Source organism: Pseudochaenichthys georgianus, chromosome 7 (genome assembly GCF_902827115.2).
Source record: "Pseudochaenichthys georgianus chromosome 7, fPseGeo1.2, whole genome shotgun sequence".
Lineage (NCBI taxonomy): Eukaryota > Metazoa > Chordata > Actinopteri > Perciformes > Channichthyidae > Pseudochaenichthys > Pseudochaenichthys georgianus.
This window is the reverse complement of record NC_047509.1, coordinates 9,639,080-9,927,437: the sequence shown is the minus strand read 5'-3', so window position 1 is coordinate 9,927,437 and position 288,358 is coordinate 9,639,080. Positions and strand designations below refer to the sequence as shown.

General features: G+C 41.3%; 13 protein-coding genes and 2 long non-coding RNA genes across 31 annotated transcripts in view; 6 read left to right on the top strand and 9 right to left on the bottom strand.

The window, feature by feature from the left end:
• LOC117449861 (chemokine-like protein TAFA-1) overlaps nt 1–15,141 on the top strand; it is a 26,007-nt gene extending 10,866 nt beyond the window's left edge. For 2 of the 3 annotated variants that reach the window (XM_034087758.1, XM_034087759.1), the window contains exons 3-6: nt 12,631–12,771; nt 13,786–13,910; nt 14,098–14,185; nt 14,329–15,141. In XM_034087758.1, the coding sequence (XP_033943649.1) occupies nt 12,631–12,771; nt 13,786–13,910; nt 14,098–14,130 (299 nt within the window). In that variant the 3' untranslated portion in view covers nt 14,131–14,185; nt 14,329–15,141. The remainder of the gene's footprint in view (nt 1–12,630; nt 12,772–13,785; nt 13,911–14,097; nt 14,186–14,328) is intronic. The other variant, XM_034087760.1, reaches the window with a different exon arrangement.
• LOC117449862 (uncharacterized) overlaps nt 1–43,769 on the bottom strand; it is a 56,957-nt gene extending 13,188 nt beyond the window's left edge. Inside the window, exon 1 of the long non-coding RNA XR_004552513.2 lies at nt 43,594–43,769. This is a non-coding gene — a long non-coding RNA (uncharacterized lncRNA). The remainder of the gene's footprint in view (nt 1–43,593) is intronic.
• Nucleotides 43,770–51,167: 7,398 nt separating this feature from the next.
• On the bottom strand, nt 51,168–53,602 carry LOC117450025 (chemokine-like protein TAFA-4). Its single transcript, XM_034087993.1, has 4 exons — nt 53,488–53,602; nt 52,538–52,693; nt 52,178–52,302; nt 51,168–51,214 (listed from the first exon to the last, which is right to left on the bottom strand). Exons 1-4 carry the CDS (start codon nt 53,600–53,602, stop codon nt 51,203–51,205), a joined length of 408 nt encoding a protein of 135 aa, XP_033943884.1. The 3' UTR covers nt 51,168–51,202.
• Nucleotides 53,603–55,555: 1,953 nt separating this feature from the next.
• On the bottom strand, nt 55,556–62,300 carry LOC117450116 (NEDD8-activating enzyme E1 catalytic subunit-like). 2 transcript variants are annotated; one of them, XM_034088154.2, is made up of 18 exons: nt 62,212–62,300; nt 62,071–62,109; nt 60,832–60,955; nt 60,573–60,653; nt 60,393–60,475; nt 60,057–60,137; nt 59,907–59,950; nt 59,756–59,820; nt 59,402–59,557; nt 57,939–58,041; nt 57,704–57,814; nt 57,488–57,541; nt 56,688–56,724; nt 56,528–56,609; nt 56,327–56,427; nt 56,191–56,254; nt 56,036–56,090; nt 55,556–55,936 (listed from the first exon to the last, which is right to left on the bottom strand). In XM_034088154.2, exons 1-18 carry the CDS (start codon nt 62,229–62,231, stop codon nt 55,848–55,850), a joined length of 1,389 nt encoding a protein of 462 aa, XP_033944045.1. In that variant the 5' UTR covers nt 62,232–62,300; the 3' UTR covers nt 55,556–55,847. The 2 variants fall into 2 exon arrangements, with proteins under 2 accessions (XP_033944045.1, XP_033944046.1); XM_034088155.2 differs by having other exon boundaries at nt 62,047–62,109; nt 62,212–62,229.
• A 714-nt stretch (nt 62,301–63,014) lies between these two features.
• On the top strand, nt 63,015–67,731 carry LOC117449615 (PRA1 family protein 3-like). Its single transcript, XM_034087392.1, has 3 exons — nt 63,015–63,285; nt 63,901–64,118; nt 66,208–67,731. The coding sequence occupies exons 1-3, from the start codon at nt 63,104–63,106 to the stop codon at nt 66,381–66,383; spliced, it is 576 nt and encodes a 191-aa protein (XP_033943283.1). The 5' UTR covers nt 63,015–63,103; the 3' UTR covers nt 66,384–67,731.
• Nucleotides 67,732–68,498: 767 nt separating this feature from the next.
• Nucleotides 68,499–71,263, bottom strand: lmod3 (leiomodin 3 (fetal)). The gene is made up of 3 exons (XM_034087073.2): nt 70,875–71,263; nt 69,137–70,738; nt 68,499–68,913 (listed from the first exon to the last, which is right to left on the bottom strand). The coding sequence occupies exons 1-3, from the start codon at nt 71,160–71,162 to the stop codon at nt 68,866–68,868; spliced, it is 1,938 nt and encodes a 645-aa protein (XP_033942964.1). The 5' UTR covers nt 71,163–71,263; the 3' UTR covers nt 68,499–68,865.
• A 421-nt stretch (nt 71,264–71,684) lies between these two features.
• On the bottom strand, nt 71,685–93,726 carry LOC117449407 (FERM domain-containing protein 4B-like). 3 transcript variants are annotated; one of them, XM_034087069.1, is made up of 24 exons: nt 93,540–93,726; nt 85,692–85,757; nt 84,771–84,865; nt 84,574–84,666; nt 83,896–83,980; nt 83,525–83,581; nt 83,416–83,438; nt 82,286–82,369; nt 81,582–81,647; nt 81,224–81,281; nt 81,051–81,137; nt 79,535–79,611; nt 79,205–79,343; nt 78,814–78,955; nt 78,473–78,606; nt 78,169–78,285; nt 77,375–77,603; nt 77,240–77,293; nt 76,969–77,116; nt 76,591–76,758; nt 75,673–76,433; nt 74,565–74,703; nt 73,958–74,077; nt 71,685–72,904 (listed from the first exon to the last, which is right to left on the bottom strand). In XM_034087069.1, exons 2-23 carry the CDS (start codon nt 85,755–85,757, stop codon nt 73,960–73,962), a joined length of 2,940 nt encoding a protein of 979 aa, XP_033942960.1. In that variant the 5' UTR covers nt 93,540–93,726; the 3' UTR covers nt 71,685–72,904; nt 73,958–73,959. The 3 variants fall into 3 exon arrangements, with proteins under 3 accessions (XP_033942960.1, XP_033942961.1, XP_033942963.1); XM_034087070.1 differs by lacking the exon at nt 73,958–74,077; XM_034087072.1 differs by lacking the exon at nt 76,591–76,758.
• Nucleotides 93,727–105,583: 11,857 nt separating this feature from the next.
• LOC117450154 (uncharacterized) lies at nt 105,584–107,817 on the bottom strand. Its single transcript, XR_004552550.1, has 5 exons — nt 107,750–107,817; nt 106,830–106,924; nt 106,633–106,725; nt 105,955–106,039; nt 105,584–105,641 (listed from the first exon to the last, which is right to left on the bottom strand). It is a non-coding gene; the product is annotated as an uncharacterized lncRNA (long non-coding RNA).
• Nucleotides 107,818–120,412: 12,595 nt separating this feature from the next.
• On the top strand, nt 120,413–165,282 carry LOC117449867 (microphthalmia-associated transcription factor-like). 3 transcript variants are annotated; one of them, XM_034087767.2, is made up of 10 exons: nt 120,413–120,476; nt 146,345–146,582; nt 155,995–156,210; nt 156,328–156,420; nt 157,434–157,551; nt 158,518–158,610; nt 158,722–158,772; nt 158,940–159,015; nt 160,434–160,581; nt 161,036–165,282. In XM_034087767.2, the coding sequence occupies exons 1-10, from the start codon at nt 120,454–120,456 to the stop codon at nt 161,429–161,431; spliced, it is 1,452 nt and encodes a 483-aa protein (XP_033943658.1). In that variant the 5' UTR covers nt 120,413–120,453; the 3' UTR covers nt 161,432–165,282. The 3 variants fall into 3 exon arrangements, with proteins under 3 accessions (XP_033943658.1, XP_033943657.1, XP_033943659.1); XM_034087766.2 differs by lacking the exon at nt 120,413–120,476 and adding an exon at nt 121,246–121,445; XM_034087768.2 differs by lacking the exons at nt 120,413–120,476; nt 146,345–146,582 and adding an exon at nt 121,377–121,445.
• Nucleotides 165,283–170,266: 4,984 nt separating this feature from the next.
• Nucleotides 170,267–172,463, bottom strand: mdfic2 (MyoD family inhibitor domain containing 2). The gene is made up of 2 exons (XM_034087904.1): nt 172,170–172,463; nt 170,267–171,245 (listed from the first exon to the last, which is right to left on the bottom strand). Exons 1-2 carry the CDS (start codon nt 172,387–172,389, stop codon nt 170,983–170,985), a joined length of 483 nt encoding a protein of 160 aa, XP_033943795.1. The 5' UTR covers nt 172,390–172,463; the 3' UTR covers nt 170,267–170,982.
• A 1,229-nt stretch (nt 172,464–173,692) lies between these two features.
• Nucleotides 173,693–189,489, bottom strand: LOC117449698 (forkhead box protein P1-B-like). Of its 5 annotated transcripts, none has more exons than XM_034087520.1 (16): nt 189,394–189,489; nt 186,658–186,798; nt 181,778–181,894; nt 181,595–181,684; nt 180,254–180,374; nt 179,739–179,841; nt 179,512–179,622; nt 177,863–177,950; nt 177,421–177,498; nt 177,121–177,322; nt 176,839–176,915; nt 176,645–176,746; nt 176,375–176,502; nt 175,496–175,550; nt 174,584–174,744; nt 173,693–174,500 (listed from the first exon to the last, which is right to left on the bottom strand). In XM_034087520.1, exons 2-16 carry the CDS (start codon nt 186,781–186,783, stop codon nt 174,347–174,349), a joined length of 1,713 nt encoding a protein of 570 aa, XP_033943411.1. In that variant the 5' UTR covers nt 186,784–186,798; nt 189,394–189,489; the 3' UTR covers nt 173,693–174,346. The 5 variants fall into 5 exon arrangements, with proteins under 5 accessions (XP_033943411.1, XP_033943414.1, XP_033943409.1 ...); XM_034087523.1 differs by having other exon boundaries at nt 177,127–177,322; XM_034087518.1 differs by having other exon boundaries at nt 181,595–181,894.
• A 6,534-nt stretch (nt 189,490–196,023) lies between these two features.
• On the bottom strand, nt 196,024–200,543 carry LOC117449668 (eukaryotic translation initiation factor 4E type 3-like). Its single transcript, XM_034087461.2, has 7 exons — nt 200,077–200,543; nt 199,121–199,193; nt 198,504–198,598; nt 198,352–198,412; nt 198,201–198,267; nt 197,924–198,079; nt 196,024–197,834 (listed from the first exon to the last, which is right to left on the bottom strand). Exons 1-7 carry the CDS (start codon nt 200,229–200,231, stop codon nt 197,791–197,793), a joined length of 651 nt encoding a protein of 216 aa, XP_033943352.1. The 5' UTR covers nt 200,232–200,543; the 3' UTR covers nt 196,024–197,790.
• Nucleotides 200,544–201,338: 795 nt separating this feature from the next.
• Nucleotides 201,339–207,260, top strand: LOC117449446 (serine/threonine-protein phosphatase 4 regulatory subunit 2-A-like). Of its 3 annotated transcripts, none has more exons than XM_034087135.1 (9): nt 201,339–201,449; nt 202,127–202,208; nt 202,366–202,536; nt 203,920–204,013; nt 204,128–204,165; nt 204,339–204,413; nt 204,637–204,786; nt 205,167–205,447; nt 206,089–207,260. In XM_034087135.1, exons 1-9 carry the CDS (start codon nt 201,416–201,418, stop codon nt 206,385–206,387), a joined length of 1,224 nt encoding a protein of 407 aa, XP_033943026.1. In that variant the 5' UTR covers nt 201,339–201,415; the 3' UTR covers nt 206,388–207,260. The 3 variants fall into 3 exon arrangements, with proteins under 3 accessions (XP_033943026.1, XP_033943029.1, XP_033943027.1); XM_034087136.1 differs by having other exon boundaries at nt 201,362–201,449; nt 202,341–202,536; XM_034087138.1 differs by lacking the exon at nt 204,339–204,413.
• Nucleotides 207,261–217,586: 10,326 nt separating this feature from the next.
• On the top strand, nt 217,587–219,351 carry oard1 (O-acyl-ADP-ribose deacylase 1). The gene is made up of 5 exons (XM_034087588.1): nt 217,587–217,897; nt 218,052–218,217; nt 218,699–218,757; nt 218,849–218,961; nt 219,080–219,351. The coding sequence occupies exons 1-5, from the start codon at nt 217,757–217,759 to the stop codon at nt 219,225–219,227; spliced, it is 627 nt and encodes a 208-aa protein (XP_033943479.1). The 5' UTR covers nt 217,587–217,756; the 3' UTR covers nt 219,228–219,351.
• Nucleotides 219,352–220,669: 1,318 nt separating this feature from the next.
• On the top strand, nt 220,670–288,005 carry LOC117449460 (synaptotagmin-2-like). 4 transcript variants are annotated; one of them, XM_034087158.2, is made up of 11 exons: nt 220,670–220,772; nt 221,005–221,071; nt 256,648–256,714; nt 273,361–273,576; nt 273,925–274,085; nt 278,037–278,174; nt 278,320–278,487; nt 278,957–279,124; nt 280,393–280,510; nt 281,081–281,214; nt 282,238–288,005. In XM_034087158.2, exons 4-11 carry the CDS (start codon nt 273,381–273,383, stop codon nt 282,451–282,453), a joined length of 1,299 nt encoding a protein of 432 aa, XP_033943049.1. In that variant the 5' UTR covers nt 220,670–220,772; nt 221,005–221,071; nt 256,648–256,714; nt 273,361–273,380; the 3' UTR covers nt 282,454–288,005. The 4 variants fall into 4 exon arrangements, with proteins under 4 accessions (XP_033943049.1, XP_033943051.1, XP_033943048.1 ...); XM_034087160.1 differs by lacking the exon at nt 220,670–220,772 and adding an exon at nt 220,779–220,903 and having other exon boundaries at nt 278,046–278,174; XM_034087157.1 differs by lacking the exon at nt 220,670–220,772 and adding an exon at nt 220,779–220,903.
• Nucleotides 288,006–288,358: the final 353 nt, after the last annotated feature.

Here is a 288,358-nt window from a genome sequence, read left to right as displayed (position 1 = left end):
ATCTGGCTCTCCGTTTTCCCGTCAGCGACACAACTGCTGTAGCCTGCTGGCTTGGATGTCTGCAGACAGCATGCACAGAAAAAGTGGAGCCTATTATGGGTCACCTTGGATGCATTTTCCATTAAAAAAGGTGACAGGCATGCTGCTTTAAAACACGTACTGCTGTGGTTTGAAAATTAGAGCCTGCTGTTGCTTTTAAATGACTTTTTAGATACAAAATAATTTACCGCAGGTTATAAAGACCACCAGTATTCAAATGTCACACAGTTCATCTGTTGTATCGTCACGTGGGACTTCATTGTTTGTGTGCAGGATGTGCAAATAGTGCCAGTGGCTGCCAATCATTGAGATCCAAAGCTCCAGAGAGGCAGGTTACCTTCTAAATTGAGTCCCTTAAGCTTTCCATCGGGTTTGTCTATCGAGCGCAACAGTGACTGACTACTCTCGCTGCTATCCTTTTTGTCATTTGCTACATTTAATAAAGCACATATTTCACTTGAATTTTTAGTTGCTACCCAAATGATGGACGCTCAGAATCCCTCTATAAATTGCACCAATAGTATGTTTCATTCACACACCGTGTTGCACGCCTGGGACAGATGGCAGAAGAGAGTTGCCTTTTCAGACGGTAAACTTGCTATCAGAGTCTCCGGAGACAACCACACAATCTGGGCTCATTATAGCAGACAGCGAGTCATTGCATACTTATTGCATGCTGACATTTCTATTGAGATGGACTGACCATTTTCCTCTGTGCAATGGCTGTTACATCACGTTTGGAGAGTCATTTACTGGTCCCACGTGAACCCTGCTCACATTCATTAGGCAGGCAGAACCGCAGATTCACTGCCATTCTGAATTGGCGCTACGCGTTCATGTCATGCATGGTTTGACAGCATTTCCCTTCATTCGGGCTTGCTGTCCATAACTCATCCGATTTTGATTCAGCGTTGTTGGCTTCCAGCGTGAGTCATTGTGCCAGAGACGGTCGACTCAACGGCTTTTGGGGTCTCCACCCAGCAGCTGAGGGAATACTGATGCCAGGTGTTGTCATTTGTATAGATAATAGCATTACAGTTAAGTGCTCCGACACATTTCCATGGGAGAGACTTGAACAAAGCCGATCCCTCTGTGAAAACTTGTGTCGTGTGCCACAGGGTTTGTAAAGGTTTTACAAAAGCTAGTTTATTCGCACCGTTAGAACAGCAACTGTCATCACAGTGTTACATCTTTATTTGCAGACAGACAGGTCATTTAATGATGATGGGCATCAAAAGAATGAAATAGAAGGCCCAGACAGACAGGAAAATGGGTACAAGATGAGGAGAAATGCAACTTTTCCATATTTGTTGGAAAGCAATGTACATATTTTGAAAATAGGTGCACCCGTGTTCCTATAGGATATTGAGTGTCCACAGTCTTTAAGTATGTTTTCTAAGCTCCAGAGTTGTTACAGTAAGACATGAGAGTCAGACAGCCTGATATAGCATCAGATGATGAGAACATCATTAGACAGGCCTGCTATTGAGGTAATTTATTCATTCTTGACCTTGGGGAGAGCATTTTAGAAAAACAAACTCAACCCAAGGTTTATTTGTGGAGTTTCTTTAACTTAAAGCTGACTGCTTCCTCTAAGACTACATTTACAATTCAAATTATTTCCTAAAAGTTAAAAACAGACGGGATGTAGTCATGAAATCAATCTCACCACTGGGTCTGTTTAGTAGCTGGAGTTCGGAAGTTTCTATCATAGCACATGATATTTGTGAGCTGAGGGGGTCTGGACTTGGATGTTAAAATAAATAAATGAGGGGTAAAAGCGAGAAGTCCTTAAAGTCCTTTCAGGTCGGGTACACAATTGCAAGTGCTATTACACCTTTGTAAATAGTATTCTTACAATTAACAAGGACTGCATTGGAATGTAATTAATTAAGTAAAACTGTAATTACATTATTATTTATGTTGCCTTACAGGGAACTTGTAATGCTTTCTGGGGTTTGATAAGTTTTTGTGCATGTAAATGGTCTGCTAAGGCTAAAATCCAAACGTTTCTCTCCCACACACCCCGCCCTGCCTGAAACGCCTCCAAGTGACTCCTTTGTTTACTTCCATAACAGTGACATCATGTAACACTCACAATTCTTTTGGCTAGTGCTCCAACACATTGTATGTGATAGAGATGTCCCGACCACGAGCCTAAGTGGTTGACCAATAGCGACAGAGTGTGCCAGCTAACCAATCAGAGCAGTCCTAAAATAGACAACTAGGCGCTTTTACAAGTACACATTAGTATCATACATCTACTGTGGACGATACCCACAGGAGCAAATCCGGGTGAAGTGTCTTGCCCAAGGACACAACGGCCTGACGCAGTGGCGGCAGGAGCGGGTTTCGAACTGGAGTTCCCCAGCACCCCCCCTTGATCTAATGTTCAGATGCACAGACCACTGCGCCACCCATCCCTTATAAGAACTATGGCTGTGAATAAATGTGTTTTTTACAGTACAAAATGTATCTTAAAATAAAAGCGTTCAAAGCACATCATTTAATTAGAGTTTTAGAAAATGAAAAAAGTAATTGAAATGAATTGATTTGCACTTCAAGTAAAATGAAAGGGGTACAGCACAACTTGATAAGAAGAAAATGTATGCCTGAGAAAAAAAGAAATACAACATGTAAAATAAATCTAGCCAAATAAAACGTTTATTTCCTACTGAAATGTAGTGGAGCAGAAGCATAAGGTGTCATGATATGGAAAAATTCAATTAAAAAGTGTATGTACTGTGCATCAACTGACAACATGTAGCTTTTGGTGGGATTGTTCTTCAACTACTTAACATTATAACTGCATTATTGTATGTATTATACGCCTATAGAATAACTGTTATTCATGATGATATGAATTGAGATGACAAAGTTCTTTTGAGTTAAACTAGAAATATCACAAAGAAACCCTGAGGTCATAGTCTCCATGGTCAAGAATGAATGACTTGCATTGAAGTCAATAATTTTCTCATCACCTGACGCAATGGCAAGCTGTCAGACTCTCAGTCAGTCTGGGTCCGCTTTTCTATTCTCTTCAATGCTTTGCCTCTTATAAAGTGTATGTCTGTGGAGACAGTGGAAGAACCGGGCATTTAGGGGGAAGTGGTGAATCTTATGAAAGTCTTGAATTCATTTCATAATGGGAAATGTAAGATCCAGTGTTTCTTTTTAGATTGAACCAAATTAGAAAAGTCACAATCATGTATTCCTTTCCACTACCATGGGAATTTAAATATCGCAGAAAACAAATGAACAAAACCGTGTAATTTGTTCATGTCTTCCAGTATTTCTTGAAGGAACATGCAATTGGAGCCAAGCACTTTACAATTCAAATGCAATTCAATTTATCAAAAATATTAAGATGACACTATTCATATGAATTCATAAAAATGGGACATGACATCTCTAGGCAATTCATTCAATCTTACAATTCATGAAAAAACCCACATGGTCAAAGAACAAGTCAAGTCTAATCTGAGTCAAAATGAGTGGAGAAGAGGCCAAGAACAGAAACATGTATGACCCAGAGCTGCAAAACTAACATTTGTGGAGGAGGATTTTTCTTACAGCCAGAACAAATAAAACAAAAAGATGTCAGCACAGAAACTAAATCATCATATGAAATAAACACCTGGAAAAAATCCACAGATATCACGACAGCTTCTGCCTCATGCAGCACACAGTTATGACTTTTTTTGCCTTTAAAAATTAGATGTGCCCTGTTGGTCGCAGGTGGTCTTCTTTTTTTCCACCTCAGAGTAATAAAGAGGCAAGAGCATAGAGCATGGCAACAAAAACAGAGAAGTTCCAGTGGAAACCCTCTGCTCCTGTGTGACCTCTGGCCCCTCTGGATGACAATTTCTGTGGGACCCTTGTTCCCTGTCAATCAAAATGTTGCTAGAGAGAGAACACAAGCACACACACACTCACACACAAGCGGAATCTGTCGTTTGGGAGACTGACTTTGTCACTGATAATGGAAATACAGAAAACAATTATACCCCTGCATGGCTTCAGCCTTTACCTGATGAGCACGTTCATCTCCACCCATGTTATTCTCCATCGCCCTCTGAAATATTTATAATGCAAAGATGGGGTCTCGGAGCATGAAGCGTGTTGTACTCGCGGGCTGAAACCATGGGTGAACTCGAAGACTGCTCATCCGTGTTGCATTGCTTTTGTTTAAAAAAAGGTACCCAGTACACCTGCCAGCTGGCAACACCACACTGATTTGCATTTTTATTTGATTTTAATGTATTCTCCGGAGGTGATGATTTCTAAATATAGAGTATCTCGAGTATTTGCCCTGTTTGCTAGTAACAAGCAATGCAAGTTAATTCAGTTGCGTAGTTTGTTTTTAATAGATCAAAGAGAAATCTAGGGCTGTCTTACGTAATTAAGGAGATGCATTAAGAAGAACAAACCCCTGTGGGCTGTTGTTTTCAAATGATGCCCCACTGCTTCCACTGGTACATCACGATTAACATTGCGCAGACATGCCCTTTTGTTGAGAGCATTAGACAGCAGGCAACAGTCTCAAGGACCAGGAACAAGATCTGGATATTTTTCATTTTTAAACCACAGGCTGTTGATGTTTTCTGAAATAAAGAGCCAGAAGTCATGATAAAGGCATACCTGGCAAGGAACCGCAAAAAGACATGCTTTCTTAATTATTTCCTTCTGCTGTGTGGAAATTCGGCTAATAATTACGCTTCTTAAAACTGCCTTATCTTATGAACACCTTGAAACTAGTTCCGTTTCTTATTCTTGTCAATTACCTCATTACAAGCTGATGTACAACAAGCTATCAACTCTGAAGTAACACTGAATTCTACATGAACTACAATAAAGTTTATTATAATCTGATTTCTGTCAACGTTTTACAGACGTAAAAGATTTTCCTAAAATGAGATGTGGCAGGAATGAGAGAAGTGCGAGACAAGCCCCTGATTTACTTCTATCAAGCAGGTCAAGTGGGGCCCTGTTGGTTAATCCCCACAGGAGCTCAGATGATGGTTCAATTATAACCAGAAACTGACACTCGACTCTCGCTCCCTGTACCCTCTGTCTACTTTATGGCTTAGTTTGGCTGGTTCAAAACTGTGGGCTGAACAAATACTGTGTTTTCATGAAACAAAACAGTCTCCACAATGGCAAGCTGTTATTTTGGCAAATAAATAAAAACAGGATGCGTGACATGAACATGCTTAATTTATAGATCCCATTCAGCATTTGTAGGCAGTAAATAAACATTGAATATATATATTTAATCAATTTATTGGTCAGTTGATTGACATGAAAATAGTTCTGAATAGTTTTGGTCAGAGTTGGGTGTAACACGTTACTTTGTCATAATATTACTTTTGCCGGTAACGGAGTAGTGTAACGCGCTGCTTTTATAATTCAGTAATCACACTACAGTTACTAACATTGCCCCGACACGCGTTACTTCGTTACTAAAATCAGTCATAATCACACTGACAGACAAGAGGGGTTTCCGCTGCAGGTTTATATGTACGTAATCTGCACGATTTGCGCGTCCACATCTCCACTTGCAGTGCTGCATAAACATGGCTGAGTCAGCGATAACTTTCGAGGAGTGGATGTCTGCCCATTACTTTGAGTTCATCCGAAGAATAGACAGGAATGTGACGGTGAGGTGCAAACTGTGTGCAGGCCAGAAGCTGTTATCCACTGCTGTAAACACCATGTCAAACCTCAAAACAAACACCTGCAAAGAACACATGCTAAGGTGAAGCTACCGCACACGCTATTTGTTGTTTGTGTATATCACAGTCTGTTCTTCTTCTCTGTCTTCCGGTTGTTGCCAGTTTTGAATGACGAATACACACTACCGCCACCTGCTGGTAAGGAGAGTTATTGCCACTCACGCATGCGCAGTTCGTACGTGCTCGGCTGAAGTATTTGCGGTGTGTTCCAGTGCGACACATGGCCAAGACGCAGGAGAACATGCCGACGCAACATCGTCAGCAGAGATATAGGCCTACTGCGCAAAATACAGACAGCCATGATCAGATAGGAAAACATTCAGGAGCTATCTGGATCAGTCTTATGCGACAATGGAAACTGAACTAAAGAGAACATTTGAAACTTTAGCAGTCTGCGTGATCTGCCCTAGGGAGGGGAGGGCCGGCCCTGCGAGTAAAGTACCGAGTAAAGTAACGAGTAAAGTAACGAGTTTCTTTGTCATTATATATGATAGTACTCCTTGGGTTTTGGACTAAAAAGCTGCATTTAAATTATATGCGTTAGCTCTTTGGTCACTGCGAGGTTGGGCACAGGGCCTCGGCCCTCGTGGTAAAAACAGCTACTATGTTTTGTTCTAAGGTTACAATCCCTGCTAGTCAAGGTCAGCTGGGTTGTCAACATCCATGTTGACAACCCCCAGGACAGAGGGGCTAAATAACTGTTTTGTGTTCTTGATAGCTATGGACTGACTCAGCATGTGACGGAGCCCACGCACAATAAGGGGCACACTCTGGACTTAATTATCTCAAAGGGTCTGAATATCTCTAAGGTTGTGGTGACTGATGTTGCACTCTGACCATTCCTGTGTTTTCTTTGAGAGCTCTATTTCTGTTCACAAGAATGTTCAAAAAGAGGTAACCACAAAGCGATATTTAACTGAAAATACTAGGGAAATGTTTACTCAGAATTTTTCTACCACACTTGCCCCTGCTAACACCTCAGTAAATGAGCTAGTAGATCATTTTAATTCAAAAATTAAAAATGTTATAGATGCCATTGCTCCAATTAAGGTAAAGGAAGTGTCTGGCAAGAAAATATCTCCATGCAGAAAGGCCATGACCGTGAAAACAGAAAAAAGAGAAAGTCGAAAAGCTGAATGCAGGTGGAGAAAAACAAATCTCCAGGTTCACTTTGACATTTATAAAGAGAGACTTGGCCTTTATAATTTGGAATTGAAAAACGCACGACAATCGTTCTTCTCTGACATGATTACCAAAAACAAAAACAACGCACGTGCCTTGTTTGCTACCGTCGACAGACTAACTAACCCCCCAGTGTCAGTAGCCTCTGAATTTCTATCCACCAGGGTGTGCAATGATTTTGCCTCCTTCTTCACTGACAAAATTCAGAAAATCAGACAAGCAGTCAGTGCCTCTGCATCAGGAACAGCAAATGTGTTGTCTCTGTGTCCACTTAACATCAATTCAGACATCATGACACAATTCCATCACATTATACAACTTCTGAAATCCTCCTCCTGCTGCCTTGATATTATTCCAACAGGATTTTTCAAAGATGTTTTGCCCTGCATGGCCTCAGAACTACTTCATATAGTAAACAAATCTCTTCACTCACACGCCCTGAAAACTGCAGTCATTAAACCGCTCTTAAAAAAAGAATAATCTAGATGCTTCAGTAATGAACAATTACAGGCCCATATCAAACCTGCCATTTCTCGGTAAAATCATTGAAAAAGTTGTTTTTCAACAGTTGAGTAATTTCTTGCATTTAAATAGTTGTTTCGATGTGTTCCAGTCAGGCTTTCGTCCAAACCACAGCACTGAGACTGCTCTTGTAAAGGTCTTTAATGACATCCACTTAAACACAGACAGTGGCAGAACTTCAATGTTAGTATTATTAGATCTCAGTGCTGCGTTTGACACTGTTGACCACAGCATATTACTAGACCGACTGGAAAACTGTGTGGGACTTTCGGAAACAGTTCTAAATTGGTTTGAATCCTACTTAAAGGACAGAAACAACTTTGTTTCTATAGGTAAATACTAGGGCCGGGACTTTAACGCGTTAATTAAGATTAATTAATTACACAAACATTAACGCGTTAAAAAAATTAACGCATTTTAATCGCACTTTAATCGCACTTATTTTTGCACAGCGGAACGTTTCTCACTGGATGAGTTTCAGGCGTACCGATTATACTGGAGCACCAACTAACGTTCATGACTTCAGCATGGGACTTCAAACAACAACAAACCACGGTGAACAATAGTCAAACATGAACGAACAAGCTGATGAGACCGCTTTGGTCGGCCCCGTGGATGGGAAATTTTGTTTGAAAAAACGGACGGATGGAAGCGTCGACAAGAGCACGGTTGTGTGCAAATTATGCAAAAAATAATTTGCATATCACCGCAGCACATCAAGCCTAAAGTATCACCTAAATGCAAAGCATGTAGCATGTAGCAGCTAGCGTGGACGTTAGCCCGACTCCGAGTGCAAGGAACCACACCCTGACCCAACCCACACTCAACCAGATGACTGGTTTCAGGGCCAGGATAAGTAAGTTCACGTCTGAGAAAATAACCAGCTCACTGGCTCACTGGATTGCACTCGACATTAAGGACTGCCCGATGGCCCGGGGCCATCTAGTATTTAGCTCGGGCAATGAAGCCTCACCTGCTGGTTGCCCGATCGGGCAATCTATTATGCCAGTATCATGCAGCTCGCGAATCCAGTAATGAGTGACCCGACAGTAAAACTAAACATATCTATAACTAGTTTAGGTAGTTTGAGAGGTAATTAAAATAGCTACGTGTGATATTCTAACCTGAAGTGTGTGTTTTGTTCCGCTCACCGCTGCATGTGGTTATGCAGAACTGCGTGTCGAGTCTCGACTCGTCAGCAGCAGCTGATCTCTCTCTCCCGTCAGATTAGACTTCACTCGCGTTTATGTCCATATCGATCAGATCCAGCTAGTTCTAGCTAATGATATGACTACCTGCTTATTAAAAGACAACTACACAATAAGTGTCGCTATGCAACTGGATGAGGCCACAAAGTATAGCGCAGCATTATGCATTTGTTTACATGCCCACCGGAACCCCGAGGCATTACCAACAGATCAACGCACAATCAACCCACACAGGACATCTCTTTCTCCACATTACGTGTTAGACATTAGAGTTGACTATTCTTGTCTGTCACATACTCTTCTTGTCTGTCACATAAGTGGCGCAACTGAAGCGGTATTGCTCTAAAGGGAAATTATTTTGACCGAAGATATTTAGATTTGCCGGCTAACGGGAACTCTGACGTGTGCTTCGCGGATGCGCTCGGCTCCTCTCGACTGCTGCTCGGGTCAGCTTCCGGATGAGGAGGCATTCGTTCGACCAACTTACAGTAGTTAACATTACAAACATTTTTAACAGGGGCCATAATAGTGTAAATAATGTTTGTTTTGGCAGTTATAACTGAATGTAATGTTTTCTACTTTTTTCCATCTGGGAAGGCATTTGCCTTCATCAGATGGAAAGTGTTTTGACCAACAACTTAAGTATTTCTTATAGCTATGCAGGGCATGCAAGCGAGCAAACACAAACAAGAACAAACAAACAAGTGAAATGAAGAATAAAATTGAAATTGTACAATATAATATTGTGGTGGTTAATCTTATAATTCAGTCTAGAGAATGCACCAGACAGCATCTAAGACCTGCAAAAATCAAAATGTTCTAGGGGGACGGAGGCCCCCCAAACCCTTCGTGCCATTTCGTCCGCATGCATTTTTCAGGGCAATCTCTATTGGGCTCAGGGCCATCTGTAAATTAGCTTAGATGGCCCACAGGGAAGAAAGTGGATCACATCACTCCAGTTCTGAAGTCTTTACACTGGCTTCCTGTGTGTCAAAGAATAGATTTCAAAATATTGCTGCTGGTTTATAAAGCACTGAATGGTTTAGGCCCAAAATACATTACTGACCTCCTGCTAAATTATGAACCATCCAGATCTCTCAGGTCTTCAGGGACTGGTCAGCTTTCTGTCCCCAGAGTCAGAACTAAACATGGTAAAGCAGCGTTCAGTTATTATGCTCCAAATATCTGGAACAAACTCCCAGAAACCTGCAGGTCCGCTGCAACTCTGACTACTTTTAAATCCAGGCTGAAGACTTTTCTTTTTGTCGCTGCTTTTAATTTAACTATTCATATCTTAAACTGCACTGTAACCTTTATCCATGTATTTTTTCTTTTAATGTTTATTTTATTAGCTTTTCTTTTTTAATGCTGAATGTCTTTCATTTTTTGTAAAGCACTTTGAATTGCCTTGTGTTGAAAAGTGCTATATAAATAAATTTGCCTTGCCTAAACGAGATCAAAGATGAAATAATAAGAATCATGAGCGCAGCACTCAACGATTATTTTGAGCGTTACATGACATCAAGGTCAGCGCTTCCACTTAGTCAATCTGCACCCATCTCTCCATAGAAACAAGTACCATCAATTACTTATTACAATTTCATAGGATTACAATGGAGTGCAGTTCTCCATAATATCAGCTATGAATGCTTCATAGAATAAGTTATAAAGTGTAATACTAAGAAATACTATGTAATTGTGCGTTATTCATTGTATATGCCAATTTGAAATCCTTATTAGGGGAATGGTAAACTAAAGACTAAATAATCACCACTTGGCTTTTGTATTGATTAAATTACGCAGTGATTCAATGTTTGTTGTTCTGACTAACTGCATTTCTACTTCAAAGAAACTGCACAACAACAGGAGGGTCCCACAAACCAAAAATATTCAAATGAAGTAAAGCGATATATGCAAATCCGGCCATGAAACATTCCACAAACCCACAGCTCATTGTCAAACATGACTTGAAAATCTCTTGACTGCCAAAATACTGGCTACTTCTCGTCCCTCTCTGCTCTTTCTCTCTACAACCTCCTTGATCTTGTGACGGGTGTATGTAATTGTCGGATGGCCCTTTGCTGCAAAACTCTCATATGTGGAGAGTCTGATCGCAGCAGGGGGGGGGGGGGGACAGCGGTGGAGGTGGGTTGAGTCCGTTCAGTCCAGTCCTCTTAGCCTTCAGGGCAGAGCCAGTAGCTCGGTGATAATTGCGTGATGGAGCCAGTGTTCATTTTCATGATAACCCTGAAGCAGGCGTCTCTTCCTGATAATAGATGTGGGTTTTTTTTCTGCCTGCTCTCACACATCTCTTCATCAACATTCAACAAGCTGCAGGGGTCTAACTCGATCACAGAGTGTAAAGAACTATTATTATTGTTTACAGCAAACTTGTGTACAGCTATACAGTTTTTTTTTTGCTGCTCGAGTTGCAAATAAAGCATTTCTGAATAATACCCACTGTAGATAAAGAAGGACAAACATGCTATTATGGTGCCTTAAAATAAGAAGTTAAAAAAAGATTTAAAAGTGATCACAACTATCAGCAGATATTTGATCAGTAGAAACAGGAAGAAGTATTCTGACCTTGTGCTTTTATAAAAGTAATTGTACTGCAATGTAAATATAAATTGATACACTAAACGTGTTTAAAGGTCCCATATCATGCTTTTCCGGTTATTACCCGTCCCCTTGTGTGTTATGTAGCTTTTTATGCATGTAAACGTTCTGCAGAGTCACAAACCCTCAAAGTACACCCTGTAGCGAGTACAACTCTAACACAGAAAATACCTGTCTATGCTGCCCCAGAACGCCTCGTTGGGGATTTATCTTTTTCCATTGTTTACTTTTTGGGTATAGTTATGTAACGTAACGTAACGGCTCCTCAAATGTAACATTTGTGATATTGGGCTATATAAATAAACATTGATTGATTGACACACACACTCGGCGGGACGTTGCGAGGCTCGCTGCTGCGAGGAGCGGGACACTGAGCTGGCTCACTGGTGTGGGGTCGACGAGACAGCGAGACACTGCGGAACTCAGCCTGGGCACAGACACAAACTCCCAGCCAGGCTGCGGGTGGGTGTGTGTGTGTGTGTGTGTGTGTGTGTGTGTGTGTGTGTGTGTGTGTGTGTGTGTGTGTGTGTGTGTGTGTGTGTGTGTGTGTGTGTGTGTGTGTGTGTGTGTGTGTGTGTCAGTTTCGGGCTAGGTTTCGCTGTGTCTCGCTGACGGCCACTGGGCTCACAGGGAGGGGGGTGGGGGGGCTGGAGCTCCAACAAGCCGTTTAGGACAGAGAGTGAATACACATACTATACAGAGATGCTGTTTGAGAAACCAATGTGAGTTTGGAAAATTGCACAATATAAATCTATTCTAGTAGACCTCAACAATGGAATTATGATCAGTAGAAATGGCCATGACATGGGACCTTTAAATAAAAATCCTACAAAAGTAACTGAAAGACAAAAGACATTTCATTTTTGGATTTTCTTGGAGGGAAAATGTCTCTGTGAGTAACCATAGTTTACCAATGTACCAATTATGTGTAGGCCCAAATAATATACCAGTTTTTTATAATTAATGAGTTTACAAAAACTGAAAAATGCCCATCTAATGAATTAAATAGTTGATATTGTGTCGTGTTGACCAACTATCTGTCTCAAACTTCATAAATATTCAGCATTCAATTACATAAATCGGACATTAAGTGAATAAAAACTAAAATATTTCCATATAAATTCAATCTTTTGCAATAAACGTGACAATGCACAAGTATATTTAAGTGGTAGGCTACTGAAGTACTTACAGGACTTGAGTAAATGTAGTTTAGCCACAATTGTCTACACATTGAGGGGTCTAGATGTTTTCAGAGAGCCCTGTTTGATCATCCCAAGACATCTGACTGATATCATTTTTTCTTCGTTTTGTTTTCTTCTCATCAGAGGGAGGCACGTGTGAAGTAGTGGCTGCTCACCGATGCTGTAATAAGAATCGTATTGAGGAGCGGTCACAGACGGTCAAGTGTTCCTGTCTGCCGGGGAAGGTGGCGGGAACCACGAGGAACCAACCTTCATGTGTCGACGGTGAGTATTTTAGCAGACAGAAAACAATATTAGTTTTACTATAATGCTGTCCAAAGTTTGCATGGGAAGCCACATAGAAGAAAAACACGATTCAATTGTTATCATTGATTCAACTAAACACGGAATGCTTTATACAGTCGAATCTGCTATGTTTTCTACAGACACAGAGAGTTGTTGGAATAAAAAAACATAAGTCAGCCTCGTCCCAGATAAGATTAACATTACCTGGGATAATGTCACAATCAAACTCTGCTGCTGATAGACAGCAGAAGGTATCTGCAGGGGTAAGATTTACTCCAGCAGTCAAACACCTCAGGGAGGAGAACAGAAATAAAGAATAACATACAGCAAAGAGGTGCAAAGAAAAGCGGCTGTTGATTACATATGTTCCTTGTAGATATTTCATGTTTTTTCCTGCTTTGACAAATGTCTGCAGCGCAGACTCAATCCCTTAAGAAATGGATTTGGTGTTCGGGTCTGACACAACTAAAGCACATATTGGCTTTAGGAAAACCTCACCTGCAGCTTTTATCTTAAATCCTTTTGCAAATACTACTGAAATCTCTGAGCGGACCGGGGGAATAGGAGGCTGCTCGATGTCGGCTCCGACAGTTTCCTTTCCTCTGTCACACATTACAAACCATTAACTGTCTACTTACCCTGTATTTAAGGCAATTTTCTCTCCTGACGGCAGAAATGTGGCGTGCATTAAAGTCACAAGTCACAGTCACACCTACCTTTCCACTCACTCAATGAAAAAAAAAACCTAGTTCCACCCACCGCATTCATTTATAACTGCAATGAATAGAGAAAACACATTGTAATACTCACCAATTTTGCTTTTGTTACAAGTTGTCTAAAGCACATATATGTGACATATACAGAAAATCTACTTACTGACGCATTTAACATGACATCTCATCTGAGAAGCGCCAGTTTGTGCTATCTGGTTTTGCACTCTGTTTGGGTGAAAGGCACCTGCATCACCATTTCTCTTGTCTTTGTTGCCTGTAGCATCCATAGTAATTGGGAAGTGGTGGTGTGAGATGGAGCCTTGCCTGGAGGGGGAGGAATGCAAGACGCTGCCTGACAACTCAGGCTGGATGTGTTATGCCGGCAACAAGATCAAAACCACAAGGGTAAGATAACCTCTCTTGACCGCGGGAAATAAGACGTTATGGCAAAGGAGTGGGCGAGAAAAATGCACAGCGCTCGACACTCGCTGTGGCCTAAACAAAGCAGTATCTGGAACGAATTTCACTGCCGATTGACTTGTTAACAACACATTCTAACCCCTTAATTTCCTCCTGCTTTTTCTCTTGTCAGAACACTCAGCCATACACAACATCAACATATTAACAGATTGCAGAAAGGACTTGAGGGAAACTCCTTTGGTGGAAAAGTTAATCAGCAGGTCAGCCTCTTATTTATACCGGGACCTCGTAAGCTAATTAATTTCTCTCAAATATCTATATTGCTAAGCTTTGTAGGGGACACAATTTTAATCATTTCTGTTATATATTCATAACTTAAATATGCCTTTCTTTCTCTTTTCAGCACTGTCACAGGACCAATTATCACAAAGACAATGAACTTATTGTTGCATTATGAAATGTGAACACTTCTCAGATTAAAGTGTAAAAAGCTGTAGAATACATAAAGCACATCCTGCTCAAGGCTTCTGAAAATACTGACGCTCCAAGATGCCCACGGGGAACTTCATCATAACCTTGTAATGAATATAATTTCATCATTTCTTTCAAACTTTGAGATGGAACGTGAATGTTTGTGCATTTGGATTAATATCAGAAGAGCCTCTCCTCAGATATCAGTAAGACAGATAATCACTATGAAGCGCCAACACGGAGAGGAATACATCAAAGGACATGGGACGAGCAAGAACAGTAGTCAACAGCCCTCAGGTTTTTCTTTTTTATTGTAAAGGGGGAAAATATTGTACATAACATTTTTGTCCTTTTCTTGTCTACATGAACTTTATGATGGAAAAAGATCACTGAAATACCTGAAGGCATTCTTGATATTCCCTCTTGTTACCCACAAAACCAAACACCGCCAAAGTGTGATGAGTTTAAGGACGTGATATTAAGATAAAACAGAGGCATTGTTAGTAAGACGTTTTACAAATACAGCTTGTGTGTCTTGATTCTGTACAGTTTATCATTTTGTTTGTATGGTTCTTGTATGCCTTTAATCACCTCTTAAAATGGCTGTACCAGTCGAACTTGGTAACATGTCAGCTACTGTACACTCAAAATGATTGATTCACCAAAAATGTGATACCAGTAGGTTGTTTTCGATACTTGAAATGCCTTATTTGTGTCAAATCATTCAAATGATGATATTGTAAATATGAAGCCATTAACTGAGATGTGCTGAAGTTTCATTAAAGTCAATGTTCCTGTTACTTTTCTAAGTGCATCACTGCCACTGGTGCTAAATTATACAATACTATGATTACATATTGATGCTAAAATAGCCAAAACACTCATTAAAAATGTAATTTTAACATTTAAGGAACGATTTTAGGTTTGTCCTATAGTGTGTTAAATAGGTTTTTCTGCATGTAAATGGTCTGCAAAGGCTACAATCCCAACGTTCCCTTCAGAGGGAGTTTCTCTCCCAAACACCCCCGTCTTGCCTGAAACGCCTCCATTGGACTCCTTTGCGCTCCAAACTATGGCTCCAACACATCATGCTAATAGGCAGGAGGACATCTCTTGACCAATCACAACAGAGCCGGCCAGCTAACCAATCAGAGCAGACTGGGCTCTGGTTTCAGACAGAGGGTGAAAAGAGGTGCTGCAGCACAGGCAGTATGAGAAAAATAAATAGCTTTTTGAACATTAAAGCATGTAAACATGTCACAGTAAAGAAACAAAATGCAAATATGAAACTGAAAAAGAGCATACAGTAGAAGGGCTCCTTTAACAAGAACTTTAATATTAAAGTTGAAGATTAAAACCACTCTCATGTCTATGTAGTTCCAACCGCTCATTTTGGCTCGCTCGCATCAACAGCACTTCATTATGCCGAGGAAAATAACTATGGATTGACCCATTAGTGAATTTAACAACTTTAAAAAGAACTGATGATTTAAATTGAACCATTGCACCGTTCATAATGGAAGGCTGATTTACCCAGAAAAAAACTCCCACATATTTCCAATGTATAGGTCTAGGCGAAAAAGTATTTTTGGGGCCAGGCATCACATGAAGGATCCTTAAGTTGTAACTTCACGGTTTGGACTTGCTTCAAAGCCCAGCAATGTCCGTGGGGTCATGTATGAGACAGGCATAAAAAGCTAGCCAACTAGCACCTAAAAAACTCACACGTACAGTATCATGTGTTCAATTGAACTAAAACAGTTCTCATTCATAACACTCCGTTCGATGTCTCACTATGGGATGCGCCTCATCGCGGAGCAAACAGAAGCATGAATCTCATTACGCCAATCCTGATTGGCTGGTGATCTTGACTTCAGCGTCAGGGAATCCACCCCCTATAAGTAGCTTGCGCTACGTCGCATGGGTCATTCAAACACCTCTTCTCGCTTCAGAGAGCACATCTCTACAGTAGCCGGGCTAGCTTCACTGTCCACAGACTGAACCCAAAGCTAACTTTCGGTCGACGGGCGCTCGCCAGCTACTCTTCTGCTTCGCAAGAAGACTGTTAATGCTAACACACCAGTTAGTATTACAATCGACCTCGCCGTTTCTTTCCTCGGAAATTAAGGTAAGGTTTTGATTTTTTCAAGCTAACAACACACCTGTTGCTAGCTTGCTTTCCCTCACTACCGACACCACGGTAGCAAGGACGTTTTTTTCTTTTTCTCTCACAGAGGAGGAAAAGATTAAAGAATATTAACACACCAGTTAATATTCTTTGAGAAAAAAATCTACACCGTCCTTTTTTTCTCCGGATTAAGGACAGGTTGGAAGAATTTTTTTCTCGACAACGTACCTGTTACGAGCGGGTCCTCTCCACGCCACGCGGCGAACAAGATGGACGCCTCTCTCCCTCACACCAGAGGAGTCAGGGACTCGGAGGCTCGGCTCTGCGGCTGCGGGTTGAAAATATCAGGCACAGACTCACACCAGGTCTGCTCGTCCTGCCTCGGGCTGGAACACTCCCAGGAGGCTATTGACAACCCCGGCTCGTGCGGGCATTGTGCCTGCTTCACCATAAAGAGCCTCCGCCGACGGTTAGCACGCCAAGCTAGCTTGTCGGGACAGGAACCCCTCATGACCGCTGATTTGCCGGCTGGCAATCAAGACGCGGGGGCGTCCGCCGCAGAGATTGAGCTCCGCACTGTGTCGGTCTGGGGCTCATCAACAGCGGCAGCTGCGGAACCGGAGTCCCGCGCCGTGTCAGACTGGGACCCGGTGGCGGCAAGAGACGCGGGAACGGAGCCCCACGCTTTACCAAGCTGGGGCTCCCGGCTGGACCTCACCATGGTTTCGCCCGCGGACGATGTCCTGGAATTGGATTATATGGAGGACGAAGAGGGTGCCTCTGAGTTCCTCCTGTCTGATTCGGATGAGCAAGAAGACGATATTTTCGTGTCATCGGCTCAGGCTGCAAAGCCGGGAGCGATGGCTGCTCTCCCGGGCGATAGCAGACCAGCTTCGCCCTGTCTGAGCATGGACCTGCAGGCCGTGTGTCAGCGTGCCGCGTCCAGACTAGACATCCCGTGGCCTGAAATGGCCAAAGAGACCTCCAGCTCCTGTTACGAGGGGAAACATTTTCCCCAAGCAACGAGGACAAAGAGGCAACTCCTTCCGGTCTTCCCGGAGATGTTGGATGAGGTGTCGGTCTCGTGGAGAGACCGGCCCTTTAGCAACAAGGCCCCAATCCAGGGTGCCTCCTCCCTAGACTGTGACGGTATGGAGAGGCTCGGCCTGCTCCACATACCGCCTATGGAACCGCTGGTGGCAGCCCACCTCCTACCGAGGCTGGTCCCGTCACCAAGCAGGAACCCCACGCTGCCAGCGAAGGCGGACCGATTCCAGTCGACCATGACTGAACGGTCCTACAGAGCCGCAGCGTTGTCCGCCAGTGCTTTGAACGTTTCCTCGCTGCTAACCGCATACCAAGAGGAGCTCTGCGAGGATCTGTCAAGCAATCCTGGACCGGCCGTTCTGGACGAGATGGCCGCGATCACAGACATTTGTCTCCGTGTTCAACGCTGCGCCGTCCAGGCCACGGCAAGGCAATGGGGATCATGGTGGTGCAGGAAAGAGCTAGATGGCTCAACCTGACCAACCTCCCAGACCGGGAAAAGGAGGATGTGCTAGACATGCCCATCGTTCCCGAGGGGATTTTCGGCTCCGCTCTCGCCTCCATGCAGAGGAGATGCGAGTCGAAAAAGAAGGAGGACGAGGCCCTCCACCTCTGTCTCCCTCGAAGGATCCAGCCGCTGCCTTCACAGCGGCAGTATTTCGCCCAAGCTGCCTCGAACCCTGGTCGGTTCAAAGTACCGAAACAGCAGAGGTCGCAGCCCGCCCCGAGTCCCCAGCCCAGGCAGGAGACGAGGGTGAGTTGGCCTAGAAAGTCTCCGGTTCCGGCTGCAGCCCAGGCGCAGCCAACCTAGAATTTCGGCCAGCAGTCGAGGAAGAAGAAGCGGGCGGCCTGACAGCCCCTCCTTTTCCCCTCTGTGACAGAGCTGGAAGTCCACGGTTCCCCAGCTCTAGATGTGTTCCCGCTGCCTCGAGAGATGCCTCAACGCCATCCTCAAGTCCGCAAAAACACATGTCACAATATTGTTGTTTCTCACATAAACCATTTTCTGCTGACACATCCAGGCTTCAGGCCGAGGGCGCAGCTCAAAAAAATGAAAAGAAAAACAATAAACAGTCCGTCAACTGTTCCCCTTTGAGAGCAGCTACGGCCTCTCTCAAAAGGCGGATAATAGACGGGTCTGTGAAGGCACCACCGTCACGCGCAGTGTCGGTGGGGATTGTCGAAATGGGGTACTACTGTGTTCAGACACTAGAGGGCCCCATAACACAACAAATAGAGACTCAGAGGGTAAGTAAGAGACGTGACATCTCCGCTGGCTCTAAGGAGCATACAGTGAAAGATGCTCACAACATCTGCTTGGGTTTTCAAGACAGTAACACGGGGCTACAGACTCCAATTCGCTGTCACCCCCCCTCGCTTCTCGGGCATTCTGTATTCACAAGCCCGAGGAGAGTCAGCCCATATTCTAGAAAGAGAGATCCTCTCACTTCTAGAAAAGAGGGCTATATCTATTGTACCCGCCGAGCAGAGTCAGAGCGGCTTTTATTCCAAGTATTTCCTCGTTCCCAAACGAGGAGGGAACGGGATTCGGCCAATACTAGATTTGAGGGTTCTGAACAAATATCTAAAAAGATACAAATTCAGAATGCTCACTCACACATCTCTGCTGCGTCTCGAGCCACAAAACGACTGGTTTACATCAGTCGACCTGAAAGATGCGTATTTCCATATCCCAGTATATTACCCACACAGGAAATATCTGAGGTTCGCATTTCAGGGGATCTGTTACGAATACAGAGTACTCCCCTTCGGTCTGTCTCTCAGGCTGCGGCCCCACGAGGACGAAAACGGCTAAACGCATAGGATTAACGCAAACGCAATCGCAAACGGCTTCCGTCCACATGCAATAATTATCCGGATAGTGTCTGCCCACACGAGACCGCTCCGTTTAGCTCCAACCGCTGGAGAAGCTGCAGTACATATGCAGGAGCCTCTACGTGGCGCTGTAACTTCCTCCACAAAAGCAGCGAAGAAGCATGGTTGTCATGGTTGCCCTTCTGTTTATTCTCCGCGGTGGGGGCCGAGGGAACCGGGCAGAGTTTTTCGCCAGTCAACGTGTATTAAAGTTGAAATCTTCCGGACAAAATTATAAAAGTGCCGGTCAAAGGTCTTCTTTGTTATTTATTGAGCTTTAAAACAAATGAATAACGACTCTATATAATATAATAATAAAATACACGGAGCCTCTCTTTTTCCTCCCTCTCTTCGGACAGCGCCAGTGTCTGTCTCATGCAGCAGCTCATCCAGTAATCAGTGACCCGGCCGACTGTAAAAATAAACATATTTATAACTAGTTTAGGGAGTTTGAGAGGTAATTAAAATAGCTAAGGGTGATGATCTGACTTGAAGTGTGTGTTTTGCTGCAGAGGGAGGAGCTGCAGGTGAGCAGAGCTGCGTGTCTCCGTCCTGTCAGATTAGACTTCACTCGCGAGAGAAAGATAAATAATCTGAATTCAGGGTGCAGTTTACTTTGACGTGGGGGTGAGCAGCAGAGGTGGGGAGAGGCGGGGCTATTGCCTCATCATTATTGCTGTAGATGTTGCACAAACAACTGTAGCATGGTCAATAGCGTCCGGAGCACGATAGCAACTCTGCGATCCGCCATTGTTGTTGTTGTTGGTGGCGAAACACTTCAGCACTGGCGCGGGGTAAGCGGAGGTGAGCAGAAGAGGTGGGGAGAGGCGGGGCTATTGCGCAATCACTATCAGTGATCTGAAAATGTCCGTATAGGGCGCACACACGGAGCTGTTTGACCCCCCAGAGAGTGGCGTATGCATTTCTATCCACCTTGGGACCCGTTGTCGTTTCCTCAGTCGTTTAGTGCCATATTCGGTCGTCCTCGTGTGGCCGAACGGTCTATATGACACTAAACAGTAACGCAAACGACCGAATTCGTCCTCGTGGGGCCGCAGCCTCAGTCCAAGAGTGTTTGTACGATGTACAGAAGCCGCGATAGCCCCGTTAAGACAACAGGGTATTCGCCTGGCGACCTACCTAGACGACTGGCTGCTTCTCGCACAGTCGGAGCAGGAGGCTATTACGCAGACAAATGCCCTCGTAAAGCACCTGCTCAACCTGGGTTTCATAATAAACACAGAGAAGAGCATGTTGTGCCGCGCGCAGACTATACTCTTCCTGGGTTTACGCCTGAACTCGGTGCCCTTTACAGCCCGACTGTCAGCGGAAAGAGTGAAAGCTTTCAGAGCTTGTCTCGCTCATTTCCAGCTGCGCAAACATGTTCTCTTCAGATCATGCCTGCGGTTACTGGGGCTCATGGCGTCAGCCATCCTGGTCGTACGACTAGGACGCTTACACATGAGGGAGTTTCAGCGCTGGGTAGCCGCTCTAAAACTAAACCCTCCGGCGGGCGCACATAAATTACCTGGAGCTTTTAGCGGTGTTCCTCACCCTAAAACGCTTTCTGCCTTTTCTCAGAGGACATCATGTCCTCGTGAGGACGGACAACACGACCACAATATCGTATATAAACCGCCAAGGGGGTTTGCGTTCTCTCCAGTTACACATGCTGGCACGCAAACTGATCTTATGGAGCGGCAGACGTCTGTCTCCTCTCTCTGAGAGCGACGCACGTACCAGGAGTGATGAACCTCGGGGCGGATCTACTGTCCAGAGGTGCACCACTATACGCAGACTGGACTCTACATCCAAGGATTGTGAGTCAGCTGTGGGTGCGTTACGGCAGAGCCGCGGTAGATCTGTTCGCATCAAAAGAAAATGCTCAATGTCAGCTGTTCTTTTCGATGCGCGATTTAAACGCACCGTTAGGCGTGGACGCACTCGCGCACGTTTGGCCTCCGGGCCTTCTGTACGCGTTCCCACCCCTGGCTCTGATACCCCCAACTCTGGCCAGAGTGAGGGAACAACGCCACACACTTATCCTGATAGCTCCGCACTGGCCCGCAATGTACTGGCTGGCGGAGATATATCAGCTGCTGTGCGGGCAGCCATGGCAGCTCCCACTACGCAGGGACATACTGTCTCAGGCGGGGGGGGGGCGATCTTTCACCCACACCCAGAGCGCTTGGCTCTATGGGCCTGGCCCGTGAGTGGTACAATCTGAATACAGTGGGACTCCCTCAGAAGGTGATAAACACTATTCAGAGTGCAAGAGCTTCCTACACCAGGTCCCTCTATGACTGTAAGTGGAGGGTGTTTGAGGAGTGGTGCCTTCAAAAAGGACATCTCTTTTCAATGTCCTGTCGGGGTGATTTTATCATTCCTACAGGACTTGATTGATAAACACAGAGCTTTCTCTACGATCAAAGTGTACCTGGCTGCTATTGCTGCATGCCATGTGGGCTTTGAGGGAAAGACGGCTAGCCAACATCCTTTGGTCTGCCGTTTTATGAAAGGGGCTTGCAGGCTCCTCCCTGTTTCCAGGTCGCTGGTGCCCTTATGGGACTTGGCAGTGGTTTTAGATGGGCTCACTCTAACCCCATTTGAACCCCTTGAGGGAGCTGACATGAAGCACTTGTCCCTCAAGACAGTGCTGTTACTGGCCCTGGCATCCGCCAAGCGAGTCAGTGACATTCATGCGCCATCTGTACATCCTTCATGCACTCAGTTCGCCTCAGGGCAAACGAGAGTGTTGTTGAAGCCCAACCCTGCCTTTATACCTAAGGTGGTTGGTTCATGTACCCCAATTCACATTGAGGCATTTCCTCCGCCGCTGTGTTCCTCCGGGGAACAGCAGCCGGATTTGCTGTGTCCAGTCCGTGCTTTACGCACCTATATGGACAGATCAAAAGAGTTTCGTCAACTCTTTGTGTCCTGGGCTAACCCTCAGAAGGGCAAGCCCATTACTAAGCAATTGCCAATTGCTTTGGCCTATACGAGTCAGGGTTTGCAGGCACCTTCGGGTCTGCGTGCTCATTCGACTCGTGGTATGACTACATCCTGGGCTTTGTTCAAGGGTGTTTCCATCCAAGACATTTGTGCAGCAGCGAGCTGGTCCTCGCCGCTCACTTTTTTCCGCTTTTACAGGCTAGACGTCTCTGCTCCTAGTGGCAATACGGGAGCTACAATATCCCATAGTGAGACATCGAACGGAGTGTGAACTATAGGCAGGGTTGGGAGGGTTACTTTGTAAATGTAATCAGTTACTGATTACTGAATACATGGCTCTGAAAGTAATCCGAATACAGTTACAGTTACGTGTCTTAAAAAAGGTAATCAGATTACTTTTAGATTACTTTTGGATTACTTTCTTTTTCCATCACAGATGGGTATGTTTATGTTTTGGTGAACAGGAGACACAAAAAAGCAAAAGGAAACTGAACGTCTTTTTACTGTTTTAATGGCTTATCAAGAGCACAACTGAAACATAACATCTGAAACGATGTAACAACATAATACACTTGTTGGGGATGCAGCTTGGGATGTGAGGAGAGGGACGCGGCTTAGAACGGGCGTGTCGCCTTCTGTCCTGCCAGTGTTGGCAGGACATGAATTAAAATGTCGAACTCGGACTTCATTTTAAGGACATTTCGGCCAGGGGTGTAGAGCTATAGTTTAAGCAACGGATTGGCAAAACAGGAGAGTGTGTGCATCAGTCTGCCTTGATCTATGAATTCATGTCCGTGACACTCACAGTATCTGCTGCCCACAGCTGCTTTATAGAAGGAAAACCGCCTTCACTTCATGAAATCTCTGCAGCGCCAGGAGGCAGCGGGAGGGTTAACTCAGCCTCTGAGAAGACCAGCACGCCGCGCACCGCCTTTCACGCACCGCCTTTCACGCACCGCCTTTCACGCACCGCCTTTCACGCACCGCCTTCACTGTGTATACCTTCAGAAATAATCATTAGTAAGGCTAAAGACTAAAAAGCGACCGCAGGCTGATGTGTTTTAACCACACACACCTATATATACACACACGCGATTTAAACGCAGACTTTTGTTCCTCCATGTTTCGTTGTTATTGTTTCACTGAGCGAGCGGACCCGCGATTTTTTTTCAAACGCTATTTTGGTCCATCTGCGGCGGTAATAGTTTTTGTGGGCTGTGATGATTCGGCTGTTACTACTTGAATATTAAATGTTGAGAGGAAATCTTTCCACCAATAATTCCAATAAGTAATCCAAAATGTATTCACTTCAGGTTTACGAAAGTAACTGTAATCAGATTACTCGTTTTTCAAATGTAACGCGAGCTGAATACAGTTACTTGATTTTTGTATTCTGATTACGTAACACCGTTACATGTATTCCGTTACAACCCAACCCTGACTATAGGTTACTTACGTAACCCCAGTTCTCAGAGTAACATGTAGTGAGATGTCTCACCAGACGGCACTCCTTGCTATGGTGAAGCGAGAAGAGGTGCTTATTTTGAATGACGCATGCGACGTAGCGCAAGCTACTTATAGGGGGTGGATTCCCTGACGCTGACGTCAGGATTGGCGTAATGAGATTGATGCTTCTGTTTGCTCCGCGATGAGGCGCATCCCATAATGAGACATCTCACTACATGTTACTCTGAGGCCTGGGGTTACGTAAGTAACCTATAGACATCTGAAAAGGATTTTTTTTAAATAAACCTCTTTTTAAAAATCCTATTGACTAGCAGGGAATAAATACATATCCAGTCTTGTTGCAGAGCCGTACTAAACAGTCATTTATGTGGTAGAGGTAAGATATAAAACATATATTCTGTTTGCCTTTAAGGAACACGTTTCCTAGAAAACATGCAGGTAAATGTCCACAAGAGCTCACGTTTTTGTATGAGACTGGCACTATTTTTTATTGTGTTTAATTATAGCATACTCAAGTGTATTATAGGACTGTAGCTTTATTTAAAAAAAGACACATATGAGAGTGGTCTCAATATTGTAATCTACATCTGGGTTAAACCTTAAACTATTCATTAAATCATAATGACCAAAACCATCCCCCATTTCAGAGCTGCACGTTAGAGCCAGACACCAAGTGTATTACTGGAGTTGCTGTACACTCAGGTATATAAAGCGAATAATTATTATACACAGATGAATGGACTCACTCCTTTATTTACAACTCTTTGATGTAGTATCGCAGTGGGATGCCGGCCCAAGCTTTCACAGCCTCTGCCCCTCTGGAATTATTCCAGGAGGAATTCTGGGTAACTGCTGGTGCTGTGTGACATCCATCTTCTGGAGAAATGAAAGTTTTTCCTGGACCTTTAACTTATTTCATTATTTCCCACTGTCCACTTATTTTCAGCTTTGTTTCCAAGCACTGTTTGTCAGTTAATTTGCAATGCAGAACTTGTACTATTCATTAGATAAATATAGGGATGAAATATGCCTAATTTGTGCCAACGTCAAGAAAGCCTGTATAAAGGGCCTCAGTTTAAAATGGCACAGTTTATTTAAGCATTGAAGAGGTTTCTTTTATCACTTTTTCTTGCATCTACCATTGTTCTTGTGAGTGACATTTTAACTTGCGTCAGTTTAACTTATATAAAAAAGTGATTTCAACAATGACAGCTCCCATGAGTTCTCAAATTCCTGGTTCCATGTCGGGGAACTCGGTCACACCGTCCTATGCAAACCTTAGGGAGAAAGCCCAAAGCATTATGTTTTCATCCATTATCCAGACAACGCTGCATCTTCAAATGTATTGTTGCTAAACGCCTGGAGAGAGAAATTGGTTACCCTTAGCAAAACCAATGTCTGGGTTCAGTATTTATACCCATGATGTTCTAGTCTTTGCAAGAACATACATTAAGTCTTTTCCACAGGCTATAGTAATATAGGATTAGACGTTAGTTTTTGCCCGTGGGAAATCGTTTGGACATTTTGGGCTAACAGGAGAATCTGTAGGGGTCACGGAAATAACTACAACATGCTGCTGTAAATCTTTTCCTTTTTTTTTTTTAAACGTTTAAAAACCTTTCACAATTAGTTTGCACAGGCAGCGCTGTTGTGTCTGACAGAATCAAAGTGACGCATGGAGTGCTGAGATTAAATTATATAAAAACCACAAACCCAGTATGTCTTTTTTTTTTTTTTAAAGAAAGACTTATCAAAGAAACCCACTGTGAAAAATACAATACAAAAGCAAGTTGATCAGTGCCTAACCTGGACGTGCGAGGGGAGTTTTTCTCTCAATTTAACACATGTTAAGGTTTATTGCATGGCAACTACAGTGAAATTGCATAGTTACTACTTGTCATTATGGCATTTTCACCCCATAAATTACCATACAGTTTCTGAATTTGAATCAGCTAGAAACCAACATGAGGAGAGACAACAACTCGATTTTAACAGGATAACAACTGGTGACTTCTAGAATTGTGTGAGTAACATTCTGTTTTTAGACTTCTCTGTTTCAGTGTGTGTACTCTGTATAAATGCTCTGTAGTTGATCTGACTGAAATTGTGATTTTAAATCTCAAAACCGCGACAGTATCTGTTAGGCAGAAACTTGGGACAAGTAATTTGACTGAAACCTTAAAACTGAACTAACTGACTGCTAGGGTTAACTTTGATTTAAACATTTGTAGAATACTAAGAGCTTTATTGAGTAGGTGTAACTGTATTAAGGGTTAAACTTATAACTTTATAACTTAGTGTTTAATGTAATTGTAAAACCATTGGGCCACTGAAAAGATACTATAGCAACTCAAGAGGGAGCCAGTCTAGATTTCCTTTTGAGGGCCACTAGCTGCAGAGAGTGAACAAATTAAAGGGATGTGGCCCCTCAGCTGTGATAACTCCGCAATCAGGTGTCCATTTAGGTAGCACTTTCCTGGAGCGTCAGCTTCAGCATTAGACAGGCTAAGACTGACAAAGATAAAGGAGTCCTGCGGGAATAAGACTGACAAAGACAAAGGAGTCCTGCGGAAGTATTAGTTGGCATACAGGGAACTGCTTTAGGCTGGTTTAGGTCCTATCTATCTGAACGCTCTCAGTTTGTACGTGTTAACGATGAATCTTCCACGCAAACCAAAGTTAGCCATGGAGTGCCACAGGGCTCAGTGCTCGGACCTATTTTGTTCACATTATATATGCTTCCGTTAGGCAATATTATAAGGAATCATTCTGTAAACTTTCATTGTTATGCGGATGATACTCAACTATATTTATCAATCAAGCCTGATGAAATTAATCATCTAAATAAAATTCAAGACTGCCTTAAGGACTTAAAAACGTGGATGACCTTAAACTTTTTGATGTTAAACACGACCAAAACTGAAGTTATTGTACTTGGCCCGAAGAATCTACGAAACAAATTATCTAAAGACATACTAACTATGGATGGCATTAATTTGGCCTCCAGTGAGACTGTAAGGAATCTTGGTGTTATATTTGATCAGGATTTATCCTTTAACGCCCACATAAAATCAATTTCAAGGACCGCCTACTTCCATCTACGTAACATTGCAAAAATCAGGCATATCTTGCCTCAAAACGATGCAGAGAAACTAGTCCATGCATTTGTTACTTCTAGGCTGGATTATTGTAACTCTTTATTATCAGGGAGTACCAAGAAGTCAATCAAGTCGCTTCAGCTGATTCAAAATGCTGCGGCTCGTGTACTAACCAGAGTTAGGAAAAGGGACCACATTACTCCTGTTCTGGCTGCCTTACACTGGCTCCCTATAGAACACAGGATAGAATTTAAAATTCTTCTTCTCGCCTACAAAGCCCTTAATGGGCAGGCGCCATCTTACCTTAAAGAACTCATTATACCCTACTGTCCTACTAGGGCATTGCGTTCCAAGAATGCAGGGTTGTTGGTTGTTCCTAGAATCTTTAAAAGTACAATGGGAGCCAGAGCCTTTTCTTATCAAGCTCCACATTTGTGGAATCAGCTTCCAGTTTGTGTTCGGGCGGCAGACACCCTATCCGTTTTTAAGAGTGCGCTTAAGACCTTCCTTTTTGATAAAGCTTATAGTTAGGGCTGATTAGATTCAGCCCCTAGTTTTGCTGATATAGGCTTAGTTTGTCGGGGGACATCTTACTTCTTCCTTCTCTCTGTCTATACCCGTGTACACTCATGTTCCGATTAACCCAGCTTCCCCAAATGTCTTTCTTTTTGGTGTCTATATACGCTGGGATCCGGAGTCATGGATGATCCTGCGGTCCTGTGTCCTGGATCGCGAGCGCTGGATCTTGAGTCGTGGCTGTGGTCCTGGATCATAGGTCCTGGATGGATATCCTCGTGGATTCATCTTCCTATTATACACACATGCATTTCCAAACATTTGGACTACCTATGTTGCAAATGTATTATCTTTTCAATTTACACACGGCATCTATTGCACGTCTGTCCGTCCTGGGAGAGGGATCCCTCCTCTGTTGCTCTCCCTGAGGTTTCTCCCATTTTTCCCTTTAAAACTGGGTTTTCTTTGGAAGTTTTTCCTTGTACGATGTGAGGGTCTAAGGACAGAGGGTGTCGTATTGTCATACTGATATTCTGTACACACTGTGAAGACCACTGAGACAAATGTAACATTTGTGATATTGGGCTATATAAATAAACATTGATTGATTGATTGATTGATTGAAGTCACGAGGGAGGCAAAGAGGAGGAAAATCCTACTTTGATTGAGCTAAGTATCGCTGGTGTTTTATTTAATTGTTTAGCCTCTCATGCTATAATCATGTGTATTTTCTCCATTCCTGTTTATGTGTCTTCTCGCAATTATCACTGGCCCCGTGTATCTCGTAATCGATATAACCGGCCTGCTCTAGTCTATCCCACATGCTCCACTGAGATCCAACATCTAGTTTCAGGCGGCCTGTGGAACTGCCAGTCAGCTGTTCCTAAGGCTGACTTCATCTCTGGCTAAGCCTCCCTGCAGTCCCTGGATTGCCTTGCTCTCACTGAGACCTGGATTACTCAATCCAACACATCCACCCCAGCAGCTCTCTCCACAGCATATTCCTTCTCCCATACACCCAGACCCACTGGCAGAGGAGGTGGCACTGGTCTCCTGCTCTCTCCCAAATGGAGCTTTTCCCTCTTCAAGCTACCTAACTTCACTCCTTCCACCTTTGAATTCCATGCCGTCACAGTAACCCATACCCTATACAATTAACCATTGTTGTTCTCTACCGTCCACCAGGCGCCTTGGGAGACTTCTTGGAGGAATTAGATCATCTCCTCTCACACATCCCTGAAACTGGCCCTCCCGCTGTACTTCTCGGAGACTTCAACCTCCAGACAGGGAATATAGACGAACTAACATCTCTGTTAACCGCCTTTGCTTTCTCACTGTCTCCATCCCCACCAACTCATAAAGCTGGCAATGTCCTTGATCTCATATTCTCAAGGAATTGCACTACTTCTAACCTCTCTGTAAACCCGCTCCACACATCCGATCACTTCTTCATTTCATTCTCTCTACCCCTTTCCAAACATAACAAACTAATCTCTTCTCATCCTGCACCTGTCCGCCGTAACCTTCGTTCCCTCTCCCCCTCTACCTTTGCCTCATCGGTGCTCTCAGCCCTCCCTTCCTCTGACTCGTTCCAACTCCTACCTCCAAACTCTACTGCAGAAACTCTCCTCTCTACTCTCTCATCCTCTCTGGACTCTCTCTGTCCTCTCACATCTCGGCAGGCTCGTCAGTCCCCTCCTGCTCCCTGGCTAAATGACGCACTAAGTGCTAATAGAACCGACCTTCGGGCAGCAGAGCGGAAATGGTGGAAATCCAAACACCGTGACGACCTCCTAACCTATCAGGCTCTCCTCTCCTCTTTCTCGGCTTCGATCTCTCAGGCAAAAAGCACTTTCTTTCAAGATAAGATCCAATCTTCCTATTCTAATCCCAAAAAACTATTTTACATCTTCTCCTCCCTCCTGGACCCCCCCAAAGCCCCTTCCCCTCCTCCCTTCTGTCAAGCGACTTTGTTAACCACTTTGAAAAAAAGGTTGATGATATTCGCTCTTCTTTTTCTGACTCACCTTTACTCACCAGACCCTACTTTCACCCACACACTAACCTCCTTTTCCCCTCTCTCTCCAAGTGAGGTTCTTACCCTCATTACCTCTGCCCGTCCTACCACCTGTCCTCTGGACCCTATCCCTTCAAACCTCCTTCAGACTATCGCTCCTGATATTCTACCGTTTCTCACCCATTTCATCAACACTTCTCTAACTTCTGGTCACTTTCCAAACAGTCTCAAGGAGGCAAGAGTAAACCCTCTCCTAAAGAAACCCACTCTCAACCCGTCTGATGTTATAAACTACAGGCCTGTCTCTCTCCTCCCGTTCCTGTCTAAAACACTTGAACGCACTGTCTTTAAACAACTCTCCTGTTATCACCATCAGAACAACCTTCTGGATCCGCACCAGTCTGGTTTCAAGGCAGGTCACTCCACAGAAACTGCCCTCCTTGCTGTCACTGAGGAACTGCACACTGCTAAAGCAGCCTCCCTCTCCTCTGTCATCATCCTTTTGGACCTGTCTGCTGCACTCGACACGGTGAACCATCAGATCCTCCTTCGCACTCTCCAAGAACTTGGAGTTTCAGGCTCTGCACTTTCCCTCCTCACCTCATACCTCAAAGACTGCACCTACAGGGTAACTTGGAGAGGGTCCGAGTCCGACCCTTGTCAATTAACTACAGGGGTCCCTCAGGGCTCTTTTCTCGGCCCCCTCCTCTTCTCCTTGTACACAAACTCGCTCGGATCTGTCATTAGCCCGCATGGTTTTTCATACCACTGCTACGCTGATGACACCCAACTAATTCTGTCCTTTCCCCGCTCCGAGACCCAGGTCGTCGCACGCATCTCTGCTTGTCTAGCTGACATCTCTCAGTGGATGTCGGCTCATCACCTCAAGCTCAACCTTGACAAGACTGAACTGCTTTTCCTTCCGGGAAAAGATTGTCCCACTCTTGACCTGACAATCAACATCGGCACCTCTGTTGTTTCCCCGACCCAGACTGCAAGGAATCTGGGTGTGATCCTAGATAACAACCTGTCCTTCACTGCAAACATCGCTGCTACAACCCGCTGCTACAGATACACGCTTTACAACATCAGGAGGATACGTCCCCAGCTGACCCAGAAAGCCACGCAGGTTCTGGTCCAGGCTCTCGTCAGCTCACGCCTAGACTACTGCAACTCCCTCCTGGCTGGTCTACCTGCATGTGCCATCCAACCTCTGCAGCTCCTCCAGAATGCAGCGGCTCGTCTGGTCTTCAACCTTCCTAAATTCTCCCACACCACGCCGCTCCTCCGCTCCCTCCACTGGCTTCCAGTAACTGCTAGAATCCACTTCAAGACAATGGTACTTGCGTACCATGCTGCGAATGGATCTGGCCCTTCCTACATCCAGGACATGGTTAAACCGTACACCCCAGCGCGTGCCCTTCGCTCTGCATCAGCCAAACGGCTCGCTGCACCCTCGCTGCGAAGGGGACCCAAGTTCCCATCAGCAAAAACACGTGGGTTTGCTATCCTGGCTCCAAAATGGTGGAATGAGCTCCCCATTGACATCAGGACAGCAGATAGCTTACACACCTTCCGGCGCAGACTGAAAACTCATCTCTTTCGACTCTACTTCGAGCGATAGAACTATTAACAAAGCACTTATATACTAATAAAGGACTGGCTTATCTAAAGCCAGTTGAGTAGCACTTGAAATGTTTTTGCTCTATGAAACCTGATGTACTTATATGATTCTGTTTTCTTCAAGTTTGTATTTTGTTGGTCGAACGCACTTATTGTACGTCGCTTTGGATAAAAGCGTCAGCTAAATGCAATATAATGTAACAACCATGTTCTGCTGCAATGAAAATGTGTGGTTGTATTAATGATTAATACTGAATTAATAGGCATCTGAATGCCAAGTATTCAATGTTTGCTGTTTTTCAGCTGTTGCACATGCTGTCTGTTGGCCTCGACTGGACTGTGAATGTGCAGCATAAACACAGATGCCAAATTACAGAACATTCAATGTACTGAAATTACAACATTTGTCCAAAGGCGCAGCGGCTGCATGAATACATGAAAATGCTGTTTAGGTCGTGCTTTCTTTTGCTTCAGGCTATTGCAATGCAAACTAGCCTTTGACATAATGTTTCCTGTCCAACATGGGATTGCTAAATGGGCATAATATGTGCAAGATGGCAGCGAGCAGCATCTCATTTTCTGTCAGTCTTCCGAGTGGCTCTCTAGGCTGCCGCTGTAGGCTCTGATGTCTCACATCAAGCTGCTGAACAGTGAGAAATAAGACACAAGTGATGGTGATGTGCCCTGACTTCTTTTTATGATGCACCAGGGACGTCCTGGGAATTGAGGCTCCTGTGGGTTTGTTCGGAAGACACATTTCATTCAAAACACTCACACAGTCTAGTCATGCTCCTTTCTCTGCACTTGGAAGTCTCTTCTCCGTTCCCATGAACATCATGGTGCAACTTAAAGCAACAGAACTTGATGATAAAGGTGGGGTAGGTAATTCAGTTCAGAAACACTTTTTGTTATATTCCATGGAATGCTCTTAACATCCCGATAGCAATGAATAAATTAAATGCTTTGACAATAAATAGATAACAAAATTCATCTGTGGAAGCCGTAGTACTGTAAAAAGCACGACCAGTTATTTTAGCCGGCCGGCTAAAATAACTGGATGGCCTACCTGCCTGTCAGCCTTCCATCTGTGCACAAACTTATCTCGTGCCCTCATTGGTCATGTGCACGTTCGTGTGTGTTGGAGGAGGGGCTCTGTAAGGAAGTCTGAAGAAAGAGGCAGATTTTTTCCGGTTTAGTACTTTCAAATTCTAGCGCACTCAAACTGGTTTCTCCATTCTTACCTTTAAGTGTTGAAATAAATTGTAACTGGAATTGGAAAAAAAATCCCCACACATCGATAATTATGTGCTTGAGAGAAGATCCATGCTCAATATGCCTTGGTGCTCAGATCCATTAGTAGTGTATAAAAGGAAATGCAGGCAAACAGTGGATCTGCGCCGGATTTATGTAGACCAATGTTTGTATATACGGTGCATAAAAAGCATTCAACGTGATAAAAGTCAGTGACTCCTCTTTGCAGTTGTTTTCAGAGGCACTAATTAATTGCAATGATTAAGCAGTCTAATCACACCCTGTAACCGAGAACTGTCTGCACTGGCCCCTGCAGGATTCTGAGATGTTAAAGTCAAGGTAACGCAGACCAAACTAGATTCTAATTAAAGTTGACATCAGGTGCCTCATGGTCCTTTCCCCCCCCCTCTTCCTCAGACTTTCATCTAAATGATTCATGCAGAGAACGCCAGGCCTTTCATGCCGTTAGGTCCTCACAAAGGAATAACAACTTGATCACACAACATAGACAGATTTACAATGACACCGGCACAGTGTCTGTTGCACCGACTTATATCAAGTCATGTCAAACCAATGCGGAGGCGCTCAGAAGACATTTTGTGTTTTTGCGGGGACGTTTCTGACAGATATTCGTCCTGACGAATGTGAGTGTAAATTAAATCAGAGAGCTAAAATTGGTTTTATAATGCAATCACTCTACAGCATGAAGACAAAATACAACAAAATGTTATGTTTCCTGTTGTGCTAATTTGAATGTGACCTGCTGTGAACATGAAGTGATATTTTGGAAATCATTGTGACAAGAGTGTGTCCTCCATATGTTGAGGGATTGAACGCTGCTACTTTGAAAGAGGACTAGTTTAAGAAACTCATTGTTAGGTAAGAGCATTAGCTAAATGTCTAAGGGAAACACACAATGGAATCCTTCTCTGAAATTGCAGATGATACAGGTAGGCTAAATGATTGCCAAGCAGAAAAATGAATACTTGGAGGCTTTTTTACTTCTTCTTCTTCTTAAAATTGGAGAGGATTTATCTCTGTGTGAGAAAGACTGCCTTGAATTAAAGATGAGCTCCCCCTGCCTTTTGTCAAGCCATTGTGAACAACACAGCATAAAATACACAATAACTACAGGTATGCAAAAATAGGTTGGGTATTATACTTCAGCTTTTTGGCGAAGCTGAACACACACTCACCATGACATGACAATGCCTCCAGGCTGAGTTAGTGGGCTGTGCACTGTTATTATTGATATATTTGAATTGCAGGCTTACAATCCTGTCTCTTAAAAAATGGAGTTGAACTTAGTGCTGCTAAAAAAAAGAACTTCAAGTTTGGTTTCTAATGTCTCAGCCTTGAATATAAACATGTGTGTACCTTTAGAAGAGACATAAAGAACTCCCTGACTATCCGTAAAACATTTTAAGACAGGGATATTATTGTGTTCATTACCAAGAAACTGTCTGCATAAGATTTTAATTTGTTTGTTTCATGGCTGACAAGGACACAATGTGAGCGGCATCCTTTGAGGCGAAGGACATTAAATGAGCAGCGAGCGACTCATGTCCCATCCTTCTCCCAGACTGTGGTGACTTGCTGTGGGTTATTTTATTTCTTACTGCTAAGGCTTCATTCTTTACACTTGACTCTAATGGAAACTGACAGTACATCACAATTACCCATAAAAGACACTTTAAAAATAGTTTAGGAAATTAAGCTGGCCTGATCTTAAGGGTGAACACATGGCCCGTGCTGAACTGCACCCTTTGAGGGCATGTACAAGTGTAGAGGTCTTCACACCTTTATTCTGTTTTCCTCTTAAAAAATGAAAGCATGCTGGTAAGCATTTGAGTTTGCAATGCCTTTAAGAGAGAGAAAAAAAATAGCAGGCTGCTCATCGACATGTAGACCAATTAAATATTCTAGTGTAACAATTACTTTCTAGGCTATGCACACAGACTTGCAAGGAAATTACAGCTTATCTTTCTCATGTCAACACACTCTCACTCCCTAAGCGTCCAATAGCGACGTTTGGTCAGTGTCCGTGGCGTCCAATTGTGACGCTCCTAGGCTCCTTCAGCGTCATAAAGAGACGCAAATAGCTTTCAACTGATTGCAATGTATTCCCATCTGCGTCGGGATTTGACGCTCATGGAAGCACAATTAGTTTATGTCGGCTGCCCTTAAAGGTAATGTGAGCGTCCATTCCCAGGAGTAAAGGATGGCAGAAGACACTACACTACCCAGAATCCCCAGCTATCGTTTGGACTACACCATGTGCTCTTGACAAACCCCATGATAGTCCTCAAGCTCTGTGATTGGAGAGTGTGCTCCGAGGGTTAAGCCGATTCTCGAACAGCACTTGAAATTGGATGGAACCACGGCAGACTGTCCAAAACTGGATTTGAACGGGTCCACCGCGTCCCCCCTCCCCCACCCCGTCCCCAGAACTACACATGCTGGCTATTCTGTTTCGCAACATGTTCTCTATGGCACGTCTCTACTGGGAGTTGTAGTTTTAAAAGACGTTTTCGTATTTCCCATAATAAGAAGTTGCCAGTATTAAACTGTGTACATCCCTGGAGGTTTAGGGGACAGGAAACACTCACATTTAAAACATATAATTAATAAATGGGTGAAAATTGCTTGTGCCCATTATGGGCAGTATTAATATATATACCCACATGCCAGCTAAGGTCAGAAGAGCTTTATTTAACAGCTGGTCTTATGTGTGTGACCCCTGTGATAACATTACATTACATTAATTGATAAGCCTGAAACATGCACTTGTCAAGGTTCAGAGGCACATTGTGCAAATATGGCAGTAGCCATCGATCAGCTTAAGATAAGATATACTTTATTGATCCCAAGTTGGAACATTTGCGTTACATCAGCATGTGTATAGTTGTAAATATGCAGTTGTGTTTATTTGAAAATCATTTAGTATAATCACATAAATTCTGTGTTTTATATTCAACAATTCTGTGTTCTTTATGTATTGATTGTTCAATACCTGACAAGGCCGGAGATGAAATATCTACATACATCTATAAGAGTATAATACATTATGTATAATATCAGTTAAAATAAGTGCTTCAACATAGTTAACATTGCTGGAGGTATGCACAAATATTGATAGATGTCTTGTAATGCACTATTGAGGAACCTGCAACCCAAGTTTTTCATTCAGTGCAGAACTACACCACAGTTGTGTAGGCCTATGTGATATGTCAATAAACCTTAGAAAATCTTGAAATCTTGAAAGGGATGTGCAAAATAGTCATTACATGCAGTCTTTAATTAACAATTAGTAGAGAATAACGAGTAATGAATATACTTTATAGGGATCGTATTAATATCTAATAATAAAAATATTGAAATTCAATAACATGCTTTAACCACCAGGTGTCCCTTTATATCAACTGTGCACCTTTATGGTGTAAATACAGCCTATCTACCAATTGGATCAAATATAAAAGTGAGCCGAATTAGTGTTGATACTGCAAGGAGACGCATTGTGTGAAAAGAAATGTAAGATGTTGTTTAATGGCTGATATATTTATGATCCACGTCACGTTTTCAGTTCCTCATGTTTGTCTTCTCATCAGGGCTCTATAAATACAGAACTACGGCAGATATGTAATGCAGCCGAACCGTGTATTACAATGCCGTTATGTGATGACTTTCAAAGAGAAAAGCAAGCACACTCGGAATAAGGTATTATTATTATTTCGGTCTGTTTCCGGTATTTGTTAATGACGATGTGCTCTGAGATGTGAGACTGGAATTGCACAGGGGGGAAATAACGTAGGCTATCTTTAGATGCGGATTTTGTTAAACTAATATGTTTAGGCTGTGGACCAACACTATACATTGACGGGGAAGGGGGTAGCAATAAAGATAACACCATTAAACAGTTACACAACACAACAGAAATAATATCGATAGCAGCGTCCCTAGCAACCACCTTGGTAACAATGAAAACGTCGCGATTTCCTGAAGTAATCTTCGTAATAACTAGCAAACTAAAGATCATGTACATCCACTGCACACATAATCTGAAATAACAACTCATATTTCTCGCATCAAATGACATCAAAACGCATTTTAATGGCCAAACTAACTTTAAAATAGGCATTTTACACCTAGAATAAAACGAAGTTCGGCCATGTTTTCTTTTTCTGCAGGGAGACATTTGAAGATCACGTGACATAGACGCCAGCCATCGGAATGAATGGTGAAAAAAACGGGGTTTGTCAAACAGAGCACATGGTGTAGGCCAAACGATAGCTGGGGATTCTGGGTAGTGTAGTGTCTTCTGCCATCCTTTACTCAGAAAACATATTTGTTTCTCCGAATCGAAGGGGAAAAATACAAAAGCATTGTACACAATTTAAACCAATCAATGTTGTGTAATTAACAAGGATACTCTGGTGTTTTTTAGTCGATGAGTAGTGCAGATATCACTGTAAAATCAATCGACAGTAAGAGGAGTACTTACTTCCGGGTGTAAAATTCTCCGTTATCCAATGGGAATGGATGCTCACATTGCCTTTAAGGGCAGCCGGCATAAACGAATGCCGTGCTTCCATGAGCGTCAAATCCCGACGCAGATGGGAATACATTGCAATCAGTTGAAAGCTATTTGCGTCCCTTTATGACGCTGAAGGAGCCTAGGAGCGTCACAATTGGACGCCACGGACACTAACCAAACGTCGCTATTGGACGCTTAGGGAGTGAGAGTGTGTTGCTCATGTACAACCAAGGCAAAGTAAACATCGGCCAAATACTGTTGAAGCAGCAGATGTACTTCTAGCAGGTTAGAAATACGTGTCTATTTTGACACTGTTAACCTGGATCGCATGCATGCTTTAACCTACTTTCTCCACATTTAGATAGAGACACTGACATCACAATGATATAAGAAAGTAGCGATCAAGACTGTAAAGTCATTCAAATGGTTTCAATAAAATGTTAATAGAGTGGAGGAGAAATGTTTACTATCAGTGACAGCATTGCAAGTAGTGATAGGTTTCTTATTGGGAAGTTTAGGGATGCTGCTTTACAAAATAGTTTGTTCACTTTTGGAAAAAGCACCAGATACTCTGCTCTCATACTGTATGAGAACCAAAGGGAGAACTACAGCACTTTTGTACTATGTAAAGTAAACATGAGCTCATAGTAAATACTTTTTCGTGATTATACGATACAAATGTTAAATCCAATAACACACAAATGTTGAAAAAGAATAGCACTAAATGTCAATTTACACATGTGGGACAACATCAGCAACAAGAGTCTTCATGTCCAAACCAACAATAACATGTCATTATTAGGGATGCACGATATTGGGTTTTTGAAACCGAGACAGATACTGATAACTTCCTGCTTCTCAAGACCGATACCGATAACCGATAATAAAAATAAAAATTACGCCACTAATTATTTTAACGCATGTGTATTTTTTTTCCTTGGCCGCCCCGTAGTTTCAGAGCGCATCGAGTTTAAAATACCATCTACAACACACTTCCACGCTCACCGACAGGCACCGACTGGCCATCTGGAGGACCGGGAGGGTGTGTGTACGTGTGGTCCGAGCGAGCGAGAGAGAGACCTTATGTGCATTGTTGTTGTTAGCATCTGGTGCTAGCTAGCTGCGCTAACGGATATAAGGAGCTGTTTAAATGAAAACAGAGGAGCGACATTTCGCCACAACTGCGCCGAGCACTTGACTTTATGCAGGAAGCCAGACAGTGGGACATTGTCCGAAAAGTCAGCACACTCAGCAACATGATTGCAGCGTCCAGACAGCTCCGGTTTCGAGCATATGCCTTGAGTTGCACATAGCTCCAACGCGCGCACGCAGACACACACACACACACACACACACACTGTATTGTATTATTGTCTTCGTACGCTTTTAACACACCATCGTAGCGATGGCGATGTTTCAGGTGACTAATCAGGTTCGAAGCGCTGGATTTGTGAAGAACTCCCCTCTTCCTAAACCACTAATACCACAGTACTGGCAAAACGGGAGGAGCCGAGTGAAAAACAAGCGCCCCTCATCCCAATCCACCCACACCGCAGTATTTTTTTCTTTTTTTTTACCCAAAAAATATATTGTATATCATCGGGTCTATTAATACTGTTATCGGTTTATCGGGATGACGTCATAATTCCTAATATCGGACCGATAATTATCGGGCCGATAATTATCGTGCATCCCTAGTAATTATGTATAATAGCCTACTGCACTCAGCACACAGCCTATGGAAAAAAGACTTTTAACCATAGTCACAAAGTATGACCAAATAAAAATTACCAACAAATAAGAGAAGTGCAATGGATGGGCCCACCAAGCAGTACAAGGCCACATAAACAGCAGCATACATAAACATGGCCAATAATGCCCCTTTCACACCAACGCGTTTTCAGCTCTGGCTCGGAGCTGGAGCCTGAAAAGTACCGTTTTTCTTGTTCACACCGCAGAGGCACCGCCTCTTAGCTCCGGAATCCGGTTCACTTCCAGCTCCAAAAAATTGTCGGTCTAGAGCAGTGGCGGCGCCAGAGATTTTCTCTAGGGGGTGCTGTGGGGTAGCTTGACGTTTCATAGAGGGTGCTCAAACATTAAGGGTTTCCCATTAATGCACCAGCGCTACAGTTAAATGTTCTACTGCAACACACACACACACACACACACACACACACACACACACACACACACACACACACACACACACACACACACACACACACACACACACACACACACACACACACACACACACACACACACACACACACACACACACACACACACACACACACACACACACACACACACACACACACACACACACACACACACACACACACACACACACACACACACACACACACACACACACACACACACACACACACACACACACACACACACACACACACACACACACACACACACACACACACACACACACACACACAGTGTACCCGTGACTGTTACAATGAAGGCTCGGTAATCAGCTCACGGCATACAGGTGTAAGCAGGGGTAAAGTGCTATTTTTACAAGTGGGGAGTGGACCTCACCTCCTCTAGTGGGATTTTTTTTTAAATATTGAAGTTGAAAGCATCAATCTGGTGCACTTTGAGAGCCAAAATGAAGAGATCTATGGATATACAGTATCTCTCAACATACATATGAAACAGAACTGTAAACAGATTTTCTATTTCTTTATAGATATTTTACAAATCACTCCCCTTTTAAAACAAACCGTTTGAGACCCACTGAGATAACTAGACTAAAGTTAACTATCTAAACACTGAGAGTCCTTTACTTCACCTGAGCTGAGGTTATCTGAGACTCTCAGTCTGACAGGAGAGAGTTCTCCCTCCACCTTGTTGTTGAAAAAGCTCCTTATATCCGTTAGCTTGGCTAGCTAGCACCAGATGCTAACCACAACGATCTCCGGTAGATAGATACCCACTGGTACCGGCGGTGCGCGAGCTCTCTCTCTCGCTCGCTTGCGCACGCACCCAACATGGCTCGTGCCACACACACACACAGAGCAGAGCTTGAATGAAACAGACCCAGAAGTAAGCTACTTGTACTCACGAGGCCTATTATGTGCATAATCCCTCTCGCTTTCAGGTGGTTTTGATTGAGTGTCCACACGTGGACGTTTAAGAACTACAAAATGATCAATTTTTCACTTTGCTGTTAGCAAATCATTTGTGGCTCCAGCTAACAGGAAGTCACTCAAGTGTCACAAAGTAATTTAGCCTATGGGTAGGTCAAAAATCGAATGGGTGCTGGCCATTGGCCTAATCATATCACCTGTGTTGGCTTTATGTTTTTGGTCAAACATTTATTTGTTTCACATTTGCATTGATGTAATCAATAATTTTTCTGATTGAATTTAATAAAAATAATAATAAGTTTCGGGGGGGAAAAAAAAAACACATATTTCTTGAGGGTGCTTAGGGGGTGCTTTGGCAATCCTGGGGGGTGCTTCAGCACCCCCTAGCTCCCCCCTGGCGCCGCCCCTGGTCTAGAGGCAAGAGGCTAAGAGGCGGCCAAAGCCTAATAACCAAAGCGAACAGCGCTTCAATACAATCGGCCATTGTTGTTGTCGATGTGAGGGATATTCAGGGATATCCGCGCGGTTTGGATTTTATGAAGCAGGCACGTAAACGGTGACGTCATGACGCAGCAGCGGCAGCTCTGGGCGGTGTGAACAGAGCGGGAGCAGAAAAGGGAAACCGGAGCTGAACCAGAAAAGCTCCCGCTCGGAGCTAGAAAGGGAAAAGCGCTAGTGTGAAAGCCGCAAAAAATGTAAACATTACAAACTTCACAGCGCGTGCAACAGGCCCGGTTCTACGGGGGTGCATAAGGGTGCATTGCACCCTCAGTTGAGTCGTTATGCACCCTCATTTGAAAAATGAACAGTGAAAAAAAAATGAAAAGTGAAAGATATTACATATATAATAATAATAGTAAGAATAATAATAATTATAAGAAATTAGTTGAAATAAAATAAATTGTAATTGTGGTTAAATAACATTGTCTGCTGCATTTATTTGGTCAATTTAAACGGTAAGTAACGTTATTATGTCAGGTGTGCGTGACCTGTGCCACTGCGCGTTCGTCATCGGCAAGGTGCTTACACAGCAGTCAGTGATGGACATCAGAAAATGGTTAAAACAACCAGCCCTTATCGCCAGCAGTAACACTGCATCTACTGCAGGTAATAACAGTTCAGATCATGGGGATATTACGTTACCCGCGGCCACTGTCGTGGACACTAACGGCCCCTACACACGGCGGCGTGCGTTGCCGCTTGGCGGTGGGCGTGTCTTGAGCTTGGGGAATCAACGCGAGCAGCCCGACCAACAACCAACCACATGAATGTCCCGCCCCGGACATACAAAGCAAAGCATTCATGCTACATCCATGCTGGCTAAATATACTGTCTCTGCTTGCTAGCTGTCCATTCAAACGAAGTACACTGGATATAAACTCCCCAAACAAGCGAAAACCTACCAGTTTCCCCCACTGTCTTTGCCACCTCCCCCCATGCCTGGCTCCTCCGGTTTGTGTCCCTGTATGTTCCCTACCGCCACGATCATTTTCTCCTCCTTTTGTTGACATATGGGAAATAACTGCGGTCTGGCTCTCCCAACATACACCCGGTTTGATTGGCTACTGCTTGTACTGTCAGATTTACATACGAGGGATTTGATTGGCTGACGCCTCCGTCGAGGCGGCAAAAGTAGAACATTGCTCTACTTTTGCAGCGAGCACCTCGAGAGAAGCTACGCTTTGCTCCCACAATGGAGTTCGGCGAATCGTGACGTCACCCCATTCAAAGTGAATGGGCAGAAGCGTTGAAGCGGCAACGCACGCCGCCGTGTGTAGGGGCCGTAACGCCCGACTCGCCGGCTTTGCCCGCCTCGCCGGCTTTGCCCGCCTCGCCCACGGAGGCGGAGCAGTTGCAGCCATCTTCGTTGCCCCAAACACCGCCACCCCTCATGCGGCTTTCACACCAGCGCTTTTCAGTTTCTAGCTCCGAGCGGGAGCTTTTCTGGTTCAGCTCCGGTTTCCCTTTTCAGCTCCCGCTCTGTGCACACCGCCCACTGGCGCCCCAGAGCTGCCCTTGCTGCGTCATGACGTCACCGTTTACATCGCTGATTTGCCCCCCAACGGCAGCTCACTCACAACAACAACAACTGCGTCGGGTCGATGATCGTGTTGCTTTTAATCACACGAAGCCAGAATAAATTGAATAACGACTTCTCCAACCTTATACTTTGCTCCACAGTGCCGTGGTTCATTGTTTATTAATGTGTTTCTGCAGCATTTACCGACCGCTGCAGTGCTGCTCTTCCACGGAGTGTATTCTCCCGTTAGCTCCCGGTTAGCTCACACTGCAGCGGCCGCTCTAAAGTATTCACTGTCCGACTCACACAAGCAGCTGATGCATATCCCCAGTTCCCTTAGCCTAAGTGAATGTGTGTCAGTCTGAATTGACACTGTTTGGTATCACAACGCTGTTATGAAAGTTTCTCTGGTATAAAACGGGTGATGTTAGCATAGCAACCGAAGCTAAACTGACTACTTGCATCCGATAGCTGCAATAATACAAAACAACACGTCTGCCTCTCTCCACAATGATCGATAACAGTGAACGGATGGTCAAAGTAAGGCACAAATAAACAGAATCACACGAAGCCTGGTTAGTGTTGCCTGACTTTATAAAGTGTGTTTATAGGCACTACTGCTTATAGGCAGGCATAACAGTCGAGCCATGGGAGGTGGGTTTAGTTTCCTGCACGCCTCGACGTAAGAGAGACGTAAGCGACGTCACCTCTTAGCTCCAAAGCTCTTGCCTCTGGACCGACAATTTTTTGGAGCTGGAAATGAAGCGGATTCCGGAGCTAAGAGACGGCGCAGCTCCGGTGTGAACTGGAAAACCCGGCGCTTTTCAGGCTCTAGCTCCGAGCCGGAGCTGAAAAGGCGCTGGTGTGAAAGGGGCATCAGTGGCCCGCAAGTGCCAGGGGACCTCGGCAAAACAGAGCCTGCCCAGGTATATCTAAAAAAGTACCCAACTCGCCTGTACAGTGGGGTAAGACGCTCATTTTGCAGCTCATGGTTTCAAAACAGAGATTGGCTGGAATATTCATGTGAAAAATATGCCATCTTCTGCTATGCATGTAGACATTTCGGTTCAAGTAAGTCAGATGCCTTCACCACAACTGGCTACCACAACTGGCTACAACAACTGGCGCTATGCTCTTATAGGCTACATGATAAGGGACTGGGAAGGCATAAATCAAGCAAAGAGCACATAGATCCATAGATCTCTTAATTTTGCTCTCAAAGTGCACCAGATTGATGCTTTTAACTTCAATATTTAAAAAATCTTCCCGGGGGAACATACCCCGGACCCCCTTAGAGGAGGTGAGGACCCCCCCAGAGGGTGTTAGGTCCACTCCCCACTTATAAAATTAGCACTGCACCCTCTCTAATCTCAGATGCACCCTGAGTCATTTTGTTCTGGAACCGGGCCTGAACAACAGCCACACAGCAAGAAACACACCTGGCGCAGGTTTATAGGCCTACAACTGTAGATGCACACGAGAACACACACACATTAACACGCATGCTCTCATCTGAACAGTGACTAACAACTTTAGATGAGTTTTGTTATTGTACTCACCTGTCTGCAGCATCATGTGAGGCTTGTGCACCGCGGGGTCCTCCACAGGGCTCCAGATTTAACTTCTCCGCTCATTCATCCTCAAATTAATATAAATTCAGCCCGCTGATTTCCTGAAAGTTTTCAATAATTTAAACCCAAAAAAGGCTCTTCAGGAGACAGGAGCATCAGAGATTATTTTCACACACCTGATTAAAGGAAGAAAAACCTGGCTGATCCAACACTAGCGTTTAAACATCATGCACGCTGGGTGTGGCTTAATTAGTCGGTGAAGCAAATTCGTGGGTGCGTTTGTTTTGGGTCACTTAGCACGCTGGCCGGGTGGTGCACTCAATGACATGCTTATAGAGATCATCCTTTTGTTAAACAAGACGAGGCAAACATAACCCTAGCCCAATGTAGAGGTACTTGTGATTAAAAGTACTTAAAACAACAAGTAGGGCTTTGCAATCATAATTGTGCATGGCTAATGGGATTAAATGACATTCAAACTACTTCAACCCTGATAGTGGATTGATTTGATAGACTCAAAACCCTTTGAGTGAAGTGGTATGAAGGCCAATCCTTAGAAGAGTAAATAATGCAACCATACAACGTGTTAATGCTATTGATGCGAATGTCCACAGGTTGTTTAATTTGTTTAATCAGTACAAAAACCTCAGTTTTAAAGAAGATTTAGTAAAAGATGGTGAACTCAGTGACTTCTTGGAGTCTCCGTTCGTTGTCTGGCAACCTTATTATTGGTACAAGTAAATAGTCCTGCACATGAACCCTCATAAAACCATACGTTGACAGACAAAGATTAATATTTAAAGTGCAAACATTAGAATGGAAAGCAAACAAATGTATTCAACAAAATGTCAGACAATATATTTAGGAATTCTTTATCTTTCTTTTGTATTTATTTTTGAAGGGTCAGGGTCGACCCTGGCCAACTTGAGGCCCCACGCAAAGTTAGATAATGAGGCCCTCTCTATCGTGAGCGTCGACGTTTTTTAAAAATCCATTAACATGCATCCGACACAAAATCACATACCTAAGGAATGATAAAAGCGAATATGCACGGACAGTATGAAAAACAATGATATGAACCTTACTCCACTGTTTTACAGATTTGGATGTTCCTTAGTTCTGTCGGCTGGTAGTTTTAAATATAATTCAAATTATGTATATGGGGTGTTAATAAGTGAAACTTAAACAATATTTTACTTAGTTAATGTTAATCTCCTCATGTCAAACAAAGTTTTGTTCGTGGACAGTCCCCATTGATGAACTGTCACACAAACAGTAAATGGAGCAGCTTTAGCCGACATGGCTAATTTCCAGCTCTTGTCCCCGGCCAGACGGCAATAGACACCCTTAAAATCACAATATATCAACAGCATTAGTTATAAAAAAATATTAAAAAAAATAAAAAGGATGAAAGACAAGTAGATACAGGCAAAAGGATAAGAGAGGATAAAAGAGAACAATAAACAACACACGTTACTACATACAGTACATGTCACACATCACAATCACATAACAGAAACAAGGGGCAACATCCACGATCACAACATGTAACACAACATGTAACACAACATGTAACACTCACGCCATACTCAACACAGACTAGTGTGTGCAGGTGTAGTACTCAGTGAACCATGTTTTTAAGTGAGCTGTGAAGGTGGTATGTGTATGTATGTCTTTGATTTGAGTGGGTAAGGCGAGGCAAGGCAAGTTTATTTATATAGCACCTTTCAACACAAGGCAATTCAAAGTGCTTTACAAAAAACCAAAGACATTAAGAAAATGGCATTTAAAATCAGTCATTAAAAAGAAAAGATAATAAAATAAACATTAAAAAAAAAATACATGGAGTAGAGAGTTCCAGTTTTGTATTGCTGTGCCCGAGAATGATGACTGACCAAAAGTACTCTTCCTGAATGGGACTGATAGGTCGCCACGTGTGGATCTTCTAGTGGTCAGTCTGGTGTTGTTACGTTGAGTAACCAATGAGTTAAGAGGTGGAGGGGCTGTATTGTGCAGGATTTTGTAAACCAGAACGATGTTCCTGTACTTTATTAAATGTTCCCAACTCAGGATGTTATGCTTGTTGAGGATGGTACAGTGATGGGAGCGGTTAGGTTTCTGGTCCAGTACTTTGAGGGTTTGTTTGTACAGGGTTGCTAGTGGCTTCAGTGTGGAGCTGTTAGTTTGCCCCCAGCTTGTGAGACAGTATGTTAGATGTGACATGGCATTCATGTATAATTGTGCAGAATTCAAGTGACTTTAGTTTGGCTGTTCTGATAAACATTGCAATAAAACCTTGATCTTTACAGGCCATTCAGTTTTATATCCTACCTTTACTTTTATTAAGGGAAATCAGAATAACTATTTAAATGTAAATTTATAATTGGTTACGGGAGGTAGATTTTCCCATTTTTCACCCAGTATCAGAAATAAAAGAAAAACCTTTAAATAATAAATCAAATCATATGAAAAACCTTAAAAAACATTTTAAATGATTCTCAGTGCCGTTTTGCCAATGTCTCTCGCCTCCCTGTACAGAAAACAGTGTCTCTTTCATTAGTGTCACATGCAGCCATAAGGCATGGATGCATATGAATACATAACACGCAGCTGACAACATTAATATAATCCAATTAATGTTAGTTTGTTAGTGTTATTGGTTAGCTTCCTGTTTTAATGAAGCAACACTTTTTTAATTTCTTTACACGATAATTTATATATATAATGCCAAAGCAACTAGATGAAACCCCTCAGCCATGACCAAACTACTCTCAGTCTATTGCTCTGAGTCGCCTATAGTTGCCTGCAGTAAAAAAAAGGCTAATTTGGTTCACACACACACACACACACACACACACACACACACACACACACACACACACACACACACACACACACACACACACACACACACACACACACACACACACACACACACACACACACACACACACACACACACACACACACACTCACACACACACTCACACACAGATAGAGAAAGCAAGAGATAAGGAGAATTGTGTTTACATTTTATTACGTGTCAACTCCATATGAGGAAAACGTTGTTAAAGTGGAATTGAACAGTGTTTCCATTATGTTTTTCATGTGCCCCAGGACAGTTTATTTTCTATTAGGGAAAATGAACTACTGTCCCCAATAGACAGTCACCAGAGAGGCAAGGGTCTCTGCAACATATCACCTGCAAACTGATATCAAATAAGCTGCCACAAAATGTGTTATTTGTCACTGGTTTGGAGTTAGAGACTCATATCTAATCAAATCGTTCAAACTTTTCTCTAAATGTGTGTTGTTTCGGTCTTATTTTGTGGATAAAATGAGGAAAAATGTGAACGTATGTGCCCTATTATGCTTATTTTCAGGTTCAGTGTAACATAGTGATGTCATAGTGTTATGGAAGTTTACAAAGCAGTCCACTCCGGGGGTTCAGACACGGGGGGATTGTGTGGGAGAGAAACCCCTGTGGAGGGAACGACAGGATTTTAGCATTTGGAGACCATTTACATCCACACAAACCTATATACAGTAGAACACTGCAGGAAGGAAACACCCCAAAAAGCACAATAGGGCCCCTTTAATCATCTGCCTCATCAGTAATACATTGTTCTTATTCCATTGCAAAGATTTTAACTCAAACCTTAATTATCTCGCTGCTTTCAGTTCAAATTTAGGAGTACATTTCTGTATTTTAAGTCATGTATTATGACAGGTGCTCAGGGTTTCTTCTCAATACGTCCAGATTAACAGAGATAACGCTCTTTTGACTGGATTTAAGGTTATTTTAAAGTTAAAAGCTAATCAAGCAGCGTGGAAAGATTTCTTAAACTGTTGTGAGAACCTCCTTAAATGTGTATAAATCAGAGTTTATCTCAGACACATATAAAAGTCATCTTAAAAAAGGTCACATCAAGTCCTTTGAAAATGAAAGTTGTGAGTGTTGCGGGTATTTTAGGAATATTGGCACTCATTTGGGGGTGCGTGCTGTCATCGTTGACATAAACCCCAGTGGGGCATAACATAGTTTTTACCTTATAAGAAAAGTTCCCAAAAGTTTGTTCTTGTTGAGAATTTTAAAAACAAAATCTCTTATTTGAACAAGTAAAGGTTACAGACAATATACAAATATGACAGTATGTAAAGTACACACACAGGAATACAAAATTAGTTCAATGTTTGTGAAAAAGTCATCACTGTGTAAGGATGGCACTTATATGGAAGTCACACATCAAGGTTTCCCTTTCAATTTCATATTTTCTGCAGCTTCTGTAAAGTCAGTAAGCAGATTTAGTTATTTTCTTTCCAAAGCTGTTTTTGTCCAGATCTACTTAGATTTTATTACCAGTCTTGGGACCTTCAACTTTAATGAGCTTTGCATTTCTGTACAATACAGATACAAATAAAAACCAGATGGAGAATGGTTCAATGAGCGGGGAAATAGACTTTAGACTTTACCTTAGAGTAAAATATCTCTCTGTAAACTTCAATGTCAAGCCTGAGAAGTTAAATCAGTAACCAAAATCATCTTTAATAAAGTACAATTCTCTTTCCATTTGCATGAAGAGGTTAAAATAGCTTGTACATAGTTTGTGTGTACATCCTTCCTGCATTTAAGAGAAGCGTCATTGCCAAAACTGAACAGAATCGTAAGTGACAAATCATGAAAAACCACATTGATTATTCTCGTTATGAGTCTTAATGAATGGTCTAAATATTGCCACATATTCAGCCTTCTTATTCTGTCACACTGACGCTCAAACACCTACAGCTGTTGAACTAGCAACCACACAAGACAAAGAAAAGCAGCAGTTCACAAATGCAATGATGATGTCTGGCCTTGAATGATTTACGCAGTGAAAGGGAGAGTGATATGTTGAGCAATTCATCTGGTCCAGATGTTTTGAAACAATACTGTAATTACGGTTTAAGCACAGGTCATTGCCGCACTCCTTAGGGTGCCATACAACACAACAGCTGCAACTTTGTCAAGCCCCTGAGAGTTGTTCATTCAAATGTAAGGTCATTGTATTTGCCATGCAGTCATTTGTGATGATTAAAATGGATTGCCTTATATACTAAGGATTGTTATCATTGAGTGAGCCCTATGAATAGTATTATATTCAGTCAGCGTTCAGATACAATATACCCAAGGTATTCTGTCAACAGCACGTTCAACCATCATCTTCTGACTTTACCTGATCTTATCGTCTCCTGTTTTAATACTGTTGTCAGATCAAAGCTTCTCGATACAATACCATAACAACTCATATTGATACGCTGAAGCTTACATAGCCCATGAACATAATCAGTTTTGTATATGAATAGTTTTCCATTATACTTTATATAACGCAAATGTTTAAAATGCTTTATAAACATTTCTCTATAATCTTCTTTTATTTTTACATAATGCCATTTAACAATAACCATTTCATATAATAAAGCATTTTATAATCCTTCATAATTGTTGCTCACTGACATTGAATTGTGCAAGGCTCACAGAATAGTATAATTACATAGTTGTAATACAATGCATTATTTTCATTATGCATTATAATCAGTTATTATGCAATACAATGTCTTTATTCCTACTTTGTCATTATGTGCTTTAAGTGAACTAATACAGGCATATAGAATTCATATATACATAAATACATAACAAGCTTGTTGTCAGTTATTGTAAGGGGTTATTATATGCTTTAGGTTAGTGATACAAAATAGAATTAACTTAAAAACGTCAACGATTAACCAGCAAATATGACAAAGATGATACTTGAAGTCATTATAAAATGCTTTATCGTGCATTTTGTCTACTGGTATAAATCATTGTAAATATGAGTGCTTATTTTAAGTATACAGTGCTATAAGCAGATTGAATACATTGTAATCATGTTTAAAATGCATTATAGAACGTTTTATTTATTACCAAAGGCATGTTACTCTATTTGTGAATGACATCATTGATATAGTAGTTTTTCAAAATGTCCCAGTAATCACATTACTATCATGACATGAATCTTAAAATGACATGATTTTGATGACATGCATATTGAATATGAATCTGAAGTTGTCCATAAAGCAAAGCCAAGCATTAAGTGACTTGCACTGCATGACAGCTCAGGGAAGAATCTTGTCACCACCAGGACATAATGTATAATTGTATTTAGTAAATGTTGAGAAGTCTGCTTAGCATTCAGCTGCATTCAACTCTCACAGCATGTGGCATTCATACAAGTCTGATGCCACAGATGGGATGATTTGCAGCCACGTTAGCGTTATTTGAAAATGTCTCTTCCATGCAAAGGTAAAATGCAAAGTGTCTGACTAAATGCAAGAGATAAAAGAGAGGCAATCAGGGCGGGCCCAGAAGGAATATTACTCAGACAACTGATGAAATGGTAATAACAGTACATATTCTGTTCTGTTATTGTCTACAATTTGCTTCAAGGCAGAGAATCTCTAATGTTTCCCATCATTACTATACGCAAAGTTCCCTCCACAGGAGTACTCCGTTTAGAGATTTAGAGAGACAAACAAAAAAGCATGATGTAAATACTCTCAGCAGTGAAGAAGCCCCTCTTCTCTCTCCCCTTTCTCCCCATGATTAGCATTTCAAACAGTCCTTGTTTTTGCATCAGAGCTTCATGCCATCACAGCCTTGCAGGTGGCCTGTCCAACCAGTCGAGTCGAAAAGCAGCCTTTCCGTGTGTGTGTGTGTGTGTGTGTGTGTGTGTGTGTGTGTGTGTGTGTGTGTGTGTGTGTGTGTGTATGTGTGTGTATGTGTGTGTGTGTGTGTGTGTGTGTGTGTGTGTGTGTGTGTGTGTGTGTGTGTGTGTGTGTGTGTGTGTGTGTGTGTGTGTGTGTGTGTGTGTGTGTGTGTGTGTGTGTGTGTGTGTGTGTGTGTGTGTGTGTGTGTGTGTGTGTGTGTGTGTGTGTGTGTGTGTGTGTGTGTGTGTGTGTGTGTGTGTGTGTGTGGTTGTGGTTGTGGTTGTGTGAGGGCGTGCTTGGGAGAGTGCCTCTTCTTGGTAAGAAGTAGTCCAAAGGGACCTGCCCTCTTTGCAGAGCTCGGAGTAAAAGCATTGTTTACAAATGCTAATCATAAATATCTCAGTATTTGTGGTCTCCTGCTTTGATCGACAGAGACAGTCACAAGCATCAAACTGGATTCACATTCTGCCTCCTGAAAATCCACAACACCTCTCTTTAAGTGTCTGCCAGCAGGTCCATCCAAACTTTGATCGAGTGCATCACAATGTGCCCAGCATATCAAGCACTGAAACAATGATACAGACGATTGCAGTTGCTGTCTGTTTGGACTGGGAAAAGGCGCTGCGACATTTTATCTCAAGTCAGATGCTAATAGATTGTCCGCTCCGTGGGATTAACCCGACCAAAATTGTGTTTAAAGCAAAAGGGAAATTAAAAATAATGAGCTCCTGCGGTTTAAAGCTCATCTAATTAAATCTATATTGTTCTTTGCTCTATCTGACGGGGCGTTCACTGTCCTCAGAGTCCAGTGTTAGTTAGGGTGATGCAGCAGGTCGGGACAGGCTTCGAATGATTAGATTGGGCTCCTGTCTTGCTACCGCGCCACCTAAAAACAAAAACATATGAAAGTACAACATTTCAACAACTCGTTCATTTCAACCTCTATATACTTTAAACTAAATTAAGCTGAGGGATATGATAAAATGTCAATTTCATTTAACATATAAAGTAATTAGCTCCACCGTTACCAGCTGCAACACGAACGTGATTAACATATGAATGCGTCAATATCTATAATTACTTTATATATTGTAAATTATTCAGAAATTCAGCAATATCGGGTGTTTTTCCTCAAGTATATAATGATGTTCATACTTTTGCACTCGTACGTAATTCAATATGTGGATGCAAGACCTTTACGTGTATCTACACTGAGCCCTTCTTCCCTGTTCTAGTTCTAACCCTTTCTGTTCATTAGCATAATCTGATGCACCGCATGACTACTGGGCATCCTTTGATCCCTGGCCGCATGCTGCCAGAGCTAACTTTCCACTGTTTCACTGTAAAATGCTCCCCCCAGGATTCATACACATAAAACAGTTCAACAAAAAGGCCATTTATAAGAAAATGCATTTCCAAACACAGTGGAGTTTCCTTTGGCCGTCAGATTTAATTACATGGGTTTTACTGTTTAGTATTAGTTTACAGCTTATTTCCTGTTTGTCCTCTTGGCCCCATCATTCACACGATTATAGAATTAGGGTTTCTGAGCCAACTGTGCCTGGCAGAGAGCAAGACGGTTGATATGGCCAATGGGAGCAGTTATTATGCCTGATTGTGGAATCTTTCGGGCATTAAAGGAGAGCTTACTAAATACAGCTTTATGATGAGCATTCACAAGTCTGTCGGCCCTGTTTTGCACAAGAGTGTTGCAATAAGAAAGGAGAAGATTTGCCATAAAACTGAGTTTTAGCGTCTATAAATACCACGCCTTAAACTAAATCCATGTTGTGTTATTTCTTCCGTACAGTGTTGTGGCCACTGTGACTCAGAGCGAGGCTGGCCTTACCTTTGTGGTCTTTACTTTGTTCCCAGAGATGCATGACCATCCAGTGAGGTCTGGGAGAGCCCGGCACTCTTCCCCATCTAGACAAGGCTCCATTTTACACCACCACTTCTGACGAACGATGGAGGCTGGAGAGAATCACACCACAGCCGAAGGTCACTTTAAAGAAAGGACTTCAAAATACACTTGTTTGGTAAAAACATAGACTTCAGGGGGAAATACATCTCAATCAGATGTCAACTTCTCAAAAGCCCCTTAATCAGTGGACTGCTGAAACTGACTGTACTCTTAACAATAATATATTCATGTCATGCCAGAGTATTTCAGGTTGAGAGAGGAAGAAGAGGGTCCCAGTAATATTACCTTCAACACAAGAGGGCAGAGCTCTTGTTGTCCCTGCCACCTGTCCTGGGAAGCACGAGCACTTGACTGTTTGAGAGCGTTCCTCAATTTTGTTCTTGTTGCAGCAATGATGAGCAGCAACCACTTCACAAGTCCCTGTCCTCTCCTGCGATGACCCTGAAGAAGAGAATTTAGAGGAAAAGGTGACCATTTGTCATACTTTACTTTACATGTAAGTAGAGGCAACTTGAGTGACTTCAGCCGGAACAAAGGACATTATTATACTCACGTTTTCTTGGCTTAGATAGTTGTTACATTTAAATAAATATGGTTACACTCGTTCAGATTGTCAGATAAGCAAAGCAGTACTTCAACCCTAGTGTTGATGTTTCTAAAGCCACAGCGCCACCAAGTGGATGAACAAGCATCAGCACTCATGTCACACTAAAACCCATATAAAATGTAAAAACATTTTAGCAGCCATCGGCATGTTTGGATACCTAATTGAATTTGATTAGTTTTGGATTGCCTAACTAAAGAGAAACTACAAAAATAAACCACATGAACAGAAATATCTGTCCAAAATCTGCTGCTGCATTACTCTACCAAAAAAAGAAAGGTCCCCTAAAAGGTCTTAACTTTAACTTGTTATGGAGTACTTCCACATTATTTTATGGGTATTTTTTACTAAGCTAAAGGATATAAATACTTCCACCACCACCATTGCTTTGATTGCAACAACTTAGGTATGTGGCCAATCAAATCCCTTTACATTCATTTTCTTATCTGTCTTACTGGGATCTGTCTAAACATCAACAACGGCACCCTCCATATTGACTTCTGTGTATAATGACAAGGTTTCAGGTTACGTTGCTTGAACTAAGTTCTCTACTAGGCGACCACGGTGGTGACCAGGAGCCATAATGAGACCCTCAGGGGGTGAGACAGGTCTGGTTTGGTCTGACACTCACTTGTCTGTCCTCGGGAGCTTTGGTTGCCAGTGGACACAAGCTGGCTGCAGAGGCTTACCACACAAAGGAGCAGGAGGCTCCAGTGTAACGGTCGTGGCAATATGCTCAGCTTCATCTCGCCTGCACAGAGAAAGAGGGTCATGCACACTCAATCAGAATTAGACCAATATGTGGGACCATTAAGTCAATTAATATGGCTTTTTAAAGGCTTCTCATATCTCCCGACTCCTGATATGTGATTCATTCAATCATTGCATATTTGCTCAATCATGACTCTCACATCACTGGCCAAGCCAAGGCAAATTAAAGAAATGCCAATAAAAGGCCGATCCGAGGCAGATGAGAGTAGCTTGCACTCATGTCTGACTCATATTATCCCTTCAGCTGAAAACAGCTCTGTATTCAAAGCTAAACTCTCCCTCCAGAACAAGTTGTATTCCACATGAGTCACAGAAAAACTGGGACATTGACTTTGAAGCAGCAATAATGAATAAAACATCACTGCTCACTCAGTTTGCTTGAGGAATTTCTTTCACCACTTAAAACCAGTTATATATTGGCTATAGCTTAGAGTTGCAGGTAAAGATTATTTGTGTCCATATCAATAACTCAACAAAAAGGCCATTTGAAACTAACAAAACAAATATTTGATTTACAATCATGTGACACGATTGCGCTTAAGGAGCTGGAACCAGCAAAATGTCAAGAATTTTGCTTGAAATAATAACGATTATTCGAGCTTGATAATAGTATGCCATTCATCTTTTTGTCAATAATATGTGTTTCATGTTATACATTATATTGTTATGATATACATTTATTATCGTATCCTCATAAATAAAACCTTTATTCATAGTTCTGTCAGTAGCCTACATTCACGTCTTACGTCAAACAAAGTTACTCTGCCAGCCTTTTAACATTTTAGAACATCAGATATATCAAAAATAAACACAGGGCCTGTTGACATTTAGCAGACTATTGGCAGTGATTGCTATTCATTTTAAAAATATGAAACTACTTACCTCTGTTCAGGTTATTGATACGCATGATAAACCACTGCTGGAGCCTCCATCGGTTTCTGGGTTTGCCTCATGCATGGGCTACTCTATAAAACTATCGTTTCGGGAAGGATGCAAAAGTTTAGTGTAAATATGATCCTCCATTTTCAGAAGTTTTCTTTCCCAATTCAGAGTACGACGGAGGCTAAATAACGCCCCAGCTGATACAGCCAACACGTCGGTTCATAGAAACCCTGCAGCTTCACACCTCAGCTGCTCTACCTGCAGAAACTACTCTCACAAACAGGATGTGAAGTGACAGATATGTTGTTCTGTGAACACAGCGGCATCCCTCCGAGCCTGGCAGCTTTAACCGTCGGGAAAATGAAAACTTAATCAAGACAGAGAAACCATCTGTCCCACGGACAATGTGCGGCCACTTTCATTAGCGCCGTAAGAAGCTTAAAGTGCAGATGGACATCCTGTCACAAAGCGGACAGAGGGAGAAACGGAGAGGCCGAGTAATCTTCTCACGAGATGTCATGCCTTCGCCTTAAGATAACATTTGAAAAACATCTTTTTTATTATTAGTATTTGGCTGTCATTTTGCCAAACAGCAAACATGAGATTACACACCCTGTTTGTTTGGTTCAGGCTCCCGGAATGACATTTTAATTGTGCAAACCCACTAATGAAGCAAATCACACCACAAGTAACACTGAGGTATCATTGTTTTTTTAATTAAGTCTCACTAGAAAAGTAGATTAATTGTTCATAAAATAGTTTGAATTGCTAAGTGATTCATATTAGAAGATTGAAACTAATGTCATTTAAGATTTATAAATTCAATATAACAAGGATATTAGTATTTGTTTTTTTGTTCTTTACTTAAGACTTCCTATGTTTAGTTGCTTTTTTGATACATTAAAGATAACCAGTGAAGCATCCTTTCAATTCTGTTGCTGCCATAACAAGTGAATTTCCCTGGATAAATAAAGGTCCATCTTATCTTATCCTCATTGCTTCTAAGTAAACAGATGTTACCAAACAATCTGGCGAAAGAGGCAACCTTTATAACCGCAATAATACAACTTTATTAGACATTAGTGCACATTATTGTTCTCATTAGATTGACAAAGAAATAGCTACAACAGAAGTCAAAACAGCACATATACATCAACAAGGAAACAACGTTACAAATAGAAAAATAAATCTGTTAGGATCGGTAAGGATTTCATATTCAATCCTGGAGGTCAGACCTCAGTCAATGTTTACATCGTGGTATCAAATGTGCTGCTGCAACATCACAGAAACCCAGTGTTTGCATTCGGATGCAGTCACTTTGACATCAGTGCTGAGTGTTCAGGTGGTGAAATTGAGCTTGAAGAGAACCGTTTGGGGCGTGGTGACATCTGCCACCGCCAGCTCCTGTCCATCAGACAGGCCCAGCTCTGCACCAGGAGAGACAAATCATTGTATATGATATGTTTCAAAGATAGTCAGAAGCTACAACTCACTTAGGAAGACTGACAGGGAATAATTCAGGTTACCTTTCAAAGTCTTGCAGAGGTTCGGCCTGGTACGTTCCTCGATGGATTTAACAGACTGGAATACAAATGTTTTCGTAGTTTAATTGTGGTTTATAATGAAATGTAGCTGACAAAACATCAAGCAGCATTCTCAGGTACTCAATTATGTATATTACCTGCAAATACAGCGTCTTATTCTTCCCTTCAAGAGTTGTGGTGATAGCCGGAGATTTCATTTGTCTGTAAAGAATGAACGTTTAATCAGTCAGTGTAGTATATAGTGTAGTATAGTGTTTTATTCCAAATACTTACAGAGAGGCATTTTCTGTTAGGTACTCTAAAACCTCCTGTAATTTGGCCGAAGGAGGGAACTGGAGATCCTGAGGCACCTGGCTGCAGGCTGAACAGTTTTCCTGCCGATCAAATATGATTATTATTCTCCGTACATAGTGAATACAACGATTGCTGACAACATGGTCACTGGTGGTATCGGTTATTGAGACAACAACACACCTTTCGTTCAGCTTCAAAAGTGTAGGTGTACAGTCCGTCCACATCATTGAAGACCAGGTAATTATTTAAATGAATATATGCGCTAAAAAATAAAATCTGAGGTTAAGGGGTGTTCATTTGACCAATCAACTGGGCTGAAAGATTAAATTCTGCTTCTTACCTTGTAGCAATTTTAAAAACTTCAGTGGCACAGGCAGCTATGGAGAAAAACAAACAAAATTAAAGAGGCCTTATTATGCTTTTTGTAAAATAGTGACGTAACTATGTAACACTAGCGCTTCTATTGGCTTGCGAGATCTCTAAGTGGTTGGCCAATCTCAACAGAGCCGGCCAGCTAACCAATCAGAGCAGACTGGACTCTGGTTTCAGACAGAGGGTAAAAAGAGGTTCTACAGCACAGGCAGCATGAGAAAAAAAGCACTTTTTCAACATTAAAGCATGTAAATATGTCAGGCACAGAATACTAATATAAACCTGAACATGAGCATCAAAGGGCCACTTCAGTTGTGTGAACTGTGCAATTGTTTGGTCACAATATATATTGAATGTCTTCTCCAAAAAGAAATGCCCACAACTGTAACTAGATACAGCAGGCCTGTCAAATAATGACTTCTTCACATGTCAATTTGTTTTTGCAAAACAGTAAGGACTAAATTGAACCGTGCAACTTTCTTTAATGCACTATTTAATTAACTTAAATGTAACTTAAATAGTATCTTATATAACTACAAGGAATAGTTTGATTGATGCATAGATATAAGAAGCGTGTTTTATGTCTGCATCAATTTACAACAACGTTTCAGCTAGCTTGACAGTAATAGTATCCGTAACTACAGGGGGCTTAGCCAACGGCCTACTTATTTTGAAATTGCAGCAAAGATACGTCAACAATGTTTTTATATATTTCCTTTCTGTCAACATGTCTGAACAGCAAGCCTCAAAAACATCAGAGTGTCATACCAGCGATGACAGCATTAGTCGATGCCACAGCAGGAATGATCCTCTTCACAACTCCTGTGGCACAAAAACAGTCACACGTTTAATTCCAGCACACAGTTATACATACTTGTGAACTCGAGAGTAGTCAATTTTAATGAAACACATTATCAGGGAAAAACTGGCTAATGTATTACATTAGCATTGAATAAATTATTGTCTTTTAATTTACAAGTTCACCTTGAGTGAGTCGGTATGTCACTCCTGTAATGTTGAACTCTGCAGCTCTTTCTTGGGCTCTTTCAAACACCCACGCGATGTGCTCTGGATTGTCTCCATCTAAGCTGGTATCTGGTTGAGGGAAAGACCCTTGTAGTTAGCGTAAGTTGTGATGTAATTGTAATCATTTGCACAGATCGAAGGTTAAGTAACTTGATTAGATTTGTTAAAAACAGGAAAGAACATGTGAGCTTACCTCCAAAGGGCTTTTCTTTCGGCCACTGTAAGATTCTGGCATATTCAATGCAATGTTCTGGTAGCCGAGGCATTGACGCGATAGTGCACATGGGGAAGTTAATCTGTGGAGAGAAAGACATTTAAGTCGAGCACAAATGCATTTATAGGAGCAGTAGAAGCCCATTTTCTGCTCTACACAGTGAAATCAAACAGCTACAATATTAAAACTATAAAGTTACATGAGGAAGTACAATTCTTACTGTTTTTATAATTTGTTTTCTGTGTTTTGATAAGATCAGAAGTGCTAAATAGTAGTGATGGCGAGATGAAGCCTTATGAAGCTTTGAAGCTTTCCAGCCAATTGGTTCGCAAAAGGGTTCATCTCATGAGGCTTCATCATGGGCTTCATCTGAACACAAGCCCCCCCTGTTGGTCAAAGTGTGTAAAACAGGCAGGTTGGACATCTCAACAGTGTGCTCGATCTCATACAGAGTTCTCATTGAGTAAAGCCTTAGAATAACTCTAAACAACGAACAGAAAATCATATTTTCATGTTAACAATATTGTATTTATTCCAGTTTAATGATTGTGATTGAAAAGCCTAAGGAGGCTGGTAAACATTGCAAAGAGGGATTTGTATTCCTTAATAATATTCATAAACGTAACCATGTTGGAGCCTGAGAAAGGCTAAACCATATCAAAGAATACATTTATTAAGTACATTATCTCATTTAGCTGTAGCTTTTATAAACAACAAAAAATAAGTATTGTTCAGCCGTTGAACCAGGGACCCTGCGGTCATGAGTCAACTGCTTTCCAGCTGAGCCACAGCACACACGCTGAATCTCCTTGAAAACACTGCAACATATGTATTCCTGTATTATTGATGTTTTTATTCCTACATTTATTTATGCTTGTATCTATTTATTATGACATGTTCCGACCTCTATAAGTAAGGGTCTGAGCGCTCTTGATTCCATCGTGTCCCCAGGCCCGCCGGGTACAGGAGGGCTAATATGGTTCTTCTTATTATACATCCATGGGTATTATGAGCGTTGTGGTTCAACGGTTCAACCGATCTGAATTGCTTCCTGAAGCAGTCACGTGGTATCGACAGGCAGCGAGGCTTCGTTTGTCATCGATGACATCACTGGCCCAAAACGATACAAGCCTCGATACATGCTTCACAAAAAGCTTCGGGGATTACTCGACACACGCTCCGAAGCCTCTGCGCAATACGTAACATCACTACTAAATAGTCACTGCTGTGCTGGTGGTAGCTATGAACACTCCCCCCCCCCCAAACTAACAGCTGTTGCTGCAGATGGAAATGTTAAATATCTCCTCCTGTGCACCACAGATGCTGTCTCCCCCCCAAAAGACAAGTTCAACAACAGATCTTATGATTCAAATAACAGAAGAATTGTTTTTTTCTCTAATCATACAAATATTTTGATGTGAAACTCGAAGACGAATAGTGACCTGTGGCGGGTACAGCCCCAGTGTGCAGTCGATGCATGCGGTCATGCCGGGCAGAATGACCCGGGCGTTTCCTTTAAAGCCCTCCGTTCCTCCGTCTATCAGGGGGATGATGGAGCTGGGGTCCAGGACTCCGTCTTCATAGCTCAGGAGGGATATCTGGAGAAGGTAACGTCAATCATTGCCAGTGCTGGGGAGTGCTGAACTACATGTAATTCAAATTTTAAATATAGTTTGATAGCATGCATAATTGCTACATTTTCAAAGTAACATAAGCTCACTGATCTAACTCACCACTACTTACACTAATACCCTCCTAATATGCAGAGGTATATTAAGGTCAAATATTTTGCCTACCAGCATCCCGTTCATCCAGCGTCTGGCTATGATGGAGTCCAGTCCACAGACGATGATGTGAAACTCTGGGAAAAGATGAGCATTTTAAACCTCTGACAAACTTCCTCTGTAAACTAAACTGAAGTATAGATTGTGTAAGAAAAGCACTCACGCCTGTAGAAAGACTCGTCAAAGTCTTGGATCTTCTTAAAGTGACTGCATGTTATTTATAAGGAAAAAATACCACAGTCGAGATATTTTTACACTGCAAACTATATCTGATATGTTTTTCAGCTGTGAAAACCGTGGATGGAAAGGATACGGGACAACTCTACATCCAGGGATACGACTGTTGATGAAGTCGGCAGCCACTTCTGCCTTTGGTCGACCAACATCTTTGGGCCTAATTGGATGCAAAAAACTATTATTAATTACAGGACATTTGAGACGCTTAAAGTCATTTGATTTAAATTGATTAAATCTCTCTGCTGCAGATGCAGAGGACATGGTATTTTTCATTTATTTTCAATCGAGGGCTAAGCTAATCATATCATGTACTCTTCATTATTAAAACTATTAAATTATTTTATTATTTTTTTACTACACAATGCATTTCTGTGAAAACTGTAATATTGAGGAAAATAGAACTGAAGCCTACCTGAAAAGAAACTGCCTGTTGAGGTTGGACAAATCAATCGTGTCCATGTCAACCACATGAATCAGACGAAACCCAGAGAGGCCCTAAAGCACAACAAGATTTAGAAAGCAAATACATTTTATTTCTCAGCTTACACTTCAGAAGTAAGTCCATTTAACATAAATTAAAGGTATTTCCTACCAGATTTTTGAGGAGTTCACACCCAAGTCCTCCTGCACCAATGACAAGAATCTTGCATGTCTCCAACAAGAACTGTAGAGACTGAGATAAAAGAAACACCGCAATAATAAAGAAATGAAAATATACTGCGATTTGAAATATCTCAGTCACTAGACAATGTAAATATATAAGCTTTCTCACTCTAAACTGTTTCATTTTAAGATGTGAAAATACTGATCTTTATTATTATGATCTTTTGCTATGAAAGTATTTCGGTTACCTCAGTGCTTGGCTCAAAGTCAGGATGGGTGAACGGTCCAGGTCGCTCCAAAAACTTCCTCACATGATTCCACCGGCCATCCCAGTCGCAACCAGCGTCCCCATGTCCTCCAACTACAGCCATTCTGGACACACAACACACTGAGATATACTGACCTTGCACCATAACTTAGATCAGTACATTTCTGCCTACTTATTCCTCTAGAAATGCCATTACACAAATGTGTAAGGATGTGTGAAGAAGGCTGTGAAAGAAAGCAGTTGGCAGCATTTAAAACTGCTATTTTGTGAATAGTATGGTTATTTAAATGAAGACAACTTTAATCTTTTGAGATTATACAACCTAGATGTTTTGAGTGTCTGGTTGGATAGTGGTTCCCAAAATGTTAGTCAGCACCACCACAAGGCATTGAGAGGCCACAAGATTGTATCCTACGTAGGAAATAGTAATACATACTTCTGCAAACAAACAACACCATTTGTTTGGCACCTATTTAATCTTGTATTCAATATTCTTGGGGTCCCTAAATCATATTCTAGAAAATGTGTGTGGGGAAAGTCGCCCTTCATTAAGATATGACTAACTGAAGATAATGCAGTGAGTTTATTAAGAAATCCCATTTTCCTGAGAATCCTCATTAACAGGTGCCTTGTCCCATTTCCACAATACATACCAATTGAATGCAATATGAACTATACTTGCATTTAAAAATAAGAAATCAATATAGTTAATGGATTATACCAACAGGAACATTGTAAATACCTGACTTGTCACACATGGATATGCATATTTGGACTGTCATTATCATTATGAACTTGATGTTTCATACACACTTTCAGTAGCTGCTCCATTTGTACTTTGTACATTGCATTGTGGGCCATGTTTGTATCACATGTTGTAATGTTATGTTTACTTTTTTGAGTTTGCTTTGCACTCTACATACTCAAAACCTTTTTAGGATTAGTATTTAGTATGAAGTTCGTACAAAGTTTTAGTTGGATTGTTATTCCGGATGTGCCTTGTAAGGAGGATGCAGGATTGGTGCAGTGCAGGGTGTCTGTGTTATGTTTGGTATTGTGAATGGATACGCTGTGTAAACGGAGACATTTTACAAACAACCAGCTGGGTTTCTAAGGCTGTCCCTTGCAGAAATGTTTTATTTTACATGTCTCCTGGCCCAGCAGTCGCGGCTCAAACCTGCTGCCAGTCAGAGACCTTTATTTAGCAATCGTCACTAACTTCTCAGTCACGTCCTCTATTCGCCTTCTTTTCTTCTCCCTGCAAGAACAGAGTAAAACAGGGTTCAAGCATGCCGGGTTAACGACAAACGGCGCGGGTTAAACTACGATTCAATTATGTTTTTAGTCCATTGAGACTTACGGCTCCTCGGCATCCGCCATACTTTCACGGTCCCATGTCCTCGATTGTGTCTGCCATGTTTCCGAGGGTCAAACATGCACGCTATGCGCAAAGGACCCAAAGGCCATATGGAGAAATGTATTCTTCTACTCGAACCCAACTAACTGATCTTTAAATGTGTCCATGTTTAAGGTAAATGTCTCGTGTCAGATAAGATTATATATTGAGGTGGATCAAATATGTTATTTATTTTTTTAATATAAAAAGTGTGCTAGATTTTGCCATAAAAATACTGATACAACTAAGTGATTTAATAAGAAAAAAAAGAGAACAAAAAAACTTAAATATTGTATGTATTAACAAAAGGCGCGGCTACATTTAAGAATTTAAATACATTTAAATATCAACAATTTTCCTAAAAATAACTCTAATAATCTTGTTTTTACTAATTAACCTGTATGTATCTGTATATTTTAGTATTCCGTTTGTTTTAATTTAATGTGTCTGAATAAACAAGCTTGCTATTGTTCATCCCCTACGTTGATGTTAAAATAACTGAAAATAAGTTAAATGTTTTTTTAACAAATAAACCTGTATTAGTGTTCTTTTAAATGTATTAATTGTATTTGTCTAAATAAACAACTCCGGCTATGGTTTCTTAAATCCCTATATCATAATTCTTATTTTTAAATGTTATTTGTACACTGTAATCATCAAGGAAATCTGTGCATTGATTGGTGCAGCTGCGCATTCTAGAACGCAAGTGTAAAACGCTTGAGACTTTAGCTCTCGTGAGATTTCGAGCGAGAGTACGGCTTGTTGTTAAGACGGTGATCAGCTGTCCTGTCAAAAATATTACGCAGCTAGCTCCTGTGGGTATGTTTTTGTAGTCGCTTCACTACACGTTGAAGACATGGCAGCCAAAATGGAGCTTGCACCCCTTAGACAGTGGGATGATTTCTACCCCGGGACGGACCGGTTCGCCAAACCCGAGTTTGGAGATGTAACGAAGTGGAACAACAGAGTGATCAGTAATCTGATGTACTACCAGACCAATTATTTCGCGGCGGCTGTAGTGGTTTTCCTCATTGTAGGGTAAGTCATGGTAGCATGCTAACGAGGCTAGCTAGCATCTATGGTTGGGTGTTTAATTAGCCTGCATACCTTCTACCCACCACACCCATGACCACTCATGCTATTTCTGTAACAATTGTATTGTTGAGGCGATCTTTGTGGCACATCCATTTAAAGCCTATTTTATATTTCTTCTTCTAGGCCTATAGCAAATTTTCTTTTTACATATTATTCAGTAGCATCAACTATCAGTTAAATAATAACTTTTGAGCTAACATTAGATGTTTGCAAGTGATCACCCTTAGTCTCTGTAGTCTGTATATTAAAATAAATGTTACTTATCGGGGTTTTAAGTTTGTTTGAGAAACTGTGATGTTATCTTGGATCTCCTACCGTCAGTTATCAATTCAAGAATTTCTTTATTTTCTGTGCATCTTTCAAGCTGGTTTGGTAATTGTCTTTGAATAGATCATGATGTATTGATTAGTATAGGCCTTAATGCAGGCATATGCCCTCTTTTGGTTCATACCAGCTGTCAGGATGTTAGAAATTGTTATTGTTACCACTAGGTTGTGCTATTAAAACAATGCCAACACCTTCATGTACAATATGCCACTTTCCTGTTACAATATTCAGGTTCCTGAACCCATTTGGCATGTTTCTGGGAGGAGTTGTGGTGGCTCTGGTCTTCATGGGCTCAGTGTGGGCCGGAGAGAACCAGGCCATGGTGAAGAACTTCAAGAAGAAGAACCCCTCGGTGTTTGTCGTCTGTGTAATGGTCACCAGCTACTTCCTGCTGTCGCTGTGTGGAGGCGTCCTGGTCTTCATGTTTGGCATCACCTTCCCCTTGCTGTGTAAGTCACGTTGCTTACTTTAAAAAAAATAAGTTTTCAAAGAAGACATCTTATTCATGCTCTCAGAGAGCCCTCCTTATCATGCAGTGCACTACATTCACTTTCCCACATTTTATATAATATGAAATATATGCTCTATTTAGTGTCCTTATAAATTCCCATGGTGCAAGTTTGCGGAGTTGTCTAGGTCCAGAGATGGTTTTTAATTGTTACCATATGCATTTTGGTCATGTGACAACACAACAATTCTGTTTCCAAGATCAATATTGAGCAAGTTTGACGTTGTTCTTTAAGAAAAAAAGTTGTTGCCATTGTTGCCACAACCTCTACTGTAGCTGCTTGACCTGGGAAATAAAAGACACGTACACAACAAAATATAACATGGAAACTTTGAGCTGTGTAGTTCTTCATTGTTTTCTTTAGGTTCCTACACACTCCCGTGTGGGAACCTAAAGAAAACATGTGGTTTTAGGGCATGGCTCTTGTACAATTAGGAATGTGTGTGTGAATACATCTTTCTCTCCTTCTGTATGCGCTCCGATTTTGATACAAAATATCTGCTAACTTTAAGGCATCAAATAAATTCCCTGCTTGACACCTGTTATTTTACAAGCAATTCACGTCACAACACTTTCATTTAACAGATGTGACACAGATATGAATTCACTCTAGTGCGCATCATTATAGATTTAGTGCTTGGCCTAACCTGATTAAAATGATAACCTTCGTTCCCTACGGCATATCCAAAACAGTCATTGGCTAATGTTATATGTTAAAGGTCCCATGTCATGCTTTTCCGGTTCTTACCCGTCCCCTTGTGTGTTATGAAGGTGTTTCTGCATGTAAACGGTCTGCAGAGTCACAAACCCTCAAAGTACACCCTGTAGCGAGTACAACTCTAACACAGAAAAGACCTGTCTATGCTGCCCCAGAACGCCTCGTTGGAGATTTCTCTTTTTCTTCCTGGTACTAAGTGACGTAACAACGGGTGGGTCCATTTGGGTCGTCTGTGGTCAATCTGTGGAGCTCCACACACACTCTTTTTTTGGGGGGGTGATAGTGGAGCCTCGCAGCGCGGAGAAACTGTGGCGTGCTTACACTAGGTGCGCTGCGTTTGGGGGTGCGATGCAGGTGCTAGTGGAGCCTCGCAGATTGGGCTGCCCCCCACTTCCCGCATCCATTCGCGATGTCTCGCAGCAAGCAGGAAACCACACCAGTAAGCCAGCTCGCACTGTCAGCTCCTCGTAGCAGCGAGCTGACCAATCAGAGCACACTGGGCTCACAGGGAGGGGGGGGCAGGAGCTCCAACAAGCCGTTTAGGACAGAGAGTGAATACACATACTATACAGAGATGCTGTACGAGAAACCAATGTGAGTTTGGAAAATTGCACAATATAAATCTATTCTAGTAGACCTCAGCAATGGAATTATGATCAGTAGAAATGGCCATGACATGGGACCTTTAAACTGTTAGGGAAGATGGTGACTCACACAGGGATGAGTAACAGAGGTTTTCCTGTGGGTGAACAAGTTTTTCCAAGCACTCTCTCATTCTGACTCACTAGGGATTGAACAGCATGTACAGTGTTACTGACAGGCATTCACTCATGACACAGATTGCAAAATAAAGTCAGCATTACACATCGAGCTGTACTGTCGTTCAGATGAATGATTGTGGGTTTGCTTCAGCCTGCTAAACACATTTTGAGTCAGGCAGTCAGCAGGGTGGTTTAGTAAATGGATTGGTTGGATCATTAAAGCAAATGTAGCTGCTCCAACATCATGGCCGATAGGTGAAACGGTTTGATCGCTTCCCAGGAGGCCTGCCTGCTGCGGCTTGTGTTGAGGGGTTGCTATGGGTTGTTGATTTGGACACAACTACATTTACTTGCTGATGTCATGCGTTCAGTATCTGCCTGCCATGGGAATACAATACACTTTGATCCCTTCTCCTGCTTTAGTTGCAAGAGTATCACATTTTAGTTTCCCTATTTTCCTTAGCTGTATTCCAGTTAAAAATCCAATATTAAGGTTGAGACACTGAAATGTATATCTAAAACCTCACATGTTGTTGTTTTTTTAAATGTAGTAATTCTGATCCATGCGTCTCTGAGACTGCGCAACATGAAGAACAAAATGGAGAACAGGATTGAGGGTATTGGGCTGAAGAAGACCCCCATGGGCATCATCATGGATCTCCTGGATCAGCAGGAGGAGAAAATGAACAAGATTCAGGATTTCCTTGAAAGCAAAATTAAAGATTAAGGCTATAATCAAACGTGTGCCAAGGGGAGTCGGTATCATACAGCATGGATTAAAACTTCCTTCGCATAGTCCCATGTGTGGAGAGTTTTTTACCATGTAAACATGTCATGTTACTGATGTTGGCATTCCCATATTTTATATCCATTTTGGTTTTCTTAATTCTCTTATACTTTACTCACAGATAGATGGTAACATTATAACATGATTTGCACAATCACAGCGTGGATTGGATGTTGAAAGACAATGGGCACCAACAAAAAGTTACCAAAGTTCATTCATTTGTCAATTTTCCTAAAACACATCATTACCCTTGTCCACAACGCACTTTGTTCCACATGACGACTGACTTTGTATTTCAGAAAATGAAGCAGAATGTCTGAACACAATGTCTATAGTGTCAATTGTGTTTGTTAAAATAATCAGATGCTTGCAGTTTGCTACCTCAAAACAAGCATGTTTGATTCACCCAGTGAACTGTCAAATTACATTACATGTCATTTGTTAGACGCTTTTATCCAAAGCGACTTACATACATTCAGTACTGTGGACAATCCCCACAGGAGCAATGTGGGGACACAATGACATGCTGACTGCAGTGAGGTTTGAACCTGTTTGAACCTTGACCCCCTGATCCAAACACCAAGGCTCTACCCACTGAGCCAGCATCCCCCCTAAATGCTTATTAAACAGCAATAACTCCCATTGTGTCACTCCAGGAGCTGAATACTGACATGAGACCTGTTTGTAGACAGAATTATGTGGTCATGGAAATTTAAATATTCCTAATCTCAAAAGATGTGTGTACACACTTCTTGACCTTGCAGGCTGGCCTGAGTGTTCTGATCAAAGCTATGCAATATTAAAAAATGAATGGCAAGTGCAGCTTTATTGTTTGAATATTATGTCATGATGTGTACATGTTTGTTGTTTCTGATGCGTCTTTATTTCCATGATATGGCATGCGGAAATATATAAAATGGCTACAGGATACAATCATATTAAATTAATAAAATTGCCCTATTTTCCCCATTTCCTGTTAGGATGAAATCCATTTTCGATTTGAAAAAATAGGAATTCCAAATTCAGTGTGTCATCTGTAATGTTAAGTGTTTGTTTTATACTGAAAGTATGAGCAGTTTCCTGTTGCTTTTATACATATGCAGATTAACTGTTTGTGTGTGGTACTTTCACAGATGGCAGTTCAGGAAGATTGTTTATGTTACACGGATGCTACATTATATATGTTCTGTTTTTATGCAACTGTTTCATTCTTGACAGTGATGATTAATTCACAGAACTTGACTTAAAACATGGCAGTCCTATATAGAAATAAAGATGACCTGATTTATGTTGCATTCTTGTCCCTATTCATTCTAAAATATAGAAATATATTTAACATCAAACGCAGTTCAAACCGGAGAGACGTGATGTAAGGAATACATATTTATTATTTACACGTCATATGAATGAAATGATTGCCATGATAATACAAAAGGAGACTGTAATGGTGTTTGGCGATTAGGCCCCGGTCAAGATAATCATTCAGGAGGGAAAGAACCGCTCCGATGAAATCCCCGGGGTCTAGACACTGGTGGTGGTGATAAGTAGGTGGGACCGTTCTGAAGAAGGAAGTTTAGCTTCGTCCTGGAGGAGACGGGAGGCGAGAGGGGTGGAGGCGGGTTGCGTGTAGTCACCTGAAATGACAACTGACAGGGAGGAAGAGCAGGTATTTAAGGAATTTAGCCTGTGCAGCAATTGGCTGCTGAGGGGTGACGCCCTCATATTTAATGAGGGGGGAAGGGAGCAATAGAGTGACGTGTAAGTGACTCATGTTAGGTCTTCCTTATTGAACTTGCGCTAAAGCTTTCATTTGTTTTGGCCTTATTTGGGTTACATCTCTGTGAGAAACAAAGTGATTGTAGAATATTACTGAAATTAAAATCTTATTTATGACCCTAATGAATATCCCCTTGTGGATTATACAAATTTATTTCAGTTTGACTAATTACCTCTAAAATCTGAACGGCAATGATACTCAGGGGATCCATTTACTTTGGACACAGATATATTCCTTATAATACAAATGAAAAAGAAGGGAAGAAAGAAAAACCGAGGCAAAGAGAAGATTTTTTTTTAATAACAAAAAGTAAATAATTTGAACAGGATTGCTCGAGAGTACATCTAACATCAATCAAACAAACCTATAAACCTACATTTATTTTAAAAAGCAATGTCAAGAAATATGTGAGCAACGGCAAAAGCTTAATATGGGACATTCTTACTCATTGATAGCTTTTTTTATGAGTAACTAAAGCAACAGTTAGTGTGCTAACGAGAGTGGAACAACAACCATCCAATATTTATTTTTGTGTAATAAAAGTATGGTTTCACTCTTATTTTGCAGTTAATTATATAATATATGTAAAATAAACATACAGTATGGTGAAGATTAGAAAACCAACAGCTGTAGCAAGTTTCAGCCTCAGAAGAGACTTGTTTCAGCCGATTCCAATTCTTTGGGGAGCGGCACCTGCAAGCAGCGACAACGAAAAGATTACTAAGATTTCCAGAAGGTGTACACAACAACACACAGGCAACAATTTATACGCTTTAAAACAAGTGAGAGAATATATTCATATGGCAAACACTCTTCTGATCTGAAAAAATGTAACACCGTCAACAGTACATTTTCAAACGGTTAAATTACTGATCAACACAAATTTAGCTTGCATTACAACTTCTTGTAGACTCACATTTTTCAGATGGGCCACGTTGCTCTTTTTTATTTCACTCAGCAGATCATCACGGGGTGTGAAGTCAATCTTAGCTGGCTCTCGTCTGCGAGGGACGGGCTTCAAAGTCTTAATCACTTCAGTCAGGTTTGGTCTTTCATCTATCACCTCTCCATCGCCTACATCCATCGCCCGGTGAGTCTTCTTCAGTTGGAAATGAGCTGGCTGGGGTCTCTTGTTATCCCTCGGGTCCAGGTCCAGAAAAGGGTCACGTTTCTTGGGAGTCCTCTTCAGCTGGACGTCCCTCAAAAAGCCTGCTGGTTCGGCACTGGGTTGTTTGGGAGTGCTGTTTTGTTTCACCTTCTTCTGGGGCTCTCGTTGTTTTGCCTCGCGCTGCGTTTGAGGTTCGCTGCTCGGTTCAGACGAGGGTGGGATAAACCCGTGCTCCTGCAGGAGTTCCATAGACGGTACATACCCGAGCATCTCAAGCAAACCAGGAGGCAGGTTTAGACTGTTCTCATACATCTGCATCATCTTCTTCTGCTCCATGGCCTGCTGCTGCTTCTGATCCTCCTTCCTCAGCTGCCTCTGGCGGTCCAGATTCCGGGTCAAAAGGTTGGTCACCACCATCCTGGGCCCCGCCTGCTCAAAGTGGTAGCCCATCTTCAGGAGGGTGTTGTTGGCCTTGAGCAGGCGTGAGATCTCCATCTCTGCGTGGTGACCCAGCATGTGCCTCTGGTTGTGAAAACGCAGCTCTGTGAGGGTCTCGTTGAATTGGAGGCAGCGGATGATGGCCACGATGCCCTTTCCGGTTACAAAGTTAGACTCGATGTTCAAAGTGGTAATGCTTCGATTCTCTCGTAACATGTTAGCCAGGTGGAAAGAGATATTTTCATCCACACCGGTGTTGGCTATGCTGAATGTTTTCACTTGTCTGTTCTTCTTCAAAGCGTTGACGTAGTCTAAGAGCATCTCTTTGGGAATGTTTTCTATGTTGTTTAAATTAATCTCAGTGATAGAGGGGTTGTTGTTGCGGACTTTGTCAAGAGTCGTCTCCAAGTTTGTCTCATTTCCTGAGGGTCTTGATGTCATTTTTATATTATTGAATGCTAGCTTCGGTATATTTAATTTGTTAATTTGTCTCTCTTCTTTCTGCGGGAGCAAATTATTGATTTCTTTTATCTCCGGCTCCTCTGCTGCCTCTTTGGGAAGCGAAGAGTCTGTCGTTTTAATTTCCTCTTTCTCTTCAACTTGTGATGTGCCGGGCCTTTGGGCTACGCTCTCAGTCTTCTCCTTTGTGTCTGATAAAGGCTGATTGTCATCTGTATTGTTTTCCGATACATTTTCCGTGTTAGTGTCTAGATGATCTACATGCTTGTTTATATTTTCATGGTTTTCTGTTTTTATCTCTTCTTCATCTTTTGTATCCACTCGTTTTTCCTTTTCATCCGCTTCATCTACTTCATCCGTCTCTTCAACAATTTCCTCAATGATCTCCTCTATAATTTCCTCTCCATCTGTACCATCTACTTCTTCCTCAATGACTTCCTCTATCACTTCATACTCCACCACGTCTTCTTCTTCTTCTTCTTCTTTCTTTTCCTTTTCCTCCCTCAAAGTTCTCTGATTAAAAACAACATCAGGCACAAGTTAGAAATCCTGCCTTTAACATCTAACACGTAGGGACTGTATGGTTCTTAAGTCAGTATAATATCTTAAATTGATCTGTACCCAACCATTTGAGATGTTGACCTCTTACCTCGCTGGGCAGCAGAGTAGTAGGCAATCTTTCTTCCTCTAGCATACGGTTGGACTCTTTCTCCCAGTAGAGGTAACCAACCAGCGATCGGTGGTCAAACGTCCCTGTTGGAAGTTTTTCCGTCTGGTCCTTTTGTCTCTGGCCCACCGGTACCCTCTCATCTGGGGCGATAATAACATCCATTTCACTCTGGAGCTCCTTAAGCTCCTCCGGCGAAAGCATAGCAAGAAGTTCATCCTCATCAATATCCTCTTCATTGAGATCCTCAAGGTCTTTACTGTTTGACATATTTGCTTCTTTCTTCTGCTGAAATCAAAAATGAAGTATAACCTATATGTCCAATCTATGACTCAGGACAGAGCGAACTGAGAAGCCTCTGACTTTGACTTCAGCTAGGAACTGTTGGCTCCTGCCGCATGTGGAATCTAAAATTAAACGCTGTGAAAGGCATGGAAGATATTTAAAATACCAGCAGTGAGCATACTACATTCTTCTTTCAGCCCCTGCTCCCAGCTGGCCTGGCTGTCAGGATCTTTTGGGATGACAGCTGCTTCAGGAAAAGTGTGGGATTGACAGCAGCAGGTGGACCATTTAAACGGGCCGGCGGTGAGCACAGCTCCTCCCCATCTCCCAGAGCTCATAACCTCTGAAGTGCTGCACAACAAACAAATGAGATCCAGCCAGAAGCGGTAATTAAGAAGGCATTTCTCAATAGGGAAATGGATACTAACATTGTAGAGAAAGCATTTTCTTCTCTCAGAGTTTTTTTTAGATCATTACTCAAAGCAGTTTTAAATGTTGCTAGTTTACCTGGTGCCATGCCATTACAGATTATTTATACAATAATTACAAATCTAGGAGTACAATTATAATAGGAGTTTGACCTATTGAAAAATATTCTTATCTCTTGACCAGGTTAAATGCTACTTTGGTTCCAGTCATTATGCTAAGCTAAGCTAACAGGCTACTAGCTTTGGCTTCATATTTTGATTGACAGATAGGTTAGTGGTGTCGATTTTCTCATCTAAATCTCAGCAACTAAGTGAATACCAAAAGGTTTAGCTATAGCTTTAAGGTTTTACTCATGTACTCAATAACATAACCTGACCCGGTTGTTTACCCCCCAAACAAACCTCTCAATGAAGGTGACAACAGCCTTCAGTCGGTCACATGTATTTATTCACATCCTTGTTCCCAGTGGAAAATATTTTATGACAACATCTAACATGTAACTACACACTGACTGTACAAATATGTGAGAAAACGAGACATGAATATGGGTTTCTTTTACGGCAGTGGTCTTCTGTTAATATAAAAAGAAGTTCTTGTAAATGAAATTAAAAAAATCTTACCATGCATTTTAAAACACATCACGCCACCAACAAAGACAAAATGGTTTATAAACAATATTGACATAATACATCTGAATAAAAGTTAAATGAAAGGAAGAAATGTTAAGTCATCAAATACACAGCCTAATAATAATGGGTTATTGTAATGTCACATTGGGAACATGTTCGTTTTCTATTTGGATGTTATAATTAAGACTATGTTACTTTACTGAGATGAAAGTGGTGGAAAACATTTTATTCTATAACCTACTGTTTTGTATAATGCGGTAGCTAGCTCCACATGGAGTTGGATTCCAGTAAAAACCCATGTCGCCTGTTTTTTCCTCTTTAAAACACAAAAGGGTTTGAATCCAGTGTGGTTGTGCAACATCTTAAAGTTCCTTGACACATTCTCATCTGCCTGTACAATCCATCCAATCCAAGGCACATGGGAAAAGTCATTCAAGAGTGTCATCACTGTGTTCAGAGGTTTAACATGAGGACAGCGTACACATAGACTCTGCCGAAAACACACGACACATCTTCCAAGACGGGGTTTAGGCAGAAACAAAAAGTGTGTGTACAGCCTGTGTTGCAGCCTCTTCTCCTTCATGTGCTGCTGGCCATGGCTTTGTTTGTGCCAACGTTTGGTTTGGTCCTCTTCAGTGGATGCCCATGTAGCTTCCATCCATGTGAAATCTGTGCAGGCAGTGAGAAAAGAACATGTCAAACTGACTGTAGCTCAACTGTTGGAGTAGTAGTTAAACAAGAAGTGAGTGACTGCTGTTTGTGGAAAAAAAGAAAACTCAGGAATGGAAATGCAATACATCAAAAAGTCCACAGTACTTTGTGATGGCATGCAACAGGATTTAGGGTTCATGAACTTGTGTGTCTAGCCTTGCTAAGCTGCAAGAGTCAGTACACCACTTGTGTCCAGCTTGAAATATGTCAACACATGGATTGCCATGAAAATGTGCCTTATACTTGTATTGTCCTTGGAGAATAAGGCCTTATGACTTAATGACCCCCTGAACTTTCCTAGAGTTGAACTTTCCAGATATTTAATGATAGTTGTTTGTCATTCCTGCTTTATTCCAAGGACTGGATTCAAACTTGGGCCGCTGCAGCTCGGACTCAGCCTTAATGATACTCCCCTATACTACCAGGGCTCCTCCTTCAGTGACATTTCTTGACATTCATTTCCCCTTCTAGTTGAATTGCTATTGCTTCAGTGATACATCAGGGAAAAAGTGTATATGCCCAACATCTTGGTTTCATGAGCACATATCTGCAAAATGAACGACAGTCCCTGAGCCTTATTTTGTGTTTAGTGCTAATTAGCTAAAGTTAGCATGCTAAGATGCATAAGATGGTGACTGCAATACATAGTAGCCCTACATGTTCTGAATAGCATGTTGTATTTGTCCTAATGAGCTAGTTAGTATTACACTCAAAACACTGCTCTGCTGAAGCACAGCCACACAGAGCTGCTCACTCTTATTGTTTGATCATGTGACATACAGAACAAAGAGGACATTCCTGAGGGTTGTTTGTCAGGTGAAAGATCATCAACATAATGAGTGGTACATTTTTGTGCAAATGCGATGCTGTGCTGTGATCTCGAAACCACAATGTGACAATGTGAAAATGTGGATGACTTGAATAAACAAGCTACAGGTGACACACGAATGAAGATGGGATGTCAAATGGAGATGACTGGCACCACGACACAAAGCAGTCCGCTGGTCTCACCCTTAAGTGCTAGAAAGGTTGTCTGATGGTTCATCTGTACTAGCGGCCTCAGAGCCAACCACCTCAACTGACTCTGATTTTTTAGGCATTGTTTCAGACACTTTGTTGTCTGGAGGAAATCTGCACACATGAGCATTAATCATAAGTCAAGAGAGAGAGAGAGAGAGAGAGAGAGAGAGAGAGAGAGAGAGAGAGAGAGAGAGAGAGAGAGAGAGAGAGAGAGAGAGAGAGAGAGAAAGAAAGAAAGAAAGAAGGTCCTCATGATTACATTCTCTACATTTTTTTTGTTAAATAGTTTCAGGTTACATAAGATACAACCTCATCCCACAGTAATACAATGTGTTGTTTATCCAAGGGCAGAGCAGCACACTAAACAAAGGCCTCAAACTGCAGCATGCGTTACAGGAAACGGGAGAGGAACTGACATCTGTACCTGCTGCTAAACATCAACAGGGACAAAAGCAGGCTAATTATTGCATCCTTTAGACAGCAACCAGTACTTCTACTTTCATTGCACTAATAATTAAACTAAACATCCCCTTCATTCCTGGTGACTAACTAACTCCCTGTTGCATCCACAGCTCAGTGTGGAAAGTGCATCACTCACCTGCTGTGTGAGGGACTGCGGTTGTACGGAGAAGCCGGCGCTGCAGGGTGTGTGTACTGAGGTGTGTCAGGTGTCTCGTAATCTGTGAGGCCGACTGCCAGCTGGTTGCGCCAGTTGCCTGCGCTTTCCACTGAGGACACTGCAAACAAGACACAGGCAAAAACACTCAGCTAATGTTGGAGTTGGGAGTAATTGTTGTTATTGGAAACACTCTTAAATCTATCTTTACGTCACTACTGAAAAACAAACTGTTTACCCTTCACAAGATCCTGCTGCAATAGGTCATTACAGTCCTGTGCCTGCCACTTTACATGGAGACTTTACATTTTATGATATGGACATGAAACTTGCTTAACTTGTCTTTGTTTGTTGGTCCAATATCTTCAAATGTAATTTTTAATAAATGAAAACTTCAGTTTGTGCATCTAATATCTGTTTTACTAAACGTAATCCGTTTTAATGTGCAGTACACTCAATTATTTTAAATCAAGAAGGTAAGGCAAGCTTTTATTCCAAATTCTGAAAATATCCTTCTGATAGATACAGTAGATTGTATTAAGCAAATAAGCACTATCTCAGCTATGACAGTACGTTTTTATGTTGAATAAAAAGTCGACTAATAGCCCTACCGCATATTTATATTGTGGGCTGGTGGATCAGCAGTATAAACCACCAAGCACTTATAATTCCTACTGTGACTATGACTGTTCTTGCCTCTAGTGTTTTTCAATTACATTTACACAGTCAAAGACTTAACATCTTGGCATCCTGGAAAGAGGTAAGATAAGATAGAACTTTATTGATCCCAATTTGGGAACATTTTTAACGATAAAAAAGTGAAACTCTCCACTGAAACACACACAATTACAATTGTATTGAGTATGTTAGCTGCTTTTTAAAGCAGGAATTTAGATAAGGGAGTATATAGAACAAAAACAAGCATCACGTGCAGGATGCTTACATAGACCCTACTGGCTTGTGTTCAAAAGAAAAAGTAGATATAAATAACATTTTTATGCACTTGAGAAGAGAACAGAAACAGGTTTTATTTCGATAAATATTTTCAATACATGTAAATGTTTTAAACTGCTCAAAGTGATAATCTCACCTGAAGAAAAGGAGGTGGTTCTGCTGGAGTGGCTGAAAGCTGCTGGCATGGTCTGATATCCCAGGCTGAGCTGAGAGCCGCTGTCAAAATCATAAAGCATCCCCCTCCCTCCAACCCCAGGACCCTTGCTTCGGTGGTACCAGCCCTTCAGATGCTCCGCCACCAGGGCCTTCTGCATGTTCTTAGCCAACAGCTCATTTCTGGGACCCTCTCTGTTTCGCGGCGGCCTCACTGTAGCGTAGGGATTCTGGGAAATACTATCTGCCCGGTCGCTGCTGTAAGTCCTGTATCTGTCATGTCCGTTATACCCATTTATTTGGTAGGAAGGGTTGACGTTGTAGTGGCCCTCGACGTCATTCTCATACACGTAGGCACCGTTAGCGTAAGGCTCCATGTCCACATAGTAGGCACTGGGTGCATAGTGTGATGAGGTGTCACATGAGTAACTAGAACCAGGGGGGTGCTGGACCAAGTTGGGCATACTCCCGGTATTTCCATACACCTCCACCTTCCTGTGGAGACGATGCATGGTTGAGGTTCGGGAGTCTAGCGTACTGTAGTGGGAGTTGGGCGCCCCGCAGTAGTCCAGGCTGGACTGGCTGGTGTAGGACGAACAATCCTCCAACACCTCTGTGCTGTTGCTGCGGTGGGAAGGTGACAAGATAAAAATTGGCTTCTCTGAGTCAGACTCTTTTTTTAGCCGAGGCTGCGACTCCAGACTCCCGCTGCGATGCCTGAAGCAATGAGGAGACCCCTCGGACCTGAAGAAACAACATCTACAGTTAATGGATACAATTTCTGGATGTATGCATTAAAATAAAGGTTAGGGGTTTGCATGACAGCTGTGGGTAAAGGTTAGAGGGAAATGGGGATAAGGGTAAGGAAAAAAAGGAAATAAATTGGCGCAGCGGATCACACCTGAGCTGGCTGCTGCTGTAGGCATTGCGGGTCATAACCGGGGTGGGAGGCATGCTGCGTGGATCTCTAAGAGGTCTGGGAAGGGTTTTATAGGGACTACTGTGGGTGGAGGAGACCTCTCTTGGATTCTGGTAGTAGTGGGAAGCATCCTGGCCTTCAAAAGCTAGTCTAAAAGGGTGTGGAGAGGATAACAAAAAAGAAAAGAAAAAAAGGTATGGCATGTGAGGAAAGGAATGAGGCTGCAAACATGACATGGCAAATATTACAGAACCTGCCAAATGATGATATCATTGCTTTCTTTTAAGAACAGCCTTTGAATTAAATCAAAGGCTGTTAAACAAGTTACACACAAGAGGGAAAGTAAATGCGTTTCCAAACCTGCTGTGGTTCTTGTTTAGATGATTTTCCCTCGGAGATCCACGTCTATCTACATCATATTCTATTCCCAGCGATCGCATCGGACTGAGCTGAGGGGAACCCTGGACGGACCGCGAGCGTGGCCTCTGACTGACACCATCCGAGTCATCTGAACACAAAGGAAACCCACTGTTAACAAAACTGACACCCCCTCTTTTAAAAGTAGTGATATGTATTATACTAGTCTAGCAGGTTGATTTGAATGCACCATCATGTGTGTTGTCTGACCCACCATCATCCAGCGGGAGACTAGCCAGCGAGCTGCAGTCTGAACGGACGAGTTCATCTGGAAAAAGAGAAGATAACTCTCTCCATTTACTGTGAATATAACTTAATCATCCGTGAAACAGATCAAGCTGCAGCATACCTGCAATGATCACCGAGGCCCGCTGCGTGGGCTTTTTCCCCTTCTTGATGCGGTACTGGTTCATCTCATCCTCTATCTGCTGGAGTTTGTGCATGGCATCCAAACAGTTTCTCCTCCTCTTCTTCTTCACAGTTTTGCACAGTTCTCCTTCATTTGCGAGCTTCTTGGCCGCCTCCACAATCTTCTGCTGCAGCGCAAATCTGCTCTCCAGGTTCCTCAGGATGGGATCCTGCAGCAAATCCCGAAAGATAACAATGAGTAAATCAGAGTTTAATCACACTACTACTGTCAACTTTTTTCTATCCTATTCATTTAAAATGGGTTAAAAAGTTAATCAGAGTGAAGACCTTAATTAGTCATTTCTTAAAGTTGACATTATTTATGAACATTTTTCTTATTACTATAGATGCAATAATGTCATGTCTTAAATTAACATTGCTCCAAGTACTTATCTTTTAAAAAATGGATACAAAAAGAAAATATAATTACAATTTTACGAGAATATAACATAATGTCCTTAAACAGTTACTTGTTACTTAAAAAACATGTTCTGCTGTAAATGTTGGTGTGCAAGCAAGTATGTGCAGCACCAGAACAGTGCAGCATTGCTCATTGATGCAGTTGTAATAGTTAATAGAAAACAGAGGAATAAGCCATATCAAGTAGGATTGTTAATTGTTAATAAATTAATTGTTAGCTGTGATCATGTTTGCTGGATTGTAGAGAACTACAAGTAAAATATCACCAAGATAATCCTTTAAAGTCACATATACACAAAACTGTTAAACACTGACCTCATTGTAGGGGAACAAGTCATCCAATTTGAAAGCAGTGCCAACTCGCCGTCTGACCTGTGGCGGTCTTTCTCCTGAAGAGAGGGGATACTCCTTCGGCAGCTTGCCAGTGATCTCCTGAAAAACACAAACAACAAGTTCCCTTCAATACTTACAACACTTTGAACTGAGTGCAACAGCAGAAAGCATGGATCTTAATAAGGGGAGTTCAGTTAAAGGGATATGGTTGTTTAGAAAAGCGTGTATGTGACTTGTTAAATGTAGCACCAGTGCAGAAGAAGTGTTATACAAAATGATTTCTCACCGCCTCTCTCAAGCAAATCTTCTTCAGTTCTTTTGTTTTCTTGGACAGAATATCTTGGATCTCCTGCTCTTTTTTCCTCAGATCAGAGAGTTTCTCTTTCTTCTGTTCTTCACTCATTTCAGAGTCTGCAGAACCTGTGAAAACAACATCCTTACTATTCCTGCAAACATGAAGCTTACATCTGAAAATAACCTTCATGTCATGACACTGTGAGCTGACTTTCTAATATAACACCTCTACTTTTTAGAATCAGAGATACCTGGGAGATGATAATAATGATTTTGGTTAAACAAACATGAACTTAATAGACCCTTGCGTCATGAAGTGATATAATTACCAACCTGTCGACACCAGGCTGCCATTGCTGGCTGTGATTAAGGTTTTGTTCAGGCCTGCGTCTCCCAGTCTGTTGATTTTCGCCCCTCCGTGCTCCGTGAGATCCATGGCAATTTCTTCCACACTTCTGGCTGTTACTAATTTACCCTGAAAGAATAAAAAAGATAAGATAGTACTTTATTGATCCCAATTTGGGAAATGTTTGTGTTGCAGCAGCATAAAAAGACATGGCATTGTACAATAAAAATTAAAAGACAAGAAATAAACAAGAAAGTAGAAAATATACATATGCACCATAATGTATATTTGCACACAGAGTTTGCACCAAAGATTAGAGCCACACATTGAAAGTCATTTTCAAATGCAATGAAGCAGTGACTGATGAATGACACTAACCTTGCTTTGCTTTCTGTCCAGGTAGAACTGGTGCTGGCTAATAGCCATGACCCATATGGTTTTGATCAAAGAATGGCTGGCATACCACGTGTGGATGAGTAGGCCCGTCTGCCCAAAGGTGCGCTTGGTTACTGCTCTCCTGTTGCAAGAAACACACCGGAAGAGGATTGAAGGTTGAGATTTTTTAACCAAATGTAACATGGATATGACTGATCTCTTTAGATGCAGCTGAAGAGAAACACCTAATAAGAGACTAAACAAATGTAGGCAAAACAAGTGAATATTTGACAAAAAGCAGGTCAACAAAGAACTATCTCTCCTAATGCTTACCTGTGTGGATCATTAACTTCTACGGCAAATTTCTTCTCCCGGAAGTACAAGTTTTCCAGCTGCTTCCACTGATAAAGCTGGGGGTGAAAATAAAAAATATCTCATTAGGAAAATGGAAGATATGCTCGCCTCGGTAGTTCTCAAACTGAAATGTAGAGGAGTGGGTAAGGTACAATGACTTTAAAATGTATATTTGTGTGCCTAAAGTCCTGGTGAATATTCATATTTTATTTCTAAACAATCAGTAGCATTACTGCAATAAAACTGTTAGAAAGACTAGTGAATGCAGGTGTTTTCGCTCAGCCACAATCATTTAAAAAGCCAGACTGTAATATAAACTGTCATTGCGGTCTGTGCCTCCTGGCATGCACAGTCTGCAACAATGCAGGTGTTAGACGGCAAAGAATGCCGCAAGGGGACATCAGGCAAAGACTCATCGCAGTATACAGCACTTTCCATGGCTCATCGCGTCTATCCCTGTATCACCCAGGTGTTCCCTGAACACAGCCAGATATGAACAGCCTGTTTGGTCAGTGACTCACTGTGTGTCTGGGAAATTAAACACTACCAGCACGCAGAAAACAATACAGCATGTGGCTGCTTTGAGAAGTATATTGTATCACAATGCTGCTACATGCTAAACACGCAGTAACAATTAACACAAATCCAGTGTTACTATTAGAATTTGAAAGATTGACTGTTGATTCAATATTTAAATGACCATACAAATGTTATTTTAAGAAAAGCTCAGTCTATTTGCAGTACTACTTCAAACCCGGCAAAGAAGTATGCAGACTTACCAGTAAAACAGTCCTGTTTCAGTTATGAAATCCCTTGCTGTCAACACAAACACACACTTTGTTCCCTACTCCCTGTCAGCTCCTGACTTGTCTCCTCAGGTATTCTCAGAGCATGCATTAGAACGCCTCATATCCTGCCCCTTTCCCTTTGACATCACCAACTCACTCCCTCCTCTTCTCTCCAAAGCACACACCGCTGCCTTGCACAATTCTTTGGAAGAAGACAAAAATGGATTGCACCATGTCGAGCGATTACCAGAACAGGAAGACAGTGCTAGTCGATTCATGTGAATTGTTTGGAACTTTCCTCCACTTTGCTGCACCCTGCAGATACCGGAGTAACAACATGGACATAGCAGATAGATCACTCACATGGGTGTTTCTGCTATAAGCTAACATGCTACAACGACACCAATGTATCAAGAAAAGCAGGTTCTTTGTATGAATCTCACACTTTATGCAAAAAGACTCATTAAAGCAAACGGCCAGAGATCTCTAGATGTTGCCACAATTATTCAAGTCTGGCCTCGTCTGCCGCAGCAGCTGAAGCCAATCGTTTGTTGGGGTAAAATAGATGATGCATGAATTTCAAGCCAGTGAATCACCGGGCTCAGCAGCAGAGCTTGCCCCTGTGCTATCATGTCCACAGTCAGATCAGTGAAGCAGAGGAAAAGGAAAGCAGCCATTTTAGAGATGGAGCGGCACGGAATGTTTACCTTTCGAGGTTTCAATTTATCCTGCAGGTCATACTGGCCGATGCCCTTATAGCTGATTCCAAGCCACCACGGGATCCCTTGTTTATCCTGTGAGGCAAGAGCACAGCTTGATGGTTGACTCAGTTTCAAGTGCAACAGCTGTCATTTCCCATTCATCACGGCGGAAGACCTACCTTCACTTCATAATAATGCACGCCATACGTGGGCAACGATTCCACTAACGTCAGATACCTAGAACAAAAACAATTGATGTTAAAACTACAGGCTAGAACAGCGGCATGGGGTTTACTTAGGACATGTAAAACGAAACTGGGTGTTTGACCTCAGTCCAGTGAATCAGTGTGATTCACTGAAGAGGAGCTATTGATTTCTATCAGATGATGAGAAAAGGAGTGCCGGAGAGACACGGAGAGAAGGGGGCGCTAATAGAGGTGAGGGGAAGATTAATGAACTTAAAGCCGAATACATCCATCATCTAATCACTGGTGTTGAACCATTTGCAGCCAATACACATTTTTCTTCAGTACTTACTGAACAATGGCCTGTCCTCGGGAGACTCCTTTCAGCTGTTTATAATGTTCGATTACTCGGTCCTCACTGTCACATAAAGAAAACACAATTTCACACTTTAAACAGATGTAGCCCCGTAACTGACAACATGCAACACGGTCGTCAGAAATATAACTGAATGCATCCATAAATAATATAGTTAGTTAAATAGATTAAAACAAGATTTATACATTTTACCAAACTCAAATCAGTTTTTTACAAAAATAATTAACGTTTTTTTTTATTTAAATGTTCCCCTTCACCACCAATCCATCAATACATTGAAATCATACTTATTTGGTCAAAAATAAAGTAAAATACTACATTTATCCCAGGGGGAAATTAGGTTTTAATGAAACAGTGCAATAAAAGTTATTGTAGCAGTCCTACATTTATCTTGCTTATATATTGTATCTCCTCTGAATGATGTGTTGTCTTGCCTCACACTGTGTGGAGGACTGTTTGGCTAGCTGGCTTACGTTAAACCCTACTAATTAAACATACGGAGCACTTTCAGCTAGTTAGCTCAATGGAGTTTACTTCCTCCATAAAACTGAACCTGCCACTGCATGCAATGTTAATCATCCATACACGTATTGCTTTAGTGGTGAAGTGTAATCTACAGGCCTGCAATAAAATACATTGTTATAGGCAAGATATCAAATAAGCTTTTCAAAAAAGCGTACCAGTATGCAAACGATGGATGTTCCTTGAGGACTTTGGTGGGAAGAGTTGGTAGCTTCTTCAGTTCAGCTCTTGTGCTTTCATCACTAAAACAGAGAAGACAAATAGTTGTGAAAACTATTTGGGAAGTTGAGTGGACAATCCCTGTTTGTCCACATGTCTTTGTCAGGAAAGTAGGCCATTACCTGTGATGTATGTAACCTACTGTAGCACATGTTAAGCGATTATATTAATATTCTGCAACTTCACTATATTTCAGAAGACATGTGTGAGCTTTTGCCTTCAGTGCATTTATCTGACAGCTGGAGTTACTTTAAATAACATGAAAGGGCTAAGAATAACCTCCCAATATAGTAGATCAAATAATCTCTACTTGGAAACAGCTGCACTAGGATCACTAGGATCAAATCCAACACTAGGATCCAATCTGCACAAGGAGCACTTTTAGTATTTGATACTGTATTCTCACACTGTGGTATTGCCACCTTTTTTAAGTAAATGATCAGAATACTTTCCCCACCACAATCAATTACATGTGAGGTCAATTGCACTCTCTACATTGCCAGGAATATCCTTCTAGTATGACACCAGTTAGTCCTTTACTTTCTTTGGCTAAGCAGCACTGGAATGCACATATAAGTCAAAAAGCTTTGGTTTAAATAAGAAGGCTTTAAAATCTATTTAAAATCTGAAAAGTAACACAGAGGACACAACCTCAGTTTCCCTAATGGCACTGGGCTCAGGCCTGGCAGCAACCATATCAAAGAATCTACTCATATGAACAAAGATGTCTGTTTTCCAAAAGTATCTAACTGCATCAGCTGGCCAGAGCCAGGTGGCGACCTGCACAAAGACCTGCAGTATTCCCTCTGAGCACTCCACGTGTAATATCAGCACAGGTGATAGCTGCTTTCTGCAATTTAAAGCCGTCCCTGCTCTGCAATACATGGCCTCTATCAGCACTATGATATTCATTAGCTGCGGTGCAATCTTCTTAGCAGTCTGTGGTAAACCTCACATAACACTGCTATTGATTTCTGCTGTGACGATTGAATGCCTTCGCTAAGAGCTCTCTATTAACATGTCCTGCTGCTGTTAAATAACTCTTACCCAGCTGACAGTATGCACTTACCTTGTGTAGTCCCCCTTCGCCTCCTAGAGATAAATAAATACATCTTATCAGATAAAGGGATAAAAGATGTGGCAATTAATGTATGTATGAGACTATTAAAAGCACTAACCTGCAAAGCATTTGCGGCTAATTTGAAGACGTTCTCACTCTCCACCTCTATAATCCCCTGAGAGACAAAACAGATCGATATGGAAAAATATTAACAGGATGGAGACAATGAAGTCCATGTGGAGAAATCTTTCTCAATCCAAACATAGAACATTTTCTCTATTGCACAACATGAAACTCAGCTTATTCTCAAATTGAAACAGTGTGTCTTTTTTTTTTCTGTCTAGTTTACATTCCAGCCAGCGGAGTTAACAAACCGTGCCCTGCAGCTATTGTCTGATCAGTTGCGAGGGTCCACAGACAGTGAATCATCGGAGAGCTAAAACGCAACTAGCAGCGTCTATTTCATGGCTTCAGTAACAAGTAACTTACATTGTAGACAGCAGATTTTGCATTCAGGAAGAATAACTCCACCGTGGTGATGTCCTTAAGCTGTGTGATGCTTTCTAGATAGAACCTGTGGGGGATACAAGCAGATGCAAGCAGAACAATTGAAAAGGTTAAACGGAGATAATGGGTGTTATTGCGGCTTAATATAGAACATCACAATTTGAACTTTACTGTGCCTAGTGAATGCTTTTGTGTGATGTTTATACTTTACACACTTTTGTAATGTATATATTTTCCTATGTCTATTTTTTATGTTTTAGTAGGAGGTTTATTATAGAGTCATTTAAGTTTATTCTGTATTTTTCATATTGTGTATTCATGTTTAGATACTCCATTGATGCATAACTCTTCTGCTGTTGATATGTACTATATATTACTGTCTACTAGTGAACTTTCTGCTGAAGTGATACAACTATTTGAATAAAGAATGTTTAATCTAATCTGATGTGTGTTAGGTGTGGGTGAGAGTGAGGATTTGCAAACGATTGACAACTACCAAAAATATGTTTTCTTGTCAACGTTTTTAAAACCACAAGTTTGACATCATGACCGTAACCACCCTGGACATTGTGTTGAGAGCTCACAGCTTTACTCCACGTTGACAACATAGTGCTCCCTGCTGGAGATCATGTGATTTGCATGAGAAAAGTCAATTATTACCTGACCAGGAAGTTGAGGGCAATGGGCCCAGACTTCTTGGAAAAGTCATGTTCAAGAACTCTGCGGTCCATCTGCAACCATTTACGCTGCCCACTACAAAAGTCAGAGGATTCAGAAAGCATTAAACACACACGCACATATGGACATCTGTAAATATTCAGACCATTGAAAATAAATATAGGCAATAATTCACATACTTGTCATCACAAAATGCGATTCCAAAGAACTCCTTCTCTTTGAGGTTGAAGTGTGAGGACACCAGGTCGAGGAGCTCGTACGACAGCAGCCTTTGCTGTGGAGGAAGATTTAGATTTAGTAGGATACCTAATGTAATTCAAAATATTAGGTAAGCATCCTGAGTACAAATTATTTGATACAGGTGACGTGAATAATTGAGGAAATAATTGTCTCTGTTGCTTGCTTCCGTCTAAAGAGAAGTGAGACTGGAAGATGAACTAGGGTGCAGACAATAGCAAAGAAATTGAGGATGTAGTGTTATATGTTCAAGGACACTTCAACAGCGCACATACCTACGATTTGCTGTATCATTTTATACACCAACTGATCATGTTGCCCACATATATTTTTTGTGAGGTTTGGCAACACTACACTATAGAAACAAATAACGTTTTTAATTATCGATTAAAAAAATAATAACGATGATATAATCGTTGAAGTTGCAGAACGCAGCAAAGCAGTTGCTAATTTTCAAATTCCTTTTGGTGATCTCGGGATACCTGATGAATTAAGTTTAATATTATGTCCTCTTATCTGTGGTTTGGTTTCCACCAACTCTTGAGGGAAGTATCTGGTGTTTTAGTTACAAAACACTCACTATGTTAACATACTGTCTGGGTCTGAGCAGGTAGTGTAACGTTGTTTTTACAGCTTGTTGCTCATATATATTTCTTTTAAACAACGCTATGAGAACAGAGAGAGTGAATCAAAACAGCAGAGTTGCAAATAGAAGTTTTTTTTTTTTTTAATGAGATAAAACATGCTGATTAGAGTTTAGGGGAACTGGGTTCATAAAAACCAGAAACCATTTTCACATTACGCATAATCATCATTATCAGTTGTTAAACCTTTGATTATAACCTCTTTAAGGAGCGTCATACCTGAACCAGCAGCTCCAGCTTCCTGTCCTCCAGCAGCTGCACTTGGCACAGTCTGCCCTCGGTCATCTGCAGGGGAGAGGAAGAGGAAGCTCAAATCTTGTGACACAGATTGCAGACGATTCTTCTGAGTGTTGGTTATGTTTTTTTTCAAAAGCTGTCCGATACATATCAGGCCTTATCCGGTTTCTTACACTTAAATATCTGTCCAAGAGTTAATTTTCACTATCAGTAGCCAACTGAGCAAAGTCCTTGGTGGTAAATACAGAAAAGAAAGAAAACCACTTATGTTGTTGGTGACAATAAAACCTTTGTCTTAAGGATTTGGTGCCGTAGCAACCAGAGAAAGGATTTATACAGTTTTGAACCTTTCACATTTAACTTTGAGTCTTTCCGTCTGTCAAGCTTTTCAGCAATTCAAAGAAATATCCAGTATATGAAAGTACATTTCTTGCACTGTACTAAACACAGCACTTTATACTTTCACTGCACTACATTTCAGTGGGAAACATTGCACATTTTGATCAACTTTATTTGATAGCTTTACTTTGAATATGAATTCCTACACATTAAACTACCCAAAAACATATAATGTTCTCCTCCAACAGCTCAGAAATTAAAATACTGTTCAGACATGAATGCAATCATCACAGTCATATAATTATATAATATATAGTCATATAACATTCACATGGATCAATTTTCTAAATGATTAGGACATTTACTTTTGATAGTACATTTGTTAGAAATACACATGGACCTTCACATAATACGATTTTTAAAAAACGGGACTCTTGTAATGGAGTACTTCTGTGACCATGGCTAATATCCTCATAATTGCAAAGTTTACACTCTTTTCTTTTAACATTTATACAACAAGATCCAACCAGCATTACTGCGTGAGGGCCCAAACCACACAACCTCATATCAGATTCTGACTAAACTCTGCATCGATGAGACCCAGTTCTCTGTAACTCGTACCCACAAGATAAAGAAGCAAGAAGCTTTCCTGTTTGCTTGTGCAAGATATTTCTGACCACAGTGCCCTTCATCCAACGATTTGCATCACAGATTTAGCCTGACTTCTAAGACACTCAGTCTGCACTATAAATCAAATAGCCAGGGAAAATAAATGACAGATTGAGGCTGAAGCAGTTTTTCAAAACAAAGAACCTGCTCACAAACTAAAAGAAACAATTCAGACACATTTAAAAAGCCTTTTCATGTGACAGAATGAGGCTCATCACAACTTCTTGGAGAGCACGGGGCGGCTGCTGTACCTGGTAAACCTCTCCAGGGGGAGAGAGAGTGCAGGTGTGGACGCATCCCTGACCAGAACTCATCCTTTAACAAGAGTCACCTCTGCGGTCCAGACTATTAGTGGCACCAGACGATCAGGATTAAACAGCAACGTGTTCAATGCAGTTCATTAACTGAGCAGCCAGGCCCTAGCTTTGAGCAGCAGTGGATTATGTAGTGTTATGAGAAATCAACAGCTGACTGAATAAGTGCAGGCAGGATCTGGATTAATACTGCGCAGAACCCAGAGGTATCACGCTCAGTGGGGGATGGATGATCCCCGCTAAATGTTTCTTAGAATTTGCCGGAAGCACTCCACGGTTTCTTCTGGTAGCAAGTTCCACTCTCTGATTGCTCTCGAAAAGAAGGAGTATTTAAGAGTGTCACTAGTTGCGAACATTTGCTCGAAGTTCAAAGAGTTGGCTTTGCGGGTTGCACTTCTTCTAACTGGCTCTAGTTACATTGATGCATTAATGGCTGAGATGTTCTGGACAATCTTGAAGAAGAGAACCAAACGAGCCAATCGCCGCCTTTCACTTAGTTCCACCCAGTTCAACCGCTTGAGCATTTCTGTGACACTGCTGTCCCATTCATAATCTCCAGAAATGAATCTTGCACCTCTTCTTTGTACTGATTCCAGGGCATCACTGTCTGACCACACTGTGGGATTTACTGCTTCTTAATATGAACAATGGAGGTCAGACAGGAAACATAAGCGGTCAATATAAGGTGGTTAAGTATGCTACTGAGTTTACTGAGACATTTAAGATGCTTCGATCACTCGTGTGCTGATCTGGGTATCAGGTGTCTCTGACTTCCTCCTGCTGAGGCACTAAAGTGATTGAAACAACTCAAAGAGGCTTTACTCTACATACATACACTCTACTTCCCATTTATCTATTTCTCACCTCGCACTAATAATCGATTAAACAAATTGCCCTGCTTCCTGACTGGAATGTGACACACCCCGTCACTTCTTTAAATTAAACCATCTGTAATCTTTTAGCGAGCACTTTGTCAATTACAGCCTCTGAATGATGCGTCTTTCTTTTCACAACAGTCGTAAATTCTCTGACATGATGTAAATTAAAGGTGAACATTCAATGACTTCAATTAATTTGGAGTGTTGCTGCTGCTCACAATCAGCAGGAGTATTGTTACATTGATTTGAGCTTGATTTAGTCATGACTGCATCATGGTGGGGTCACACAATACGCCTCGGTCTCTGTCATAAACATGACATGGCTCTGGCCTGGCATGTACAGTAAATATATTGGCCACTAGATGGTGCCGGGATTATTGTTTCTTTCTATATGGAGAAGTTGTTCATATGGAGAAAATGGCCTCTTAAAGGTTTGGTAGGTAATTCATTTCAGAAACACTTTTTGTTATATTCCATGGAATGCTCTTAACATCCCGATAGCAATGAATAAATTAAATGCTTTGACAATAAATAAATAAAACGTCATCTGTGGAAGCCGTAGTACTGTAAAAAGCACGATAAATTATTTTAGCCGGCCCGGCTAAAATAACTGGATGGCCTGTCAGCCTTCCATCTGTGCACAAACTTATCTCGTGCCCTCATTGGTCATGTGCACGTTCGTGTGTGTTGGAGGAGGGGCTCTGTAAGGAAGTCGAAGGGGCAGATTTTTTTCGGCTGCGTATTTTCAAATTCTCCATTCTTACCTACCCTATCTTTAAGTTAGCTTGCCCCATTGAGGAATTTCCAAAAGCAGTTATTAGCTCAGATTCAGCTGGGATGAGTTGAACATGCAATATAGATGAAGTGAGTGGAAGGAGGGGCCGAGCTTTTTAGAAATATACCCTATTAATCATCTGAGGGCTATAATCATTACAAGAACTGCTATTTATATCTGACACAGCAACCCTCCCTAACCCTGCTGCTCCTCTGTCACAACACAGCCACCAGTACAGGCTGTGATTTAAAACTGGCACTATAATAAAGACACAATAATTACAAATGCACACAACTAGAAAACACAAGATGAAACCTATGATTATGTGAAATGGACTGGAAACACCTCTAGAAATAGCTTGCCGAAACAAGACTGTGACTTTATATTTATAGCAACATATCACATAGCAAACATTTTTCTCAGGGGGCTTTACAGTGTGCACAGCATACACCACCCTCTGTCCTTAGACCATGGCAGCATACAAGGAAGAACTCCCAAGAAACCCGAACAAAATTAATGGGGAACATGGAAGAAGCTGCAGGGAGAGCAACTGAGGAGGGATACCTCTCCCAGAACATACAGCAATAGGTGTTGTGTATAGATTAAAAATACAATAAAACTACAACACAGAGAATCCAAAAGTAAAAAATGTGAATGTGAATGTAGAGAAGGAAAAAAAGACAGGTGGATGTCAATGATCTTTTAGCGGCCGCTAAATAAAACAAAATGGGCGTCAAGCAGAACCACAGCCAATCATCACTGGACCAAGCTAATATTTGGTATGTTTTCTTGTAAGGTGTCAAAATAGTTGCTTTCTATTGATCGATTGATCTACTATTCGTTGCAGCTCTTCTAATTATTGCTTAAAATCTACATTTGTCATCTCCTGATGAACTTGTATACAGCAGACAGCACTGGTTACTCAACCAAACACAACCTATTCAACCTGAATCAAAAGGGCAGCCTTGGACCCTGTGGGGTTAAGACGAGCATTGAACCTTCATGAAAAAGAGACATGGCGGGTGGAGATGAAAGAGCTGTCAGTCTCTGTGATTGTTTCTCCAGAGACGCTGCAGGGTGCTGGTCCTTCTCTGGTCTGCAGCCTGAGGTTGGCGTATAGACAGCTTGTTATGCTGTATAGTCAAATATCCCAATGGAGATTTGGGAAAAGTGCAGATGTGGCCCCCTTAAAAAAAGAAACAAGGAGTATTCATGTTCATTAAAACATAGCCTGGTACTATGTGGAGATGTAAATCCTACAAAAAGCACAATGTTAATTTCCATTTCGTGAAAAATAGCACCCAATCAAGCTTGGAGTTGAACATGAGCTAACAGGAGGATTGCTCTGTCTGCTGAGTAAACTGGCTGTCAGTGTTTAATACGTCACGCTGGTTAAATGTCATGTCCAGACTGCAGTCCGTCTTATCTCGGTTTCCCGTCTTCATGCATTATTGATGAAGCTGGTATCACACACACAAGTCAGTGTCTGCTCTCATGCATGCTTACATGTTCTTTGCACGACATTCTCAGCAATCGCAAAAAGATGCAAAGTATTCCAGTTTGTAAATTCCCAAGGAATTCTTCTTAACAATTTTGACAAGATAAATTGATAAACTCAACGATTAATATATTGCGGCTGAATCAGACCATTGTCCAAAGAGAAGAAGCCCATAGAAAGACAAATAAAAACCTGTTAACTCCATAACAGGATATGATACTCAATACAATGTTGATCAAGGGAAACATAATAAGTTCTGTGTTTTGGTTACGTGAGATTTTACAGTTCTTCTTCAATGTTGTAATGATAGCCGACCTCTGCCCCTGACAGGGTGATTAATGACAACAATAATGATTCAAAGAGGTTGTTTTTTTATCTTGATTCAACTGAAATCCTCATTTTGTTTTGGGTCTCACATTGAAGCAAGAACATGTTAGCTCTCTTAAAAGAAGCCCAAGGACAGGATGCTTGATTAGTAGGCGTATTGGCAGTCCAGAAATAATAAATAAAACCCCAAAGGCAGGAGTGCTCAGAACAGCGAGTACACAGCCAGAAGCCGTGGTTACAGAGGCTGTGGGCTGAAGGAAACAGCACAGGTTTATCTGAAACCGCATCTGATATCTCATCATGACTCATGTTGTCAGCGGTCAAAAGGTATCAGTCTAGAATCATCTCCTTAAAAAAAGAACCAGACTGTCCGTTTGTGATATCCGGTAAATACGTGCTAGCAATGAGGCTCAGGATATTATGGAGAAATTAAAACCTGAAATAAATATTTATTTCGTTTTTATAACAAGATATCTCGGTGAATCGAGGGCGGGCATCACAGAGGAGTGATTCATGTGAATGATGTCATCTTGCAGTTCTTATTCACACCCCAGAAAAAGGACGTCCACAAAAACCAGAGGACATTGTGATATATTTTGTTATGGCTGTCCTACAACTGCAAGACCATAATATTTTATCAGCAGGCATTGTGACAGTAGTGGTCAAATCTGCTTATTTCAGTCCCTGGAGGGTTGAATGCTAGTGGTATACAAAGCAAAATAAGAACAAATGTTCAAGGCAGCCTAAATGATAGTTTAATGAAAGTTAAAGCATCCCTATGTGTTTTCTTCTGAGCTGCACAGTGTTTGAAGTCACTGAATTTGGGCTGCTGTCGTAAGAAATGGCCTTTGCGATTGTGACTTTGTTGAAACAAGCTAATAAATAGTCAAGGAAAGGGGAAGATGTGTGCATTTTAATTCAAGCTGCTAAGACTTAAACACATCTAAGTGTCAGTACAATCTTGATAAATCTGTAAAGGTGTTCAAAATGTAGGATCTTGACCCAGATCAACATTTCTAATTAACACATTAAAGCCATATGTGAGGCTGTACTTCGAGACAGCAACGCACAATGCTAAGATGCTAACAGGGAAAACTTTAACATACTCTTAGCTATCAGGTATAAGTCGAATCAGAGTTGGGTGTCATCAAAAGAGATCATGGCAGCAAAGGAGCTTTTTTTCTTAATCAATCAATTTACAAAAAAAAGTCTCCATCTTGATTGATGAAAGTTCTTTAAGATTAAGAGGCTTGGGTTACAGATTTAAGAGTTCAAAACAGTCTAACTGCAGCATCACAGCGCATAATTTAAATTCCTTGAAAGCAGCAGAGAATGATTCAAAACACACACACTAGTCTAAAAGCAATCACAAGAGCTTTACCACCAGTTGCCCTCATTCTCTGGTTTGCACAGCTGTCCCCACTCACACTCCTGATATTACAGAACTGCAGCGTTTCATTACAGAGAACTGCAGTGACTTTCTGCAGAGCTGAGGCACTGAGGCACTGAGGCACAGACGTGAATGGGTGGAGAAAATGGAACAGGACCAAATTTCAAGATCTGGACGAAGTGTGTTTGCAGCCATATTAAGGAATGTAATGATTGTACATGTATTGCCTTTACCTTAATCATATCTTAAGGATCAGTGGTATGTTGAAACTGGATTCCCCAGATTCTCAGGTAGGCAGCACAAGACTAAAAGTTATAACCACAAACCCTCACCTGCCAACCTGTTTCACTCCATTGCTCGGCTTTCATCTTATCATATATATCCGATGTATTCCCTCTGTGTAAAGTGTATGACTACACGATTACTTGCCTGTCCAAAAATAGATCTCTCTCTCTCACCGTCTTTAGCACATTTCTCAGAGAGACTCAGGAGGCTTTGATTCCTATATGGACGTTTGCCAACTGAAGATATTTCTCAGCAGCATCAGACACCTGTCTCTTTAGGCTCTCAAACTGACAAGAGGAGTGTGTCCATAAGAAGTATATTGAGTTGGGTGCTGAGATGTGGCTGTCTACTGAAGGAATTAGCCAGAAACCTAACATTGATGACCCTAAAAGAGTCAGAAAATTCCAATAAAAAAGTTGACGTGTGTGATAAATGCTACAGGACATCCCCTTGGACACACAGTGACAAAGTTTCACGCTGTCTGTCATACAGGCACACAACAATAGTTCCTGTTTACAATGCTTTAAATACACACAGACAAACGTCTCTTCCTTCAACTGAGAGATAACATCAGGAGGTCAGTGTCAACCTCTGCAGGGCTCATCCTTGTTTTTACCAGAGGAATACAAATGGACATGAGGAATCTGCCAGAACAATGCAGTTAACATTCAAATCATGGAGGTAAAAAGGGATGATACCTTTGCCAACTATTGCAACTAATGCTCTTGTATGACATGGCTAAAAATGCTTGGCCTTGATCACCAGTAGTCACAAATCACATACAAAATAGGAAAATGGAAATTATAAAACATCAGAAACATAAATATTAGGTAATGCTTTGGCCAGGCTTTTTTTCTCCACATATTCACCATGTCACTCTACCTAAACCAACGTCTTATTCAACCTGCATCCCCATATCAGACCAGTCAAATAGCTTATAAAACTACTTTTTCTTTCACTTAATCACATTTAATAATCCCATCTAACATCACTACCCACATTATCACTGCTAAATACAAGCAGTATTGTCCACAGCATCCAACTTAATGAGACTAGCCCACCTCAGGGCCAGCTTCCACTGTGCAGGGAGAACAATGAATGTGCTATGGGCTACTGTATAAGGGTGGTTTCCACCTGAGCCCCATGACTATAACAGATATGTCAAATAAAGCCTCACTTCTCTACGTTTTACTGAGGAAAAACGCCGGTCGCTGCAGAGAGCCAAACCCAATTTAATTTTCATTCATGCTAACTCCCCGGTTCACATGCGTCCATGACTCGGTCTACTTTGTCTCCCCTCAGCTCAGTGGGGCGGGTTGAATCAGCTCCATCACATCATATATATATCGCCTTACCTTTTCACTCCTTGTATCCGGTTTATGTACTGATAAGATATCTCTGCATATTGATCTCTCCACGTTCAGCTTTCTCCCCAGCTGCTTTTGCCGGGGAGGGGAGCCGCCGTGCAGCCGCTGTCCATGTTCATCCTCCGGTACTACTAGCGCACACACTCGTATTGAGCCACACTCACCACGCCTTCACCCGCCGGCTATTATGTGAATAAGCCCCGCATCCCCTCCCTCCCTCCCTAGCTCCCTCCTTCCCTCCCTCTGCCTCCCATCCAGCAGCTGCCGGCCGGCCTGAATCTCACTGAATCCTCATAATAATGAACCATGAGGGGCTAAAGGCGGCGCCGCATCCCCATATCATATAATACACTACATGTATTGTATTGAACAGTTTTATTTGTCTTATGACAGGCCTAAATATTGGCTCCTTGTTTCCTCTGATCAATAGTGACCTTTAAGTGGATTTTGTGGTCTCTGAATTTTCAACAAAGGTTATTTGGGGGCATTGGCCTATGTCTGTTGCACTCAATATTTAATTTCTGTAATCCTTGTTGAATCATATAACATCAGTTTATTGGTTATGTGGATGCTTATTGGTTGTTCCCATGACAACTTATTAAAAAATATAAGCTTCTGTATAATTAAAAAATGATTACAATGTCACCATTACACACAACCCAATAAAATAATGTCAAAGCCAACCATATGACAGGCAAACAAATAGGAAACACAAGATTGGATCAACAAACAACGATAAAGAAGGAATTGCTTTAGATTGCATCCCCCAAATGATTGCGTAATTAGTGTAGACAGAGTTTTCATTAAAATACTTATTGGCCACCATAATCTATTGTATGTCCAAGAAAAAAAGAGGAAAGTTTGAGGAAAAAGAAGGCTAGAAGAGTCCTAACCTTACTTTAAAAATTGAACAATTACAGGCTATTATTATTGGGTATAGCAAGGCAGGGGAAATGAGGGAAGCGGTGTTGTTATCTTACTTTTTCAAAATGATGTGTTCACAAAATGACTTTGGGAATGTCTTGCAACATTTACATTTTATTTTATTTGGTTTATAGGACCTACATTTGTACAATTACTGCAATACAGAACATCAACTTCAGCGCTCTAGTATATTACATTATTTTACCTATCTCTTGAAAATGTATTATGAAGTGTGTATATGAAGTTGTGTTTACTTTAGGTAAATATGGCTAAAGAGGATTTCCAAGAATTTAGCTAACAGGTTATTTGATGAATGTTTGAGCTTTCCTGGATGCACAGTATTTGCATAAAGGATTTTCCTTACTATTGACCCGTGTCAACAAACAGGATATAAGTGATAAAAATGTGAGCTGCTAAGGATTTGGCGTGTGAGACAACGGACACAACACAGGAAATGGCAACCATTGATGCTTCAAACATGATTGTATCACAATGTATATGACGATTAACACCATGGAAGAAAATTACTATTCATAAATGAACATTGAAAATGAGTGACAAATGAAAATATTTGATGCATTTCCCGACTCAAAGGCTGATTCTCCACATGTTTATGTGCCAAAAAACACAGCCATTTTTAATAAGGCTTTACAGCTTTAACCTCAGTTGCCCTGAATTGAAATATGGGTCAAAGTCAACATTTAGTTTACAGGAGGATGTTAACATGTTGTTCGTTAGCATATTTAATAACAAATCTGTTTTAAAAATGACTGTTAACCCCATTCTGTGCAGAGGATATATTCAGAACAAACTAAAATACAAGTTTGGTGGCTGTTATCTCGCTTCCAGGTAAATTATTAAGGAAATATCTCGTTCCACATCATTAAACATCTTTGACTCATGCAATCTAAAAGACACAATATATAGAAGCAACCCATTGGTGTGTGTTTCACATGTGATATTCATTTCAGCTGAGGAGTGACGGTGCCTCTAAAATATTCATCACTGTCTTTTACTCCTTACTCCGCTGGTAATTGCCTAAAGAAGCAAGCACACCCGCTCGTTAAAGTCCCTGAAACAACATTTAATTATGTTTTGCAAATACATGTTAAGATAGTAAGCCATTGCTTTACTGACAAACATACTTAACAATTAAACTAACTAATACATTAAATAATGTTTTTGTTATGTCCCCACATTTAACATGCAGTGCAGTCTGTAAGCAAAGAAAGCCCCCCCCCCCCCCTCCTTTGCTCTGACATCAGACATGAATAAGCATCTCATTAAGATCCCCCAAAACCATCTGTCCTCTGAGTCGCCTCCTTACAAAAAAAATCTTCTCTTAAACAAAAGAGTAGGATTCCCTCGTTACCCTCATTAGGAATTTCATTATACAATCAATGGCAAGCTGCACTTTTAATACATTGAGGGGATAAGTATAAGACACTGGGTTATTTTTGTAATAACTGGCATGTAAAACTCTCATCAGATCCAGCTATATCAACATTTACTGTACATTTCACAATAAAAGCTTCAAGCCATCAAGAATGTACGTCGATGGAGGTTGCTTTTCATTTTTATTGCATGTTAGTTATTTAAATCTCCAGGGTATTGTTTACAAAAGTTGATGAAAGTTTGCAAGTTTGTATGGAACTTAATATTTTGCACAATAGCAAACATGCAATATCCACTTCATGACTACTCCATTAGAGATAACTATCCCATTGTGTCTGTTTTTTTATGCATGGTTGAATGTGTGTGCAATTACTTTTCCGTCTCCACTTAATCACAGTTATATGTTGATTGGCAGATGCTTTATGCAAATGCTCCCACAGCATCCATAACAACAGAAACGGAGGGAGTTTTACAACAACAATGAATAACTTTGTGGTCTCATAACTGGAATGCTTTGAATAAGAGTGCTGCAAATCTTGTTTACATGGAATCTAAAACTGCAGCTATTAATGGAAAAATGATTTCATGTGATAGAAAAGTTTGAAAACAAGGAAAAGCCTCTAAAAGCAAACATTGTGGGACAAGGTTTTGAAATAGAAACAAAGAAACAGGCTTTCTTTGAGCAATATGCCCACCACATGTGCTCTGGTCTTGAAAATGTTGCATGTTACCAGTTGAGATTTTAAAGAAGAATATACAGTTGGTATTTCAGGTTTAACTTTCTTCTAACAACACAGAGTTTTACATTTTTCCAAAGAGGAACAAACTTGAGGTTAAACAATGCAGTATTCTATTCATGGTGTTGAATTAATTTTCACTTCTGACCAAAACCACTCCTCCATTTCTTTCAAGGCAATCTGATTATTAGACAACTGTCAACATGAAACTTGACTAATGTCTTGCATCAACAGGATACCTTTTGCTCACAATCCAGGATCTTGTTTTGAGTCCAACATACAGGAAGTGCTCTGTAGGAAACGGCTGCATGTCACTCATGACAGCCGTCTCAAAAAAGATAACAGGACTGTTGGTGCACTCCCTGCTTTTGTTGACCTATTTAATGCTCTGCCTTATTAGCCAGCATTGTTTGCATCGGCTGTCACTACTCATTAAAATCTGCACAACATTGTCTATGTTTGTGTCCAGTTATCTCATTGAACACGGCCACCATGATGCTAGACATTCACTGTCAGTCTGTCTAACACTGCATTTGTTGGCACATGTTCTCGTGGAACTTAGTGGGAAATGATTGCACGTGAGGGGACTAATCACTTATCACATGTAAGCTGTTGAATGATTATAGGTTTTGTCTCGCACAGATACATGTTTAATGAGAAGCGTCCTGTTGTTTCCATTATGTCTAAAGGTCATGTGTGTTCCTGCTGTAATCTAATTCAGGTCAATATAGTATAAACATGATACTAGGTTAATTTAAGATTAGTACACATGAGAAAAACCAGCCAGTAACCCATCAAAATAAAGAGACGGTGTGTAAACACTGTATTTTTACTGCAACAACATGAATGGTAATTTTTGACCCAATGTTAGAAAAATCAAGCTAAAGTTTTACCCTTAAAACTGATTTGTTGTCAGTTTCAAAAAACTGTGTGGACATGACATTTAACAACTGCAAAGGATACACCAACAACATATAATAATATGAAACAAAGGGATAAAGTAAAATTGAAATTGAGGACAGGCTTTAGTTTCGTCGTATAGAAAATAACACAAACACTGGGTCAAAACAACCATTGTCTCTGTGTTGAAAGGTGACCAAGGATCTTTTATGTTGCAAGAGTTTCAACAAAATCATTCTTCAAAGACAGATCAATTTGAACTGGAGTATCAAATACTTATACTTGAGTAATTACAAAGGGCATTGTAGTCTATAAACTCTGGGGGCCTCCCTCAGCTGGAGGCCCGTTGTAATCAGTGCCGCTATTCACCCAACTACAACACCCAGAATAATATGTTGTCTAGTCTATTGTGTGTCTTTTTTTGACTGAACGTGAAGCCCCGCATGCATGCATCATGTCTCCCGCTCTCACTGTAACTCTGTTTGCATTTCACAGGCTTTGAGCTTTAAACTGTTTCCTATTCCAGTTATGTTGTTCAATTATGAGCGTGCCATTTGAGGCTCCGTTTTATATTATTTAGAAGTCTGAGCTTTCCAACAGGAGAACATTTGGATGATATTTGCATTAGTAGACTTAAACCAGTTCAGCAGGATGAAGCTAATACAAATATTGAACTAGAATTTCCATTTTGTAATAGAAAGTGCCCCATGAGCCCACAACACTGGCTTCTCTATCAAATACTGCCCCCAAGTGGTGGATGGGATCATGGGATCCAGTGAGGAAACCAAAGTTGGAGAGCAGAGAGGAGAGTGAGGGTCTGAAGACGAGACGAGCAGCAGAGGCAGGTCAGTCTGTCTGCACAGGAAACACAGCGAGGGAACCGAGGCATGAGGGTCGACAGAGTCACCAGGTTCGTGGGGATTTGGGGGCATACCTGCATGATTAAACTGCTGTGACGATGAGAGCAATGCAATATTAAGGTTAATAATGAGCAATCATTTAAAGAATGTAGTATTTTGTGCTTTTCTGGTGCAGAAGTGTTTCATTTATTAAGAAAGTAAACGTGAAGTGGTGAAGCCATGCAATGTCATCTTATTTATGATGATCATGATATCTTAGCATGAAGCGGTTTTTCAAGGTCACTATATGGCCTACATATAGCCTCATGTTTGGTGCATTGAGCATAATTATGATATTGATCACATATTGATGTTGTATTGTCATGCTAAAATTAAACCGGCATATATTGGATGATAATACACTTTAATGAGGTAGATACGTGTTTAGGCTGCAATCATATTATACATATATATTTGTATTGTTTTGGTGCAGTTAGTCGTTATAGGTCTATAAACGATAACAAATCATTAAAAAAGGGAACTGCAGGAATCATTTGCATTGTTGTAACCCAAAATAAGCCTAAATGTCCATCATTAACCAGCTGTTACAATTTATTATTAAAGGTTTTAAACTTTTCGACACTATCGTTTTGAGCAAATAAGGCTGTGTAAAATCCCCCTCGCATGTTGTAGCCAATAAAAACCAGGCTGACATTGACAGCCAAGGGGCATCTTGGGAGTCGTAGTTCGTTGGTCTCGTGCAGCCCGTTGGCAGTGCGGTTCTCGCTGCGGCGGAGGACTACACAGCTCCGGGTCCCGCACAGAGGCGGCTGACAACGGTCGGTACGGAGCGAAGGACGGCGCCACAAATATCCACCCTCTGGTTTTTTTCCAGGGGTTTTGACGTTTCCATTAAAAAAAAAAGTTAACATCTGCAAGAATGCAGTCCGAATCGGGAATAGTTCCCGACTTCGAGGTTGGAGAGGAGTTTCAAGAGGAGCCTAAAACGTATTACGAATTGAAGAGTCAACCCTTAAACAGGTCAGTTGTTGAGACAGTTATTTCCCACGCCGGAGCGGTTTTGGTGTTTAGGTGATAATTGGGCTGCAGATTCTGTTCTGAGTTGTTGTTCCACAGTGCGTGCATGTAGCAGGCTTCTCCACAGATGTTACTGGAGCTAATCTCCATACCGGGATTCAACTCCCATTCCTTATGGTTATCCTGCTGGCATGAAGTTATGCAACACTTGGGTGTTGTCTTATCAACATCTACTTCAAATATTAGCTTGTAGAGGAGAGAAAGGTCAGTTTTCAGAGGAGATGCTGCTCAGCTTCACTCATTGCTGATGTGTTGATAAAGCTGATGGGTGGGATGATGTTTGTATGGATACTACTTTAAAGAAACTGTACAAATAGCCTACCTCTTGATGGAAATGTTCATAGCCAAATGCCATCTGTAGGTTACCAATAACTGGTTAGTCAAATAATATTGTGTCACTGTGTTTAGTAAATTGTAGTAGGATACATAACAACCATCTACAGTGGAAATTGTGCAGATGTTTTTGTAGAGAAGCTACAGTACACTGAGAGATGTTTACATTTCATATCAACTATTAAGAGGCGGATAGAGCTATAAAAGTGTAACGTAACACAACCTGCTCTTGAATACACTGTCTGCTTTCTCTGTATTTATTTGAAGAGCTGGAAATTCAATGCTGAAAGTAAACATTGGAGAGTCGCCTCTTAATCCTGACTAAAACAAACATTGTTGTAGAATAAACGTGATGAACATTAGAGGTTCATATGGTGCCTCAGGACATGAACACACAGACTTATCAGAAAGCTGCTGTCGAGGCCTCTCCAAACAATCAGCAAAGGCTGAGTCAGATCTCAGTGGTCTCATTTGACCTTTCACCTTTTTTCTGGAAGTATTGCACATTGCTGTCTAATGTATGTTCAGATGCTAATGGTGTAAGCAATAATACTAATATATATCAAGGGGTCTCAGGAAGTCATTAAAGACACAGTTTTGGGAAACTCTTCTTTGAGTTAGATAAGATTTATACCACTTTCATGTCCTACAATTGAATATAATGCTGGAGCCGGGTGACAGTTAGCTTAGCATAAAGAAAAGAAAAACAGCTAGTGTGGCTCTGTACAAAGTTAACAAAATCAATATTCCAGCACCTTAGTGGTGATGAGACTGCCATAAAAACAGAACTTTTTTTAATTAGATATCACTCTTGTTAATTACAGTTCCTTAGAGTTTCTCTCTTCAAGTAACAAGAAAGAAAATGAAAGTTATTGCCAAAATGGAGTATACAACTTATTTTATGCACTTTTTAGTAGCTGACAATTGTAATAACGTCATGTTTTGATGAATAACTTTTGACCTAAGTTAATTCTAAATATAGATAAATACCAGAATAATTTCTAGGCACTGACTAACTAAAAAAACAAGTCTATTTTGACTGATGACGATAAAGCATGACACTGTTTTCTGGGTGATTTGAATAGATTACACAACACTTTTCAGCTGTGATCTAACGCAGATGTTGTGAAACTCACCACGTTGCTGTGTTGCTGATGGGAGCGATGCGGACGATAATACCTCTATTAACAGAATGGTGTTTCATTAGCAGTTGTTTTTTTGGATCTACGTGTCTCTGTGAGGCTGTTCAGCAGTAGAAAAACATGGCTTCATTGTGAGAGGACAGTACACCATTGTTTTCAGACAGAGCTCTTATTACAGACATTTGGTAGACTCTGGTTGATTCTTGAGACTTTCTTTTTGCAGATTTCGGAGTTCATCTACGTTCCTCTAAATTCAGCCACAACTCCAACTCACGGAGAAGAATAAACTGTCTTCTCGCACAGCCCTACCCTTTAACCCAGTTCTGCATTTTTTAAACTAATTACTTGATTAGTGAAATGTCATTATACTGTTACACGTACAATCTGAGCTGTGTTGTGTTGTGGGGTCACAGGCCGAGCAGCAAAGGCATCCAGTCTCAGTGCGAGCGAGGAATCACAGATTATTTCATGCCAGTTACTTGGAAAATGTGAAGTTGTCTGAAAAGTTGTTAGATTGAAGGCGTCCCACTTCCTCTTCCCATCACATGAGGATGATCCAGCACAGTCACGATGACAGTGTTGCGAGACATTGTTGCACAAAATGGATATATTAGTTCCATTGATTATTGGTGTCATATCCCGTCATTATTACCCCTGTGGTTTCTAATTTGAATCTGAGGTGTGACAAAATCATTTCAAAGACATATGTGTTCTTAAATCAGTTTGACAGAGCGCTCAGCCTGCTGCAGACGATGTGCCAGACTTTTTGTGCCGAACATAGACACGAAGCCAGTGAAGCTAGTCTACTGTGCAGTGTGAATAAGATATATATTTAGCAGTGGATGTGTTAACTCTGAAACTGAGAGTTGAAGCCTCATTATTTTCTGGCTGACTTGGCATGCAAAGTGAAGTCTTAATCGATTTTAAATCGAAATTGCGATTGAAATGACGCGATTTAAAAAAAACTGTTCTTTCTTTTTAAATTATTTTTTTCTTCTTGTGTGTCAGTCATCCACACCAATCAGAAGTGCTGTGCTCATACTTGGCAACCTTGAGACCTCAAAAATCGGGTTACCATGGAAACTAGAGATGTCCCGATCCGATGACGTGATTTTCAAAAGATCGGAAGAAAAAAATCGGGGATCGGGAATTATTATTTTTTATTAAATATTTTTATAATTTATTTAATGTTACAAAACAAAAATGACCATGTTCACGTCTTAAAGTCATCCTGAGGACTTAGTTTTGGTTTAAAATTACACAACATCATGTATGTGTTGCTTCTCTTGGGCTTGTTTTCATAGACCTGGTTGCTTATGTCTCTGAAATCTGGCAACAGAGTGGGCGCAGTGTCTAATAGTAGCAGTAAAGCTAACGAGAGGCTACGTTCAGCTGGTGACTCGGGAGTCGGGACAGAGAAAATGTCAGGAGTTTGGAAGTATTATAAAATTGAAAGCGAAGGCAGTGTAACCGCCAGATGCAATGTTTGCAAGGTGGAGGTTCCGTGTGGTGGAAAAGAACAGAGCTACGTTCAACACGACCAATCTAATACGCTACCTGAGAAACAAACACAACACGACGAGTACACAGCGGCCACTCCGGTAACGGCACTGAAACAACCGACACTTTCAGAGACTTTTAAAAGGAAAGAGAAACTGCCCCAGAACAGTGAAAAGGCCAAAAAAATAACAGCCAAGATAGCTGAATTCATCGCGTTGGAATGACCAGCCGTTATCTGTTACCTTTGTGTTCTCTTAATGCATTGCATAAAGATCGGATCGGGAAAAATCGGTATCGGCAGATTGTCAAATCAAATGATCGGAATCGGATCGGGAGCAAAAAAAGGTGATCGGGACATCCCTAATGGAAACCAATGGTGTAGCTGTATTAAAGTCCGAGTGGAAACAGTCGTGAGTAAATCTGATTTTGTCAGAAATCGGGAGAAATGCGGGAGAAATATGACCCCGGGAGGAAACCGGGAGAGGGCAATGAAATCGGGAGTCTCCTGCGAAAGTCGGGAGGGTTGGCAAGTATGGCTGTGCTCCACATGTACCAGCCATTGTTAACCAATCAGAAGTCGCCCATGATAGAAGGTGATAGACAGATTGATCCAATCACCTGCCAAGTCTTTTTGAAATACTTTTCCAAATGGCTTCCAATGGAGCTTTCCTAGATGCTTTGGTGAAACAAACCATCTGAGTCAGGTTAGTAACGCTCCATCACATGTTTCTATTACAGGGTGAATCTTAAACTGAAGCTTGACTTTAAAGCAACCCAAACGGAAGTTTCATGTAAGTTTAGTTATTTCACTCGTAGCTCGGGCTGCGGGGGTGCTAGAGACGGGAGCACGTTGATACGACCTTCCTAGCCGGAGGTATGGCCGCATTTTTACAATAAACCTCCGTTGTGTCGCTTAAAAACAAATATCGCAAATTGAATCGCAATTCGCAATATCTGTCAGAAAATCGCAATTAGATTATTTCCCCAAATCGTGCAGCCCTAGTCTGGTGCTTTCTAATGCATGAGAAAAGTGCATTAGAAGCATAAAATGTATTTTAAAAAAAGCAGATATGATCTCACATTTTGAGATTTTGAGAATTTGAGAATAAAATGAGGTGATATCTACCTGTGAGAGACAGCTGAATCGTGGGTTGAGGGTTATGAAAGTGCAGTGTTGGGAACAGCTTGTTCCCGAGGGGATATCGTAGACAGAGATGTCTGAAGGTGACGGGTTTCAGGCATGAGCTAATAGGGACAGGAGCTTAATACACAGACAGGTGGCTGCATTAAAAGTCCGTCCTCACAACTTGTCCTGCAGTTAGGATCACTTTGCTGCGTCCTAACCTTTACTTGTGGCTTCTTGAAGCACTTTACAGTTTCCACATCGGCTAATTTTCACAAACTTTGAATTGTTTGCTTTGCTCCAAGAGTATTAATAATAATTGAAATGTGTGATTTTTGTCAGCCTCTGTTGGTGACCAGTAGGGACTGCAACAACACTGAAACAGCACTTCCTACACAGCATCCTGCTTCCTGCTAAATATTGAAGGGCTGTATAACTCAGCTCATTATTGATTAAGTCTGCTGAATTCTTGCTCAATTAATCGATTGAAATGTCAAAAGATAGTAAAAACAATGACAAGCGAAGTATATCTTAGAAACCAATAATGTAAAGTCTACAAATTGCATGTTTTGACCACCACAACACAGAAGACACTTTGTTTCAGCGATTGGTCAACTTTTTTGTAATTTTTCCTTAAGAAACCGACTTAAATCGGCTTATTTATTCTTTCAGAAATGTTGTGATACGGATTAAAGACTGGTGCTTTATTTGTGAAGAGAGGTAGCACATCCTCCACTGTTGAGCATTTAATAAAATATACAAAAAACCCAACAACTGTTTAATTAACAGATTGGGTTTTAAGCATGGTTAAATATAATTCGAAAGAAGAAACTCCAAGACCAAAAAGCCTTATTTAAAAAGGAAATTAAAAAGGATGTTGGGCCTTTAAAGCCCTGCTGACAGTAACAAAAGCTAGGAATCAATGTACTAAATGTCAAATAACAAAACATTTTAAGAAAACAAACCCCTGCCCGACCATTAGGTTCGGGTCCAACCAAAATGTAAAATAAAACAAAAAATGGCCTTATGTTTTCCTTTTAAATGAGACGTATAGATAAAGAGCTGTAGAAATGCATAAAAAACCCAAAAGACTGAAATTTACCGCACATAGATCTTGATTAGGAGTCCGGCCTAGTTGATCCCAAGTCCTCTGGTTGCTATATTCCCAATATTCTTAAAAAAAAGGCTCCCATTTTTTCTTCACATGAGGATCTACCATCAAAAAAAGATCCAAATGCCTTTTCCATCTGCCAAGTGTGCAGCCTGGATCATCCATAGCTCCTCTGTCTATCTCCAAAAGCCTTTCTGCTTCAACACAGGACCAAACAATTCACTTCCCTATTGTTCTTCAGGCCACGCCCCCTTGCACCTGTGATCCAGGGGCACCAGACCACCTGACCACTGTTAGCGGCAGGACGCTGCATTTGGCAAACATGTGAAATCACGAGTTACACAAGTATATAGTCCCCCGGGGGCTGCATTCATGGCGCTTCATAGAGAACATTTGAATACAATTCTGAGTATTAGGATTCTTTTGGAAGAATTTCCTCCCACAGTTAGGAATAGATAAAGCCATTGATAGAGCTGAGCCCTTAGGAGAGTTTTCTGACAGGAACAACTGTGAGGAGCAGGGAGGATGACTTACGAGGCGCATTGCATGAAGAAACATATTGTACAGCGCGGTGTGCTATTAGTTACAGAACTGAACACGTCAAACGCTGAACTAGCACGCACACAGTAACAATTTGCAACTGCACTACTTTTTTTAATAGTTTTATTAATTTATTAACTGATCGACATTTGAGATGCCAAGTATTATCCCTGTGTTTTTTATATTGTAAACTGTATTTAAATTATGTGGGGGCATGTATGCATGTTGGTATGGATGTGTGAGCATGTTTATGTGTGTATATGTTTATATAGATATATATTTTTCCGTTTTATGTGGAAATGCACTGCGAGGATTGCTTTTTTTAAACTTATCAGATAAAGGGATAAAGATGTGGCAATTAATGTATGTAGAGACTATTAAAAGCACTAACCTGCAAAGCATTTGCGGCTAATTTGAAGACGTTCTCACTCTCCACCTCTATAATCCCCTGAGAGACAAAACAGATCGATATGGAAAAATATTAACAGGATGGAGACAATGAAGTCCATGTGGAGAAATCTTTCTCAATCCAAACATAGAACATTTTCTCTATTGCACAACATGAAACTCAGCTTATTCTCAAATTGAAACAGTGTGTCTTTTTTTTTCTGTCTAGTTTACATTCCAGCCAGCGGAGTTAACAAACCGTGCCCTGCAGCTATTGTCTGATCAGTTGCGAGGGTCCACAGACAGTGAATCATCGGAGAGCTAAAACGCAACTAGCAGCGTCTATTTCATGGCTTCAGTAACAAGTAACTTACATTGTAGACAGCAGATTTTGCATTCAGGAAGAATAACTCCACCGTGGTGATGTCCTTAAGCTGTGTGATGCTTTCTAGATAGAACCTGTGGGGGATACAAGCAGATGCAAGCAGAACAATTGAAAAGGTTAAACGGAGATAATGGGTGTTATTGCGGCTTAATATAGAACATCACAATTTGAACTTTACTGTGCCTAGTGAATGCTTTTGTGTGATGTTTATACTTTACACACTTTTGTAATGTATATATTTTCCTATGTCTATTTTTTATGTTTTAGTAGGAGGTTTATTATAGAGTCATTTAAGTTTATTCTGTATTTTTCATATTGTGTATTCATGTTTAGATACTCCATTGATGCATAACTCTTCTGCTGTTGATATGTACTATATATTACTGTCTACTAGTGAACTTTCTGCTGAAGTGATACAACTATTTGAATAAAGAATGTTTAATCTAATCTGATGTGTGTTAGGTGTGGGTGAGAGTGAGGATTTGCAAACGATTGACAACTACCAAAAATATGTTTTCTTGTCAACGTTTTTAAAACCACAAGTTTGACATCATGACCGTAACCACCCTGGACATTGTGTTGAGAGCTCACAGCTTTACTCCACGTTGACAACATAGTGCTCCCTGCTGGAGATCATGTGATTTGCATGAGAAAAGTCAATTATTACCTGACCAGGAAGTTGAGGGCAATGGGCCCAGACTTCTTGGAAAAGTCATGTTCAAGAACTCTGCGGTCCATCTGCAACCATTTACGCTGCCCACTACAAAAGTCAGAGGATTCAGAAAGCATTAAACACACACGCACATATGGACATCTGTAAATATTCAGACCATTGAAAATAAATATAGGCAATAATTCACATACTTGTCATCACAAAATGCGATTCCAAAGAACTCCTTCTCTTTGAGGTTGAAGTGTGAGGACACCAGGTCGAGGAGCTCGTACGACAGCAGCCTTTGCTGTGGAGGAAGATTTAGATTTAGTAGGATACCTAATGTAATTCAAATATTAGGTAAGCATCCTGAGTACAAATTATTTGATACAGGTGACGTGAATAATTGAGGAAATAATTGTCTCTGTTGCTTGCTTCCGTCTAAAGAGAAGTGAGACTGGAAGATGAACTAGGGTGCAGACAATAGCAAAGAAATTGAGGATGTAGTGTTATATGTTCAAGGACACTTCAACAGCGCACATACCTACGATTTGCTGTATCATTTTATACACCAACTGATCATGTTGCCCACATATATTTTTTGTGAGGTTTGGCAACACTACACTATAGAAACAAATAACGTTTTTAATTATCGATTAAAAAAATAATAACGATGATATAATCGTTGAAGTTGCAGAACGCAGCAAAGCAGTTGCTAATTTTCAAATTCCTTTTGGTGATCTCGGGATACCTGATGAATTAAGTTTAATATTATGTCCTCTTATCTGTGGTTTGGTTTCCACCAACTCTTGAGGGAAGTATCTGGTGTTTTAGTTACAAAACACTCACTATGTTAACATACTGTCTGGGTCTGAGCAGGTAGTGTAACGTTGTTTTTACAGCTTGTTGCTCATATATATTTCTTTTAAACAACGCTATGAGAACAGAGAGAGTGAATCAAAACAGCAGAGTTGCAAATAGAAGTTTTTTTTTTTTTTAATGAGATAAAACATGCTGATTAGAGTTTAGGGGAACTGGGTTCATAAAAACCAGAAACCATTTTCACATTACGCATAATCATCATTATCAGTTGTTAAACCTTTGATTATAACCTCTTTAAGGAGCGTCATACCTGAACCAGCAGCTCCAGCTTCCTGTCCTCCAGCAGCTGCACTTGGCACAGTCTGCCCTCGGTCATCTGCAGGGGAGAGGAAGAGGAAGCTCAAATCTTGTGACACAGATTGCAGACGATTCTTCTGAGTGTTGGTTATGTTTTTTTTCAAAAGCTGTCCGATACATATCAGGCCTTATCCGGTTTCTTACACTTAAATATCTGTCCAAGAGTTAATTTTCACTATCAGTAGCCAACTGAGCAAAGTCCTTGGTGGTAAATACAGAAAAGAAAGAAAACCACTTATGTTGTTGGTGACAATAAAACCTTTGTCTTAAGGATTTGGTGCCGTAGCAACCAGAGAAAGGATTTATACAGTTTTGAACCTTTCACATTTAACTTTGAGTCTTTCCGTCTGTCAAGCTTTTCAGCAATTCAAAGAAATCCAGTATATGAAAGTACATTTCTTGCACTGTACTAAACACAGCACTTTATACTTTCACTGCACTACATTTCAGTGGGAAACATTGCACATTTTGATCAACTTTATTTGATAGCTTTACTTTGAATATGAATTCCTACACATTAAACTACCCAAAAACATATAATGTTCTCCTCCAACAGCTCAGAAATTAAAATACTGTTCAGACATGAATGCAATCATCACAGTCATATAATTATATAATATATAGTCATATAACATTCACATGGATCAATTTTCTAAATGATTAGGACATTTACTTTTGATAGTACATTTGTTAGAAATACACATGGACCTTCACATAATACGATTTTTAAAAAACGGGACTCTTGTAATGGAGTACTTCTGTGACCATGGCTAATATCCTCATAATTGCAAAGTTTACACTCTTTTCTTTTAACATTTATACAACAAGATCCAACCAGCATTACTGCGTGAGGGCCCAAACCACACAACCTCATATCAGATTCTGACTAAACTCTGCATCGATGAGACCCAGTTCTCTGTAACTCGTACCCACAAGATAAAGAAGCAAGAAGCTTTCCTGTTTGCTTGTGCAAGATATTTCTGACCACAGTGCCCTTCATCCAACGATTTGCATCACAGATTTAGCCTGACTTCTAAGACACTCAGTCTGCACTATAAATCAAATAGCCAGGGAAAATAAATGACAGATTGAGGCTGAAGCAGTTTTTCAAAACAAAGAACCTGCTCACAAACTAAAAGAAACAATTCAGACACATTTAAAAAGCCTTTTCATGTGACAGAATGAGGCTCATCACAACTTCTTGGAGAGCACGGGGCGGCTGCTGTACCTGGTAAACCTCTCCAGGGGGAGAGAGAGTGCAGGTTGGACGCATCCCTGACCAGAACTCATCCTTTAACAAGAGTCACCTCTGCGGTCCAGACTATTAGTGGCACCAGACGATCAGGATTAAACAGCAACGTGTTCAATGCAGTTCATTAACTGAGCAGCCAGGCCCTAGCTTTGAGCAGCAGTGGATTATGTAGTGTTATGAGAAATCAACAGCTGACTGAATAAGTGCAGGCAGGATCTGGATTAATACTGCGCAGAACCCAGAGGTATCACGCTCAGTGGGGGATGGATGATCCCCGCTAAATGTTTCTTAGAATTTGCCGGAAGCACTCCACGGTTTCTTCTGGTAGCAAGTTCCACTCTCTGATTGCTCTCGAAAAGAAGGAGTATTTAAGAGTGTCACTAGTTGCGAACATTTGCTCGAAGTTCAAAGAGTTGGCTTTGCGGGTTGCACTTCTTCTAACTGGCTCTAGTTACATTGATGCATTAATGGCTGAGATGTTCTGGACAATCTTGAAGAAGAGAACCAAACGAGCCAATCGCCGCCTTTCACTTAGTTCCACCCAGTTCAACCGCTTGAGCATTTCTGTGACACTGCTGTCCCATTCATAATCTCCAGAAATGAATCTTGCACCTCTTCTTTGTACTGATTCCAGGGCATCACTGTCTGACCACACTGTGGGATTTACTGCTTCTTAATATGAACAATGGAGGTCAGACAGGAAACATAAGCGGTCAATATAAGGTGGTTAAGTATGCTACTGAGTTTACTGAGACATTTAAGATGCTTCGATCACTCGTGTGCTGATCTGGGTATCAGGTGTCTCTGACTTCCTCCTGCTGAGGCACTAAAGTGATTGAAACAACTCAAAGAGGCTTTACTCTACATACATACACTCTACTTCCCATTTATCTATTTCTCACCTCGCACTAATAATCGATTAAACAAATTGCCCTGCTTCCTGACTGGAATGTGACACACACCCGTCACTTCTTTAAATTAAACCATCTGTAATCTTTTAGCGAGCACTTTGTCAATTACAGCCTCTGAATGATGCGTCTTTCTTTTCACAACAGTCGTAAATTCTCTGACATGATGTAAATTAAAGGTGAACATTCAATGACTTCAATTAATTTGGAGTGTTGCTGCTGCTGCTCACAATCAGCAGGAGTATTGTTACATTGATTTGAGCTTGATTTAGTCATGACTGCATCATGGTGGGGTCACACAATACGCCTCGGTCTCTGTCATAAACATGACATGGCTCTGGCCTGGCATGTACAGTAAATATATTGGCCACTAGATGGTGCCGGGATTATTGTTTTCTTTCTATATGGAGAAGTTGTTCATATGGAGAAAAATGGCCTCTTAAAGGTTTGGTAGGTAATTCATTTCAGAAACACTTTTTGTTATATTCCATGGAATGCTCTTAACATCCCGATAGCAATGACTAAATTAAATGCTTTGACAATAAATAAATAAAACGTCATCTGTGGAAGCCGTAGTACTGTAAAAAGCACGATAAATTATTTTAGCCGGCCCGGCTAAAATAACTGGATGGCCTGTCAGCCTTCCAATCTGTGCACAAACTTATCCTCGTGCCCTCATTGGTCATGTGCACGTTCGTGTGTGTTGGAGGAGGGGCTCTGTAAGGAAGTCGAAGGGGCAGATTTTTTTCGGCTGCGTATTTCAAATTCTCCATTCCTACCTACCCTATCTTTAAGTTAGCTTGCCCCCATTGAGGAATTCCAAAAGCAGTTATTAGCTCAGATTCAGCTGGGATGAGTTGAACATGCAATATAGATGAAGTGAGTGGAAGGAGGGGCCGAGCTTTATGAAATATACCTACTTAATCATCTGAGGGCTATAATCATTACAAGAACTGCTATTTATATCTGACACAGCAACCCTCCCTAACCCTGCTGCTCCTCTGTCCACCAACACAGCCACAGTACAGGCTGTGATTTAAAAACTGGCACTATAATAAAGACACAATAATTACAAAATGCACACAACTAGAAAACACAAGATGAAACCTATGATATGTGAAATGGACTGGAAACACCTCTAGAAATAGCTTGCCGAAACAAGACTGTGACTTTATATTTATAGCAACATATCACATAGCAAACATTTTTCTCAGGGGGCTTTACAGTGTGCACAGCATACACCACCCTCTGTCCTTAGACCATGGCAGCATACAAGGAAGAACTCCCAAGAAACCCGAACAAAATTAATGGGGAACATGGAAGAAGCTGCAGGGAGAGCAACTGAGGAGGGATACCTCTCCCAGAACATACAGCAATAGGTGTTGTGTATAGATTAAAAATACAATAAAACTACAACACAGAGAATCCAAAAGTAAAAAATGTGAATGTGAATGTAGAGAAGGAAAAAAGACAGGTGGATGTCAATGATCTTTTAGCGGCCGCTAAATAAAACAAAATGGGCGTCAAGCAGAACCACAGCCAATCATCACTGGACCAAGCTAATATTTGGTATGTTTTCTTGTAAGGTGTCAAAATAGTTGCTTTCTATTGATCGATTGATCTACTATTCGTTGCAGCTCTTCTAATTATTGCTTAAAATCTACATTTGTCATCTCCTGATGAACTTGTATACAGCAGACAGCACTGGTTACTCACCAAACACAACCTATTCAACCTGAATCAAAAGGGCAGCCTTGGACCCTGTGGGGTTAAGACGAGCATTGAACCTTCATGAAAAAGAGACATGGCGGGTGGAGATGAAAGAGCTGTCAGTCTCTGTGATTGTTTCTCCAGAGACGCTGCAGGGTGCTGGTCCTTCTCTGGTCTGCAGCCTGAGGTTTGGCGTATAGACAGCTTGTTATGCTGTATAGTCAAATATCCCAATGGAGATTTGGGAAAGTGCAGATGTGGCCCCCTTAAAAAAAGAAACAAGGAGTATTCATGTTCATTAAAACATAGCCTGGTACTATGTGGAGATGTAAATCCTACAAAAAGCACAATGTTAATTTCCATTTCGTGAAAAATAGCACCCAATCAAGCTTGGAGTTGAACATGAGCTAACAGGAGGATTGCTCTGTCTGCTGAGTAAACTGGCTGTCAGTGTTTAATACGTCACGCTGGTTAATGTCATGTCCAGACTGCAGTCCGTCTTATCTCGGTTTCCCGTCTTCATGCATTATTGATGAAGCTGGTATCACACCACACAAGTCAGTGTCTGCTCTCATGCATGCTTACATGTTCTTTGCACGACATTCTCAGCAATCGCAAAAAGATGCAAAGTATTCCAGTTTGTAAATTCCCAAGGAATTCTTCTTAACAATTTTGACAAGATAAATTGATAAACTCAACGATTAATATATTGCGGCTGAATCAGACCATTGTCCAAAGAGAAGAAGCCCATAGAAAGACAATAAAAACCTGTTAACTCCATAACAGGATATGATACTCAATACAATGTTGATCAAGGGAAACATAATAAGTTCTGTGTTTTGGTTACGTGAGATTTTACAGTTCTTCTTCAATGTTGTAATGATAGCCGACCTCTGCCCCTGACAGGGTGATTAATGACAACAATAATGATTCAAAGAGGTTGTTTTTTTATCTTGATTCAACTGAAATCCTCATTTTGTTTTGGGTCTCACATTGAAGCAAGAACATGTTAGCTCTCTTAAAAGAAGCCCAAGGACAGGATGCTTGATTAGTAGGCGTATTGGCAGTCCAGAAATAATAAATAAAAACCCCAAAGGCAGGAGTGCTCAGAACAGCGAGTACACAGCCAGAAGCCGTGGTTACAGAGGCCTGTGGGCTGAAGGAAACAGCACAGGTTTATCTGAAACCGCATCTGATATCTCATCATGACTCATGTTGTCAGCGGTCAAAAGGTATCAGTCTAGAATCATCTCCTTAAAAAAAGAACCAGACTGTCCGTTTGTGATATCCGGTAAATACGTGCTAGCAATGAGGCTCAGGATATTATGGAGAAATTAAAACCTGAAATAAATATTTATTTCGTTTTTATAACAAGATATCTCGGTGAATCGAGGGCGGGCATCACAGAGGAGTGATTCATGTGAATGATGTCATCTTGCAGTTCTTATTCACACCCCAGAAAAAGGACGTCCACAAAAACCAGAGGACATTGTGATATATTTTGTTATGGCTGTCCTACAACTGCAAGACCATAATATTTTATCAGCAGGCATTGTGACAGTAGTGGTCAAATCTGCTTATTTCAGTCCCTGGAGGGTTGAATGCTAGTGGTATACAAAGCAAAATAAGAACAAATGTTCAAGGCAGCCTAAATGATAGTTTAATGAAAGTTAAAGCATCCCTATGTGTTTTCTTCTGAGCTGCACAGTGTTTGAAGTCACTGAATTTGGGCTGCTGTCGTAAGAAATGGCCTTTGCGATTGTGACTTTGTTGAAACAAGCTAATAAATAGTCAAGGAAAGGGGAAGATGTGTGCCATTTTAATTCAAGCTGCTAAGACTTAAACACATCTAAGTGTCAGTACAATCTTGATAAATCTGTAAAGGTGTTCAAAATGTAGGATCTTGACCCAGATCAACATTTCTAATTAACACATTAAAGCCATATGTGAGGCTGTACTTCGAGACAGCAACGCACAATGCTAAGATGCTAACAGGGAAAACTTTAACATACTCTTAGCTATCAGGTATAAGTCGAATCAGAGTTGGGTGTCATCAAAAGAGATCATGGCAGCAAAGGAGCTTTTTTTCTTAATCAATCAATTTACAAAAAAAAGTCTCCATCTTGATTGATGAAAGTTCTTTAAGATTAAGAGGCTGGGTTACAGATTTAAGAGTTCAAAACAGTCTAACTGCAGCATCACAGCGCATAATTTAAATTCCTTGAAAGCAGCAGAGGAATGATTCAAAACACACACACTAGTCTAAAGCAATCACAAGAGCTTTACCCACCAGTTGCCCTCATTCTCTGGTTTGCACAGCTGTCCCCCACTCACACTCCTGATATTACAGAACTGCAGCGTTTCATTACAGAGAACTGCAGTGACTTTCTGCAGAGCTGAGGCACTGAGGCACTGAGGCACAGACGTGAATGGGTGGAGGAAAATGGAACAGGACCAAATTTCAAGATCTGGACGAAGTGTGTTTGCAGCCATATTAAGGAATGTAATGATTGTACATGTATTGCCTTTACCTTAATCATATCTTAAGGATCAGTGGTATGTTGAAACTGGATTCCCCAGATTCTCAGGTAGGCAGCACAAGACTAAAAGTTATAACCACAAACCCTCACCTGCCAACCTGTTTTCACTCCATTGCTCGGCTTTCATCTTATCATATATATCCGATGTATTCCCTCTGTGTAAAGTGTATGACTACACGATTACTTGCCTGTCCAAAAATAGATCTCTCTCTCTCACCGTCTTTAGCACATTTCTCAGAGAGACTCAGGAGGCTTTGATTCCTATATGGACGTTTGCCAACTGAAGATATTTCTCAGCAGCATCAGACACCTGTCTCTTTAGGCTCTCAAACTGACAAGAGGAGTGTGTCCATAAGAAGTATATTGAGTTGGGTGCTGAGATGTGGCTGTCTACTGAAGGAATTAGCCAGAAACCTAACATTGATGACCCTAAAAGAGTCAGAAAATTCCAATAAAAAAGTTGACGTGTGTGATAAATGCTACAGGACATCCCCTTGGACACACAGTGACAAAGTTTCACGCTGTCTGTCATACAGGCACACAACAATAGTTCCTGTTTACAATGCTTTAAATACACACAGACAAACGTCTCTTCCTTCAACTGAGAGATAACATCAGGAGGTCAGTGTCAACCTCTGCAGGGCTCATCCTTGTTTTTACCAGAGGAATACAAATGGACATGAGGAATCTGCCAGAACAATGCAGTTAACATTCAAATCATGGAGGTAAAAAGGGATGATACCTTTGCCAACTATTGCAACTAATGCTCTTGTATGACATGGCTAAAAATGCTTGGCCTTGATCACCAGTAGTCACAAATCACATACAAAATAGGAAAATGGAAATTATAAAACATCAGAAACATAAATATTAGGTAATGCTTTGGCCAGGCTTTTTTTCTCCACATATTCACCATGTCACTCTACCTAAACCAACGTCTTATTCAACCTGCATCCCCATATCAGACCAGTCAAATAGCTTATAAAACTACTTTTTCTTTCACTTAATCACATTTAATAATCCCATCTAACATCACTACCCACATTATCACTGCTAAATACAAGCAGTATTGTCCACAGCATCCAACTTAATGAGACTAGCCCACCTCAGGGCCAGCTTCCACTGTGCAGGGAGAACAATGAATGTGCTATGGGCTACTGTATAAGGGTGGTTTCCACCTGAGCCCCATGACTATAACAGATATGTCAAATAAAGCCTCACTTCTCTACGTTTTACTGAGGAAAAACGCCGGTCGCTGCAGAGAGCCAAACCCAATTTAATTTTCATTCATGCTAACTCCCCGGTTCACATGCGTCCATGACTCGGTCTACTTTGTCTCCCCTCAGCTCAGTGGGGCGGGTTGAATCAGCTCCATCACATCATATATATATCGCCTTACCTTTTCCCTCCTTGTATCCGGTTTATGTACTGATAAGATATCTCTGCATATTGAATCTCTCCACGTTCAGCTTTCTCCCCAGCTGCTTTTGCCGGGGAGGGGAGCCGCCGTGCAGCCGCTGTCCATGTTCATCCTCCGGTACTACTAGCGCACACACTCGTATTGAGCCACACTCACCACGCCTTCACCCGCGGCTATTATGTGAATAAGCCCCGCATCCCCTCCCTCCCTCCCTAGCTCCCTCCTTCCCTCCCTCTGCCTCTCATCCAGCAGCTGCCGGCCGGCCTGAATCTCACTGAATCCTCATAATAATGAACCATGAGGGGCTAAAGGCGGCGCCGCATCCCCATATCATATAATACACTACATGTATTGTATTGAACAGTTTTATTTGTCTTATGACAGGCCTAAATATTGGCTCCTTGTTTCCTCTGATCAATAGTGACCTTTAAGTGGATTTTGTGGTCTCTGAATTTTCAACAAAGGTTATTTGGGGGCATTGGCCTATGTCTGTTGCACTCAATATTTAATTTCTGTAATCCTTGTTGAATCATATAACATCAGTTTATTGGTTATGTGGATGCTTATTGGTTGTTCCCATGACAACTTATTAAAAAATATAAGCTTCTGTATAATTAAAAAAATGATTACAATGTCACCATTACACACAACCCAATAAAATAATGTCAAAGCCAACCATATGACAGGCAAACAAATAGGAAACACAAGATTGGATCAACAAACAACGATAAAGAAGGAATTGCTTTAGATTGCATCCCCCAAATGATTGCGTAATTAGTGTAGACAGAGTTTTCATTAAAATACTTATTGGCCACCATAATCTATTGTATGTCCAAGAAAAAAAGAGGAAAGTTTGAGAAAAAGAAGGCTAGAAGAGTCCTAACCTTACTTTAAAATTGAACAATTACAGGCTATTATTATTGGGTATAGCAAGGCAGGGGAAATGAGGGAAGCGGTGTTGTTATCTTACTTTTTCAAAATGATGTGTTCACAAAATGACTTTGGGAATGTCTTGCAAACATTTACATTTTATTTTATTTGGTTTATAGGACCTACATTTGTACAATTACTGCAATACAGAACATCAACTTCAGCGCTCTAGTATATTACATTATGTTACCTATCTCTTGAAAATGTATTATGAAGTGTGTATATGAAGTTGTGTTTACTTTAGGTAAATATGGCTAAAGAGGATTTCCAAGAATTTAGCTAACAGGTTATTTGATGAATGTTTGAGCTTTCCTGGATGCACAGTATTTGCATAAAGGATTTTCCTTACTATTGACCCCGTGTCACAAACAGGATATAAGTGATAAAAATGTGAGCTGCTAAGGATTTGGCGTGTGAGACAACGGACACAACACAGGAAATGGCAACCATTGATGCTTCAAACATGATTGTATCACAATGTATATGACGATTAACACCATGGAAGAAAATTACTATTCATAAATGAACATTGAAAATGAGTGACAATGAAAATATTTGATGCATTTCCCGACTCAAAGGCTGATTCTCCACATGTTTATGTGCCAAAAAACACAGCCATTTTTAATAAGGCTTTACAGCTTTAACCTCAGTTGCCCTGAATTGAAATATGGGTCAAAGTCAACATTTAGTTTACAGGAGGATGTTAACATGTTGTTCGTAGCATATTAATAACAAATCTGTTTTAAAAATGACTGTTAACCCCATTCTGTGCAGAGGATATATTCAGAACAAACTAAAATACAAGTTTGGTGGCTGTTATCTCGCTTCCAGGTAAATTATTAAGGAAATATCTCGTTCCACATCATTAAACATCTTTGACTCATGCAATCTAAAAGACACAATATATAGAAGCAACCCATTGGTGTGTGTTTCACATGTGATATTCATTTCAGCTGAGGAGTGACGGTGCCTCTAAAATATCATCACTGTCTTTAACTCCTTACTTCCGCTGGTAATTGCCTAAAGAAGCAAGCACACCCGCTCGTTAAAGTCCCTGAAACAACATTTAATTATGTTTTGCAATACATGTTAAGATAGTAAGCCATTGCTTTACTGACAAACATACTTAACAATTAAACTAACTAATACATTAAATAATGTTTTTGTTATGTCCCCACATTTAACATGCAGTGCAGTCTGTAAGCAAAGAAAGCCCCCCCCCCCCCCTCCTTTGCTCTGACATCAGACATGAATAAGCATCTCATTAAGATCCCCCCAAAACCATCTGTCCTCTGAGTCGCCTCCTTACAAAAAAAATCTTCTCTTAACAAAAGAGTAGGATTCCCTCGTTACCCTCATTAGGATTTCATTATACAATCAATGGCAAGCTGCACTTTTAATACATTGAGGGGATAAGTATAAGACACTGGGTTATTTTTGTAATAACTGGCATGTAAAACTCTCATCAGATCCAGCTATATCAACATTTACTGTACATTTCACAATAAAAGCTTCAAGCCATCAAGAATGTACGTCGATGGAGGTTGCTTTTCATTTTTATTGCATGTTAGTTATTTAAATCTCCAGGGTATTGTTTACAAAAGTTGATGAAGTTTGCAAGTTTGTATGGAACTTAATATTTTGCACAATAGCAAACATGCAATATCCACTTCATGACTACTCCATTAGAGATAACTATCCCATTGTGTCTGTTTTTTTATGCATGGTTGAATGTGTGTGCAATTACTTTTCCGTCTCCACTTAATCACAGTTATATGTTGATTGGCAGATGCTTTATGCAAATGCTCCCACAGCATCCATAACAACAGAAACGGAGGGAGTTTTACAACAACAATGAATAACTTTGTGGTCCTCATAACTGGAATGCTTTGAGTAAGAGTGCTGCAAATCTTGTTTACATGGAATCTAAAACTGCAGCTATTAATGGAAAAATGATTTCATGTGATAGAAAAGTTTGAAAACAAGGAAAAAGCCTCTAAAAGCAAACATTGTGGGACAAGGTTTTGAAATAGAAACAAAGAAACAGGCTTTCTTTGAGCAATATGCCCACCACATGTGCTCTGGTCTTGAAATGTTGCATGTTACCAGTTGAGATTTTAAAGAAGAATATACAGTTGGTATTTCAGGTTTAACTTTCTTCTAACAACACAGAGTTTTACATTTTCCCAAAGAGGAACAAACTTGAGGTTAAACAATGCAGTATTCTATTCATGGTGTTGAATTAATTTTCACTTCTGACCAAAACCACTCCTCCATTTCTTTCAAGGCAATCTGATTATTAGACAACTGTCAACATGAAACTTGACTAATGTCTTGCATCAACAGGATACCTTTTGCTCACAATCCAGGATCTTGTTTTGAGTCCAACATACAGGAAGTGCTCTGTAGGAAACGGCTGCATGTCACTCATGACAGCCGTCTCAAAAAAAGATAACAGGACTGTTGGTGCACTCCCTGCTTTTGTTGACCTATTTAATGCTCTGCCTTATTAGCCAGCATTGTTTGCATCGGCTGTCACTACTCATTAAAATCTGCACAACATTGTCTATGTTTGTGTCCAGTTATCTCATTGAACACGGCCACCATGATGCTAGACATTCACTGTCAGTCTGTCTAACACTGCATTTGTTGGCACATGTTCTCGTGGAACTTAGTGGGAAATGATTGCACGTGAGGGGACTAATCACTTATCACATGTAAGCTGTTGAATGATTATAGGTTTTGTCTCGCACAGATACATGTTTAATGAGAAGCGTCCTGTTGTTTCCATTATGTCTAAAGGTCATGTGTGTTCCTGCTGTAATCTAATTCAGGTCAATATAGTATAAACATGATACTAGGTTAATTTAAGATTAGTACACATGAGAAAAACCAGCCAGTAACCCATCAAAATAAAGAGACGGTGTGTAAACACTGTATTTTACTGCAACAACATGAATGGTAATTTTTGACCCAATGTTAGAAAAATCAGCTAAAGTTTTACCCTTAAAACTGATTTGTTGTCAGTTTCAAAAACTGTGTGGACATGACATTTAACAACTGCAAAGGATACACCAACAACATATAATAATATGAAACAAAGGGATAAAGTAAAATTGAAATTGAGGACAGGCTTTAGTTTCGTCGTATAGAAAATAACACAAACACTGGGTCAAAACAACCATTGTCTCTGTGTTGAAAGGTGACCAAGGATCTTTTATGTTGCAAGAGTTTCAACAAAATCATTCTTCAAAGACAGATCAATTTGAACTGGAGTATCAAATACTTATACTTGAGTAATTACAAAGGGCATTGTAGTCTATAAACTCTGGGGGCCTCCCTCAGCTGGAGGCCCGTTGTAATCAGTGCCGCTATTCACCCAACTACAACACCCAGAATAATATGTTGTCTAGTCTATTGTGTGTCTTTTTTTGACTGAACGTGAAGCCCCGCATGCATGCATCATGTCTCCCGCTCTCACTGTAACTCTGTTTGCATTTCACAGGCTTTGAGCTTTAAACTGTTTCCTATTCCAGTTATGTTGTTCAATTATGAGCGTGCCATTTGAGGCTCCGTTTTATATTATTTAGAAGTCTGAGCTTTCCAACAGGAGAACATTTGGATGATATTTGCATTAGTAGACTTAAACCAGTTCAGCAGGATGAAGCTAATACAAATATTGAACTAGAATTTCCATTTTGTAATAGAAAGTGCCCCATGAGCCCACAACACTGGCTTCTCTATCAAATACTGCCCCCAAGTGGTGGATGGGATCATGGGATCCAGTGAGGAAACCAAAGTTGGAGAGCAGAGAGGAGAGTGAGGGTCTGAAGACGAGACGAGCAGCAGAGGCAGGTCAGTCTGTCTGCACAGGAAACACAGCGAGGGAACCGAGGCATGAGGGTCGACAGAGTCACCAGGTTCGTGGGGATTTGGGGGCATACCTGCATGATTAAACTGCTGTGACGATGAGAGCAATGCAATATTAAGGTTAATAATGAGCAATCATTTAAAGAATGTAGTATTTTGTGCTTTTCTGGTGCAGAAGTGTTTCATTTATTAAGAAAGTAAACGTGAAGTGGTGAAGCCATGCAATGTCATCTTATTTATGATGATCATGATATCTTAGCATGAAGCGGTTTTTCAAGGTCACTATATGGCCTACATATAGCCTCATGTTTGGTGCATTGAGCATAATTATGATATTGATCACATATTGATGTTGTATTGTCATGCTAAAATTAAACCGGCATATATTGGATGATAATACACTTTAATGAGGTAGATACGTGTTTAGGCTGCAATCATATTATACATATATATTTGTATTGTTTTGGTGCAGTTAGTCGTTATAGGTCTATAAACGATAACAAATCATTAAAAAAGGGAACTGCAGGAATCATTTGCATTGTTGTAACCCAAAATAAGCCTAAATGTCCATCATTAACCAGCTGTTACAATTTATTATTAAAGGTTTTAAACTTTTCGACACTATCGTTTTGAGCAAATAAGGCTGTGTAAAATCCCCCTCGCATGTTGTAGCCAATAAAAACCAGGCTGACATTGACAGCCAAGGGGCATCTTGGGAGTCGTAGTTCGTTGGTCTCGTGCAGCCCGTTGGCAGTGCGGTTCTCGCTGCGGCGGAGGACTACACAGCTCCGGGTCCCGCACAGAGGCGGCTGACAACGGTCGGTACGGAGCGAAGGACGGCGCCACAAATATCCACCCTCTGGTTTTTTTCCAGGGGTTTGACGTTTCCATTAAAAAAAAAAGTTAACATCTGCAAGAATGCAGTCCGAATCGGGAATAGTTCCCGACTTCGAGGTTGGAGAGGAGTTTCAAGAGGAGCCTAAAACGTATTACGAATTGAAGAGTCAACCCTTAAACAGGTCAGTTGTTGAGACAGTTATTTCCCACGCCGGAGCGGTTTTGGTGTTTAGGTGATAATTGGGCTGCAGATTCTGTTCTGAGTTGTTGTTCCACAGTGCGTGCATGTAGCAGGCTTCTCCACAGATGTTACTGGAGCTAATCTCCATACCGGGATTCAACTCCCATTCCTTATGGTTATCCTGCTGGCATGAAGTTATGCAACACTTGGGTGTTGTCTTATCAACATCTACTTCAAATATTAGCTTGTAGAGGAGAGAAAGGTCAGTTTTCAGAGGAGATGCTGCTCAGCTTCACTCATTGCTGATGTGTTGATAAAGCTGATGGGTGGGATGATGTTTGTATGGATACTACTTTAAAGAAACTGTACAAATAGCCTACCTCTTGATGGAAATGTTCATAGCCAAATGCCATCTGTAGGTTACCAATAACTGGTTAGTCAAATAATATTGTGTCACTGTGTTTAGTAAATTGTAGTAGGATACATAACAACCATCTACAGTGGAAATTGTGCAGATGTTTTTGTAGAGAAGCTACAGTACACTGAGAGATGTTTACATTTCATATCAACTATTAAGAGGCGGATAGAGCTATAAAAGTGTAACGTAACACAACCTGCTCTTGAATACACTGTCTGCTTTCTCTGTATTTATTTGAAGAGCTGGAAATTCAATGCTGAAAGTAAACATTGGAGAGTCGCCTCTTAATCCTGACTAAAACAAACATTGTTGTAGAATAAACGTGATGAACATTAGAGGTTCATATGGTGCCTCAGGACATGAACACACAGACTTATCAGAAAGCTGCTGTCGAGGCCTCTCCAAACAATCAGCAAAGGCTGAGTCAGATCTCAGTGGTCTCATTTGACCTTTCACCTTTTTTCTGGAAGTATTGCACATTGCTGTCTAATGTATGTTCAGATGCTAATGGTGTAAGCAATAATACTAATATATATCAAGGGGTCTCAGGAAGTCATTAAAGACACAGTTTTGGGAAACTCTTCTTTGAGTTAGATAAGATTTATACCACTTTCATGTCCTACAATTGAATATAATGCTGGAGCCGGGTGACAGTTAGCTTAGCATAAAGAAAAGAAAAACAGCTAGTGTGGCTCTGTACAAAGTTAACAAAATCAATATTCCAGCACCTTAGTGGTGATGAGACTGCCATAAAAACAGAACTTTTTTAGAACATTAGATATCACTCTTGTTAATTACAGTTAATTACAGTTCCTTAGAGTTTCTCTCTTCAAGTAACAAGAAAGAAAATGAAAGTTATTGCCAAAATGGAGTATACAACTTATTTTATGCACTTTTTAGTAGCTGACAATTGTAATAACGTCATGTTTTGATGAATAACTTTTGACCTAAGTTAATTCTAAATATAGATAAATACCAGAATAATTTCTAGGCACTGACTAACTAAAAAAACAAGTCTATTTTGACTGATGACGATAAAGCATGACACTGTTTTCTGGGTGATTTGAATAGATTACACAACACTTTTCAGCTGTGATCTAACGCAGATGTTGTGAAACTCACCACGTTGCTGTGTTGCTGATGGGAGCGATGCGGACGATAATACCTCTATTAACAGAATGGTGTTTCATTAGCAGTTGTTTTTTTTGGATCTACGTGTCTCTGTGAGGCTGTTCAGCAGTAGAAAAACATGGCTTCATTGTGAGAGGACAGTACACCATTGTTTTCAGACAGAGCTCTTATTACAGACATTTGGTAGACTCTGGTTGATTCTTGAGACTTTCTTTTTGCAGATTTCGGAGTTCATCTACGTTCCTCTAAATTCAGCCACAACTCCAACTCACGGAGAAGAATAAACTGTCTTCTCGCACAGCCCTACCCTTTAACCCAGTTCTGCATTTTTTAAACTAATTACTTGATTAGTGAAATGTCATTATACTGTTACACGTACAATCTGAGCTGTGTTGTGTTGTGGGGTCACAGGCCGAGCAGCAAAGGCATCCAGTCTCAGTGCGAGCGAGGAATCACAGATTATTTCATGCCAGTTACTTTGGAAAATGTGAAGTTGTCTGAAAAGTTGTTTAGATTGAAGGCGTCCCACTTCCTCTTCCCATCACATGAGGATGATCCAGCACAGTCACGATGACAGTGTTGCGAGACATTGTTGCACAAAATGGATATAATTAGTTCCATTGATTATTGGTGTCATATCCCGTCATTATTACCCCTGTGGTTTCTAATTTGAAATCTGAGGTGTGACAAAATCATTTCAAAGACATATGTGTTCTTAAATCAGTTTGACAGAGCGCTCAGCCTGCTGCAGACGATGTGCCAGACTTTTTGTGCCGAACATAGACACGAAGCCAGTGAAGCTAGTCTACTGTGCAGTGTGAATAAGATATATATTTAGCAGTGGATGTGTTAACTCTGAAACTGAGAGTTGAAGCCTCATTATTTTCTGGCTGACTTGGCATGCAAAGTGAAGTCTTAATCGATTTTAAATCGAAATTGCGATTTGAAATGACGCGATTTAAAAAAAACTGTTCTTTCTTTTTAAATTATTTTTTTCTTCTTGTGTGTCAGTCATCCACACCAATCAGAAGTGCTGTGCTCATACTTGGCAACCTTGAGACCTCAAAAATCGGGTTACCATGGAAACTAGAGATGTCCCGATCCGATGACGTGATTTTCAAAAGATCGGAAGAAAAAAATCGGGGATCGGGAATTATTATTTTTTTATTAAATATTTTTATAATTTATTTAATGTTACAAAACAAAAATGACCATGTTCACGTCTTAAAGTCATCCTGAGGACTTAGTTTTGGTTTAAAATTACACAACATCATGTATGTGTTGCTTCTCTTGGGCTTGTTTTCATAGACCTGGTTGCTTATGTCTCTGAAATCTGGCAACAGAGTGGGCGCAGTGTCTAATAGTAGCAGTAAGCTAACGAGAGGCTACGTTCAGCTGGTGACTCGGGAGTCGGGACAGAGAAAATGTCAGGAGTTTGGAAGTATTATAAAATTGAAAGCGAAGGCAGTGTAACAGCCAGATGCAATGTTTGCAAGGTGGAGGTTCCGTGTGGTGGAAAGAACAGAGCTACGTTCAACACGACCAATCTAATACGCTACCTGAGAAACAAACACAACACGACGAGTACACAGCGGCCACTCCGGTAACGGCACTGAAACAACCGACACTTTCAGAGACTTTTAAAAGGAAAGAGAAACTGCCCCAGAACAGTGAAAAGGCCAAAAAAATAACAGCCAAGATAGCTGAATTCATCGCGTTGGATGACCAGCCGTTATCTGTTACCTTTGTGTTCTCTTAATGCATTGCATAAAGATCGGATCGGGAAAAATCGGTATCGGCAGATTGTCAAAATCAAATGATCGGAATCGGATCGGGAGCAAAAAAAGGTGATCGGGACATCCCTAATGGAAACCAATGGTGTAGCTGTATTAAAGTCCGAGTGGAAACAGTCGTGAGTAAATCTGATTTTGTCAGAAATCGGGAGAAATGCGGGAGAAATATGACCCCGGGAGGAAACCGGGAGAGGGCAATGAAATCGGGAGTCTCCTGCGAAAGTCGGGAGGGTTGGCAAGTATGGCTGTGCTCCACATGTACCAGCCATTGTTAACCAATCAGAAGTCGCCCATGATAGAAGGTGATAGACAGATTGATCCAATCACCTGCCAAGTCTTTTTGAAATACTTTTCCAAATGGCTTCCAATGGAGCTTTCCTAGATGCTTTGGTGAAACAAACCATCTGAGTCAGGTTAGTAACGCTCCATCACATGTTTCTATTACAGGGTGAATCTTAAACTGAAGCTTGACTTTAAAGCAACCCAACGGAAGTTTCATGTAAGTTTAGTTATTTCACTCGTAGCTCGGGCTGCGGGGGTGCTAGAGACGGGAGCACGTTGATACGACCTTCCTAGCCGGAGGTATGGCCGCATTTTACAATAAACCTCCGTTGTGTCGCTTAAAAACAAATATCGCAAATTGAATCGCAATCGCAATATCTGTCAGAAAAATCGCAATTAGATTATTTCCCCAAATCGTGCAGCCCTAGTCTGGTGCTTTCTAATGCATGAGAAAAGTGCATTAGAAAGCATAAAATGTATTTTAAAAAAAAGCAGATATGATCTCACATTTTGAGATTTTGAGAATTTGAGAATAAAATGAGGTGATATCTACCTGTGAGAGACAGCTGAATCGTGGGTTGAGGGTTATGAAAGTGCAGTGTTGGGAACAGCTTGTTCCCGAGGGGATATCGTAGACAGAGATGTCTGAAGGTGACGGGTTTCAGGCATGAGCTAATAGGGACAGGAGCTTAATGACACAGACAGGTGGCTGCATTAAAAGTCCGTCCTCACAACTTGTCCTGCAGTTAGGATCACTTTGCTGCGTCCTAACCTTTACTTGTGGCTTCTTGAAGCACTTTACAGTTCCACATCGGCTAATTTTCACAAACTTTGGAATTGTTTTGCTTTGCTCCAAGAGTATTAATAATAATTGAAATGTGTGATTTTTGTCAGCCTCTGTTGGTGACCAGTAGGGACTGCAACAACACTGAAACAGCACTTCCTACACAGCATCCTGCTTCCTGCTAAATATTGAAGGGCTGTATAACTCAGCTCATTATTGATTAAGTCTGCTGAATTCTTGCTCAATTAATCGATTGAAATGTCAAAAGATAGTAAAAACAATGACAAGCGAAGTATATCTTAGAAACCAATAATGTAAAGTCTACAAATTGCATGTTTTGACCACCACAACACAGAAGACACTTTGTTTCAGCGATTGGTCAACTTTTTTGTAATTTTTCCTTAAGAAACCGACTTAAATCGGCTTATTTATTCTTTCAGAAATGTTGTGATACGGATTAAAGACTGGTGCTTTATTTGTGAAGAGAGGTAGCACATCCTCCACTGTTGAGCATTTAATAAAATATATACAAAAAACCCAACAACTGTTTAATTAACAGATTGGGTTTTAAGCATGGTTAAATATAATTCGAAAGAAGAAACTCCAAGACCAAAAAGCCTTATTTAAAAAGGAAATTAAAAAGGATGTTGGGCCTTTAAAGCCCTGCTGACAGTAACAAAAGCTAGGAATCAATGTACTAAATGTCAAATAACAAAACATTTTAAGAAAACAAACCCCTGCCCGACCATTAGGTTCGGGTCCAACCAAAATGTAAAATAAAACAAAAAATGGCCTTATGTTTTCCTTTTAAATGAGACGTATAGATAAAGAGCTGTAGAAATGCATAAAAAACCCAAAAGACTGAAATTTACCGCACATAGATCTTGATTAGGAGTCCGGCCTAGTTGATCCCAAGTCCTCTGGTTGCTATATTCCCAATATTCTTAAAAAAAAGGCTCCCATTTTTTCTTCACATGAGGATCTACCATCAAAAAAAGATCCAAATGCCTTTTCCATCTGCCAAGTGTGCAGCCTGGATCATCCATAGCTCCTCTGTCTATCTCCAAAAGCCTTTCTGCTTCAACACAGGACCAAACAATTCACTTCCCTATTGTTCTTCAGGCCACGCCCCCTTGCACCTGTGATCCAGGGGCACCAGACCACCTGACCACTGTTAGCGGCAGGACGCTGCATTTGGCAAACATGTGAAATCACGAGTTACACAAGTATATAGTCCCCCGGGGGCTGCATTCATGGCGCTTCATAGAGAACATTTGAATACAATTCTGAGTATTAGGATTCTTTTGGAAGAATTTCCTCCCACAGTTAGGAATAGATAAAGCCATTGATAGAGCTGAGCCCTTAGGAGAGTTTTCTGACAGGAACAACTGTGAGGAGCAGGGAGGATGACTTACGAGGCGCATTGCATGAAGAAACATATTGTACAGCGCGGTGTGCTATTAGTTACAGAACTGAACACGTCAAACGCTGAACTAGCACGCACACAGTAACAATTTGCAACTGCACTACTTTTTTAATAGTTTTATTAATTTATTAACTGATCGACATTTGAGATGCCAAGTATTATCCCTGTGTTTTTTATATTGTAAACTGTATTTAAATTATGTGGGGGCATGTATGCATGTTGGTATGGATGTGTGAGCATGTTTATGTGTGTATATGTTTATATAGATATATATTTTTCCGTTTTATGTGGAAATGCACTGCGAGGATTGCTTTTTTAAATTTCGTTGTACCTGGTGCGATGACAATAGATTTTTGTAGAGACATGTGGTTTTTAGAGTTTGTACTTTTGGTACTTTATTTGACACTGTGTGATTTGTTAGGCACTGTCTAGTAGTAGCACGTTTTAATTGGCTAGTTTATTACAGGGGCCGGTTAAGCTACTTCCCTAAGAGCAACTTATTAGTTATCGCTGTTATTGTCCAACATACTTTTTAACGTGTTGGACACATTTGTATTTAGATGTTGTTGGATGATGTCTCCAGATGTCTTGTTTGGACTCAGTAAGGTGTACAACAACTCAAAATAAATGTATTGTTACTTAATACAAAGGTTTGGATTTTGCTTGAATAAAATGTCTTAGACTTTAAGAAGAGTTGGCAACTGAAGCTAAAAAGTGATTCATTAAGTCAAATTCTCTCTGCTCTAGTAACAAGACTTGTTGCATTTTTTTGTAGAATGCACATAACAATATGCTATGTTGGTTTTGTTTTGTTTGAACCATATAATCCATTTTCATTTATGAACAGTTGCATCCAGATGTTTGTCGTCACAGATGTGCTGGATATCTCTCTCCTGCGGGGTGATGCCAGCTGCAGCACGCTGGGGTGTAGTGATCAGCAGGGGGGCGCGAGTGGATCAATTTACCGCCATGTAGCTACATAATCACTGCGCTGTGCTCCAGCTAAGCGGGGGGGGGGGGGGGGTAGTCAGCCAGGAGGGCCTGATCTCCTCTGTGATCCACCTGCGGCCTCTGAGGCCCCGGCCACACGAGGACGAAAACGGCTAAACGCATAGGATTAACGCAATCGCAAAAAAGCTTCCGTCCACACGCAATATTCACCGGATAGTGTCTGTCCACACGAGACAGCTCCGTTTAGCTCCAACCGCTGGAGAAGCTGCAGTACATATGCAGGAGCCTGTAGGTGGCGCTGTAACTTCCTCCACAAAAGCAGCGAAGAAGCATGGTTGTCATGGTTGCCCTTCTGTTTATTCTCCGCGGTGGGGGCCGAGGGAACCGGGCAGAGTTTTTCGCCAGTCAACGTGTATTAAAGTTTAAATCTTCCGGACAAAATTCTAAAAGTGCCGGTCAAAGGTATTCTTTGTTATTTATTGAGCTTTAAAACAAATGAATAACGACTCTATATGATATAATAATAAAATACACGGAGCCTCTCTTTTTCCTCCCTCTCTTCGGACAGCGCCAGTGTCTGTCTCAAGCAGCAGCTGATCCAGTAATGAGTGACCCGGCCGACAGTAAAAATAAACATATTTATAACTAGTTTAGGGAGTTTGAGAGGTGTCTCCGTCCTGTCAGGTTAGACTTCACTCGCGTTTATGTCCATATCGAGAGAAAGATAAATAATCTGAATTCAGTGTGCAGTTTACTTTGACGCGGGGGTGAGCAGCAGAGGTGGGGAGAGGCGGGGCTATTGCCTCATCATTATCAGAAAATGATCGTATACACGCGGAGCCGTTGGAGCCCCAGAGCGTTGCGTATGCCGTTCTATCCACCTTGGGACCCGTTATCTTTCCGCAGTCGTTTAGTGCCGTATTCGGTCGTCCTCGTGTGGCCGAACGGTCTCTACGACACTAAACAGTAACGCAAACGACCGTTTTCGTCCTCGTGTGGCCGGGGCCTAAGACAAACAAAAGGAGACAGGATCATTACAAGCAGCTAGTTGCAGCAGGACAGCTTTTCTGCGATCTCATTTGCTGAGCGATAACAGTGAGAAAGGACACAATCTATTTCCTTTTTTTTCTTTTTAAACTTTGTTTTTTTGGGTTTTTTTCAACAGCATACAGTTATTCCATCAGAGCATGTATCAAAAGTAGGTCAACAAATCTTCACTTTATAGAAAGATAGGTAGAGTAACAATGTAAATACTGCTTAACACCAGGGCGACACAATCTATTACCAATCCTTTATCACAAAACACCACTGCTTTTAGCTAAAGAGTTGTCATTTTGGAGATACATGCAGTGACTACAGATTGTCTGCTCGTCGTCCACTGAGCAGTCAGGACTCATGCCTCCAAGGGAAACAGTGTGTGTGTTTTAAATCAGCTAGTTGATGGGCAGTGTGTATCAGTGGTCTCCTGCCCTCTCCTCTCCTCTGTGAGGCGATTGGAGACTCCAGGCCGGCCCCGGACACTCCCACCTTTGACACACTTTCAGCGCTGCACCACCGGCATGACTTTCATCGCTCTCCAAGGGTGGGCGGTGCAAACAAATAAATAAATATGGAGGCTGTAGGAGTGCAAGTGCACAGACCCTGCTCATTTGACCCTTTGTGAGCATGCTTGCATGACTTTATATTAGTATATCATCATCATCATCATCATCATCATCATCATCATCATCATCATCATCATCATCATCATCATCATCATCATCTTTATTTAAAGAGACTCTTGGTCCATTATTACAAAACATACAACACTCAAATATAAATTAAAAAAGGCAGTTATACCAATGTTTCCACAGAGGTGACTGGTATCGTACAGCACTGAGACACGGATTTGAAAGCAGCATAATGACAGAGTTATGAGAAACATTCAATCGACAGATGAATTTGTACATTAGATTTCTCAAGAGAGCATGGAACGTGTTGACTCGTGCATTACAGAACATTTCACTTGCACTGCACCACCTTGGTTTTCTAAGCAGTATACGCAAACAGTCATTATATGCAACCTGGAGCTTCCGGAGGCTCGCCTTCTTATACTTGACCCACAAGGGGGCAGTAGAGAGAGGAGTGCAATAAGCTCTAAAGAGGTTCACCTTAACCTTATCTGAACACCAAGAGAATGTTCTAGCCAACATGTTGGCTTGTATATATAAGACACGCCACTGTCTATACATGTCATCATCATCAGCCATTTCATCTGTGATGATGTGTCCCAGATACTTCGTGTTACAGCAAACAGACAGCAGATACTTCGTGTTACAGCAAACAGACAGCAGATACTTAGTGTTACAGCAAACAGACAGCACCTGTCCTGATTGGTAGAATGTTGGAAAACAAAGGTTCTTATCCCCTTTTGCTCTGCAGATCATTCCAGCGCTCTTCTTAGCATTGTATTTAACGTCAAATTTGACTCCGTAATCAGAACAAACATTTAGCAACTGTTGAAAACCAGCACTGCTAGGAGAAACAATTGCCAGCTCATCGGCATACATAAGATGGTTTACAATCACATGACCAATCACACACCCTGTTTTACAGACACTTAAATCATCTGAGAGATCATCCATATAGATATTAAAAGGTGTGGTGAGAGGAGCCCCCCTGGCGGACTCCATTACCAACACCAAATGGCGCCGAGACTGCATTCCCACAACTCGGTCAAAAGCCTTAGAGGCATCAATGAAACCAATCAGAACAGTGGAATTCTGTCTTCTATATGTTTCCACCATTTCCTTCAAAGAAAAGATGCATAGCTCAGTACCATGCTTAGCCTTGAAGCCAAACTGATTATCTGAGGTACATAAATAAGAACATAGTCTATCTAACACAATTCCAGGACTTTGGATAACACACTGGGTAGAGCAATTGGTCTATAGTTACCCAAGCTCCCTACCTTGCCCGCTTTGTCCTTAATGACAGGGACCAAGGTAACAGTCAACATGGAGTCTGGCAACATACCATGAGTCATGAGGCCGGTAAAACAAATGGCAAGAAGAAATGTAACCTTCGGGCTCGCCAGTTTAAGGTGCTCTGCAGTGATTCGGTCAGAGCCGCATGCTTTGTTATCAGCTCGCTGTGCAATTGCTCGATAAACCTCTTTAGCTGTGATTCCCACTGTGTCACTTTTCACAACACTACCAACTTTGTAGGGGTCACTTTTAACACAATGAAGTATAGTAGAGTAATGTTGCCTCCACAACTCAGCTGTGTTATGGGCTCCAGATACTCCCTCTATGGTACACGGTAACAACGTACTGGTCCTGTTCAGAGCTCTCACCTCCTTCCAGAAGCCAGTCACATCATTATGAAGGAGCTTTTCAGCCATAGAGTCCGCTCTCAATGTTTCTGTATGTTTGTTGACATAACGAACTGCATATTTATATCTAGCATTTGTACGCTTTTTGAGATCCAGGACAGGCCCCTCTCTGGGCCTTCCTGCCTGGACCCAGGCCCCAAAAGCATTCTTGGCTTCAGCGTATTGATCAGCCACATCATTCCACCCTGGCTTGACGTTGTGTCTCTTCCTAGAGTAGGTACAGCACGGTCTACTGGCCTCCCATACAGCTCCCACGCAATCATACATGTTACAGAGGATTCACGGTGAGAGCTTTCATTACAACCCACATCAACACACAGAGTTGCCACTTTGGGTAGATATACATCACTCAATAGGACATCAGTTCTCCCATAGTACAATAGCCTATCCTCATTTGTGAGCTTGGAACAGTCCACTTTAGTGGTACAGGCATTTTTAACCTCCTGAGACATCTCAGGGAGACTATCACAATCTAGTGACATTATAAAAGGAATGTGATCTGACATTGATGCCTCATACACAATCTCAATTGATCTTACAATGTCATGGGCATTAGCAGTGCTGATGCAATGGTCAATCCATGAAGTTGTATGCCAGGCCTCGCTTATATATGAATAGCTATCTGTAGGCAGAAGTATTTGGCTTGATAATATAAGATTGTTATCATCACAAAACTGTAGCATATGCTTAGCAAACAAGGACCTTTTGTCTGATATGTCAGCATTCATATCACCCACTACATAAACACTGGAGGAATGATTATCAACAATAAAAGAATGTATAAAAGCAAGTCTGTTCAGGTATTCATCTTCATTATGCTGTGACTCATATGGTGTATATACATTGAGAATGCTAAACTCCTTGTTATTAATTTGGATCTGTACAGCAATACACCAGTCAACTTCAAGCCTGATGACATTAATGACAGCGTCCAGCTTTTTGTGCCACAGGATAGCCACGCCCCCTGCTATCCTTCCTCTCACTATTCCCAGAGATAGGTCCGTAGTGGACTCACCAGCCCCGTGAAAATTGTCATTAAGAGAGTTCAACTTTCCCAAGTCCTGCTTTGGTAAGAAAGTTTCTTGCAAGCATAAAATGTCACATTTTTGTAGCAAGTTGTCCACCACTACACGTCGGATCCTATCAGCAGCGCTGTTGCCCAGGCGCAGCCCGCGACAGTTAAATGATCCAACCCGCATAACGTTTAGCTAAGCAGCTCAGCCGTAGCCCCATTCAGTACCCTCGCACCAGCAAAAGGTCTAGCTCTGCTAGCCCCTATCACCTCCGCTTTACGTGGTTCATAGTATCGCCTCACAACTGAGCCTTCAGGCCAGAGTTCTGGGTTAAACATCTCCGCAACTTCATTGCACTCAGCACACACTTTTAAACGAGCTATATCTGCTGCTCGCAGTGTCAATACGGTGACAGTTAACATCACGGCCGAGTTGTTCAGTTAGATATTCGGACAGTGTCTCAGCGTCAAGGTCTGGCGAGAATTTGGTAGCAAAAACACTCACCAACTTCGTACGGATCACTTTTATATTCCCTTGTGCAGCAGTGCCAACAATAGGCTTAGGCATCCTCCGTTCAGGTTTCCAACAAGCTGTTTAGATAAGGCAGACTGGCCCTCGGCCCTATTCCTCCGACCTCGGCCCTGTTTCACAACTTGACTCCATACCTGCGAATTTACCGCAGTTCCTCCAGGGCTCACACAGGCACTCACGGTCCCTGACGCAGCAACCGGGTCAACACAGTTGGGATGTACATCAGTAGAAGAGCCGGGGGGGCTCGCATCCTTCACCGACACCGCACCATCCTGGCCATCACCCTGAGCGCTCCCACAGGTAGTTTCAGCGTCACTTGGTACAGCCAGTCCTCCACCATGACTCGGCTCCAACTGGCGTTCTACGGCAGCAACTCTGCTCTCCATGGTCGCAGCCACAGCACGCAGGTCCTCACCGATATCTGCCTGAACTTCCACTACGTGTCTTAATGCGCAAACCTAGCTGTGCAGTCGCTCCATGTTGCTCAGCAGGTTGGACACATCCAGGTTGTTAACGTAACAGGCGGCAGCTCATCCAGGTAGTGGGAGACAAAACGGGGGATGTTTTCACCGCATTCATTTAGCACTTTTAGGCAGCTTTTGATATTGTTTGCATCCTTCTGGTTGCCTTTAAAGGTCACACACCGCTGCTTGGTTTCAGGACAGAGTTCAAACAACGTCTTTTTAGAAGTCTCGATCCATTCGGAATCAAAGGTGTTAGAGGCTACAAGGACTAGCTCGTCCTGGGTCATAGTTTTAATTTTAACCGCCAGGAAGTTGAGTAACTCATCCTCTACAATAACTAGGCCGTCAACAGTCTTGTATATTGTAGGTTTTAATCGAGGCCGGTGGTTTGAATCAGGAGCTACCGAGCCACGACACACACCATCAGCCATCTTGATGGTGTGTACACAACATGTACAGTTCGCAGAGAACTATGTAAAGTAGATACGATAACAGCTTCAGCAGATTTCTCTGCGTGCAGTGAGCTTTCTGTTGAACAGTTGGTGCTTAAGCTGGTCCTGGTTAATAATCAACATCATTTTTAGTTGTTTGTTAAATTAAGACATTGTTTACATTTGTCATTGATTTTGAGAATCACAAAAGAGGATGGATAATCACAAAAGAGTTTGAAAATGATTTTTCTAACAGTAAATACATGGTTTTATTTTGCCATGCCATTAGTTATTAGATGAAGTTGTTGTTGCACCATTAGTGTCCATTAGGCAGCGCTATTAGCTCCAGTCAGTTACCAGCAGCAGTATAAGTGGTGTCTGTTCTGCACTTTATTTTTCCACCAGCTCAGAGTTTGGACAGAGATCAGACGTCTTTCTCTACATTAAACATTGTGTTTTAGCCTCTCCTCACTCAGGATGCAAAGCTTCTTCGTCTCCCTGAGTGCTATTGGGCAGTAATACATTCATCAAAGCCTCAGCTCTGACAGTTGGCTAATAATGGAGTGTGATGGAGTGCTGTAGTGAGCCGAATCAGAGGAATCATGGGTTGGGTGGGTGGGGCTCTTCAGCACTGTACTGCCATTGTTATTTTTTTTTTCTCCTTTGAGATACACAAACATGAGAGGAGTGAACACACACACACACACACACACGAGAAACATTTTTTTTTAAAGGGACAAAAGAGCTTTTTATGTGTTTCAGTGGTCACTTTGGCAAAAAGCCACCAAACAGTCGAAAGGAAGTAACAGAGAGAGGGAAGTGGAGCTTTGCTTTGTAGACAGGCTTCTGGTCATTCATGCACACACTAACTCTCACACACACTCACACACACACACACACACACACACACACACACACACACACACACACACACACACACACACACACACACACACACACACACACACACACACACACACACACACTCAATCAGATAATCAGAAATGTAAAGGATATCATGAGGCGCTACAACTCTCAATAAATCTTTGCTATATTGTAAACTTTGTGACATCTATTTTTAAATGGAGACGAACGGCCTGATTGATAAACATCGCTGATGTTACCTGCTTATCAGAGATTTATTGATTTGTATTACAGCTGATTTCATGGCAAGAAATTCCAGTAGGGAAAAAACACAAATATAATTAAAGAGGACATATTCTGCTCAGTTTTAGGTGCATATTTGTATTTGGTGCCTGGCTCTACTGTGACATATTTCCATGCTTTAATCTTAAAAAAGGTATTTATTTTTCTCATACTGCCTGTGCTGCAGCTAGGGATGTTCCGATCTCCAATTTCGGGGCCGATCGCCGGAATCAGTATCGGCCGATACCGATCGCCAATCCGATCGAGTGGGTGGGGCTTAAATGGAAGATTTAAACATCACTTTAAATCTTCCATTTAAAGTGATGTTTAAAACTCAGTTAATGGGGCTCATTCACTGGAGCTTCCACAAACAACAATCAACTTAATTATTACATTCAAATTATGTACATTATTCAAGTTTACATTCACTTTGGATAATAACACGGGAGAAATTAGCGGAAGCGCTCTTTTCCTCTCTCCCTCTCTCCCTCTCTCCCTCTCTCTCTCCCCCCTCTCTCCCTCTCCTGACAGCCTGTCAGTATGTCATGCAGCTCACTGATCCAGTAATGAGTGACCCGACAATGAAGAATACATATATTTATAATAACTAGTTTAGCTTGTTCCAGAGGTAGATAAAATAGCTAAGTGTGTTAGGTCTAACTCTTACGGTACGTCCACACTACAGCTCCAAAAATAGCTTGGAGCTGGGCGTGTCTGGAGCTTGGGTTTTATTCAAGCAACACGGCCAACAACCAATCACATGAATCTCCCGCCCCCGACATACAAAGCAAAAAACCCCGGGGATTGTATGGGAGCAATATATAAATAAACTCCCCAAACAGGCGAAAACCTACCAGTTTCACCCACTGTCTCTGCCACCTCCCTCCATGCCTGGTTCCTCCGGTTTGTATCCCGGTAGCAGGGTTTCCGCTAGGATTTTTTCTCGCCGGTCAAATGTCCGGGCAGAATTTATTTTACCGGACTAATTTGAAACTTACCGGTCATATTTCAATAATAATGATAATAGTTGTGTAGCAGAGTTTCCGTTAGCAGGTAATTACCGGACTATGAGCGGATATGCTTCAGTTTAAAACTCAGTTCACGGGGCTCATTTTTATATTGCTTCAGTTTATAATCGTAACAGATCGAAACATTCAGATTCATTTTTCAATAAATTATTCCACAAACAACATAATTATTACATTCAAACAAACTACTTGTAGTAGATAACGTACATTATTCAGAAGTTTACATCAACTTTGAATAATAACACGGGAGAAACGGAGCCTCTCTTTTCCCCTCTCCCTCCCTCTCTCTCCTGACAGTTTCTCCTGCAGCTCCTGCAGCCCGCTAAACAGAGGGCGGGGCTTCAGGTGATTATGCAGAGCTGCGTGTCTCCGTCTGACTCAGCAGCTGATCTGATCTCTCTCTCGCTCCGGTTACACTTCACTCGCGTTTATGTCCATATCGATCAGATCCAGCTCTCCTGATCGGCCTTTATAGAGAGCACCGATCAAACTATTAAGAGTGAATATCGGCCGATAATGACCTGCGGCCGATCGATCGGAGCCTCCCTAATTATTACCAGACAATTTGACCGTCAGGTTTTGAATTTACCAGTTTTTTATAAATTTTACCAGCTAAAAACCGGTAATTACCGGCTAACAGAAACCCTGCCCGGTAGGTGAAGAGGGTCTGGTCATACAAAACCGGGTGATTCGCTACGGCGATAGTTAGTTTCTCCTCCGACTTTTTTTGAAATATAGAAATGAACGGCGGGATATCTCTCCCAGCTTAGACGCGGTTTGATTGGCTAGCGCTTCAGCTGTCAGATTTTGGGAAACGGGATTTGATTGGCTAGCGCTGGCTACTCCGGCGTCCAGGCGACCAGAAGTTGAACAATGTTCAACTTCTGGTCGCCTGGGACACCTGAGACGCCTCGCTCTGCTACCCACAATTCAGTTCGGCGAAAAAGCGCGGCTACGTGACGTCACCCCATTGAAAGTGAATGGGCAGCTTGGAGCAGCTTGGAGCTTTCGACGCTGTAGTGTAGACGGGCCGTTACGGTACGTCCACACAGCAGCTTTTCAAAAATCTTGAAAATCTTGGAGCTGGGCGTGTCTGAAGGCTTGGGGATTTTTTGAGAGCAACGCGACCAACAACCAATCACATGAATCTCCCGCCCCCGACATACAAAGCAAAAAACCCCGAGGATTTTATGCGAGCAATATATAAATAAACTCCCCAAACAGGCGAAAACCTACCAGTTTCACCCACTGTCTCTGCCACCTCCCTCCATGCCTGGTTCCTCCGGTTTGTATCCCGTTAATAGTTCTGGTCGTAAAGAACCGGGTGATTTGCTACCGTAATTTCTCGTTTGGAATATGAGGCAATGAACTGCGGTCTGGTTCTCCCTGTGTGTGTGTTTCGCTGCGCTTACCGGTCCGGCGGGCGGAGCTGCAGGATTTCTGCTTCACACACGTTGCATACCACTATTTTACTGTCTTTTTCGGACACCTTAAAATAATGCCAGACCGGTGAAGCCATTTTGGCGAGCTTGTTTTGCCGCACACAGAGAAAAGTGTCATGTATTTTACGTCATGCGATCGGCTCTCGCGATCGGCATGTTTAGAGAGCACCGATCGATCGGTAGAGAGTGAGTATCGGCCGATCTCGATCGGTGACCGATCGATCGGAGCATCCCTAGCTGCAGCACCTCTTTTCACCCTCTTTCTGAAACCAGAGACCAGTCTGCTCTGATTGGTTAGCTGGCCGGCTCTGTTGTGATGTCCCGCCCCTTAGCCTATCACGTACAATGTATTGGAGTGCTAGCCAATAGAAGAATGAGTGTGTGTGTGTGTGTGTGTGTGTGTGTGTGTGTGTGTGTGTGTGTGTGTGTGTGTGTGTGTGTGTGTGTGTGTGTGTGTGTGTGTGTGTGTGTGTGGTGTGTGTGTGTGTGTGTGTGTGTGTGTGTTGTGTTAGGTTAGTTTAGTTTATTAGGATCCCCATTAGCAGGTGCATAACAACAGCTAATCTTCCTGGGGTCCACAAATAACATAAAACATGACATTCGACACGTACATACAAGACAATGATACAAATCGTGTACGGCGTCAATTTCCCTTCAAACAGTGACTTTCATATAAACCATCACATACAGCTTATTTTCTGATTCCCCATTTCCTTGGAAAGAAAAAGAAAAAAAATTTTAAAAAAAGAAAAGAATAATAATAATAGTGATTTTACAAATGTCTCCCTTCGCTTCTTTTAGAGTAAAAACTAATTAAACAAATACAATCCTCATCATAACTGTGAAAGGCTGTGTGTGTGTCTATGTTAGCGAAAGTACCATGTGTTTAAAAAACCTATATGAATCGGGTGTGCTGCTGTATGTTTACCATAACCTGTCTGCTGCTTGTGTAATTTACAATCTTTGGGCTTCTAGATGCCTCTTCAATCGTCTTTTGAAGCTTGCTTTAGTTGTTTCTTTAGAAATCTGATCTGGCAGTGTGTTCCATGCAGTGTGTGTGTGTGTGTGTGTGTGTGTGTGTGTGTGTGTGTGTGTGTGTGTGTGTGTGTGTGTGTGTGTGTGTGTGTGTGTGTGTGTGTGTGTGTGTGGTGTGTGTGTGTGTGTGTGTGTGTGTGTGTGTGTGTGTGTGTGTGTGTGTGTGTGTTGTGTTTAGTTTAGTTTAGTTTATTAGGATCCCCATTAGCAGGTGCATAACAACAGCTAATCTTCCTGGGGTCCACAAATAACATAAAACATGACATTCGACACGTACATACAAGACAATGATACAAATCGTGTACGGCGTCAATTTCCCTTCAAACAGTGACTTTCATATAAACCATCACATACAGCTTATTTTCTGATTCCCCATTTCCTTGGAAAGAAAAAGAAAAAGAAAAAAAATTTTTAAAAAAGAAAAGAATAATAATAATAGTGATTTTACAAATGTCTCCCTTCGCTTCTTTTAGAGTAAAAACTAATTAAACAAATACAATCCTCATCATAACTGTGAAAGGCTGTGTGTGTGTCTATGTTAGCGAAAGTACCATGTGTTTAAAAAACCTATATGAATCGGTGTGCTGCTGTATGTTTACCATAACCTGTCTGCTGCTTGTGTAATTTACAATCTTTGGGCTTCTAGATGCCTCTTCAATCGTCTTTTGAAGCTTGCTTTAGTTGTTTCTTTAGAAATCTGATCTGGCAGTGTGTTCCATGCAGTGTGTGTGTGTGTGTGTGTGTGTGTGTGTGTGTGTGTGTGTGTGTGTGTGTGTGTGTGTGTGTGTGTGTGTGTGTGTGTGTGTGTGTGTGTGTGTGTGTGTGTGTGTGTGTGTGTGTGTGTGTGTGTGTGTGTGTGTGTGTGTGTTGTGTTTAGTTTAGTTTAGTTTAGTTTATTAGGATCCCCATTAGCAGGTGCATAACAACAGCTAATCTTCCTGGGGTCCACAAATAACATAAAACATGACATTCGACACGTACATACAAGACAATGATACAAATCGTGTACGGCGTCAATTTCCCTTCAAACAGTGACTTTCATATAAACCATCACATACAGCTTATTTTCTGATTCCCCATTTCCTTGGAAAGAAAAAGAAAAAGAAAAAAAAATTTTAAAAAAGAAAAGAATAATAATAATAGTGATTTTACAAATGTCTCCCTTCGCTTCTTTTAGAGTAAAAACTAATTAAACAAATACAATCCTCATCATAACTGTGAAAGGCTGTGTGTGTGTCTATGTTAGCGAAAGTACCATGTGTTTAAAAAAACCTATATGAATCGGTGTGCTGCTGTATGTTTACCATAACCTGTCTGCTGCTTGTGTAATTTACAATCTTTGGGCTTCTAGATGCCTCTTCAATCGTCTTTTGAAGCTTGCTTTAGTTGTTTCTTTAGAAATCTGATCTGGCAGTGTGTTCCATGCAGTGTGTGTGTGTGTGTGTGTGTGTGTGTGTGTGTGTGTGTGTGTGTGTGTGTGTGTGTGTGTGGTGTGTGTGTGTGTGTGTGTGTGTGTGTGTGTGTGTGTGTGTGTGTGTGTGTGTGTGTGTGTGTTGTGTGTGTGTGTGTGTGTGTGTGTGTGTGTGTGTGTGTGTGTGTGTGTGTGGTGTGTGTGTGTGTGTGGGAGAGAAATTGGGATTTAAGCCTCTGCAGACTATTTACATGCAAAAAAAAACCTATACTTATTGTTAACTACTGGAAGGGGAAAAACAGTGATACTATACATATTTGATCCACCAGAGAGCACTGGCAAGTTCATATTATAACTGTAAAATCTAAGTCTTGCGTATGGTAGATATCCATTGTGCCCACATAATAATTCATAATATATTTGGTGATCCTTGACATTTTGTCTAGCGCCACCAGCACTTAAAGTTATAACTTATCTAGTGAAATATCTCAACATCTTCGTGATCTATTGGCACATCATTTGGTAGAGGCATATTGTTATTCCGACACTATGAATCCTAATAACTTTGATGAACTCCTCACTTTTCCTCTTGCGCTTAAAGCAGCTCACTGATTTATATTTGCCATTGCCTTGGTTTATGACAAATGACATCCTGTGTAATCCAATGACTTGTGTTCTAACAGAGCTTCTAGCATTAATTAATTAATTAAGCGTGCACTACGCTCTGCATCAGCCAAACGACTCGCTGCGAGGGGGACCCAAGTTCCCATCAGCAAAAACACGTGGGTTTGCTATCCTGGCTCCAAAATGGTGGAATGAGCTCCCCATTGACATCAGGACAGCAGATAGCTTACACACCTTCAGGCGCAGACTGAAAACTCATCTCTTTCGACTCTACTTCGAGCGATAGAATTACTAACAAAGCACTTATATACTAATAAAGGACTGGCTTATCTATAGCCAGTTGAGTAACACTTGAAATGTGTTGGCTCTGAAACCTGATGTACTTAGGCTATATGATTCTGTTTTCTTCAAGGTTGTGTCTTCCTGGTCGAATGTACTTATTGTAAGTCGCTTTGGATAAAAGCGTCAGCTAAATGCAATGTAATGTAATGTAATGTAATTGACATTACACTGGGTTAAGCTTTATTTATAGTGAATATCAGAGTTTGTAAAAGTAGACATTATTTCAGAAATATATGTTATAATATTGCATTATTATTGATGCATTTAGCTGTAAATAACTGTAATCACTGCTAGTCAAGGTGGAAATATTCCAACTACTTTTTAAACTGACCGGAAACAGTTTTATTCAGTGTAATAATACATCATAATTGTATTGTTCATTTTATTTTGCATTAATAATCAACATGTCATTTCTTTATTTACCTCTGATTTGTATTTGAATATAGACGTATAAGAATGAAATGACATACTCCAAGTTAAAGTATCCCAAAATGTTACTTTTTCCACATTCAATTAATTAAGGAAGTAATGTAGTAAATATCATATCTCATCATATTTTGCATTTAAAAAATGTGGGCTTTTTGAAGGAAATTCACTTTTTATGTTTGTTCTAGCTACACACGTGGGGGCAAACGAAATTAAACTACTGTTGTGTAAAATTCAAACACTCAAACAGTGAAACAGATTCAAGAAAGAAACAAATCAAAGGATTTCTGCTCAGGCAGTGGAAACTAATAAAAAAGCTGACATTAGATCCAGTCACTTTAGTTTGAAACTTAGGGGATGAAAGGAAACACAATCGCCTAAAGTCACACAGACAAAGGAATTATAAATATAACCACTAAACCTGATTCTCTATAGCGGGGGAAGTACAAAGACACTTGACACAAAAACATTTGAGGGTCCCAAACTGCTGCAGGACTTTTAGAGACAAAACCCCAGTCTTTGTTCTGCTGTAATGCCCTCATTAAAACTACTTGTTAATTGATTTATCTAGGATCAATAATCAATGTATCTGTATCAGCATTGTCTTCAGGAGTGAATGAGAGATGTCTCTGCTAAAGGGCAATACCTAATCTGATTTGATTGTAGATAATAGTCCGAAAATGTGGCGTTTTGTTACACCGTAGAGTGTTTTCGCTCTTGTGCAGGGTTCAGTGGGCGTGGAATCAGACAATGAGATTATGTGCAGCACTGGGGGGAGAATGATGGTATGCTGAGGGTTCAACACCCAGTGAATACGCTGCAGACCGAAGCTGTGTTTGACTCCACTGGCTAATTAGTGCGATTACTGCACAGCTGGATTGGCCAGACGTTTTACTGAGATTTGTCAAAAGGATCGCTCCCTCGATGAAGGCTTCATCCCGGCAACTTCTGCTTCAGCAGAGCCTCTCTATTTTAGGACTCTGTCTGGGGAGCAGCCGTCTAAATTTAAGAGAGTGGGAAAACTGAAGCAACCTTTTATGAAACCTGTTCCTCTTTTCTGTTGAGGTTTAATTCCTCTAATGTACTAGGAGCTCTCAAACATCTTCATGACATTACATCAATGCACACTATGCAAAGTATTTCTTGTTTTTATTTATTTAATATAAGTATTGCCAGTTCCTGCACAACCCTCCAAATATTTTGCACATTTGTATACTCTCATCCACTTTCCATAACAATACTGTACATATTTTATTTTTATTGTATTATTCGAAGTACTTTGCAATAGTATACTGCACGTAGTTTTATAGTATATCCAGATTTCATGTAAATAATTGCCCATATCTTAACTTATAATAGATTTCAATTGTTTTTATTTCATTGTTTTATTGTTTTGTTTACTTTACATTACATTACATTGCATTTAGCTGACGCTTTTATCCAAAGCGACTTACAATAAGTACATTCGACCAGGAAGACACAACCTTGAAGAAAACAGAATCATATAAGTACATCAGGTTTCATAGAGCCAAGTATTTCAAGTGCTACTCAACTGGCTATAGATAAGCCAGTCCTTTATTAGTATATAAGTGCTCTGTTAGTAGTTCTTTATTAGTAATTCTATCGCTCGAGGTGGAGTCGAAAGAGATGAGTTTTCAGTCTCCCCCGGAAGGTGTGTAAGCTTTCTACTGTCCTGATGTCAATGGGGAGCTCATTCCACCATTTTGGAGCCAGGATAGCAAACCCATGTGTTTTTGCTGATGGGAAACTTGGGTCCCGCTCGCAGCGAGGGGTGCAGCGAGTCGTTTGGCTGATACAGAGCGAAGAGCACGCGCTGGGGTGTACAGTTTAACCATGTCCTGGATGTAGGAAGGGCCAGATCCATTTGCAGCATGGTACGCAAGTACCAGTGTCTTGAAGTGATACATTTGTGCGTGCACGAGATGGAAGGCTGACAGACAGGGCGGCAATCCAATCCGTTTAGCCGGGCCGGTTGTACTTTTTACAGTATTACGGCTTCCACAGATGAAAGATTTTATGGATTTTTGTCAAAGCACAAATACACTATAATAAGTTGATATGTCAATTCATATTACTTGTTACCTTTGGTTACATTTTACATTGCTATCGGGATGTTAAGAGCATTCCATGGAATATAACAAAAAGTGTATCTCGAGCCAGTTTCTGAAACTTACCTACCCCACCTTAACTGTGTTTATGTATGCACCATGTACACCAAGGAAAAATCGTCGTATGTGTTAACCCACTTGGCGATAACCTGTTTCTGCTTCTTATTCAGAATCAGAAAGTTTCTCTGTTGAAAATAGCATTTTAATTAATGCTGAGTGGTTTAATTGTACTATGTCCACTCCAGGGGCGGACTGGGACTAAAATTCAGCCCTGGAAACTGACCCAGTCCGGCCACATGAAATGTCAAATGTTAGAAATCCGCTGTTTATTATTTAAAGTTTTACGTCCGATTCGCTAATTTTTTCCTCTCTGTACACAGCTCCACTTTTGGCATTGGCCTGTCATCAGATTTCATTTTTAGTTGCTGCTGTAGCGGAAGTTTAGTACAATTATTTTTGATGAAATACTCCAAATCTCCACCCTCCATAATTGCACTTGCTTCAGTTGCTTGCTACTTTTTGAGGGCGGTGATGACAGTTACGGCCCCTACACACGGCGGCGTGCGTTGCCGCTTCAACACTTCTGCCCATTCACTTTGAATGGGGTGACGTCACGATTCGCCGAACTGCATTGTGGGAGCAAAGCGTAGCTTCTCTCACGGTGCTCGCTGCAAAAGTAGAGCAATGTTCTACTTTTGCCGCCTCGACGGAGGCGTTAGCCAATCAAATCCCTCGTATCTAAATCTGACAGTACAAGCAGTAGCCAATCAAACCGGGTGTATGTTGGGAGAGCCAGACCGCAGTTATTTCCCATATGTCAACAAATGGAGGAGAAAATGATCGTGGCGGTAGGGAATCACCCGGTACTCTATGACCAGTCCCTCTTTACATACAGGGATACAAACCGGAGGAGCCAGGCATGGGGGAGGTGGCAGAGACAGTGGGGGAAACTGGTAGGTTTTCGCTTGTTTTGGGAGTTTATATCCAGTGTACTTCGTTGAATGGACAGCTAGCAAGCATAGACAGTATATTTAGCCAGCATGGATGTAGCATGAATGCTTTGCTTTGTATGTCTGGGGCGGGACATTCATGTGGTTGGTTGTTGGTCGTGTTGCTCGCGTTGACTCCCCAAGCTCAAGACAAGCCCCACCGCCAAGCGGCAACGCACGCCACCGTGTGTAGGGGCCGTTACAGTACGAACTGAAGTTGATGCGATTTGATTGGATTGTGAGGCATGACGTGAGCCTCATCTGATTGGTCAATCCCTCAATTTTTTTTCACCAAGGGAAGCCAATTTCGGCTGGCCTCCTCTCGCAATAGAGAGTGCAATCTACTGTTTCATCATAACATCTAGAGGGGCGCTGTTTCACTCTTTGTAAAATACTCAATGAGAATGGGGGAGAGATGGGCGGCAGAATAATTACCGAAACTAAACAAAGTGTTTTATTTATTTATTAAAATTAGAACTATAATCCAAAAAAACAGGGGAAGCCTGGCTTCCCTTGGCCTCCAGGAGAAAACACCACTGAGTTCAAGGGATAATTCTCACCCACCTCTTGCCCTGCACTTGTATGTGCCAGACAGTTGAGCTGGTTCTTCCCCCAGCTCAACTCTGTCCCTCATCATGAACGCAGGAGGCTGGCTGTATATCTGAACTCGCACCCTCATCATTCTCTTCATCATCTTGCACTTGTTCTAAGCTGCTGCTGATAGTGCTTGTAGCAGCGCTGCTGCCAAAAAGGTCAATTTGCAACATTTATATGCTTCACCTGCGAGTGACTTCACCTTTTTTTCTATTGTCTTCTCGGCCCCCACCTTTTTCTTTTCGTTTTCTTTGATTTGTATCCATGTTTTTTCATTCTCCCTGTCTGCCGCGGCGTCTAATCCCTTCTCTTCGCGTGGCCGGTCTTTCTTCTTCTTCTTCTTCGCGTGTGATTATTTGACAGATAAGAACCACACAACTGCATTAGCGGCCGCTGTCGCCCTCTGTCGGCCGTCAGCGCAACTTAAATTATGACGTTAAACTATGTATTTTAAAAGGGCCGGCCGGCCGTCAACGGCCCTTGACGACCGGCCGTCAACGGCCCTTGTCGACCGGCCGTTCTGTGGTGCTCCAGATTCTCCAGATGGCCAGTCCGCCCCTGATTATGTGTATATCTTGGAAGTTGCATAAAAACAGGGCCTAATCTACCAATTATGTTCTTGATAATACATTAAATGTCAAAAGATAGCAAAAAAAAAAGCATCAACATTTCCTAGGGCTATAGCTATGTCTTCTAAGTGCTTGTTTTTCCCTTCTTCGAAGTGCTTGTTTTTCTCAAACCAATATTCAAAAACATCATGACAGGCTGGAACCTGCAAAAGTTTGACATTAGTGCTTTTCAAATCCCTGTCCCGATTAACAGAGTCTGAATATACGCTCGCTCATTATCTTAGCAAATCAAAACCATTAATCATCAAATCTCTGCAGCTCTGCAGCTCTACAGTTAAGATGTTCCTTTTGATCTCTGCCCTTCGCTCATATTAACCTTTTATTCCATCTGCTCTCCCTTCATCTTCTTCTACCTCTGCTGCTCTCTGATCCTCCTCTCTCGTCTCTTTTGCTTGACCTCTCCTTCCCTGTCTGACCCCTCTCTACCCTCTCTGTGTTATCACTATCTCCACATCACTCGCTGTCTCTGCTCATTCATCTGGCATCTTTTTTTCCTTTTCTGCGGCAGCCCTTCGGAGCAGCACGGCTCCACCAAGCCCCCGCTGAGCTCCTCCGCCATGACATCACGCATCCTGTTGCGGCAGCAGCTGATGCGGGAGCAGCTTCAGGAGCAGGAGTGGCGGGAGCAGCAGAAACAAGAGGCCTGCCATTACCCACAAACCACAGCGGCACAGACCCCTGCCATCAACGTCAGCGTCCCTACCAGTCTGCCGCCTGCTGCCCAGGTGCCAATGGAGGTGCTCAAGGTAAAAAAAACATTGGTAGGAAAATAGTATATGTCAGCATGTATGATTAGCACGCTGACACATGGAATACAGTGGTAAAGTTTCCACGTCTGGAATGAGAAGTTGACATGTGTCATGGTTACAGTCTATGGACCAGGCAGCGCTGTATTATTAGGTGTGTGGTGTGTGTGTGTGTGTGTGTGTGTGTGTGTGTGTGTGTGTGTGTGTGTGTGTGTGTGGTGTGTGTGTGTGTGTGTGTGGTGTGTGTGTGTGTGTGTGTGTGTGTGGTGTGGTGTGTGTGTGTGTGTGTGGTGTGTGTGTGTGTGTGTGTGTGTGTGTGTGGTGTGTGTGTGTGGACAGTCAGGCTATAGTGGTTTTACTATGACTGTGTGTAAAAAAACTCAGGAGTGAGTGAAGTGTGTTAAAATGCGTATATGGGGATTATCTTTCCTGAGAGAATTCCTCTTTAATGCATGCTGTGCTTCCAGCCATTTGGATTTAGCCATCTTTAATCCTATTTGCTCAGCTAGATTCACATCTTTCATAGCTTTGATTCCCTCACAGTCCGAGGGACAGGAGACTGTGGAGATTTTCTGTACGAGTAGACACTGTTTTGTTTGAGGGATAATTTTTACAAAGGCAGTCTGGTAAGTTTTTCTACTATTTAAGTGTTTTTCTGAGAGTTTATAATCCTTCGATACAAATGTGTTGTGTGGCGGTGAACATGTGGATACAGATTTCTGTGTTATTGCTGCTTTACGGTCACATATTTTACCGGAAGTTTTTCCTTGTACGATGTGAGGGTCTAAGGACAGAGGGTGTCGTATTGTCATGCTGATATTTTGTACAAACTGTGAAGTCCACTGAGACAAATGTAACATTTGTGATATTGGGCTATATAAATAAACATTGATTGATTGATTTATCTTTTTGACCTGCATAGTAGATTTTCATGTAATTGAGTGCTTATCGATATAAAAACGTGTGTAATTTGCACAAAAAGTTTTTGTTTGGTTTCTTTTGCAGGAGTTAGTGACAAAACGTTCAAGTGAATTGCTTCAAATTCAGTTTTGTACCTTTTTGGAGCAGTTGGTTTTTACATTACTACAAATGTAATGGAAATGTTTAGGACGTTTGTTTTGAGAACACATGCTCACACACGTATATTGTGGTGTGCATGTGTTTACCCTCCTGTGAGTTTTCCATTTTCTAAGAAAGAGACAAATGAAGCTTTCAGTTTTTGCATTGATTTCCACTACCATTATTTTCAAAAAGCTGTGTAATCAAGGATGCAAGGTTTTCCATTTTGGAGAAATATATGACACTTAAGGGGAATTTTTGCCTTTTGCTACAAATTTGAAATACTTGGTGCAAAAATCTGACTTTCATACCACAGCGAAACGTTTTCTTGTCAGTGAATAATGACTTCTTTGGGGATCAGGTATATAACACATTGCTGCTCAATTAATTAGAGTATACATCAAAGTTGTAATTGTTTAGCCGCACATTAAGAGTCAAACAAAGCACTGATAAAGTGAGTAATCTCTGTTGATCCACAACACAACCAGAGATTTCATGGTTGCTTGCTCAGCCCCTCTTTCATCACCCTGGATGTGTGCAGCATGGGCCAGCAGAGAAGGACAAATACAGTATCTCCATTGAAAACATTGCTCTGCTTCTGAAGCATAAATCTACTGCTCTTTGAGAGGTTTAGGCCCCCCCCGCACCCCGAACCCTCGCCCTGTGTACAATACACCAAGTTAGAGTAATTTCTCTGCTTTAGCGAGAGCTTACAGACATTCTTCATTGACTGAAGGCCTTGAAATGAAAAGGCCGTTGAAGCTTGGCGCTGTTGAGCTGGGTTAACCTACTCCCCTGTCTGTGGGTAGATTAGCACGGACAGCTCAGGGGTACCAGGCGGAGCTGCTGGAACTTTAAAAAAGTGCAAACATTAAGCTCAGATGAGTTTATCTACAGACTGATTGGACCCTTAATTAACCAAGTGACCTCTGACCTTCTGGAGACTAAGTAAGGGATCAGTTAAGGGATCAAGACGAAGGCGAGCTCAGCCTACCACACACCGAACGCTAATTCAGTGAAGAATGCTCGTAATTAGCCCCCACTGCCTCCATTCCACGGCATATTTAAGAGAGAGAAAAAAAAAACACTGCTTTGAAATTTATGTAGGATAACTTCCTAAAAGGGTTAAAAAATGATTTTTCTTTTTTCAAAGGATTTATGATGCCCACAAAAAGAACAAAGTACTCTTCTACGTTGTACAACATTTCATTTGGATTATACCATCGGGGTAGCTCGTGACCAGTACACATCAGAGAGTATACAAGATGCCCCACAGATATCTCATTTAGCTGCATTTGTGGTCTTTTTGCACTTTTTTAAATAAGCTAATATTGTTTAATTTGGTAATTTAGTCAGTCATTTTTTATGTATTATTACTTATTAGTTATACAACAGCCGTAACCAGCAACCACATGGTCAAAACCCTATTTCCTTAGCATCTATGCTAATTGTACCACAACATTTATCATTAAGGACACAAGGTTTATGCTCCGTTGGTAATTAGCTGTGTTTTTTGCACAATAGCTTGACAATACGTCGGGGTGCTTGCAGCAGGCAGCAGGTTGCTGTGATGTTGCTGCTCACATTAGCATCACAGTCGTTGTCTGCAGCTTCCACAGAGCATGTTAGCAGCTTAACTGTGAGACAAAGTGGCCTATTCTTCTAGCCCGCGTAGCAAATGGGGTCATTCTTGTTAATGTATCCTGGTCGGACCATCATGGAATGCCCAAAGCATGCAAATACAAAAAAAAACACAGATCAGTGTTTGTGAGCTCTCACCCTGCGTCTTCTCGCAGCACAGCAGTCTGCTTTGTGTGTTTGCAGCGTGTTTCGGACTCTTTTTGAGGGTTAAGTAGACGCTGCCCTCGGGCTGTGGAAGGCTAAAAGCAAGCTGGTAAACAACAAGCTTTCTTGTTTGCTATGGCCTGGCAGTTGTGTGCGTTAGCAGTGAACGTCACATTCCAAACAGTGTATTTTCGAACAAGTACATTTAGTGAAGTTGGGCAAAGTAAAGTTCAAGACCTGCTGGCGCTAAGATCTCTCGATAATCCATTAATCTGCCTATTGGCTCTTAAACAAGCTGAAGAACCGGATGATAAGAGATGTATCTAGGAGTTAAACCAGTGGCTATTACACACACACAGCAGCATGTTTAGACTCCTTATACATACGGTATGTTCAGTGACAAAGACCCTGTAGTAGTCTAGTCTGTGCAGATGTGTCCACTCTTAAATACACCATGAAAGGACCCTTTTACACTGGCCGGGGTCTTTGAACTCAGAATTTTCTCTCTAAGACCAAGTTATACTCACAAAAGCGACAGTATGTATCGACAAGGCCAGGATGTTCCACTCCGAGGTCTGCGGCCCCCCGGGGCGATAACAAACTCAGAGCAGTGAGATCATCTAATAATGAGTGATCATGTAGGAGATCCCTCGGGACAAAAACAAGCTTGAGAAACCACTTATGCTCATTTGAATGTAGGGATAAAGATAAATGCAGCTGGTCAATGTCAGAGATTTACTATTTAGTTTATTATAGACATACACATTTTAGGACTGTGATTAACGACATTTTCATAATGGATCTGCTCATTATTTATGGCCTAATTAATTCATAATTTGGTCCTATACTGTCAGAAAATAGTGAAACATGTAAAGAACCCAAGGTGCATGTATTTTAAAACTGCTGGTTTTGTTTAAAAAAAAACAAAAACTCATTAACGTCATATGAATAAACGAACAGTCTTTAAGAGTACTTTAACCAGTAAAGAAAAATATTAAATACTGAATCAATTTTTTTTATAATTGCGTAACTAGTGAAGCGTTCTCTATTAATTCGCCAATATTGAAAAAAAATATTTCATAATCCCCTTTGAATGTCCTTAAGCCTTAACTTCAACTTAACCATCGCTTAGCATCAATAGATATGTTTCTTTTGGTTAAAGGAATGATCCATTTAACTCTGAATCATTTCAAACATAACCTTCCAGTCAGGACATATGTAGATTAGAGACCAAAACTTGTATGTCTTTCTTTTATTGAGACACCTTTTATTTGTCTTGTGAACAAAATGCCCTTAAGGACATATGTGTGTCTATTCTCTTACTCAGAGAAGACGATTGACTGTTGTATTGGGCTACCAGAAGTAATCCTTTGTACATTGTAATCATTTTTCAATGTTTAGATATGAACAGCTATCCATTGTGCGGGGTTTGTCAATTTCTTCTGTAAATCCACACAAACAAAGTTGAAATGAAAGAGTCAGTGGGTCTTTTTAACACAAATCGTGATGGAAATGTTCCTCATAGCATGGGTTGACAACAGGTCATAAGATAAATGGTCCAGTGTTGTTTAATTATTTATAAAATAGTAAAGTATGAAAAACAACATCTGCTAAAAAAAGAAAAGAAATTCAACATCCCTAATCTTTGAATGTCTAAGTGTCTGTGGTGTTTAAGGTCACACGCATTACACTTCAATATTCCTCTTGTGATAAGTGGTGTCATAAAGAGATAAAATAAAGTACAAAACAACCCAAAGTGGCCAGGGTGGGTTACATAAATACAGTCAAATGAATAAAAAATGCTTTAGGATTCAAAATATAACTATATAACATGTGCCTATTACCAGGCTCACATGTTCAGAGCCTGGTTATGGCTGAATGGATTCACTACGGAGTGGTTTCCCAAGGAAAGTTAACCAGTATTTCACAAACTGCGAAGAAAAGAACCAGGAAATATATTAGTTTCCAAGAGACCTGAGTTTGCCACATCTCTTGATTTTGTATTAATATCATTGATTAACTTATCATAATTAACCAGTTTTACCATGAGGCAGGGACGTGAGGGTGTCCCAACTATTTTGTTGTTTGGGCCATTTTGAATCGGCCCTTAGCAAATTCAAAGATATAATGAAATTTGGCCCACAACTGAAACTTGTGCTTGTCTCATATTGTACTTCTCAAATATATATGCAAACATATATTTACACAGTAGTATTTCATGAGTTAAGCCAAATGTTTTCAAATACATTCAGTCAATTAAAGTTGAAAGCAATTTCTAACAAATCTAAGATGATAAGAAAAAAGCCCAATGACTTATTTACATAACAAGCTTCAAATATACCCTTCATATTTCCTCTTGTTATAAGAAATCTGAGGTTCCTGTGTTAAGGAATGAGCTGCTAACAAAATAATGAAACCCTATGGAGAGCTGTGATAGGCTGTTTGTTTTCTTAAACATATTCAAGTAACAAGTATACTTTACCTACATTTGATTGATTTTGCTGATTTATCACTTAACTTATGAGGCAGTATACTTCTAGTGAGTGGCCCAGCCCTTCGTATATTGTTATGTACTGCATGTGGCCCTCGTGAAAAAAGTTTGGACGCCCCTGCTTTAAGTCTTCAAAGTCAGATGCCGTTTTTGGCAAGTTTTCAGAGTCAAACCAGGAAAGTTGATGTTGCTGTTACTCTTTTCCTCACAAGCAGATACTAAATAATAAAGTATTGTTCCCACTCGGAGTCGGACAGAATACTCAGTAATCCTTGAGGTCAATTGGGAACACCTCGAGTGTTGGAACCATGGTGGGAACGTACTGATGACAGACAAGATAAACTATTTCCTGTTTGTATGCTTTCCACTAACTTTTTTTATGATGATAGCAGCTGACTGCAAATTAAAACATGCCACTTTGACTAAAAGAGGAATAATTGCCTTGTGTGGTCATGGCTCAAAACTAACAGGTAATTAACATTAAAATAATCCACAATCAACACTTTATATCCCTATTTTGTATTCAGTCTAGACTTAAAAGTATAATATAAAACCTTTTCAATTCCTCTTATTCAGTCTATTTGGGTATTTAACAATATGTTGAAGTTATTGAATATTGCATGTTTCCATTTGGTCAAGTGTGATGATGACCTGCTTTCTTTATCTCCTAAATGTTCTCACTACATAACAACTTTTCCCCCGTCATTTTATGGACCAAATGATTAACAGAAAAGATAATGCCAACAACAACAAAAAACATATAGAGAGCAATCTAAATTGAAATTGGGTATTGTGCCAACTTTTGTTCCAGATAACTCCAACCGAATGCAGTCGTAGTGTAGTGTATAGTTTAGTAGGAATCAACTAGTCTTCACTATTTGTTTAGCCTTAGTTTACGCATGTGAATGCAAATAATTGGATTGCTTATTTATGGCTTAAGTATTATCCATCAGGATTAGGTTTTTAAATACTCTGCAGCCTAGGTCTATTTTGAGGTTTAGCGCCAAGGTGGTCCACAAAGTAAGAAGCAAATCATTTTGTATTAAAAGTATGCCTGCGTGCCAGTAGGGACTGTGGTTTTACAGAGGAGCTGCTTTATTGTAACCATGGCAATTATCCTTGAAAATAATCATCATTAAGGATACAGAGGAGTTATACACCATAAGGAGAACAAAGTAAGGTCTAAAGGGTTGTAGTGAGCAACATTAAAGACTCTCATTGTTTCAAGCGAGCCCAAAGCGTGACATGGTTCTTCTCAATCGAGGGTGACGTGCTGTAAATGTGTCCCCTTCAGCGGTGTCAGCTTTACAACCCTGTAATGACGTCATACCTGGGTGATAAATGTCAACGCACCTCTCACATGAGATCCCCCTGCAGAACAATGTCTCTGAGCATGGAGAAGGGACTGTGAAAGACTCTCTGTTCTGATGAGAGGTGGAAAAATGCAATAGTCACGAACAGACATAAGGACGGATAACCTGGCTAGTCCTGACTAGTCCTAATATGTATTCATATGAGAGGTACAATCAAAGAGATGTCAGGTGTGACAGGTCATACACTTTCTAAAGGATACACAGATGCACCATTACAAACGTGCAATATAGAGAAATTACAATATGTCTGACCAATATTGATATTGAGACGATATTGTATGGTTGTTGTTTGGTGCCATCACAAAATATTTACACAATGACATTTGGAGACAATGGCTAATTGAATAACATATTATAAAACCTCTAACAGTTGAGTAAGATAAGAGAAATGCATAATTGTACTGTAAAAGAGTCTTTTAAAAAAGGAAAACATATTACACTATCCGAAATGTAAGACCATATGCTGTCCATATCACAACTTCTATATAATATTGATATATTGATCAGCCCTAAGCGCACATTTGGACTTGTTTTGAGTCACATTATTATCTTGATCAGTCAGTTCTCACACATATTGAGTATCCATGCTCAGAATAGATGTGTCAAAGCATTTCTTTTCTTTGTTCTCAGGCTCCATGAGATATAATAACCACATATGTAGAGTGCAGTCCAATAGGGGTTTCACAGAAGCAGAGGAAGTGTCAGCGGTAGCTTAGAGTTTTTCAAGAGCCTGTGACCTCGTCAGCTCTGTTAATAAACACTAATAGTTAATAAATACTCTAAGCTTAAGCAGAACAAATACATAAACGTAAAAATAAAAGTAGCCTCTTATTTGTTGGCTTTGAGACGTGTATGCCTGTTGTTCCTGATTAGAAATGACATTTAGAGGCGAGCTACTGCAGACAAAAACGTTGTTATTTTTGGCTGTGTTGAACTGTCTAGCATCCACAGGGTTAAAAAAAAGTGGCCGCGGCAAAGCAACAGCCCAGGCAAGTTTCAGTAAAAGAGGTGGCCTCGCAAAACAAAGACACTAACTGTTAGCAGCACATCCTGACATCAAGTGATAAATTCAGATTTTACATAAAACAACACACATTTGAAAAAGCTCATTGTGCCTCCCTGATATGCATAACTAATGACCTTTCTTGTCTTTAAAAGATGAGCTGGTGGTGCCTCTCCTCAGCAAGGCTTAGTCTTCCTGTGCAGGCGAGAGGGAAGCAGCTACAGAACTTCTTAGTCTAGATAGAAGTTAGATAGCTAGGAAATAGATAGCAAGTTAAACAGAGGAGTTTTTAAATAGGAAGGATCACTTTACTTAAAATGATGCTTGAGCTGCTCGGATACCAACCTTATGAGGTATGTTTACAATCAACAATCGTCTTTTTTTGTGGTATTTTCTTTTATTATAAGTGAAAAATAACATGACAGTATGTGACTTAATCTTAAAAACAGTGTTAAAAACATGTTTATACAGTTATTATGTATCTATATTTATTGATGAACTTTTTACTGTTGTTTTCATAAATTAGAGATTCACGCAATAGACAGCTGGTTTAAATATAGACTCATCTGGGATGCAGCAGCACTGCTCCATTTAAAATGTGTGACAGTCTGACAAACACTCTCTGAAGTTTGTTTTTGCTTTTCTGGATCTTTAATGCTGCGTGGGACTTAATGATCCTCAGAAATCAAATGTATCTATAACCGGGGAAGTGCAGAGATGGGTGTGCGTGTTATTTTTGTCACTTAAATTATGTGGACTATATGAATACGTAAAAAAAAAAAATGTAGAAATGGTTTTGTACTGACACTGTTTTGAGATAACATCACTTGAAAGCGTCTCAAACGAAAAATGAATAATGCATCTCCGGATTTGATCTCCGTGCCAAGTCTATTTTAATATTGGAGTTAGTGGCTAGAGACAGACTTTGATGTATATTTATCCTTATTATTCTCTATATATCTAAACAGGTTTAGACTTTTTAAACTAAGGAAATATATATATTTTGTTACTGTACATTTGTAATTCAACATGTATATTTTCTACTTTCTTGTTTATTTCTAGTCTTTTAATTTGTATTGTACAATGCCGTGTCTTTTTATGCTGCTGCAACACAAACATTTCCCAAATTGGTATCAATAACAGGGGTGTCCACACTTTTATCACTGAGGGCCACAAGGCTGGGCGCCTCAGGTATATTGCCTCATAAGTTAAGTTATAAGTTAACAAAATTAATCAAATGTTGGTAAATTATGCTTGATACTTGAATATGCTTTGAGAAAATACATGCCGACATCACAGCTTTCCATAGGGTTTCATTGTTTTTGGTGGCAGCTCATTCCTTAAAACAGAAATAGGAAGGGTGTATTTCAAGCTTGTTATGTAAATCAGCTATTGCACTTTTTTTATCAACTAAGATTTAAAAATGTTTTCAACTTTATTTGACAGAATTTATTTGAAAATTGGGATTCTTAAAACATTAATACTGTGTTATATATATATTTAAGAAGCACAATATAGGAAAAGCACAAGTTTCATGTGTGGGCCTTATTCCATTATACTTTTAGAATTTGCTGCGGGCCAATTCAAAATGGCCCCCGGGCTGCAGTTTGGACACTTCTGATCAATAAAGTACTTCTTATCTTATCTTTTCTGTAAATAACACATATCTCTTCCTGTTTGCCACTTTCCCTCCTCCCCTAGGTCCAGACTCACCTGGAGAACCCCACCAAGTACCACATCCAGCGCTCGCAGCAGCAGCAGGTGAAGCGCTACTTGGGGAAGCTCGGCTCTCAGGTGTTGAGCCTGCCCTGCCACAACCAGTCCTCGGACCACGGGGGCATGCCGCCAGGGCCGGGCAACAGCGCCCCCAACAGCCCCATGGCCCTACTGACCCTCAACACTAACTGCGAGAAAGAGGTGACTGCTTGTGACTCACTGTGTTCCTCATTATGACACACAGAATATGTATTTTGTTCCTTTACTCACTTAGCCTTATCTGTATGTCTTTTGACCTTTTACGTTGTCTTTTTATAGATGGATGATGTCATTGATGACATTATTAGTCTGGAGTCCAGTTACAGTGATGAAATCCTCAGCCTGATGGACCCAGGACTTCAGATGGCTAACGTACGTGTGTGTGTGTGTGTGTGTGTGTGTGTGTGTGTGTGTGTGGTGTGTGTGGTGTGTTGTGTGTGTGTGTGTGTGTGTGGTGTGTGGTGTGTGTGTGTGTGTGTGTGTGTGGTGGTGTGTGTGTGTGTGTGTGTGTGTGTGTGTGTGTGTGTGTGTGTGTGTTGTGTGTGGGTGTGTGTGTGTTGTGTTTGTGTGTTTGTGTGTGTGTGTGTGTGTGTGTGTGTGTGTGGTGTGTGTGGTGTGTGTGCGCGCGTGCGTAGCTTTCATACAGACTAAGCACTTCACTCTTTTGAAAGGTCAACCAATGAGGGCGTTTCAATCTTGTTTTTGGGGGTAAAAATATCCAAATAAATTCTCTGATGCTTGTGAAAAAACAAAATCTCAATCTTATTGGTTACAGTCCTTTGAATGCTAAATTGACATCTCTGCAATAACAGAAAGTAAAGACAAACTATCTTTAGCTGTTTGCTCAAATTAACAAAGAAAGCGTCTCACATTTTGGAGAACGCTTCCTGGAGTCTTCTCGTCACTCTGAGGTTGTCAGGCTACCAGCGAAGATCCAAGGAAATCACTGCACTCGCCAAAAGACAAGTCTCTCACATAACCTAAAAAATATATAATTGTCACACTTTGAATTGGTGTGTAAAATTGAGAGCTATAGAAATTCTCTAAGGTAGATTTTGTTTTTCTTTCGCACAGAGCCAGTGTCCCTGTTATCTGTCTTGTTGCTAAACTAAGCTAAGCTAAGCAACTGATTGCTGTAAACATTACAGAGTAATCAATCTTAAGTCAATAAGCAAATAGGTCAATTTCCCAAAATGTAGACCTATTGAAACAGTGTCATTCCACTGATTTGCTTATAACAACACCTGTTAAAGTTGACTGCACAATGGCCCTGTCTTCTGTCACCGCCCTTCCCATCATGCTCATCTTGTGAGGCTGGTTAGCATCTATACAGTGGAGGAGGGGGGGGGTGATCCTTGCTTAATGTCTTTGCTGTGTCCCCTCAGATCCCTGTGAATGCTAACCTCATGGACCTGTATGGTAATCAGGGTATGGCCCAGCAAGGTCTGTCCATCAGCAACTCCTGCCCCGCCAACCTGCCCAACGTCAAAAGGGAATACTCCGGTAAGCAGCACAGCCAAAGCAATTCTTGAAAAAAATCCTGCAAAATGCACTTTTTGATTTATTTTATACATAAATGTGTGTGTCAGGTCCGTGTCAGGGAACTCGCAAAGTGTCAGAAAGTATTTTCCTCCGTACCCAAATCTCTAAAAAACGGTGGAACATTGGAGCTGATCCAGATTTGCGTCTGATATGATGTAATATCGGAGATGTGGACCCACGGCACTATCAGAAATGTTGCTATCGAAAAGAATGCCCGACGTGTTTTGGACGTAATATGGTCTTTGTTGACATTAGCAAGCATTGCTAACACTCAGAGCTAACTTGTACTGGAGAGAGTATGTGTAAAAAAGCAGGAAATAAAAAGAGGAACTCACCGTGTAAACACGCAAGAGAAAAAGCATTTGATCTCCATACTGTTTCAGAAATAATCCTTGATGTAGTTTGGAACATGATATGGCATTTAATCACAGCAGCATTTAGCTGTATCTCGTAGAACTCTGAGCAGGCATTAGCTCTTTTTTTTTTTTTATGCTAAGGACCCTGAACCTGCAGTTCTCTAACAGGCCTGAAACAGAGGGATATGAGGGATGTCTAAAATGCATGATCTGTTTGGTATTTTGAGCAAAACAGACATGTTTTTTATATTTTTTTAAATATCTGAGACCCATAATATATGCCTAAAAATAGCATAATAGGAGACCTTTAAGCAATGGGCTACTGTCATCAAAATACATTGTCTACAGATCTTAGATCTGTGAAAACATACATTAATATCCATTAATCTTTTCTTGCATGGAGAACATAGTGGCTCGAACAACCCACATGTTGCTCTGCTTTTCAGCGCACACCATAATGAAGCGTTTTAAAAATAACTTTCTGTGTGGGAAGTGTGCATGACTAACCTGTTTTTCAATGTATTTCTATCCATTCTGCACATTTTAATACTAAAAACAACATTTATTACAGTTTCACAATCCACGGCCCTCATGCACATGCTGGATAAATCTGGATCGTGCGGAACATACGACGACTATCAAAGTCCTGAAGGGTTCCCTGGGGGTGCGTACGGCTCATCAGCTTTAAACACACATGTTATACTTGCGCTGCACAGTTGATCATATTTGAATTAAAACTATTATCATTAATCAAACCTTTTTTTTCTTAAATCAGAAGTTAGAGCGATGGCAAAGGAAAGGCAGAAGAAGGATAACCATAATCAGAGTGAGTTTTAATTTCAAATGCTCTTAATTATAACTCTGTTAATGTAAATGTGAAGGACTAATAGATGTAGTTAGTGTCATATGCTTATTTGCTTTATAAAAATATATTTTCAGATGGTTATTCGACAGCTTATCATAGACCTTTTCTCCTCTGTTTTCTCCCTTTAGTTGAGAGAAGACGGCGGTTTAACATCAACGATCGAATCAAGGAATTGGGAACCTTAATTCCTAAATCCAATGACCCGTAAGTTTCTTATTTTATACACTGTACTTCTTTATTTGGTTATACAAGTGACATAATGATAAATCAACCACAATACGGTTAAAGGAATGAACACCTAAAATACCTATACCCACAAAATGATGATTGAATTGGTCAGATGATGGCTTTACTTTCTGTGTGCGTAGACACTTAAAGCTCACTCTCCTCTCCCTCTGCCCTCTGACCTTGCCTGTGGCTCTGGGAAGATCGCAGCAGCCTCTTTTGTTTTGTCTCTCCACCCACGGTTGTTTGCTTAACCCCAGCTGTGTGCTCCACCCACACATATACCTACACCACACACACACACAAACTCAGGGACCCTCCTTTTACAAAGAGACCTCCATTTACATCTGAATCGGATACCTGAATAATTGTAAAAACAAATGGTAGATGGGCTTGTTTTGCATCTCAAAAACAACTATAAATGCATTACTTTAAGTTTGAATCTTCAATCGTATAATAATCAGAGACAGAAAGATGTGTATCCGCCCTTAAGGCTTCCAACTGCTTCAACCTACACACCTCAGTATCGATTTTGGATGCACATCGTTCCCGGTTAGTATAGGGAAGATCGATTTGACCACTTCAAAACTTCCCCTGCAATCTTCAACTCTTCAGGGAACTCTCTGACCTCCCCTGTAAACATGTATGATGCTGCTCTCAGCTCTGCAGAGAGCTCAGACTTCTGACTGCTGGTCACCTCTCTGACCTCCGGAGCCGCTCTGCTCCTCCTCATCAGCCTCCTCTGTCTCTGTCGGATTCTCTTTCTGAATAGAGATGGCTTATTGCCGATTGTCTGACATCAAATCTAAAGGATATAAGAGACTGTGTGTAGGATGGACTCATAATGCCCAGAGATGGCAACAGTACACACATACTTTACTCAAGTAGAAGTACAGATACTAGTGTTTACAAATGCTCTGGTAAAAGTACTGACTAAACTTCCTTACTCAAGTAAAAGTAAAGAATTATGGGCCTCAAAATGTACTTAAGTCAAAAGTACCCATAACCACCTTTATATTAATAGAACATAACGTCATTGTTAGCCAATGAATGTTTCGATGCTGAACAACGGCAACATGACAAGGTTTCCATTGGTCCACCAGGAAATGATGGATACACGGATCGTGTTCAAATCAATAGGCACGCAATGACTCTAAATAATAATGATCACGCCACCAAATGCAGATTAAAACTAAAGTAACGAGCCTGTTTTGAAAATGTAAGAAGTAGAAAGTTCAGGTATTTGTGTTAAAATGTAAGAAGTAAAAGTAAAAAGTCGTCAGAAAATAAATAGTGGAGTAAAGTACTGATACCAGAAAAATGTACTTAAGTACAGTAACGAAGTATTTGTACTCCACTAGTTCCCATCTCTGATAATGCCTCCTTTGTGATTTCAGGGACATGCGCTGGAACAAAGGCACGATCCTGAAGGCGTCAGTGGACTACATCAGGAGACTACAGCGGGAGCAGCAGAGGGCCAAAGAGGTGGAGACTCGCCAGAAGAAGCTGGAGCATGCTAATCGTCATTTGCTGTTGAGGATACAGGTAGACAAAGCTTCATGACGTGTAGTGATCGGAAGGTCTAATCATAGAGGTTATCGCAATGCTATTTGCAAGGTTATTTGATAGTAAAAGTAAAACTATATTATGTGTTGCATATATGTGTGAAAAAGAGACAGTCAGAATAAAACTCAGCGGAAATCGATTGAATGATCACATTGTGCATTTAAGGTGCAGCAACTATAAAGATAATTGTATCGGGTCTTTAAATTTGAGTGGTAGTAAAGCAACGTCTAGCTTTAGCATCCAAATCAGGGGGGGGAAACATGCTTTTAAAAGGGAGAAAGGAGATAGCTTAGTCGGTCATAGTCAGGGGAGGGTTTAGAACTAAATGTACACCTCAGCTAAACTATTTCCTGTGTAAAGTGTAAATATGAAATATATTATGGCAGAGATTGTCACACTTCACTGACTAAACTGTGAGTCTATGTGTTTGCAGGAGTTGGAGATGCAGGCGCGGGCTCACGGTCTGGTCATCACGTCTTCGGCGCTCTGCTCGTCTGAACTGGCGGCCCGGTCCATTAAGCAGGAGCGCTCTCTGGAGGACTGTTGCCAGGAGCTGTACACGCTGCACCCCAACCACCAGCACCTCCCAGACTGCACTGCAGAGCCGCCCGGCACCCTGGAGCTGAACGACGGCCACTCCAACTACCCCGAAGGTCCCTACAGCGTGCACGGCAAGCTGGGCTCCAAACTCAACGACATCCTCATGGAAGACACCCTGTCCCCGGTGAGAGGGGGGGACCCTTTGCTCTCGTCCGTCTCCCCCGACACCTCCAAGGACAGCAGCCGTAAGAGCAGTGTGAGCATGGATGAGAATGATCAGGTGTGTTAGCACCCCCTACTGGAGGACACCTGCATCTCCACCCTGCTGCAAAGTGTTGCCGTCTGCAGCTTACACACTCTGCTGGAGACGCTTCCTCCTGTGTGTGTCATGTGTTTGTTTATTTCTCCCCCGACAGTGTTAAATGTTTTTAATCTTTTCCATTTATTTATTTTTTTAGTTTTTTGTCTTTTCAAGCCCTCAACCTTGATTTCAAAGAATGATTATGAAGTACTTTTGCTTTAATCAAAACTTTGATGACAATGAGTTACAAAAATAGAAGTTTTTATATTTAAAATATATATATATGCATTCATCTTTGAATAGAGGCTAGATTATGTTTATTTCTATTGATTCCAACGAATCTAGGGAAGTTATAAATCATGGTCAGAGTTGTAGATATTTTGTCTTGAGATGAACACTGCTTTTTAAATCACTAGCAATAATAGAAGAAAACTATTTATTACTATAGTGCTTTACACTCCTCGTGTCTTAGATTGAACTTGAATGTGCCAATGCCTTATTAAGATGGTTATGCATCGATGTTGTATTGCTATGCACATTTTTTGGCTGTTAGCTGAGTCTTTGTCAGTCTTCCAGTTGAAATGTCTTCCTTGGAAATTATAAATAATAATCATTTGTAGATTGTATCTTATTTATGTATCAACGTAAACAGGACTTTATGTAAACATTCACCTTAAAACATGTATTTATGACAAGGCATTTAAAAAGAGCCATTTTTTTAATACATGAGATAATAATAAATAAAAGCTCACTAATGAGCAAGAAGCGGCACAACAATCCAGTAAATCTATTTGTATCACACTGATGCATCCTTAACTATCCAGAGACGGCTCAGCAGGGTGTGCCAGATATTTCTAAAGTATACATTCCTCGCTGCCAAAACCACGGAATACTTCAAAACTTAACAAATATTTAAGAAAAGTATTATTTTTGATAATGCATTCTCAAAAAATGTAAACTAAAAGAGCTGTAGCCCTGACACACACACAAGAAGCACATTTCACTTGAAAATAATTCTATACCATTTTGATAGATAATTAATGCGAGAAGAAGATTAATCAGTTACGCTTTATTGTATTCTTGTCTGTAGTGATCAGACTAAAGCAGCTGATAATACTGCGACCTGTGTTGATGCAAGTGCTGGGTTTTCTAACTGTCCATCCATTTGCTAAATTATTGTTATTTTACACCTCTGCGGTGACCTTTCACCACATTTATTTTTCATGATGTGAACATTTGTATTGCCAAGGAGTATAAGGAGACTGCTTTGGGTGTTTGTATGAAATGCATGTCAGAAACACTGGAATGACCTCTGTAATTTAAAACATGGTTTGTTCACATTTTTTTTTATTTAAGCATATTAACAATTGTATTTGGCTTTTCAAATGCATACAGACTATTGTATGTGATTGTAGGTTCTTTGTGGTGTACGGTTATTGTACATTTCAGCAGTTTGGGTTCAACAGTTGTAGCACATTGCATAGGTAAGCCTTTGTTTATACTTTCCTGCCATTACTGTTACAGCACAGCCTCCATTTTTGTTAAACTATGCAATGTTTGAAGTTGTGCCTGCAGAATAGCATCACGTCTCAACAATGTGATCTCCTTATGAAGTAGTCTAAAACAATGTCAATGTAGTACTCTTTTTTAATTGATTTAAGTGCCTTACAGTCATTTCTGTTACCCTGGTGTTGAGGAGTTGTAGACAGTGATGCAAAACGTTGTTGATGTTAATACTGGTGTTTGGTGCTTTATGAATTAACTGAAGAGTGCCAAAGTGTTTTAGAAAGCAGTAGGAAAGGTGGTTTGTCAGTACAAGGAAACTCAAGAAGCCTCTGAGACTCAAGAGCCACCAAGATGTCACGATGGAACCCCAAAGTGTTCAGTACTGAAAAGAAAAAGGCATTACGAAATAAATTATTATAATATAATCAAGTAAATCAATGAATTCTTAAGTAATTTAATAAATTATTAAAACTAATCAATATTAAATGTTATTTCATCATTATTATTTTTCGTATTAAAAGTGTTTTATTTATTTGTTTTTAAAGTGTTTATTTTTTTCTTCTGTGCAGATTTTTTTTATTTCAAAGTGCCCTTTTTTGAAAGTTTGTTTTTGCTTAATAACTGCATTTTTCTCAATTACATTTTTATTTCAAAATCAGCACTAACGTCTTTATTCACAAATGTTAAACAACCCCTTAACTCTTGAGTCAATCGCTCAATTCTCCATACAGCCTTAACAGCCACAACAGTTCTCCAGCTAGCTCCCGTTAGCTAGAGCAACGGAAATGCTAAAACTAGTACTGACTCGCTGCAGCAAACACACACAGTGCAAGGACAACTAACTATTATTCAACACGACATGGCTACATATGCTACCCAGCTAACCAGCTAGGTTGGCTTGTAAACCTGGAATATATAGAGCCAGTGCTAACAGTATTAGCTTACTCATTAATTCAGAGTTATCTTATTACGTCTTTAAAATTATTCCATAGAAAAACACAAGTAATTTTGTAAAGAGGAAGAACTCAATCATAAAAAGTTATAATTTGAAATAAAAAGGTGTCATTGTAGAAATTGCAATTATGTGAAAATAAATATTGATGAAACAACATTTAACAGAAGTGACTTGAATGTATAAGTTATTAATCATTATTAATATACTGGTTTAGGAATGGTCAGTCAGCCCACCAGGTTGGGTGAGAATAAAAAATATTAACATTTTATATATATATTTATACCAACTACTCGATGGATAATACATTTCTAAAGATAATATTGGTGGTGCCGAGTGGATGAATCCTAATTAATTTGGTGATTCCATTATTGCCACCAACAGGTTGACATTTTTCGCTTTGGGTGAAATGTCTTAATTTCTGACCTCTAAATTATTTGTAATATTGAACACATTGGGGCTCCACACTGAGGGCGGGGTTTCCAAAGTTGTACTGAATATTCGGCATATTTTCAGACTAGTATGATTGTGGATCTAAGTGATGACTGCCAAAATGTGTTGCCAAAATGATATATAAAATATGTTTATGTAAAAGGTATAAATAGCTGTTTTTTAACAGCGTCGCTCACGGACCTGTTAGTGGTGTTTTTCTCTTCTGTTGTAACAAGCAATAACACATGATAGCAATCAGCCATGACTTAACTAGGACAGTACTACTGGAAACAGTAGTTTGACACAAAAAAGAAAGAGAACTGAAGACGTTATTAAAGATTTCCTGAGGTTACAACTACATCTCACTGTCTTAAACAGCAGGTGGAGAAAGCTTAGCTGATGTGATCAGAAGCTACATTTAATGTACCTTCAGTTTTTCTGTCATGGGTGAATTAAGCTTTAAAGGACTGCACAATGGCCTTTATGGTGACACCAGTCCCAGCTACTGAGCCTTAACAGTGCAACACACACTGGCCTTTAACATTGACATTTGACTGAATCCAGATCAGCCTTTTTTAATGGAATAGATCAATCATCTGAACCCTGCAATGTGACAGGTTACAAACGACAGCATGTGATAGTGGTGGCAATTCATTAAAATCTGTCCCTATGACTTGATTGAATCTTCCTGTTGTTAATTAGTATGGCACATTATGGGTCAACCACTAATGAAGAACCATGTAAGCTCAATTTAGACTTCCTCCTTCTCATTCCTGTGGCTCACACAGACAACGTTCTGCTGATGTTGCTACTGTTCTTATTGTTACAGTTTAGATTAGATGAATGTAGCAGTAGTTACTGTAAGCACGGGTTTCAGATTACTGAACTCAAACCCTTGGTACTCAATGTTGAATTTATCTTGTGAGAAATATTAAAAGTTGCCTTTGAATGTTTGTAGATCTTGTGTTTTTCTTCACAGTTTTTGTTAAATGTGTAATGATTTATTTATTTATGTTTGCCTATACAACATTTAAAATCAGTATTCAAACATAAAATAAATGGTTTATAAGACACTATCATATAGTGATAAGCACATTAATATATTGACATTTTAAGTGTTTATTCATATTTTAATCCACAATAAATAATAATCCATAGGTGCCCACAGAAGGACTTTTATATCTTGCCACATTTACACATGTTAATAACTATATTCTACTGTGTCCACATACATTTATAGTATAAAATAAATGTGTACAAAATGAGATATACATTGAAAAGAACAGAACAATTATAATCTGCATATTTATTTTAACAGAGAAATTGTGTTTGTTTTCTTTATACTATGTTTAAAGGGGGGATGTTGACAGACAGGATTTATGGAATATTATTATACCTGCATGTCCCATCCAGTCCTGTGGGGGGAGAAACATCCTCAGAGAGCCATCAGAGGTCTTCAGATGCTCCTTCGTGGATTTGTGCACCAGAGCCAGGGTTTACTCCATAGACTGGTTTACTCCCAGAAACAGGCCCCTGTTGTCTACTGTGAGTGGCCCCCTCTGGTGGACAACATGCACCATGATGGCAAAGGTCATGTTCACCGCTTCTCCATTCATCAACTACATCCTCTGTGCAGTCAGAAAATATGGAAATATAAAAACCTATTTAGTAAATGTTCACTGTCAATATGCCTATACATAATCAAACATATACTCAGACACTATTGCACAATGTGTAAGCTGTATAGGAAAGTGATGAGTTTGGTAATAACTACAAATTAATTCTCAGAAAAATGTTAATGCAATGTGCTATGCTTAGATGTTGATGCCAATAACTGAGGTAATTTTAGTACAAGGTGTTAATCAGCTTCAAAGGACTTGAGATGTGTTTGGGAAAGGTTATCCATCTCAATAAACATTTGGTTGCGAGGAGGCAGGAGCTCCAACAAGCCGTTTAGGACAGAGCGTGAATACACATGCTATACAGAGATGCTGTATGAGAAACCAATGTGAGTTTGGAAAATTGCACAATATAAACCGATTTTAGTCGACCTCAACAATGGAATTATGATCAGTAGAAATGGCCATGACATGGGACCGTTAATAAACTTGCAGGAAAAAAATTGTCTTTGCCGCATGAGCGTTTAAGTGCCTGTGGGGAGATTTTAGGAGCTCCTGAAGCACTATTTTATAAACTTAAAAGATAAATGCTTTGGCATAAGTAAAGATAAAAAGATAAATACTTTGGCATAAGTAAAGATAAAAAGATAAATGCTTTGGCATAAGTAAAGATAAAAAGATAAATGCTTTTAAATTAAAAGAGTAAAAGATAAATGCTTTGGCACACATGATTATCCTGTGTGCACAATATCCTGACAAATCCGTATTCAATTGAAAGAAATTCAAATTAGTCTGCTTATTATATCGTTTGTCTTGTGTTTTTACATCTTGACAACATAGCGTGTCAAACAAAGGCTTTTAAACTGTCAAATATATATTTTTTGAGCCCATTGCAACAGGATAATTAGTTTCTGTTTGGAACTAAATTACCATCTACAATAACATAATTATGGTCTTAGCAAACAAACCTTTTTTGCACATCAGCAGGAACTATAAGATAATTATGTCTAGAACATCCTGAAAAACAATGGGAACATTAATTGTGCTTCACAAATGGTTAGCAGTAGGCTACCAGTGAATTACACTTCATTCGGCTACCACGTCCACATGCATTACATCATTGGTATTATCCTCTTGATTAATTTTAAACCAATGATGAGCACCTTTAACAAATCTCCCATTCAATTAGAGAGTATTTTTACTTTCATTTCTGTGTTTTGTATTTATTTATGAAGAGCATTAAAGGTGGGGTAGGTAAGTTTGAGAAACCGGCTCGAGATCGCTAGAATTTGAAAATACACAACCGGAGAAAATCTCCCACTTCCTTATAGAGCCCCTCCTCCAACACACACGAACGCGCACATGACCAATGAGGGCACGAGATACGTTTGTGCCCCGATGGGAGGCTGACAGGCAGGTCGGCCATGGTTGTACTTTTTACAGTATTACGGCTTCTACAGACGACGTTTTTTTTATGGATTTTTTGTCAAAGCACTTAAGATATTCATTGCTATCGGGATGTTAAGAGCATTCCATGGAATATAACAAAAAGTGTATCTCGAGCCGGTTTCTGAAACTTACCTACCCCACCTTTAAGAGAGCAACCATCAGCTATTTGTAGAGTGGATCTACTTTAGCAGAGAATCATAGTTCATCTGATTGGGATGTAAACCGATTACAGGCTAATGATGTGTGTTGGTACAACCCAGTCTCACGGCATTTCGTGTAATAGTCACGAAATAAATGTAATCTATTGATTCGTGTTCACCAACACGATTTTCTCATTTGTTTCGTGTCACACAGAACGATTTTAAAAGCAATGTATTTCTATTGGCAGTATGTTTCGTGCCTGCAGCAGGTCTTTTTGTCCGGTCGGGTCTTGGAAGACCAGAAGCTGTGTGATTCATAAAAACATTTTCTTACTCAATATCAAGCCACGATTAATGTTTTTATTTTAAATTGTATAATTTCTGACTTTTTAAAAGAAATGTAGCCTACTGAAAGTTTTTTTAAATCTTTTTTTCCTTGTAATTTCTTATTATTTACATTGCTTTTTACGGAGCCCCCTAGGGGACATGGAGAAGAAAACAAAAATTCTTTGAAAAAATAAAAAATGTTTTGCGAGATCTCGCAAAACTTTTCATTTAGCTCAATGTAGTTCCTGGTCAGTTCGGCTGCTACGGCAACACAGAAACCACAACAATGGAGTGGTTCATCGATTTTACTTTGAGCTTGGCCTTAAATATAAAGATATAACATCAGTGCTTGCAATAGGCACAGGTTTCACACATAGACTGTATAAAGGGTTTCACATAAGTGAAAGACACCTCAAGAGAACACTCAGAGCGAGGGGACATGCACGTCCCTCTGAGCTGAGTTATTGACAGATTTGAATTTCGCGGATCAATAACTCATGAACATAACATTGTAAAAATACAAACAACATGACTTTACAATCATAGCAAGGTAGACAACGAGCTACAGAGTCGTTTTTATTTGACACAGTTGACGCGCCGTCATCCGAGCTAAACATCAATAATTGGTCATAATTAGTGATGTGTCGGGCGCGACAGTAATACAAGACAGTATGATGATGATGATCTCCGCGCTACAGCTGCTCCGTGCATGCATGCAGTGACATGTAATATCCAAGGATTAGAGACTGTTGGATGCTGCTGTTTTGAGCAATGCAATACATTTATTTGTATTGTGTTTTTTTATGATTAGAGACGGTTGGATGCTGCTGTTTTGAGCATTGCAATATATTTATTTTCACTATGTTATTTATTTATGATTATCCTTAGGCTCAGCATTTGATGTAAGCTGCTGCTGTCTTTTTTTCTATAGTTAATAGTTACTGAAATAGAGCCCTGCTGTTTTGTCAGGGCCTTTTCTTTAAATATAATTTTAAAATGTCCATACAGTAGCCCCTTTTTTTTTAAATGTCTATGCTTACGTTTTTATAGGTGTTGCTATCTGCTTTGTGTAGCGTGGTTCTAGCAAGTCAATGCATTCATTGGGTGTTATCAGAGAGTTACAAGTGTCTGTAAATGCAATGAAAACATTTGGATGTAACAAAGGATGTATTGAATAATTTAAGTAATATGTGTACACATATAGATCATTCATTAGTCAAAACAGGGCTACATTTGATTAAATTATAAAAGGTATACAACTGAAGAGCCGTTTGGGAGCCGAAAGAGCCGGCTCTTCTTGGTGAGCCTAGCCAAATGATCCGGCTCACCAAGAAGAGCCGGAATTCCCATCACTAGTCACAATCTGCAGCTTGAGGAGGGAGAGGAGTGCTTAGAGACCGTCTACAAACTGCAACGGAGTTTTGCGAGATTTCGCAAAAGTATTGCGAGATCTCGCAAAATTATTACGAGTGTGTGCAAAGGGGTTTTGCGATATCTCGCAACACTTTTTTTTTAAAAATATTTTTATTTCTTCTCCTGTCCCCTAGGGGGCTCCGTAGCTTTTAAAATCGTTCTGTGTGACACGAAAAAAATGGGGAAATGGTGTTGGTGAACACGAATCAATAGATTCATTTCGTGACAATAACACGAAATGCCATGAGACTGGGTTGGTTGGTAGTATTCTGGCCATTACCCTTGATATTGCCATGCCGACCCAAGGCTACGAAAAAAACAGTGTCAGCTTTCTTAGCACTTAAGCCGTTTTTACTGCATTTTCCCTGTTAGCACCGTTAGCCGCTAGCCGACCGAGCTAACGCCACGATGAGAACCGTGTGGAGACAACCACTCTGGTCCGAATCCTTAATTGGAAACCTTAGTTTAACGGTTAACTCGATAGATTGTAAAAAGCAAACCCGTTTACGGGTCTTGGTGAGTAATATTATAACTAAATGTGAAAAAAAGTTGTATATGCCTTTAATTTTCTTTAGGGGCAGCTACTCAAAATCTCACAAACTGCATTGAGAGATGTCATTTGAGGCAGCTTTAATTGGGTCAAACATTTTACAAAATCTGAGGGTGTGGGGATAAGGAAGTAGTGAGTTTTCCGTACCTCCTTTTTTCATACCTACTATTAGTAGGTATGAAAAAAGATGAGTAGTAGGATACTACTCATCTTTGTTTATGGCTCCTGGCAACATTTTATACGATAAGGGAGTGTGTCGAATATCTCAAATATCTCTGGTTCTGCCGGATCAACTGTGAGATTTCATTAAATATGGTTCCCCAAAAAGAGTGTAATGAATCTTCGAAGTTTTTTTTATAAACAAAAACACATTTGCAGAAAAAGAGACGGACTCAAACCTATTAATAATACATAGTCCCTTATAGTGTAGTCCCTTTAATGCATAATATGAAGCTATTTCCATTCTAAACTTAGATTTTAACATCCAATATGCGACATGTCATGCTTTATGGAGCGACACTGAAAAGGTACTGGATGTGAGTCAAGAGGACATGGAAACGGTTCAAAGTACACTCTCCTCTCCTGCATGACACACAGGGAAGTTCTTGAGTGTGGCTTTGACAACAAATTAGCTATTCTCGGCTTTTATTTAACAACCAACTCATCACAGGATTTCACAGGGTGGCAGTTGTTACCAGCTGAAGTAATGGTGAAGCACAAAAGTTACAGATCATATGCATTTCCCATGAGGCAAGGCAAGTATATTTATTTATTACATTTCTTCACAAAGCAGGTCTAAGTGCTTTACAAAAAGATTACATTCATTAAGATATAGTGCAACAGTAACATTAGAAATGACGAATGACAGATCTATTGAGCATAATAACTGAACACTGCTTCTCCATGTTTAGTTAAGTGACTGAGGCGGGAAAGCAGACCCATCCCAGAAGACCTGAGAATGTTGGATGGTTCATAATGTAGCACAAGATCAGAAATGTATCTTGGTCCTAAACCATTCAGTGCTTTATAAACATGAAGAAAAAAAACTAACAATTCAGGCAATTCATCACATGTTTATAAGACAAGACAGTAATTAGGTCTATTGAGCATTCACGATTTATAATGTTTGTGGTTTTGTTTGAAGTCCTTTCTCAGCGATAGCAGACTTCTGATATCTCCATGGCCAGCTCTATGAGTTCTCCAGCATCCTGACAGGAGCCACAGCAGTTGCAGTCCAGCTCCAGCTTGTAATTGCAGCATTCCTGTCCCTGCTGATCTTTTTCACTCAACGCTGTGATGTATTTGTATGAGGGGAAACAGCGATTCAAGGCCCTCTCGCATGTATCCGGTATGAGAACCATAAACTCATGGAAACGACAATGCAGGCAAGCGAGGATAAGTCCTGCACAGTCATCTGGAGGCAGTGACGAGGTAGAAGAAGGGAAAATGAAAAAGAGGAAACATTTATGACCATGATTAAACTAGTTACCAATGAAATACAGATTATATTTAAATACGATTTTAATGATTGTTAAAGCACTCCATTGACAGTTTCATTTCTGAACTACCGATCCCTTATTTCACCTCCCAGCAATTAGATTTGTTTTGCTCTCCGTAAAGCATTATATTTTTTTGTTTAATATGTGCTTTCTTACAGTGGCCCTGAAGTGCAAGTCAAAACAACATTTCACAAAACACTACAGCATTTCAGAAAGCGCTACAGCATTTCAGAAAACGCTTCAAAAAAAGAAAAAAAAAGAGAAATTGATCCGTTCCCAATGAAGTACATATTGTATTTAAAGATAATTGTAATGATTGTTAAAGCACAGCATTGACCGTTTTATTTCTGAACTACCCATCCCTTATTTCACCTCCAAGCAATTAGATTGTTAAGCTCTAACTCTCCATTCATACCTTTGAAACCCGTGTAAAGACCTATTCCGTTTAGATCTTATTTATTATCATCAAAAAAACATGCCTGACCACCTTTTGGTTTTATCTAATTATCTTTATTTTATTTATTTTGTTTATGCATGCTTTTTGTGTTATAGATATATAGATATTATTTACTTGTATTATTGAATTGACATTGATAATTTATTTATTTTGTTTTATATTTATTTATTTTGTTTTATATGTGCTTTCTAAATGAATTTGACTGGTCTACAAAGAAAGAAAAAAACGAAATTCCTCTAACAATTGCGTAGTGTGAAATCTAAAAGAGTCATCCAGTTCACATAAATATAAATCTCAACTACACCCTTCCTAATCTTGTTAATAACACTACAGTTTCAGGGTGTCATCAATTGCTGTATTTAAGGAGTAATATAAACAGTACCTCCACCTCCCGGCTGGTATGAATCACCAGAGGACAAATGACTGCTGCTGTTCTTCAACTTGTCCGAACACAGGGAGAAGCCGGATCCGCCCCACTTACTGCCACCCAGGGGATCATTGGAACTGGGATCGGTGTCTAGCTTGTCTTGTTCTGAGATGGTGCTCAGTCTGCACACCGCACTGACCGACCTGCCCGTCATCTTTCTGGGTGGATTCTCCATCACCGTCTGAGGGATGCTGCCTTTGAAAGAATGAATGATTTAGGGGGAAAAAATCATAAAAGAGAAGTGACTGCTCCCCTCACAGTCTTGTATATGTTAGATAAGTTACTCACATCCTCAAAGTTAGATAAGTTACTCACATCCGCCAAGTTAGATAAGTTACTCACATCCTCTAAGTCTAGGGGGCAGTTTTAATAATTCAGAGCACCATTAACATGCAGTATTTCAGGGAGGTGAGACCTGAAGCGCATAATGGAGGCTTGCTCAATAAAACTTCAGCGAGGAGAGATTATTGATTTGCAAGCTTTTATTTGGATCTAGTTTCCTGGATTGAATTGGGCAGGAGGAAAATGAATACGGTGTGAAAATATACTCCTCCGCACAGCGTCCATCAATCACACTGCAGTTTTATTCTGGTTGTGACTAACAATAACTTAATCCAAGCGGTATTTAGCCTGATCAGACAAAAACAACATACCATCACACACATGGTCCTCTATTTTCTCAAGCTCCAATCCATCCCGAGTATTCACAGGGAGCTTTACATGAGCGGTCATCTTATGCAGAGTGGAGAAAATACACAGTGAGACACATGCATGCTGAATAATCATAATCACCTAAAGAGCTTCACTGAAGACTGACAGCAATACATCTCAACATCCTGTTTTCCTGTTAAGTGAAGGAATCATGCAATAAATGTGCCTGCATACAAAGGTAGAACACGAACCAACCCCATTATTAAAAGTTATTAATTCTGTCAAAAATATTTACTTTAAGGTTACCTGTCTTTATTGGTTAAATATCCAACAGTGGGATCGGTAGCAGCAGCGACTGTGAACCCCTTTGTGAGCTCCAGTACCTCCCGTCATCATGCACACACCCACAATGTGAGAACACTCCACATAAATCAATACCCGCCTATCAGGAGGCACAACTACAGATCTGTGATTCATAATGTATGTCAGATCCATTCAATTATGTCAATGGAAAGTCAAGCCGAGTCACTTATCAAACACCTACATACATCGAGTGATTTCAGATAACAATATCATTTATATGTAATGATTCTTCTGCAATGTATTACGTTGCCACAACCAGGGCTTCATCTGCTGACGGTAAACGGCTGAATTGATAACGTTTATAAAAACGTCAACATACCACGGTGGAAAATTTGCCAGCCAGAGCATTTTCTCTCTTCCATTACTGAGAGAAGTGGGGCTGTTAGGCGCCATAATGTCATGATGTGAGACACCGTTTACCGTCAAAGCAATCATAGAAATAGATAAAAGACACAAACAGTATACACATTTTTCATGAGGGATTTATTATTCATAGATGCATTGGTTTACAACAATCTATATTATCTACTCTTACAAGCTCGATAAGAGCGAATTCTGCAATGTTTGTGGAGGGAATGAAAAATAGACTAACGAGTATAAAGAAGCTACGTTTTCTTTTGATCAATTGATTATACTTTAAATACAAATATCAGATCATGTTGGCAGTGAATAATTTCATTTAAAAAGCAACCTCTTTCTTTACCTCTACATTTTTCTTTTTTATATATTATGACTAATAGAATAAAATCAGGTAGTGAGGGCCCCAACATAGCATTAAGTAGCAATACAGAGGGGGGCAGCTTTTCATTGTGAAGTGCTAACTAGCCTTGTTCCCTTTCCTTTGGCTTCTCTGCTCATCCTGGTCCTTTTGTGTACACACATAAAATAAGAAAATGATTAAGAGACAGCTTCACAAACGGGTTTTTGTGATCTCACTCTACTGTACAGAAATAACTATATTAAGAACAAAATGAAACAAATGATGATAAAAAATGTCCCCTGGAAGAGAGTGTTTGGTTACGTAAATGAAGCAGTAGTTTTTTGGAAACTTTGGGAATATAAAGTCACATAGGCTGTGAGTGAGGCGGCCTCGCAGTGGAGAGTCTTGGACCTCGTGGTCAGAGAGAAGGCACGCGATCGAAATGAAGATTGGGCAGCTCCATGTGTTCATCGTGGTTCATCTCCGGGCTGTGGCCGAGCTCGTCTGTGCTCTCCGGAGATTCGTAGGGATAACCTTCACATATCTCCTCATCCTCCTGCTCCTCTTTAATGCTGTGTCAGGGAAAACAACGTGTAATCAGGACTTGTGATCACATAATTACATTCAATCATGTAGCTCCAGAGAGGACACTTACAAAGCCTGTGGAGGGGACTGTGTAGCGCTGCTGTCACTTTGGTATCCAGACCCATTAACCAGGGCTCCATTCATCTGCTCCTGGAGGAGGTGAGGCAGCGAGTGAAATGGGATGCTGCCCAGAGGGTTGTAGAGACAGTTGCTGCCGTCTAGACCACCACTCTGAAAAAAGTTAAAATTCTCATTATCACACTGCAGCAACACATTACATACCTCATTCACACCAACGGTGTTTCAGGGCCGGTTCGGAGCTGGAGCTTGAAAAGCACCGGGTTTTCCTGTTCACACCGCAGCGGAGCAGCCTCTTAGCTCCGGAATCCGGTTCGTTTCAAGCACCAAAAAATTGTCCGGCTAGAGCAAAAGCACTGCATACGTCACGCTTACGTCGAGGCGGGGGCAGGGGCGGGATCAACTCCTGAACAACAACAAAAAGCCCGCGTTTTATCCAGTTTGTACACAACGATGGAGAAACTTAACAAGCAGCAGTGGTCCACTGAAGAGACCAGCTACCTGCTGGGAATCTGGTCTTCCGAAGAGGTACAGAGGAAGCGGGAGCACAATCGGCCATTGTTGTTGTTGTGAGCTGTGAGGGGTTTCCGCGCGGTTTGGCTTTATGAAGCAGGCACGCAAACGGTTACGTCATGACGCAAACGATGACGCAAAGACGCAGCACCAGTCGGACTCTGGGCCGTGTGAAAAGAGCCGGAGCTAAACCGAAGAACCGGTTCTGAACCTGAAAAGCTCTAGCACGGAGCTTGAACCGGAGTTGCGTTGGTGTGAATGAGGTATCAGATAAAGTCGAGAACATTCCAGACTATTATGAGAATTATGAAGTATGGGCAAATAGTGTCGTATAACAATTTAACACATTTCAGTTTTTATATTATAAAAAAGGGCTTTAAGTCAGTCTTACCTGAGGAGCAGACCCCGATACGCTCTGGTTGTTATGTGAGTTTTTCTGCAAGGACCTATAAATAGAGATAAAGAGAAAAGCGACAAAAAGTTATATTTAATTCAGAATCAACTCCTTAAGGGATCGAGATATGCATCATAGATTTGGGCTGGCACTATGTTAAGAGCAATATTTGGTGCTCGCTGACTGTAGCAGCCGTAAAGGTTAATGTTAGATGAGTGAAATATCAGTCTGAACTCTCATTTTCACTTATCCTAGTCCCAACTCTACACCGCACAAGAACAGTTTTCCCCCATGATATCTACATGGTTCATTCAATGGTTAAGATCATTTATATTCTTTACTTTGATATTATGCATGAAGTAATATTTAAGCCCTCTTCTACAGGCGTTTTGGGAGGGAATTTTCAGAGGGAAATCTGCTGCTGTTCCCTGACTGGTGTAGGAACAGTAACATACTGTAGGAGAGTGGAGCTTAATGGGATACCCTTAAACTTATGGCACTGTGACCATCTGCCTCAACAAACACTCTGCTTCCAGGTCTGTTAGTTTCATTAAATACACACAAGTTAGGTGTCTGAGTCACCGTGACAAGGCATGACAAGCCGAATAACACAATAACGTGGCGTTTTCAAACACCTGCTGACAGGAGTGTTTCTGAGTGATCAAGGTTGTGGGAAATATCACTTTGCTCTCAAAGGCACCCATTTGCTTGTTTGAACATGCCAAATCTAATTTTGTTTGTGGCGCTGGTGGACTTAGGACTTGCTTACAGTAAATATTGTGTGTACTTCTCAGGTGGGGCTTGAAGGTCAGAAATGGCCTGCTTATCAGACTTGTAGTTCAATCTGAAAACCACCCAGGGTGAGAGCGAACGTACCCGGTACCAGCAGCCTTCTGAGGTCGTCTCCTGTGGAACTCGATCTCGTCCACTGTCCACACGGCTCCCTTCACATTCTCCAAACGTAAAAAGCATTTATGGAGGCTGAGATTATGTCTGACAGCGTTCTGGAAGATTAAAGAAGAGATTACAATTAGGGATTATTTAGTTATTTGCATCCATGTAGTTACATGAAATGTAACCAAATGTTTTCTGGAGAGTTCTTCTGTTTTTTGATGAAAATCTAAAAGACATTAACTCAGTTCATACCTTCCAAGTAGCTGCATTACGCCGGAAATATGCAAAGGTTCTTGTGAACCAGTTGTAGATTTCATTTAACGTCAGCTGGTTGCGAGGAGATTCAAATATTGCCTGATAGAGAAAGAAAGAGCAATGAGATATTAAAACATCTATTTTGTTTCTTTATGCATTGGAAGTTTAAAAAGAGAGAAAGTGAATGTTACCTGTCTTATGAGGGATGCGTATGTAAATGGCGGTCTAACTTCTGTGCTTAAGTAGAACTCCTTATTATCAACTATATCTGTGGAAAGACATACAAAAAACTATATTTATTCACCAACATATATACAGAAAGAGCATGAAACAAAGATGATAACATTTCCAATTCAATGAAAATAGAAGTGACTTATAAGCCACTTTTCTGTGTCTCTTAGACATGTGTTCATCTTTGCAGAGACATGTTTCAGCTAAAAAAGAAGAATGGAAATAATGAAAAATTGTCTCACCGTTACCTTGGCTGACGGAGCGGCTGTAGCGCCTCCGTACGGGGGTCCCAGTGAACATGCTGTTGGCGGTGAGGACTGAGGGGGATTCAGAGAGCGGCGTCAGGGGGGTGGAGGGAGCCGTGGCACTCTGAGACAAACTCATCTGAGGAGGGCCTTTGGGCATTGTTGACTGGGAGAAGGACACATTGGGCAACAGATTCACCTGAAAAAAACAAAGCAGTTATGTACAGAATGTCAGCGTTACTGTAGACAAAGCAATATTTATCTTAATTGAAGGAAGCCGTTGCAGCAGGTACTTACAGGCTGCGCTGTGGGTTTGGGTTCAGAGGACTTGAGATGAGCCATCATAGCCTGCAGCCGCTCTTTGTCCTTCTTCAACTGCGATAGAGCGGGACACAGGAATAGAAGTGAGAGAGTTGCTGAATGCACAGCTTGTGTTAGGTGAGGAAATGACATTTTGGTGTGGGAATACTTCTAGCATCCTGAGAAGTGTTATTATCTATAGAGACTCACTTCTGTTTCCAGGCCTGGTGTGAAAACAAACCACCACTGCTAACACTTCCTGCATATACTGTCAGAGTTTATAAAAAAACTCTTCCCTTTCTTTGGCAATAGTCTAAAAGAGGACTGTATATTTCACTCATTCAATCAAAAATATATTGTCCCTTTAGTCATTGTATTTTAAAATGAGAAATATAAAAACAAAACAAAAAATCGAAACATACTACATTCTTAAGCATACCTGCAGTTCCAGCTGCTGAACCACCTGCATCTGCACACGACACTGTGCTGTGCTCTTGTCATCCAGTATATGTTCAACATTCAAATGCCTGCAGACAAATGCATACAAAATTGTTTCACACTCTACGAAAAACAAAGAGGATAATGGCAAATAATCGTAATAATTAGATCTAAAATGATATTGATTTCAACTCACTAATATTAAAATCATCCCAGGGCTTAACGTAACAAACAGGGGTGTAAATAAATGATTGTAAAATAACAGGAAACGATTTACGGCTCTTGTGTCTAGATCAGTGTTTCTCAAACTTTTTCATACCAAGGACCACTTAACCAATAAAAAAAAACTCGCGGACCACCTAACTCCACAAATATCCAAAAACACATCGTTTTTTACAAATCGCCTGAAAATGGTACAAACAAGTGGCCACATGTGTGATGAAGGTGTTGCGCTGGGCTATATCATGCAATCGAAAGTGAAACTTAAGCTCGCTCCATAGCGGAGATATTCCCGCGAGAGTGCGGAAAACTTAAATTTATTTATTTATTTCAAATGTGAAATGTTACCAATATACTCACGGACCACTAGGGGGCGCTCACGGACCACCAGTGGTCCGCGGACCACACTTTGAGAAGCACTGGTCTAGATGACTATATCATTAAGGCTGCGGCCACACGAGGACGAAAACGGCTAAACGCATAGGATTAACGCAAACGCAAAAAAGCTTCCGTCCACACGCAATAGTTATCCGGATAGTGTCCACACGAGACCGCTCCGTTTAGCTCCAACCGCTGGAGAAGCTGCAGTACATGTACGTGGCGCTGACGCATGGTTGTAATGGTTGCCCTTCTGTTTATTCTCCGCGGTGGGGGTCGAGGGAACCGGGCAGAGTTTTTCGCCAGTCAACGTGTATTAAAGTTTAAATCTTCCGACAAAATTATAAAAGTGCCGGTCAAAGGTCTTCTTTGTTATTTATTGAGCTTTAAAACAAATGAATAACGACTCTATATAATATAATGATAAAATACACGGAGCCTCTCTTTTTCCTCCCTCTCTTCGGACAGCGTCAGTGTCTGTCTCATGCAGCAGCTCATCCAGTAATGAGTGACCCGGCCGACAGTAAAAATATATATATATAACATATTTATAACTAGTTTAGGGAGTTTGAGAGGTAATTAAAATAGCTAAGGGTGATGATCTGACTTGAAGTGTGTGTTTTGCTGCAGCGGGAGGAGCTGCAGGTGAGCAGAGCTGCGTGTCTCCGTCCTGTCAGATTAGACTTCACTCGTGTTTAGGTCCATATCGAGAGAAAGATAAATAATCTGAATTCAGTGTGCAGTTTACTTTGACGCGGGGGTGAGCAGCAGAGGTGGGGAGAGGCGGGGCTATTGCCTCATCATTATCAGAAAATGATCATAGGGCGTACACACGGAGCCGTTGGACCCCCCAGAGCGTTGCGTATGCCTTTCTATCCACCTTGGGACCCGTTATCGTTTCCTCAGTCGTTTAGTGCCGTATTCGGTCGTCCTCGTGTGGCCGAACGGTCTATATGACACTAAACAGTAATGCAAACGACCGTTTTCGTCCTCGTGTGCCCGGGCCTAAGTAAACATTATGCCAGCTTCAGGGGAATGCACACTTTCACTCACTTGAGAAATGCCTGAAAGTCTCCAAACACAGTCTCACAGCCGGGCCATTTACACATGCCATTTCCATAGAGGGCATGGCTATTCTGTGTGATCTCCAGATCCAGTGACCTGCTGCAACGAGTACAAAGTTCAGATATTAGTCATACTTCTTAGAGACAACATGTTGGCACAGCTCAAGCACAATAAAAACAGGGTTCGTAGAAACTGAAGCTCTGACAGGGCAGTACCTTTCTTTCCTCCTCAGCAAACTGTGAAGACCGTTGGTAGAGGATTGTTGACTGGAAGACTCTCTGGGGTCTCCACCGGTGGACAGAGTGCTACCATCACAGCCTGAAATAGTATTTATAAATAGATTCTTGTGTTAAAATACACCCGGGTCCTACTACGCTTGTATGAGTCACTTCTTAGTTTAAGGAGGAGTTTATTATGTACAGTTAGCTTAAATTAAAGCAGACCGTCTAGCAATAAAACCCATCTACTTGAAGGTTTTATTCATCAGTTTTAGTCGAAACTGTTTTAGAGAGACGTTGAATTCACTTTATGATCATTTTGGTAGATGCAGTCTGTGTTGCCGATAGACTGAGAGGTGTTTCTGTTATAAGGCTACCATTATTGATATAAATTGGTCAGCTTAACACTTAAAAGGGTCATTTAAACCGAGTCCTTGGCTCAGTCGTGTTACCTGAAAGCATTTCAAGGTGTTTTTTTAAAAGCTAGGCAGTAATGAGTGTACGCAGCGTACCTGTGAGTGCGATGGGGCTGCTGGGTAGGACGGACAGCAGGCCCTGTCTCTGCAGGTTGAGGAGATGTTGCTGCTGCATCTGAAGGAGCTGCTGCTGGATGGCAATCTGCTGCGCTGTCAGCTGGGACAGAGACGGGACACAACATCTGTTAGAAAACACTGTCCTTATGCCTCGTGCTGAATACAGCTTGGTTTGATTCAGTGATGATCCGAGATAAACAAGACGATATGATAGAGAATGTCCTTTAGAAGACCTTTATCATCATACTGCACACACACACACACACACACACACACACACACACACACACACACACACACACACACACACACACACACACACACACACACACACACACACACACACACACACACACACACACACACACACACACACACACACACACACACACACACACACACACACACACACACACAGTCCGGTGCTGTCCAATCCCTTACAGTAGCTTACAAAGGTAATGAAATCAGCTAATGTCATTAGCTATGTATGGAAAAAACAAGCATCCATTTGAGCGGTCTGATGCAGCTTATTTGTATCATTATATTCTCTATTGGTCAATTATTGTGATCAGAAACTAGCATTACTAGTATTTTCGCCATTTCAGTTGTGTATAAAAGATCTAATGGAAGAAATAGCCACTTTTGTTTTTATCTAAATAGATCAAAAGAAACACAGAGCAAATGTTTTCGCTAAGAGCAGATTAAATATTGTTTTCTTGACTCTACAACCGGCTGTCTACAATGTTTCCTTTAACTGAACATGTCAAGCACACGCATGCACAGGACACTCAGTCAATGACTGCAAGTGTGAGTTGTGTGACAGAGCAACATGTAGTTCCTGAACATGCGATGCACCATAAATGGTTCCACTAACAACACGCAACTGCCTTTAGACTAATTGGAAATCATTAGAAATAAGTGCCTCCCACAGCTAAAAGCACCTCCTACGTGATTATGGACTAGTACTGTTACAGTTTCACCCTCACTCAGAACTGGATAGTTTGAACGTGATATATCAGGATCATTTCAATTATAATCACTATAATTTAAATGTATTTGTCTTATAACCTTTTGTACTACTGAACTACACTGAAGTAGAATAACACCCAATTCAGGAACTAATTATCTTTGCTGCATGACCACGGAAATAATCAAATATTCATTAACTAGCAATATTAATAATTAACTGTTTAGCCGTTAACAGACAATAAGAATGTTTAAATGTTAACAAGGGTTTACGATATGTCCAAAATAAAATTCTAAGTAAGTATTCCCATCATGAACTGATAAAACACAATGCGATACTGACTACAAAGTTACCTCTTGACTAACAATCCCAGCATTCTTCTGCTGCAGCAGCTGGATATTTAGCTGCTCTTGCTGGTTCTTGAAGACCTCTTGAATTTGTTGCTGCAAAAACATTGATGACATATTAGCAAGGATAAATAAAAAGCATCGTGTGTCATGTAGGCTTTGATAAACACATTCTGAACCATGCATTACCTGGTGTAACATGAGTGCTTTCTGCTGCTGGAGCATGGCCTGGAGCTGCTGGGGACTGAGGACCTGCTGCTGTGGAGCCTCTGCTGGTGGGGTCATCATGGAGACTGACACTGGAAACTGCAGCATCCACAGATACAACAGTTACAATCCATAATGCAGAACTAAATAAAAGCCTTTGAAAAGTATATATGTAGAAGGGATCATTAAAAACCTGTCCTGACTTTAACTAATTCTCTTATGGTGCAAAAACATTGATATTAAGTAACCAGTCGTGCCAACATTAATTACACTGTAATTGAGTTTTTCAATTTTAACTGTATTGTAATATTATATTTTAACTGTACTATGTATTATTTTATTGACCTGTACTTAAATCATGTCTTATAATTGTTTGTGTGAGAGATTATGCAATGTTTTTAGTCTTTGTTGATTGTTATGTACCGGCCTGAGGACTGCAGATGGAAATGAGCATATAATTGGCATAATTCATATCTTCTCTTTTCTGAGATTAATGTATTTGTATGCATGGTCCTTGTTGAAATAAACACATAATACATTATACATTATAGAAGGGCTGTTCTGGGTGTTTTTCTGCGCATACAAGCTAATATTCAATCTACAGTATCTGGGCTGTATTAGAGTGCAGAAAATCAACAAACTATCAAGGAGTAACCTGCTTTTTGGTTATGCATGTTTACAGAGTTCTAAAATAGATTTTAATAAGAGCACAGACGCAAGACGAAGACTTCGCAAGGGAAATGTTTTCCTGTGACAGAAAGTGTGGCAGGATAAAAAGGAAAACATGTAGTAGTGCATTCTTGTATCCAAAATAATTAAATCCAAAGTTCAACTTAAACTGAAACAAACAGGTCAAAATACACTTCCACTGCTGAGCTGACCCGAGGTCACGTAAAAGTGTTATGTCTCCCACACAACATCACTGATCTGTATAAACAGTTTGTTTTTACACCACCTTTATGCTAGCCTTGGTTAATATGATAGTAGGTCCAATAAAAAGGTAGTTCAATTGCATAGTCACAACACTTCACTTTATGAACATGAAAAAAAAGCAAGCCAATCAAAACCAATTAATTTGTTGTTTAAAAGCTTTGCAGGAAACAGGTTATATCAGTGCAAGTCAACATGTTGTTCTTTATTTTCCCCTGTTATCGCCTTTGTGTTCATTTAGTGGGTTTACTGTAAACTCCAGTACATGGACAACAACTAGAAGGGACCCACTACTACACACAAGTAATATCAAACTGCCTTTTTTAAAATGATAAATTATGATGATAATTTTCAATCGATTATTCATTTCATCTTTACGATGTAAAGAAATCGTGAAAAAAAATATATGACCTCCCACAGCCCAATGTACGTCTTAAGAAGTATGTTCTGTCCGAGCAACAGTCCTAAGCATAAAAGTAATTGGTTAAATACGAAATTATGATAAATTAAAGAATTAAAACCTCATGTGTGAACCAGCAAATGACTGACATGGTTTAAAAAAAAAAGAATAAACCTCAACTATCATAATAAATGCCACTTTTTTTCTTTTCAACATTTTCCGCTGGTCGACTTCACTGTTGGCAGTTTGTTGCAGCTTTATAAATAACTAAAGTCACTCACAGTAGTTCTGCTTATTATTTATTATTCACCATTCACAGGTCAATCTATCAGACTGAACCTGACTATATTCCCACTTCTGCTCAAAATGAAGCCTAGAAAAACAACAACATTGGATGACCTCAGGGAATTAGAACTCCATCAAAACAACAACAACAACCAGTGCTACAAAAACAACAACAACATCCTCTGTGAGGCACGCAGCAATTACCACACCACCCCCCTCCCTGTCAAGCCTCACAGCTAGAGGGCTGTTTACAGTAAACACAAACAGTAATCAAAATCGCAGAGACATATAAATAATGAATATAAAAAGCATACAGAGCCTGTTTATGAAAACAGAACTTGAGATTCGTATTTTAATTAAGGTCTGAATCACAAACAAACATGTCTCTCCCAGGCAGGGTCTGTTTTGAATCGGGTAAACAAACTGACAGTGAATTTCACAGGCTTTGCGCTAACAATAACAGACGACTGCCTCCTACTTTGTCCTTTCTTATGAAATGCAATGCTCCAGAGGTGGCCAACAAAGCAGTGAAAACAGGTCTATCCCACAAAGAGAGCCAGTTGGCCCCCTCTATTTTCCTGTGGACACCATCAACACAACAACAGCCTCTGCCTAATCCCTGTTGCCATGGTAGCCAGCAAGTCCAAACATATTCTGTTGTTGTTATTGTTGAAAGTCATACCAGTGAGCAACTGAGTGTAAACACGGATCTGTTCCTGCAAGACTGGTCTTGTGAACTCTGAGATGACTGACGGCAAACGGGAACGCTACAAACTCACTGAAAGACAAACTCAATCGGCGCAACACAACGGATGTGGCCCAAAAAAAACATGGATATATTCAGTAATAAATTCAACTGAAAATGAAGGGATCTAAAAATATGTAATTACAAAATACAAGCTCGATTTCATTGACAAACACAGAAGCTTCAAAATTAAATAATAAAACATGATTAAATAAATAGCATTAAATAAATGAGTTTGACCAACCTGATAGTCTCCATTGAAAAGTCTGTCTTTCTCCTCAGCAGTAATGTTCTGCCTGTCTAGCTCCACTAACCTACATGATGTGAGCAACAAAACTAATAATATGACACTGATCCCTCCGCCCAGCAGAGCCGGCTCCCCCGCCCCACCCCCCCTCCCAGCCTCAGAAAAACCTCCCCCATCCCCTCTCTAGCAGAAATATAAAACACGGCAGTTTGGAGAACCTAAGAAACTCACGGTGAAATGTTCAAGGTTGCAATGTTACAAGACAAAACACCCCAGATTCTCAAAAACGGACAAGAGCAGATATGATGTGTGTATACCAGCCCAGCATTACATACTGTATATTTAAATGTGGAATAACTAATGGGGATGAACACTTTAGTGAAGTAAAAGAAGGATCCGTTGCAATAGTTGTTTTTTGAGAACAAACATGCCTCTCTGCAGCCGTATGGTGTGACCACAAAGTAAAAGAACTGCAGAATAAAGCTTTTCTGAAAACAACAGCATTGCTTCAGGACTGCAACAAACTATTCATTATGTATGAATCAGCACACTGATAAAAGTTTGGTCTGAAATAAGTCCACTGTGAGTTCCGGCAGCCACGAGTGACGTCGGAACATTGCTTTTCTTAAAACAAGAAACTGTTGATAACCAACACATGAAGCAAAACAAGCAGACACTCCTCACGACTGTCACGGTTCTCTTTAAAGCCCCTGTCACACTGTCCCGAAATGGACACCCGATAAAGGAAATGTTCAAATTCGGCTCTGATCGTATCAACATCGGGCCATTCGTGAGGGCATCTAAGCCATCGTATGACCGCCGGTGGAGTTTCTCAGGCTCCGGCAGCAACTTCGTGAGCGGCAACTTCGTAAGGCACTCGTGAGGGCATCTTGTCGAATCGTGTCATCTTCGTGTTAACTTATCATCGGTGCATTCGCCCTCACTCTGATCGGGGCGAATGCCCGATGGCACCGATGATAACAAGATGCCCTCACGAAGGGCAAAATTGATACACGAATTCAACACGAAAATGAACCTTCGCAAGGTCCTTCGGCTATTTTTTGGCATGTCAAAGATTTTGCCTCCGCTCACGAAGTTGCTGCCGGAGCCTGAGAAACTCCGCCGGCGGTCATACGATGGCTTAAGATGCCCTCACGAACGGCCCGATGTTGCTACGATCACAGCCGAATTTGAACATTTCCTATATCGTGTGTCCATCTGGTTGTTTTATTGCACAACAAAATCATGTAAACATATTATGTAAATAACCCAATTTGTGTTCTGTGAAACTGAAAAGGATATAATATATTATTTTGAAGGAGAGTTGACAGGAAGTTGTTGCTATGGAAACAACATTACGGAGAAAACTTAATATTTTCTACATATAAAGACGGATAAAGTAAAGAACAAAGTCTGAAGATATCAGTGCAGTATCATAGTACTGTAACATAATTGTTTTTGGTACTTTCATTGCAGTTGTATGTCTTAAATGTAATGTAAATGTTGCCTTCGTGTGTGGTTCGGGGCCATCTTCGTGCGAAATTCACAATTCCATATTCGTGTTTCCACCGGGTGTCAATTTCGGGACAGTGTGACAGGGGCTTAATGGCCCACTTTCAAATCAAACAGTTAGAAATCAAGACTAGATCGGAGCACACAAACGTGTTCCTTTTCTTTAATGCCAACACACATTTGTTAGAACCTAGATTTATTCAACAAAATGTCATCAATATGCTATAGTAAATGTTATTGATTCCACTGAGAGGACAATCTCACAACAATGTAAGAAAAGGGATGCAAATTCAAAATATGTTCATTATTGATTCATCTACAAATAGTTTTCTTAATATCCATGCATTAGTATTTTCACATCACAAAGTCCATTGCTTAAGGTCTATGCGACATCTTCAAACTACTTGGTTTGTCTCCAACAGTCCAAAGGGCAAAGATATCCTGTTTACTATCATGTTAGACATAAACAAAAGAATTACACTTTCACATTTGTAAGCTGGATCCAGGAAATGCCTGAAAAGTTTGGCTTAAAAGGGTTTAAAGTATGCAGCTATCAAAATAACTGTTGCTCAATTTCCCTTTGAAGTAATCAAATAAAACTGAAGTATAGCATCTAGTGTTTTCACAATACTGGAAGGTTTCATATTTTGGTGCAATATGCAAAGAAAAACCCTACATATATTGCAACTTTTATAGAAAATATTGATTTTAAAATCTGTGTGTTGCAGCTGGGAGTGACTGACCCTTGGTGCCTCGGCAAGAGGAGTCTGGCTGCCCCTCACTCCACTCTCATTCTCGATGGTATTCCCGTTCTCTGTCTGACTCGCTGGAATAACGTGGCTTGTGGGTTCTGACCCAGACTCATGCATCTGGACTCCAATGACCTGAGGAAGGAAATGCATATGAACGAAAACCACTGGATAAAGCAGATCAATAATAATAATGACATGCAGGGAGTAGATAAGGGGGAGGCGTGTGGTGCAGTGGGTTGTGTCAGGTGGTCACAGGTTCAACCCCCACTGCCGTCAGCACGTCGTTGTGTCCCTGGGCAAGACACTTCACCCCAAGTTGCCCACAGTACAACAAGTGACATGCAATGTTACTTGTTGTGACATTCTTAGAAAGATTTAACAATATCAAAATGAAGGAACCAATAACACAGTCGATCACCATGTCAAATTAATAAACGTAACCTCAAATGTGAAAACGGACCGTACTAAAAGTTAAGAAGTACACTGTTATAGCTTTCCCCAGCAAGACAAACATTCTCTTCAACAAGTGAGAGAGGAACATGTTAGGTCTATTTGTTGAATAACCGAGTGCTGCCATGACTACTGTAAACACAGGGGCCCTGGGTCTGTGTTTATGTGCAAACATATCTTCCTTCTGGAACAATTTACCATTAACCAGGTGGTGCGATAAACGGCTGTGGCAGTCGTACAATGCACAAATAAGCTTTTATGTATACAGCTTGGGCGTGTTTGAGGTAAAAGCTAAGCAGCATAAACAAAGGTAAATAAAGCAGGCAAACAAATAATGTGAGTAGATGGAAACCTACACAATGAAAAAGACCACCGAGCCTCAAGGATAATGTCATTATTCTTCGGCTTCCCCAACTATCACATTCACATATTGAGAATCTGTTAAAATATCAATCAGTTGAGCCCCACTGAAAGCCAACATCAACATTTGGGCAACATCTGACAGAAGAAATTATAAGACTTACAGTTACAAATGGAAGAAGGAAAACAGCTCCCAGTGTTTCCTGCATGTGTCTGAATAGTGACTACTGAACAGTTAGTTATGTCTAGCTGCAGCAACGCGTCATCATTTAGACGATTAAAACAAAGGTAATTCCTGCAATCCAAATCGTAAACATATCTAATCAAAAGAGGCAGATTTGGTTGAGGTTTTCCACTCTGTTTACTTTTGCTTTCAGGATCAGGATTATTTCTGAAGACAAAGGCCAGTCTTTCCTGTAGACATTTTTGAAGACGCCAGGGGTGATTAAGGTTGTAGAGCCAGGATGAACACTGGGCCCGTGCCACATTCGTTCCACTATGCATCATTTTACAAACAGCCTTATCTGGATACTGTAATAATATGATCATTGGGAAGTCATGCTGCAGTGCAACCGTTTTTAAAGAGGAACTGCGTAATCAGTACATGATTCATTTCTACTTTATTTATTTTTAACACAGGGGCAACCCTCCAGCAGTGGGGGCCACTTCTCTTCAAAGAATGCAGAGGAAACCCTGCAGAGAGGCCTTTCCTAGGAATGAGTAAACAATATACACCCTTTTTCTTAAGAATATCGTTTTGGACAAATGGTTTCACACAAGCTTTTAGTTAGCATCATCAATCAATGGATAAGGCTAACCATTTAAACACAAGGAAACTAAAGCAATTTAAATAAACAAAAAATATACTTTTAAATCAATCATGCTAACATTTGTTGATACCAACTGGTTAACATTTATACAAACACATTCCCCAAAAAAAATCAGAAACACATTTTTGCTCAAGTTCACATTTACAGATACTGCAGACCAAACATTTTTACATCAGCTTTCAGGGACAAATGGTGTCCTTGGTAATGTATTGCATAGAGATGTATTTGCAGCAGTGCATTATGATATGAGCATTTTGTAACAAGCTAAGACGTTTCACATTTAATACAGTATTCCCACTGATACCTAACTTTACTATTATCAAACTATGGTTAGTGTATTAACCTACCTATAACTACAACTGATAACCACAAAAGCCTCTGATAATTTAGTTTTTAATGCACTTAACCAGTTTGGTTTCATTATACATTGTTGTAGTCTTCGGTGTCGACTGATACTCGTCAGTGCGATCATTTACAATCTTACAAATGTCGATAACCTTGAAGATGTAATACCGTAGAAAGTTATAACCTCAGCTTATCTTCGTTAAATGAAATCTGATTAAAGCTGGTTCATTCTGTCTGAAGTTTACTTAGCAACACTTCCAGACACAATTTCGACAGACAATCAAACCCTAAAGCTTATAAGGTGCGTACATTACGTTGCTAATGATCGTTATCTGAAGTAACGTCAGGTACATTATAGCTACACTAAGTTAGCCTGATATGAATGGAGTCAATATCCGTTAACGCCAACCGTAGACTGCAGTCTGAGGTCTACAATGAGGACTTGAGCCTTTAACTAGACACTAACACCGAGAAAGAGCAGGTTTAAAGCTGTGTTAACCAACATTAATATCATAGAGTAGGCTGTCTTTGAAGAACACATGTTAGCTAGTATAACAAATAGTGAGCGACGGGGAGGTAACGTTTGTGTTAACAGAACAACAAAAGCTAGCTTTCCTAACGCTAGCCTGTATGAAACGCTTCTCTCAGCCATTCGTTTTGACACCCCGTAATATCACATTAAATCCAACGTTAAAATAACTCCAGTGAGTGTAAGCACACTGTTTAACTAAGCTTTACTCACCGAATTGTGTGCGGGCGGACAGACTTTTGCTCGGCGTGGTGTCTGAGGATCAGCCCTCTGAGCTCTGCCTCCTTCCCCTGTAGCTAGCTAGCCACAAGTTGCTAACAGAGGGCGTGGCTTAGGTGAAAGTAAACATTGGTGACGTCACGCGAGACTTCAGTTAAAGAAAGTATTTATATTGTATCTATTTAATTTGCCCATACAAAATCAACCAATGCAATTATTATTGGGGGTGAACATCTTGTCAATTAGTTGGAATGTAATGATGAACAGTTTATGGTTGACCTATTTAAAAAAAGTCAGATTCATAAAGCTAAATAAGCCAACAAAGCTAAAGAAATGCATGTCAGTAGCTAAATATATCACTATTCATCTTGCCTTCTGGTTTAGTTGAAATGGTATGTCTCGTTATTTGTACATTCTTATAACCTGAAACGCATAACAATTACTTGAGTATTTCCATTTTATGCTACTTTGTACTTACTCCACTACAATTCAGAGGTAAATCGTGTGCTTTTACTCCAATACATGTATGTAGTACCTTTAGTTATTTTGCAGATTTGGATTACTAATGTGAAATAAATCAACACTTAAATATGACTTAGTTACACCTGGAGTAATTACACGAGCTACCCTACAGTATACAAAGTAATTAAAACTTGCCGAGTCCGACCCTTGTCAATTAACTACAGGGGTCCCTCAGGGCTCTGTTCTTGGTCCCCTCCTCTTCTCCTTGTACACAAACTCGCTCGGATCAGTCATTAGCCCGCACGGTTTTTCATACCAATGCTACGCTGACGACACCCAATTAATTCTGTCCTTTCTCTCAGAGACCCAGGTCGTCGCACGCATCTCTGCTTGTCTAGCTGACATCTCTCAGTGGATGTCTGATCATCACCTCAAGCTCAACCTTGACAAGACTGAACTGCTTTTGAAAAAAACTGCTGGAAAAGATTGTCCCACTCTTGACCTAACAATCAACATTGGCACCTCTGTTGTTTCCCCGACTCAGACTGCAAGGAATCTGGGTGTGACCCTAGATAACAACCTGTCCTTCACTGCAAACATCGCTGCTACAACCGGCTGCTGCAGATACATGCTTTACAACATCAGGAGGATGCGTCCCCAGCTGACCCAGAAAGCGACGCAGGTTCTGGTCCAGGCTCTCGTCATCTCACGCCTAGACTACTGCAACTCCCTCCTGGCTGGTCTACCTGCATGTGTCATCCGACCTCTGCAGCTCATCCAGAATGCAGCTGCTCGCCTGGTCTTCAACCTTCCTAAATTCTCCCACACCATGCCGCTCCTCCGCTGCCTTCACTGGCTTCCGATAACTGCTAGAATCCACTTCAAGACAATGGTACTTGCGTACCATGCTGCGAATGGATCTGGCCCTTCCTACATCCAGGACATGGTTAAACCGTACACCCCAGCACGTGCACTCCGCTCTGCATCAACCAAACGACTCGCTGCACCATCGCTGCGAAGGGGACCCAAGTTCCCATCAGCAAAAACATGTGGGTTTGCTATCCTGGCTCCAAAATGGTGGAATGAGCTCCCCATTGACATCAGGACAGCAGATAGCTTACACACCTTCCGGCGCAGACTGAAAACGCATCTCTTTCGACTCCACTTCGAGCGATAGAACTATTAACAAAGCACTTATATACTAATAAAGGGCTGGCTTATCGAAAGCCAGTTGAGTAGCACTTGAAATGTTTTTGCTCTATGAAGCCTGATGTACTTATATGATTCTGTTTTCTTCAAGTTTGTATTTTGTTGGTCGAACGCACTTATTGTAAGTCGCTTTGGATAAAAGCGTCAGCTAAATGCAATGTAATGTAATGTAATGTAATGCTGCACCTTTACCAGCTTTAATAAACACATTAAGGCATCAATGATTATAATCAAAAGATATATTGTTCTGAAATGGACAATCTGCATAATGAGTACATTTACTTTTTGTATTTGAAGTATATTTTGATGCTTATACTTTAGCAACATTTTGAATGCAGGACTTTTACTTGTAACAGAGTTTTCCTACACCCGGGTACTTCTACTTTTAATGAAGTACAAGATCTGAGTACTTCTCCAACCTCTGGTAACCAGGCAAAGGCAGAGGTGAAAACTATGTCTCCCTGCACCACTAACCAAACATGGCTCAGTCATAAAAAGTCATTTCATCAAGATTGTACGATCCAACAACAACACAAACATCCTGCTCAGTACTGTCTGTGAACAGATTCATTGCACATCGATGCTGCATACTGTAGATTACTGTCATTGTACGGACAATACTGCATTCATACAAGATACGAGAGGATCGTTGTATGAAATGTATCCTGTAAACTGTGGTTTGTCCATGTATTGATAAAACCACAAGAGGGAGCAGTTTCCTTCTGGAAGTCATGAAATGGTGGCTTAAGGTCAACTAGGCATGGGTCTGAGTGAAATTAAAGCCTTTCAGTGCCTCAGTTTGTTCCAATGGCCACAAGAAAACTTCAATCAATCAATCAATCAATGTTTATTTATATAGCCCAATATCACAAATGTTACATTTGTCCCAGTGGTCTTCACAGTGTGTACAGAATATCAGTATGACAATACGACACCCTCTGTCCTTAGACCCTCACATCGTACAAGTAAAAACTTCCGGACAAAACCCACAGTTTAAAGGGGGAAATGGGAGAAACCTCAGGGAGAGCAACAGAGGAGGGATCCCTCTCCCAGGACGGACAGACGTGCAATAGATGCCGTGTGTAAATTGAAAAGATAATACATTTGCAACATAGGTAGTCCAAATGTTTGGAAATGCATGTGTGTATAATAGGAAGATGAATCCACGAGGATATCCATCCAGGACCTATGATCCAGGACCACAGCCACAACTCAAGATCCAGGGCTCGCGATCCAGGACACAGGACCGCAGGATCATCCATGACTCTGGATCCCGGCGTATATAGACACCAAAAAGAAAGAAATTTGGGGAAGCTGGGTTAATCGGAACATGAGAGTACACAGGTATAGACAGAGAGAAGGAAGAAGTAAGATGTCCCCAAACTAAGCCTATATCAGCAAAACTAGGGGCTGAATCTAATCAGCCCTAACTATAAGCTTTATCAAAAAGGAAGGTCTTAAGCGCACTCTTAAAAACGGATAGGGTGTCTGCCGCCCGAACACAAACTGGAAGCTGATTCCACAAATGTGGAGCTTGATAAGAAAAGGCTCTGGCTCCCATTGTACTTTTAGAGACTCTAGGAACAACCAACAACCCTGCATTCTTGGAACGCAATGCCCTAGTAAGACAGTAGGGGTTCTTTAAGGTAAGATGGCGCCTGCCCATTAAGGGCTTTGTAGGCGAGAAGAAGAATTTTAAATTCTATCCTGTAGGGAGCCAGTGTAAGGCAGCCAGAACAGGAGTAATGTGGTCCCTTTTCCTAACTCTGGTTAGTACACGAGCTGCAGCATTTTGAATCAGCTGAAGCGACTTGACTGACTTCTTGGTACTCCCTGATAATAAAGAGTTACAATAATCCAGCCTAGAAGTAACAAATGCATGGACTAGTTTCTCTGCATCGTTTTGAGGCAAGATATGCCTGATTTTTGCAATGTTACGTAGATGGAAGTAGGCGGTCCTTGAAATTGATTTTATGTGGGCGTTAAAGGATAAATCCTGATCAAATATAACACCAAGATTCCTTACAGTCTCACTGGAGGCCAAATTAATGCCATCCATAGTTAGTATATCTTTAGATAATTTGTTTCGTAGATTCTTCGGGCCAAGTACAATAACTTCAGTTTTGGTCGTGTTTAACATCAAAAAGTTTAAGGTCATCCACGTTTTTAAGTCCTTAAGTCTTGAATTTTATTTAGATGATTAATTTCATCAGGCTTGATTGATAAATATAGTTGAGTATCATCCGCATAACAATGAAAGTTTACAGAATGATTCCTTATAATATTGCCTAACGGAAGCATATATAATGTGAACAGAATAGGTCCGAGCACTGAACCCTGTGGCACTCCATGGCTAACTTTGGTTTGCATGGAAGATTCATCGTTAACACGTACAAACTGAGAGCGTTCAGATAGGACCTAAACCAGCCTCAAGCAGTTCCCTGTATGCCAACTAAGTGCTCTTGTCTTTGCAATAGGATATCATGGTCGATAGTATCAAATGCAGCACTGAGATCGAGCAAAACAAGAATAGAGACAAGTCCCTTGTCTGAGGCTATTAGAATGTCATTTGTGACTTTAACCAGATCTGTCTCTGTGCTATGATGTGTTCTAAAGCCAGACTGAAAATCTTCAGATAAATCATTGTTTTTTAAGTAATCACACAACTGTTTTGCGACCGCTTTCTCAAGAATCTTTGAGAGGAACGGAAGATTAGAAATAGGTCTATAGTTGGCTAAAACCTCTGGATCGAGGTTGTGCTTTTTAAGAAGCGTTTTTATCACTGCTACTTTGAATGATTGTGGAACATAGCCTGATAATAAAGACATATTCATAATATTTAATAAAGAAGTGCTAATTAATGGAAAAACTTCCTTCAACAGCTTAGTTGGAGTTGGGTCTAACATGCACATTGATGGTTTAGAAGAGAGAATCATTGAATTTAATTGTTCAAGGTTAATGGCTGAAAAGCATTCTAGTTTACTATCTAGTGTAATATTAGAACTTACGTTTCCGGGAGCTGTTGATAACACTATACTGGTCAAAGGCAAGAGGTCATTAATTTTGTTTCTAAGAGTAACCATTTTATCGTTAAAAAAGCACATAAAATCATTACTACTGAGTGCTATGGGAATAGAAGGCTCAATGGAGCTGTGGCTCTCTGTCAGCCTGGCTACAGTGCTGAAAATAAATCTTGCATTATTCTTATTCTCATCTATTAATGAAGAGTAGTAGGCTGCTCTCGCTTTACACAGTGCTTTCTTATATTCATTGAGAGTAATATGCCAAATTAAACGAGATTTTTCAAGTTTAGTGGAACGCCATATCCTTTCAAGTTGTCTCGACTTTTGCTTTATTTTGCGGATTTCGGCATTATGCCATGGAGCTAATCTATGTTGTTTTATTTTCTTCTTTTTCAAAGGAGCAACAGAGTCTAATTTTATTCGCAGCGCATCTGTAGCACTATCAACAACATGATCAATTTGGGGTGGTGTACATTTTGTATAAGTTTCCTCCCTTACATGCAGACATGCTATCGAGTTAAGTATTGGTGGAATCTCTTCCTTAAATTTGCCTAGGAGAGAGCGCAGAGAAGCGTGTAAGACTGCGACTCCGCCTCCTGGTCTCAACTCCAGTTTGTCATGGATTAAGTCCACAAAGCCCTGAAATGTTTGCCGAAATGAGATCTGCACCTTCCAAAGTAGGATGAATGCCGTCTCTCTTAATCAGACCAGGTTTTCCCCAGAAGGCTGTCCAATTATTTACGAAGCCCACATTGTTTGCTGGGCACCACCAAGACAACCAGCGCTGAAATGATGACATGCGGCTATACATGTCATCATTGATCAGATTGGGGAGGGGACCAGACTTCCAGTTTGTTTTGAACATATTTTTAATAGCTGCTTGAGAAAAAAGTCCTTTAGGATTAATAAAACATGTCTTTATTTGATTTAACGTGATAGCAAATTAATTAGTGGAAAATGGATGTTATCAAATTCATGTATACATCTAAGAGTTGAACACAATTCCAACAAAGACAAACCCCTAACCCTAACCCACAAACTGGATCTATGTTGGTAATGTGAGGTTTTTTTTATTAGTTCAATGCAATATGGATATTCACATCACAGACACAGTACAGCAAGTATTTCAAACAGCAAATGTTGAAAGTGTAGGCATCTTTATTTCTCAAACACGTGTGTAAAACTAACAGAGAAACATGACAATTTCACAAGCTGAACACAGAGGACATTCTAAACTTCTGGTAAACACAAGGCACCATCCAAGATCAACAATTAGTTACATAGTCTGAGGACTGAAGTGAGTGGTCAACATTATGTGCAAGGGTACATAAGTATACACACCTGCGTGCGTACACACACACACACACACACACACACACACACACACACACACACACACACACACACACACACACACACACACACACACACACACACACACACACACACACACACACACACACACACACACACACACACACACACACACACACACACACACACACACACACACACACACACACACACACACACACACACACACACACACACACACACACACACACACAGGGTTGGGGAGATCTGCTTTTTAACATACTCTGCCGCCGTTCCGTGGTCCAGCCCCGTCCTGCACTTTTTAACCAGTCTTTTAAAACAGTCTTGTTCTGGAGCTTTTATAATGCTTTTAAAAGGGTTTTTATAAGGTCTTTGTAGGGCTATGTTTATGGAGTTTTTTAATGTTTTTTTTAAACACACTCATTTACCGAGAGCCAGTGCACCACGCAGGGCTCCTCTGGAGCCCTACGCTCTTCCATAACCTAACCCAAAAACTAGATCTATGTTGGTAATGTGATGGTTTTTTTTTTAATTCAATGCAATATGGATATTCACATCACACATACAGTACAGCAAGTATTCCAAAAAGCAAATGTTGAAAGTTTAGGCATCTTTATTTCTCAAACACGTGTAAAACTAACAGAGAAACATGACAATTTCACAAGCTGAACACAGAGGACATTCTAAACTTCTGGTAAACACAAGGCACCATCCAAGATCAACAATCAGTTACATAGTCTGAGGACTGAAGTGAGTGGTCAACATTATGTGCAAGGGTACAGAAGTATTGTCTTATCCTGCAATATGTGCTTACAGTATATGACACCAACACAAGTTTGGCCAAGTCGGTGGTCTGGAAACTAACTTCTCCTGTCAATATTCTTTAGAAGAGGATCCAAGGCAAGACAGCATCATCATACATACTTTAACTTTTGATTAGATTGATAAAATCACAGCAGCAGTGTTTCATTGCAACATAGACAATTACTTCAAATGTCTAGGTAGTACAGTACTAGTACTCGAAAGAATCAGCTCTGCTCTTTGCAGCCTACAATATTCAATCTGACTCCCTCTTCTCAAACAAACACAGAAGAGGTGCCTTTGGTGAGATGTACAATGGTTCAACATTTCCCGAATATAATTAGGATTCAATAATACAAAAACAGTCTTTTACATCACCACTGAAATAAATCTTAAAAGCTATGGTTATCAGAGACACTGAGATGTGTCTTGGTGACATAGTGAATATTCATCTCTGAGTAGCTTTCGTACAGATTTGACCCTGATGCAGTGGTTGCATTACTTCACTAAACACATACAGTTTGTACTAATACACTAAAATAGGCCTCAAGCAGTCCCTCTAGGAGTAAGATTAAGAGCAACATCGTTTTTTCTTCTGATGTCCCTGCATGTGACGTATTTTGCTGGGTCATGTGCATGTTCACATTTTTCCTAGGGCCAGTATTATCTACAAGGGTTAGGCTTCACATATTCCATTTTAACACAGGTCATATGAATACATAAAAAACACAACATGTCATCTACACATCTCTAGTCAGAAAAAATAAACAGCTTTACATTTGCTCAGATAAGGTGACATAAACCAGAGTGGGTTTGGTCTCAGTTATTTCAACACACACACACACACAGTAAGAAACAAAGTGCTTGACTTGAGACAGATGCTTAAACAAAATGACAACCAAGACACAGCAAAACTGCTGCGAAATTCTACAGAATAGAAATGACTGCATATATGTCTCAGCATCTACTCATGATTTGTGTACTGAGGTCATTTTATTGTATCAGGAACAAATTCCTTTAAACAATCCGCTCGTATCCTAAAAAAGTCAATAAAGAATGTGCAATTTTCTGCTCAAATATCAGCATTAGAGCATACAAAGTATTTATGATAGGAAAATGTTTTTTGGCTGTAACGTATAAAACACTGATAAACTCACTAGAAAAGCCTTAAATGTATTGTAAAAGGTTTGCTTTGCCTTCTTTTAGATCCAAAGAGACCTAGCTTTGTGCTCATGAAACAAAACTAAATATGCTAAAATACATCTAAAAATGTCCGACATGTACATGATCTGCTGTTTTGATTAAAGATTTGCAAAGTATAAAAACACACAAACACTGCTACAAGTCAAGGTAACATCTTTTTTTTCTTTTGACTAAAGTGAAAATATTTTGGATAATTCTATGACAGTAGTGATTGAGAATCATAAACCATGGGCTCCATTTTGAGGTAATCAAGATGATCGAGATGAAGCAACTATAAACTCTATTGCTTCAATATGTGAGCAAATATGATCCAAAACATCCTAAATAAGTGTACGTCTCATGGGCTGTGCAAAATACCCTAACGTCTTCGCCCTCCTTCAAAAGCATGGTGCTCCTCGTGTGCTAAAATACAAGCAAAACAACAATTACTCACATGTCTGTCATTGTCAACCGCCTCAAAATAGCATTATGTCGTTGAGGAAAACACTCACGTTTGTAAAACACAGCTTTAAAAGGGATATTGGGAAGGAGCTCATTGATCCTGCTTAAGATGTTTGAATCGTTAGCACAAGAAGCGTTTCCGTTCCAGACCTGAAACACATCTTCTCTGTCTCTTACGCTGACGCTGACACCCACTACTTCATCATCTGCAAGAATGAGAGCAGATGAGGATGAGATTCACGCAATTTAGTTAAAGTATTGTATGCGCAAAATGTAAGGCTCTGCAGAAGCCTCTTGATTTTAACATAACTCAATCAAGATACTGACCTGAGGGACAATAATCACTGAACTGCTCTCCAATAATAGCCAAAAGCAACTCCTTCCACACAACAGGCTGTAAAACAAAAGACAACATAGTTAAAAAAAACATATAAGTAATAAGTAAATTGTACATAAATGTATTGATAATGTCACTTACAGTGCATTCCTTGGGTACTTTCATCTTCCAGACACCACCTTTAGCATTGCTTTCTTCTTCCCTAGATGGAAACAATAACACAGTGTTACACAAACCAATTAGCTTCAAACACTACGAGCCCATACATGCTGTATTGTTACATTTAAACTGACCAGAGTGGTTTTCTTTCTCCTCTCATCAGATGATAGCTACATCTCATTGGCAAGCTGGAGACGCTGGGTATGTTGTTGTAAACTCTCCAAAAGTTCTAATCCAGGGTCAACGAGGAAGGGAAGACAAAACATGTTTTATTGAGCTCTTTACTGGCACAGGGAGGGCACACTTGGCCGTGTTAATGTATCACATCTGTTACGATGTAGAAAATCACTGCCAAAGGTCTTTTTCTCATTGCCCTTAACCACACACACACTCTTTATCCAACATCGATGTGGTTACGTATTTATGAAGTGGTAATTGAGCTCTATAACAGGTTGCCATAATCACATAATAATAATAATGGCAGTAATCAGTCATTTGGTAACTATACAGATTTACAGCAGGGGTTACGATGTCAACATTTTTAACACATGCTATGTAGCTCTCTAAACTCGTTATTAGTAAGGAGATAATGACAGACACCAATGCCAACAGTGCATTTGAAAACAACATGTATTGCTATTGAACCTTCAGATTTTCCCCCATAATGCTATTGTTTGCTATTGAAATGTGTCAATACCTCCACACTTAATGTAGAGGTTATGAAACTATTCAAGATTGTAAAGACTCTCACCTGGACGGTCTCTACGGTGTAGATTTTCTTCAAGTTTGACTCACATTCAGCTGCTGTAGTTCCTGGGAGAGATCTAACAAAAATAAATAATAATTTATGTGAATTTAGAAGTCAAAAGCTTGTTCAGAATGCAGTTCCTCTTATCTTATCTAGCTTAGCATGGTCCTAATGCATTATTTCCAGTGCTACATTACTCAGACATTTTTCAGCTGTCTGCAGGGGGGGGGGGGGGGGGGGGGGGGGGGGGGGGGGGGTTATCAAATGACAAATGATCCAGTAAACAACACTGACCCCGTTTGAACACAGCACCCTCTGACTTCTACATGCTTGTGCAACTCAACTCACGGTCACCTGTTAACCTCTGTTGCCTAACATTCATTCTGAAATAACTCTTTATATAATAACTTTAAATTGGGAAGTTTTTATAACGCAATGGCTTGGTAAGTTTTAACTAAACACAAATTCAAAAAAAACAAAAACTTATAAACAGTAAACAAAAGCAACAGACACATGAGGAGTGACACCATTAGTTTTTAACACATTTCTTATAACGGCTCCGGATGAGCTGACCTTGTTTTAAATATAGTTATTATGATTAACCAGTTATTAATAAGTACGCCCTTTTGTTTCCTTTATGATTCTTCCAAGTAGAGCAAGTATGTAGGTCAGAGAAAAAATAACAACAAAAGCTGCCATTACAAAATTGCAAGGAACTGTTTGTTGTTATGTTATTATTATGCCATTTAATAAACCAGACAATACCTAAATCGCTGTTAAACACACAATATGTGTTCTGGGTTGGACAAAATGCCAATTTATAGCAGGCCTGATACATTGTGATGTCTCTTCTTTGTTCTCATCAAAAGGTCAGCAACAAAGAGTTCCCCTACTTGACACTCAGGATGACTAATATTATATAACGATCAAGGGAAACAAATACACAAGCAGTGTCTTACCTATCAAGCCAGAAGGTCCAAGAAGAATGTAAAGGCAGAGTGTCGTTGTCCCTTGAAATCCTCCCTAAATCTTTGTTGTTGTTGTGAATGTTGTGCTCCAGCAGACTGGGGCTGGATGGTGTGCTCAGTTGTAATGCAACTACAGGAACTGCCATTGTTTCCTCTTTAAACCCGAAAGACTTCGTAAAAACTAGCCGGTCTCTTGTGCAGATGTTTCACCCGGGCTGTCGTTATATATATAGGTCGGTAGGGTAAAATTAACCCCGATCAGCTGTTGAATCATTGGACGCTCCACCGGTTTGCACCGTCACAACAGAGAAGCGATGACGCTCGCTGACCGTGATCTGTGAGAGACCCAGAAGTTTCTGTCACTGAAGTCCACAGATACTTTAATTGAAACTACATATAGTGCTATAATAATAAACACTATTTCAATGAAGACTTATATTCCGGTTCTGTGAGGGCATTCAAATCAAATGCTTTGTTGATCTCAGACAAACCCCCCAGGAAGTGCGCCGGAAGTTGAGGCATATTTCGTAGTGGTCAAATGGCGGTACTAAAACGTTCGTGACGTTAGACCCAAAAATACTTTTCCCATTCACTTACATTGGGAAAGAGACGTCTGTACATCACCAGATATTTTTTTGTAACTATCAACTACCCAATACAATATATGTACAATATAAATACAATATTTGTATAGCCTTTAGCCAACCAGCGTTGTCGAAAAGTTGTAAAATGCGATAAAAGCTGAACCCAGAGTTATTTTCTCTCTCCATTCTGACTGAACCGAGAGAGGGACATAGGAGGCGGCGCTTAAGGGAAAACTCAAGTGCGCATGCTCTATGGGCCCATATACTTTAGCTCTCGAAAGGCAGGCTATTTTGGCTTATCGCCACTGAGCAACTTTCATAGGAATGAACGGGGTCACGCTCCAGTTGTCATCCATGATCTCACCAAGCATTACAACAACATAGTATCACTATTAAAAACAGTATGATGAAAAAACTAATTATGTAACATATATTTAAATGAATTTTGTATTAATAACTGTATTATTATATTTTTCTTTATGAGAATGTATTTATTTAATGTAATTTCGTTTGACTTTATATGTCTACCCCTGATGTGAATGTTTGTGTACACAAATGATACGATGTTCATACATGTTCTTTCATAAAAAAAGAAAAATCCATGATCTGAGGTTGAACTGCAATCTTCTGTTCATGTGAATACGTCGTGTTGTGACATGCGCAGTCCGCCCTACCAGCAGCTTTGTTGGGTTGCTACATGCTACTGCTAACTAGCAAGTATTTCCTGCCTGTGACTGGATACAGCTATGGACATCGACGCGTTATTGGAGGCGTTTCAAGGTAATATTTACAGTTATTTAAACAAAGGCTATGTTTTTGTGAATGATTTTGAAATGTGTTGTTATGCCTTGAAAGAATGCCTTAATGCTTGCTAAATACATTACGTGCATTACCGTAATTTAGCTTACTAACAGCGATTAGCGTTGAGAATAAGCACCTAGGGACAATCTGATCTGTCTCTGCATGGCCTAGTTAGTGTAATGTTATTCTCCGCAGGAAATACATTCACTGCTTGCTACACTTTTGACCTATTTATTACCGGATTGATAGATGATGTAAACAGCTAGCTGGGTAGCATCACAAAACACAAGCTAACTTGACCAACTTTTGCAAGAACTTTCCAGTTAGGAAACTCAAATTGGTGTTTGACGATTATATGATGTTGTGTTTAACTTGTTTTCCTTGCCTCTCCAGCAAATTATTCACTAAGTAATTGACACGACAATAATTTGATCATTGTAAGAGTAGAATCAATATGCCTGAAGTAGCATGAAATGAAATGTGGTTTAACAGTTTTGCAGAATAATTTCCAGAACAAATTCATATCTAATTGCAGAACGGGCTTCTGGCTTGTTTTTTAAAAGTTCCACTTTTAGGTTAATGTTAATACAGGTAAAACAATCTTTGGTCCAACTTATTAACTATGTTGTTGTTATTTTGCATGTGGGCACTTACAGAATTTGAGAAGAAAGGCAAGAATGAGACCTGTCCTGAACTAGAGCAATTCTTGGGTCATGTTGCCAAGACGGGGCAACCAATGTGAGTAGTAATTCACACACAGACATCAGATCTACTGTATGAGAAACCTGCCTGTTGGACTCATTCTGATTCTTATCAAGCTTTTTGTTTAATTCTTTCCAAAACTTTTCATTTTTTCGGTATGACATGCAGTCTTGCATTTCCAATATTTTTCCAGGATCTCATGGTCGCAGTTCAAAACGTACTTTGTGTTTAAATTGGAAAAAGTCATGGATGATTTCCACGCTTCAACACCGGAACATAGAGCGCCACATAATCCCAATGTGGACTATGTTCCCTTCGAAGAGATGAAGATGAGGATCTTAAAAATAGTGGATGGTTACCATGGGTGAGTAAAGCTGATAATAAGCCACTTTACAAACTGCAAGCAACCCTATAGACCAGGGGTGCCCAACCCTTTTTGAACCGAGAGCTACTTTTAAAGTTGCCAGTCTACCAGTCCAAATAGAGAGGCGTAGTATAGCCATTACTGACAGCCTACTACCAGGTAAATACACACTTCTACTTGTATAAAACTGACCTTCGTACGATTAATACTCCATAAAATACTGCAGATCCTTTATCTTACCTCTTTCTAATCTACACACATACAAGTATTTAACTGAAGTTGCACAACAGTGTTGTTGATACAGAGTTGGAGTTTATTCACACGTCACATACTACAGTGGGTAATGTTTTCAAGAAACATTGAACAGTGCTGCCACATATGACACAGGAAAAAAAGAATAGACGCTGAACCCTTTCTTTGCCATTCAAATTAGGCTTACTAATAAGACAACTCAGATCTGAAGCTACACAGGAATCTGCTGCCAAAGTGCAATAAAAAAGACAAAATGAATAGAATCAACCCCTTTTTTGTTGCATTTTAGTAGAGAATAAAAAGAAATGCCTTTTTTAAAATAGGATGCAAGCAACACTAGTTTCTTAACCTGAATTGATAATAGACTATAATCAATTTAAGTTTGCATTCTTATACCATGTTGTACAATAATTATAATGAATAAGTTCAAACAAACTAAAACTTACAGCTGATTAATAATGGTATCCAACTTGAGTTTTTATTATATCAAAAACCTGTTGAAATGCTTCTGTTATTTTTACTGTCCCCAAAAAGCGCGTCGGCAGCCTCCAGGAATGCTTCTTTCACAACTTTGCCGTCTTTGAAAGATTTCATGTGTTTCGCAAGAACGTGACCACCACACATAATAATAACTGTAACCATTCTCACACATACACACACTTTTAATGCACTTTATATACTATTTTTTTATGTCAATATTTTTAACTATTTATTCCCCCGTATGATTGTATGTCCTATTGCTGTGTTTTTTGGTGTTATGTATTTGTTTGTATATTTTTTGCACACCGGGACAGAGTTGCACTCTGCATCTCGTTATACTTTGTGTATAGTGACAATAAAAGGCTTTAACTTAACTTTAACTAACTGACATGATAAGATGCTATGGTAGCAGCCTTGCTCTTGTTGTTGGGCCTGGTGAAAATGGACTGCTGTGAATCTCCCCGCGATCGACCGGTCGATCGCCCTCCCTAGACAAACAGTCAAGATTCATAAATAATGTGTGACCCAGTCTGTTCAGATCGATCCAAGTTGTTTCTCATTCAGCGCTGCCAGGATTTGGCAGTGTTGATGCTGGCTGTAAAACGGCTATGTGTTGCTAATCCTAAAGATATCCCTTGATCACATTTCCAGAATCCCATTCACCATCCAGCGTCTATGTGAACTCCTTATGGACCCCAAGCGCAACTACACAGGGACACACAAGTTTCTCATGGGTTTAGAGAAGGTGAGAAATAAGTGTTTTTTCTAGAGATAAACAATATTCATGCATTTAGTTTGAACTATTTGAAACTTTGAATTAAATTCTAATACACACTATATATTTTTTAATGTTTTGCAGAATGTAATGGTGGTCAGCTCTATGTACCCCGCATCAGAGTAAGTACATCAGCTGTTACACTTTTGCTCCCTTTTGCTCTGCTGCCCGCAGTGCTTCTGTAACGCTGCTTCTGGTGCACATTGACAGCTCCCTTGACTTTGTTGATTCAGTCACAATTACAAAGTGACCATTAACAGCTGGTATTTGTTGTGCCTTTCTACTTCTTTCGAAGGAAAAATGGGGCATCCAGTGTAAACAGAATGAATGGAGTGATGTTTCCTGGTAACTCTTCTCTATATTCAGACAGGTGGGAGCCACATATTTGTCAATGATTGACTTCCACAAATATAAAATATGCCTCATACACCACACCACCATGTGGAAAGTTGAATGAGGCCACAGTAAGGGTGGATATAGCTTGCCTGTCATTTTGGGTTTTTACTATTTCTGCTGATTTGCCATTTTGTAATATGAATTGTGTGAGAAATGATGGCTAAAAGGTACTCTAAACTGACCTCTTGTTATTGCAGTCGAAATGTAAATGGACCGGACACACCAACACCGCTCACCAGACCAAAGCTGTCACAGGCGTCCTCACTTTCCTCCAACGGACTCCCAGACTGTACAATCAGTAAAGGGCAAGAGCCAACCACAGAGGGGGCGGAGAAGCATCTTAGGAGGTGAATGAAAAAAGTGTTGTACATATGAGTGTGAAGTGTACTAGTACCAACTCACCCTAATCTCTAGAAAGGTGGCCGCAACCATTTACATTCTGGAGAAAACCCCTATGTATTTCTTTAAACCAATCACAATTCAAACTGGGTGGTGCCAAGCGCAGGATGCAGCAAAAATATATAGTGAAAAAGAAGGAGGACGTTATGTTAAATTGTTTATTTGGATGCAGAAACACTGATGATATCTGTCAAACCCGTACGTCCATAATCACATGCTCTCAAGACCCCATCATTAAAAGACTATGCAGAATATGAGCTACTTATTGCGTTAAAAGTAAGTATATCATTTCACAAACTGATACCCTGTGTTTCTGTTCTCTCTGCAGTGATTCCTCGCCATCAGCAGGTGGTGTTACAACAAGCAGCGGGATAAAGAACAAACACCCCGAGGGGGAGGAAGAGGAGGAGGAGGAGGAGGATTCTGAAGCTGACAAACGTGAGGTCAAGAGACTTAAGTTTGACCAAAAGAAAGAGGATGAATCGGGAAGTTTAGGAGAAAAGGAATCTTCTTGTTGTAAAGAGTCAGAGAGCTCGACAGAGACACCGGAGTCCTCAGAAGACAAAAGAGGAACATCTTGTAAAACACATACTGTTTCAGACGATGGTGGTAAGTGGGATCTTCTCTGAAGGATGAATGAAAACATTATATGGTAGTAGCTTCTTAAATATGTATGTTTGTGGTTTTCCCTATACATATAAACAAAGGAATGACTCATTATTTATTTATTCCACACATGGCAGTTATTTTAAAACAAAACATGTACAGTTATACTGGTTTTTAATTTGATTGTTTGCACATTGTGGAAAGGTGCAGGCAGAAGAACATCTTATTTTACCTGCCCCTTCTTAAAAAAAAAAAATGAAATAACCATAAAGTAAAATAAAAGCAATATTCTTTCAGTCACAGCTGCTTACAAATACTGAAACTAATGACGCTTTCTTTATACATTTTCTTAAACATAAAAATGTTCTTACTTCAAAGAATTCCACTTCTGTACACCAACAACAGAGACACACATCTGCTTTAAAGTAGTGCGTGCAAACTGATGCCTAACATGTAATTTCCTCCTATGACGCTCATCCTTTGAAATGAAAACAAATTTAGTTTTATATCTTTTCTGGCAGTATTCTGTTTTTTGCTTTATGCATAAGTAAAGCCATCTGTAATTCTATAAAATCTTTACATTTTAACCTATAATGAAGATGACTGTTAGCAGCAGTCCTAATGTTGTCCCTTCTTGTCCTCAGAGCCCAGCAGCACACAGACGGGACTTTCTGAAGGGGAAGAAGAATCGTCTGAGAAGGTAAAGGACCCACGTCTGGCAGAGGACAGCACTGTGGATCCACCTGAGGCTCCACCAGAGAAGAGTCCAAGCGTCGAGGAGGAAAATACGGAGAGCAGCAGCAGCAGCAGCAGCGATGGAGAAGGTCTCCCCGGCGACAAGCAGCTCCCCTCTTCTAGTAGTTCACCTGACTTTTCAGCAGAGGGCAACGCTGACAGTTCAAACATTACAAAGACTGAAACAGAGCACGAGGAAAATGACTAACTTGAGGCCGCCTGACAACTGACTTTTTTTTTACACTGTATGATATCACACAAAGGGTATTTACTGTAGCACTGTGGACTTCAGGACCAGGACGGACCTCAGATCCCTCACTGAACGATCTTTTGTCCTTTTCAGTTTCAAATACTCAAGTCTACACATCAGCTGGTCGTAAAACTGGAAGGAAAGGATTTCAAGATTATGGAGATTTTTTTCACTGTTGACTAAAACTTTTTCTAACCCTTTATTCATTGATTTTTATATAAGCATTATAATTTAACCTTGATAAATTATGTATCGTAATTTCATTACTCTTAAGTCCTTTGGCATGTATTTCCAAAAAAGATACATTTAGCATTTTGAGTTGTGTCTTGGCCTTGGCATAGTTGTTTTGACTATTGTTCTGATGAATGTGTATGAACACATCCCATTAAGAATGCGCAGCAACACTTCATAGACGTCAGATTTTCTATGAAGCACTTGTATTGCTTATTCAATTAAATCGCACTTGTTTTCATTAACCCCTTGAAGGATGTGGAAATGTCATAGTTTTGCTTTCTCACTTTAAACGGCCAATGTAAACACAAAATATTGCCACTAGTCACCAGTTTGGTTTTATAAATGAATGGTTTGTCCATTTCTGCATCAAAATCTGTCACACAACACAAAGTACTTTTACACCTTCTGTATGTAATACCTTAGTTGTACAAATATCTCTTTTGATAGCTTGGATTTTTACAGTACACATCTGTAAATGGCTTTTTGTAGACTTGTTATACATGTCCACTGCCTTCATAACACTGATAATTGCTGGAAATTGAGTGCTTGAGCTTGTATCATAGTATTCGTGGAAAGCAATAAATGCTAAAATTCAAAGTGTGGTATGCTTGGTTAATATTAAGGTGTTTTTTTCTTGACTTGCAAATCCAGTTTTGTTTCATAACTGCAGACCAATGAGGGCCACTGAATTATTTAGATTGGCCTTTAGCCACGCTTGAGGTGTCCCACCTCTTTAGCTACATGGGCGACTCAACACCCCCAAAAAATCCTCTTGTCCAACACTATGTTCCCGACTGCTCACCTGTGAAACTAATCTGTCTTTTTCTGGACTTTGACTGCAACATATTTTAAAGTTCTGATTGCACACCATACCATAATGAGCAACATGCATAATGAGCTTTTTTATATTTAAAGTTATGAAGCTAACATGCCTAATGTACACACATTCATGAATCCCTGAGGTTGAATTATAATGGTCTCCTGATTTTTAATGTAGAGCCATCTGGTACAAACCTTTCCGATGCTTTGCTTTATGATGTTGGTTGCTTATCTGATAAATGTGTTGATGCTAATACGCTACACTAGGTTGGTTAACAAGCTCAAATTAAACCTGCTTTGATATATATATATATATATATATAGTAATTGTACGTGAGAATAATAATAATCACTTGAAAAAAATATCTAGTGACACCTCATATAGCCTTGACACTTATATCCTGTCGTCAGCAGAGGAAGGTATTAGACCAGTCCAAGCTCTCGCCTGTCAACAGTGACAACCACTAACAATGACACTCATATTGTTATGTCAATGCAGGTATTTCCAAATTTCCATTGAGTCATTTGTTGACCAACACTGAAATACTTTCTGGATGTTTCCACCCATCTTCCTAAAACATATAATTACCCTCTTGGTGCCTAGTTGTAATACCCCTCATCAGTGAATTTAGCTACATTTATTATAGGCTTCAGTGAGACTGCAGCAGTCGGGTAAACAGTAATCAGGGTAGCCGAAAATAACATGGCTTATGAAGGTCAAAGCTGTCACGGATAACAAGACTCTTGGCCTGTGTGAAACCCGAGTTTACTTTAGCGTCTTTAACATCAAACACCACCAAGTCTTTAGACATACTGTGCAAACATATATTCATAACGTTTGTGGGTTTATACAAAGCTAACAGATGTATTTTCTAGCTTAAGTAGGAAGTAGGGCCACAAAGAAATCCACTCATGATCTGTCTGTGAACTAAATGATTTGAGCCATTTCCAATCCTTTATAATGTGATCCATAACAGTCCTCCTGACTACAATAACAATTCCACTAGTGTGGACTATTTCTATAATTTTGAAACATTTGCACTAAGTTTGTTGTAACAATTGGTGTGATAGATAGCTGAGGGCTCCGTGGATGTCGTAATGTAGAGGCAAGCTTTAAAAGTCACCAAGGTCAAACTGTTTCATGTAATGTAAGACATGATTTCAGTCTTTGAAGAAAAGATTTCCTCAATGGGTCGGCGTCTGAGCGAGGACAGTGACCCAGACATGGAAATCGACGTGGCACAGCCGTTCTTATTATACATCCATGGGCACATCTGCAAGAATAATACACAGATAAATGTGTTATGAGATGCCAAAGTGGGACTCTTCGTGCACACGTTTAAGGGATTTTTTGATGTAAAAGATAACGAGTAGGCTGCAGATGTGTGTTCTTCAATATTTTAGTAACAATTTATTGAGGAAATGATTGGCAGATAAATCCCATACTGAAAGCTATGCGTTTTTTTATCCGTGCATATTTCTTTATACGATGAATGATATGCTATAACATATAGTGAGAGCAAAAGCTTTTGTAACTTATTTTCTGTCCCTCAAAGTCTATTTATCAACTGAAAAAGGCCTGCCAAGGAAAGCTGGCTGAAAAATGCAATCTGCTGACCCCAGACCAAATGGTTGACCGGATATTTGAGCGGGTCGATGAACATGGAGATGGTGAGTGTTTGTCACAGATTTCTGACAGCTTAAAATGCTTCATGAATGATTCAAAGGGTCTGTGTCAGGCTGCTGTAATGGCTTTGTGGGATGATAAGGGTAATGTGTGCTCAGATAAAAGGAAGTTTTGTGTCATGGCTGTGCAATGGTCGTCGTCTCCATACCACCATTTTGTCAAATGATGTTGCAGATGGACATGCAGTGTTGTGTTATATTGCAGTTTCTCTGTATGTAAAAGACAAAAGTTAGCCTGACATTGTTTACAAAATAACGCTTGTTAAGGGGCAACCTCTTTATTTTGATTGGTTTAGGTTCAACACTTTGATAATATTAGATTTGACCATATTTACCTACGGTTTTACACAGCTTGTAGAAAAGGCCCCAAAGTTATAGTGCGAATATCCACTCAAGCCCTGGTCTTCTCTGTAGCGGAATACTGCGCTCCAGTCTGGAGCAGAAGCCCTCATGCGAAAAAGGTCGACGTGGCTATCAATACCTCCCTCAGAATAATAACTGGATGCTTAAAGCCTACCCCTGTGTCCCTCTTGCCAGTCCTCGCGGGAATAGCACCGGCCGGCCTCCGACGGGAGGCTGCCACCCTCGCCCTGGCCAGGAAGGCACAAAAGTATGACTGGCACATCCTGCACCACACCACAATAACTCCAGCACCTCCAAACAGACTCAAGTCCCGCCACCCCTACAACATAGCAGCTCAAGAGATGCTCAACTCCACCTCTGAGGACATCTCCAGAGATGCATGGTTGGCAGCAGCTTGGAAGCAGGAGTGGGTGTCAGCCGGGCCCTCCCGAATCCACCGTTACATCTGGGACCCAGGAGATGGCACCATTGGAGGAGACGACCTACCGCGCCGGCAGTGGACCACTCTGAACCGTCTACGAACTGGGGTCGGTCGCTTTAAAACCTCGATGAAGACGTGGGGCTTGGCGGACAGTGCGGCATGCGAGTGCGGTGACCCTGAGCAGACCACTGTCCATATAATCACCATCTGCCCCTTATATAGACCACCCTCGGAAGCCAGCCTCTTCGACCTAGGACCAGAGATGCGGGCATGGCTACACGACACCGAGTTGGACATCTAACGTTATACGAAAGAAGAAGAAGAAGTTATAGTTATTGATATATATATATTATTTTATTATACAGAGTTGATACCTGTTAAGTTGTGCCTTCATAGTGGGGAGGGGCTAACACACACCTGGGTGAACCTAGTGATAGACACAAAACTAGTGCCAACACTGAGTTATCTCTAACTCTCCACTACATTGATGGTCCTTCGAGCCGGATCACAAGGTTTACGTCAGAGATGGAACCATTACCAGGGTATGAGGCCTATGGTGCACGTCCTAGAAGGCAAACCCGCCTTCCAACGCGATATGCAGACTATGATGTGGATCATCAAGGATACATTAGTCAGAGATACCGACAGGAAGAAGAGACTTCTCATCTGGAGGGTAAGGCCAGGATGACCCCCCTCACCTCCCCCAATGACTCTCCCCCACCAAGGCACCTCAACAGGCGTGATGCTAATTTCCAGGAGATGGACTTTAGCTATGGGGCTGGCAGCCAGCAGCTATTTCCAGAGAGAGAGCAGAGGGATCGGTTTAGAGAATACTCTACTCACCTGCCTACATCACTGCACTACAGACCTCCGCGTGAGGATGACAGAGTAGAGCTGGAGAATATTCGTCAAGAAAGGTTTCTACTTCAGCAGACACAGCGACGTATGTCATCAGATATAGATGAGCTCAAAGCACTGCGAGCAGACATGAGACAGTTGGTGGATACTGTCCGTAACCTTCAGACCCCATCACTACATGGCAACAAGCCAGAGTTAACGGTGATGCAGCCACCGGCACCGTTTGTAGGCGAACCCAATAGTGAGGATGAGGATGATTGGCCTGCACCACCACCATGGCCTGACCCAGTAAGTGGAGAGTTACTGCCTGGCGACTATATAACGCCTCATCACCCCAACGGGAGACCAGATGAGCTTCCACCGAAGGAAGAAGTAGTTCCAGCTCCAGTGACTCAGCCGTCTGTGGGTCAGCAACATGTACAGCACTCAGCACATGGTGCCCTTCCTGCTACGTGGTCATGGGAGAACTACGCTGATTATTCAACTCCCTGGTACCAGCCTGCTAAGCTGTCACCGCGACCACCCAGTTTGGCTTCAAATGAGCCGAAGTACCAAGTTTATGGTGGTCACAGGAGTGAGCATAGCAGTAACCCAGTTCCCCCACCGCAGCCTCATCCACAAAGGTCATGGACACAGCCACTGCCCTCCAGACCTGCCCTCATATCAGAGCCAGGTTACCATGGACCACGCCCAACAATCTGCAACTTCTCAAGTCGAGACCCAAGTGAGTTTGCTCGGCTCAAGATCTCCTTGGAGAACCTCCTACCGCCCAGTGCAACAGAGCTGTTCAAGTATCAGGTGTTGGTGGATCACCTGCAACTAGAAGAAGCCAGGTTAATAGCAGATGCTTACCTCAACTCTCCAACGCCCTTCTCAGACACTATGGCTGCCCTGAACGATAAGTTTGGCCAACCACATCAGATAGCGCTGAAGCGTATTGCTGCTGTGATGGACTCACCGGACATTAAGCGGGGAGACGTTGCTGCCTTCGAGAAGTTTGCTCTTCAGATCCAGTCATTAGTGGGAATGCTGAGAACCATAGGGTCTGAGGGAGAAGTGGAGCTACAGTGTGGTTCACATGTTGCTCATCTGCTGAGTAAGCTGCCGCCTGAACAGAGAGCAGATTTCCGCCGCTGCATGTTCCGTCAGGGCTCAAGAACTCACAACCTTATAGATCTCGCAGAGTGGCTGAAATATGAGTCCTGGTGCCAGGACTCCGAAGGACAGTTAGCTGTGAAGGGATCGTGGGAGTCATCATCCAGACCTGAGGGACGGCAGGGCAAGCACCACACCACTGTGCTCCATGGTGCCAAGGACATTTGGAAGAAACCAGACTCTCAAGTTCCAGGTAACTCCTTCAAAGGGAACAAGAGTAAGCCATACTGTCCGTACTGTAATAATGAGGACCACTATCTCAGTCAGTGTACAGCAGTAACCAAGCTGAACAAAGAACAGCTGACAGCATGGATAAGAACCAATATGAGGTGTTGGCGCTGTGCACGGCCGAACCAGGCAGCGCAGTGCAACTTAAAGAAGACATGTGGCCTCTGCCAAGGGAAACATCTCCAGATGCTACATGATGTGAACTTGAGGCCACCTAAGGAGACAGACTCAGCACCAACCTCGCAGAACCATGGCATGAGGGCCACGACTGAGGTACTGTACCTGGACAGACCCGCTGAAGGCAGTCAAGTCCTTCTGAAAGTCGTCAAAGTTCGCATCCATTATAAGGATCGATTCATCAACACCTATGCCATACTGGATGACGGTTCAGAGAGAACTATGCTGCTGCCAGAGGCGGTAGAGAAGTTAGGTGTGCAAGGGACCCCAGAGGACTTGCCACTACGCACAATCAGACAGGATGTGCAGACCCTTCGCGGTGCATCAGTCTCCTTCTCCATTTCCTCTCCTGCTAAACCGAAGACCAGGTTCAAGATTACTGGTGCTTTCACCACTGCTCACATTGGACTAGCAGATCATACCTACCCTATGGAGCAACTCCGGGAGAAGTATAAGCACCTCATTGGCCTTCCCATCCGGACCCTCACAAATGTGAAGCCTCTGCTTCTCCTTGGAAGTGACCACCCACATCTCATCACCCCCATTGAACCAGTCAGGTTGGAACCAAAAGGAGGACCGGCTGCCATTCACACGAGGCTAGGCTGGGCGCTGCAAGGTCCAGCCAGTGTTGTCTATCATCTCGCACAACCACAGCAGTGCCTTTTCACATCAGTATCACCACAAGTGAGCGAGCTGATGAAGCATGTCGAGATGTTGTGGCAGGTCGACACTCTTCCTTTCAGAAGCGAGAAACTAGTCACACGTTCGAGGGAGGACCAAGAGGCCATCGGTACCCTGGAGACCAAAACCATCAGAGTACAGGTTAACGACAGGTTAACTCCGTTATGCCACCCCGCTGCTACGCCGGAAAGACATGCCACTCCTTCAAGCTACTAAAGAAGCCGTCATGCACAGTCTACGGAATATAGAAAGGAGATTGGCCAAGATCCCTATGCAGGCTGAAGCCTACAAAGTGGAGATGGAAAAGCTGATCAAGGCAGGCTCTGTCATCAAGTGTGACCCTGAAGTACCAGTAGAGGAAGGTTGTGAGTCGTGGTACATTCCTCACCACATGGTAAGCCATAATGGCAAGAACAGACTGGTGTTCAACTGCTCATTTCAGTTTCGAGGGCAAAATCTCAATGACTATCTGTTGCCTGGGCCGACCTTAGGAGCATCTCTCCTCGGAGTCCCGCTACGCTTCCGAGAGCATGCAGTAGCAATCAGTGGAGATATCAAGGGCACGTTCCACCAGGTTCGACTCCCAGAAGATCGAGACCTGCTCAGATTTGTTTGGCGAGACAGCAGTCAAGATCCTCCTGCGGTGTACGAGTGGCAAGTGATACCTTTTGGAACGACGTGTAGCCCCTGCTGTGCTACGTTTGCCCTTCGGCGCCACGTCATCGACCATAGTCAGCCAGAGGAAGAGGTGAGGAGCTCAGTCGAGAAGTGCTTTTATGTAGACAACTACCTACAGAGCGTCCCCACCATTGCTGAGGCGAGGCACCTGGTTGACAAGTTACGAGCCATCCTAGCATCTGCAGGCTTCGAGCTGCGTCAATGGGCCAGCAATCAACCAGAGGTCATCAGTCACCTACCAGAAGAGAGTCGCTCTACCAGTGTTGAGCTATGGCTGGCTCAGAACAAGACAGATGTCCCAGAATCCACTCTAGGACTGAGCTGGCTCTTCCAAAAGGATATCATGGGCTACAAGCATCGTCCCGTGGATTATGGTGAAATCACGATGCGCAACATCTACAAAGTGCTGGCAAGTCAGTACGACCCCCTAGGGTTCATCTTACCCTACACAACCAGGGCAAAAGTACTCGTCAAGCACCTATGGGATAAACATCGTGGATGGGATGACCCGCTGCTACCTCAAGAGCTTCTACGGCAATGGAAAGTCTGGGAGGAAGAACTACAAGTCCTGCCTCAGGTCAACCTGCCCCGGCCATACCTACCAAAGGAAGTTGACATCTCCGCTCTACAGAGAGAGGTGCACATATTCTGTGATGCCTCGGAAGAAGCTTACGGCTCGGTGGCGTACCTTCGAACTACTGACCGACATGGTATTGTGTACCTGTCGTTCCTGATGGCGCTTCCACTCCATGCCCCGACTGGAACTCTGTGCTGCACTCACTGGAAGGACTGGAGGTACGTTGATTCCGCAAGGAACTCAGCAGATGACGCGACACGTGGTAAGAAGCTGAAGGAGCTCACAGAGACCAATAGATGGAGCCAGGGACCCCCCTTTCTCCTGCTGAGTCCAGACTCGTGGCCAGAGGATCCAGCCATTCACCAAACAGAAGATGCCTCAGAGCTGCGCAAGTCTACTTTCTGTGGAGTCACCGCAGTAGCATCAAGTCAGCCTATTGCAGACCCCAGTCATCCCAACTCCTGGAAGGAGTTGCTGGAGGTGACAGTACTGGAGCTGCATGGGGCGGCCAAATCCAACGACCCCCCCTACTGCTGAAGACTTTGGTCAAGCTGAGCGGTTGATCTTCCAGTGGGTTCAGAGGGATAGCTTCCCACAAGAGTGCAGCCTACTGAAAGCTGGTAAGCCAGTTCTTCGAAGCAGTCGACTCCTTACTCTGTCTCCGGAGTTAGATGAGAGTGGAGAACTCATCCATGTTGGAGGAAGACTACGTCGGGCAGAAGACCTGGAACTGACAGCTCTTCACCCTATCATCCTAGACCCAGGTCATTGGATGACTAAGCTTCTGATCCAAGACTTTGACAGCCGTTTACACCATCCCGGCCCAGAGAGGGTGTTCGCTGAGTTACCACGCTACTTCTGGATCTTGAGAGGGCGTGAGGCAGTTCGGCGCTACCAGCACTCCTGTGCTGACTGTCAGCGATGGAGGGCCAAACCAGCGGTACCCAAGATGGCTGACCTTCCAGCAGCCCGTCTGCGCCTATTCAAGCCTCCTTTCTTTTCTACGGGCATGGCCTGCTTTGGGCCTTTCCAGGTCAAGGTGGGTCGACGCTTAGAGAAGAGATGGGGAATCATCTTCAAGTGCCTCACCACCAGAGCGGTGTACTTGGACCTCCTTACCGCCATTAGTTATGATGCATTCCTGATGGCCCTTCGTCGGTTTATTGCCCGCAGAGGTACACCTGCAGAGCTGTTCTCGGACCAGGGGACAAACTTCAAAGGAGGTGAGAGAGAACTAAATGAGGCCTTCAAGGACATGGTTCCCGACCTACAGCAGATTCTTGCACCACAGAAGATTGCCTTTCACTTTAACCCCCCAGCAGCTCCCCATTTTGGAGGTGTGTGGGAGAGAGAGATACGCTCGGTTAAGAGTGCCCTGTATGCCACGGTCGGTGCTCAACCGGTCCCAGAAGAAGTGCTTAGCACTGTACTCACTGAGGTGGAGGGGATCCTCAACAGTAAGCCCTTGGGTTATGTGTCTTCAGATGCCAGCGACCCAGATCCAGTGACTCCTAATGTTCTTCTAATGGGGCGGCCGGCCAGATGGTTCACTACCCCAGGTAGTCTATCCGGAGAGCGAGCTCATAAGTTGCCGCCGTTGGAAACACTTGCCAAGTCTTCAAGCTTGTCAGAAGTGGCAAGCTACACCTGCCGACATCAAGGAGGACGCCGTGGTGATGATCGCTGATCCGCATCTTCCAAGAGCCCTATGGCCCATAGGGACAGTTGTCAAGACGCATCCAAGGAGCGACGGACATATAAGGTCTGCCGACGTGAAGGTCAAGGAGAGAGTCTACACCCGGCCAGTTGCCAGACTGGTGGTCCTCCCTGCACTTCCATCTGGAGAAGATGAGGACAGTTCTACTCCTGCCATCACATCCAAGCCTTAGGACTTTGTTTCCTTTTATTGATGAGCAAATGTATTATATACATTTGGGGGCGGCTATAGAAAAGGCCCCAAAGTTATAGTTATTGATATATATATATATATTATTTTATTATACAGAGTTGATACCTGTTAAGTTGTGCCTTCATAGTGGGGAGGGGCTAACCCACGTGGTTTGGATGACGTCACACATCAGAGGATAATGTGCGTCAGTAGTTGCAGGAAAGTTAGGCCGTCTTAAGTTTTGTATTGTGTGCGTAAATTAACGAAAAACCACACACAGACAAATATCTGTATGTCTGCCTAAATAAGTAAAGAAGTCAAGCCTCATCTTAGCTCCTCATTTCCTCTATTCTGGACCTTTGGCCTTAAGTGGTGTTCTGGCCGACACACCTGGGTGAACCTAGTGATAGACACAAAACTAGTGCCAACACTGAGTTATCTCTAACTCTCCACTACACAGCTCTTTATTTGTCTGTAATTAATAGATGCTACAGATATTTTCTTGTGCCATGAAAGTAAATAACGGGGTTCAATAAACATGAATGAAGCCGCCACATGGTGTTTTTACTGATTTAGGATGTTCAGACGAATTCTCAGGATGGTGGTGGTTATGGAGGACGGAACATGACGTAAGTATAAATGCATAAATAAATGTATGAATAAAAACATGAATAAATAAATATGGCAATAAATAGATACATAAAGTAAATATGGAAAAAAATCAATGAATGTATAAATAAATACATACATACAAGTTGAGAATAAAACAGAACACACATTATTATAATCTTTAATATATTTCTACATTTACGTTCACTTAAATGTATTTATTTATGTATTTCTGTGTTTATTTTATTATAAGGCTGAGCGTTTTAATGTTTTATTTTTTCCTTGTAAATATTATTATTGTTTTAAATATTATTATAATTTTTTGAATTATTATTTTATTGCTTTTGTATTTATTTAATTTTTGTATTTATTTATTGTATTTTTTATCATAATTTTTTCATTATAATTACATTTAATGTATTTATATATATGTTTTTAATTTTGTGTTGTTATTATTTTGTATGTATTTATTACAATTTTTTCTTTCTTTTATTATTGTATCAATATTAATTATTATTTTATTATTTATTGTCTATGTATCGATATCATTTTGTATTTTATTTGTAGTTTTGCTTGTCATTTCTTTATTGTCATTATCATTTTTTATTAACTTATTTTATTTTGTATTATTATTATTTTATTTTGTATTAGTTATTTATTTTTAGTTAACATTTGTACCTATTCCTATTGCTCGGATCCAGTCAGCTGACATGGGACAGATCATGTGACCTAGCTGCTGTTTTATTTAATTTATTCAGGAGGTGCTGCCCCCACCACAAAGTATCGTGTTTTCTCGCGAGAGGATAGGCATATTCCGTGGCAGCTCCTGCTTCAACCATGGCTTCAACCCATGCTTCAACCAAGTGACTAGTAGCTATCCAGAAGCATACCGAAAGTACCTTTATTCAGCATTAAAACGGCTATCTACAGTCAACTTTTTGTAAGTGATATTAATGACGCATTATAAGCTAGCTAACAAGTCTCTTAGCAGTTTTATTAAGTGTTCAAGAAAGACACACCGAATAACTCACCGCTCAAGTGTTCACATTATGTCATCTGCACTTGAAAGACCAGTCAACACTGACAGCGCTAAGGTAAAGCTAATACCTACACGAAAAACATATATAATTATCTTGGTTTTACATGGGCTGTTTCAATCATAGTTTCCCTTCCCATGCACCAGTGTTTATTTGTTGTGCTGTCATTGTGCTTTCACCACACGGTGCAATGCTGCCCCCTGCCGTCCAGCCTGCAGAAGACCGCTGGTCAGTGAGCTATGTGACCGGGGACCTGTTCTCCTGCCCCGGGGACGAGGCTCTGGCCCACTGCATCAGTGAGGACTGCCGCATGGGGGCAGGCATAGCAGTGATGTTCAAGAAGAACTTCAAAGGGGTAGAGGAGCTAAAGGAGCAGAGTGAGTCAGCCCTTTTATTAAAAATTAATCAGGAGTGAAGTGTCCTATTTTTGGGCGCATCGATTTCCGAAGGGATCATTTTGTTCTGCACAGAGAAGCGCCTCGAAAAATACTGGATGCTATTCTACACAGTATCCCACATCTATTCTGTATCAGTTGATACTGAAGTTGGATCATCATCCCATCACATGACAATATTCTGGATGCATCATTTTGTACACATTTATCCAAAATGCATTCCTCCATGTTTGTGTTCTTTGGTAACTGAAGGATCACCACTAACATTTTAAATCAACATCTGTGACATTTATTTTGCACAGCATGAATTCGTAATGGCTTCTTCAATAATGCTTTCAGTTTCGGGCTTCAAACAAACATGCCTTGAGTTTGTATTATGAGTTTCATTATACAAACTCAGGCAAATATGCGTTTGTATAGCGTCTTATTCTGATGGGAATATTATCTTTTTATCCCCAAACAGAAAAGCTGACAGGAGAGTGCGCTGTTCTAAAAAGAGAGAGTCGTTTCGTCTACTATCTGGTAAATATGTGAAATGAAAATGAAATCTCTCATTTTAACACATATGTTGTACTTCATAATTTACTGATACTATTCTGTTATGCTATTGAAGATTACAAAGAAAAAGGCCAGCCAAAAGCCCACCTATGACAGCCTGGCACGGAGCCTGGAGAACATGAGGTCACACTGTGAAAGTAACAGTGTAACCAGAATATCAATGCCTCGGTTTGTATAATATTTCAGTAATTTAGAAATAGTCATCCAGGGTTCAAAAGCCACATTATGCTCGATAAATACTTTATTTTGAATGTGATGCTTTGTGTTGTCCCTCCATTGTTTACAGTATTGGCTGTGGCCTGGATAAACTGCAGTGGAATAAAGTGGCAGAGATACTGGAGCAGGTCTTCAAACCCACAAACATCTCCATCACAGTCTACAGCCTCCCTGAGAGACCAGAGAGCAAAGTGATGAAGGAGAACATGCGCAGATGATTGATTGAAAAGTTAGTTTATTGACATCAAAATGCACTTTTATGTTCTTGTTCCACATGTTGCCATTTTTCAGTGGAAAATTGTATAGAAAACTTGAAAATAAATGTTTTTTTGCACTTCAAAAGTCAACCCAACTCTAATTTATTTTGCAAAAAAGATACTGATCAACTATTATCTGTATCTACAGCCACTTATACCCAGTTTAAGCTATTTGACAAGGTAACGGCTGCTTTCCACACACACATCTAGACTGCTCACTATATGCAGAAAATACTGGCATTTGTTCACCTGTCCCTTCATGGTATTTTACAACAGGATATTGAGCTCAAAATATCAGGCATCTCTATTTGCACATTCATCCACCAGGGCAATTAGGTTGTTGATTGAGCAAACAGTGTATTTGTATTTCTCCGTGGGCGTCGTATAACTTCTAGAGTGCTCATTGTTGCCTCTGCAGATGGACCAAGTATTGATCTGCTCTGGTATTGTTCTTCAAAGCAGCTGGGACACATGGGAGGCACCAGATGTGAGTCAAAAGAAAAAGAGTGGCAGGAAACCCGACACCACAAAGTCAAGCACACACATACATTTCCCCCGGGATGGCAAAAGCCTTTTAACACGAGCTCAAGTGGAAAGCGGAGGGCTGATACCACGGCACAATCTCCATTTAAAGCCGTCGATCACATTAGTTGAAATAATCGAACTGAAGGGGGCTCCATATAATAATCTGACGACGTGTACTTCAGGTGTGTGAGTAATCATAGTGGACCTCGGTGGCAGTGAGACTGTCTGAACAGTGTCAGTAGTTTGCCGTCAGTGACCCTCCCTCTCCTTTGAAGCACCTTCAATAATTCATGAGGAAAAGGCATTAACCGCCGAACACTGCGGCTGCCCCCCCCCCCCCATACATCCATGGTTGGCTGGATGACTGTACTTCGGCATCACTGCAACCAACCCCCTCTCCTCCTCCCTTCCCATCCCCCTTCTTGCCTGGCAATTAGACTCCACACTGCAGCAGAGCCACCTTGCCACGCTGCAGTGCATGCAGGGAAATCTCCTTTCATCTGACCCGCTGCATCCCCTCAACCCGCTGCGGCTGGTGCGACTGTGCATCCAGATCTACCCTGTTTCCACCAAATAGCCCCTTCCCCTCTCGTTGTTCCCGTGCAGCTTGTCCCACTGTGGTCCAGTGATTTAGACGCTGATTCTCTCCCCCACTCTCACTTTTCTCTCCCACACACTCCCCCCACCCTCCTCTGTCCTCCATTCCCTTTTTGTTCCTCTTCGCTCGATGCGTATGAAATTGCAGAGCTCAGCATTCTTCTCCACAGGCACTTAGGCAAAAAAAAAAAAAAAAAGAAGAGCGATGAGCAAGGCGGGAGGGTTTCTGATGCACCACACAACTGGCCCACTTCCAATTAAAGAAGAGAGCTTATGTTATTGAAGAGCAGCTTAGCCAATCAGGAGGCAGTGCAGGCAAAGACAGCAGGAAAAAAGCAGCAGAGCGAGTGGGCAAGAGGAAGGGAGAAAAAAAAACTGCAGTGTGTGAGTGTGTGTAGTTTGTATCCCTCCCCTGAGCAGATCTTTATCAATTTGTGTACTCCAGTCTTGGGGTGCATTTGAATGGGTGCCTGTGTGTGTATATGTGGCAGAGTTGACAGGAGGACAGGGTAAAGGTGTGTCCACATGGCTGTGTTAGACTCCTGACTTGTTCATTCTAAAACTGGAAATAAGAGAAAGTAAGAGAAGATTGATCATTGTTCTCTCTATCTCAAAGTGTCTCGGAGCGTGTGGAGAAGGGGAAGAGCGTCGGTGTCCAGAGGAGAGCGACCGGCCAAAAAACGGTAAGCCGCTCCGTTCTCCTCCTACTACAGGCATGCTGTTTTTTTAACACTTCTGAAGTTTTTTTTGGGGGTATCCCTTTCATCACTGTATAGCTCATATGCCCTCTTTCAGCCTTTCACTAGGCATTACATTTACATTTAAACATCATACTTTAATTATCGTTTTTTGTCATTAAAATACTTAACAGAAAAGCAGAGGGGGGGGTAGAGAGAGAGAGAGAGGGGGGAGGTTAGTGCGGGACTCCCTGATGCTTCTAGGCAAGTTTCTGTGCACACGGTTCTCTAGTGCTGCAGTATCCCATTACATCCCTGAGCGGAGCTGCCTCAGCGTCCAGCCAGTGTAAGACGCACGACTACAACCAGATACATATTTTAAAAAAATCACTGTCACAGTTTGAACTTATTTTTCCTGGATGGGATAAGAGGAACGTGTTCTCCCTTATACTGTGAATGCGCTGATGAGCTTTAAGTGCTTCAGCCCATTTTTGATTTATAGTACAAGCCCTCACTGTGTATTCTGGGAAATATTGGCGCTGCTTAGATAACACATTGATTTGGCCCTGATCGTGTTTGAGTTCTGGTTTTTGTTTGTCCACTGCTCTGGGACCTTTTTTAGTCTGAGATGCAGAAAAAGTAGACCCTCTGGTTGGATGAATGAGGCTTACAGTGTACAAAATAAAAGTAGTAGTTGTAAAATGCGTACTTATACACTTTGAAATATGGTTTATGATGATTGTAAAATGAGCTAAAATAAATGAAACCTGTCTTCAGTGAAAGACAGATGATTCATACTATCACACATTTCTGCTTTTTCCCCCCAGTATTTATTACCACCGTATTCAAGCACATTCGCAGTTTATTTATTATTACATCCCACCATCTTCTTTTTTCTTTTTTTTGGACGTCTGACCTTCATCATTTGTGAATGAAGATATGCTACTGTCCAGCAGTGGGCAGTGTGTGTTTCCTCTGTAGGAAATGTGTGTGAGCACTGGCCTGCTGCAGAATGGGAGGACATAATGGACGGACTCAGTGTATTGTGTGTGGGCACGTTGGAAAGCGTCGTCAAACCGGATAAACAGTAGAGTTTGTACCGCTGCTTTCATATTACATGGCCGGGGGCTTATACCTTTCGCCCTCAGATTGTAGCTATAAGACGACCATTAACCTGACCCAACTCACTGATCCTTGTTAGCTGTTAAATGATGTCTAAATTATTCAACACAGAGTTATAGGCGGGGATAAGGAGAGGGCTGGGGAGGAAATGGGAGTCATTTCAGCACCATGGACAGATCCCTCAAATACTTGAAAGCAGACCAGTGTTTAGGAATGAGGGTTGTATCAAGGCAAAGCTAATTCTTCTCACTCGGCTTATTCAGATGACCTAATACATCTTCTGCCTGCACATATTTCTAATTCCCAATTTGATGTGACAGTCTGCTGTGCACATCTGCTCGTTCCCCTTTCCAGGTGAACACACTTTTCATTATTCATGCCCCTCTCCTTTTCTAGAACACAGTCCATCTTAAAGAGAGGTGTGTGTTTGTAGAGGTGCAGAAAACCCTTGTCCTTGCTGCCCTTGTTTACTTGTGTTATCACTATACGCTCAAGTTGTGACTGCCGGTGCTGTGGTATTGATCCACCTTCCTTTTTCACGGCAAAGCTCGGCAGCAAAGATCTTCCAGGTTTGACACTTACTTATTATATGCATCTATATCGGGGCTAGTTCTAAATCGAATGCATATTACTTCAATAAAAGGCAGACGGTGTACACGGTGCCTGTGAGTGGACAGTTAGTCATAATGTTCCCCTGAAATCACATTTCAAACATTTTGAGGATGGTGCTCAACAAGAGCGGCGTCATTTAAAATGAAATGTAAAACCTGTAATGGCAGCTGCCCCTATAGCTCTGACTCCTGCTGTCACACAAAGCTTTGCTTCATGTCATGGTTGAGCGCGATCAGCAACGTGTCTCTGCAGGAGCCCACCAGCACAGTGAGAAAGTCATTCAGAAAGCAATGATTAGAACCATGTGCGGCTTAATGGAAAACGGAAATGAGACTCCTCACTGTTCCTAAGAATTAGCCAGTCTCCCCCTCTACGATGGAAGCAAGTGTCAGAGATGGATCGGAGTTAACCACTGATTTATGGGTAGTTTAAAATCACAGACCTGTATTCTGGGCTTCACATCAACGTATGTGTAATTCAGTGTGATCGCAGCTTCTCCAACCAGGCTGTTCCGCATCGCAACATAAACAGTGTGGGCCACGTGTGAGAAAGAGAATGTACCTCGGCAAAAGCTGGAGAAAGAGCGCTTGCGAGTTTCATTTTAAAGTTGACCTTTTGTCTACGCCTATGTTTGTACATTAATGATGTACTGTAACTCTTTTCTGAGATCGGTGGGTTTGTTTCTGGGGGAATGGAGCAGCTGCTGGGCTCGTCATAGCTCATCCTGCATGTTTGACACCCTCAGTCCCAGGCTGTGCGACATGGGTGTTTGGTTTGCCCCTGTAAATGATGGTGTGGGTAACATAGCGGAGCAACAGCGGCTGTCTCTGTGACCTACTACAGTTAGCAACAATGCCCACACTCTCCATATTAGGGGAGGAGAGTAGGTACTGTAAGAAACTCACCAAACCAGCAGAAACTACACTGAGGAAAAATATAAACGCAACACTTTTTTTTTTTTTGCTCCCATTTTTCATGATGAACTCAAAGATCTAAAACATTGTCTATATTCACAAAATAACCATTTCTCTCAAATATTGTTCACAAATCTGAACAAATCTGTGATAGTGAGCACTTCTCCTTTGCCGAGATAATCCATCCCACCTCACAGGTGTGGCATATCAAGATGCTGATTAGACAGCATGATTATTGCACAGGTGTGCCTTAGGCTGGCCACAATAAAAGGCCACTCTGAAATGTTCAGTTTTATCACACAGCACAATGCCACAGATGTCGCAAGTTTTGAGGGAGCGTGTAATTGGCATGCTGACAGCAGGAATGTCCACCAGAGCTGTTGCCCGTGAATTGAATGTTCATTTCTCTACCATAAGCCGTCTCCAAAGGCGTTTCAGAGAATTTGGCAGTACATCCAACCGGCCTCACAACCGCAGACCACGTGTAACCACACCAGCCCAGGACCTCCACATCCAGCATGTTCACCTCCAAGATCGTCTGAGACCAGCCACTCGGACAGCTGCTGCAACAATCGGTTTGCATAATAACCAAAGAATTTCTGAACAAACTGTCAGAAACCGTCTCAGGGAAGCTCATCTGCATGCTCGTCGTCCTCATCGGGGTCTCGACCTGACTCCGGTTCGTCGTCGTAACCGACTTGAGTGGGCAGATGCTCACATTCGATGGCGTCTGGCACGTTGGAGAGGTGTTCTCTTCACGGATGAAACCCGGTTTTCACTGTTCAGGGCAGATGGCAGACAGCGTGTGTGGCGTCGTGTGGGTGAGCGGTTTTCTGATGTCAATGTTGTGAATCGAGTGGCCCATGGTGGTGGGGTTATGGTATTGGCAGGCGTATGTTATGGACGACGAACACAGGTGCATTTTATTGATGGCATTGTGAATGCACAGAGATACCGTGACGAGATCCGGAGGCCCATTGTTGTGCCATTCATCCACAACCATCACCTCATGTTGCAGCATGATAATGCACGGCCCCATGTTGCAAGGATCTGTACACGATTCCTGGAGGCTGAAAACATCCCAGTTCTTGCATGGTCAGCATACTCACCGGACATGTCACCCATTGAGCATGTTTGGGATGCTCTGGATCGGCGTATACGACGGAGTGTTCCAGTTCCTGCCAATATCCAGCAGCTTGGCACAGCCATTGAAGAGGAGTGGACCCACATTCCACAGGCCACAATCAACAACCTGATCAACTCTATGCGAAGGAGATGTGTTGCACTGCGTGAGGCAAATGGTGGGCACACCAGATACTGCCTGGTTTTCGGACCCCCCCAGACCCCCCCAATAAAGCAAAACTGCACGTTTCAGAGTGGCCTTTTATTGTGGCCAGCCTAAGGCACACCTGTGCAATAATCATGCTGTCTAATCAGTATCTTGATATGCCACACCTGTGAGGTGGGATGGATTATCTCGGCAAAGGAGAAATGCTCACTATCACAGAGTTTTTCAGATTTGTGAACAATATTTGAGAGAAATGGTTATTTTCTGTTTATCGAAAATGTTTTAGATCTTTGAGTTCATGTCATGAAAAATGGGAGCAAAAACAAAAGTGTTGCATTTATATTTGTGTTCAGTGTATGTTGTGCTGTTGAACAGATGAAGTGTGCAGATGGTTAAGGTGATTCGACCTTGTTGGTGATAGGAGAAGGACACGTGAGAAACACAGTGGAGTATTGTAAAGTCAGTGTGTGTGTGTGTGTGTGTGTGTGTGTTTGTGTGTGTGTGTGTGTGTGTGTGTGTGTGTGTGTGTGTGTGTGTGTGTGTGTGTGTGTGTGTGTGTGTGTGCCCTCTCCATGACCAGGAGAAGGCCCCTTTACTATTCTCTCTAGGAAAAGGTTACAGGACGTTTTTTGTATACATATATGAACATAAATGTTTGCTTGTCAAGTGCATATGAGCGAAAGAGGGCAGGCTCGTTGACATGAAGACTACAAGAGCTGAGGTTGTACACATGGATAACAGACATCTTAGAGTGTGTAGAAAATGGGGTTGAAAAGGACTGAAAGCAATGAGAGGAAAGGGAAGTGAGGAATGCAAGACAAACGACACTCGTATAGGCGAGAGACAGAGCGAGGGATTGAGAGGTTGTCAGAGGCAGAGCTCGAATGGAGGAGAGTGGGTGTGCATAGCAGAGCTACGAGCACTGCAGTACATTGCAGTGCCCAGCCCCCGCTGCGTTCTCTGCTCACCATGCGGTTCCATGCACTGAGAAGACCCCTGCAGCCGCAGAGCTGCATGGCGCAGGAGGCGACCTCGCAAAGCGCTTTTGACCTGGCGCTGTACATTGTGGTATTTCGAAGATGCACAGATTCTGAAGGCGTGACAGAAGCACGGTGTTCGTGACCAAACAGCCGACCCGCGCCTGCCAGTGCACGTTCATGTAGAGAGAGGGGGTCGTTGATTCACGCTCCCCCTGGATGATGTAAGCCTGGAACACATGAACTATACCCGATACTAGCCGAATGATCCTTCCTTCCCTGGTCGTGTGTTCCTCATTAGGAACATCTGCCTCGCTGTTTGCTTGTGTTCCAGTGCGAGCATCTTTGCAAACAAAGACACAGACTTTATTGAGCTTATTGAAATGGCAACAATGGAGAGACAAACACCATGTGCCTTTAAATAGCTTCTGTGTGTATGCCTGTGCTTTGACATTTCGTTGACGAGGCTCTGTGTGGCGAATTACAAATAATGATGGCATGAATCGCCGCCAAGACCTTTATGTGATGTTGCCCATTGCTTTAAGGAAAACACGCTATTTATTCAGTTTGAAGTCAGGACGTGCATGAATGAGTCACACAGGCTAGCCTGACGCTGAAGTTGGATTAATTATACAGCCTAGCTGACACGCCATCACACAAACACATGTGTGCAGATGTGAAATGAATCTTAATCCCGTGAAACCAAGGGGAAGCTTGTTTCTGCTTTCATAAACAGTCGCTACGTTTCCACCCCACTGCCTGCCCGGGGGGGTGGACGGCTGAAGCGTGAGCGCGGCCCTCTTCATACGCTCTCCCTCCTCTCTGCTGAAGTAGCTGATTCACGTTGCGTAGTGTGGACTCTCTGCTTCCTGTGACAGGGCCTGATTGTGTCTCTCGCTGCGTTCGGGTGTAGCTCAGTCGATTACACCTTGCCAGACAGGTGTTTGAGCTGGAAAGTGCGTTTGCCTCGGCACATCACGCCATGTTTGCTTCGGATTTGCACAGAAATCAGCTCCAGGCTTTGAAATTGATAAAGCAAAAAAGAATAAATGCTGTTTGTGAGTCACGCTGCGACCAAAGATACTAATCCAACGTGTAATTATTCAAAATGTATGCGTTCACATGCATCAAATGTGCTGAATGATTGTGTTTATAACGGTGCTGGGAAACACGTGTAACAAAGGACATTTCATGAAAGCTTTAGAAATGTGTCACCTTGACTTCACAGGTTCGTCTGATCTCACCTTGCTAAATGTATTGAGAAAAAAACCAATATCTTTCTGCTACAGTCATGTCTTTATTCCTTTCAACTTCTCAAGGTTAAGCATGGAGGGAGATTCCGTTTTCCGACCGTGGGTGGTTGAGAATGGAGAAGGGAAATATAAAGAAACACTGGTTTGTAGAAGACTGAGACGGGGAGAGTGGGAGAACAACGGCAGAGTAGTGTGGGTGAGCTGCAGTGGGGATTCGGAGTGCTGCATTGAGCTGCATAATTAATGTTAAGGGGGAGGAGCTAAAGGCGGAGATAACTTGCCATGAAGAACAAGCCGCTTCAACCCTGCTATAAATAGAGCCACCTCGTATTTCCATGTGAGTGTGTAATCACACAGAGGAGGGATATGTTGATGCAGAACCAAGGAGGCACACCGGTCCAGCTCTGTGTCCCCGTCCCATCTGTCCCTCGGCCCTCAAAGCCAATCACTCTCCTCGGAGCCAAGTGACTCAATGCTGGCTGCACGGCTCTGTTAATCATCCAATTTGTAGCAAAGCAGCTTCCTATATGACACATCTGGTGTAGCTCTCATCTGGTCTGTCTGAATTGGACCACGAGGAAGGAGGAGTGGCTTCATCCGGCAGGACGGTGTTATATTTAGTCCTCTCCTTTACAGATTCTAGGTTGTTGTTCAGTGTTGTCTACATGGTGAGATTCTTTTGAAACTCTCTTCTTGTCGGATACCCGCTGTTTTTGTCAGGCTCTTTGTGCTCTGAGACAATCTCTATTATTCTCTCCTCAGTTTTATTTTTAAACTCCCTGCCTGTTAGACGTCTGCCTGTTCAGCCCTTCTCTCGGCTCACTGTGGGCACATGGATTACGATGCACATGCATGCACATATTTGACAAAGATGGAGTCAGGGTCTTCGGGGATCGCTCTTGGATATGAATAAATGTTTATAAAGACATGTTTGGGTTCAGGATGTCTAAGGGTGTTGGTCTTTGGTGCTGTCAGAGCCCAGGAACCGGTTTAACTCCCGTGTCTCCGGGGCAATAATGCCTGGCCGCTGATCACATCTCTCTCTCGCTGCACTGCTGGCACCCCTGTCACTTAACCTGATCATCACTGTGGCTGCTCCCAGTTCTTGACATCTATTCTGCTGCAACATGCCCAGCCTTCATGTCCTCTGCTTTACAGCAAATCTCAACAGTGTATTCAGTGTTATCCGTATTGTGTTGAATATCTTTTATTTCCGTTTTGATTATTTTTAACTCAAAGCAGTGCCTCTCTTTGTGGGGAAGTGTCTGCCAAAAGCGGCTGGGAGGATGTGTCCTTGTCAAAAGAGGCTTTTGAAATGTTCCCTGTGTCGTCTCCAAGCTTCTCTACAGAGGGAGGACGCTGGTAATGACAGCTGTGTCATTCCAGTCCCCCACGAGCCACCAAATCACACCGCAACTACAACTTCCACATTATCAGGTGCACTTGGAGGCAGATACTATTTAACCTTGAAGAGAAAAGCCACAGAAAGGTACAGAGTTCATCGTGTAGCTGCAATATCACCAAGGCGGTGATTCAATCTGTCTCAATAGCAATGGTGGACTTCATGTTAGCCAACAGTTGTCGGCAGAAATCGCCTTCAGGGTCTCGCTTTGTTTTAAAATGTAGTTCAAGGGTCTTGTATGTATTATCCTCTTTATTTGTCTTCTTATCCCCCAAGGCATCTGGCAGCAGACTCTGACGTTGTTGTTTTTCTACTTGGAGAAACATCTCAGAGCCTCATTAAATATATTTTTTCCCGTCCCCTGAAATCTTAGAAATGAGGAGACATTTTCTCTTTTCTCTCTCTCTGCAGTCCCACGGGATTTGCAGTGCGAGAGCGGAGTTGCCATTTCTTAGCGTTGCCAAGTGAGAATCTGCCCATCTGACATTCGGAGCGCTTGGAGCGGTGCAAACGTCAACAGAAACTCTGAAAAAAAGGAGACAATTCTGCTTTTAAGAAACACAAAGGCTTTGGAATTGTTCTATGAGTGTGTGTGGTAATTGTCTTTTAATTAGTTTTACGACTTTCTTAATATTGACGTCTAAATATGTGATCGGTGCCTTTTTGTGTTTACATCTGAGGTGTACGTGTTTCATTAGAGAAACACAGTGCAATGGAATGTCTGCCAAAGAGAGTCAAGTAGAAGGGGAAGAGAGGAGGAAGGAGAGTATTTAAGCGTTGTGAGAAGGAGCTCAGCATGAAGGCTGCCTCTTTTCTCTTTGAGGCCAGTGTGCAGACGAAGCAGACAGAACAAAACAATCCCTGTGTGTCTTACCTGTCGTGCGACTGACAGACGAATAAGGATCAAAGGGAAAACATGTTTTACTCATGAAAGGATGAATTATGATGCACAGAGACACTTTACTTGTTGTAGACCAGTAATCCAAACCAAAATATCTTCCCTCCGTAGTATTTTGATCATTTGCTAATAATCAATCAGATCGAGAGGAAACTTTGAAGGCCTTTTTCCCAAAATGACGACTCGTGACAGTCATTATATAATGTGACATATTTTGCTTAATATTTGGAGTACAACAACAATCCTGATATCATTAGAAAGCTAGGGATATCCTCTTTCCAGCAGTGTATACAACTATTCATATCTAATGAATCAGAATAAGAATGCCTTTATTATTCCCGCAGCGGGGACATGTACAGCGTTACAGCAAAAGTGGCATAGCAGGTAAAAGAAGAACACTATAATAAAGGGAAAGCTAATTTATTACATTTAGAAAAATCACACACTAGTAATAAAATAAAGACAAATAAGTACTCACCCATGGCTAAAAATGAGTAGCAGCATCCTTATCAACATAGTTTTGAATACAGCGTGGAAAAATACCCTCATAAACAAATCGTGTCCGTGCGAGTTGGTTCATCCCAAAGGTTTGATCTACCGTTTGGGACTCCAGTTTTTGGGACTCCAGTTGTTGGGACTCCAGTTGTTGGGACTCCAGTTGTTGGGACTCCAGTTGTTGGGACTCCAGTTGTTGGGACTCCAGTTGTTGGGACTTGAATGAACTCAAGGGGTGTGAGTGGCAGGTCACTTACGGTGCTTTGTAAAGCTGAAGCTGCTCCACTCTGTCGAACCGTCCTCTTTACTCATTCTCTGCGCAAGTCATAGAGCTGCTGCCGTCCACAGAATTAAAGATTTCATTTGCATTCAGCAAACCTGTTTTGAGTCAGACTCCAATAACAAGAAGTGTCAGTTGGAAAAATAAATTCATGTCCACTAATTTAACCTCTCTTCGGTATTGAAAAGAGTGAGTTATGACAACTGAATGACTTTATTTGTTGTTGCCTAGGCAGTGTGTGCCAGCCAACTTGGAGACATATTTCAGATTCGATCTCTCCCAAAGAGATTATTGACTTGTCGGCAAATTGGTCGGCCTCTCCAAGAGCATAATGGAGGGTTTCAAAATCTATGATAAGGCTGGTAATAGTTGGGACCAGCAAGAAGGACATTTATTGTTCTATATTGATCGAAATAATTGCTACCGTCCCTTTATCCCTTTGTATGAGCCCTCTCCCAGCGTTGCCTTCTGAAGAGCTGTGCCTAAATACATTCAGAATCTTCATTCTAATCTGGAGAGTTTTCCTGAATCTTTTCACAAATCCTCATGATGCAGAGATCCATTGTGTGTCTTTTGGTTGCAACAAGAATGCCTTTTGAATTGTAGCATGAATGTGTTAGTCGCCAGGAGCTCGCATGAGATGGTTGTGTAATATCTGACAGCTCAGGAGGAGAACTATGTAAACGAAAGTGGGGGAAGCTTCAAGATGTCGCTGTGGCGGTGCTGGGTTGTACCCTGTTCTCTGCTGGAGGGGAGTGCACTACATCCGAGCTTTGGTGAATCACGACCCTTTCAAAGTCTTATTTTCCACATCGTGCTTTCTTTGCATTTTGGTTTATGCACTGCAGTTACCAAACTCCTTACTTGCTGTCTGAAACAGACTTGGTGAATTCAATTTGGTTTGCAAACATGCAACCTCTCTCTTGGTCAGAAATAACGTGTCCATCTTCATCTCAGAAAGGCCGCACCCTCTCCCAGGTTCCCCTCTTGTGTCTGCCAGGTAGGATTCAAGATGCGTTCTTGATTCAAGGTCATTCCCGTCTTAATATCTCGATTTAATAAAAAGGGATGCTTATTTCAGGATCTACTCAAGTCTCCTCTGCTCTAATGAACCTGAGTAGGCAAATTCTGATAGTAAACGAAAGAGAGTGAAGTCGTTAGTAGATTTTGGATTTCCTATTGTGGAAAATGTCACATCAACTGAGTGCAAACATGTATACACACAAAGTAAAACCTAAGACAAAAGGTAGCAATTATTAATGGTAAACTCAAATTAACATTCAGTGTAAAAAAGTGTAACTCTTACAACGGCTTCCTGATGCATATATAAAGTTTTTTATCCCTCAGAAACCTTTCAATCTCAAACATTTAGTAACACTAAAATTGTTAATTTTAACAAATTAACAACGATGCTTTATACAGCTTAGACTGGGTGCGTACGATGGCTGTGCATCAGTAGCAAGACGGGTTATTTGTTCTGCCCAAACCCCTATCAATATAATTATTCTAACCCTACAAACCATTGCCTATCCTGACCTTCAAACACATATAATTGTTGTACGACCTGAATGTGGGTGTGAAATCACATTTTCCATCTCAATTGATCTCCTTTGGCAAACAGTTCTACTCAGAAACGAATTACGGCATCATTTCCCTGACCAAATATTAGAAATCCAAGTAAAATACACCAATCTCTAACGACTATAATACAAAAGCATATCTAATGTGCACCTGTGAGTCGTGTTGAAACCCAGGGAGAAATTCCTCTGTGATTTTTAAACGAGCAGGGTTTCATCCAGTGTTTTTTCATATGGAGCTGTGGCAGTGATGTGCTTCCCCGTGTGTGTGTGATGTTATGTAAACCTGACTGCTGTAGAGAGTCTTCCAATGCAGTGCAGGGTACCGTTTATCTAGGGCAAGGCTGGTTTGTGCCCCCTCATTTGAAATGCGTCAACGGGGCTGTGACAGTGAGCTTGATAGTTAGTTGTGTTTTCCCCCTCTCTCTCTCTGTCTCAGACGTCCCTATGAAATGTCCTTGACACAGTGGGGCAATTACTCATTAGCTCAGGAGATTCGCTGATAGTGAAGGGGCTAAACTCTCACCTATACCACTGCAGAGACATGGTTATGATGGTTGATGGGAAGCCAGAGCGGGATCATGTCCTAGTTGCTTAACAATTGACTCCTCTGGTTAGTTGTGGTGTCTCCTCTGCAGGATACCATTGACCTTTGAGAGTTTTACAGCATGTGTCGTGGAGGAGCCACATTACTGTCAACACTGCGCCCAGGGACACAGTGGAGTTGGCATTGACAAGATCCACAGAGCGTGCACCATTTAATTGACCTTTTCACATTCTCAGGAAAAATAAGGGGACATCTTTTTTGTATTCACAGTCATCATCGTGAGTTATTTTCGTCTAAGGCGTGAAAGAAGTATTCAGATACTTTACTAGATTAAAATGACCAATGTTACATTTGAATGGTACTCCCTTACAAGAGTACATTCCTCATTTAAAATCCTGCTTAAGTGGAAGAACATAAGTAATTTATTATTATAATATATCGTTTTTTAAGCCATTAACCGTTGGAAGACCATGTGGTTTCAGCAACTCAAATATGGAAATAATTGCTTCTTTATTTTTTTACCGCACAATAAGCTGAATATCTTTGGGTTTTGGACAAACAAAACAATAATTGTAAGACATCACCTCAGAATTTGAATGTGTCATGCACTTTGCAACATTATAAATACCAAATGATTAATTGAGAACAACATTTTGGATTATGAAAATAATTGTTAGTTTCAGACCTTATAGATGACAGTAATAGATCATGAATGCTGATGCATAAGTAGTAGTAGATTTTTCTGTTTGATAGAGATAAGGCTGACCCCCCACAACTATCCTCATCACATTTAATTGAAGGATTCTTAACCCTTAGATGCACGAGTGACTGGACCCTACACTCTTCCAGAAGTGGGTCAAAAAGGACCCGTATTAGAATAATGTGTTTTTATGTCATTTTGGTTAAGAAAAATCCCTTGTATAATATTTCATATTAAATTTTGGTTCACACTAGAAATATTTAATTTTTCACTATTTATAATTTTAGAAAAAAAAATTACATTTTGGAAAAAAACGTTTTCCCATAGGATCCCATAGAAAATGCATGCGGGTCATTTTTGACCCACTTATGGAAGCTTGGGATAGTAATACGAAAACTACAATTTCTTAATACAATTTAAATTTCAAATTAGAATGGCATGATATCCAAAACATGTTTTTTGAGGAATAGCTGGAATATGAAATGATACAAAAATGTAATTACAAAGATACTTCAAGAAAACCCACTTATGCATCGAATGGTTAAACATTATATCCAAAAATCTGCTCTTGCTATTGACATCCTTCTATCCCTGCATCATTCCCTGTTTGTCCGGCCCTTTGATCACGCTGCAAGCTTCATCTTTCAATATGAAACTGCGCCACAAAGTTTACCCTTGAGATGAGTTTGAGTGGGTGATGCAACAGAGTGCGATAAGTGGACATTGTTTTAGATTTGATACGACTGATTTAGTTAACATCTTCTTTGAAGTCTATGCTATCTAACTTGGGTAATGCAATATCTTTTGAGAGTTACTTTTAGTAGCATAGCTTAAAGGGGCCCTATTATGCTTTTTGGTTATATAGGTTATTGTTTATGGAAATGTTCTGCAAAGGCAAAAGTCCCAAAGTTCCCTCCAGAGTTGCACTCCCACACAGTTTACTTCTGTAACATAGTGACATCACAATGCAACACTTCTATTGGCTAGTGCTCCAACACATTGTACGTGGCACTGTGGCAGGCTAGGGGGCGGGACATCTCCAAGCAGTTCTTCAATCACAACAGAGCCAGCCAGCTAACCAATCAGAGCAGACTGGACTCTGGTTTCAGACAGAGGGTGAAAAGAGGTGCTGCAGCACAGGCAGTATGAGAACAATAAGACCTTTTTGAACATTAAAGCGTGTGAACATGTCACAGTAAAGTCACTAATTACAAATACGAACCTGAAATTAGCAGAATAGGGCCCCTAAACAAATTAGATATAATATTATCGTGATTCAAGTTACATTTTTATGCTATAATCATCAGTTTTTCATCGCCTTATCAGTTCTTTGTAAAAACCAATTAAAGGAAGAACCAGCTTACCACAAACTCCCACAGCCGCTGCACCATCTTGCATTCACGCCACGTCCACATTAAAGTTGTAGGATAAGACATTTTGAACCTGCTGTGAATAACTTCTCTGCTTTGCACTTTCCAGACAGAGCTATTATATATGAAATGAAAGAGGTTGGAAAACAAGGAACTGACTGCAAGGAGGGAACAACTCCTCATCTTGGCTCTATCTCAGCTGGCAGGCTTGTTGTCCGACACCACGTTGGCCGGGTTTCCCGTGTGCCTCAGCTCACGAGAAGAGAATGGGTTTATGGGGAAAGGCTGATTGTGCTGCTCTCAGTCTGAAAGCACAGTAACATTGCAAAGGGCCATTACAGAGTAAATTATACATAAATTGAAATTGACATATTCTCCTTATCTAGTTCCCGGCATGTGGCTGAAAAGTTTAAGAATCTCTTTACAAACGTTCTTTTCATTTTTGCAGCCTCCCCATTTTCGTATTATAAAGTGAAGAAATGAATCCAAATTGGAAAGTTAAGCTCCAATAGAAGTCAAACCAACTGTGCACTCACATTTTAAACCGATGTTGCTGCCGACTAAACTGCCACTCCTTGTAGGTTTCCGTTTTTTCAAACAGAACGTTTGAGCATTTAGTGGAAAACTGGAAAATGTGCCTTTTAAAGAGTTTGCATGACAACAAAAATGACGAATTCATTTTCAATTGACTTTTATGTTTTATTTGCTTTACCAATAATCCCTTTTAATTGAGCTTTTTCAAAATGGCTGCTGTTTTTCCTTTTACTCACAGGCAGCACCACCCACATGTCAGCCAGTTATGAAACTGAGCGTACAGCAGCTCGGATTATTTCTCCTCCAATTTTGTGAAGTGTTAATTCCTTTACAGATATGTCACTATTTCTTAATGACAATATTGGATGACGTTAAACCCTGCCATGCAGCGCCAGGGGTGCAATGATGCAACGTTTAAATGTGGTGCTGCTTCATAATCAGGTGCGGCTGTTTGGAGGCAGAGTGCTCTTTTAAAGGAGCAATGCATTTACACTTCTCCCAGGACTGAAATGATTCTCTTGGTGACTGAATAGTAAATATTAGTTAATTTGACTAAAGGAGGGAAATGTAACACAGTATTGTGTACACCTGACCCATTTCAAACAAGTGTTGTATTCATAAGATGCTTATTGGGAAAGGTTTGCTTCATTAAACATGTTTCAGCGGATGTCAGTAGAAGTGTCTCACTCGGAGACATCAGGAAATGTAAACACGGCGAATAATTAAATGGGTCATACTTTGACTGGGTGACTGACAGGACTAAATATTGACTTTGGCGTGCAGAATAACTGATAATCAACGCCATAATGAGAACCCACACTGACTTTGTTGTCCTGGGATATCTGCAGTGTGGGACATAATGCACTTTCCTGAATGCAGTTGCATATTTTCTAACACCAAATTAGTTCTTTAATGGACTTTGCCACAAGTCATTTGAAAGAAACCAAAAGCTAATTATACAAAATGTACTCGGCACTCAGTGTTATAAGTCAAAACTGCCACAAAACAACTAAAGAAAGTTACATTTGAAAGGTCCTTATTCAGTTATACTGTTACAAAATGGTTGCTCTTTGTTTTGGTTTATGCTACTGAATATTGTGGAGGATTCTGTTTTCTATTTGCTCAAAAATAGCCAGTACACAGGGTTGGTCTGCTAACTGAACCCCAGGCTCCGTCGCGATTAGTCAGATGTCAGACAAGCTTCCCTTAGCCCCGAGAACGAGGCCGTTGCATTATTGAAGTCTGAATACGGGACATTTTGTCTCTGGAGGAGGTTACGCTTTGAAACACCAACGAGGGTGAAAGACCCAAAGCCGAGAGGGAGAGTCATCCTTACATCCCATCATGTGGAAGCTCAATATTTAATGAGGGATTTTGTTTTGTTGCTCTTTTAACAGTAACATCCTTTAGCCTGGCAGGTGAATCACACAAGATGGATACAGAAATACCTCAGCGCTCACAGTGTGCACATCTCTTTCACTTATGGCTTTAAAAATGTGCCCAGGAAACTATAATACCTCCATATAATGTGTTTTCTTTCTACATTTGGATCCAGACATCATTTTACATGCCCTTTTTCATCTATGATTCAGACTGGAAATCAACCCAGACTTAAAGATCAATGTTGTTCAGCTCTCCGATGCACACAGCTACCGTTGGCTGTGACAAGCAGCAGATGGTGTGCTATACAGAGATTTACTGCTGCATAGCCGGGGGTGCAGTACTTTTTGCAAGCCTTTTTCCTCCTGAATAATTGATACAATTCTGTCAGTTGGCTGTGTAGGATTTCACATATTGTCAATTGAGTGGACAGGTTTGGTTTGTTAAATGCCACTTCAAGGCTTTCTGGTTTTTAATTGTGGGTTTTGCATCTGTTGAGATGCAGTTAGATGAAGGACTTATGGCGAAACCTTAATGAATGCTATGTAGAAATCCTACGGCTACCTGTAAAACTGGGATAGTTTAATTAGCAGTAATAAAAGAAAGGCCACATATAAGATTTGACCTGCTTAAATAGATGTGGCTGACAAAGTGTGTAGCTGACAAAGCTTAGGCAGAATATTCCTAAATACATCGAAATCGCAATGGCCACACCCAGCCCTGTGTTGTCGACCTTTAACAGTTTACCACCATGACTCATTGACTGACTAATGTGTATGCCAAACCAGATGAATAATAAAATCAAGCATGTTGGAAACAGTGATTTAAAAAATAATTGAAAAGACTACCAAATCAATCATATCGGCAAATCACATTAAAGGTCAACGGGTGGCAGACAAACAACAGGAGCTCCACATTAGAGCTTTTTAACAGAAGGCATTTTGACTTGTCACAGCAGTAAAGGGCACAGGTGTTGATAATGAAACAATGATGGCTGTATTCCATTTAGCCGCTTGGCTTTGAGGGTCTTGATATTGTGCATGCTGGCCCGCTGTCACTCTCACTGGAACACTTGAATAAACCGCAGCCGTCATTAGTGTTATTAGTAACACCTGTGCTTTCCCTACTATTACCAGTCACAACATCTGCCACCAGAATAGAAAGCTAGAGATAAGCAGCAAACGCACAGTACAATTATATTTATGGCAAAGAAACTAAGACATTGGGGCCTAATCTTTTGGGCTCCTTCTTGGTGTGTTTGGGCCGAGGTCAGACATCCCCTCTGCCCACACATTAAAATCAAGTGGCAACCTCTGGTGCTATAAAAAGATAAAGCCAACGAGGGAACTGGAGTTCTTTGTAAAGCCCCTCGAGGCTGGCTTCAAATATGAGTCAATCCCCTTACACCCCCCTGTCAAAACTCCCAACTTCAGATCAGAAATAACCATGTTCACACTCGCCTACAAAGAGTGGCTTTGGCCTCTGTAGCTAATTCTCTTCTCCACAGCTGTCGGGGGGGTGATTGGTTATATAACTCACTCGTTAAAATTGTATTAAGGCTTGACAGGTGGGTGTCATCACAGGTTGATAGCCACTAGCTGTCTGCTCTTCTGCGTCACCCGGGCCTGACTCTGCTCCACCAACGATCCACCTTTTTGGACATTTTTTAATTAGTAAGGCAGAGTCACCACTGCCAGGATAGTGATGCCTGGGGCCAACCATATGAGCTTCACAACGCCTTTGTCTATATTTGATACAGTCTATGCATTAACCCTACTATCGCTTCTTCCTTCACCAGTGCTACATACAAAAATAAAAAAATAAAATAAACTTGCCTTGCCTTATCCTGCTGGGATAATTTGATGGGTTCATAAAACAGCCATTTTGTCCCTCTTGGATAATTCAGTTTGCATTTTGGCCTACAGTAAAGCAGGTTGGGATAACATTTACCAGCAAGTCCTCAAAACAGTTTGTGTTTTCCAGCCAGCTGACACTGACTGCCAATAACGTCTAATGACTCCATTGCAGCACAGTATTTGGGCACCTGCATTTTTGTCCAACTATTTAAATGTCTTTTTACCACAGTGTACAAAAGCTGTTATTATTTGTTTGTAGCATGCTATACAGTATGGTCAATTAACTATCTATTAGTCTGTTCATGGTCCCCAGAGGATGAGGCTTAAATACTTCCTTTGGTGCAACCAGCATGTACACTTCTTTGGCATTATGTGAAATTATTTGAGAACTATTGGATGGATTTTATATAATTTGTTACGGACTTCATATTCTATATTGTCCTGATATAAGATATGTTGTAATACAATTGGTGCTCTTAAGACTTTTAATCTAGCGCTATCATAATGTCCCAATTTCCAGTGTTTCAAATTCCAGAAAAGGTAATAATATTCTGATCAGGCTTAGCTGTACTTAGTGTTAACGAGAACATGTTGGCAAGTTAACACGTAAAACCAAGGTTGTGACTATAGTAAACACATTTGCTGAACATCAGCCATAGTCACTAGTACCATTTTGAGCATGTGAGCATGTAGCTCAAAGCACCACTGTACATAAATACAGTCTGACATGTTCTTCCTTGGGAATCAAAATGGTGTCTTTCTATGAGAGCTAACCTCATGTCTATGCTGGCTAACATGTCTGTTGGTATAGGGTGTAGTTAAGAGGTCAATTGTCTATTGATATACAGCACATTTATGTTGGTCTGATTCAATTTACCCTTCAAACATGAGCTTGTAATTGTCTTAATATGTGACACTGAATGCTACACCTTATCGCACACAAAGAGTAAATGGGAAGAGCTTTTGGAAATAGCCGTTGATCACAAAAATCAAATCTCACTGATTACAATTATAATTGATTTACCACCTGAGCAAAGACCAGTAAACAAAAGGAAAAATACTCAAAAATGTCAGGGAATTTGTGGCTATTTTGTAATGGTCGCTCGGTTCATGGTCTTTCAAGTTCATAGCAGGTTGCTGCTCCAAACTGATAAGTGTACAATTACCGTGGTGTTTCTAACGGGCATCGATCGGTCTTGTCTTCACTTTCCCTCCTTCCATTGATTGTTGATGCCGCTCTCTGATTACGAAGCTACGTGAGGGCAGGTGATAATACACTAGTATTGGTCTGCAGGAACATCCCTAACGTATGTCGCCTCATCTTACTAAATGTGTGTTTATGCAAGTCACGCTTTATTTTATCGCCACAGAAGATGTTTTTTTAATAGATTTCTTCAGAAACACAATTTAATTCATAAATAAAGTATAAGTAGCTATTCATGAACACATGCTACAGTGCAGCTGATCACTTCAGATTTCTTTACAATTGAAGCACTTATTTCTGCTGAGCACACTACAGTTGATTGGATTTCTAACTTTAGATATCCATGCAATCTCACTGCCAGCATGCAGTGCACATTTAAGAAGGACAAATACTATGTTGATATGTTGCTATTTGCAGTGAGTGGCAGTTGAAATTGTATATCAGAGTGAATAAATGAATCTGATGTAATTAATGTGTTTATGGTTTGGAGGCATTTTGCTAACATAATGTACTATTAGAGTCCCTTGAAACACAACATTGACAGGTCTCATTTTAATCAATGATGGATGTGTTAAAATACACTTCTACCTTCCTCTCCTCTTCCCTATGCAAGTATGTTTCGAAGGTCAGTACCTAATTTAGTTTTTAATGAGCTCTTAATTGAAAACGACTCTCTGTCTACTTTACAGATAATCTCAGTTAAATATTGCAATGTTCTTAGGTCACATCGTTCCATCAATCAACTGGAGACGGAGACTTTTTGAATACATGAGAGATGTGCTTAAAGTCAATTTCATTCATTTGAATGAAGTAAGTAAAACGATAGTTACGGCTGTAACTACGGTTCTATGAGTCCCGGAGTTCGAGTACCTAATAACAACAAAGTCACCTGTGACCCATGTGACTACGGCTACATAGGCCGGCGTCACTAGTGGATCGGTTCCCAGAATCTTCTCCTCGCAAGCACACAAGAATTCTGAGTGACCGGAAACTCTAGCGGTCATTCGGGACTCATAGAACCGTAGTTACAGCCGTAACTATCGTTCTATTTCGTCCCTACTGACCGCCAGAGGCGGTGCTTTTATCACTGGATGACTATACCAACCATGTCATGAAGAATCTGAACACTTGCTTACCTAGCTGGAAGCAGCGGAGCTCGGCAACAGGACCACGCCCAAAGGATGGGGAGTGGCGACATTGACCCGGTAGAACCTGGAGAATGTGCCAGACGATGCCCATGACGCCGCAGCGCAGATGGCAGCCCAAGACGTTGAGATGCTCCTTGTAGAGTGACATCTCACCCCTGATGGTGGGGGGCGGCCACTGGCCCCATAGGCATGTGAGATTGTATCCACAACCCAGTGGGACAGCCACTGCTTGGAGAGAGCACAGCCCCTTCTCGTGCCACCATGGCAAATAGCACCAATATACGCCTCTAGGGCACGCACAGGGCACAGCAACTCAGGCGTGCCGTTCTCCTGTGGGACGTTAAAGCGCGCCAGCTGGATAGGCCGATTGGAGTGGACTAGTGGAAGCACCTTGGGCAGAAACGAGGGCAACACCCGAGCCATCAGAGTTCCACCTCAGGCATGTATCGCTCACGGAGAGGGCATGTAGCTCTCCAACTCGTTTCCCTGAGGTCATGGAAAGCAGAAATGCTGCCTTTAAGGACAGCCACTTAAGCTCCACCTGGGCCAGGGGCTCGAAGGGAGGAGATGATAGGGCATCCGGCAGCAGGGGCAGGTCCCAAGCCGGAGCCCTCTGGGTGCTAGGGGGATGCTGCCGTAAATCCCCTCTCAGGACGAGGGACACCGACCTGTGGCACCCTACCGTGGCGCCGTCGACCCGAATATGTCGGGCAGAAATAGCAGCCACATAAATTCAGAGTGGAGTGAGAACGCCCACTGTCTATAAGGGACTGCTGTCTGGGCAACAGCGTACATGCTGTCCCAAGGAACACGCACATTCTTGCCCCCCAGTAGGGGTAGAAAGTGCGTGAGTGCAAGCTGCACAGCCCGAAGCTCTAGCACGTTGGCATAGCGTGCACCCTCCTGGGCAGACTACTGACCCTGAACGGTCCTGCCCTGCCGTACTGCACCCCACCCTGAGAGACCTGCACCTATGGTGACGGTCTCCTGGCGGGATGGGATGGCGCCCATGGGCACACCCATCAGGAGATAGGCCCTGTCGCTCCAGTGTGACCGAGAGTGGAGGCAACGCTGCGACACCCTGACTTCCCTGCGCCTGTGCCACGTGGCGTCCAAGTGATGGCTGTTCAGCCACATCTGCATGGGGCGCAACGCCAGCGGGCCCAAGAGCCCAATGGCCGAGGCAGCCTGCCCAAGGGCCGAAGGAACTGAATATAGGGCACCATGTTGCCCGGCCCACTTGGAAGTAGGCATCCCTCAACTCCATGGCTGTGCATGTGCTGTGGTCAGCATATAGGGTGGCAGCACCTTCAGGAATCTGTTGATTCCTCTGAAGTCCAAGATCAGGCGAAATCCGCCGTCTTTCTTGCTCACGAGAAAGTACGCCGAGTAGAACCCCCTGGGCTAAGCAGAGGGCCTACTGGCTCGATTGCGTCCTTGGACAGAAGGACGGACAACTCTTGGGCCAGAGCTAGGGCCTCTGCCGGATCGCTGACGACTGTCATTTTGGCCCGGCTGAAGGCTAGGGGCCGGAACTGCGGTTCGTACCCCTGGGTTAAGGTGAAAACCACCCAAGGGCCGGAAGTACAGACAGCCCAGTAACTGAGCTGCTGCTGGGAAAGCAGCCAACGACCGTCCCGAGAGTCTCGGGGACGGTCGTAGGCCAAACCTGGCGACGAGTCTGCACCAATAAGGACATAACTCGTCCCCATTCCCTAGACATTAGGGCAAAGGCTTACAGTGATGCATCACTGAGGCCCAGCAAAGAAGGCTCAGCCGGCCCCTGCTGCAGAGAGGTAGAGAAAGCCAGTATCAGATGGGAGAGGGAGTTCCTGTGCCGCTGTGTCGTAGGCCCTACAGAGCAGCTCGTTTGTGACCCTGCACTGAGGCCGAGGGCACCTGGCATCAGGAGCCCGAATCGGGGAGGCGATGGCAGGCTCAATGGATGGCAAGCGACCCAGCCCCACCTTCGCCGGATCCTGCCTGGCAGCAGAGTGGGAGAGGGCCCTGGTGTCTCTCCAGCCTGCGGAACCTGAAGCTGCAAGCGTACCAGGGCTGCACGAATAATGGCCACCATGAAGGCGTCCTCCGTGCCCTGCAGAGAGCTCTGAGCAGAGGAGTGGGAAGCCTCCTCGGGGGTGAGCGGGGCCCCGCCCCCCCCCTTCATAGAAGAGGTTTGTCCGGAGCCGCTAGCGACATGGCATCCTCAAGTAGAGGTGTGGCAACCGAAGGAGGGCCAGGCGGCAAGCTAGTAGGGTCAACAGGAGCTCCATCGGCAGCTAACCGACCCACCTAAGAGGACAGCCTGTTTCTAGCCCTCTACCTGGGGGGTGAACCCATAGCCATCCCTCCATCAAGTCGCCGGGAACGGTCTGACTGAGCTGGAGGAAGTTGTGACGAGGAGAGGTGCCACCTCTGTGACTCTAGCCACTCTGAGCGCCCGAGGCATGAATCTACAGCTCATGCAGGCACTCTGCGTGAGACCCTCCCTCAAATACTCGAGGCCAAGGCAGAGGGGGGCAGCGGTCATGGCCGTCCTTGGGCTCAAGAGAAGCCATACAGGCGCTACATGAATGAACCAGTCTATAGGTAGCCAGATGCAGCGTAGCCGGGAGTGGGCGCGAGAACACAGCCTTCCCCAGCTACCTGCTTAATGGAAAGAGTAGAGCGTTGCTCCTACTCGCCGAAAACAAAGAGGGATGTAACTACAGCCACGTTACCGGCAGAGGGAGCGGGAGCGAGAGCACTGCCTTCACCTAGCTGGATTAAATAAAGACGTTTAACAGGACAGCTTAGCCGGGCGGCTGCTGCTAGAATCAAGCAACACGTCTACCAGGAGCGGGGGCGAGAACACTGCCTTCACTGGTTGAGTTCATAACGAATGCCAGGTGCAGCGTACCCGGGAGCGGGTGCAAGAACACAGCCTTCACCGGCTACCTGCTGGACGGAAAGAGTAGAGCAATGCTCCTACTCGCCGAACACAGAGAGGGATGTAACTACACCCACGTTACCAGCAGAGGGAGCGGGAGCAAAAGCACTGCCTTCACCTAGCTGGATTAAATAAAAAAGCTTAACGGGGCAGCTTAGCCAGGCGGCTGCTGCTAAGAATCAAGCAGCACGTCTACCAGGAGCGGGGGCGAAAAACACTGCCTTCACTGGATGATTTAAACAACGAAGCTCAACAGAACACGCCAGATGTTAGCCAAGCGGCCGCTGCTAACAATCAGAGCAATATGTTAAAGGGAGCGGGAGCAAGAGCACTGCCTTCACCAGCTGAGTTTAAATAAAGAAGCTGTAACAAAACATGCAAGATGTTAGCCAAGCGGCTGCTGCTAACAATCAAAACAATAAATGTACCGGGAGCGAGAGCACTGCCTTCACCAGCTGAGTTTAAATAAAGAAGCTTTAATAAAACATGCAAGATGTTAGCCAAGCGGCTGCTGCTAACAATCAAAACAATACGTTACCGGGAGCGGGAGCGAGAGCACTGCCTTCACCAGCTGAGTTAATAATTAAGCTTAACAGTACTCGCAAGACGTTAGCCAAGCGGCTGCTGCTAACAATCAAGCGAGATCAAGTCAAACACAAATGTTTAAGACCAGATAACTAGCTTCTAAAGAAGAGAACAGCACATAGCCGTAGTTACAGCAGTAACCATGGCCAGTGCTTACACGGCATAGAACCGTAGTTACAGTAGTAACTATGGCCAGTATTTACACGGCTTAGACCCGTAGTTACAGTAGTAACTATGGCCAGTACTTACACGGCTTAGAACCGTAGTTACAGTATTAACTCTGGCCAGTACTTACGCGGCTTAGAGCCGTAGTTACAGTAGTAACTGTGGCCAGTACTTACACGGCTTGGAACCGTAGTTACAGTAGTAACTATGGCCAGTACTTACACGGCTTAAAACCGTAGTTACAGTAGTAACTGTGGCCGGTGCCTAAAAGTGTCAGCCAACGGCTGCACCCTAGATAATATAATATTGGGAGGATGAAATCCTCTTTAATGGCCACACATGCAGAGCACACAGCACACACAGTGAAGATTGTTCTCTGCATATCATCCTAGTACAGTAGTAGTAAACTAGAGTCTAGTACTAGGTAGGGTTGCCAACTTCCAGAAATGGAGAAACGGGACACATGCATGTGTCCCCTGCGCGCATGCGAAGATTTTCGGGTTTCTGGTGGATTTAGTTACTTTTTTTTGTTACTTTATTTCGGTTTTAGGGTTAGGGTTATGTTATTTAATTCTTTTGGGGGAGCCAGCCCCCTAGGGTTCGAGGGGTCAAACCCCCCAAAACCCTCAAAATGCATAGAAAACTATGCATACCTATAACACAATACAAACACAATGATCTTACACCCGCATTAGACTACTACATCACATTGTACATCAGCATTTTCAAATCGGATAGGTGGGCACCAGGGACATCTGGGCACCTCGATGTACAATTGGCTATTTTGTCCAAAATGTTAAAAAATAAATATTTGAAAAATGGTATTAAGTAATGCGAAGTATACATGATGTGAACATGCACGGTACATCATTATTCGACTTAATGTTATCCTTCAACCAACCATTTCCCCAGAATTTCCCCATCAATACACACACACACACACACACACACACACACACACACACACACACACACACACACACACACACACACACACACACACACACACACACACACACACACACACACACACACACACACACACACACACACACACACACACACACACACACACACACACACACACGACAGATCTCCACTCACGGGCTTTACCCAACTGTGTTTTTCTTCCACTGTTTGTTGTAAGTCTTTTCTTTTTAGAAGGGCCAGGGCCCAGAACCACATCCTCTCTCTCTTCTCCTCTTTCATTATCACCTCCTCCACCGGCAGCGCTCATTTTCCCACACGACTGAACAGGCTGACATGCCACACAAACAATGATGCCGCGCCCGCGGCCCACCGGAGAAAATCTCACACACACACGTGCGAGCATTGTGCCTGCCCTGTCAACTGAGCGGTCCTAGTGCCCTTCACATACAGCACACAAACACACAGGCACGCAGCCAGACACACTGCATTGCGCGCAAACAGAAACATATTTTTTATTTTTCCCTTTACACGGGAGTCCGGGACAAACAAAGTCCCGTACCGGACACGCCCCTTTTGGCTAAAATACGGGACGTCCCGGCGAATACAGGACGGTTGGCAATGGCAACCCTAGAACTAGGAGCAGTAAATACCACGATATAGCGCTACTGCAATCAAAACCATACGTTACCGGGAGCGGGAGCGAGAGCACTGCCCTCACCGGCTGAGTTAAATAATGAAGCTTAACAGTACATGAAGGTGTTAGCCAAGCGGCTGCTGCTAACAATCAAGCAACCAAGTCAAAACACAATGTTCAGACCAGATAATTAGCTTCTATGGAATAGAACAGCCCGCATAAAACCGTAGGCCATGGTCACAGTAGTAACCCTGGCCAGTGCTTACATGGCCTAGGACCGTAGTTACAGTAGTAACTATGGCCAGTACTTACCTTACGCTCTGCGTCTAAACAAAAAACGGGCAAAAGTATGGCAAACTGGGCTTTCCATACTAAACCTGAACGCTGTAGGCTACAAGAATGTAGCCGCGGTACTCTCGCGAAGCGAGAAGATGAAAAGGAACCGATCCACTACTGACGCCGGCCTATGTAGCCGTAGTCACGTGGGCACCGCCTCTGTGAGGCTTAGGTCAGTAGGGACGAAATAGAACTACTACTTTATGAATACAAAATCAGTAGAGGGAAAGTTTGTTTTAAACTCATGAAGGAAATGCAGATTAAAGACAGGCTACATCAAAATGGATGCAACAGTGAGCCTGTTAAAAGCATTTGTAATTAAATGTTATGGCTCAGCTGTATAAAGTATAAGAGAAAGCTATTAAATGTAGTTTCAGTCATTTTTTATTTTCTTTTATATTTGACAGATTTTCATAGTTTATTAGATGTTTAAAAGTTATTTTGTATAATGGATAGGCAGAAAGTTGTCCTTGCTTGGTTTTACAGGCTATATCTATACAGTGTGACTGATGTGAGTAGACAGTGATTGAAGCAACGACACTCAGTTTTTTATGTGGTGCCAATGATATCATCATGAGGGGTTAGCTTTCACACCCAATTTTAGTTTGACTAATGGCGCAGTGGTTTCCAAAATGTGGGCCTGCCTAGTAATAGAGTTCATTGTCGATGTGAAGGTGATTGATCCCCATGAGCCGCCACTCTCTTTGGCACTTGCGGCTTGTCCATCGTTTGTCCTACAATACCTTTGACCGCATTAGTAGGAGTGAAAAAGAGCCTCCTCTGACAAATGTAATATTGCAAGACTGCACTCATTCTTAGGCATTTCAGACGTCTACATCTTAAATTCCCTTATAACATATCCGATTAAATAAGAATTGTTGCATTGGTGTTAATCAGAAATTACTAAACACAAAAAAAAATTATCCTTTCTTTCCGCTATCGATAACTTGACAGGCATTGTGGGTTATTCTGTTGAGAGGCCATGTCCTAAAGAAGGCGCCACATCAGAGAAACCCATCTGACATTTATAAGAGTTTGTTGGTCCCCTGGGGAGTTTGTTGTTTTTCCTGAGCCTCACTGCTCTCAGAAAGCATGTAATTCAGAGATATTAAGGTCTGCAGGCCTTTGAGTGGGTCTCCCCTTCTCCATTTGTCTTTGTACAGATTGTCCTCTTCTATAACAGTCATGCCGTGATGATAATAGGCTGTTAACTCAAATGTGTAGCACAATTAGGTCAATCAGTCGTTTAGATGTATGCGAAATGTTAATGATCAATAGCAGAAAGTAAATTGATATATATGTCATTATTTCCTTAACAATATTTAATCTCTCTCTCCCTGTCTAGTGTGGTTTGTAGGGTTATGTTTCATTCACCGGGTATAGGCAAGGAGGGAAGCAATTAATCTGGAATTGTAATATGGTTTGTCCCTGCCGTTGACCATTTCTCTGGGACTGGATGATAAATTGCCTTATTTCTGCACATAAACACAGGTCTTGTCTCTCGGTGAAGCAGGTAGCCTGGGGGAAGTATAGACGCTCTTCACCAGGATTTATGGACAGTAGCTTGGGAAGAATAGCTTGTGCTTCAAATAAATGAAGACACATCATTGTTTCCTAAAAGAGACTAAAAATATATGTTGCAAAGGCTACATTTCTCTCATTGGTGTTTATGCTGTGTCAAGAGGCTGATCGAGCAATTACTTTTTAACTGCTGCCAGGCAGGACATTGAAATTGATTTGATGCAGCCATTTTAAATTTAGCTGATAGAGGCCTAACACAGTTGTTTGCTCCTGTTCTCCTAAATTGAATATGATATCTGGCGGGCTTAATGCAAGATCATCAGGGTTAGATCTCTGCTAAAGGGTATCACAGTCCTTTGTCTGACCTCACTGAGTTTGTTCTGTGGGTGCAGGGAAGACAGCTAAAAACACTTCCATTAAAGGTTGAACGCAGGACACGGCCTTTAGCGGTTTTTACTGGGAGCAACTGTGAAGCTGTGAACATATTAAACGCCATAAACGCAGAAAGGATGTCATTTCAAAACTTACACCAGAGGTTCAGTCAAGGGTTATGACTGGCGCCTATACTTACTTTTTTTTGTCACGCCTGTGTTGAGTAATGGTCTTTTAGAGCAAATATTTTGTGAGAATGAGATACTGTAAGAAGGAAACACAAAAGTTTCACAGCATAATTTCAGTTAAAGGATCAACATTAAGTCCACATTGAAAGTAGAACATTCATCTAGTACACATACACATAAAGTCATAATAGTGAAAGCAAAGACAGCATGGTTAGCACAGTTAGCCCAACAGTAATTCATCTCAGAATGTCGTATCAGCATATGTAACCGCCGCGGTTACACATATATATACAGCATATTAGCTAGCTTGGTTGGCAGTTAACTGATAAAAAAAATCTACGACATCTTCAGCAAACAACAAGAAAAAGTCTGAAATAAAATGTATACCTTTTAAGATGAAGTCCTAATAAGTATTTGCTTGGATAAAACTCAAAATGGTGGATGTAACAATGTCAGTTAGCTGCTATGTAACTCAGCCAGTAAGGGTTGCTGCTGACAACCAAGCCCCCAGGAAGTGTGCTGGACTCTGAGGAAAATATTCGTTGTGGCCAAACGGTGGTACTACACTTTCGTATCAGTCGCTGGGCTCGGAAATACTTTTTCCCATTGACAAACATTAGGAAAGAGACGTCTGTAAATCGTTGGACAATTTTCTATCTAAATAAACTACCCAGTATGAACATGTGTATAGCCCTTATTAAAAACATTCGGTCCTCAAGTTGTAAAATGTGCTAATAACGTACTAGGCCTACATGAGTTTTACCTTTACCCATCGATGCACAATAACAATGGATTATATGAATACTTTCGTGACGTTTCGCTCTCTCAAAAGTTGGGCCATTTTGTCTTCATGCGCCAATGAGCAACTCTCATAGGAATTAACGAGGCCCCGCCTCCCACGCTGTATCCAATTGTTATTATACATCCATGCTGACAACAGATTGTTCAACTGAGGAAGCCATTTTGAAAAATAATATCCTTTTTGAGGCAACATAATGTCAGCATGATGGTGCTGGGCTCCCCAATAAATCAGCGATGTGCACAGCGTGTCCGGGCAGGGGAGAGCAGAGGCTTTGCCCTTGGCTACGAGAGGTTTTTAATTAATGGATCATCATCATAAATATGACTCAATAGCATCAGCTATGATGAACTCACAAATCCTGCACATTAACACAAATAGTATTTATTTATGAAACGTTATCTTACATCCGCAATTTGAAAGATACAATGATGCACTTGCATCATGGTCAATTGCGTCTCATTTTCTGTAGATGCCCTAACCAGATGAAACATACAATTATTTTTAGTATGGTTGTTATGACCATGGATTACAACCATAGACTATAAAGATAACAACGCTGGGCTAACTCATGATTGCATTTGCCACATACTGTAGCTCCAGTGGCTGTGTGGCTGGTCAACTCATCTTATTCTAAATTAGCAAGATAATGTTATGTGAAAGTGGATGTAAAGCACTTTGAATTGCCTCTGTGTATAAATAAACGTACCTCACCTTAAATAATAATACTCGCGGCTATTTCACATAAGGTGAATACAACTTTAATACGTTACATAAGACATGAACATGATGTATGCCTTTGTCACATCAGATAGACCTTCATTAGCCATGTGCTTTATTAAACAATGAAGACAACAACTCCCACTCACCATTGAAAGACCCATAGGGGCAGAAATTACATTCTTTGTTTAAATCCACACTAATGTTGATTCAGTTTTATATTCAATGAACTCTTAAAGTAAGAAGTGTTTTGATGGACAGCACTGTTTCTCCCTCTTGTTTCTGTACTGGCTGTATCAGAGCGTGAAGAAGCCAAAGTGTCATCAATTGCATGTTTCTGCTGACTGTAAAAGACTCCCACTGTCAGCAATCTGTCACATACGCAACCACCCAGCACGCTCTTCACCTCTCTCGCTCTGAGAAACTAAATGGACAGTAAACACGAAACCCCCTCACAGCCTCCATCTCCATTTATATTTAAAAAAATAGTGCATTGGTGAAACCTCTCAAGCTTTATGTTACAAAAGGGGTAGATGAAAAAACTAATTAAATAAGATGGCTAGAGTCACAACAAATGTATCCTTAAGTGCTTTTATTAAGAGCCAACATGCTGAAAGAACAGAAAGTAACAAGGATCTACAGTCCAAAATAGAAAGAAAAACAAACCTCAATATATATGTACAGGTCGAAGAAATATAACTGGTACCTCTCTGCTCTACAGCCACAGTCCGAATAACTCCAAAACACTTGTGGCCAGAGGTTTATATATGTTAAGCCCCTCCCCATAGGACAATCAACTGCTATACCCTTATTGTTATTCTTATCATCTACAAACATATTCAAAATTTAGTTCAAACTAATTAAACACAATAAATCAAATAGGTCAACATATTCTACATTTCTGACCACAGAAGCCATAAACAATAACACTTTTACACTTGGAAGAAAAGTGTCACCCGTGCCCATGCAGTACATGGTATGCTCCAATTAAGCACAGGTGTTTCCACTGATTGAGCCTCTACTTAAGGCCGTTTTCTGTTGCCCTGTTTGGACTTCACAACCTTGAACGAGAGGGTAAGCAGGTTGCTTTGGCACAGCATTGTTATGTATGACTTCAAATAAAACTGTCTTGAACAAATAATGACTTGGGTTTTATTTTATCAATGTCCAGCAAAGTTATTAATGTGTTTCCCTGAGTGTGCCTTTTACCATGCCCCTATGCCAACTGTGATGTCTTCTTCACACTTTAATTTGAGCAACCTTTAAAGGCCCTACTTTCTAAATCAGCTTCCTATTGTGAGTGATGGGATTATACATGCACACACTATTTTCTGCCAAAATTACAACATCTTCGGTTAAAAAAGACATTGTCACATTCCTTCATGCAACAATCAGGATACATCAACATCAACCCGCACCCACGCGTCCTCATGAATGAATGATTAATATATGAAGAACTCTCATCTCTGTTTTCACTCCTTACATTTGGTTTCTTAGTGGTTCTCCTTGCAGAGATGCAAATCCTTGACCTACCTGGGCAATGAGATAAAACACGTGACCAAGCTTAAAGAAGAGCGGCTTTATAAAACCCATGTCGGCGTTTCAGGATTTCATGACGTTGAAATCACTTCTTTGTGCCTTTCAACCACTCTTTATGCAGGCATCTGAGATCAAATGGGCTTTTGTGTGTGTGCATGCATCCGTGTGTATTTGCGCAAAAAATGTGTGCATTGTGTGTAATCAGAGGGCCGCTTCTTTAATGTGTGTACGCCTGCCTTCTGGCTCTGTTAAACCCCTGCATTGCAGTACTGCCAGTGGGATTTCAGCAGGCACGACCCTTTTTTTCTCTAACCCTCCATCTTCACAATAGAGGGATTAAAGGTGGGCCAGATCTCCTGCGTAGAAAGCTCCTCGATACACACACATCTTCCAGTGTTCATACGTCACGCTCCGGAGAGTGCAGGGCAGCTGAGAGCCCCCCAAAGTCTCCTGAAGGCTCCCTTTGCCCCACATTAATCCCCCCTCCCATGTCTGAGTGGGAGCAACAGTCATGTGGAGCCACGTGTCTTAGAGACAGACAGAGAAGCGAGAGACTGTGAGAGAGACAGAAAGCATGGCATCCTCGGGGGCTCTGCAATTCAAGTACTGTCTGCGAAGCTGCACAGTATTCTGGTTAGAGAAAGGAAAGGCTCTGTAGTTTGGTGCGGAGTGCCTTTTCCCGTTATGTGGACGACATCGCCCTCTTCATCAAACAGAGAACAATTGGGGAATAAAAAGGAACATAAATCAGAGAAGGTCCTTTCTCTTGGACAGAAGTGTGATTTTAGTAACGAGGAATGTTAGTTTCAAGTTTCTCACTGTGGACTTTTTTAATCAATGACTCAATAAAGCACAGCACCGACAGCTTCAACAATGCTTTGGGGATTTAATTTCAACCTGAATGTTGAGGAACAAAAGCTTGGATATTGAAAAGGAAAAAGAAGATTTGTGTGACATGAAACTTTGATAACAGTGGTGTGAGGATTTTTTGGAGATGACTTTTAATGGGCTCTGATTTTAACACATGAGGACAACTCCAACAGCCATCATTACTGCTTATCAGATCAGGACATTGTGAAGGGTTATCTAGCTGCTATGAAGACTTAAAGCCTCTGAGAGCAGCAATCAATACACATATCATATTAAGAGTTATATACAGAACAAGTTGGTTAATCTTTGTCACAACTGTGTGGGTGCATTTTAATCAGTTCTGAGTAGTAGTCTTTTAAAAAAAACATCCTAAAAGTTGTAATTATTTCACATCCCGTGACACACATCCTAACATTGAATGAATTTGCCTATCAATGTTCATTTTGATATGACTCAGCATGGCTCTGATGTGGACTTGTAATAAAACCAATGGAAAAGAGTCTTCACTAAATACCCTTTCATTTTCCCTCTGCATAGTTTGCTCCCTTGGGGACACAAATAGGTGTGGGAAAGATCCAATTATGTTCACCAAGATGCAATTCCCTTTAACGTGATTGTATCTGAGAATCTGCACATCAGGGCCCGTCGCCCCTGTCAGCTAGCCAATTTATGATCTTTCAACATTTCTTCCTTTTTTTGTGTGCGATTTGACATTAAATGTATCCTTAAAGTATAACATGTATTTCTGCCTTGACATGTTATGCGTTTAATAGGAAAGCATTTATATGTTTGAGCTTCCAATCAGATTTGATTGAATGTTTTTGGGTTTTTTTCTAATTTGAATTCAGTCTTTGTCGTTTGACCTTTCTGTTTGACATGAAATGAAATGCCACTTGTTCTCTTGGAGTGCTGCGGAGTGAAGCAGGACTTTTCTCCTCTCTGTCACTGTTGCTCCTCAACTGGCCGCAAACAACTCACTCATTTCACTCGTTTCATAGTGTTTCTATAAGGACTGCAGGTATTTTACTGTGCAGGAACCTAAAGAGTTCCCCGCTTTTACCCTCTTCCATGTACCATGAGATTATGCAATGACAATCTTCATCAGCCATTTTGTTGTGGAGAAGTGCTTTTGGTATGTGTGAGATTCAAATTTCACGAGCATTGGGTATAGAAAATAATTTATTTTAACAGTGCATATATGTTATGGCATTAGCAGGATTTAATGATGGACTGATCCCAAGGGTCTGACGTAATTAAAAAGCAATTTCAATAGAAAAATAAATAGTATGTTTATAAAAGTATAATACATTAATTCGCAGAGGAAATGCTGGGGGTGGCAGAATTATGTAAACTGTTTTCCTTCACTGAGGTGCACAAATTGAAGTTGGTTATCTCTCCCTGTGGATGTCTTTCATGATACAATTACAATAAGGCAATTAAGTCCAGTGAATCATGAAATTGATTGTTTTGCTAAAAAAGAATAAGGCAATTGGGCCACAAATAGTATATCCTCAAAGGTCTGCATAGGAACGGGGACTGAATCTGACTGATCATAAAAGTTGTTAAATTCTCTTGTAAGCACATTGTGATTTACAACCATATTAAATAGCACAGTAGATTGGTGCTAGGCGGGGTGTGCTGTTGAGTAAATTACTTAGCTGGTGGTTATACCTTTAGGGAATAGTTTGAGTTTTGGGGGAAATGCCGCTGTATTATCTGTATTGCTAACATGAAGCAACCGTCAAGAGTGTTAGCTTAATTTTGTCACTATTAGCAGCATCTGCACCTACACAAGAAGTAGGACAGCAGATAAAACCCCAGTAAAACCAGAACTTGTCAATTCTCTCTTTGGTTTTTATATTGGTTAAACAAACATATTATAATTATTAAGCTTAAGCAGTGCAGGTAAGCAGATTTTGTGTCTTTATGCTAAGCTAAGCTAACCATATCCTGGCTGTATCTTATTCATTAAAAAAGAAATTATTTGAACTTTTATTGTCATTACATAGTACAGGTAGGCTAGTAACGAAACGGTTTCTCTGCATTTGACCCATCCTAGTGTTAGGAGCAGTCTTCATATCTAACATGACAGTGTGTATATTTTCTATATAACTCCTGGCAAGAGATAAAATAAGCAAACTATGCCTTTAACTTTTGAGTATGTTATTATTATGGATGAAGGATAGACAGGGGTCTTTGTTTTTTGTAAATAGTTTAACATTGTAAATACTACTGTAGAGATACTGTAACTGTTAACTTTTAAGTTTCAAAAAGATAGATAAAATATTTCCTATAAAAGCAATTGTGAATTTAACGCTCTCATTATTAACTAAACTTGAATTTTGTATGTTGGATTAGAGAGTTGTTTTATGTATAGCACGCTGACCCAGACAGTTTTCAAAGAGTAGAGTGGTACAGTAGAGTGGTCCTACGGTAGTGCTTCTCAAAGTGTGGTCCGCGGACCACTGGTGGTCCGTGAGCGCCCCCTAGTGGTCCGTGAGTATATTGGTAACATTTCACATTTGAAATACATTTATTTATTTAAGTTTTCCGCACTCTCGCGGGATTATCTCCGCAATGGAGCGAGCTTAAGTTTCACTTTCGATTGCATGATATAGCCCAGATAAACCAATAGAGTCTGGCTGCAGACCGTAGCAAGGAGGCGTTTCCTATAGGGGCGTTTCCTATAGTGAACGACGGGAGCCGGCTCTCGCCCGCGAACGAGCCGTTTTTTGTTCTGTTTTTGCGGAGGGATCTAGATCGGCATGAAGGCACATTGTGCAATGTGCAATGTGGACATTATCCCGCTTATTACACATGGCCACATTCTCAACGAAGTAACGACATGACTCCCAATAATAATTGAAATGCTTTTATGGATTTAGAAAAAGATTTTATTGATTTAAAAAATAGTTTTTTGTATTGATTTAAATTGACATGCATCCGCTAAGAAAAATAGTCCGTTGTTACTGTTTGAACTAACGTAACAACGGCAGGAACTGCTTCTATAGTGTTTTTGAGGAGCTTTTTGATTACAGATTTGAAAACATCGTTGCTTGCTTTAAAAGTAGCACAATTCATTATGTCAAACCTTGAAAGATATCCCTGCCCTAATGCCAAAAGTAACTGGCAACTGAATATATGTCGCCGTAGCTATGATGTCTATGTCTGGACCGCTGCGTAAAAAGGAGGGTTTCTGACCCATTACTTCTCTTCTTACTTCTATGAGAATAAAACACGGAGGACGGAGATCTCTTTTTGTCCCTCTCATCTCCCCGCTGCAGCCTAGCAGCTGATCTCAAAGCATGCTCCCCTCTCCTGCAGGGAGAAAAACTATATTGATATACTTTATATAGGTTGATACAGTAGCCCCTTTTTTAAATAGTTGTTATAGGTGTTGCCATCTGTTTTGTGTAGCGTGGTTCTACAAGCAAGTCAATGCATTAATTGGGTGGTATCAGAGAGTTACACGGGTCTGTAAATGCAATTAAAACAATTGGCCACAGCAAATAATTTATATTAAACATGTAATTTTTACTTTTGAATACTTTAGTACAAAGGATGTCTTGAATAATTTAAGTGATATATGTGTACACATATAAATCATTAGTCAAAACAGCGCTACATTTGATTTAATTAAAAGGTATAATATGTGGTAAACTGAAGAGCCCTTTGGGAGCCGAAAGAGCCGGCTCTTCTTGGTGAGCCAAATGATCCGGCTCAGCAAGAAGAGCCGGAATTCCCATCACTAGAACAATGACTTCTTCTGCGAGGATTTATAAAAGCAGCTGGAATCCCTTAAGTTGCTATTGGATAAAAAAAGTTAGGAAACGCCCCTATAGGAAACGCCTCCTTGCTGCGGTCTGCAGCCAGACCCATCTCAGATAAATACCTTCATCAAACATGTTGCCACTTGTTTGTACCAGTGTTTTTTTATTGGTTAAGTGGTCCTTGGTATGAAAAAGTTTGAGAAACACTGTCCTACGGTTATGACAATGACTTTATTCAATAACCGGTGAGCCGTGATGTGCAACGGATAGCTTTCAGTCATTATTCATTCGCCCTGCAGCTTGTGGATAAAAAATGGTTGGCTTCAGCCATATCAGCGTGTTAATGTGAAAGGAAGGCAGTTATCAATGTTCTGCTCTTGCCTCAAAACGATTTTTGGGTGTAATAACTTTCTGCAGTGTGGAATTCTAAAGTTTAATTTTTCATGCTTTTATTCAAGACTGTGTGTGATTTATCTTTAAAATATACACATACCAGTTACACCACCTTCAAATCACTTAAATTCATTTTTATAATGAGACTGGGTTGACCTGCAAATGTTTGAAATATAATTCAATTTGCCAAATGTTTCCAGAAAATACAGAACATATGTTTGTTTGACTCAAAAGTGAACTGTGCCTCTGACTTCACGTTGTTTTTGTCTTTCAGGGTTTCTGATTGACAATATCCTCACAGTGATTACCTCCCGCCACTTTCAAGGAATCAAGATTTGGCTGTAAGTATCCTGTCAGGAAAGATGTTCTGTGTGGTGCGGTTCGAGGCCAAAAAACTATTCTGTGAATCTAAAGGTTGTGAGGGAAGGACAGAGGAGGAGACTCTGCACTCCATCAGCAGTCCACTGTCATCGCTGTGACCGTCCTCTTTAAGAGGAGACAGATCACTGCACATTGTTAGAAGCCTCCATCCTCTGCCGCTCCCAGAAATATCTCCCACTCCTCGTCCTCCTCAGTGTCCTTACTGTCCACTGAAGGCATGGCCCAGATGGCAGGCTGTCTATGGCTGGATGCTTTCTCAAACTGTCCAGTAATATAACACTGGTGATCTGTTGGGTGAAACACTAATCGAGCTGAAAGGCAAATTGTGTTGATTATCATGAATTGCCTTGTAGATATGAATTCCTCCAGAAAAATCGAGTTAATTATACTATTTTTTAACTAGATTTCTTTTAAAATAATCCACAATATGTATTAAATACACATGCAGAGTCACATGTTTTGGACTCCACTAGATGTCAGCATGAATTGTCTTGTGTTGGGTTTCCCCCACTCTCCCATCTGTTCTTGGAAAAGCTCTGCATGTGCCAGGGAGAGGGGTGGGGAAGGCCACTGCAGTGTGTAGAGAGCAGGAGAGGCGTGGTGTGGATGGAGGTGCAGCCCACTGTGACCACGCATGATTTACTGTCGGAGTGGTTGGGTCTCCAGCATACCATGAACAGTCCAGCACTCAGCTGATTAATCAGAGTCATTTCCATGAGTGATGTAGGCTCCGGAGCCTCAGAGGCTACTGAGAGCTAATAAACCTCAGCGGACAAACCGCCACGCCTTGAAGGACGGTTACTGGCCGCCGCTTTTATACAATTTCTGTTTCTACAGCCATCTGCCATTCTTCAGTCCTCTCAGTGCCCTGTGTCAGTCTCATCAGTATTAACATTGATCAGCTCAATATCTACTGAATGAGATTCATACCCCGGGGACTGGTGGTTCTCCATTAGTTGTTTGAATATGCAGCAGCGCCAAGAGAGGTTGCCGCTCTCACTAAATGTATAATGATTTTTTTCCAGTGTAGCTATAGAGAAATGCACATGCAATATTGTCTTCTGTTTTAAGTAAAGCACCATAGTTGAATGGGGGAAAGATATATTTCTACACTATCAAGATGAAACTTTATATAATGAACAAGAAGTCAAACACAAAGATGTTATTAATTAGAATTGTTTGAATTCAACTGATGACATTTGGCCATTTGGTGCGGCTAAAACACAAAACACATAATTTATTTGCAGTTGTGTTTCATGCAATGAATGAAAGTCTTACATTCACCCGTATTTCAGCTCTGTTTTTGGTCTCCACCAACTCCTGAGGGTAATATAATGCCACTGAGCAGCTGCTAAATGCCCCATTATGCTCACAAGCGAGACGCTAACTTGTCTGCTGTTTAGTGCCAAGCAAATGGTGTAGTTTGTCTTTATAAACTGATGATAGGAGGAAACTAAAACCAAACCAATATGCTGAAAGACAGTTGATTTGGATTATAATATTTTGAATTGAAAATATAGAGCAATCGTTTGGCATGTTTGTATAAAAAAAGTATAATTTATCTATTCTAAAATACATTTGTGTTGTTTGTAATGAATTGTTCTATCTCATTAAACAAGGCTTATACATTTATCATCCCAAATATTGTTGCGTTAGTAACTTTTATGTGCATGCATTCACCAGATAATATATTGTAGAACACGAACAATTGTGAGCATTGATTTGTACAATCTTTGAAAACACAGTTGTTTTTGAAACATATAATCTAAGAAGTTTCCATTCAGTCCTAAATTGGCATTTTCTCCTGCAGTACCTCTTCAATCTTCAGATGTAATACCACACAGTGTCCCAGCTTCTGGACTGCAGAGGGCTTTACCTCTCACTCTGCCAGATCTAAAATTGGCCACCAAAATGAAACACACAGTATAGCATTCTTGCACCTCCTCACATGTGCAGCACATACAGACACAGAACCAGATCTAATCCCTGGCTGCCAGCCCCAACACTGTGCATTCACCACACATACATGAAGGCAGCATTTGCTATAAAGATTTGAAGATCGAGAAAGCGGCTACAATGCTTTGCTGCTTCATGTTTAAGGCCACCGCAAACATAAATCATAAGAACACTCGATAAAGGGAAGCACTAGATGTGATTGCTGGTGGATGTGATGCTGTATATGAGGTTTCTCATCTCATCACCTTCATCGAAGCATCACAGTTTTCCTGTTGAGATTTTGCTGAATATCTCATCGGAAAAACATTTTCATTTACATCTTGTTAAAACGCAGCCATGTGCCTTTACTCATTGTCCAGAAAAAAAAAACATGGCTTCACATGTGATGTCGTAGGAAAGCCTAGGTTGGGTGATGCATTTTAATGGCTTCCCATAGTCATGGACAGAAAGGCTTTAGGCTTCCAGCTCCATGCAGTTAGTCTCCACAACATGCACGCTATATTAAATATGTATTCCAAGTTGCACTGAATCTCTCAGGAGACATGGCCTGTTTAGTTCAAAGTAAGGTCTGGCAAAGGTTTTTTGTAGCTCTCTTACTACACACACGTTTATTAGTGTATTTGGTGTCTTCTTTAGCAGCAATAGTCAGCAGTATAAATCTACGATGAGAACCTTTCGATTTGTCATCTGTCAAATCACTATGCTGATATGTTTTATATCTCATGGGAGAGGTGCCAGTGTTGCACACCACGGGTTTACCCAGCATGCCATGAATCTGTGTTGGATCAATATCCTGTTCCCACTCAGACACTGAATCAGAGTTGCCTGGGCTTCATGCACTAGCCAGTAAGAGATCCCACACATTGTGGAAAAGAATCCACTGAGGAATTCAGGCTTGACTTGCTGTCATGGATTCAATGGCAAGGCCTAAATGTCATACCGCATTTTTGATGAGGGGGGAATATAAGCTGTTGGGCTTTTGTTTAGTCCAAATCACATTGGAAGGCTGCCATTTTACTTTTACCATTCTCAAAACAATATGGAGGCGGAGAGCAGCAGAAAGTGAAGAAGCATCCACCTCCAGGTTTGGTTGAACCTTTGCGATGTCAAAGGAGTTTTCTCTTATTGTCAAAAAATCCCATAAATATACCAACACCAACATAGAAGTGAACCTACTAACAATCATTGTCATGTATTTTCCTCGGTGGTCATGATGAACCTGGGCAGTTATTTTGAGGCAATATTACATACACCACCTTGGTTCAGTTAAACAAAAGCAACAAACCAAATATGTATCTGGATTCTGGAGATGCACCATTTACTCCTGTTTTAGTAACATTTGACAATAACGTCAATGCGCAGGAAACAAAAAATTAGCGACCATTTTGTGGTGGGATTACACCAGCTAAAACGACAAATTGCTCGGGAAGAAGAAGAAGAAGAAGAAGAAGAAGAAGAAGAAGAAGAAGAAGAAGAAGAAGAAGAAGAAGAAGAAGAAGAAGAAGAAGAAGAAGAAGAAGAAGAAGAAGAAGAAGAAGAAGAAGAAGAAGAAGAAGAAGAAGAAGAAGAAGAAGAAGAAGAAGAAGAAGAAGAAGAAGAAGAAGAAATACCTTATTAATCCCTCAAGGGGAAATTCAATTTTCACTTTGGTGTTATTTAACTCTAAACACATACATAAGCACCAATCACACGTACATGCACAGACAGGACTTATACACATGCAATAATGGAGCGATGCTCTGAGCATGGTCAGGTCCCCGAGCAGTAAGGAATTTGTTGACAAGTGCTCTTCGGCAGGGTGCAGGAGGCGAACTGACACCTCTTCAGATACCAGTCCTTAATCTCTACTTGGTCCGTGGGGGAAATTGATCCTTTAACCCTCTGGTCTCCAAGGCAAATCTCTATGGTCTGAGCAACTTCCTGGACTTAAGTCTATATTGACATTATTTTCTCACATGGGACACAAGAAGCAGTCTCCTGTGTAAAAGGCTTGTGTCCGTTTGACCCTGCCATCAACTCTAAAGTGTAATTGGGGGCCAATGACCCCTAATCGCCCCTTTGCTTGGACCACGCCCATCTTTGTACTCCACCACACATCTGTTCAGTCTTGTGACCACATCTTGCACCGTTGTGACATAAAAACACCGTCCATAGAAATGTAAACACATGACCTCTAGTACTTCCCACTATTGTAGGTAAAACAATACAAGTTTCTCAGTCTCGGCTTTCTAAATATCACTTAAAGTTTGTACACTCAACCTGCACCCAAAGGTGAAGACATCAGGAGATGTGATTGTGTCATCTTTCTTCATGTGGGTTTTATTGGTACAGCATGACCTCCCCTATAATTACCAGATCACTTCTAATTCAAAACCAGCGGCCATATACTGATGCTGAGACATTGTGTTTCCACAGACAGTAAAACAAATTACATTCCCCTCTCTCTCTCTCTCTCTCTCTCTCTCTCTCTCTCTCTCTCTCTCTCTCTCTCTCTCTCTCTCTCTCTATCTCTCTCCTCTCTCTCTCTCTCTCTCTCTCCGGTTGTATGTTTTGAAATTACAAAAGCCAGTCCTCTCTCCTTCTCTCTCTCCCTTCCATTTTCTCTGATTGAGATTGTATTGACTTCTTGTTCGAGTGCTCATTGCTGGCCAGTAAGAAGGGTGATTCACTTAGGGGACAAACATAATTCTCTGTGTCACACAGTAATACCCAAAGGGCCGTAAACTGTCTAGGTCAGCATTGGTATAAAGCGAAAAAAGTGCGTCACATCTCGTCACCAGATGTACACCCTGAAATGCGCACTCCACAGGGGAAAAGCAGTGTGAGGTTAGAGGTCTTCGTGGCATTTCTGACAATTCTGCAGTATTTTTACTATGATGTATTTATTTTTTAAGCCTTTTTTGTGATTCTTTAAACATGAGCATACTCAAAACCCTTTTTACCCCGCTTCGTGTGCTTCTATAAAGCAGTGTGAGGTCAGCAAAAGGTTTTTAGATCATACCAAAGACTACCAAATATTTATACAGCTCTATACGCCATACCCTGCTGGTCTTCCTACCGCTGTCGTAGGATTACAATCGTCCTTGATGGCAGCGGGAGTGGTGCAAGTCCAGAGACATAATTCAGATAAATGAACAGAGATAGCAAGGGAGAAGGAGAGTCAGCAGCACACTATTGCACACAGCAACGGCCAGGCTTTGTCCTGTCTTTGTCTTATTATCTAGTACAGTATGTCATTTCTTTCCCTCCTTTACTTATTTACACCTACTCTTTGTTTATGCAGTTGCAGCTCAGGGACATATCTAAGCAGCGTGGAGTCCCCTAGCAGCTGTGCTGTATGTTCAAGGGTGTGGGTGCCGGTCGGACATTGGAGCAGATGGATGCTTTTTGGATTGCTCTTATGCATTGGACCGGCGGACAGATTGCTGCATACAGCAACTTGTGAGCAGCGTCACAAATCAGCCGGCCGAGTAGTGAGAGCTGGAGAGTGGAGGGAGAGATGGAAGATGGAGAGAAAGCGCGAGAGGGGGGGGGGGAAAGGGGAGGGGAGGGGGATCCTTTCAGTGACAGAGATAGAAAGAGTGGAGAGAGGGAGAGGAGGAGGGGATTGAGAGAAACCGAGGTGGGGGTAGTCACCAAGAGAATGAGTGAGTGAGCGTGTGTGTGTGTACGTGTGTGTGTGAGAACAAGTAGTGCTGCAGTGCGAGGAGGACTGCAGTTTCTGGTGCTGATGGGAGAGCTGTGGAGGGACGTTATTAAGGCATTGTTACATTAACCCTAAGTGCCTCTTTGGTGTATGGGTTGGCCTTTTGTGGAGAACAGGATTACAGGATTTCAGAAGTGCTGGTAAGGGCGTATTTCAACTCTCTTCACAGCATCGCTTCAACACTTCCTTTGAGGAATCTAGACTTCTAGGCTTTACAGGCGGGATGTGCCGAGTGTAGTTTTAACAGGCTGTATCTAAATAGCTTTATGTCGGTTTTACCATGGTGCTTGTGTGCATGTTACTCTCTGGCGCATGTGGTTCAAAGTTTACTCTAAGCTGATTCATAAGCCTCGTGAAGGGAATACTGCGTCCTGATCTGCACTAGGATCCAGCTGGGGACCTTGTCTTCATCTATTTTCTTTGCAATCCGTTATGATTCCACACCAGGCAGTGGTTTTTAGATTTTGGGGGATGTAGCTCTGGATCAAATGATTCTCATTGATCATGCCTCATTTAGTTCGCCTGGTGGGTGTAGTACCTCTTTCCTGGAGATTGTCCAGGAGGCTGCCCTGCTGACAGATGCTCTGCTTGCCCCTGTAGCTACCCTGGTGTCTTCTGCAAACCTCCCTGAACACGTACAAAACAAACAACTGGAGCCAGGTAAACGGCACATCACATTAAAAAACCTCAGGTGTAATGTATTATAATAATAATGTCACAAAACAGACTCATACTACGGATGTCTTTATCTTTTCAGAGTGATAAGTCAGACATAAAAAGAGGCTGGCAGTTGTGCTGAGGAGTATGGAGGGTGGGGATTTTATAAAGTGCTGCAGGATGCTCTTTTTTTCTGCTGTCTCTCATGGGACATAGAGCACAGGCAGCACTGAGGTGACAGTACCAAGGACAACATCTTGGCTTCTATACTTCTTACTAATAAACCCATTGCTGACTCTTGTGGGTCTGTATCAGGCTCATCATTAGCACAGCAGTGTTCATTATAATAAATTAAATTCATTTGAACAGACTGACTAAAAATAGATATGGTTATTTTGTGACTGAGGTTTATCGCCAAAACAAGTCCAAATATAACACACTTCTTACCTTATGCACACATATAATTATACCGTCCTGAGGTAGCATCTTGAAATACAAACCAGGTTTAGTCCTTCCCCGGGGTCTCTGGTGTTGTAATTATCATCATTACAGTCAATGGCTTGTGTATGGTGCCGGCACATGATCACTCAGGTTTCAGGAGTGAAGTAAACAAACACAGTGCTGAAGATGTGAGGACACAACATATACAGCTGGGTGTATATACAATGACTGCATACACTCCAATATCCGGAGTGCAGGAGACTATTTGATGCCGACAAAAGCTTTGAAGGTTCGGTTTTTGTCAGGCTCTAAAACATTCAGGCAGGCTCATTAAGTCCGTACCTCAGGCTGCCGCTCCCATTGGCTCTCACACTGACAAATGCTCTCCGAGTCTCTCATACATAACCAGAAAAACTGAGAGGACGCTTTGAAGTTCACCAATCTTATTTCTTTTTTCTTCTTTTGGCTCCCTGCTGGTGCCCGATTGCTGAGAACTGCTCAAAAGAAGAAACGATTCTGTGCAGCATCCCAGAGTGTCTTACTTCAGTGGGTGTGCCCTTTTGCACCCACATAACCATGTTTTTTTTACTTCCTGGTGCTTCTTGAGGTTGACATAATCTGCTTTTACTTTAAAGTATTTCACAAAAGCATGTTCAAAATGACAAAGCCACCCATATTGGACTTGTACTACGAGCCAGTGATTTTCTCTCTGACACAACTATGATTGGTATTGCTCAGGCGCAGTCAGCGTCTCACTCCAGGTGAGAGGTTTGCCCTCCCAGTCCTGGCCCCAGCCCATCTGATGGTGCGTCGCTGGCAGACGACGGCAGAGAGCCTCGGTGTTAAACGGTCAGACTCTGTCACAGCTTCCTGCTGCGCTGATGGGACATTTTCACCACTCTTTAGTCTTCAGAGGGAGAAAAACATGCCAATTTTGTTTGAGACCTCTAGCAGAATTTCTTTTTTGCACCATCTAGCCTCTTGGAGGAGAGGCTTTGTGATGGTCACAGAGAGCGTTCTACAGAGCAGGGTAACACTTTGCTGTGGAGAAAAACGTTTCATCATACTGAGGATGTGTTGTGGAAAGCCTACGATGTTGCAGCAAAACATTTGAATTTAAGATTCCTTCATGGAAAGTTGAAGATCTGTTCAGTACTTGGTCTAAATTAACAGTTTGACACGTATTCGCTTTATATCGTTGAGACATTAGGTATTATTATTATTTTTGTGCAACTAGCTGCCTGTTAGCTTAGCTTAGCACACAGCTAAAAGCATGGGGAAAAGGTAAGCATGGCTCCATCCAACAGTAACCTACCAGCACCACCTAGGATCACTAACTAACATATTTTCTCTGGTTTGTGTAATCATCAAAAGTGTAAAACATCTGTTTTAAAGGGGTAACATGTCATGGCAACTTTCTGGAGTCTCAGCTGGTTGCCTGGCAACTGCTCATGCCCTATAAAAAATAATCCTTTACATACAAATGGTGAACTGTCATTTTTGTACCCAGGATTAAACAAATTTGTTAGAAGTTTTAATTAGAGAGATTTAAAGGGACTGGAATTCGGATTCTGCTTTTCCTTTGAACAGAGCCAAGCTAGCTGTTTCCCCTTGTTTTCATGGTTTATGTTAAGCTACGCTAACTGGTATCTGGTTGTAGCTTAGTATTTCATTGGCAGACATAAAAGTGATATCTATCTGCTTATCAAAGTTTCAAATAGAATGTGATCAAGCATACTTCCAAAACTATTCATTTGACTTGAAATAAGATATTCTGTTCTTGCAGTCTCTCCATATCTTCCCTCTCAAAACTATCAGTAGATGTGGCCTATCTGCAGTGCTGCAGAAGCCCTTTCCTCTTTCACAGTTTCTCCACACAGCCTTACATGCAGATTGGGTCACTATCTCTGTGACAGAATGATTAATCGACCTATGAGGGGACGGGGAGAGGGGTTGTGCTGAGGGGGGCGAGGGAGGATGTATGGCAACTGGCTGTAAATGATCCCTGCAGCAGCATTAAAACTCTGGCGCCTCCCACCTCCTTTTCAAGGATGCCTCTTGATAATAGCTGAGTCACATTCAGATGCAGGTGAGAATAAGCATTGTTCCATGTACAAAAGCAGGATTGTAAATGAGCCTCTCTGGACCGCTCTTTGGGTCAGCACACAATGAGTTATATGAGGAAGAGGCCTTTCTCTCATTCTCTCCAGTGAGACGATGCACAAGGCACCGTTTTGACATCTTTATCTCGGTTGTTGCCCTCAGATCAGCAGTGGCACCAGCAGGATATCCTGATGCACTTCTACTTTGTTGATAAAGGTGTAATTGACATCTCTGATTGATAGTCGTGGCCTTTTCTTGTGGATGCTTGTATTGTAGTTTGCATTCTGAGTGTTTGTGCAGCCCTGAGGCTAAACACAGGGGTCTGATGCCTCGGTACATGTCCGGTCCTGCATAAGCAGTTCTGCTGACTGTGTTGCAGATTGCTTGCTGAGTGAATGTGAACATGTCAGTCGGTCTGTCCGTTGGCACAGAGACTACTAAAAAGGAATGGCTACATTTTTGGCTTTGGAAAAATACAAATGTTATCAGTTAATCAATATCATCCCAGGGTGAGATTTAATTAATTGCCTCATTTTAGAATAAAAGAAAGTGAAATAAAATATAAATATTCATACAATAAAGACACTTTGAGCAAATTGTACTGCAACATATCACAACAATTTATATAGAAAGATATGTGTTTGACTATATACAGTATTGTATTAATAGTAATATGGATATTAATGCTAAAAAGCTGATTTTTGCTCAAAATGTAACATGAACTATAATGTATGTATAATGTATGACTATTTCACTGTTAAGAAGTTCATATAATTAATCTTAGTAAGAAAACAGGAATTATTTTGAAAATAATAATATATAATAATAAATACATTTCGCAACAGTGAAATAACCCTTTTTAATGTAATGTTATTTTAAAGCTAACTCTAATGCCACAATTATAGGCTGCTTTAAGCTATGTGTCCACCCAATGAGGGGACACAGAAACCTTCAAAAGAGGGATGGGCTGCTGGATTTAGATGATCATTGATGTCAGCGCCTTGTTAGCTGAATGTTGTGTTTTAATTACAGATAAGTCGCATTACCTCGTGCGGACAGATGCTTGGCACACTCCCATCGATGCATTGTGGCAGGAGACTTGAAGGCTCTTGGTCAAGAGTTTCAGAATCTGGCTCTGGCACATGTTGTGTACCGTGTGCTGTCTGTTTGGATTTGGCAGAGCTTTTGTCAGTCCCTTGGCTCTCCACCATGAAATGACAATGACAAAAGGGGGAGTGTTCTGCAACTACAGTAGGCCACCTTGCAGGAATCTGTGTCTGTCCATTTGACTGTGCATGCCAGCTGAGATCTTTTGAGGAATGCACACTGGCATTGTGTGCACAAGTGGTGTAGAAGAGATGTCTTTATGCAGCGTAGGATCAAGGTAAAAGCACAGAACAATGTGTCTGGCAGCAGCTATAACGACTAACGTGTCAATCAACTGAGGCACCTCAGCTCAATATTTTTTAATTACGTTGAGGTAAATGACGCAGAGCATTTTGTAAGAGTTTTAAGAGTAATGAGTTGATTTAAATAACTAAATTGCAATCATTATAATGAATTGTTGAATATTCTCCTAAATCCGGATCAAGCCAAGTTCCATACAGTATCTCATCCTTCCTTGGAAAACAACAAGTAGTGCAGCCATCAGTATCCCCCCTGTAATCCTATTAAAACTCGGCCACAATGAGACCATTATGACTGTGGGAGCCCAAGTCCATTTCAGCAGGGGTGAATTACAATAGAGTAGCAAGAGTTCAGGAACAAAGCTGCACATTAGCTCTAATTGAAATAACTCACCATCTCAGCTCAGCTTCCCGTCTACAGTAATGCTCTGTCTGATAGATCTAATAAAATGATGTGCCCCCGTTCTCTAAATGTTCCAAAACACATTTGCATCTGAAATGGAGACCAGACAGATCAGAGGTCAGCTGTGACTCAGCATTAGTCGAGGCAATATTCTCTTCTTCGAGTGTGTTTATCATAAATTCAAGATGGCGGGATGTCTTTGAACAATTTCTAAATTATATCCTCGAGATCTTCCACAACTTGGCTCGCACCTAAAATAGCTCAGTGGGATACAGATGAAAGAGTCAGTCGGTAAAGCAAATACAAAATGAAAGCATACACACGTTCACACATGCAGCGTCTCTTAATCTGCCCACTGTAACACACATACCACTTTGCATGTAAACGGCATTTGCCTTATTCTGATATCATCTGATTATGATTCTCTCTACTACATAAATAAATGACTAACTTCATTTCTTAAATAATTCAACCCAGTTTAGTTCAGAAATCGCATTAGTGAGACTTAAAGGAAATGAAGCTGCACAGGATGCTCAGCTACTACAGCTGGAGGCCAAGCACTCCACCCACCCACACATAACCCGTAATGTCACAGATGGCGGGGGCCTCAGTGGGGGCTGAGTGATTTCATTGGGGACACATTATTCAGATTACTTTGTATCTTTTGAGGGACCCGGTCGCCTGGTGGCCTTTGACGACCAATGGTCGCTGCCACTGTTTCTCTTTGAACACAACACACCTTTTCACAGTGACTAATATTCAATACTTAATTTGCCGCCCCACTGCTCCTGACTGTTGCCCCGAGCTGCAGTCACATGACCTCAGGAAAATGTCTCTCCTTTCACAGAAGCCATTTTGAAAGTGTGTGCTAAGATAGTTGAGGGTTTAAAGCTATGTAATGAAGCATGTGTATATGTAACTCATATGTATTTGCCACTGGGAGACAGATGTGTGAAATGGTATAGAGGTGAGTTGTAAGGGCATGAGGAAACAATGGATGTCTGGCAGGAGATTGTTAATTAATTGCTGTTCAGTTGTCGTGTAATGAAACAGCTGCATGACTTTAGCTCACTCTCCTACGGTTGTTTTCTCGTGTATCTGACCTGGGTGCTAATAAGCCCGCGGTAAACCCCCCCCCCCCCCCCCCCGCTGTCACATCTGCAGGCTGGGGTTTCCTGTCACTGGAGAGGATGTCACATAATGTGGTCAGTAGGTCATCACGCGTCACATCAGACAAAGAATCAGCGTTTCTTTGTCACGTGAGAGCAAGGACATATACTGATTATAATTAAAGCTTGACAGGTGGGAGGTAATTAAGTAAGAGCACTTAGCCTGTAGGCTTCTTTGAGTGTTTCTAAATTACTCATATTTTTGCTTTAATGAAGATGAAGACAACATATGATGTGATACGCCATTAGGGTGCATGGATTAAAATATCTCCTACTGATCTCATTGATCTCTCATTCACTGCATTCAAGTTCCGCCTATTAAATATTCTGCAATGTGCATCCCTGTAGCTTAGGGGTTCAAACGCCCAGTCGTGAACCAGAAACGCCCCTAATTGGAATACAGCTCTTATTTCCTTTCATCTCCTCTGGAAAAACATTAAATTATGCTGCAACTGAAATCACATCAAAGCTTAGAAAGCTAAGATAGAGAATTATTTGTTTGAAAGCACTAATTGAGAATGATTACTCAGTTTAAATACTGCATGTAATGTCCGTTCCCTTGTGATGGAGAAGGTATTTTTGAATTCGGGTTTATTAATTCAGTGTTTTTGTTTAATCCATTTCAAGAGGGATGATTTCTTGAAAACAATATTTTGAAATTAGAGAACCACACAACACAGCCTCTGCCAGTTCCCACTGCTTGGTCCTCAAAGACTACAATAGGGTTTGTTTAAAATAAAAAAAGAATGCAGTTTGCTTTCACCTTCATGCCTCCAGTGACTTTATGTGACACGTTAAACCTTGATGTATCACATTTCATTTCTCAGTAAACCTACTGTGTTAATACGTGTGGCTGTTTGTTTGTGCACCAAAGATAAAAGTGCTTGATCCCCATCCAACCCCGAGCAGTGTGCTGAGAGATAAGGCCAGATCATACCCATAGCCGCGCTGCTCAGGGCCGGGAAGCCGAACCATTTTGTTTCAACACATACTGATGACTCAAACAGGAACAAAATGAGACGCACATAGGGAGATGGAGCTCAAAACTCCCAGAGATGTTCAGTAATCGAGTATAACATGGAATGCATATTGGATAAGAGGTCTATTTTTAACTTGCGTTCGTCACATGGAACGTCTCGTGTGCATGAATGCTCTTGCTCTGGGATCGCCCTGCTCCACACTTACACTGTTAAAACGGGAGCAAATGGAGATAAAGAGCCTAGCTTATTATAACTTAATACGAGCTTGCAGCTATCTATCGTATTTTTTTTTCTTTCTGCATATTCCAGCATCCATCTATATTGAAAGCCTGATTCCAATGTACTTTGTGGTCCACCACTATGATCCCAACTAAAATACCTCAAAATGATTTGATGGATTGCTCTGACATGTGGTACAGACATGTGTACACCTAAGACGATGATTCCTAGTGACTTTGTTGATCCCCTGACATTTCCTCTACAGTCTTGATGCGTGTCCCCATATCACAATAAAACGGCATACTTTAAATGTTAATATTCCACCATCATTTGCGTAAACATGAAATGTATCCAATACTCGGGCTTGTGATCAAATCTGCGAGCCTCAGCTATACTTTGTGTTTACAGATCATTAGAACATGTTACAATACAAACATACTATACTTAGATGGTTCAAATGAATCTAGCTAAACATCCACATGTTTGCATTGTCATTGTTAGCTTGTTAGCATGCTGACATTAGCCCCACAGTTATGCATTTTAAAGCTCCTAAGTAGAATCTTAGCATTGTTGTGTTTTTGATTTAGGTTATAAAACCAGCTAGATTTAATACCTAGCATTTTCTCTGTTTAGAGATTTCATGATTGGTCTACTTGATATTCAGTAGGTTAAGTTTGTTGAAATAAAGTACCTGTGCGTTTTGCAGCCCCAGTCTGCAGATAATTTATAACAAAAGACTAACACTTCCTTCTTCAAAAGAAAAAGGGTTTTATATAGTTGATTCGTCTGGAGTGACCGCTAATAGCTGACTGTGAAGCAGGACTAATGGCTGTCATAGAACAAAAGCGTAAGTCAGAGTGGAGGAGATACAAGTTTGGAGCACATATCCATGAATGTTAATTGAATTGGTCTGGCCTGGACTGATGTGAGGGGGCAAACCGGATAAAATGCACATAAACCTCCGATTTAATTTGATGTTTTTAACAAGTCACAATATCTAAAGTAATGTTAAATTGAGAGTGGAGACAGTGAGGTCTCTGATTGATAATTTATTGAGGATCATACTTATTTCTAAATGTTTTCGAGAACTCTAAAGAGTGCATGTGGTTCAGGTTCCATCTCAGTATATATACGATGTTGGGTGTTTAACACCAGCCCACATAACGGCAGCACTAAAGATACTTATATTTTAAGATATTTAAAACCTGCTCTGGCCCCTTTAATAATATAAGCTCATCCATCCCGCTGTCAGACTCAATTTAAATAATGTATATGCCTAATAAATAGAGGCAGAATCTCTGGCACCAACTTGGAGAATTGGCACTTGAGAAATAGGATATTCCGCTCTTATTTTTTGCCCATATAAAGATACATCTAATAAAATCAACAGCAGAAGTATCCTCTTGTTATGCTTATCATCTTTTTCTGGAGGTCTCGCCCGATCACTCATCACTCTGTCGACAGGCTGCTTTCAGCTGCACTTGTCACACTGTGATTTCTGGAACCGATAAGAGCTCTGATTGAACATTTGTTTGGCCTGCGGAAACACCACCGGAGACCGGCTTGTAGTTGTTCATTTATGCGGTTAAACATCTTTCCTGGTCAGGCACTGTTGGCCTGACTACAGGCTCCAGACAAAAACCATGAGAATTGATAGTTATTTCTCATAAATACTGTCGCTAAATCATTGTCCAGTGACCCTCACAACACTAAAGTTGGAAAGTGGCAGACTCTGGTGTAGATGTAATAATCCATCATTTGATGAAATGTATTCTCGTGCACTTCCTCAGTGGAAATGGATTGAATGTAACAAATCCAAAAGGGTTCAGACCTTGGCTGAGTCATACACACACTTTGTCTCAGTATACAGTATGGCACTTCCTGTATTGTCATGGAGGATAAATGTGAAGCTCTTATCATATGACCCTTAATCATACAGAAGACAATATGTCAGATTAACAGATATCTTGACAACCATTTTCAGTAAATGTGTCACTCGTGTCATAAAATACCTTCCTTTATTAATCATAACATATATTAGCAATTTAATCTGTGTTATACCGCTGCCGCCTTTGTAGAAAATAGGATATTTTTGATCCGTTTAAGCATCATATGGAACATAAAAGGAATTTAATTTCTTTGTATGAAGATACAATCAGAAATGTGTGTGTGTGACTGCCTTTGTGCATATTTCTGCATATTATGTTAGAGCTGCAGCTGTTTACTTTTTGCCACATTATCCAGAACAGTATGTCAAAAGCTTCAATAGAAAACTAAAAAAGTGTTATCCTTATCATTTTATTTTCTACTAACACCTCAATACTAGAACAGACTGCGGAACAAACGGACACGAAAGACATTAGTTCCTCCGGAGGACTCATGTATAAACAAGTGGAGCTTGTTCCTATCTGTATTAGTGATTTTAAATATTTTAATTACTGTGACTGGGTATGATGACAGCTGTGTATTAATTAATTGCCCGTTAGTGATTTTGTTTACTTGTTTTAAGGTCTACCTTTGAAAAAAAAGTCTTGCTATCAAACAGACCTCCTGAATAAATAGAGCTGAACAAAAACTCCTTTATTTCACAAGCTTTTGCATTAATGGCTCTGGAGAGACATCAGTGGAAATCTAGCAAAACCAGTTTCTGTGTGTTTGCCCGTCTGTGTTTGCTCTCGTGGCAGATGTACAAGAAAGGATGAATGGATCAGGCGTGGACCTTTTGAAGAGACACTCTCTCGAAACCAGGACATATCATTTATGCGTCTCCCATGCAATATGATCCTCTCGGAGATACAGTGCTACAAAGCAACAACACATCACTTACGTTGTCTACCATGCAGACAAACTTCTAAGTAAATTGTTGGTACGAAAGGAGACTTCTAGGGCTTGGATCAAACAACCAAACTCTGCTCTACCACCCGAGCTACATGACAATTTTGATCCCTTTTAATTATTTAGAGACTTTCAGAAGACTGAGAGTGAAGTGACTCGGCTTCGTGATCAATTAAGATGCCAGTCTTTTATATATAAATAAAAAAACACTATTAACATGATACTCAGCAAATGTTCTCCATCCACCAGAGTGCTCAAGTTAAACATTTGTATTTGCTGTAAAGTGTCTCTTAGGCTATTTTTATTATATGTACAGCACTTTGGCTCGACCAAAAATCGTTTATAAATGTGCTATATAAATAAACTTGATTTGATTTTGATTTGAAACAAACCATGACGAGTGGCATTTTGGAAATCCGCCATAAACAATTCCATCATTAATTTTTTTCTGATGGATTAATGGATTTTTCTGATGGATTTTATGGTTGTATTTTTCTGATGGATGTGTCATTATGTACTTCATAATGTGTGTGTTATTATTCTTTTCTCCTTTAAATATAGCTTTAAACAAATATGTGCCCAACAAACATGAATCCTGTCTCTTTTTCAAAAAATGATTGGGACACAAACATGAAAATTACTTGACTGATGCGTCAATGCATGTGGATGTGGACACACGTAACAATGACTCTGGCCTGTCTTAATCAAAGTGTCTTCCTGCTGTTTTTCAGGGACCTAGTGTGCAGCCTAAATGACGAAGTGGAACTTGTTCAAGCACCAAACAACGCCCATGGTAGCTGCTGACCCAACGGGAGCCAGTGCTTTGACTGTGACTCCAGCCCTTGACGCATTAGTCTCCACTGACAACTCCACCGAGCCCGTCGAGAAGAACGATGGCTTCGACGAGATCAAAAACAAATTCCTCAATGAAATCGACAAGATCCCACGTGAGTGCCACACAAAACACCAATCCTGTTCTGATCAACCAACTTGTATTAATGTGACTCCGGGCATTGATTTCGGAATGAGATTTACTCTTTAGCTGCGGGGCATTGGCAGCCTCATAATGTCTTATTCAGTATTGATCACTGGCTGCCCTTCCTAATGGCAGCGAAATCTAATTTTCACCCAATGTAATTGCTAATCTTGCACCTTTTACTAAATATATTTGGCCCAGGACATGACATGAAAGCAGGCTAAATGATTGGTTGGTCAAATGTCAAAGTATTTGCTTCTCTCTTCTCTTTCTGGGTGTGGATGTGCCGTCTATACATCGGTCTGTATGTTCTCCTCAGTGCCGTCCTGGGCCATCATTGCCATTGCCGTGGTCGCTGCTTTACTCATTCTAACATGCTGCTTCTGCATCATCAAGAAATGCTGTTGCAAGAAGAAGAAGAACAAGAAGGGCAAGAAGGGGAAGGGGGAGATGGGAATGAAGAACCTGAAAGGGGGAGAGGTATGTTTTTCCGCGGGAGGCCACATCACGGCCGAGGGGATTTACACGTATACTGTTTACGAGGCAAAGCACAGCTAACCTGTTTATGAGCGTATTACGTAACAGCTATGGGGCTTTGATATGGGAGTAGAGAGAAAACATGCATGCCATGATACTGTATGTTTGCCTCAGCTAATCATATGACAGCAGTAGCCCTTGTGATACATATGTTATCCTAGTTTCCTATTTTAAATGTATTAGATTTCATATTATGTACACAGACTCTGTTGGCTTTCTAACCCAGTCAGTGTATTCTCCACAGGTGTTAATTGTGTTCTTTATCCACCATGATTATTTTTCATTTTTATCTTTATTTAATGTATTTGTCATTACTGTTATTGTTGCTCTCTCTTTCACTTATGCTTTGGGCTTTGAGTGGAAAATGACAGGACTCTTATCTATTCAGCCCAGCCATTGTTTCCCCTAGTCATTAAAGAGTAATTATGAAAATTAGCAGTCAGCACAATGCTGTTGTTCTCGGGCCTATAATTATTATTCCTTTCCACGTACATGATTGACGACATTGACAATAAGTATACATCTAAACGTGGAGTGGTTTGAGCGGCCCTGCTAGATGTGACTGTGCTAATGAGGAGGCTTGTCGATCTGTCATTTCCCGCGCTGCCTACAGTGTAGCTGACTACATTTGCTGTGATTACACTTCTTTGGTGTCTGCCGTGAGTTCAATCTCTTCCTTTGTCTCTGCTCTCCTCCTTCCTGCTTTGTGTCTTATGTGTGCTCCGTGTATCTTGACTGTGGTGGACTTCTTTGCCTACGGTAGGTCTGATAGCACGCGGCGCCCCTCTCTGGCCGCTCTGAGTAAGCGCAGACCGGTGGTGGTCGGGGGTGGGGGGGTGGTGTTGGGGCTTGAAAGGGGTTGGATTGCAGTGATGATGACAATGAGTGCTATGGCTTTCTTAGAATTGTGCAAGCTTAGGTGCTGCGGGTGCTTGAGGAATCTATGGGAGCGATTTTAAGCTGCTTCGCAAACAAATCTACTGAACTGATATGCCGCACCGACTGCTATGTCTTGAATACTTAGAGATTGCAATATTTTTGAAAAAACTATAGAGCAAAGATGTGTTTAGGTGGTTTGAAATGAAATCTCATCCTACGGTTGAGCCTTTGAATGACGAGTGCACTCAGCAACTCACTAGAGATCACTAGCATGCATGTGCAAGGGGTAAGCTGGGTATTTGTCAAATAATAAGCGGGAACTTTACCTAAACTGAGAGCTTTGAGCATGTTTCCACCATGACCAGGCCTCGATTGTTTAACGCAACACAAGAAATGGACAAATTATAAGACAATTTTGGTCTGAAATTCACACACTGCGCCACACCTGTGCAAACACGCTCCGAGTTCCACGACAGATAAAGCTGTCTGTATTGACAAAGACCAGCATAGTCCCTTGCAGTAGGTACCATTGAATGGCCACAACTTGACTTGAGAGTAACTTTCCTGGATGACCCATGCTGCTGACATACTAGGTGACAGTCATTGACCCCCCTCTCCCCCTGAAGCACGGGTCTCACTGAGGAGAAATGGTGGGCCAGAATGTTTGCCGACAATTTCAGTCGTTTCAAAGTTTAATTTACAGTCAACCAGCTGTTTAAAATACACATTTTCTTTGATAAAACCTCCCACAATTCATCCCATTGAGTTGACCAAAGGGCATACATTCAGACAAACCATGTCTTTATTTTTGAACCCCCACAGGAAGTTTGAAAACAACCGTAAAATTCTCAATATAGCATGATTCTGCCATGGATGTGTACATTTCACTCAGAACACATTTCTCGCAGAGGTTTAAAAAACAAAGAAACATACCAGAAATTATGAAATCTGTCTTCATAAATAAGGTAATTCATTTTTCATTTGCCGTCAGAAGGAAACTTGGATCCTGCATTGTGTGGCCTGGCATGCTTGAATGAAAAGCATTTAACACAATGAAGATAGAGAATGCCACATAAAAGGATATTGTGTGAGAATGTGTGTGAGAGAGAGAGAGAGAGAGAGTAATGGAGGTTTTAAGCATGCATGAGAGCCTGCATGTAAGCAAGCGTGTGTGTGTGTGTGTGTGTGTGTGTGTGTGTGTGTGTGTGTGTGTGTGTGTGTGTGTGTGTGTGTGTGTGTGTGTGTGTGTGTGTGTGTGTGTGTGTGTGTGTGTGTGTGTGTGTGTGTGTGTGTGTGTGTGTGTGTGTGTGTGTGTGTGTGTGTGTGTGTGTGTGTGTGTGTGCAGTACAGTATGGTGTGCAGTGGGTGTGATAGTGTGTGTATTATCTGTGTGTGTGCCCTGTTCCTCTTCCAGCTCATCAGTGAGTAGCTGGACCCTCCACTCTTACGAGGACATCAGTGTTTTTTCAAGAAGACAGCCATAGGAAAGTAGGCCATACTGAGATACCATCCAGATTCATACAGTATCATAAATGAAAGTTTACTTTAATATTCATATCAGAGCAAATTGCCTTGACTCGATTAGTCTCCGCCTCTAAAAAGATGACAATCTGAAGAGTCTCTTGGTGTGATGTAAAAGCAAGATTGATCCATCTTCAATTATCTCAGGAGCATTTAACTGTCAGTAAACTGCAGATTTCTATTCCCGCACATGATCAAGAATCACAATAGTTCACATTAGAGTATCAGCCGGAAAAATCTGCTCTCTGTTTCGGAGGTTTTATATCACATCAGCAATTCAGTTAACTTCAATAATCAGGCTGGAGCAGCAAAATCCTATCAGCAGCACAAGTGTGCACACACTAATCAAATGAAAGCAAACAGTAATATTGTCTGGGCTGAAATAAAGCTGTTTGTCTAACAGCTCATATTATCAGTGAGAGGGAATTCGCCAGCAACGGTTCAGAGCGTTTCAAGAAAAGTGCCAGGAACGACTGCGTCAGGGGTTTCATCAAATCACATCTATCCCTCAAAGCGCTGTCCTCCAGGTCCTCTCGGGAAGGACGCTCTGCTTCTTGTGACAGCGCCTGTTTGAAAGGCTGTACACGGGGGGTGGACACGATAACAAGAACACCTTGCTCTAAAGTGATATGCAGTGCAAAAGCTCTGCTATAAATACTGGTGCTCACTTTTGTGTCCAAAAGACAGCATTTTGTTGAGAAAACATCCCATAATGTCCCGACGTCAGCTCTTGCTCATCTTTGCTGATGCAGCGTTGTGCTGCGTGGGAAACGTAGGCACCATTTTGTAGACTTTAAAAAAGTTCATATGACTCATTTTGGTTGAGTTTTTTATGATTGTGTAGCTGCCTGTGTATCTGCCTGTTTAACTGCAATGCAGCCCCTTTACAATCCTAAACAATCCCATGATATGTCGTGTTCCTCTTATTTTACCCAACCCCATTACAATTACAGGCAGTTACGCAAGTACATCCATATACTACTTTGGAGAATCACTGATTTATAATTTGACAACTCCCAGAGGTTTTTGCATGGCTGTTGTGTAAGATTGCAGTATATTATAAGGTGTTCCTGTTTTTCTGTCCACCCCCTGCATATTGACTATTTATGTATTTTTGTTTCTCTCTAATTTCTCACCCTTTTATCTCTGTCTCTCTCCACTCTTTACACTCAAAATAGTTATATTAAAATGGCATTTCTACACTTTCTTTTAGAGAAATTCCCTACACCGGATTTTAGCAGATTTTATCAAACCAAAATATAAAACAGCAAATGGTGTCACCCAAGAAATAGTGAAATCAAGTCAGGTTGCAACCGTGGTCATCGATGAACTGATTGCACTAGTAGCAGCGGGGTGACGGGGGTAAGTGGCAGGTAGGTGCTGTGGCTAACCGACTGCTGATGCCCGAGGTTTAGTGTTCAGCACGGCCGCCACCTCACAAACTCCCTCTCACCCTTCTTCTTCTGCCGCCCGTCCCCTTTTTTCTCTGTTCAGAAAAACCAGGATGATGATGATGAAGAGGATGATGTGGAACCTGGACTGACCGGAGACGAGAAAGAGGAAGAAGTGAAGGAGAAAGAGAAGCTCGGCAAGCTGCAGTACTCCATCGATTACGACTTCCAGGAGAACAAGGCATTTATTTTACATTTTCGTCCATTCGTCCAAATGAAAAGCCTTTGGCCTCTTATCTCATGGTTCATTGTGGAAATAGAGAAACAGGATCAAGCACATGCGGGGAAACGCTCAGTGACTTTTAATCTCTTCCTTTCCTCCCCAGCTGACTGTGGGAATCCTTCAAGCAGCTGATCTCCTCTCCATGGACAGCGGTGGAACCTCCGACCCCTACGTCAAGGTGTTCGTCCTCCCCGACAAGAAGAAGAAGTACGACACAAAGGTTCACAAGAAAACGCTCAACCCCGTCTTCAACGAGACCTTTGGCTTCAAGGTAAGCTAAAACACGACCAACCTATTACTTATTAAACACAAGCCGTTTGATTCAGACAGGTCCTGTTAGAGGAGAAATGTTCCTCCTGTCTTCCTCTATGTCTGTGAGCTTTACGAAGCTGCTTTCTTTTCATCCAAACACCTCTGGCCAGCAGTGATGATACAATTGCAGCAGACATATTGAAGGAGAATGTGGTAGAGAATCAAATTAAAGGAGAAGGCCACCTCATTGTCTCCTGCTGACACAGCGCTATATATAAAAAAGAAATCAGTTTCCTTGTCAAAGTCAGACGAGCTCTTTTGAAGCTGCATGTTATTAAGTCAAGGCCATTTTCAGCTCCAGGCCAAAGTCATAAACCATATTGCTGTATATATTTCTGATCTTATCTGCACCAAGATTTGTCAAAAAAATAAAGCAACTCCTATAAACGACACAGATGGGTGAAATGGGATTGCTTTCTGTCCTCTAGATTCCATTCCAAGAAATCGGAGGGAAGACACTGGTGATGTGCGTCTACGACTTCGATCGCTTCTCTAAACATGATGTCATTGGGGAGATTAAAATACCCATGAACACCCTGGACCTGGCCAAGCCAATTGAGGAGTGGAAGGACCTGGACAGCGCCGATCAAGAGGAGGTGAGAGTCCTGCAGTGACGTATAACTGTTAATACTCACTTCAATTGATGTATGTGTTATAGATATTTAAGGCCAGACACAATGTGTTGATTTTAAGAAATCTCATGAAGAGGCTTTCATTTATATTTGTACAGTGTGAATGTGTTGAGAATCACCCCCTGAATCTGCAGCTCCCATCGACTTTGCAGAGCTTTAGATTGGGTTTCCGCTCAATGTAAAATTGTATGTCTTTACTTTGCTGTTGAGTTTCTCTCTCATCGCTCTATCAGGTGCAGGTTGTTAGTAGAATAAGCTCTAAAAGCCACTTTACCAAACCTGCTCAACACCAGACAACAGACACACACTGTTATAATCATAATCTTTATTTGTATAGCACCTTTCATACAACAAGTGCAGTCCAAAGTGCTTCACAGAGACATTTCACAGAAAATGTATCTCACACAGAATACAGATACCATTAAAAGACATCAAAATAAATAAAACATTTCATAGAGTAGATATATAAAAAATACATTTAGATTAAAGGTACAACAATGAAATTGTACATATAAACATAGTGGAGTATTGAGCAATAAGTTGATCAGAAGAATTAGTGGAAATATTGGGCTTACATCCACCATGTGGCCACACACAATATCCCAAATGAATCACAATGTCACCCTGTAACTGGCAGATGTGTAAATAGTAACTAACCACCAGATAATATCTCATATACTTTGCAAACTGTAGTCATAATGCAACATGTTAAAGATGGTTTTAACATCTTGAAATATAATAATTAGGACTCAAAAACACGTTTGACTATTTAGAGCAACCTGAATATCTGATTAGATAATAAGAAAAGGCAGCATGTTTTCTGTTTACCAGAAGGACTCAGAGGGCGGAAGGACACGCTTTTAGTCGTCCTCTGTCGCCATGCAGACGCTCACGTTGTGTCTTATCACCATTATGTTGTCCCAGATTATGAAAAACAGCTTTTAATCAATGAAATCTCCCCAGAGCCACCTTGAGATGTAATAATCACTCTACATTTGCTTGCTGTTTCAGAAATGTTATTAACTTTGAAAAGGCCAACGAGCTGTAGGCCTACTTAAGAATACTAATGGCTGCTCAGACAAGTAATGGCAGCAGGAATTGTTTGTATTGACAGTGAATGTTTTAAATGGGATTTCAAAGGGGCAGTTTGTGAGTTTCTTCCAGCACAGCCAAGACATTTATTCTGCGTCAGACCTGCTTTAACTTTCTCTCCTCATCCCTCCTCCTCACAGCCGGAGAAGCTGGGAGACATTTGCATCTCCCTGCGTTACGTCCCCACGGCTGGCAAACTCACCATCTGTATTCTGGAGGCCAAGAACCTGAAGAAAATGGACGTGGGAGGACTGTCAGGTACATGAGCATCAGATTCTGGCATTTCATCTCCACACTGTCGCATTTGAATCTATTTCAGGGTTCAGGATTTGGCAAATATCACAAGAGCTTAGTGTGTAATGTGGGAGCTTGCAGCGTGACTGCAGAGTAAACAGGAACGTGCCTGAGAGCGCAGCCATTAGGGCGCTGTGCTCATGTGCGACGCTGCAGTGCTCCATGCAGCAGCTCCACCCCCCCCCCCTGGTTCAGCATTGGCCCCATCTGTTGGTGCATCGCAGCACTGCAACCCAACCCTGCAACTGCAAGAGAGTTTTGTTTTTTTAAAGATCTCCTATCATGCTATTTTTAGGCATATATTATAAGTAGTATATCTATTTGTAGGCATATATATTTGCTCATGCATTTTAGACGTTCCTCATGTCCCTCTATTTCAGCCCTATTGGAAATAAAAGAGGGGGGCATCTGAGTATCTGATCCGGAGAATTCTACCCAGATGCAGCTAAATGCTGCCGTGATTAAAAGCCATATCATGTTCAAAACCACATTAAATCAGCTTTGACACGATTTGACATTCTTTCTGGTTTTTAGATCCCTATGTGAAAATTAACCTGCTGCAGAACGGAAAGAAGCTGAAGAAGAAGAAGACAACAGTGAAGAAGAACACTTTGAATCCGTACTACAACGAGTCCTTCAGCTTTGAGATTCCTATTGATCAAATGCAGGTAAGGATGGGACCCGCTTAATGTATCAAATACTGTATACAAGTAGAACATGTGTGTACTACTTACTGTACAAAGGCAAATGTGTACCTAGATCAATACCAGTGTGCACTAACAAGCAATTAATCATCAGGCAGAGAAAATCCATTCACGCTTGGAAGCAATTACATGACACAATGATTCTTGTCCCATGCATTTTATTTCATTTTAACTGAACATGACTGACAACGACAGATGGTCTCTTTCAGATAAATCAGACGATGGGAACACATCTGTTCATATGAACAATTTATGTTTTTACACTTTGTTGGTTTTGTACACATTTAAACACTTCAATCCAACTCTCAAGAGAAAATGGCACAAAATGCCAAACTATTGCTGTAACATCATCCTGTAACTTACACTTGCGCTACTGGCTATTTATACAGTAGATAGAAAGAAAACAACGTTATTTATTTAAATTTGGAGTGCTTATTGATATCTGAAAATGTTGACAGAAATTAGCATCAAAGATTCATATATGATCAAATCTAAATCGTGCAGCACTAAAGCAGGGCAATGAACATTTTAAAATTCCAGATCAATTATCGCAAGTCCCATTTCCCAACACCTCACCATCTGTACGCCCAAACACAATATGCAACATCAACTAATAGTAGAGGATCAAACCCTCAAAAAAGCTTTTAGTTTTCCAGATACCCCTTAGTAGAACAAAGCACAACCATGTTTTTGTATTACTTTAATATGTTTAGGTTATGAAATGGATGGTTGTATACAAATATTTTGCTGCAAAATGTATTTCTTTTGTGGATGTTTGGAACCTTGCCATAACCGAAATCAGTGAAAATGAAGACTCCTCTGAAGGGGGCTGTGTCGGCTGTATTTCCAGAGATTCTTCATGTATCTCTGGAAATATAAAAAGATATATATAAACCACCTGCCTTTAAAAAGTAAAGCATCTTCCCCCTCCCTCTCATCCATTGCATCGCTGCAGCGTTCTTATTGTCGTAATGCTTTCTCTCCCAGAAAATCCTAGCTGTGATCACAGTGCTGGATTATGACAAGATTGGCAAGAACGATGCCATTGGGAAGATCTTGGTGGGAAGCAAGTCCACGGGGGCCGGGCTCAAACACTGGTCCGACATGCTGGCCAACCCCCGCCGCCCCATCGCCCAATGGCATCCGCTGCAGCCAGAGGAGGAGGTGGATGCCGCCCTCGCAGCTCTGAATGCCAAGAAGTAAAACTCCCCCCTGAACACATCGTCCCCACCTCCACCTTTACCCCTCCCCACCATCTCCCCCCCGGCCCCACATATTAGTGTATATTCCAGAAGAACCCCCCCGACTGTACATCTGCTCCCTCCAAAACCTCCAAAACCCACACCCCCCCTTCCTCTCCTCCTCTCTCCCATCGCCACCTTTCAAAAAAGATCCATTCAACATGATGGGAAATATAGTTTAAAAAAAGAAGCATCATGTAATAAGAAATCATGTCATTGAAAAAAGAAGACAAGTTACAGGATGGACAGATACTCCGTTGATTTCATTTAGATCTATTTTTGTATTGGGGTTGTGGTTCCATTAATAAGAATACAGAGTAGACTACGAAGAACAGTAAGAGTGCGTTATGGGAATCTGGTGATCGAGGGGATAACACATACATTCACTCGTATTGTACTTCTCACCCCTTCCCTTTAGTGACACAGTTTGCTTAGAATAGTGCTTAATAATAAAATGCTTTATACTGCCATATGATAGAGAAATAACACAAGCAGGTCCATTCCTTAGGTGTTTTGTGCACCATTTTCCACACCTGCCAGTTATCATACTAGCTGATTCTATTAGTTTGAGTACATTCCTAGAGTTGGGTAGCGAGTAGGGATAGGCACATATCCAGTTACCCACAAACACACTGCCTTTTTGATTAGTTAACCTTTCCACCCATCGTCTCAGGAAAACTGAGAGGAAACTGAAACTCCATGCCTTTTTTTCTAAACGGGTTCTTATTATTCAAATACTCCACTTGACGAGAAAGAAAGGTTGGATCCAAAAGCTTGAGCGCTTGTTTTTTTCGGTGACGTTAGGCTTGCGACTAGTAAAAGTTCACCCATCAAATGGTACGTTAGGGAACGGGGACTGGTGGATTTTCAGTGAAAAAAAAAAGAAAAAAAAGGGTATTTGTGTATTTTTTGACTGCTCAAAAACGGCTGTGTCTGTCATTTGAATAACAACAAGCGAGGGAACATCAGAGCGGGTGCAACACAGACTGATTCCAACCACCAATGACATGATATTTGCAAGGTGTCGATTACTGCCTGCAGTCTACCACCTCCCCTCCCTCCGATTCTGTCTCTCACTCGTTCAGTGTTACTGCCATTAGTCATGGACTTGACACAAGGGTTTTACTTCAAAGGAATCCCTATAACCGTCTTACAGTCATAAAGGAGACAAGCCTTCAAAGTAACAAAATAAGCAATTTTCAACTACCAGGGACGCCTTCCAGTTAGCGGTGTTGTTCTCTTCATTTCTTGATTTTTTTCAATCTTTTATTTATCCAATTTTATTTGAATTTATTTAACTTTTTATTCCTCAAGCACTTTAAATCCAAATGTTACTTTTAAGTACCCTCAGAAACCAGAGCTTTAATTATTTATGTCATTAGTAACAGCTGGTTTAAGGAAAAGCAAAAGAGCAAGGGGAGTGCATTATGTAAGTTTCTTTGTTGTTGCTTTGTTTTTCGGCTCAGCTTTCTGTGTATGTGTTTTGATTGTTTGATTATGACGTTTCTCACTTGCAAGGATACGGTCTGGAAGAAGGCACTGATCCGTGTGTATTTTATACACAGCTTACCAAACTGTTGAATTTAATTGCACTACTGGGTATTATTCTGTTGTGTGTTTTTTAATGATAAAATGTTGTGAGATTGAATTTTTCTGTGGCACTTGTGGCATGCCAGACAGGTCTCCTCATAATAATGGACTCCTCCAAAAAGAAAAGAGACACATTACAATCTAATGCTCCCAGGCTACTTCGATCCTTGTAATTGGTTCAGTTTATCTACAAATCCTGTTGAAGAAGACTTTTGAGGAGAACATTGAAACCGTTGTTTGACCAGAACTCCTCAGCCCTGAATAAATTGGTGGAAGCTTGTTAATTAAAGTTCTGACATGTCGGGTGCTTTCACCCTGCTAAAAGGTCAAGTTATTAATTCAAATCAGGGCTGTCTTTGAACAACATCAGCAAAAAGTACCCGTTGACTGTGTGCAAGAAAATGCAAAGTCAATGTAAATCAAAATGTCGACTTCTTTTGGGGTTAAATTAATGTTGGCTCTTGTCACTTTCTCTGTTGGAAATTGTATCTCTTTATTTTTTTATGACCAACATAGACCAGGTTCAGTTTATCATCCCACATAATCCTTTTTCCTCTGTTGATGAAGCAGCACTAAAGAAAAGGCAACATGGAAGCAATCAAACAACCCATTGGTGTGTAGTTTTGCCTATATACATAGTTCATACACGTTGATACTGCATGTTTATACAAAATACTGTACATAGGAGCATGTTTTAGAGACGAAGCAAAAATATCTCGTGTACGTAAATGGGTGTCATTTGTCATTTTAATAACACAAACGAAGGGGAAAAAAGATGCACTGTATATTTTCTAAATGAAACAAATGTGTATTTATTTTCCATGAGGGTCATTGGAGAGAATGTCATACAAACATTAGAGTAATATTACTAATAACAACCTTTCCACGCCTGAAATTGTTAAGCAAGTGTGTCGTCCAGTACTGTGTGTGAGTTCATGTAGGATGAAAATGTAGCCGCATGCTTGCTATATAATTCCTTGTGATCAAATTTCTTATTTTGATACCATTTATCTGCCATACGTTCTGTTTCAGCACTTATCTGAAGGCCAATGTGTGAATTATTTCTTGATTTTATTGCTATTGCTTTTTTTTTTTTTTTTATCAAAATATGTTCCAACTTTTTTAATGTTCAGGATGTGGCGGGGGTCTCCAAGGCTGTAACTATTTTCTAATAACAGATTTGGCCTGATGTTATCTGAAATAACTTCGTAGATGAAAGTTGAATAACTCTGCGATCTATAGGTGGATTGTAGGAGTTGTTATATGAAGTCTGTTGGATCATATCTTTATGTGTTTAAAGGGGCCAAAGGATGAATAATCCCATTCTTGTGAACACTGATGACTTGGAATCCCTTCTTCTCCTTTTTCCTTTACTTGGAAGTTCTTAATTTCCCACTTCTGAAGTATTTAAATGACCTGAAACCCTTCACGGCTGTGTCTCTTTTACTGTGTTTATTATACAATACGTGTACCTGTATACAAGATAAATGAATAAGTTATAAAACTAAAGCCATAAAACTCTAGCACTAACTCCTTAGAGCTCAGCTGAGTAGCTAGAGTTTATTTATGAAGAAAAAAAAAAGCTGACGTCTTCATTGTCCTTGGCCAGTGTTTCTCTTTTACATTCCGTTCAGAGGTCTTTGTTCATCAAGAGGGCAAAAATCCACTTTTATGTAAATGTGAGCTTTGAGAGCAGTTGTGAGTTTAGTAGAGTGAGTGTGTCTTTTTCTACTTTCAGAGCTGTTGATGTCCTTGTTTCATAGAGGTAGCTGATTTTACAGTATCGTGATTAGTAACGTATATGCCTTGTTTTGATAGCATAAATATAATATCACAAATCTCAATAATACTGCTAAAATGATATGTATATACTTATATAAATATGAGAGCGTGTTCTTTTTCTTGGGCTGAGTGCAATTTATGAACCAAACCGGGTCACTCCTTAAGTTTCTCTTTGTCGGATTCAGCAGCAGGAAGTACTAGTGACCACACGTACAATCAATAACACACTGCTCTGAGCTGTTGGTTTGTTTAGCATTTTTGCTCAAGCAACAAAACACTATAGTTGGAGATCCAGTGATAGAAAAAGCAAAAAGAGAGAAACTTAAAACAGTGGCACCCAAATTGTAGCCTGAATCCCTCCCATAGGACTATGCATAGTATTACGATGTAGACGCATAGCAGAAAGTGTGTAAAATATAGAGATTACGTCATGATACGGCACTAAAGGAGGATCCAATCGTTGGTAAATATCTTTGAGAAGATCGATACCACTGTGATGTCCTTCTAATGTGGTATCAATCTTCTTATTTAACGATTGGCAACATGTGTATAATTATTTCCTGAAATATTCCTTTAAGTTGACCTCAGTTGCTGATATTTCTCTGACGTAAACGTTTAAACTGCCATCCATGTAGTCTGGACACGATCTAATGCAATATTATATTTGCTCACTGTCCCATTACTGTTACTGACTGTGACCAAACGACGCACTGAGAGCAATTCAAATACAAGATTTCAGTGCGTTTCTTAAAATACTGCCAGTACCTGGTCACAGTTGCCTGCACTACAGTTGTCTCCACTGTACACTGAATCTAAAACGATTCACGCAAACAGAACACATGAGATGGTGAGGCAAATGTGATCACAGGTGAAGTTATAGCACATTTAAGAGATTTATTTTATTTATTTTATTATACTGCCCGGGTCACAACGGCCATCTAAGTTCTATGGGGGACAGAGAGTGGGAGCTGTGTGTGTGAATATGTGAGTCAAACAGATGAAGTGTAGGCCCTTTAGCAGACATGGTGCAAAAACACAGCACTCAAATATATAAACACAACAGTACAGGTCTGCATGCAACGGACACATTACTCATTCCTAAATGTATATCTTTGTGTGTGTGATCGTAATACTCAAACAATCTTAGTTGAATTTTAATTATGGGGGTTATTCTGTTCTGTGTAGATGTACAATACCTTATGCACAACTGCATCTGAAACTGTGAGCTGTTTCCGCCGTGCGGACAGTTTTCGAGCACCGTGCTCACAACTCTCTGTTTTTTCTTTGTTTTAGTTTTTTGAGCAAACGCTGGGATTTAAAAAGGGAAAACATCCAAAGTTCAGTAGATCATTAACCCCCCCCCCCGTCTACATGTGTTGAGAAGCCTCTCAGCGGGTACAGGCGCCACTTTGAAACACGTTGTCTTGTCTCCTCTATTACTCGCTGTATTTCTTCTTTGTATTCTTGTGCATATGTGTAATCACTTCTTCTGTCCTTATTTGTTTCTGTGATATATACTTCTAATGTAGAATGTAGGACTGTATTTGAATCAATATCAGAATCACATTTGCTTTCTGTTTGTGTCTCTGTCCTGTTTATGTGTAAACCAGCTATGTACCATCAGTATGATGATGATGATGCTGACTAGGAAGCGGGCTTGTTGATGTCCTCCTCTCAATCTGCTCTTGCTGAGCGTAAAGAATGCCGGCCTTCATGTTTACAACATGGACATACCGTATACTGCCAAACATGCAGGACCGTACCCAACTCCCCCTCTTGAGCGCTTAGTCCTCCACCTCTCATCCCTAATGCAACGAATCTTCTTTTTTCACCTCTTTCTCTTCTTCATCATCTTTTAAAAGCGTGGGAGGACAGTCAGGTTGTGTCCTCTAGCTGTGTTTCTTCGTGTCTAGTGTCGTGGTGCGCGTGTTCATGTCAGTACTTGTGCCTACTGTGGATCGCATGCTTTAGCCCTTGACTGGACACAAACGTTGCTCACCAACTCCTCTTGACCCTATGTGGACAAACGTTGGGGATCCTTCTAAAGTTATCAAGGGAACCAAATAACTTATTACAAATTTATCATATGTGTTACCAGTTCTGTAAAAAAACAAATAGGAAATAAAGGCCTTTTAATTACCATGACTTGTTTGTGTTTTAATATGCAAAACGTTCAGCTCAGCCGGCTCCTAATAATGTGTGTGCCTCTGATGCATAATACATTAATGTCACACTGAGACACACTCCTTTCCTTTACAGTTTATTAAGCAAAGTGTATTATCATTGTGTATTACGCATGGACACATTGCACACATTTTAACAATATATACTGTATAGTTCCATATGCATTCTGTGTAGAAATAGCGGACCAATTAGTAGTTCTGAGTAAGTGACAAAGATGGCCCTGGTGTGACAGCATCACATAGTTAAAGGAATACTTCAAACACCGGGGACTTTCGCTACTCATCCATTAAAGTGAAGAGAAGACGGATGCC

Bases quoted from the DNA above. Each gene is read 5' to 3' on its own strand.
- LOC117450025 (XM_034087993.1), bottom strand. From the start codon at position 53,602: ATGAAGCTGAGCATATTGCCACGACCGTTACACTGGAGCCTCCTGCTC. The intron at 52,694-53,487 runs GTGAGTGTCAGA...TCTCTTCTTCAG, and splicing joins AAGCTCCCGAGGACAGACAA to GGTCATCGCAGGAGAGGACA. The intron at 52,303-52,537 runs GTAATATTACTG...GATTCTCTCCAG, and splicing joins TCTGCCCTCTTGTGTTGAAG to CCTCCATCGTTCGTCAGAAG.
- LOC117450116 (XM_034088154.2), bottom strand. From the start codon at position 62,231: ATGGCGGATGCCGAGGAGCC. The intron at 60,476-60,572 runs GTAGGAAATACC...GTTGTGCTTTAG, and splicing joins GTGAACTCCTCAAAAATCTG to GGCCTCTCTGGGTTTCGTCT. The intron at 58,042-59,401 runs GTCACTATTCGT...TTCTCTCCACAG, and splicing joins TGGGGCTGTACCCGCCACAG to ATTAACTTCCCCATGTGCAC.
- LOC117449615 (XM_034087392.1), top strand. From the start codon at position 63,104: ATGGCAGCCAAAATGGAGCTTGCACCCCTTAGACAGTGGGATGATTTC. The intron at 63,286-63,900 runs GTAAGTCATGGT...TACAATATTCAG, and splicing joins GTGGTTTTCCTCATTGTAGG to GTTCCTGAACCCATTTGGCA. The intron at 64,119-66,207 runs GTAAGTCACGTT...TTTTAAATGTAG, and splicing joins CATCACCTTCCCCTTGCTGT to TAATTCTGATCCATGCGTCT.
- lmod3 (XM_034087073.2), bottom strand. From the start codon at position 71,162: ATGTCAAACAGTAAAGACCTTGAGGATCTCAATGAAGAGGATATTGAT. The intron at 70,739-70,874 runs GTAAGAGGTCAA...GTTTTTAATCAG, and splicing joins CTACTCTGCTGCCCAGCGAG to AGAACTTTGAGGGAGGAAAA. The intron at 68,914-69,136 runs GTGAGTCTACAA...CGCTGCTTGCAG, and splicing joins ACGTGGCCCATCTGAAAAAT to GTGCCGCTCCCCAAAGAATT.
- LOC117449407 (XM_034087069.1), bottom strand. From the start codon at position 85,757: ATGACCGAGGGCAGACTGTGCCAAGTGCAGCTGCTGGAGGACAGGAAG. The intron at 77,604-78,168 runs GTCAGTGTTTAA...GATTTGCTGCAG, and splicing joins ACTTGTTCCCCTACAATGAG to GATCCCATCCTGAGGAACCT. The intron at 76,434-76,590 runs GTGTGATCCGCT...TTGTTTCTTCAG, and splicing joins TACAGCAGCAGCCAGCTCAG to GTCCGAGGGGTCTCCTCATT.
- LOC117449867 (XM_034087766.2), top strand. From the start codon at position 121,345: ATGCAGTCCGAATCGGGAATAGTTCCCGACTTCGAGGTTGGAGAGGAG. The intron at 157,552-158,517 runs GTAAGCAGCACA...CATTTATTACAG, and splicing joins CGTCAAAAGGGAATACTCCG to TTTCACAATCCACGGCCCTC. The intron at 158,611-158,721 runs GTGCGTACGGCT...TTCTTAAATCAG, and splicing joins TCCTGAAGGGTTCCCTGGGG to AAGTTAGAGCGATGGCAAAG.
- mdfic2 (XM_034087904.1), bottom strand. From the start codon at position 172,389: ATGGAGAATCCACCCAGAAAGATGACGGGCAGGTCGGTCAGTGCGGTG. The intron at 171,246-172,169 runs GTACTGTTTATA...CACTGCCTCCAG, and splicing joins ATACCAGCCGGGAGGTGGAG to ATGACTGTGCAGGACTTATC.
- LOC117449698 (XM_034087518.1), bottom strand. From the start codon at position 186,783: ATGCATGAGTCTGGGTCAGAACCCACAAGCCACGTTATTCCAGCGAGT. The intron at 179,623-179,738 runs GTACTGCCCTGT...TACTCGTTGCAG, and splicing joins TTGCTGAGGAGGAAAGAAAG to CAGGTCACTGGATCTGGAGA. The intron at 176,747-176,838 runs GTAACATTCACT...TTTCTCTATCAG, and splicing joins ACGCATCCCTCATAAGACAG to GCAATATTTGAATCTCCTCG.
- LOC117449668 (XM_034087461.2), bottom strand. From the start codon at position 200,231: ATGGCAGTTCCTGTAGTTGCATTACAACTGAGCACACCATCCAGCCCC. The intron at 199,194-200,076 runs GTAAGACACTGC...TATTTTTGTTAG, and splicing joins TGGACCTTCTGGCTTGATAG to ATCTCTCCCAGGAACTACAG. The intron at 198,080-198,200 runs GTCAGTATCTTG...TCATTCTTGCAG, and splicing joins CAGTGATTATTGTCCCTCAG to ATGATGAAGTAGTGGGTGTC.
- LOC117449446 (XM_034087135.1), top strand. From the start codon at position 201,416: ATGGACATCGACGCGTTATTGGAGGCGTTTCAAG. The intron at 204,014-204,127 runs GTGAGAAATAAG...AATGTTTTGCAG, and splicing joins TTCTCATGGGTTTAGAGAAG to AATGTAATGGTGGTCAGCTC. The intron at 204,787-205,166 runs GTGAATGAAAAA...TTCTCTCTGCAG, and splicing joins GCGGAGAAGCATCTTAGGAG to TGATTCCTCGCCATCAGCAG.
- oard1 (XM_034087588.1), top strand. From the start codon at position 217,757: ATGACGCATTATAAGCTAGCTAACAAGTCTCTTAGCAGTTTTATTAAG. The intron at 218,218-218,698 runs GTGAGTCAGCCC...ATCCCCAAACAG, and splicing joins AGAGGAGCTAAAGGAGCAGA to AAAAGCTGACAGGAGAGTGC. The intron at 218,962-219,079 runs GTTTGTATAATA...CATTGTTTACAG, and splicing joins ACCAGAATATCAATGCCTCG to TATTGGCTGTGGCCTGGATA.
- LOC117449460 (XM_034087158.2), top strand. From the start codon at position 273,381: ATGACGAAGTGGAACTTGTTCAAGCACCAAACAACGCCCATGGTAGCT. The intron at 274,086-278,036 runs GTATGTTTTTCC...TTCTCTGTTCAG, and splicing joins AGAACCTGAAAGGGGGAGAG to AAAAACCAGGATGATGATGA. The intron at 279,125-280,392 runs GTGAGAGTCCTG...TCCTCCTCACAG, and splicing joins ACAGCGCCGATCAAGAGGAG to CCGGAGAAGCTGGGAGACAT.